General features: G+C 38.7%; 3 protein-coding genes, 1 long non-coding RNA gene and 2 pseudogenes across 10 annotated transcripts; 4 read left to right on the top strand and 2 right to left on the bottom strand.

Moving 5' to 3' along the window:
* Nucleotides 1-71,596: 71,596 nt before the first annotated feature.
* KLHL2 (kelch like family member 2) lies at nt 71,597-186,489 on the top strand. 4 transcript variants are annotated; one of them, XR_008502071.2, is made up of 16 exons: nt 71,673-71,936; nt 83,971-84,096; nt 92,877-92,983; nt 102,752-102,873; nt 126,618-126,780; nt 157,725-157,834; nt 160,998-161,114; nt 162,894-163,043; nt 169,011-169,128; nt 173,954-174,151; nt 174,866-174,967; nt 176,623-176,751; nt 177,409-177,549; nt 181,189-181,332; nt 184,661-184,724; nt 185,368-185,448. XR_008502071.2 is itself a non-coding variant. In XM_054485007.2 (15 exons), exons 1-15 carry the CDS (start codon nt 71,914-71,916, stop codon nt 185,394-185,396), a joined length of 1,779 nt encoding a protein of 592 aa, XP_054340982.1. In that variant the 5' UTR covers nt 71,597-71,913; the 3' UTR covers nt 185,397-186,489. The 4 variants fall into 4 exon arrangements, 3 of the variants coding, with proteins under 3 accessions (XP_054340982.1, XP_054340983.1, XP_054340984.1); XM_054485007.2 differs by lacking the exon at nt 184,661-184,724 and having other exon boundaries at nt 71,597-71,936; nt 185,368-186,489; XM_054485008.2 differs by lacking the exons at nt 71,673-71,936; nt 92,877-92,983; nt 184,661-184,724 and having other exon boundaries at nt 185,368-186,489.
* On the top strand, nt 116,156-116,305 carry LOC129036029 (U4 spliceosomal RNA; annotated as a pseudogene).
* On the bottom strand, nt 132,641-143,736 carry GK3 (glycerol kinase 3). Its single transcript, XM_054485010.2, has one exon. It carries the CDS (start codon nt 142,994-142,996, stop codon nt 141,335-141,337), a length of 1,662 nt encoding a protein of 553 aa, XP_054340985.1. The 5' UTR covers nt 142,997-143,736; the 3' UTR covers nt 132,641-141,334.
* Nucleotides 156,454-156,675, bottom strand: LOC129036013 (U2 spliceosomal RNA; annotated as a pseudogene).
* A 4,444-nt stretch (nt 186,490-190,933) lies between the features above and the next one.
* Nucleotides 190,934-206,366, top strand: MSMO1 (methylsterol monooxygenase 1). 4 transcript variants are annotated; one of them, XM_054485639.2, is made up of 6 exons: nt 190,934-191,089; nt 196,686-196,971; nt 201,134-201,282; nt 201,978-202,104; nt 203,525-203,679; nt 205,042-206,366. In XM_054485639.2, exons 2-6 carry the CDS (start codon nt 196,717-196,719, stop codon nt 205,235-205,237), a joined length of 882 nt encoding a protein of 293 aa, XP_054341614.1. In that variant the 5' UTR covers nt 190,934-191,089; nt 196,686-196,716; the 3' UTR covers nt 205,238-206,366. The 4 variants fall into 4 exon arrangements, with proteins under 4 accessions (XP_054341614.1, XP_054341615.1, XP_054341613.1 ...); XM_054485638.2 differs by having other exon boundaries at nt 191,071-191,272; XM_054485637.2 differs by having other exon boundaries at nt 191,078-191,458.
* A 1,516-nt stretch (nt 206,367-207,882) lies between these two features.
* Nucleotides 207,883-225,931, top strand: LOC134739481 (uncharacterized). Its single transcript, XR_010126167.1, has 4 exons — nt 207,883-208,094; nt 212,544-212,723; nt 216,118-216,265; nt 225,306-225,931. It is a non-coding gene; the product is annotated as an uncharacterized LOC134739481 (long non-coding RNA).
* Nucleotides 225,932-242,432: the final 16,501 nt, after the last annotated feature.

Below are 242,432 nucleotides of genomic sequence, written 5' to 3' on the forward strand. Positions count from 1 at the left end.
AACTTTGCCCTATCCTAATCTGGCCTGACTCCTGAACCATGCATGGTGTCAGACTCCAAGCTGAAGTGTAGCTGAAGATAAAGAACAGAATTAAGATTTGAGCTGCCATCCACCGTAGGTGAGTTAAAGTTTGCTGCTTGATTCTAAACAAATTAACTGTCTGCTAAAACAAAACTATCAACATTCTTGAGACAAATATAATAGAATCTAGAATCTGTATAACATGCACAATGTCCAGAATACAACCCAAAGTTTCTTTTTGTGTGTGTGTATGAGATGGAATCTCACTCTGTCTTCCAGGCTGGAGTGCAGTGGTGTGATCTTGTCTCGCTGCAACCTCCACCTCTCAGGCTCAAGTGATCCTCCCACCTCAGCTTCTTGAGTAGCTGGGACTACAGGTGTGCACCACCACACCTGGCTAAGTTTTGTATTTTTAAGTAGAGATGGGGTTTTGCCATGTTGGCCAGGATAGTCTCAAACTCCTGACCTCAGGTGATCCACCCGTCTTGGCCTCCCAATGTGCTAGGATTACAGGCGTGAGCCACCATGCCCAGCCAAAATTTCTTGACATATAAAGAATAAGGAAAATGTGGCCCATCCTCGAGGGAAAGAAAATCAGTGGAGGTCAACTATAAGATGACTCAGATGTTAGAATTTAAAGCAGCTATTGTAACTATGCTCAGTGAGATAAAGGAAAATATTCTCATAACAGATCTGGATAGGATTTGTAGAAGGAGAAGGAAATAGGGGAGAAAGAAGGGCAACTGACATACACAGACAAGTTCTTCATTTCCCTCTGTCAGGTCCACAGCAAGCATTTGAATGTCCTTTCATAGTGGCAAGGGTAAGTACGATGGGAAGGGCAGTGTGTATTTTCTTGAAAAAGCTTCTATTGATAGAAAAGTTACTGTTTCAAGGCAGAGAAAAATGAATAAAATTTGAGTGGATATTTTGTGTTGGGTGTAGGAAAAATGGAAAAGAAGCAGCATGATATGGAATCTAAAGAACTAGCCTAAAACCTGGTTTAAAGCTGTCAATTGATTACACAATCTTAGGCATATTCCTTAACTTTTTTGAGCCTCAGATTTTCTCCTTGCAAAAGGGGAACGTTAATAACACATGCTCCAAGAGATTGCAGAGACCAATTAAATAAATATAATGTATGTGTAAGTATATTTTGTAAAGTATGTCTTGGAAATGTTAGTTAAACATAACACTCTAAATTTGGTGCAAGATATAATAAGATAAGGGTTTTTATTTTGAAGAACATTTGGAAATAAAAACATAAAAATAAAGTAAGAGTGTTTTCAGCAATGTTTTCTGTTGTACTATTTTAGTGAAATTTTTCTTTCTTTCCAGCTACAAGTCCAATTAAAGAAATTTAGTTATTGAGAGATATAGTTAACTTTAAGTACAGTTTACAAATATAACTTATGGCTTTTTTGCATATAAATAAAGTCTGACTTTAGGCCAGGCACCAGTGGCTCATGTCTGTAATCCCAACACTTTGGGAGGTCGAAGTGGGCAGATCATTGAAGGTCAGGAGTTTGAGACCAGCCTGGCCAATATGGTGAAACCCTGTCTCTGCTAAAAACACAAAAATTAGCTGGTTGTGGTGGCCGGCACCTGTTGTCCCAGCTACTCAGGAGACTGAGGCAGGAGAATCCCTTGAACCCAGGGGGCAGAGGTTGCAGTAAGCCAAGATCACATGACTGCATTCTAGCCTGGGCAGCAGAGTGAGACTTTGCCTCAAAAAAAAAAAGTCTGACTTTAAAACACTAAAAAAAAATTTTGTGTGTGCCCCACCCCATCTAAAATGTTTTTTATATACTATATTTTTCTCACGTATAATGGTATGGTGCTATGATTTCATATCTTTATGTCTTTCCTTATAAAGTTCCACCTGTGAAATATTAGCTGTCTCTCTCTCTCTCACCCATATTAAAAAACGAATGACATTCATTGAGTATTAGGAAGTAAATTTAAGACAAATCTTGGCTGGACGCAGTGACCCATGCCTGTAATCCCAGCACTTTGGGAGGCCGAGGCGGGTGGATCACCTGAGGTTAGGTTAGCAGTTTGAGACCAGCCTGACCGACATGGTGAAACCCCATCTCTACTAAATACAAAAAATTAGCTGGTCATGGTGGCGTGTGCCTGTAATCCCAGCTACTTGGGAAGCTGAGGGTTCAAGAATCACTTGAACCAAGGAGGTGGAGATTGCAGTGAGAAGAGATTGTGCCATTGCACTCCAGCCTGGGTGACAGAGTGAGACTCTATCTCAAAAAAAAAGCAAAAAAAAAAAAAAAAGACAAATCTTATCAGCTATGTTTAACTAAAACATATTTAATCTAAGAAATTCTTTTTGCAAAGTAGTAAAAGATCAAGACACTCTGCCAGGCGTGGTGACTCACACTTGAAATCCTAGCACTTTGAGAGGCCAAGGCGGGTGAATCACTTGAGGCCTGGAGTTCAAGACCAGCCTGACCAACATGGTGAAACCCCATCTCTACTAAAAATACTCCCAAAAATTTAGCCTGGTGTGGTGGTGTGTACATGTAATCCCAGCTACTCTGGATGCTGAGATAGGAGAATTGCTTGAACCCGGGAGGTGGAGGTTTCAGTGAGCCAAGATCACATGACTGCACTCTAGCCTGAGCGGCAGAGCAAGACTCTGTCTCAAAAAAAAAAAGACACTCATTGACATTTCTGTAAGTATATCTACTTCTTTAACATTGAGATGATCACAGAACTGATCTTACAGGTACTATATGTAGCTGCCCATGTTGTTTGGCCCAAGTAGTACTTAGATGCCTTTTTTTTCTTTCTTTTTCCTATTTTTAGTGATGGGATCTCACCATGTTACCCAGGCTGGTCTTGACCTCCTGGCCTCAAGCAATCCTCCTGCCTCTGCCTCCCAAAGTGCTGAGATTACAGGCATCAGCCTCTGTCCCTAACCGAGATGCCATTTTTATTCATCCCAAAGTGGAGTGACATGAATATCTGAAATTTCACTGTCAGAAAATGGCATAGCACTTTGTTCCTTATTGAAATTAAACTATTTCTAAGAAGGGAGTGTTTAAAATTTCCATCACAATTTGTAGTTTTATGTGAGTTCACTAAATCTTTGCTTAAGAGCATGGAGAAGATACAAAAATGAAGGTTCTTCTTCTCCAAATTACAGGTTCTCAGAATGTGTGGACAAAGGCAACCAAAATAAAATAGGTAGAAAAAGGCAACTAAAATAAAATCAAATAAAGAATATATATATTTAATATCATGTATTTAAATGCCTACAGGATATTGCTGCTAGAATGTCTAACAGGCAACTCAAATTTAAAATATCAAAAACAGAACTCTTGATTTTTTTTTATCCTTCTCCTCCATTGACTACTCTTTATCATCGGCTAGAAAACCTACCTGTCAACCAGTTTCTAAGGCCAAGAAACTTGGAGGTCACTCATGTTAAAATCAACAGCAAATCCTATTGACTCTAGTTGTAAAATGTATTAAAAATCTATTTCCCAGCCCAGGCGCGATGGCTCACGCCTGTAATCCCAGCACTTTGGGAGGCCGAGGCAGGAGGATCACTTGAGGTCAGGAGTTCAAGATCAGCCTGGCCAACATGGTGAAACCCTGTCTCTATCAAATATACAAAAATTAGGAAGGTATGGTGGCACACGCCTGTGATCCGAGCTGCTCGGGATGCTGAGGCAGGAGAATCACTTGAACCTGGAGACAGAGGTTGCAGTGAGCCGAGATCAAACCACTGCACTCCAGCCTGGGCGACAGATCGACATTCCATCTCAAAAAAAAAGAAAAAGAAATCTGTTTCCCATTACCTCTTCTAATCTAGACCATTATTACATCTCACCTGAACTATTTCAATAGCTTTCTAATTAGTTTTTCTATTTCAATCCTTATCTTAATCCCATTCTGGTTTTTAAAAATTATTTATTTATTTTTGAGATGGAGTCTCACTCTGTTGCCCAGGCTGGAGTACAATGGTGCGAACGCAGCTCACTGCAATCTCTGCCTCCTGGGTTCAAGCGATTCTCGTGCCTCAGCCTCCTGAGGCGCTGGGATTACAGGCGTGTGCCACCACGCCCAGCTAATTTTTGTATTTTTAGTAGAGACAAAATTTTGCTGTGTTGCTCAGGCTGGTCTCAAGTGATCCGCCCACCTCGGCCTCCCAAAGTGCTGGGATTACAGATGTGAGCCAACCCCCCCGGGCCCCAGTCTATTTTATACACATCAGCCAGAGTGATCTGTGAACGTCGAAAACGAAGTCAGGACACTCCTCTGTTCAAAGTGCTCAAATGGCTTGCCATCTCGCTCTGAATACAATCAGAAATCCTTATCATGGCTTTTAGGTAAAGAGTAGAACATCAGAATTTACATTAGTCTGAGAGATTCTAGATCTACACCCACAGAATTCACAGAGAATTATGATGGTCCTTGGGCCTTTGGACAAGGCATTTACAGTAACATACCTTAGCACTGACAAAATGAGACAAAACCCAGAACCTTCATTTTAACACTGAAAGGAGAATCTCTAGGGAAAGGTGAGTAACTAAGCCCACTTGCTTTTATCAATTTTACTTTAAATTTGGGGGTCCCCTTGCAGTTTTTTTTTACTGTTGCCACTAACAGGCTAGGACCTTACTTTCCTCATTTTGTAAATGGAGGTATTAATTATACCTACGTCATAGGATTATAAAACTTTGAATGAGTTAATAAATGTAAAGCACTTAGAACCAGTTCTGGTACACAGTAAATACTCAGTACATTTCAGCTAATATTATTAGCACTGTATCTTAGTACCTAACCATAACCATCTCATTCAGTAACATAACTGGTCTTAACTCAAATAGTAGCTAATTCCACTTACCTATCATCGCTCATAGGCAGTCATTTACATGGGCAAAGATAAAGGCTAGGACAAATTTATCCCAAAACATTTTCTTGTTTTTTTTTGTTTGTTTGTTTTTGGTTTTCGTTTAGAGACCGTCTCGCTCTGTCGCCCAGGCTGGAGTGCAGTGGTGTGATCTCAGCTCACTGCAACCTCTGCCTCCCAGGTTCAAGCGATTCTCCTGCCTCAGCCTCTGTAGTAGGAGTGCCTGGGACTACAGGCACACACCACCATGCCCGGTTATTTTTTGTATTTCTTAGAGATGGAGTTTCACTATGTTGCCCAGGCTGGTCTTGAATTCCTGACCTCAGGTGATCCACCTGCCTCAGCCTCCCAAAGTGCTGGGATTACAAGCGTGAGCCACTGCACCTGGCCAGTAAATACAATTTCTAAATAATTCATTTTCATGGTGTTTTCTGAAAAGATTCTTTATCTGGAATAGGGGCCGACTTAATGAGAACTTCAGTACTTGGCTGCCTGAGAAGTGTAACTCAGACTTACCCATCACACTGCACTTAGGAAACTCCATCCTGTCATTCTGTAATGTGGCAAGAATTCAAAAAGTTCTTCATGTGCCACTTGGAGAACAAAGAGAAATGTAAGCTGTGTGTTCAGCAGTTAATAAAGAAGAATAGTGTGTTGTCAGAGAGAGAAAAGGTCCATTTTATTTTAGGGACCATTAATCATTCAGCTTTGTTCTAATATTTGTCTTTGATATCAATTTTTAGAGAAAGTGCAGGATTCTAGAAAGAGGGTAACAGCCTCGATCCACTTTGAGGGCAGTTACAAAGGAGGTAATGTGACGTGAGTACTTTCCTACTCTCTGAGGACTTCCATCTTTCTTTGACACTCAGCTGCTCTCCTCTCCTTTCTTCTCCCTACTCTACAATCTGACCCCTTACCATTCTATCATAGACTCCAAGCACTGATTCTGCCCTCCAGTTGTCTAGGACTTAGCATGACATATCCCATTCCTTGACCATTGCCCACCTTCTCGCCACTATTTCTTCACCCATCAACCACCTACATCGAGGAGAACTTTTCCGTCACATTTTCTCTCCTCAAAGCCCTAACAGGTGACTGCTGCTCACCAGACTAGTTAGCCAAAGGAGTGAATGGCCAATACTGTTTTGTTTTGTTTTGAGATGGAGTTTTACTCTTGTTGCCCAGGCTGGAGTGCAATGGTGCGATCTCAGCTCATTGCAACCTCTGCCTCCCAAGTTCAAGTGATTCTCCTGCCTCAGCCTCCCAAGTAGCTGGGATTACAGGCACACGCCACCACGTCCAGCTAATTTTGTGTTTTTAGTAGAGACAAGGTTTCTCCATATTGGTCAAGCTGGTCTCGAACTCCTGACCTCAGGTGATCTGCCCACCTCGGCCTCCCAAAGTGCTGGGATTACAGGTGTGAGCCACCACACCTGACCACCAATACTGTTTTTTTAGATAAGCCTGCAAAAATGTATTTGCTTATTAACAGGGTTTCTGGGAGTGGCAATGCCTTAATTAAAGGACCAATTTCTCCAATAATAGAATTAGGGATATTTTGGCATCCCAGATGGAAAACGATTTTCTTTCTTTTCTGCCTTATATGATCATCAAATTTAATTTTATTACATCGATATTATTACAAACAACTTGAACATGCATTACTCACTCCGGCCAGGTTTTTTGTTTTTATTTGTTTTTTAAAAATTAATTTTTATTGATTTTGAATTCACATACCCTAAAATACCCTACATTTTTAACCAAATCTTGAATTTGTTCGAAATTCAGTGGTTTTTTAGTATATTTACAAAGTTGTGCAACTATCACCACTAATTCCAAAATCTTTTCATCATGCCAAATAGGGAGCTATTTTTAGAAAAAAATATTTCAAATATTTATGTCTTAAAACCTACCCTGTAAGATTGTGCCTAGTTATGAAAAATAGGTCAAAATGTCCTTTAGAAGTTTTAGAACTCCTTTGAGTAAGAGGAGTATCCAAGGTAATCACAAAACAACATCTTCCTGCAATTAAATTGATTATATTTACTAATTGAATTGATCAGGTTTATCATTAAAGTGATTATATATACAAGTAATAGTAAATGGTTTTCAAGTATTTTGGTCTGTCTGCTAAAGAAAAGAGAACAGATGGGATAAGGGCGGTAAGGGAGAAAATATGTCCTTTCTTCAACAGTTTGAAATAGTTATTTATTTTCAGGTAGCATGATAGAAAAAGGGATTTGAGTGTTTTATTTCAAATTCTCTTGGCTGTAAGCAGTAGAAATGAACCCTGGCCTGCACTGTGCTAAGGAGAGAGAGAGAGAGGGAGGGACGGAGAGAGAGAGAGAGAGAGAGATGCAGAGGTGCATGCCCCTAACAGACTGGAACGAGAGCCTACAGCATTGTCAGGCAAGAACTGTTCTTGTAAGCAAGGAAATGGTTCTGAACCATTTCTCTCCACTTGCTGACCAATATTCTCTGTTTCCCAAGGCACATGGCAGAAAAGTTGACTGCCAAAACTTCCTAAATTTTTGCTAGCTTACAGTTTCAGCCACCTAGTGACAACACTTTCCATTTCCCAAGGATGGGGATTGATCCATTTGGAGACAGTTGTTTATAGTAGGACCAATCCATTGCTGATTCTTTTTAGATAGACTTTTTAGATAGGGTAAGAGTGGGAAAGAGTTCCCAGAGAAAGAGAGATTTGGGTAATCAAATAGATTTTCACTACAGTCACCTTTGATCTTTGTGGTCTTATTCGTGTAAATAATATTGTTACTGTTTGAAATTCCTACAGTTCCCTGCTCTAACCACCACTAGCCAGGAAAAAAGAAAAGAAAAGAAATGTACTGGCTACCTTGTTTAGAAATTAACTCACATCTACACTTCTTATATCCAATATTTTCTTTCAAACTTGAAGAAAGCAGTGGAGCTTCATCATATGTGGTAGAAAAATATATAATATATAGTCTATTCAAACTAGCCTTTGGATGAACTGTGATGAAAACTAACTAGGAAATAGCAATCAGGAGAAGATAACAAAAGCTCTGTTACTGACAGTCTCAGATATCCACTAGAGTTTTCCATCCCATCATTTAAATAATGAAGAGCCATTAGGAGTTGAAGCCAAATGCCTCCATTACCCAGCCATAAGCTTAAAAGAAAACAGAACAAAGCCATCTCTTGCAGAAAGCATTATTACTGGGGTTCTAGTAATGATACTTAAAAATAGGCTCCTGTGTTTGTCATATTTTACCTTAAGAAGTGTTAAAATTTCTTCCATGAAAAACAAATGGCCAATAAAAAATTCAAAAGTGTCTGCCCAGTGCTGTGGCTCATGCCTATAATCCCAGCACTTTGGGAGGCTGAGGCGGGCAGATCACTTGAGGTCAGGAGTTCGAGACCAGCCTGGACAACATGGCGAAACCCCATCTCTACTAAAAATACAAAAGAAATTAGCTGCACCTGGTGGCACATGCCTGTAATCTCAGCTACTTGGGAGTCTGAGGCATGAAAATCTCTTGAACCTGCAGAGGTTGCAGTCAGCCGAGATCACACCCCTGCGCTCCAGCCTGGGTGACAGAGTGAGACTCTGTCTCAGATAAATAAATAAATAAATACAACTTCATATTAATAATATTGGCTATTTATTAAGTACTAACTGAATGTGAGGCACTTGCTTTTACAGGCATTATTTCATATAATTTTTAGAATAACACTATGAGGTTGCTATTTATAGGAGAGAAAACCAGAGCTCCAAAAAGTTAAGTAACTTCTCCAACATCACACAGCTAGAGAGTGACAGGACCATATTTCAAATCCAGATCTGTTTTAACTTCAAAACCAACATGCTCCTATACGTGGGCTGATCTGCTTCTAGCATTTGACCACTTCTCGCTCTTTCTTTGTGTAGACCCTTGTATATGATCCCTTTTCCCTGAAGCCCCACCCACACATTGGTAAATAATTTGATCTGAGTTGCCAATTTTGTATTTAATTAGTAATTACTGGTCCCCTTTTAAGGCCTAGTTTATCTCTGCTCCTGTTGGTCATTTCTTAGATTGCCATCCACCTTTCCTCCACCATACCTAAGCAGCTAGCTGACCACTTGTCACTCCTTCTGGGTTCTTTCTGTCAGCCTTATGGGGACTGTCTTGCTCATGTCCTCTTCCTTATGCTTTCTTACTTTCCTTTGACTATTTCTTTTCTTTTTTTTTTTGAGATGGAATTTCGCTCTTGTGCCCCAGGCTGGAGTGCAATAGCGCAATCTCAGCTCACTGCAACCTCCGCCTCCCGGGTTCAAGTGATTCTCCTGCCCCAGCCTCCCAAGTAGCTGGGATTACAGGTGCCCGCCACCATGCCTGACTAATTTTTGTGTTTTTAGTAGAAATGGGGTTTCACCATGTTGACCAGGCTGGTCTCAAACTCCTGACCTCAAGTGATCCACCTGCCTCAGCCTCCCAGAGTGCTGGGATTACAGGTGTGAGCCACTGCACCTGATCTATTTCTTTTCTTTTCTTATTTTTTTAGACATAGGGTCTTGCTGTGCTCACCAGGCTTGTCTCAAACTCTTGGGCTTAAAGCAATCCTCCTGCTTCAGTCTCCGAGTAGCTGGGATTCCAGTTGTGCACCACCATAGCAGGCCGTTTCTTTTCTTTTCTTTTCTTTTTTGAGATGGAGTCTGGCTCTGTCGCCCAGTCTGGAGTGCAGTGGCGCGATCTCGGCTTACTGCAAGCTCCGCCTCCGGGGTTCACGCCATTCTCCTGCCTCAGCCTCCCGAGTAGCTGGGACTACAGGTGCCCGCCACCATGCCTGGCTAATTTTTTTGTATTTTTTAGTAGAGACAGGGTTTCACCGTGGTCTCGATCTCCTGACCTCATGATCCGTCCTCCTCGGCCCCCCAAAGTGCTGGGATTATAGGCGTGAGTCACCCCCCCCCCGTCCACTTTTCTGTTTCTTAAAATTTCTATTTTATTTTATTTTTTGCACCTAACATGGTGCTTTGTACATAGCAAATAGTCATTAGGTGTTTCTTCAATTAAATTTAGTCTTCTTTCTGTAACAGTTGTCAATCTATAATTTTACTGCCTTGCAGGGTTACTCTTCTCTATGGCCATCCCAATAGCCTTATCAACCACCTTTCCTTTTTTATTAACTTTTATTTTAAGTTCATGGGCGCATGTGCAGGTTTGTTACATAAGTAAACTTGTGTCATGGGGGTTTGCTATACAAATTACTCCATCACTCAGGTATTAAGCCTAGTACCCATTAGTTATTTTTCCAGATTCTCTCCCTCCTCCCACCCTACACCTTCTGATAGGCCACAGTGAATGTTATTCCCCTCTATGTATCCATGTGTTCTCATCATTTAGCTCCCACTTATAAGTGATAGCATGCAGTATTTGGTTTTCTGTTCCTGTATTAGTTTGCTAAGGATAATGGCCTCCAGCTCCATCCTTGTCCCTGCAAAGGACATGATCTCATTCTTTTTTATGGCTGCATAGTATTCCATGGTGTATATGTACCATATTTTCTTTATGCAGTCTATCATTGATGAGCATTTAGGTTGATCCCATGTCTTTGCTATTGTGAATACTGCTGCAATGAACATACACATGCATGTGTCTTTATAATAGGATGATTTATATTCCTGTGGTATATACTTGGTAATGGGATTGCTGGGTTGAATGGTGTTTCTGTCTTTAGGTCTTTGAGGAATTGCCACACTGTCTTCCACAAAGGTTGAACTAATTTACGCTCCCATCAACAGTGTGAAAGCATTCCTTTTTCTTCACAACCTCGCCAGCATCTGCTATTTTTTGACTTTTTAATAATAGCCATTCTGACTAGCGTGAGATGGTATCTCATTGTGGTTTTAATTTGCATTTCTCTAATGATCAGTAATGTTGAGCATTTTTTCATATGTTTGTTGGCCACATGTATGTCTTCTTTTGAAAAGTGTCTGTTCATGTCCTTTGCCCACTTTTTAATGGGGTTGTTTTATTCTTGTAAAATTGTTTAAGTTCCTTATAGACGCTGGATATTAGACCTTTGTCAGATGCATAGTTTGCAAAAATTTTCTCCCATTTTGTAGGTTGTCTGTTTACTCTATTGATAGTTTCTGTTACTGTACAGCAACTCTTCAGTTTAATTTGATCCCATTTGTCAGTTTTTACTTTTATTGCAATTGCTTTTGGTGTCTTCATCATGAAATCTTTGCTCGTGCCTATGCCCTGAATAGTACTACCTAGGTTGTCTTCCAGAGTTTTAATAGTTTCAGGTTTAACATTTAATTCTTTAATCCATCTTGAGTTAACTTTTGCATATGGTGTAAGGAAGGAGTCCAGTTTCAATCTTCTACATATGGCTAGCCAGTTATCCCAGCATCATTTATTGAATAGGGAATCCTTTCCCCATTGCTTGTTTTTGGCAAGTTTGTTGAAGATCAGATAGTTGTAGGTGTGCAGTCTTATTTCTGGGTTCTGTATTCTGTTCCATTGGTGTATGGGTCTGTTTTTGTACCAGTACCATGCTGTTTTGATTATTGTAGCCCTATAGTAGTAGTTTGAAGTTGGGTAGCATGATGACTTCACCTTTGATCTTTTTGCTGAGGATTGTCTTGGCTATTCAGGTGCTTTTTTGGTTCCATATGAATTTAAATTTTTTTTTCTATATCTGTGAAGAATCTTAATGGTAGTTTAATAGGAATAGCTTTGAACCCAAAAATTGCTTTGGGCTGTATGGCCATTTTAATGATATTGATTTTTTCTATCCATGAAGATGGGGTGTTTTTTCATTTGTTTTGTGTCATCTCCGACTTCTTGGAGCAGCATCAACCACCTTTTCTTCCCAGCAACTTGGCATTTATCTTTACATCTTCACTAACATTACCCTTTCTCATCACCAGTGATTTCCTGAGTATTAAATAATTTAAGTCATTTTTTGATGTGTTCTCATCTTTTTTGATCTTTTAGCTACCTTTAATAACATTTTTATCTTTTCACTTTACCTTAGCCTGAGCTCTAACATGCTATTATTTTTTCTTTTCCTTCTACCTTTCTCTTCCTCTCTCTTTCTTCTTCACTAAAATTTCTTCTGTTCTTTAATAGTGAGCTGTCTCTTAAATGTGGTCTTTGGCTTTGGACCCTTTCATAATCACCTTCAGAATGAGTTATTCCAACACCCTGCCTTCCTCCAGTAACCTCTTCATAGTCATAATGAATTATATATATATATATATATTTTTGAGACACGGTCTCACTCTGTCGCTCAGGCTGAGTGCAGTGCTGCAGTCATGGCTCACTGCAGCCACAATCTCCTGGGCTCAAGTGAGCCTCCTACCTCAGTCTCCCGAGTAGCTGGGAACACAGGCATGCACCACCACACCCGGCTAATTTTTTATTTTTATAGTGACAGGGTCTTGCCATGTTGCCCAGGCTGGTCTTAAACTCCTGGCCTCAAGTGTTGCTCCCGCCTCCGCCTCCCAAAGTGCTAGGAGTACAGGTGTGATGTACTGCACTTGGCTCATAATAAGTAGAGCTTATTTTGTTTTTGTTTTTGAGATGGAGTCTTGCTCTTTCACCCAGGGTGGAGTGCAGTGGCACGATCTCCACTCACTGCAACCTCTGCTTCCTGGGTTCAAGCAATTCTCCTACCTCAGCCTCCTGAGTAGCTGGGATCACAGGCGTGTACCGCCACACCTGGCTAATTTTTGTATTTTTAGTAGAGACAGGGTTTTGCCGTATTGGCCAGGCTGGTCTCGAACTCCTGACCTCAGGGTGATCCACCCACCTCAGCCTCTTAAAGTGTTGGGATTACAGGCATGAGCCACCGCGCCCGGCATAATAAGTAGTTTTAAGTGTAGGATTGCCTCCACTGAATAAGAAGGTAGCAAAAGCAAAGAGGATATTTGTTTGATTACAACCTCTGCTGTGATACCAGAGTTTACCATGGTTCGTGAAACTGTGTTTGTAGACTTGCAGAACTTATTGGGTAGATTAACGATCCCTATTTCACCCTCCTGCTTTGGCTGATGCTGTTTGCTGAAACCTTTGCTATCTGATTGATCCCTCCTGTCTGGCCAGAGGTTCACTTCTGGCTACATCTGGGTGGACCTGTCCAGACCTCTTTTCTTACACAAAATCAACTTTTGTTTTCTCATCTCTTTTAACCCTCTATTCTCTAATGATCACCTAAATAAATGACTATTTGTAAATGTCTAGCACTAATTTCTCAGTTTTCTCCAGATTTGTGCCACCAATTTCTTATGGGAGGCTCAATTATCGACACCTGAAGCTTTACTTATCAGTCATTGGCTGGGTCATCTCTAATCACCCTCTCAACATCTCTACCAGTTACTAGCATCACTGTCAGTCTGGTGTACTTGATATAAAGCCTTCCTGTATGTTTTTTGACTCATTCTTGTTTTATTTTTGCTTTTTGTTTTTTTTTTGGAGACTTGAGTCTCACTCTGTTGCCCAGGCTGGAGTGCAGTGACACGATCTCAGCTCACTGCAACCTCAGCCTCCTGGGTTCAAGTGATTCTCCTGCCTCAGCTTCCCAAGTAGCTGGGATTACAGCCGCCTGCCACCACGCCTGGCTAATTTTTTGTATTTTTAGTAGAGTCGGGGATTTCACCATGGTGGACAGGCTGGTCTCAAACTCCTGACATCAGGTGATCCACCTGCCTCGGCCTTCCAAAGTGCTGGGATCACAGGCGTGAGCCACCGCGCCTGGCCTCTTTTGACTCGTTCTTCATTCACAGTTTGAATGGTTCTTCTTTCCTGGGCCTTGAGAATCTTCCTGCGCTTGATGTCTCCAATCTCATCATTTTTTGATGTATGGCCCCAGACTCCTTGTTTCTAATACACCATTTTTTCTCATTTCCTTTTACGCTGAATTCTTCAAATAATTTCTCTTAAACACAGTTTTCATCATGACATTTCCCTTTGCAGAGCTCCTTAGTGGCATTTTGTATGCCTAATCATAACAGATAAAAAACCTTCCAACTACGTTAAGACTGCTCATTCACTTCCTTTTTTACATGCTTCCCCGAGCTTATTTTCTATCCCAGGTCTTCTGCTCCATGCAAAACTTCCTACTTGCCTTCTCTTGCACCAACACACAAAGATTATCCAAGGAAAAATCAAATACATTAACTCTCTCTGCCTGGGCAATTATTTTGATGAGGAACATATGAGTCAGCAGACATAGATTTACATCCCAGCTATGCCATTCACTTGTGTGACCTTGTTGAAGCAACTTCTTTGAGCTTGGATTCTTCACTTATAAAATAAGATCAGTGGTACCAGGACCAGGTTTGTTGTTGTGAGAACAGCCTGAGATAATGTGTGAGAAAGTGTTTTATAAACCATTGGGCAATAGGCAAAATTAAGGATGGTCAGTGAAATGGACAGCTGAATATTCAGAAAGCTGCTGGGTGCAATATTTTGTCTGGAGCAGCAGTTACCAAAATTTTTTTTAATTTACTTTTTTTTTTTTGAGATGGAGTCTCACTCTGTTGCCCAGGCTGGAGTGCAGTGGCATGATCTCAGCTCACTGCAGCCTCCGCCTCCCAGGTTCAAGCGATTCTCCTGCCTCAGCCTCCTGAGTAAGTAGCTGGGATTAGAGATGCCCACCACCACGCCCCACTAATTTTTGTATTTTTAGTAGAGACAGGGTTTCACCATGTTGGCCAGGCTGGTCTCGATCTCCTGACCTCGTGATCCGCCCTCTCAGCCTCCCAAAGTGCTGGGATTACAGGCATGAGCCACCATGCTCAGCCTACAGCTTTTTTTTAATAAGAAAAAAGACAAGACTCTTGAATAAAAAACATCAGACTTGCAGATGTCATTCTGCTTGGTCCCTGCCTTTTTCTTAAGAATCTGTTCTCTGCTCAGCGTCTTGGTTCATCATGACAAGGAATCTTGGCTGCCTAAAAGCTGGCAAGCAAAACTCTTGTCTCTGAAGATATTTAAATCTTTCTTGGCTCTTGATCATTTCCTCTTGGGTGCTGAAATGAAACGATGCCTTCCAGCCTCTCTGAAATAGAGCTGGAAGACTCGTGATACTCTGATTTTGATAAAATAATCTTCATAAATCACAGATGTAATGTGCTGTGGTCACAGTTAATGGCTCCTCAAGGTCTCTCTCAAGTCCTACTTTGGTTTTAAATTCCCGTTTTTTAGATTGTTTTTCTATATCTCTCTTCCTTTTCTCTCTTAGTTTTAATTAACTGAGGATATTGACCTGATATTTTTTCTATGTTATTTTCCCAATGCTTGCATTTTTTCTTATTAGTTCTGACAGACCATCTGTCAAAATTTTGCTGGTTTCACAGCAGTTCCATGCTATTTTTTTCTTTCTGTCTTTTTAAAATTACACGAATGATACACAAATAAATTCTCATTGCAAATGGTTCAAACAATAGAAAAATTTATAGAGTAACATTGGGGTTTCTGTTCACCCTACTCCCATTCCTAATTCCCTTACCAGCGGTAACCACCACTGTTACAGTTTGATTCATAACCTTCACTTTGTTTTCTATAAATCTGTATTATGAACATATACATCTTCTATGGATCTATGATGTATGCTTTTTTTAAAAAAAATTAATGTATCTTATAGAACTTTTTATGTGAAAATACATGTGTCTATCTGAATCTTTTAATGGCTGCATAGTTCTACATACCAATATGCCATCATTGCTTTATCACTTGCCTATTATTGGATGTTCTTCAATGCAGAAAACTGCTCCAGCAAATACCCTTTTGCCTATGTACATTTAAGCATAGGTCTGTAGAACAAATTCCTAGAGGCAAAAGTGCTAGGTTAGATGCATCCATTAGAGTATAAACTTGGTGATGGCAGGGATTTTAAAAACACATATGTTTTGGGCCAGTTGTGGTGGCTCACGCCTGTAATCCCAGCACTTTGGGAGGCCAAGGTGGGAAGATCACTTGAAGTCAGGAGTTCGAGACTAGCCTGGTCAACATGGTGAAACCCCATCTCTACTAAAAATACAAAAATTAGCCAGGCATGGGGGTGGGTGCCAGTAATCTGTGCTACTCTGGAGGCTGAGGCAAGAGAATCGCTTGAACCTGGGAGGCAGAGGTTGCAGTGAGCCAAGATCCCACCACTGCACTCCAGCCTGGGCAACAGAACAAGACTCCACCTCAAAAAAAAGAAAACCAAAACCAAACCAAAACAAATATATATATATATTACATACATATGTATATTATATGTATATATATGTCTGTGTGTGTGTGTGTGCATGTATATATATATATATGTTTTGTTCACCAAATATCCAACTTCTAAATTAGGAGCTGGCCCATGGAAAATACTAAAAAAAATTTGTTGAATTGTATGAAATAGTATTGGCATTTTAATGTAGTAATGTCCATTATATAAAGAGATTAAGGTAGAAAAACATATGTTTTTAAATGACGAAAAACATTTGATAAAATGTAACACACATTCTTGATTTTAAAGCAAGAACTAAAACAAAAAATTTAATATCCTGGGAGTAGAAGAAAGCTTCTTAGTTTGATAGAGAGAATAGACCAGAAAACCATGGCCAGTGCCATACTTAATAGTAAAATAGTATAAGTATTCTAGCTAAAGTCAGGGACCGAAATGAACCTGCATAATCAGTAGTAAGTACTATTCAACATTTTACCGGATATTCTAGCCAATTCAATAAGGCAAGCAGAGTAAGTGAGGTAAAATTATTGGAAAAAGACAGACAACCCTGTCACTCTTTGCAATTAATATGATTATCTCTCTGGACAACCCAAGGCAAATCATAGTTCATGAGGAAACAGAAACTATCAAACTTCAACTTCCTCAGTTTCCTGACACAAAGCTACACACCTGCCTATATGGACCTTCCATTTTTTTTCTTCCATTTGGTTACAATGGAGTAAACCTCTATCCTTCCATCATCAAAAAGATGTTTGACATGTATGGTACACTAAAACTCAAGATGAGCATCTTTCTCTTTCTCTTTCTTTCTCTCTTTCTCTCTCTTTCTTTCTTTCTTCCTCCCTTTCTTTCTTTCTTTCTTTTTTCTTTCTTCTTTCTTTCTTTCTTTTTTCTTTCTTTCCTTTTGAGACAGGGTCTTACTCTGTCACCCAGGCTGAAGTGCAGTGGCGTGATTTCGGCTGACTGCATCCTCGAGCTTCTGGGCTCAAGCAATCCTATCTCAGCCTCATGAGTAGCTGAGACTAGGGTATTTGACACAAAGCCTGGCTAATTTTTTTGTATTTTTAGTAGAGATGGGGTTTCCCAAGCTGGTCTTGAGCTCCTGGCCTCAAGTAATCCACCCACCTCCGCCTCCCAAAGTACTGGGATTATAGGGGTGAGCCACTGTGCGTATTTCTTTAGCTGGGATATTTCCCTACCTATGCTTCCAATTGAAATGGAAATAATTTTTTCTTCTTTTTTTCTTTTTCTTTAAAATAATTTTAATATAATCAAATTCTTGGGGATGGGGCTAGGGTCTTTATTGACAAATCTGTGTTTTATCTCTCTGGTAACTGGGCACTTATCATAGACTGCTGTATTGGTGTATAGCCATGGGGTGTTTTAATCCATCAAGAATCTGGATAAGTTCCACTAAAACTTTCTGTAGCTATAATTTGCTGAGTTAAAAAAATGTTGGACTATAAGTCCCTGTAGATGGGCCAAGGTGTCTGGGAATTGCATGCAATGCTATTAGGTGAATAACTAGCAGTAATTTGAATATAGAAGTATGATATAATTCAATTGAGCTTTCATCTCTTATGAAGTAATTCTATGGAGTACAGCAGAGTCAACAAAAATAAAACAATTATTCCAAATAAACTTTCTAGGAATAGAATTATCTAACTATTCCATTTAATAAAGTTTTCTAATGATTTTGGCTATAATTTAGTTTTATTTTCAGATTAGTTTGCCTGGTTTGGATAATTGGGTTTGTGCATCAAAGAGATAATAGTTCGGTATCCAAGGGCTTCTAAAATTGGAATTCAGCCCTGAGACAGCCTTAAAATAAATGAATATGCAAACAAACGAGCATATTATTTGGCACAAGCATAAAAAAAGAGGAAAAATCAACTCAAAAGAAGGCTAGAGAAGCATTGTTAAAAAAACAAATGAACAAACTTGGAGGACCAATGATTTGCTCATTGGATGTTATTATCTTCTTTAAGTGTCCATTGATTGATTCTACTTATCAGGCTGGGTTGGATTTGTGGTTGTGTTCGTGAGGGAGGATGAGTTTGCTTATCTTTTCAAGATAGATGGAGTTTCTGGTAATGCTGATAAGGGGACAGGAAGATCCCCCTGGACTGGCATATGTTGGAGGCAATTTCAGAATACCTGGGTTGAGGATTTTTAAAAAATTAGAATTCTAGGAATTTTTAGAAGAATTCTAAGAAGTTTTAAGGTATAACACAATAATTAAGAAACATGGTTCAGTATGACAGTTTATAATATAGCATGTTAAATTAGTGTAAAATAGAAATTAGAAAAATAACTTCTTTTAATAGAGCAAGACAAAAGGGAGTTAAGAAGAGATAAATTGAAACCATTAATGTGAAATCATTGTTCTTTTTAGGACGTTATTGCTGTTCTGCAGTAATGAGTAGTATCTTCTCTGATGTCATTCTGCCTCCTTCCAACAGTTGTGTAAAACAATCTCATGTACTCCAGCGCTCAATTTGATTTTTTTCTTTTTTTCCCAGTATTGTTCTCAGTTAAAATAAACAAGGGCTTTTCAAAAGATCTGATCCTGTGTCTTGGGGTAGGAAAAATTAAAATGAGCCTGGAACCTTTGTTTTGTTTTCCAGAAAGCAAAAATACTTTCAGAGGCACCTGAGTATTTACTGATTGATTTATTATTGTTTTTTGCCCTGCCCCATTTGGGAAGCACTTGGGTATTTAAGAAGTAAAGAGGCCACCCTGAAGAGAGGACTCTTAATGACAACTTGGGGAGAAAGGAGAGCGAAAATCACCTGTTGACCATTGAGCAGGCCCCGGAGACAAAAACTCCTTATTGAGAAATTTAGAAGTGAGCAAAGACCACCTGGTGACCACCAAACAGGCCACCTGGACCAGGCATGGTGGCTCACACCTGTAATCCCAGCACTTTGGGAGGCTGAGGCACCAGGAGTTCAAGATCAGCCTGGTTGACATGGTGAAACCCCGTCTCTACTAAAAATGCAAAAATTAGCTGTGTCTGATGGCACATGCCTTAGTCCCAGCTCCTCTGGAGGCTAAGGCATGAGAATCGCTTGAACCCAGGAGGCAGAGGCTGCAGTGAGCTGAAATCGCACCACTGCACTCCAGCCTGGGCGACAGAGGGAGACTCCATCTCAAAAACAAACAAACAAACAAACAAACAAACAAACAAACAACCCAGGGCATCTGGAGGCAAAACTCCTTATGTGGGGAAATTGGAAGTAATCAGACTTACCTATTATTATTATTATTATTATTATTTCTGAGACAGAGTTTCACTCTTGTCGCCCAGGCTGGAGTGCAATGGAGCGATCTTGGCTCACTGCAACCTCTACCTCCTGGGTTTAAGGATTCTCCTGCCTCAGCCTCACGAGTAGCTAGGATTACAGGCACCTGCCACCATGCCCAGCTAATTTTTGTATTTTTAGTAGAGACAGGGTTTCACCATGTTGGCCAGGCTGGTCTTAAACTCCTGACCTCAGGTGATCCACTCACCTCAGCTTCCCAAAGTGCTGGGACTACAGGCATAAGCCACCACACCTGGCCTCGGATTTCCCTATTATCTAAAGCAGGCATCTGGTTCCAAATTTCTTTCCTCTCAAAAATGTATAAGTAACTAGAATTTCTATACATCTCCAAATTCCATGCTGAAACTCATTGTGCAACCCTTGCTGACATTAAGGCACTAAAATGTCTACAAATGTAATCATTTATCATGACCTGTGTGGCTAATGTGGTTCAAATTACCCTTGAGCTCCGGCCTTAAGGTCCATAAATGCTCCTAAGGAAAAATCCACTGCGGGGTGCTCACTCCTCTTGCTGAGGCACCCCAGCTGCAGAAGACTGAACTCTTCTGTTCTTTCTAATAAACTTTCTTTTTTCAAACCTATACTGTTGTTGGTAATTTTTTTTTTTTTTTTACCAACCTGCAAGTTGACCACTTCCCAGTCCAGAAAAGTCTCCCTCAGCAACTAAACCACAAATACAACCTAGGCAGCCAACAGAGTACATGGAATCAATAGACACTTAATTAAAGATAATAAAATAAAATACTTAAGAGTATAGGCGACCAAGGAGGGGAAAGATCTCTACAAGGAAAACTACAAAATACTGTTGAAAATCATAGACAGCACAAATGAAAACACATCATATACTCATGGATGGATAGAATCAATATTGTGAAAATGACCATACCACCAAAAGCAATCTACAAATTAATACAATTCCCATCAAAATACCATCATTGTTCTTCACAGAACTGGAAAAAACAATCCTAAAATTCAGATGGAACAATAAAAGACCCCTCATAGCCAAAGCAAGACTAAGCAAAAAGAACAAATCTGAAGGCATCACATTACCTGACTTCAAACTATACAAGGCTAAAGTTACCAAAACAGTACATGGGTACTGATATGAAAACAGGCATGTAAACAAATGGAACAGAATAGTGAACCCAGAAATAGAGCCAAATAGTTACAGCCAACTGTTCTTTGACAAGGCAAACAAAAACATAAAAATGGAGAAGGACACGCAATTCAACAAATGGCGCTGGGATAATTGGCAAGCCACGTGAAGAAGAATGAAGCTGGATCCTCATCTCTCGCCTTATACGAAAATCACCTCAAGATGGATCAAAGACTTAAATCTAAGACCTGAAACCATAAAAATTATGAAAGATAGCATCAGGAAAACTCTTCTTGACATTGGCTTAGCCAAAGAGTTAATGATTAAGTATCCAAAAGCAAATGCAATGAAAGCAAAGATAAGTAGATGAGACCTAAGTAAACGAAAAAGCTTCTGCACAGCAAAAGAAATAATCAGCAGAGTAAACAGACAACCCACAGAGTGGGAGAGGATACTCAACAAACTATGCATCTGACAAAGGACTAATATCCAGAATTTACAAGGAACTCAAACAAATCAGGAAGAAAAAAACTGAATAATCCCATCAAAAAATGGGCAAAGTACATGAATAGGCAATTCTCAAAAGAAGATACGCAAATGGCTAACATGAAAAAATAACCTCATTAATTATCAGGGAAATGCAAATCAAAACCACAGTGAGATACCACCTTACTCCTGCAAGAATGGCCATAATTAAAAAATTTAAAAATAGCAGATGTTGGCATGAATGTAGTGAAAAGGAAACACTGTTACACTGCTTGTGGGAATGCAAACTAGTACAACCACTATGGAAAACAGTGTGGAGATTCCTCAAAGAAATGAAAGTAGAACTGCCAGCAATCCCACCACTGGGTATCTACGCAGAGGAAAAGAAGTCATTACATGAAAAAGACACTTGCACATGCATGTTTATAGCAGCACAATTTGCAGTTGCAAAAATATGGAGCCAACCTAAATGCCCATCAACCAACAAGTGGATAAAGAAAATGTGGGGCCAGGGGTGGTGGCTCACGCCTGTAATCCCAGCACTTTGGGAGGCCGAGGCAGGTGGATTACGAGGTCAGGAGTTTGAGACCAGCCTGGCCAAGATGGTGAAACCCCATCTCTGCTAAAAATACAAAAATTAGCCAGGTCTGGTGGGGGGCACCTGTAATCCCAGCTACTTGGGAGGCTGAGGCAGGAGAATCAATTGAACCCAGGAGGCAGAGGTTGCAGTGAGCCGAGATGGCGCCACTGCACTCTAGCCTGGGTGTCGGAGCAAGACTCCATCTCAAAACAAACAAAACAAAACAAAACAAAAAATGAAAATGTGGTATACATATATATGTACCATGGACTACTACTCAGCCATTAAAAAGAACAAAATAATGGCATTTGCAACAACTTGGATGGAGTTAGAGACTGTTATTCTAAGTGAAGTAGCTTAGGAATGGAAAGCCAAGCATCATATGTTCTCACCTATAAGCAGGAGCTAAGCTATGAGAATGCAAAGGCATAGAGTGATATAATGGACTTTGAAGACTTGGAGTGAAGGGTGGGAGCAGGTGAGGGATAAAAGACTACACACTGGGTCCAGCATACACTGTTTGGGTGATGGGTTCAACAAAATCTCAGAAATCACCACTAAAGAACCTTTCCATGCAACGAAACACCACCTGTTCCCTGAAAACTATTAAAATTAAAATCATAATAAAATAAGGATAATAATATCAGATAAGTAGATTATTGGTTCTGAAAGTTTTATTAAAAAAAAAAAACAACACTTCTCTGGTCTTCTTCTCTTAAGCTGATTTTCCTTTCTACTTTTTCCTATATTCTCTTTGCATATTCGTCTACTTTAAGGTAGGTTTGATGCTGAATTCCAATTCCCAAGTCCAAGTTTGTACAAGAACCTTGACTATCTGTTGACAGGTACAAAGGTCAGGATAACTCAAACCATGCTAAAAGGTCATTGTAATTCATTCCTATTTCCAAAATTGCCCACAAAGTGTTGAGAATTGAGTTACCCAAGTTATATGAGTTTTTTAACCTCTAAGTTAAAACTGCAAATGTACCTTTTTTTCCAGGGGATAAAGATACACATGAAAAGTGAGAATATACTGTAGAAAGCGGGATGATACTAACTGGATGAACTAAACAGAAAACTGTAGCTAAGATGCTATTAAACAGAAAAATGTACTGGAGAGTGGGAAAGTAAATTAACTAAAAGATAAGGAAAAAAAGTTTAATGTAATATAAATCCCAAGTAGATCCTTTTTTATAAGAAGATAAAATTTAACAATGATGTGAAATAAATGAATTTAGGAACTGATGATAGAAAAGAGTTAAATAATAAGGGGAAAACTGACATTAAAATATATGAATACAAGTAATATTTAGAAATAAATGTACTTAGAGGAAAAACAGTGAAAAAAACAAGAATAATGCCAGCATCACTGCAGAGAAGGAACTCTAGCCCAGGAGTAGCTGCATGCATTTGCCAAACCAGTCTGGAATCCCTCTCTTGGAGTTCTGGGTAAGCTGGTCTGGACAGCCTGTTGTGCCAATCACAGAGGGGACCTAATGTGGAGAGGTGTAAGAGAAGCCAACAATGCTTTAGAACAATCAGAGCTTAAAAACTGCAGAAAGAGAGATAATGTTTTATCAAGGATTTGGGGAAAATGACCTCATTCTAGTTTTCCCACCGTGGCTGCGTCTTTGTGAACATGATAATATCAGAAAGACAAAAATGTTCATTTCATAAGTTTGCTGAATTATATTGTCATTTCCATTCAATTGTTGTTTTGTTTTGCTTTTTTTTTTTTTTTTTTTTGGTAGCGATGGGGTCTTGTCATGTTTCTCAGGCTGTTTTTGAACTCCTGGCCTCAAGCAGTCCACCTGCCTCGGCCTCCCAAAGTGCTGGAATGACAGGCATGAGCCACGACGCCCGGCCCCATCTCCATGCTAGTCAGTGGTCATACGAAAATAGTGGTCTTGCTGCTCAAATATTACAATGATTCTCCAAATGTTAAGACTCAGTTCAATGTGTTCAATCTTTTCCATGTAGTTCTAACTACTGTTTTGTTTTTTTTTGTTTGTTTGTTTGTTTTTTAGATGGAGTCTCACTCTGTTGCCAGGCTGGAGTGCAGTGGCATGATCTCGGCTCACTGCAACCTCCACCTCCCGGGTTCAAGTGATTCTCTTGCCTCAGCCTTCCGAGTAGCTGGGACTACAGGCGCCCACCACCACGCCCAGCTAATTTTTGTATTTTTAGTAGAGATGGGGTTTCACCATGTTGGCCAGGATGGTCTCAATCTCTTGACCTCGTGATCCGCCCACCTCGGCATCCGCCCACCTCGGCCTCACAAAGTGCCGGGATTACAGGTGTGAGCCACCGCGCCTGGCCTCTGACCACTGTTTTTATATCTATAACTGGTATCATACACACATTATTACATGAATATTAACTACCTAGCTAAGAGAAAGTGTTGAGCAATTGCTTATCTGGTGAATAAAATGCATATTTGAAACCAATTGGTGTAAATTAGTAACCATATTGTACTTTAGAAAATATATTTTTTCCTCCAAGTTATTTTTGGTGGCTTGATTTACCTGAACAATGCCCTAATCCCTCCATTCTGCCTGACTAGATGATCTGAGACAGATTATTGAAAGAACAGGTGTGGATGAGGTGCTCAGGTTAAGGGTGAACTTTGCTGCAATTGGTAAGATCTGTTCTCATTTGAAGGAACACAAGCCAAACATAATTGTTTTGATTCACTGGTCTCTGGCTAGATTTCTTGCATAAAAAATAATAACAGAAGGCAATTAAACACATGAACAGACTGAGTAAAACTGTAGTGCATTCACCCTAAAAGAGAGCACACCTAAAATGCCATTCTCATGATTGTGAGATCTCATCACATGTTAAAAAGTTCTTGCAGATGTGTGTCTCACAGAGAAGATGGTTTAATTTCATAAATAAACCTAAATCATACATGTATATATAAATTCAACACATTCATGACATTGAAACACCTTTTCATTCTTCTCCTAACTAGAATTTTTTTTCTTTTTTTTTTTTCCATTTTGCATTTTATTTCACCACTGAGGTATTTTTTTTTTTAGAATTTTTTTCCTTTGGTATTATTCTGGTTGTTGTTCACTGAGTAAACTCCACAGAGATTTTTCCATTTTTAACTATTACATAAATAATTCACCTGGCTTTAAAAGCCAGGAAAATAAGGGTTATAATCAGAGTCATATGATCATCTAGATTTTAACAATAAAGTACTTGAACTCTAGTTTGCTGTATAAAGTTAAGAAGCTCAAGATCTTCAAGGGTCAGAGAGAGACCGAGTCTAAGTATGGTTGGACAGCTGGACAGAGGCAGATAAAACCATGCTTTCTCTATCCATCCTACCTCTGTGTACTTCTGCCTTGTTAGTTCTAGGAATAGTCATTTCTTTTTTCTTTCTCTCTCTCTTTTTTTGTGTGTGTGTGTGTGATGGAGTCTCACTCTTCGCCCAGGCTGGAGGGCAATGGCACGACTCACTGCAGTCTCCACCTCCTGGGTTCAAGAGATTTTCTCACCTCAGCCTCCCAAGTAGCTGGGATTATAGGTGCGTGCCACCACTCCCAGTTAATTTTTGTATTTTTAGTAAAGATGGAGCCTCATCATGTTGGTCAAGCTGGTCTCCAACTACTGGGCTCAAGCGATCCACCCGCCTCGACCTCCCAGTGGCCTGTGATTACAGGTGTGAACCACCGTACCTGGCCATGCACGTTCATTTCTAGATCCACCTAGATTTTCTTTAAACTTATTTTTCTTAAACTGTAAGCTTGGTGACTATTTTTCTTTTTTAATTTTTCTGTATGTCTCTAAAATGGAACTAAAGGCAAATGGAATGAAAGGAACATATTTTCCATCTTCCGACTCTTATAATGAGCGTTGGCAAATAACTATGTGGTATACATTTCAATTTAAAATGTTGTAAACAGTCAAGTTTATTATTTTAGTTTTTGATACAAACTAAAATACACTTACATTTGCCCACTACTGGGCTTCTTTTTATAAAACTGTTTTATTGGTATATATTGTCAACACATCAGTAAAGATCTTAAAACATATATTTTACTTGGATCATTTGCAGAGTAACCATGTGCTTCAATATGACTATCAAGATTGAAATAAAATTGGCCTCAAAAAAAGGAGAGTATAATCTATATGTTTATATCTCTCTTTCCACATATTTTCTATTTCCAGACATGTAAAGAAATTAAGAGGTAATGACAGTAAAAGGGTAATGATGTCGTCTACATTTGGCAATGTGATTTTTTTTTCCTTTTAAAATAGAGTTTTGAAAGAGTGTATTGTTTTAGAAAGGAACTAAGATCACCTGGAATTTGAAGAGCTGCTATGAATACATTATCTAGAAATAATTCATTTGCCAAGTTGATGTGATTTCTCTTTTTCTCCTGAGCTTGTTTCATCCCAATTCTTTACTTTCCCTTTTTTGGTAACAGTAGATCTTCTTGTTTAGGCACTAAAACACTCATTTTGTTATTTAGAACTGTCAGAGACTTGGCTTATCGGCATAATAATTCAAAAATTTTAATTAAAATTTGTTGATGGGGTAATGGGGAACATTGCCCAGATATATGATAAGGACAAAAATCTTTTCTCTTCTTTTCTTTGTTTTGAGACAGGGTCTCACTCTGTCACCCAGGCTGTAGTGCAGTGGTGCAAGGATCTCACTCTGTCGCCTAGGCTGGAGTGCAGTGGTATGACATGGCTCACTGCAGTCTTGACCTCCTGGGCTCCAGTGATCCTTCCACCTCATCAGCCTCCCGAGTAGCTTGGACTACAGGTGAGCACTACCATATTCAGCTAATTTGTTTTTGTATTTTTTGTAGAGACAGTTTTCACCATGTTGTTCAGGCTAGTCTCCAACTCCTGGACTCAGGTGATCTGCCTGCCTTGGTCTCCCAAAGTGCTGAGATTATAGGCATGAGCCACCATGCCGGGCTGGGACAGAAATATTTTTAATGGGTAAATCATGGGTTTTTTTTTGTTTTGTTTTTTTGTTTTTAATTATATAAATACTTGACATCTCTAATTCCTGGATTCTAAGCAAGTAAAAGTATATTGAGACACTGGGCACAATGGCTCACGCCTATAATCCCAGCATTTTAGAAGGCTGAGGTGGAGGTATCACTTGAGGCCAGGAGTTCGAGACCAGCCTGACCAACATAGTGAAACCCTCTTCTCTACTAAAAACACAAAAATTAGTAGGGCGTTGTGGCATGAGCCTGTAATCCCCAGCGACTCAGGAGGCTGAGGCAAGAGAATAGCTTGAACCCAGGAGGCGGAGGTTGCAGTGAGTGGAGATCATGCCACTGCACTCCAGCCTGGGCGACAGAGTGGGTGAGACTCTGTCTTAAGAAAAAAAAAAGTATATTGAGAATGCTTAAATTTAAGCATTTCTAGTTAGTGACAATTAGCATATTTATAGTAATCATCACTCCATTTACAAAGATCTGAGTTTTACCAACCATTTGCTTGACCTTGCAAACCCATCAGTCTTAGTCAGCATCCAAGGCAGATTCAGAAGCAAGGGAAAATATAATTTGGCCACCCTAAGATTCTTAAAAAGTAGTAGATTCTCTATTTCTACAATCAATATCTAAACTATGTTTTGGTTTTCTTTTTTCTTTCTTTCTTTTTTTTTTTTTTTTTGAGAAAGAGTCTCATTCTGAGACGCAGGCTTGAGTACAGTGGCGCCATCTTGGCTCACTGCAACCCCACCTCCCAGGCTCGAGCAATTCTCCTCCCTCAGTCTCCCAAGTAGCTGGGATTATAGGCATGTGCCACCATGCCTGGCTAATTTTTTTTAGTAGAGATGGGGTTTCACCTATGTTGGCCAGGCTGGTCTCAAACTCATCACCTCAAAGGATCACGCCCGCCTCAGCCTCCCAAAGAGCTGGGATTACAAGAGTGGGCCACCACACCCAGCCTATGTTTTGGTTGTCTTAATGCCCTTTTGACCACTAAATCCACATCTTTTTTACTGCAACACTTTTAGAGCTATTTGTTAGAGGTGTTTAGAGCTTCTCTGAGGACTTAAAATGAGATAAACTACTTCTGATTCCTTTTAATATCATGACTTCCTTCTTTTACTCCCCGAGATTACAACCAATGTCACCTTTCATATTTACTAAACATTTATGATGTGCCAAAAACTACATAAAAGACAAAATTTCTTCTCTCGAAATATTAGGTTGGTGCACAAGTAATTGTGGTTTTTGCCATTAAAAGAACCAATGCACCAACCTAATAGTAACTTAAAGTGTCACCTTACTTTGATCTTATTGTGGGTATTTGGGAGCCATTTTTCTCTATCACATGTGCACACATATATGTATTAGCAGTAACTACAGGAGCTGCTATCCGTCAGAGAATGGGACATTTTGTTCACGTATTAGACAAGCTGATTGTGAAAGGAAAGGTAAGCAAAGGCTGTTCCTCCCAGTGTCTGCAGTGTGACTTGAAACTGGTCAAACATTGGCAAAAAATGGAAAAAGGAGGTGTGGTAGGACCATGGAAGAAGGAGGAAAAGGACAAACAACTGATGCCCAAGAGTGAGAAAGAAAAAAGCGAGATAATAATACAGTTTTTTTAAGTAAAAAAAAAAAAAAAAAAATTAGCTAAATGTGGTGGCATGAGCTTGCAATCCCAGCTACTCAGAAGGCTGAGGCAAGAGGATCCCTTGAGTTATGCTTGCGCCACTGCACTTTAACCTGGGTGACAGAGCAAGACCCCGTATCTTAATTAAAAAAAAAAAGAAAGAAAGAAAAGAAAAATGAAAGAAAAACACAGCTCTTAATAGCTGGGAGCTGACCTGGTACTAGCAACTGGGCCTTAGGGCTGACGGCACTTGCAGCTAAGCCACGGATTCCTCCTGCTGAACATAAACAATCTCCTAGAGCACCTATATTAGGTGAGATCACTCTGTGTCCATGATGAAGTGAAACAAAAACAAGACCACTTTGTAACTGTGTTTGAGTTCAACAGAAAAAACCAAGGCTACTGTGAAACCATAAAAACGCCAACTCACCCAGTAAGAGTAACTGCCAGTTTTCTACCAATTGAATTTAGCCCCTCTTAATTTCTCCTGACTTCTAGATAAAAATTATCATGATACCCAGTCATGGAATTGCTCATTTCCAGACAGCACCCAATCCATAGCTAGTGCCCACTTTCTTGAGTCCTTCCCCATAATACCTAACAAGCTGAATTCCTTGGGAAAGTTTTTTCTAACTCTTAATGCAATGCTGTCAAAGTTCCCCCCATGGTGTGTGGTCTCCCTGGTTGCAATGAGCCAAGCCAATGAACTCAGATTTGTTTGACTGTAGTTGTGTTACTGGAGGTCTTTGGCTGCAGCTCATCAATGAGAGGCAGGCCCAGATTTCTATATATTTCTGTATATGTCAGAATTTCTATGTATTGTTTTTTCTAAATGCATCAGAATCACTGGAACCTGCTTTTAGAAATGATTTCTGGGCTCCAAAATCTCCTTAAGCTGATAAGCAACTTCAGCAAAGTCTCAGGATACAAAATCAATGTGCAAAAATCACAAGCATTCCTACACACCAATAACAGACAAATAGCCAAATCATGAGTGAACTCCCATTCACAATTGCTACAAAGAGAATAAAATACCTAGGAATACAACTTATAAGAGATGTGAAGGACCTCTTCAAGGAGAACTACAAATCATTGCTCAAGGAAATAAAAGAGGACACAAACAAATGGAAGAACATCCCATGCTCATGGACAGGAAGAATCACTATCGTGAAAATGGCCATACTGCCCAAAGTAATTTATAGAGTCAATGCTGTCTCTGTCAAGCTACTACTGACTTTCTTCACAGAATTGGAAAAAACTACTTTAAATTTCATATGGAACCAAAAAAGAGCCCACATAGCCAAGACAATCCTAAGCCAAAAGAACAAAGCTGGAGGCATCATGCTACCTGACTACAAACTATACTACAAGGCTACACTAACCACAACAGCATGATACTGGTACCAAAACAGAGATATAGACCAATGGAACAGAACAGAGGCCTCAGAAATAACAGCACATGTCTACAACCATCTGATCTTTGACAAACCTGACAAAAACAAGCAATGGGGAAAGGATTCCCTATTTAATAAATTGTGCTGGGAAAACTGTCTAGCCATATGCAGAAAGCTGAAACTGGATCCCTTCCTCACACCTTACACAAAAATTAACTCAAGATGGATTAATGACTTAAATGTAAGATCTAAAACCATAAAAACCCTAGAAGAAAACCTAGACAATACCATTCAGGACACAGGCATGGGCAAATACTTCATGAATAAAACACCAAAAGCAATGGCAACACAAGCCAAAATAGACAAATGGGATCTAATTAAACTAAAGAGCTTCTGCACAGCAAAAGAAACTATCATCAGAGTGAACAGGCAACCTACAGAATGGGAGAAAATTTTTGCAATCTATCCATCTGACAAAGGGCTAATATCCAGAATCTACAAAGAACTCAAACAAATTTACAAGAAAAAAACAACCCCATCAAAAAGTGGGCAAAGGATGTGAACAGACACTTCTCAAAAGAAGACATTTATGCAGCCAACAAACGTGAAAAAAATGCTCATCATCACTGTTCATTAGAGAAATGCAAATCAAAACTACAATGACATACCATCTCATGCAATCATTAAAAAGTCAGGAAACAACAGATGCTGGAGAGGAAGTGGAGAAATAGGAATGCTTTTACACCATTGGCGGGAGTGTGAATTAGTTCAACCATTGTGGAAGATAGTGTGGCGACTCCTCAAGGATCAAGAACTAGAAATACTATTTGATCCAGCAATCCCATTACTGGGTATATACCCAAGGGATTATAAATCATTCTACTATAAAGACACATGCACATGTATGTTTATTGCAGCACTGTTCACAATAAATGCCCATCAATGATAGACTGGATAAACACAATGTGGTACACATACACTATGGAATACTATGCACCCATAAAAAAAGGATGAGTTCATGTCCTTTGCAGGGACATGGATGAAACTGGAAACCATCATTCTCAGCAAAGTAACACAAGAAAAAGAGAAAACCAAACACCAAACATGTTCTCACTCATAAGTGGGAGTTGAACGATGAGAACACATGGACCCACAGAGGGGAATATCACACACTGGGGCCTGTAGCAGGGTTGGAGGGCTGGGGGAGGGATAGCATTAGGAGAAATACCTAATGTAAATGACAAGTGGATGGGTGCAGCAAACCAACATGGCACATGTATACCTATGTAACAAAGCTGCACGTTGTGCACATGTACCCCAGAACTTAAAGTATAATAATAAAAAAAAGAAAAAAAAAAGAAATGGTTTCTGGGCTCAACCCTAGATCATCTGAACCTTTGCGGAGGCACAGAACCTGCATTTGAACAAGGTTCCCAGGTAATTCTTATATGCATGAATGAGTGTGAACATTGATACGTTTTCCAAACAGGCTGAAGAAGTGTACATCCAAGCAAAGCCAGAATGATACTATGCCCCTTACTCATATGTGTACCCATCTTATTGGGGGATCACTTCCAAACCTTGCCAAACCTAAAAATACAATATAGTAAATACAGTTGATCCTCCTCATTATGCACAGATTCTATATTTGTGCATTCCCCTACTTGCTAAAGTTTACTTGTAATCCCTCTAAATCAACACTTTTGGCACTTTCATGGTCATTTGCTGACATATGCAGAGCATGGAAAAATTTGTCGCCTAACGCAAACATATCCAGCTGAGGTCACACAAGGCAACTCTGCCTCATTTCAGAGCTCATGCTGATGGCCAGAGGACGAGGCAGTGCAGGGTAGTGTGAAAGCTGCAGCTCTGTGGCGAAATGGAACCAGTTTGAAACCCAACTCGCATCTGTTAGCTTATTCGTGAAGCAGCCTCAGGCAACTCACTTAACACTTTTGAACTACATTCTCATTCTCTCTCTCTCTTTCTTCCCCATCCCCCATGATTTTCTTTTACTTTGTTCCAATATACATAACATAAAATTTACCATTGTAACTATCTTTAAGTGCACAGTTCAGTGGCATAAGTACATTCACAAAATCCTGCAACTATGACCAATTTCAGAACTTTTTCATCATTCCAGACAGAAGCTCTGTATCATTAAACAGTAACTCCCTATCCCCTCCTCCCTGTAGCCCCTGGTAACCTCTATTCTACTTTCGGTGAGTTTGCCTAGTCTAGAAAACTTATACAAATGGAATTAGAAAATAGTTGTCTATTGTCTGGCTTATTTCGCTTATCACAATGTTTCAAGTTTCATCCATGTTGTAGCATGTATCAGAATTTTATTCCTTTTTCCGGATGAATAAGATTCCACTGTATGCATTACCACATTTTATGGATCCATCTGTTGATGAACATTTGAATTGTTTCCACCTGTAGTGAATAGTGTCGACATGAGTATTGGTGTACACGTTCTCTGAATTTTTTTTTTTCAGTTCTTTTAGGTATATACCTAGGAGTGAAATTGCTGGGTCATATGGTAATTTTGTGTTTTAAGTTTTTTGAGGAGCTGCAGAACTGTTTTCCACAGCAGCCACGTCATTAAAACATTTCCACCAGAAATGCACATGTTCCATTTTCTCCATGTACTTGCAAACACTTGCTATTTTCCATTTAAAAAATAATAACCACTATCCTATTGAGTGCAAAGTGGTTGTTTTCTCTTTTGTAAAATAAAGAAAATAGGATCTATCAGAATGCCTTGCTTTCAGGTTTTAAGATTATACATGATGTGAGATACACACACACACACACACACACACACACACACACACACACACACACACACACACACCCCTCCAATCCCTAGAAGCAATGGCTCAGTATGTATTTCCCCTAGGAGCAGTGGCTCAATATTTGCTAATTCAATGTTCACTAGCTACTTTATAGAACATAACTACCATGAATAATGAAAATCAACTGTAACTAAAATAAATGAAGATGCCTAAGAAGCTACGAAAGACAGAACATGAACTCAGACTTAAGTGAGATTTCTCCTGTTTGAAGGATTTATGCTGCCTGAGCAACAATTTCCTATTAAGTAAAATGAGAATATTTATACCAACATATGTTAATGTAGCACATGGTCTGGAACATAGTGCACACTGGAAATATGAGTTCTTATTAACGCCCCAAGAGTAGATCCACAGATACAGGCCCAATTACTACTGCTCTTCAGAGTAAATAAGCAAAGTGAATTGGAAAAAACAATGTTGAACTACGTTTTGATTATTTACATACTAACCAATACAAAATTGTACAATGTAAAATAGCAAATATCCAGGCTGTTGCTACCCAAGATGGTTTTATTTGTATTAGATGAAAACAAACAAACAACAAAAATTTTTTTTTTGAGACAGGGTCTCACTCTGTTGCCCAGACTGGAGTGCAGTTTAGTGATCTTGGCTCACTGCAACCTCCACCTCCTGGGCTTAAGTGATTCTTCCACCTCAGCCTCCTGAGTAGTTGGAACTGCAGGCATATGTCACCACGCCCGGCTAATTCTTTTGTATTTTTAGTGGAGATGGGGTTTCAGCATGTTGCCCAGGCTGGTCTTGAACTCATGGACTCAAGAGATCCACCCACCTTGGCCTCCCAAAGTGCTGGGACTACAGATGTGACTCACTGTGTCCCACCTAGAATTTTTTAAGAAATAAACTTTGTAGGTGATGTTGAAATGCCCCTGTCTTCCTCTCTCCAGTTCTATTTTTTTCCCTGTTTCCAGACATAACTACTATAATGAATATAGTGTATTTCCAGTTAATTACTATATATTTGTAATGCACATACAGAATTATAACATGACCATTAAGGACACTGGCCCTGAAGCTGAGATGTGAGTCTTTGCTCTACCACTTTTCAGCTGCGTTACCTTAGGAAAGTTCTTGAACCTCTCTGTGTCTCAGTTTTTGTATCTATAAATGGAGATGCATTAGATTGAGTCCTCCAAAAAGCATATTCTAAAATGACATTAGACACCCAAAGGATTTACTGGGGGAACACTTGTGAGAGAAAAAGAGGATGAGATTTATTGTCTATTGCTACATAAAAAATTACCCCCTGGAATTTAGTGGCTTAACACAATATACATTTATTATCTCAGAGGTTTTGTATGTCAGGAAACTGGGAGTGACCTAGCTGAGTGCCTCTGCTTCAAGATCCCTCAGAAGGCTGCAATCAAGATGTCAGCCAGAGCTCTTGTCTCTTCTGAAGCATATAGTGTGGAGGAGTCACCTCTCATTTCCCTTACATGGTTGTTGTCTGGATTCAGTACCTCACGGGCTATTGGACTGAGAGCCTTAGTTCCTTACTAGCTATTGTCCAAAGTCCTTCCTCATTTTTTTGCCCTTTTTTACAAAGAGCAGCTTGTAGCATGGCAGCTGGCTTCCCTCACAATTTTTTTTTTTTTTTTGAGGCAGAGTCTTACTGCATTGCCCAGGCTGGAGTGCAGTGGCGTGGTCTCAGCTTACTTCAACTTCTGCCTCCCAGGTTCAAGCAATTCTCCTGTTTCAGCCCCCTGAGTAGCTGGGATCATAGGTGCATGCCACCACACCTGGATAATTTTTGTATTTTTAGTGCAGACAGGGTTTCATCATTTTGGCCAGGCTGGTCTTAAACTCCTGACCTCAACTGATTCACTTGCCTTGGCCTCCCAAAGTGCTGGGATTTCAGGCATGAGCCACCGTGCCCGGCCCAACTTACCTCACAGTTAAGGAGAAAGCTAAGCACTAGTGAGTGCATTTAAGATGAAAGCCACAGTGTTTTTGAAATTGACTCTCAGAAGTGGCATTCTACCTCTTTACTGTATTCTATATATTAGAAGCAAGTCTCTAGGTCCAGCTAACACTCAATGAAAGGGTTACACAAGGATATGGTTACCAGGAGGTAGAGGTTGTTTCAGATGCTGCCTGCCACAGAGCTAGGGACTTTGGAAGACCTGACAGCCAGTGACGTATGTCTGATCCCTGTGAAGGGGAGAGGAAAGGAAGAAGAGTTGAATTGGCACAGATGTAGATGAAGCATAGTTTTAATAATATTTAGCTAGGCTACTAGACCAAAGTCACCTATCAGAGGAGTCTCCATATCACCAGAAGAGTCTTGCCTTTAGAGCCCTGCAATATTCATTCAGTCACTGGCCGAAAGCAGCATGTGGGAAGTATGGTCTCAGAGTGAAGGATGTGGTGGATTTAGCGTACAATAGCTCGGTGATCAGTTAATTACATGCTCAGCAGCAGATCTGAGTGGCACATTTTCATGGCTGCAACAGGGAATAAAAGTAGTACCTCCCTCAGAGGGCTAGGGAATTAGACAACCAGACTATTTGGAAGGGCACATAGAACAGTGAGGGCACATAGACTATAAGCCCTATACACGCTCTACTTATTTATTATTATTACCTCGAAAATATAGTATCGCTTTATTTTTTTTAGTTTACATTTTTAGTATTTCACTGTATGTAATGTCCTGCCGCTTCCTTTTATAATTCAGCGTTATGTTTATGAGGTCTCAGATTGTGTGTTACATATTATTCTTTTGCAAATATTTTCTCCCAGTCTGTGACTTGTCTTCTCGTCCTCTTGACATTGTCTTTTGTAGATTAGAAATTTTTCACTTTACTGGTGTGATCCTAGAGACAAAGCACAGTCAAAGCAATGGTTACCAAGAGGCAGAAGTGGTCCAGTCAAAGCAGTGGGTGGGTCAACAGCAAAAATCATGGCAATAGTTTTTTTTTAGATGTTCAAGCCATTTTGCTTGTTGACCTTCTGAAGGGCCAAAGAATGATAGCATCTGCTTATTATGAGGCGGTTTTGAGAAAGTTAGCCAAAGGTTTAGCATAAAAATATCTGGGAAAGCTTTCTAATGTGTTTAAGGTATGTCCTTTTGTTTGTATGAGTTCATGTGTCTTGGATGCATATATGTTTTATTTACATAGTGTTATGTGTGATTTGTGTCATTTTGTTTCTTGCTCTTTTCAGTCAGCACAGGTTGTTGGTATAATCCATATTGTTATGCATATATCTGGCTTTTTACTTCTAAATGTGATACTTCAAGTTAGGCATCTACCTTAGTTTGCTCGTCTATTTCCCCAGTGTTGGATATCCAGATGGCGTCCAACCACCTCCATCATCATGAGTACTGCAATGAATGGAGTGACGCTTGCCCATTCATGGACCTGTGTGAGGATGTCTTTGGGATATACACCCAAGAGGGAGACTGCCAGGCCATAGATTATACTTGTGCTTAATTTGACTAAGCATTGCCAGACTCCTCTTCAGGATGTGCATGAACCTACCTCACATCCATAGTGCATAGTCCTATAATCTCTTCAAAATATTATCCAGCTTTCTCATTTTTGCCAGTCTAATGGGTGCACAGTGATACCTCATAGTTGTTTTAGTTTGCATTTCTTTAGTTTTTAATGAGTTTAAACAGCTTTTTATATGTTTGTTAACCTCTTGGGTTTCTCTGTTGTAAATTCCCTATTCTTATTCTTTGCCCATTTTTCGACTGGGATTAATTCTTCCTCCTGTTCATTTGCAGGAGTTCCTTGAAGATTCTAAGTTAATTATTCTAGGTTAAACCCTGTTGAATTCAGCATTGCAGTTATCTTCTCCCGTCTGCTATGTGTCTGTTAATGCTGCCCATTGTGTCCTTTTTTAAAGTAAAAATCTTTTCTTTTTTTGTAATCAAATTTATCAATATTTTGCCTTATAATTCTTGCTTTTAAAATTTGAATATTTTTTTCCTATTTTTAGATTACAAAGATAGGTTTTTCTTCTACTATCTTTATAGTTTTTACCTTTTTCCATTTAGGTCTTTAGTCCATCTGGAGTCCATATTTGTATGCAATGCTAGGCATCCAGTTTTATATTTCTCCATTTGGCAAAGCAGTTTTCCAACACTATTTAGAAAGTCTCTCTCCTTTAATTTTTAAAAAACCCCTATAGCTTTCTAGTATATTTTGTTCTCTGGTGGAGAAAATGCTCCCTTTTAGTCTTTATTTTTAAAAAGCAGATTACTGGAAAAATTACAAAAAAATTAAAACATTATTTTTTATTTATTTATTTATTTATTTATTTATTTATTTATTTATTTTGAGATGGAGTCTCGCTGTGTCACCAAGGCTGGAGTGCAGTGGTGTAATCTTCGCCCACTGCATCCTACACCTCCCAAGTTCAAGAGATTCCCCTCCCTCAGCTTCCTTGGTAGCTGGGATTACAGGCATCTGCCACCATACCTGGCTAATTTTTGTATTTTTGGTAGAGACAGGCTTTTGCCATGTTGGCCTGGCTGGTCTCAAACTCCTGACCTCAGGTGATCTGCCTGCTTCAGGCTCCCAAAGTACTGGGATTACAGGCGTGAGCCACTGCGCCTGGCCTAAAACAGTATATTTTAAAATGTAATACACACATACGTAAAACAAAAATATAGTTTCACAAATTATTATAAGGAAAACAACTGTGTAACCAAACTAGGTCAAAAGAAATCATCACTAGTTCTCCAGTATTCTTTCCCAAATATAAACTTCTACCTCCCTTCAAAGAGCCATTCTTACAGTTTTAATAGTGATACTTTCTTTGCTTTCCTTTACAGTTTTATTATCCACATATCAATTCCTAAGTAATAGAACTGCTATTTTTAACAGTATATAAATGCATAAATGTATTCAACATTATATTTTTAAAGTGATCCATTTTGTTTTAGTAGCTGTAATTTTTAATTTTTCATTGCAGTATGGTATTCCATTGTTCCTTGGACCTTTATGCTTTCATGTAAATGGCAGCATAAATTTATTAAATTTCTCAAAAAAAATCCAGCCAGAATTTTAACTGCAGTTGCCCTAAATATATAGATTTATTTAGGGAAAATATCCATGCATGTATAAAAGCATTGTCCCAGCGAAGCACGTAGAATTTATCTTCATTTAATTCACCATCTTCTATGTTTATAATTAGAGTCTAAAAGTGTTCTTTATAGAGGTCTTGTGTTCTTTGTTAAATTAATTCCTAGATGCCTTATAGATCTGTTGTAGTTGTGAATGGTATCTTAATTTTTCCAATATTTGTAATTGTTTTTTGATATGGATAAATAATTTTGATTTTAAAAAATTAATTATGTGTACAGTAACCATACTGAATCTATTTTATTAGTTCTAATAATTTATTGATTTTGTTTTTTGTAAGTAATTGTATTACCTAAAAGAATGACAGTTTTGTCTCATTTTACTTCTTTTTGTTTCCATTTGCTTTATCCAGGGCTTCCAGGACTGTTAAACAGCAAAACAGCAACAAGAGTAGGCATTCTTTTCTAGTTCTTTTTTTTTTTTTTAAGAGACAGGGTCTCATTGTGTTGCCCAGGCTGCTCTGCTAGAGTGCAGTGGCACAATCACTGCTCACTGAGAAGCTTCAACCTCGCGAGCTCAAACAATCTGCCCACCTCAGCCTTCCTAGTAACTGGGACTACAAGCATGTGCCACTATGCCCAGCTCATTTTTTTTTTTTTTTAGAGATGGGGTCTCACTATGTTGCCCAGGCTGGTATTGAAATCTTGGGCTCCAGTGATCCTCCCGCCTTAGCCTTTCAAAGTTCTGGGATTACTGGTGTAAGCCATCATATGTGGCCTCTTTTCTAATTCTTGAACCCAAACGCAATGCATCTACCAAATACTGCTATAGATTGGCATATAACCCTAAGGAAATTCTTGTCTATCCCTGCTTTGCTGTTTAAATCATGAACTGCTGTTGAACATTATCAAATACTTTTTCTACATTAATGTAGGTAAGTATATAATTATTCTCCTTCAGTCTACTAATGTGGTAAATTATACTACATTTTGTTTCTGATGTTGAACTTTCCCTGCATTCCTAAGATAACTTCAGCCTGATCATTAATTTTTTTTTTTCATTTCTGCAGCATCTTTTTTTTCCCAATAGTGTTTGGGGAAAAGGTCGTATTTGGTTACATGGATAAGTTCTTTAGTGGAGATTTCTGCGATTTTCGTCCCATCGCCTGAGCAGTGTACGCTGTACCAACTGATCATTAATTTTTAAATACACTGTTGGATTTAGATAGCTAACATTTTAGTTAGGTTTATAAGCAAAATAGGCCTATAATTTTTAAATCGTTGAATCTTCCTTATCTCATTTTGAAAGGACTAATTTAGTCTCACAAAATCAGCCATTCATCTTTCTCTCTTTGTGCCAGCCAACTGCCTGTTTGCTTTCAGCTCCATTTCTGTCCTTCTGTGTGCCCTGCCAGTACCTGGTTCACAGTAGAGACTTCATAAATATTTGTTATGGGCTGGGTGCAGTGGTTCATGCCTGTAATCCCAGCAGTTTGGGAGGCCAAGGTGGGAGGATCACCTGAGGTCTGGAGTTCGAGCCCAGCCTGGCCAACATGGCAAAACCCTGTGTCTACTAAAAATACAAAAATTAGCTGGATGTGATGGTGTGCCTGTAATCTTAGCTACTCGGAAGGCTGAGGCAGTACAATTGCTTGAACCCAAAAGGCGGAGGTTGCAGTCAGCCGATATCATGCCATTGCACTCCAGCCAGGGTGACAAGAGCGAAACTCCATCTCAAAAATAAATAAATAAATTAATTAAAATTTGTTATGGTGGGGAATGCCATCAAATCAAAAGCGGGTCAAGCTCGAGTTGGTTTGGGCAGATGGCCAGCATTTCACTGACCTCATTCTTCTCGCCCTTGTTGCCTGTTCATCCATCATCTGTCATCTTGCCTCCAGACCACCAGCAAGAAAGGAAACTAATAGTTTCTGTGTATTGCCTTTTTGTTTTCTTGACTGTATCTTTTAAACATCAGAAATTTTTAATTATGATGAACTCTAGTTTATTAATTTGTTTCTGTTTTGGTTTGCACCTTCTATGTATTCTAAGAAATCTTTGCCTAACCTAAGATCATAATTTTTTTTTCTACATTTTCTTCCAGAAGTTTTAGCTTTTACATTAATTCAAGTTAATATTTGTTTATGGTGTATATGGGTTTTTTTCATATAGAGATTCAATTATGCCAATGCTGTTTGTTAAAAAGACCATGTTTTCTCAACTAAATGGCCTTGGCATTTTTGTTGATAATCAATTGACCATATACATGTGGATGTATTTCTTTACTTTTTATTCTGTTCTATTCATCTATATCTATATGTCTCTCCCCATTTTAATATCACATTCTCTTAATTACTGTAATATTATAGTAAGTCTTGAAAGCAGGTAGGGTAAACCCTCTCACTTTCTCCTTCAAGCCTAAGCTTTTGTAAGTAAAAGTTGATTATTAGGTAATTTAGGAAATAAGCACCCTTCTCTATATATGAGCCTCAAACCATCTCTGTTCTTTTTCCTATTACTGAGCTTCACTGAGTTCAATGAAGTTAGAAACGGATGAGGGGAGGGATGGTGAAGCTCCCATCCTTGTTAGTTGGCAGACCCAACCCAAAGCACAACCCCAATCTTCCCAGCCAGTACCCTCCGTGTGTCCATGTGACCCATTTCTGATTAATAAGACGTGATACTTCAGCTGTCACATCTGTCACACAAATATTTCCCTTATGAGAAAATCTTGGCAAGAAAGGGATGATAAGTCAGTATAAATTCATCCTTACTATAGGAAAGAATCTTAAAATTTACGTCTATTAATAGTAAATAAATAGTGACATCTTCATCCTTGAGGACATATTTTATAAAGTTTTCCCCCTCTGTGATTCTTGTTCTTATAAGAAATGCTACCTTTTGTGTGATTGATTACCAGGAATTCTATGGTAATGAATTATAGAGTTCAAGGGTATTGGATAGGGATATGTCTAGCCCTACATAAGTATCATTTTACTACTACTCCCAGTAATATAGCCTGAAAGTAGTGATAATATAGTTCTGGATTGTTTTTTTTAAAAAAACAAGCATTCTTCATGTGGTGATTGTTTCTCAAAGCAGTCCTGTAAGGCAGATACTGAGCTATCACAACAGTTAGATCATAAAACCCCTTAGAATGACATTTCAAAAATTAAATCCAAGTTTCTCAAAGACGTATGGCTGCATACACAGTGATTGCAGGTGAGGGCAAACACAGAGGTAGGCTTTTTCCTGTGTGAGAATTAAAATCAGTGCTACTGTGCCCTACAGTATTATAATTTCCAAATTAGTCAGTGTTCATTAACACACCCTACTGAATTGGGAATTCAGTGTTAAACACAGACTTGATTATGTTTTTCTAAAAGATCCCTAGACCAGACTCTGACTGATTGCCTGAAACAACATGATCTTTTAGACAACAACAACAAAAAGATAACGGGTTTTGACTGGTGACTTGCATGAGTTGGTGTGGTTTTTTAAGGATTGCAGTGAGGAATAACTGTCTCAGGATGGTTTTGTAGTCTGACAACAGGAACCGCAGCCTTCTTAAGAAGGGTGTGAAGCCTGGACAACACTTTTATGGGTGAGAACACCTTTCCCTGACAAACAGGTCACTGTTCTCCTACACGCCTTCTTTTGCCTTTTGCATATCCTTCCTACCTATCCACCTCCCAACCCACTACCTACCTATCCACCTCCCAACCCACTGCAAGCAGTTTTGTCATTACCTTTGTAGTCAGAAAGACACAGAGAATCCATTGGACTTGTGCAAATGTATTTTAAGTTTATGTCTTCCAAAATGTAAAGCCCTTTGTTAGCAAAATTGTACAGATCAAGAATATTATTAGTCTGTCATTTTCTGGTGCTAACCCACGGTTGTTGGCTGGAAACCCCCATACATTTCTCAGTTTGCATAACACAGGAGGTTTAGAGTGTTCTTTGCTCCTTTTGAAGCAAAACTTCTGTTTTTAACAGGGGATTTCAAAATTCTTAGGCTAGCCTTTGGAAAGAGGGAGGAAAAGGAGTAACTACTTCCCATCTGTGATGGTTGATTTTGGGTGTCAACTTGACAGGAATATGGGATACTCAGCTGGTAAAGCATTATTCATTCTCAGTGCTTCAGTAGGCACTGAGCTTGTTTTCCTTCTGCTGAGAGGCAAACCCAAGTAGGTTTGCTTTTGATTAGAATGATTAGGCTGCCCCAGGGGTGACTGTGAGGGTGTTTTCAGAAGAGACTGGCCTGTGAGTCAGTGGACTGAATGAGGGAATATCCACCCTCAATGTGACCAGGCAGCATCCAATCAGCTGGTGGTCCAGATGAACAAAAAGGTGGAGGAATGGGCTGGATGTTGTGAGAGGCTGAGGCAGGAGGATTACTTGAGCCCAGGAGTTGGAGGCTACCCTGAGCAACATAGTAAGACCCCAGTCTCTTTCTAAAAGAGGGGTTGGGGGAGGAAGGATGAATTCTTGCTCCCTCTCTTCCAGAGTTGGGATGCCCTTCTTTTCCTGTCTTTGGATGTTCAAACTCGAAGTTCTCTGGGACTCCAACTAACAGCCTCTCAGGCCTTCAGCGTCAGACTGAGAGTTACATCAGCTCTCTTGGTCCTAAGGCCTTCCAACTTACACTGAGCCATGATACCAGCTTCTCTGGTTTCCCAGCTTGCAGACAGCCTGTTGTGAGACTTCTCAGCCTCTAGAAGTGAGCCAATTCCCTAATAAATCCCTTCTCATATACCTCTCTGTATGTGTCTGCTATCAGTTCTGTCTCTCTGCAGAATCCTGACTAAAACACCATCTGTGACTCCTTTCCCCTCATATAATTTTTTTTAATAAGAGTTTTATTGAGATATAATTTACATATAATGAAATTCAGTCTTTTAAAGTGGGTGATTCAGTGATATTTAGTATATTCAGAGTTGTGCAACCATCACCACTATCTAATTTGAGAACATTTTTATCAACCTAAAAAGTAATCTTGGCTGGGTGTGGTGGTTCACGCCTGCAATCCCAGCACTTTGGGAGGCCGAGGCGCGCAGATTACCTGAGGTTAGGAGTTTGAGACCAGCCTTGCCAACATGGTGAAACCCCGTCTTTACCAAAAATACAAAAATTAGCTGGGCGTGGTAGTGGGTGCCTGTAATCCCAGCTACTGGGAGGCTGAGGCAGGAGAATCACTTGAACCTGGGAGGTGGAGGTTGCAGTGAGCCGAGATCGTGCCACTGCACTCCAGCCTGGGTGACAAGAGAGAAACTCTGACACACACACACACACACACACACACATACACAAAGATATCTTATACCCATCTGCAGTCATTCCCTATTTCCCACTCCCCTCAGTCCCTGGCAACCACTAGTCTGCTTTTTGACTGTGGATTTGCCTGTTCTGATGTTTTATATAAATGGAATGTGTAGCCTTTTGTGACTGGCTTCTTTCATTAACATATGTTTTCAAGATTTTTATCCATGTTGTACCATGTGTCAGTACTTCATTCCTTTTTATTGCTGAATAATATTCCATTGTCTGGATATACCACATTTTGTTTATGTAGTCATCAAGTGACAGGCATTTAGGTTGTTACCAATTTTTGGCTATTATGAATAATGCTATGAACATTTGTGAACATAGTTTTACATGGACATGTTTTCAATTCTCTTGGATATTCACCTGTGACTTCAAAGTTTTATTGTAATTAAACTATTGTTTAACAAAGTCATGTAGACTGTTTCACTAAGGGTGAATTCATATGTGATAGTTGTTCCATTCTATAATACATAAAATATTTTAAGTTAATTGACTATGAACTTACTCTTCGAAGTTGGACTAAAAAATTGTGGGACTGAAGAATTAAATGTTATGATACATTGTTTACAACTGAATTATAAATATAAAAATAATACTGAGTATCTTGAGCAGAAACCAGAAGCACATTAAAAGACTGATACTCCATGGCCAAGTAGGATTTATTCTAGGAATGTAAATATGGCTTATAGCTTTAAAAAACTATGAATATAATTCACCATATTAATAAGTCAAAAGAGAGAAACCATATGATCATCATAATAGATGCTAAACATGGATTTAATAAAATTTAGCATTCATTTTTTTTAAATTGGTACTCACTAGTTATAGCAAGCATTCATTTACTTTCTTTTTTCTTTTTTTGAGACAGAGTTTCGCTCCTGTTACCAAGGCTGGAGTGCAATGGCGTGATCTTGGGTCACTGTAACCTCCACCTCCTGGGTTTAAGCAATTCTCCTGCCTCAGCTGGGATTCCAGGCATGCGCCACCACACCCAGCTAATTTTATATTTTTAGTAGAGACGGGGCTCACCATGTTGGCCAGGCTGGTCTCGAACTCCTCACCTTAGGTGATCAACCCACCTCAGCCTCCCAAAGTGCTGGGATTACAGGCGTTAGCCACCGAGCCTGGCCAGTTCAATGGTTTTTTTAAAACTCGTTAACGTCAGGAATCAAATAGAGGTGCTGCTAATATATGAAGTGAAGGAATCAACTAAGACCTGGAGTGGAAGCCACAAAAGGATTATTTTTCAGGTGATTTTTGAACTATATATACAAAATTAATAGTCTGATTATACATAATAAAATTACCTAGGTTAGAAAACATATTGTCAGAAAACACACTAATTTATAATAGGAACTAAAATGTAACTTACATCAGAAAACCTTGACGAGAAGGGTTATGTAAAGAAAATGATCAGGGCTGGGCTGGTGAGTCACTCCTATAATCCCAGAACTTTGCGAGGTCAAGGCAGGTTGATCACTTGAGGTTAGGAGTTCAAGACCAGGCTGGTCAACACGATGAAACCTCGTCTCCACCAAAAATACAAAAATTAGCCGGGTATGGTGGCACACGCCTGTAGTCCCAACTACTCAGGAGGCTGAGGCATGAGAATCTCTTGAACCCAGGAGGCGGAGGTTACAGTGAGCCAAGACTGCGCCATTGCACTCCAGCCTGGGTGAGGGAGTGAAATTCCGTCTCAAAAAAAAAAATAGAGAAAATGATCAAATTTTACTGAGTTCTGTCTGATTCCAAATACAATTAATCACTATTGTGGATATATTTATACATATTCACTTATATGATGAAGGTAACATTTCAAAAAACATGGTAAAAAATTGATTACTCCATAAGGGTTTTGGATAACAGGTCAGTTATCTGGGAAAAATAAAACAGATCAAGATTTCAACTCCTAAGTAGAATTGTGGTTATCGGGGCCGGGGGTGGGGTAGAGTGGGGAGCCCTTGGTCCAGGGATACAAAATTTCAGTTAGACTGGAGAAATAAATTCAAGAGATCTATTGTACAATATGTAACTATAGTTAATAACAATGTATTGTATACTGGAAAATTGCTAAGAAAGTAGATTTTAAGTGTTCTCACCACACACAAAATAATGATAAGTATGTGAGGTAATGCTAATTAGCTAGATTAAGCCATTTCACAAAATATACATATTTTACAACATCAGATTGTACACCATAAGTATATATATATTTAGTTGTCAATTAAAAAAAAGATTTCAACTCCTTACATACAAATGTCTTCTAGATGGATCATGGATGCAAGTGTGACTGATGAAATGTCAGAAGTGCTAAAAGAAAAATAATGGATATTTTTCCTTTAGGGGATGGCAGGCCTTTTAAAACAATATTACAAAAATTCAGGAACCAAAAAGAATAAAATTGATAACTTTGACATTTTAAAGTTCTGTGTTGCAAACGATCAAACAAAAAACAAACTCACAACTCACACTATAAAGAAGGAAGAGAGAGAGGACAAATTGAGAAATGTTTTTGCAGCATGATCTATAACAAAGGGCTGAAAATAAAAATGTATCTTACATACAAGGAAGAACAAACAAAAGAAAAATGAAAAAAGACAATGGACAGAAAATTTATAAAAAGAAGATATCCAAATGACCAATACATATATTAAATGCTCTAGTTTATTAGGAACCAAAGACCAGTCAAACAATATTAAAACCATCATTGAAATATTTTTTGTCCAATTGTTAAATATTTTAAAAGATAGTAACATTCAGAGTTGGAGATGATTTCAGGAAATGGATACTTTCATATCCTATTGGTGTAAATGTAAATTAATATAATACTTCTAGAGTACAGTTTGGCAATATGCATAAAAATAACCCAAACTGCCACATATAGGAATTAATACAAAAGGAATAACTGAAAACATGAGAACAGCTGGAACCATAAGGATACTCACTGTGGCTTTGTTCATAATAGAAATTCAGAATCAGCCCAGATAATTAAGTAAATTATGGTACATGCATTCAGTAGAACACACTGCAGCCTGTAAAAGAGAAAAGTAGCTCTGTACTGATAGGTATGGAAAGATGTCTGGGACAAATGGTGGACTGAAAGGAAGCATGTTTCAGAACAGCAAGTGCAGTATGATTTCATTTATGTGAAATTGTGTTTGTCTATAAATGTGTGTATTTGCATAGAGAAATGTCTAAAGGATATTCACCACACTGATATCAAGCTTTCTCTATGCTGATGAATTTTAGGTATATGTTTACTTTCTTTTCTGCACTTTTCTGTTATGTGAGATTTTGTTTACATTGAGCACGCATTATATTTAAAAACAGTAAGTTGGTTTTAATATATTGCCCTACACACGTGGCTCCTTTCAACATGGCAGTGCATGTGTTAGCACTCTTGTACAGACATGAGAGCAATGACCATGTCAACGGTATTTCTCCCCTAAAAGCACACTTAGTCCTAAAGGAAAATGTAAAAACAGCTTGGTGGCTAGAGGAAATACTGGAAGGTACATAGTACACTGGAAAAAAAGGTGGTTCATATAGAGTCAGATAACTCCATTTCCCAAAATGTGGCCTCGAAGAGTTCAAGTAGCATTCACGTATCCCTTTTTAGAAATTATTTATTTATTTATTTAGGATAGAGATGGTGTTTTGCCATGCTGGTCAGGGTAGTCTCGAACTCCTGGCCTCAAGCAATCCTCCTGTCTCGACCTCACAAAGTTCTGGGATTATAGGCATGAGCCACCATGCCTGGCTTCATGTATCCCTTTGAAACATTCTACCACCAAAATATCACATTTATATTCAAAAGTGACATTCAGTGTTCAGAAACTTAAATTTTTTGAATTTGCAGACATTCTTGTGGCGAAATATTAAAAAGTGATATATCACAAGACCAGAAAAGGCATTATTGTAAAGCATCATTGACTCCCATGAAAGAAACATATTTGCAGCCAGAAGCCAAAAAACAGTATTATGGCAAGGCCAAATACATTGTACATCATTGCCAGAAACATATTTCCGGCAAAGAAACAAGAATTGGTAATTGAACTATCAAATATATGTCAAGAGGTTATTATGTTCCAGAGAGAATTGAATACATTTAGAAGTAGATTTCATCTGATTTTCCCTGACCTGAAGCATATCTGAATGCCAACATCTATTAGGCAAGATCTCCGTAATATTGAATGCAATAAAAGTCCTTTATATTTCTTATAAATTTTTACATATGCTTACTTAGGAGGGTTTTTTTTGTATAACGATGTCAACAGCCATCCTCTAAAGAAAATTTTGTCTTTACTAAGTTTCCTTGAAACCATATAGAGTCAATAAATTTGTTATTGTATTAAAACATGATTGAGAAATTTTAGACCTTGTCATCTTGAATTATATTTCTACCTGCAGCACTGTAACACTGTTTAGCTTGAACAAACTTCTTTATTTCTAGATTCTGTCAGCCAAAGTAAAAAAAATTTTTAAAAAAGAGAACATTACTATACTCCACAGGGAGCAGTAGCGTTATAATGAGATAATATTGATAATTTATTTTGATCAAAAAGAAAAAAATACTATGAATAAACTTATTGTATATTGATAACTAAAAGGAAAAACATAGTTCCACAATGAAAAACGTGTAAATTTAAATATTTTCAATATTCATGTTCATAGATGAATCCTAGCTCAGTGCCTTGCCAAGGAAGATTAAAAAAAAATTCAGTTTTAGAAAGCTCGAAGTTCCCAAAGTCAGAGAAATGTGAACAGATTCAAGCTTACTCCATTGTTCCAATTTGTTCAGCTTTATCCATTAGGCCATCACTAACTTCCAGATTTTATTTTTTTCCCCAGTAATGTGCATAGGCCAATTTAGTATGAAAGCTACAATGCAGAACTACATATTTTGAATAAGAGATTGAAAACAGAATATTTGTTTCAACTAGTCAAACAGCTCTCTAAATTTTCTTTAGCATGGATGGAAGCACAAGGATTACCATGGGCTGCTAGTTTTTATTAGAGTCTAAAGTCATTATTGTAAAGTTCTAGTATCAACTTAGAACCCAAACATTTTCCCCAGGGACCAGCTACATCCCTATTTATAGCCCAAACTCTTGGTTTAATGCAATTTAGAATATCTACAACAACAACAACTTCTCTTTAGGATTTCTTTCTCAATTTTGACAGTTCTCTGGTCAAGCTCCAAAGCACTGTACAGTTGGACTGGTGATTCTCAAAGAGGGCCATGTTGGAAATTGGAGAGTCGAACCCCTCCACTCCTCAGGATGGATGAGAGGAAAATAATTCAATATTATATTTTTATGTTTTTGAAGGAAACGCTTTGATTTTTGTAATAAAACTATAGAAAGCAAAACTTCAGGGAAAAACTACGTGTATATGTTGAAAATGATTGAGAAGCACTAGCAAATACTGATAACTACTGTAAAGGAAGGAGAATGTAAAAGAACTGGTCATTTAGATGGAAGCTGAGGAAAATTTTCGGCTGGGCACGATGGCTCACGCCTGTAATCCCAGCATTTTGGGAGGCAGAGGCAGGTGGATCACGAGATTAGGAGTCTAAGACTAGCCTGACCAACATGGTAAAACCCCACCTCTACCAAAAATACAAAAAATTAGCTGGGCGTGGTGGCATGCGCCTATAGTCCCAGCTACTCAGGAGGCTGAGGCAGGAGAATCGCTTGAACCCGGGAGGCGGAGGTTGCAGTGAGCTGAGATCACGCCACTGCACCACAGCCTGGCGACAGAGCGAGGCTCTGTCTCAAAAGAAAAAAAAAAAGAAAATCTTCTTGGTGAAAGAGGTGACAGAGGGACGAATAGGATCATACAGTACCCAGAGTGTTCTGTTCCAGCTTCCTCCTCCATTCCACACTTGTCTAGTTCATTAGCAAGCTGTGAATTTGGATGGCTTAATCTGTGACTTGATTAGCTTGATTAAAGGCCGAGTTAAGTTGAAATATTTGGCACTGAATTTCAGAACTGAAACAGATAAACATTACCCTTGCCAAGTGGCAATTCCAAAAGTTCACGGGTTTTGTTGTTTGGGGCTGGAGGTGACCAGGAAAGTAAAGAGGGGGAGATTTGATAGTAAGGAAGGCGGTAGAGGGAGCACTTGGAGAGAGACAGAAAATTAAGAAAAATGTACTTGATCTTTAAGTTTAAAAAGAACCACAAGATCACAACTAATAAATCATCATAAAATTGGATCTATGGTAACAAGTAGAAAATGCTGTTCACTACAATGCACAGGGATTTAACATTTTAGGATAACAAGTCTATTGCTGCCAGAAACTGGAATTACAAAATAACAATCAAAAGCATATATAATTTGGAAGCAAATAACATAGGAAATACAAACATTTTCACATTTATACCCATCTGTTTCATAATAACTATGCTGAACTCTTCAAGAAGAAATACATTCCTGAGAGAACAAATGGGGCATTCCACCTGTATTCCACGGAGGAAGACTTATTTCAAGACATAAGCAGAGCCACTTGTAGAAGGATACTGCTCCTATCTTTTTGTGTTTTTCATGACCCTTCTTTTCAGGCAATGTGTTGCAGTTTGGTCCCATAATATGCAACTAGGTTTGTCTGGGCTGACTTATCTGGGTTAAAATATTCAAAGTAATTCTCCATTTGCTATCCTTCCCAAAACACTTTGTTAAAAGTTATCAGTAGGTAGGTAAAATAGCTTAACACAGTGAAAATTCTAATTCAGAATAATTATCTGAAAGGCTTAAGTTAATTAAAATCTGATGTATAAAATTCTTTTTGATATCTACGAATGTATTTTTAAGTTCTCTGAGAATATGAGCTGATTCTCAGAAATTTTCAAGGAGAGTTCCTTTTGGACCTGTTTTAACAAACAGGTAAAAATCATTTTTAATTAGTTCATCATTCATATGCAAATAAATGCTGCTACAGAATTTCAAGAGTGCCTGAAAGGACTTCCTAAGGAAAGCTAATAGTTCCCTCACGATTTTTTTCTATTTATAGTTTATTTATCAAACACTTTCTTAGAAAAAGTACAAAGATCGTGATCTTACCTATGCTAGAATTATCTCAGCTTCTTAAATACTGTTTATTTAATGAGATTTTACTGGAATCCTCATCGTTAGTTTTATCACACAGGAATGGTAATTGTGTCATGTGTATAAACCTTGTGGAAAACATTCCAGACCTCAGTTCCTTATGGTTTGATTTTAGCTATTTCTAGGGCATTTATTTTAACATTAAACAGGATTCTGAAAATTTTGTGGATTTAGTGTTGATTTGTCTAATGCATATTTGTCAGCATCTTTTCCCTCATAAGCAACATGTTGGGAGATGGTGTAGACAAAGGTAAGGATCCAAATCATCGGTTGAAAGTGACAGCGAGAATAAACCACAGCATACTAAGGTTGGAGAGTGAAGCAGGCCACCCAACAAAGTCCAGGCTGGGTCAGTGTATTAGTTCGTTTTCACACTGCTGAAAAAGACATACCTGAGACTGGGCAATTTACAAAAGAAAGATGTTTAATGGACTTACGGTTCCATGTGGCTAGGGAGGCCTCCCACAATCATGGCAGAAGGTGAAAGGCAGTCTCACGTGGTGGTTGACAAGAGAAGAGAGCTTATGCAGGGAAACTCCCCTTTTTACAACCATCGATCTTGTGAGACTTATTCATTATCATGAGAACAGCATGGGAAAGACCTGCCCCCATGACTCAATTACCTCTCCCTAGGTCCCTCCCACAACACATGGGAATTCAGGATGAGATTTAGGTGAAGACACAGCCAAACCATATCATTCTGCCCCTGGTTCTTCCCAAATCTCACATCTTAACATTTCAAAGCCAATCATGCCTTCCCAATAGTCCCCAAAGTCATAACTTATTTCAGCATTAACTCAAAAGTCCACAGCCCAAAGTCTCATCTGAGACAAGGCAAGTCCCTTCCACCTATGAGCCTGTAAAATCAAAAGCAAGTTAGTTAATTCCTAGATACAATGGGAATGCAGGCATTGGGTAAATACAGCTATTCCAAATGGGAGCAATTGGCCAAAACAAAGAGGTTACAGGCCCCACACAAGTCCAAAATCCAGTGGGGAAGTCAAATCTTAAAGCTCCAAAATGATTTCCTTGACTGCATGTCTCATATCCAGGTCAAACTGATGCAAGAGGTAGGCTCCCATGGCCTTGGGCAGCTCTGCCCATATGGATTTGCAGGGTATATCCCTCCTCCTGGCTGCTTTCACAGGTTGTCATTGAGTGTCTGTGGCTTTTCCAGGTGCATGGTGCAAGCTGTCAGCGGATCTACTAATCTGAAATCTGGAGGATGGTGGCCCTCTTCTCACAGCTCCACTAGGCAGTCGCCCAGTAGAGACCCTGTGTGGGGGATTTGACCCCACATTTCTCTTCTGCACTGTCCTAGCAGAGGATCTCCATAACGGCCCTGCCCCTGTGGCAAACTTCTGCCTGGGCATCCAGGAGTTTCCATACAGCCTCTGAAATCTAGGCAGAGGTCCCAAACCTCAATTCTTGACTTCTGTGCCCTGGCAGGCTCAACACCACATGCAAGCCGCCAAGGCTTGACGCTTGCACCCTCTGAACCCTCGACCTGAGCCCTATATTGGCCCCTTTCAGCTATGGCTGGAGTGGCTGGGATGCAGAGCACCAAGTCCCTAGGCTGCACACAGCACGGGGACCCTGAGCCTGGCCACAAGACCACTTTTTCCTTCTAAACCTCCAGACCTGTTATGGGAAGTGCTGCCGTGAAGACCTCTGATATGCCCTAGAGACATTTTCCCCATTGCCTGGGTGATTAACATTTGGCTCCTTGTTACTTATGTAAATTTATGCAGTCAGCTTGAATTTCTCCTCAGAAAATGGGTTTTTCTTTTCTATTGCATTGTCAAGCTGCAAATTTTCTGAACTTTTATGCTCTGCTTCCCTTATAAAACTGAATGCCTTTAACAGCACCCAAGTCACGTCTTGAATGGTTTGCTGCTTAGAAATTTCTTCTGCCAGAAACCTTAAATCATCTCTCTCAAGTTCAAAGTTCTACAAATCTCTGGGGCAGGGGAAAATGCCTCCAGTCTCTTTGCTAAGATATAACAAGAGTCACCTTTGCTCCAGTTCCCAACAAGTTCCTCATCTCCATCTGAGACCTCCTAAGCCTGGACCTTATCGTTCATATTACTATCAGCATTTTTGTCAAAGCCATTCAACAACTCTCTAGGAAGTTCCAAACTTTCCCACATTTTTTCTGTCTTCTTCTGAGCCCTCCAAACTGTTCCAACCTCTGCCTGTTACCCACTTCCAAAGTTGTTTCCACATTTTCAGGTATCTTTTCAGCAGGACTCCACTCTACCGGTACCAATTTACTGTATTTGTTCATTTTCACACTGCTGATAAAGACATACCCTAGACTGGGCAATTTACAACAGAAAGATGTTTAATGAACTTACAGTTCCACATGGCTGAGAAGGCCTCATAATCATGGTAGAAGGTGAAAGGCATACATCTCACATGGCAGCAGACAAGAGAAGAGAGCTCATGTAGGGAAACTCCTCTTTTTACAACCATCAGCTCTTGCGAGACTTACCCACTATCACAAGAACAGCATGGGAAAGACCTGCCCCCATGATTCAATTATCTCCCACCAGGTCCCTCCCACAACACATGGGACTTCAAAATGAGATTTGGGTGGGGACACAGCCAAACCATACCAGTTGGATACCCTAGAAACCTGTGAATGTGAGAAGTACTGTCAAAGCTACTAAACCATGGGGGCAGGAGTTAAATGCAGCATAATCATGGCAATGGCTGATAAAGATATAAGTGGTGACCATTTTATTATTAACTTAAAGAAAATAAATGGGAAGAAATTAAGACAAAAGGAAGTGTTATAAAGGCAAGATAGGTGGAAAAGATCTTGGTCAAGATCCAGGCAAATGTCAGCCAAAGTTCAACTGGAGTCTGTATTGCATGCTAGGACATAGATGAGTTCAACTGAAGTCTATACTGCATGCTAGAACAGAGATGAGTTGCGGCGGGGGGGTAGGGGGTGTGGACAGGAGAGCTTCAAATTTTCATTTTATAGAGGAAAATTGAATCTTAGGGAGATGGAGTTACAAGCTTACTGCATGGCAGAAGTAAGTCATTATTTTTCTTTATCTGTCATCTCTGCAATGGAAATCCTACCCATCCTTCAAAGATCAATTCAAAAGCCACCCTCTGTTACTCACTTCCCTGTTTTTCCTAACTCCTGATCTCTTTCACCTCTGAATTTCTGCAGATTTTAGTAGTGTTCGTGTAACAATTTCTACTTATATTTTGGTCATTTGTATGTAATGTCTTAACTTTCATAGTCTTCAGACTGTATACACCATGTACATGACAACCATAAACTTTGGTTGACATGAATAAATGAATGGACCAGGCACGGTAGCTCACGTCTGTAATCACAACACTTTGGGAGGCCAAAGCGGGAGGATCTTTTGAGCCCAGGAGTTTGAGACTAGCCTGGGCAATGTAGTGAGACCTTGTCTCTACAAATAATAAAAAATTAGCCAGGTGTGGTGGCATGTGCCTGTAGTCCTAGCTACTCAAGAGACAGAGGCAGGAGGGTCATTGAATCCAGGAGAGACTGCAGTGAGCTATGATGGCACCACTGCATTCCAGCCTGGGTGACAGAGTGAGATATTGTCCCCCCAAAAAATAAATAAATTTCAAGACCATTTAATGGACAGATTCCTTAGCCCTGTCTGAATTTAAAAGCAAAACAGTTTTATTTTGTTTTTCATGGCTTACTATCCTGTTCCTGTTGCAGACTGCTTGAACTCAAAGAAAGAGGCTCGCTGATGATTATGTAGGCAGGGAGGGCCTTCAACATAGCGTGTCCTCTTGCTGGAGAGAAAAGAACAGGGAGAAAAAATGAAATGTACCCTGACCTCATCGTTTTTTTCTCTTTTTCAATAAATGACCTTCATGAATTCTACTTGTTTTATTTCTCCCTGTTCCTATGAAACCAGAAGGTAACTTTTTTAGGGTTCCTCCTCAGAGCATTCTATTACCTCCATGTTATGATTCCAGTAAATAAATAAATTCTAGGGACCTTTGGTAGACCAAAGGCCAGTCGATGTCAGCTTTTCTCTGCTTTCTACTTGGAGTGACAGTCAGGTAGTACAAATGCAGCCCGAACTGGGCTAGTGTGGTGTGGGGCCACAGGACCAAATTAGTCAGATGTATGGTAGCTAACTGATCATTTCAAAGTAAGAAAGGATGGATTTAAAACTTTTGCTGTTATTATGATGATGGTAAAGGAGAAGTCATTATGAAATTACATTAAAAAAAGTAAAAAAGATGTTTTATACCTAAAGGAGGAATTAACAGCTCAGAAATAAAGATTTTTTTTTCCTCTCAGTGAGTACTTATGAATTTAGAAACCCCAGGAGTGAGTCACTGAAAATGTCCCAACAGATAACATATTGTTAATCTTTTTCTTCTCCTAGAAAATCCGATGTGAGAGACTAAAAATCTAAAATAAAGTCCACTGCCTATCAAATATCTGGAGAAACTAATGGTAGAACAGTGATGAGATCAAAACAAAATAAAACCATCAGCTGATCTAATTCCAAGAACTAGAGAGGGTGTGTTTTGGTTTCTGCGAAGTTCTGGAAAGCAAAGCAGCTGGTCAAATTCTTAACTCCTTCAGGGCAGAGCTGTGTTTTATTTTCCCTATGAATTCCCTTTAGCACTCAGCAGCATAGAGTAGGTGCTTGGTACATGTTTGCTGCATTAAAAGCATTGAGCCATACTTGGTATAGCAAAGGCAACCATGTGCCTATGTTAGTTATCTCTCATATCAAGCCTTTCTGAGTCTCTGCCAATCTTCTGTGTTCTTCGTACTTCACAAATTGGTGACAGAAAAGCAGATGCCCTTAGTCTTTTGTACTATCTGTTCTAAGCCTGGGTTTCACAGTTACTTCTTGCCTTTTGTGTGTGTGTGCTAGTGAAAAAGTGATGACTTTTCTGGTAAATGATGTATGTCTCCACTGCCTCTAAAGATGCTACATCAAAAGACCTCCAGGACTCCTATTTTTCATGCCTAGCAACTATTATTGATTGGAATTCGGTCTCAGAGTTTAATAATTTCATTCCCAAATCTCTGGGGTGCAGAGAGCTAGGCTCAGGGGTGGGGGAGAGGTCCACGTTTGACTGAAATACTTGTTCCTCTTGTTCCTGCTCATAGACCCGTTTCACATTGATGAGCCAGACAGCTCTGCCTAGAGAGCCTATTGCTTTTTTTTTTTTAAATAAGTTTCTTAATCTTAAAAACATACATTTTATTGTTAAAAAGTGATTGCAGACAACCGTATAGAGTAAAAAGGAGGAGTGTTCCAATCTTTTGCCATCCTGTCATTGATCCCCTTCACCAGAGGTCATTGCTGATAAAATCCTGACCTTCAGAGATTCAGACAGATTACATCACTGCCAATGTTTGAAAAAAGAAAAATCTTACATTCAAAATAATTCTGTCTGCATGCCTTCCAATAGTTCATTTTACAGTTTTGATGAAACACTGGTCAGGTACTGTAAAGGATCTGAAAGTTATTACTCCCAGTACATCCTGTGTGTGGTACAGACTGTCAAACGTACACCTTGTATTATTCTTCATACATCCTGGATTCCTGGGGAGAGGGTGTATGATGTGGGCGTGTTTCGTGTGCTTGACATCTATAAATATACTCAGAGGCTGCTCAAAGCTGCTCACTGTTATTTCAGCACATTCACTATTCCCGGTTTTTACATACACCCGCACCCTCACAAAAAAGGAGTAAAACTGAATTTATTTCTGCTATCATGATCATGATTCCAGATAAATTGCTACAAAACTAGTCATCATTTTCTAGGTGTACCTTAACCCAAAGATACAAAATTAACTTCTAGTTTTTCAGCAACAATGTGTAGAACACTCTGTTTCTACTCATTTTCTTGACCTCCTTCAGGGCTGACTTGAGATGCTGACTTCTATTTATGCCTCCACCTGCCTTCTGCAGTTTGACTCAGGGATCATCTTCTTTTAGCTCATGACTCTGACTCCATTTTTTCCGCTAAAGTTTTTCCTTTTTCTTTCTCCAGGAATCCCAGCCCACAAGTCTTCCATCCACTGCTGCCTGTACCCTGCCCTTGCAGTCTGCACTTATCTGGAGTATGGGACCTTGACAGTGTTCAGGGCCCGTCACGATCAGCCCCTATTCACCCAGCCAGTCTCACCTCCCATGGCTCTTTCTCATATGTAACTTTGTGGTTAGGAGCATAGATTCAGGAGTCAGTGTCTGGGTCCAAATCTTGGCTTTGTTTCTTATAAGTTATGGGTTACTTAACACCATATGGACTTCATTTTCCTCATCTGGAAAATGGGGATCTTAGTCCAGTTACCTGCATCACAGGGTTTTTATAAAGATGGTGGGTGGACTGTTGCAATAATCGTAAACCCAGCGAATCATGCCTGAAACAATGCTCTTGCGAAGTCTCCTTTGATATTGATTTTGGGTTTGGCCATGTGGCCTGCTTTGGCTGATGGCATAAGCAGATATTTGATATGTGCTTGCATGTTGAGTTTTGTACTCATTTGCTTGCTGGTTTTTGGAACTCGACCACCACCTGAAAAAGCCTAGGGTAGCCTGCTGGATTCTGAGATGCTTGTATCAATTCTGAGAGATACTCCATCCCCCAAGTCAACTGAGACATGTGGGTTGGGGGACATCTGGGACTAGCCAGCCCCAGCTAACTTGCCAAGTGAGTGCAAATACATGAGTAATTCCAGCTATTATATGGAGCAAAAAGATGGACTGTGCTAGCCCAAATTGCCAACTCACAGAATCTTGACCTAATAAATGGTGATGGAGTCACTAAGTTTTGGGGTGATTTGTTATGTAGCCATAGTTAACTGATAGAGAGACAAGTGAGTTTTTACTTGCTACATGCAAAGTATTTAGACAAGTGTCTGACATTTGGCATGTCAGTATTGTTTATTATTTATCATTAGCTTGAGTCATAGGGGTCACCTTGGAAACTCCTGACTAGGCTAAGCCTTCTTATGCTTCCGTGCCTCTGCATGTGATTACAGTTTTCAAAAGTGCATTCACTGACTGCCTACCTCCTATGTGTCCCTCAAGAAGCGGGATATTTAAAATATTTGACAATTAGTATGGCATGGGCACCATTAATCAGAATCAGGGGTGTACCACCTAAATATCAGGTCTGCCTTCAAGACTCTGATGAAGCATCATCATCATCAGTCACCTGAGTTATTGTAATACCTCATCAGATTTCTCTGCTTCTCTTCTTACATCTCTCCATCCTCACCCCATAGTTTGCTCTAAACATGGTTGTCATTTTTCAATGGAAATGATCCTTTAAAAATATAAGTCAGATCATATCACCACGCAGAGAATCAAAGCTGCAATGGTTCTTTGGTTCACTCAGAGTAAGATCTAAGATCCTTGCAATGGTTCACAAGTCCTGCAAGTTCTGAGTCTTCCACTCCTGCTCCTTACCTCTCTGATTTTTCTCTCCTTCCTTCACTGTGCTCCAGCCACACTGGTCTTCTTGTTCTTTCTCAAAAATCCTACCTTAGAGACTTTGTTCTAGCTGTTATTTCTGCTCGAAATGCTTGTCCTAAAAGAACAGACTTGCCTAACTACTTCACCTTTTCCAAGTCTTTGCTCAAATACTTCTCAATGAAACCTAAACTGACTATTAATCTGCAACCTGCTCCCTAATGTTACCCTACACTCTCACTCTCCCTTTTACTCTATCACCTTCTGTAATAGTCAGGAATCCCCCAGAGAAGCAGAACCAGAAGGATATATATATATATATGAATATATGAATATATATGAATATATATATGAATATATGAATATATATGAATATATATATGAATATATGAATATATATGAATATATATATGAATATATATATGAATGTATATGAATATATATATGAATGTATATGAATATATATACACAGAAGGATGTGTGTGTGTGTGTGTGTGTGTGTGTGTGTGTGTGTATATATCCTTGCAAAGAACTGGCTTATGCAACTGTGGGGGCTGGCTAGGCAAACCAAGATCTGTAGGGCAGGCTGTCAGAAAAAACAGACTGAATTCCCAAGCACAAGCTAAGGCTTCAGTCCATAGGCAGAATTATTTGTTTTTTAGGGAAACTGCAGTTCTACTTGTAAGGTCTTTCACCTGACTGGATCAGGCCCATCCGGATTTCTAGGATGATGGTCACAGCAACACCTACACTGGTGTTTGACTGAATAACTAAGGACTATAGCCTGGCCAATTGGCACATAAAATTGGCCATCACATCTTCTAATATACTATATAATTTTCTAATTTCTTATGTCTATCATCTGTCTCCTTCACTAAAATAAAATTTCCATGAGCATTGGGGATGTTTTTGTTTGCTGATATATTTCATAGTAAATATTCAATAGATGTTTGTTGAATTAAATAGAAACATTACATCCCCAGGAAGTCTTTTGACTACCCGCTATCCCCAAAACAGACACCTACCTACCCTAAGTTAGGTGCCAGTCCTCTTCTTTCTACCTCCTAGTTAGCTAAATCCATTCACTTTAATTAGACTGATTTAACCTCATTCCAAGAGATTAAGTAAAGCACCAGGAATAACTAAGCATCTTATGGTGTTATTTATTTAACTTATTTATCTCTTTGTTCCCATTAGCCTCCTATTTTGCATCTATTCCTTTATCTTTCTTCTACTTCGAATCATTAGGAAAAATAAAAAGGAGGATGCATTACGATGAAATTTATAAAAAGAAGCCTTACACTAAAGGCAGTGTTGACTTGTTTGATATCTCCACCTATAGAAATAGTCTTTCAATTTAGCAGCATGCCTCCATTTATTTTACCAGCATTTATTAAGCACCAAATATGTCAGACATTGTATAAAGAACTGAGACCACAGAAATAAAAATCAATGTCACTGCCTTCACATTGCTTTTAATCTTTAGTAATTGTTAATTATCATATATTATCAATCATACAATTATTAATGATGCCTATCAATTATTTATTATTTATTACTCATTAATTAAGCCTTTATTAATTATTAGTTAATTATTGGTATACACAGTGTTTGATATTTAAATCGGCTGTCAACATTGAAAAATTAGGCCAGGTGAGGTGGCTCATGCCTATAATCCCAGCACTTTGGGAGGCCAAGACAGGTGGATGACCTAAGCTCAGGAGTTCAATACCAGCCTGGCCAACATGGTGAAACCCCGTTTCTACTAAAAATACAAAAATTAGCCGGGCATGGTTGTGGGTGCCTGTAATCCCAGCTACTTGGGAGGCTGAGGCAGGAGAATCGCTTGAACCTGGGAGACAGGGCTGCAGTGAGCTGAAATCGCACCATTGCACTCCAGCCTGGGTGACAGGAGGGAAACTTCATGTAAAAAAAAAAATGGAAATATTAGAATATTTTACATAGAAATCAGAATTTCTGGCTTCCCTTGAAATATCAAAAGATGTAACAAAATGGCCTGCATTTTTACATAGCATAAGCAGCTCAGATTTGAGGCATGAGCTCTCCATTTCTAATTCACCATATTCACTACTTCTCTGTATTGCTTCTCAATATTAAGATGAGATATCAGCTGCTATTCATCACCTTACACCTAGCCTGATTAGTTTTTTAGCTACCTTCCTGGCCTCCTGCATGGATTTGGTTTGTGGCTCTCTAGTCTAGTTCATTGTATTTGATAATACACTACTAAAACACTTTTTAACTCTGCAAAATAATTCTGCTTCTATGATATAATTTGATGTTCACAATAAATCTAAGATGTAGGTAGGCCAAGTATTATTGGCTCCATTTTTTACACAACATAATGAAAAATTGAAGTGGTTAATTTACAGATTTGGAGTGTAGTGGTGGTTCTAGAATTTACATGTCCTCCTTAGCTACCTTAAGTCTAAAGAGTATTGCAGAGGGATTTCACCCCCTTCCTCACTTTCCTCAGTACAAGATTTTAGACTGAAGTAGGTCAATGATTGGGAGGGGCAGAAAAATGAACACAAAGTTAAATTTGGAATTTTAACTATTACTTAAGACTGAGTTGTGGCATTTTAGGACTAAGTGGCTGGGGGACTTTTTATTAACTGAGAGTCATGGGCCTGTTCAATGTTTCATCTAAGGATAGAAAAAGATCACACCAATGAATACATGTGTAAAGGGACAATGGAAGCAAAAATTGAATTTTTCTATGCAATCAAAATGTGTCATATTTATTCAGCTTACCAGTTACACACAGAGATGCAGGCACACCACACACACACAGACACTTCTTTTCTTTTACATAAATAGGTTCATACTGTATACAGTATTTTTTATTGTTGTCGTTGTTGAGACAGGGTCTCACTCTGCCATCCAGGCTGGAGTGCAGTGGCGTGATCATGGCTCATTGCAGCCTGGATCTCCTTGGACTCAGGTGATCCTCCCACATCAGCCTCCTGAGTAGCTGGGACTACAGGTGCATGCTACCATGCCTGGCTAATATTTGTATTTTTTTTTATAGAGACAGGGTTTCATCATGTTGCCCAGGCTGGTAGTATTTTCTAACTTACTTTTTCCTTTCAACAATATGTCATCTTTTTATGACATTAAGTTTTCTTATACTGTGTCAATTTTAATGGTCCCATAGTAGTCTACTATATGGTGGTTTTATAATAATATTCATCCAGTAACCTGTGGGCCAATTTGGTTTTCCAGTGTATTATTATATAAATAAGTTGCACTAAATATTCTTGTAGCTGACTCATGTGCATGTATGAATATTTCTTTTCCTTTTTTTTTTTTTTTTGAAACTGAGTCTCACTCTGTTGCCCAGGTTAGCATTCAGTGGGGCCATCTCAGCTCACTGCAACCTCTGCCTCCCAGTTTAAAGTGATTCTCCTGCCTCCGCCTCCCAAGCAGCTGGGATTACAGGTGTGTGCCACCACACTTGGCTGATTTTTGTATTTTTAGTAGAGACTGGGTTTCACCATGTTGGCCAGCTGGTCTTGAACTCCTGGCCTCAAGTGATCTGCCTGCCTCGGCCTCCCAAAGTGCTGGGATTACAGGCTTCAGCCACCACACCTGGCCATATGATTATGTCTTTAGGATAAATTCCTAGAAGTGGAATTGCTATATCACAGGATACATCTATTTTTAAAATTCTGATGCACATGTAATGACTCCTTAATCAATGTCCTTCCTTCCCAAATCTCCCAACTCCTAATTAGGTCTAACTACTTCAGCCAGATAAATCTCACTAAATATCATACTTGAATATTGTATTCCCTTGTTAAAAAGTCTCAGTGGTTTCTAGCTTATTAGATAAATTTAAAAGCTTTGGGGGTGTGGGGGGAGGCCCAGGGAAAATATCTCATCTTAACTTCTTTAATCTCACTTACCGTTCTTCAATTCCTGTTGGGGCTGACCTATAATTTCTGCCAGGTCCAACATTTCTATTTTTTTTCCCCTACATGAGGAAGCTGCTCCCTTTTCTTCTCTGCTAATCTAAATCCTATATGTCCCCTGAAGTCCAGACCAAATTATACCTCTTCCAGAAAGTGTTACTGGAATAATCCCACCCCCAAATTATCATTGCACCCATAAATCATATTCCTCTATAATTTTAGTATGTATATCCTAAAATTTCCTCGGGGTGGGCAAGCTGTTTCTGGGCAGGTTATATTTTGAATCTGCCTCCACAGCAAACACAGTGCTAAGTTCTGAATCTTGAAAAGGACTGTAAAATTGTACAATGAGTTACTAGAGAAAGTTCTTGAATATTCCCTGAATGCCTTTAAAATCGGTTATACTCCCATTTGAAATTAGGTAAATGGACTAACTGAGTTTTCAAAGAGGCTTCAGCCATATTTTTCTAAGAGTATAACTATAATTAGTTATTGATGAATTATGAATCATTTTCAGCTGGCCCTGTGAAAGATACCTCCACTTACTCACAAAAATTATTTGGTATGGAATAAGGTATGAGAGAAAAATCTCTCAAAGATAATTTAATCACCACAATTACCAAAGTAGTTGGTGGTGGTCATGGGATGGACTTTGAAAACCACATAAGTGAGGTTCCATTGTATAAACATATTTTTATTCATAGCTTATGATACAAAACTGAACCAATGAATTTTCAAATTATCCTAGATACTGAACATTAAGAAAAACTTTGATTCATTTAAAAATACATAAATTATTTTCATTTCACCCCCCACCCCCAAAGTATGGTGCTTCACTGTTCCAAAAATACTACACATTCAAATAAACTGTAATTATGAACACATATAGCTTCCCACAGTTAGAACTTTAGAAATGAATTGTGTTAAATAAAATGCATGTTGCTGCAATATTTAAATATGCTTTAAAGTAAATCATTATTATAAGTAGGTATGTAATTACTATGGCTTTAGGAAGGTTTAACTGGGAACTAAAATACAAAAGAATAAAATTTCTGCAGCTTTTGACCAAAATACAATGAATAGATATCCACCATAAATCTGCTTTCTAATCCCTCATTCCAGGTCTTCCTAGATGAGGTAATTGGAATGAAAAATCATAAAGAGAAAAAGTAAAATTTGGAACAAAAGATATGAAAAATAGAAATAGAGAATCTAGAAATATTAAGAACTTCAGGCAATGTAAAATACAACTTTTTAAAAAACGAATCTTTACTGGAGGAATAGTGGCTTTGAATCTATCTCTCTAAGGATTAGAGCAAAAATAAGATTTCCAAAAGAGTGGGTGTGTTTTGGTCAGAATGGAGGAGGAAGTTGTCTGTGGTACTAAGATGCAATGTAGTACCCACCTCGCACTAGGTACTCTTTAACCTAATGCATTAGTCAACCTTCTAGTATTCAAGTTTTTCCCTGAAATTCGTATCATTTTTACTTGTAGATGTACTGGCAACTGGCAGCTGAGCTCTCCCTGCCTGGGTCTCCCACAGCTACAGCAAATTGGCAGTAAGCCTTCCTTAGCAGCTGCTAATGGGCTGAAGGTACCTACAGCATGATTCCACTTACATGAAACAAATACAAACCCACCTATTTCCATGTGTACCACATATGTATGCAACTACACAGAAAAATGTTTGAAAAGATACACTTAAAACTGTTAACATGTGCTACTTCTGGTGAGGAGATTAAGGGAAAGGTCAACGAGAACTTTCATTTTATGGTTTGAATTTTTACTGTAAGAATGTAGTCATTTTCTTTCCAGTAAAGCCTTGTGAAAAAAAAAGAATGTAATCATGTATTATTTGCTTTGAATTATTTTAAAAATTAGCAACCAAGAAAGCAGCCCTGGGACGCCAGCCAATGCTCAGAGCAACGTGAAGAACAATGTAGTTGACCACAGAAAGCTGCATTACCAGTTTCTTCAGGGGCCAATAACTTTATGAGAGTGAATCTATCTTTGTACCAGGTGTCCTTGATCTGGCTAATCTACAACTTTCCGCTGGACATTTTACTGGGATATCTTGAGGTTACTGCAAACTCTGTAGGCCTAAAACCACACACGTCATCATCTATCCCATGTGACTTTCTTATTTTTACCAACTCTATCATCATATTTTCAGGCTACTTCGTCTTCCTTGCCCCCCATATCAAATTAGTCACTGAGTCATGTTTATTCCACCATTGCCATTTGGCTGCTTCTTTTCATTTGTGTCACACTACACTACTTCATGCTTTTATCATGGATAAACTTTTTTTTTTTTTTTTTAGATGGAGTCTCATTCTGTTGCTCAGGCTGGAGTGCAGTGGCACCATATCAGCTCACTGCAACCTCTGCCTTCCAGGCTCAAGTGATTCTCATGCTTCAGCCTCCTGAGTAGCTGGGATTACACGTGTGTGCCACCACACCAGGCTAATTTTTGTATTTTTTAGTAGAGACACGGTTTTGCCATGTTGGCCAGGCTGGTTTTGAACTCCTGGCCTTAAGTGATCCACCCACCTCAGCCTCCCAAATTGCTGGGATTATAGGCCTAAGCCACCGCACTTGGCCCACAGATAAACTCTTGTGATAGTTTCCCAAAGAATCTTCTGTTTTCAGTCTCTCCCAGCTGTCATTAATTTTGTAAAGCAATGCCAGATTAAAACTCTTACAAGTAGAGTTTGTTTATTCTACAACCTGGACACACACACACATGCACGTGCATGCACACACAACACACACACACAGACTTACCCCTCTAATAATTGTCTACTTATTCCACATAAAGCCTGAAAGGATTTATGGAATCTGATGTTAACATTAACAGCTTGGCTTTATTTCTTAACATTCTATTCTTGGATTATTTGCCTAAAATCCTCCTTTACTATCCACTGAACATATTCTCTTTTCCCACTATGTACTTTTCTTTTTTTTTTTTTTTTTTGAGACAGAGTCTGGCCCTGTCTCTCAGGCTGGAGTGCAGTGGTGCCATCTCGGCTCATGCAAGCTCCGCCTCCCAGGTTCATGCCATTCTCCTGCCTCAGCCTCCCCAGTAGCTGGGACTACAGGTGCCCGCCACCACGCCCAGCTAATTTTTTGTATTTTTAGTAGAAACGAGGTTTCACCGTGTTAGTCAGGATGGTCTCGATCTCCTGGCCTCGTGATCCACCCACCTCGGCCTCCCAAAGTACTGGGATTACAGGCGTGAGCCACTGCGCCCGGCCACTTTTCTCTTTCTTAAGTGCTCAAGTCAGAGTTTATCTTACTTGTGAAGACTCTGTTGTCTGGTATTTTTGTTTAATTAGTTTTATTTATTTATTTTTAAATTGTTTTTTTTTTTTGAGATACTGTCTTACTCTGTCGCTCAGGCTAGAGTGCAGTGGCACCATCTTGGCTCACTACAACCTCCAATTCCCAGGTTCAAGTGATTCTTCTGCCTCAGCCTCCCAAGTAGCTGGGATTACAGGAGCCTACCACTATGCCCGGCTAAGTTTTTTGTATTTTTAGTAGATATGGAGTTTCACCATGTTGGCCAGGCTAGTCTTGAACTCCTGACTTCAGGTGATCCATCTGCCTCAGCTTCCCAAAGTGCTGGGATTACAGGCGTGAGCCACTGTGCCTGGCCTAGCTTTATTTATTTTTTAGAGACAGGGTCTGGCTCTGTCACCCAGGCTAGAGTGCAGTGGCACAATTATAGCTCACAACAGTTTTGAACTCCTGGGCTCAAGCAATCCTCCCAGCTCAGCCTCCCAAAGTGCTGGGATAATTAGTTTTATTTAAAATTTGGATTTATTTTTATGACTGAAATTGATTACAGTTATCTTAAGGGGAGAATCCTTGTCCTAAGTTTCATATTATTCCTAACTGCTCCCCCAGACGGACTCACCTATCACAGTGTAATCATCAAAGAAGGCATTCAATAAATTTGTTGGCTGATTGACTCACTGAAATCAAAGAAAATTTATCTGTACCTTCTTTATTTCTGGGGACCATTGTTTATATGCTTCCAAAAGTAAAAAAGAATACATTTGATACATTGATGTAGCCATATATCTATTAAAATGCACATTGCTTGAATTTTGAGTTGCAATATATGTTCCTGGAGGTAAACATTTTGGTTGGGGCCAGTTCGTTCATTCAACAGTATTTCTTGAATGTATAATATGTGTTAGGTATTTTGCTAGGCCCTGGGACTGAACAGACTAAAATTCACGCCTTCATAGAGCTTACATTCCAAAGAAGAGAACAGACAATACATGAAATAAGTAAGACACAGAGTTGGTCAAATTGTGATAAGTGCTTCGGGAAAAAACAAATCCGAAAATAAGTTTAGGGAGTGTTGAGGGTGCAGGGGGAGTGCTAGTTGCAATTTAAAATAGGGTGGTCAGTATTTTCCGTATGTGACATAGAAAAAAAGTTGATACGTATATCTAACTATAATACAATCAAGATTGGCTTGAATCAGTTTGCCTCAGAAAATATGACTTGGAATATTTTTCTCATGATTTAATTTTAGTTGGCTTTTAACAAAGACTTCAAAATGGCAGCTCAGGTTCATTTTTAGTTCAGTGAAGAATAGTTCTCATACATATGCAGCCTGGATTTAATTCTATTTCTTGGGTTGGATTATTACCAAGATCTTAACAAGGAAAATGAAGAAATATGGATGCCTCAGGAATTGACTAACCACTTATATCCTGCATTAAACATGCTTCTCTGCATCCAGAAGCTGACTAGTACCAGATTAAGAACTAGAAAGGATTTCTTGGCAAAGGACCCTTTCTTGCAAAAATAATTCCAAGACTTGGGCTGAGCTCAAATTTTAGGATTTATGTGGAAATTCAATACTTATCTTTTTGTATTAGCATGTGAACAATTTGAACAAGTAATACAAATTCCCTGAGGTATGGTCTCAAAAGGTCTAGAGTTTAAGAAGAATATTTTTTATCTCCTATACTCTGCGTTGTCCCTTATTGAAGTAAAGCATTCATTTCACAGTGTTATTCAGTAATACCTTTATTAATCAAAGACACATTTAAACATCACAACTTGTAAATAATTTTGTAATTAAAATAATATAGATGACATGGGAATGCATTCTAGGAAGAGAATAGGGGTAGGGTATAAAGATATTATTTAGCTCAAATAATACTAGTATGAGGTTACCCCATGTCTAAAAGCCATTTGTTTTAAAGTGTAGTTCACTAATCATTCTGTTGGCTGATGTCTGATCATTTCTAAGTTTTGATTAGGGATGGAGAGAGGACACTGGAGACCTGTAGATGGTGTCAAAGGTTAGAGATGTATTGCCGCATGAAGAAAGAGAAGAAAATGGGAAAAATGAGAATGCCAAAGCAAACTTATTTCACAATTTTGCTTAGGGCCTGTGCTATTAACAGTCAGCTGTAATGGACAAGCAGAAGCTGTGGGGAGAAGTTTTTGTGTATGTGCGGATGCATAATTTCAGATGAATGACAACAACCTAATAATGCTTCCCATAATTTATCAAGAATTTTTACTTGCTTTTTCTTCCCCCCAGCACTGCTGACTGTGTAGAAAGATGTTCAGTCCTAGATAATTCTATAATGAGGGATTACATCACCAGACTACATAAATAGATACCATAAAGCTATATACAAGTAAAAATAGATTAAGTAAATTTCCTTTTCTTAAAGCACAGAGAAACTGCTTACCTGATATACATTAGTGTGAAACCTATTTTTGGATACTTCCTGTACCAATTCCAACAGATTTTCAATTAAACTTTGCAGCAAACAATTTGCATTCATTTCTCCACGAAGCTCAGATACAGGGTAATGGGGAGGTATGCTGTGTTGGAAGTAAAGTTGCTATCTTACAGACTACAAAAACAAGGAGGCAAGCATTTGAAGAGTAAATTGGATTCATGGAAACAATGGACTCCATCAGTTAAGGATTCTCTATTGATCTAGAGCACAAGACGCACATCACCCCATTTGATACCATAAAGCTTGTAATACATATCTTAATGTATTGACAAATCCATTTGCTAAACCGCAAAGTATCAAAAGAACATTTTGAAATGCTTCTTAATATATTATGCTGCTAAGTTTCTCCTAAGTCAAAATATTAAAAGCAAAACCCCTAATTTAAAATTAGTAAAGCAACTTAAACTAAGTCTTTAGGATAGAAAATGCGACTTTTTAGAAGGCCTTTATCTTCTTTAGTACCTAATTTTGAATGAGTGAATCTTTTCATACTTGCCATCCTTGCACTGGAAGGAATTACAAATATAGCATCTAATGGTTTCGTATTCTTCGGTGAAGTTAAGTCTTTTCTTTATAGGAGCAATTCTTAGCTCCCGGATACTTGCCATGAGATAGATGTGTTTGCGCCTGCCATGTCATGTCATTAGTTCTATTGCAACATCTGATTTCAGCTCAATCTAAGGGATTTTTGCCACTAGCCACTGTCACGGACTTGTTCATCCGAGTGGTTTCATTTTCTTTACAAGTGATACATTCCATTTACTTACATTAGCTTTAGATTATGGTTGCTAATATGGTTAAGGAATTGTTCTATCTCAACAGCATAGGAGGCAGATGGACTTTGGAAGGTCTCATTCCTCTGCCAAGGGTGTGAAGGGCTCAGCTAAAGAATGATGAAAACGTGGGTGGAGGTAATAACCTAAGCAAGGGGAGGTCAACACCATTGCATGTTCAGTCAGACCTTATGTCAAGGGAAATGAAAAAGAGAAGAGCTTGGTGGTCTTAGGTAGCTGCCCCTAATCCTTAGTGTCCTTCACTTGAGAAGATGGTGAAACTGAGAGTCAAAGGAAGAAGTGTTAAAAAGTTTCTTCCCCACTGCAATGTTGGATTTGGGCTCAGCCTGTCAAGCATTTTTGTTTACTTTCTCTTGTGAGCGGAGAGACAGGTTAAGGGTGGAGGCTGTATCTGGCTGAGGACCAGTTTTGGTGTGACATTTAACTCCAAGTAAGGCTGAATTGTATGTGGGTAATGTACTCTTTCCCAGTCTACTTGTGAAGCCTACAAATGGGGGTGGTTGTGAAAAAAGAAAGGTTTGGGTTGACATTTAGCATGCTAGATGAGTCGAACCCCTTAAGCAAAGAATTATGATAGACAAAACTAACCCAGAGGAGGATGTGAGAGGGGCTATGGTTTGAAGTTATGTGCCTAGTTGTCAGATGGACACATCTTAATTTTTTAGTATTTATTTGTACACATAACACTATTTTGGGTGGGAAGATACAAAAGCAATAGAAAAAGTCCACCTCCCACCCCCCACCTCAAAAGAGTTCCTGAAATGGCTGATGAGTCAGCCCTACTCACTGAGTTTGCATGCAGAAGGAAGTCAGGCCAAAGGTTTGGTAAAACCTAAGTCAGTATCTCCTGGCTCTAAGACTTAACCCAGTTCCTAGCAGAGTCAGGTATAACTGATGGCCACAGAAGTGTACAGAAATAATAGCAGCAACTAACATTTATTAAGTGCTTCCGTTATACATTTATGTGCTATATACTTTACATCAATTATTTCATTTAATTCTTAAAACAACCTTGTAAAGTAGGAAGTTTTATTATGGCTCTGAACAGAACCATCATACAGAGAAGTCAGCTCATGCTAAAGTGTACTAAGGGTTTTTTGTTTGTTTGTTTGTTTGTTTTCTGGAACCCTTCACTAGGCTGCCAAGACACCTGCCTTGGATCTCCTTCTATTTCCCTGGTTGTTCCTTTACCATCTCCTTTGCTGAGTCCTCCTCCTCTTCTTTTTTAATGTTGGAGTGCCCCAGGGCTTACTTCTTGGTCTACTTCTTTTCTCTAGCTACATAATCTAGTTGATCTCAATACCATCTGTATACTAACAACTTCCAGAGACATATATCTAATTGTCTACACCTATCTTCACATGGATGTTTAACAGACATCTCAAATTTACCATAACTAAATCAGAGTTTACAAATACAATCTCCACCCCGCCCTCCGATATTTGTTCTTTCTCAATATCCCCAATCCCAGTAATGGGGAACTCCATTCTCCCCAGAGCTCAGAACAAAACCCGTAGGATCATCTTTCTTTCATATGCTAATCTGCCAGCAGTACCTGCGTACTTTACCTTCTAAACAGATTCAAAACCTGGTCACTTTTCTCAATCACTCAGACTCTAATCCAAGCCATCCTTACTTTTCATCCCAGCTAGGCTAATCTCCTTGCTTGCTCTCTTGCCTCGCTATGCATGTTGCCCATACAGCAATCAGTCATCTTTTTTTTAAAAAAACTTTGTATTATGAACTTTTATTTATTTATGAATTTTGAGACGGAGTCTCGCTCTGTTGCACGGGCTGGAGTGCAGTGGCCCGATCTCGGCTCACTGCAACCTCCGCCTCCTGGGTTCAAGTGATTCTCCTGCCTCAGCCTCCCAAGTAGCTGGGATTACAGGCACCCACCACCACACCCGGCTATTTTTAGAAGAGACGGGATTTCGCCATGTTGGACAGGCTGGTCTTGAACTCCTGACCTCAGATGATCTGCCCGCCTCGGCCTCCCAAAAAGTGCTGGGATTACAGGCGTGAGCCACCGCGCCCGGCCCATTATTATCTTTTAAAACATACACATAAACACACATAAATGATGACCACCCTATGCACTCATCACTTAGCCTCAAAAATTAACATTTTGCAAATCTTCATCTATTCACTTCTCTGTCCTTTTTTTTTTTTTTTTTTTTTTTTGAGACGGAGTTTGTTTCGCTCTTGTTGCCCGGGCTGGAGTGCGATGGCACGATCTCGGCTCATCGCAACCTCTGCCTCCCGAGTTCAAGCGATTCTCCTGCCTCAGCCTCCCGAGTAGCTGGAATTACAGGCATGCACCACCATGCCCAGCTAATTTTTTTATTTTTAGTAGAGAGGGGGTCTCTCCATGTTGGTCAGGCGGATCTCGAACTCCCGACCTCAGGTGATCGGCCCGCCTCGGCCTCCCAAAGTGCTGGGATTACAGGCGTGAGCCACGGCGCCCGGCCTCTGTCCTTCTTTTTGTGGGATATTTTCAAACACATCCCAGAAAAGTCATCCTTTTAATGATCAGATCAAGCTACTCACCACTTTCTAATTGCTTCTAATCTCAGTAAAAGCCAAGTCCTTTATCACGGCCTGCAAGACCTGGGTGATCTGTGATTACTCCCCGCCACACCCATTCCTGCCGCCGTCCTCCTGACCTCACTGCTTTATTAGAGGGTCTCCCACCCTCGCGGCCCCAGCAAGCATCATCTGGAAAGCTTGTTAAAGCACACGCTGCTGGGTCCCACCCCCAGAGTTTCTGGTTCAGTAGGTCTAAAGTGGGACTGGAAAATTCGCATCTCTAACAAGTTCGCAGGTGCTACTGCTTCCAGCGGGCATACTTGGAGAACCACCAGCTGCATTGTTCTCCTTCCCGTTCCTCAACAAGGCAGGCAAGATCTTGCTTAGCAGTCTCCACGCTGCTCTTCCCTCTGCCCTGGGCATTCTTTGCATTACTCAAAGCTCCTGTTATTCCATCTCTCTTTAACTCATGCCTTTTGAGAGGCCTTCTCTGACCACTCTTTCTAAAATCTCTTTCCCTCTCCTCATCCTCATTTATGTTTCTTCATGGTAAGCATCACTTACTGTTTCCGTCACCCCGTCTAGATGGACAGCTCCACAAGCAGAGAGACTTGGTTTTGCTGTCACATCCCCAGCACTAAAACCTTGCCTAGCAGGTGTTCACTTCACTTGTCCAAGGAATGGATAGCATACTGAGGAGGGAGAGCCAGCTTCTTGCTTGGGACACTGGACAGGCAAATCATTTCTTCTTGCCTCAGTTCCACCATTTGTAAGGACACTGGTTGGTTATGCCTACTCTTCCCATCTTCCTGGGTACAGGCACAAATGAAAAGAATAACGCGCACACGCCCGCGAAGCAGAGCAGCAAGTGGATACCGAGCATTATTACGCCGTGCGTTCGGCCGCCCTTTTCCTGCACGGAGAACCCCCTCCGCTCCCATTTTCCAGCGCCCCCATCCCGGCGATCCACAGACCCGCTGTGGGCGGTCGCCGCCCGCGTCCCGGCCTGCGGGCCAGCGTCTGGGCACGCCCGCCCCGCTCCCGGCTGGCGCCTGCCCGCCTCCAGAAGCAGAAGCAGCAGCAGCAGCAGCGGCAGCGACAGCGGCAGCGGCAGCAGCAGGAGGAAGGGGAGGCGCCGAGGGAGGGGTCCTCGGCCGCAGCGGGAGGCCGCATCGCAGTCCCGTCACAGCGTCGACGCCGGCCGGGGCCGAACCCGGAAGTGGCCGAGCCCGCGCGCGCGCCGGTCCCGTCGCCGCCGCCCCGCACTCGGGCGAGCGCGGGAGCCGCGCAATAGACGGAGCGCGCCCGGCCAAGCGGGCCATGGCCGCGGGGGCCGCCGCCGCAGGTGGTGGCGCGCGGTGAGGCGAGCGCGGCGCCCCCTCCGGGGCGGATGGAACGCGGCTCGGCGGGCGGGCAGTGCCGGCGTCCGCGGCTGGAATGGTGCTGGCGGTGTTGGTCGGTGCCTGCGTTCTGAAGCCCGAGAGGAGCCACAATGGAGACGCCGCCGCCTCCCGCGTGAGTGAGCGGGCGGGCGGGCTGCGCCGCTGCGGATAAGCGCGCCGCTGCGGCGCGTGTCGCCGGCCGCGGGCGCAGCTCTGGGGACAGCCGCCGGGGCCGGCGGGAGGTGGGAGATGCGGGGCGTGACGAGGCGCGGTGCCCGCAGTCCTGAGCGGACGCGGACGGAAACTCAGCCTGGCCAGGCGGTGACTTAAAACGCTGCCCAGGATTCTGGGGAAGGGTCTTCCCCATCTCAGGCGGATAGAAGATTCGGGGTGGGGCTGTGTATGGGTGACCCTGCAGGTCCTGTGTGTACCTTCCTGAAATGCATAGGCACCTGGTGCCCAGTTTGCCTACCCCTTTATAAGAGATCAGGCTAGGATGCACTGAGTCCGTTGAAAAAAGGAAACTGGAAAGTACCAGTCACCCGCTGTCTAAATGAATTGATCTTAGGTTGCTTGATTCCCCGAATTTCTAACAAAATTAATATCTGAGGAGCTTTTGCATCACTCTAAATGAGCGGCGGCCGTTCAGGGCATGTGACCTCTTTTACCTGGCACTGCAGAACGTTTTATCCAGAAATCAGAGTATCTTCTGTTTCCTTCGTACCTCGGGCAAATTAGTAGCGTATCGACCTGCCAGGCACAGGTGTCTTTTTTCTTTGGTACCCAAGTACATTCAAGATCACTGGCAACAGAATTACTTTCTAGAAATAATAGCTGAAACATTATGTAGAAAACATTATTGCATTATTCAGAACAAGGGTTTTTTTTTTTTAATTTTAGTTTCTAGTTTTAAAAACATCTTGGTAAAAGTGAACTGTGAATACCTAGGAGTTTCGAAAATTTCAATTTTGGTTCCCTCGTCTCTTAGGAAGGAACAAGGGTCCTTTGAATCTGACTTTTCAAATCGCAGACAAACCTCATCTTGAAGAATGGTTTACCTTTTCGTGAGAGCTTATTCATGGAGGCTTGTCGTTCTCCGGTCAGATTTGGCAAGCTTCACTTCATGCCGATTGTACCGCACCAGTCTCTTGTGGTTATTTGGCAGAATTCCAGCCAAAATAAGGATACTTGGCTTGGGTTGAATAATTTTTTTGATGTTCAGCCCTTTTAGGAGAGCTAATGGGATTCTGGAACGACAGTTTCTAAAAGTGCGTTTCAGAATTTTTAGCTTGAGTGGAACAGGTCGTGGAAATCTAGGGGGTAGATGATAAGACTCTTGAATTGGCCTTCCTGGGCTGACAGAAGCAGGGGCTTAGTCACTTCTCGATAGCTGGTTTTGAGGGCTCTGAGATTTGGTGATGTTCTTCAGCAGGCTGGAGGAAGGCACCTGAACCCCTAGGAAATATGATGGTGGATGGTTCACATCAGCAGCATGAGCACACGGGGGTCTGCCCAGGCTCAGAAGCACTTAAGGCAGGATATGCTAGCTGTATTTAGACAACATATGGTATGTAATATGTAACATGTAGGTATGTTATCTGTAGTAAACCTGCCTTCTGTGTAAGTTCCTGCAGTTCCTTTTTACTTTTGGAACAGAGGGAACTAAAGGAAAGAACAAGGGAATACTTAGAATGCAGGTGAAAAGAAGGGTGTGGGAAAGCAGGCTCTGGAGGGAGGGAATAGAGACACAGATGATTTAAATTGAAATAATGAAAAATGAAATTGATGTATGCATTCAGACATTGATAAACTGACTTTAGGGTAGATCAGCTAATCATAATTTTGATGACCACCATTTTTTGGCATTGAGATTCCATCAATAGTGCTGGAACAATGAGAGGCTGAGATATAATGGAAAACCTGGAATGCCAGCATGGATGAAAGATTTGTTAAAACTCCTTTCAATCATGGGTGGCTAAAGTTGGTGAGACTTTTTCATTGTTTCTGTCTATTTAATTATAAATACAAATAGGTTTTTATTTTCATTTGGTTCTATCCAGGATTAAACCTAATTCAAGAACTCGTTATGGTGTTATTTGCCATTCTGTGAATCAGAAATAGTTTTTTTCCTTGCCACCCCTTGGCCTGTTTGCCTCCACTCCCATTAACATCCCTCCACCATGGATCCCGTGTGCCGGATTTGAGACGTGCAGGCAGTGTCTTTAGGAAGGAACTTTACCGGGCCTCACTGCCAGAGCTGGGCTAGAACAGAGGCCAGTGGAAACTATTAGGAAGACTCAGCTTTTCATAAAGTTAGATTTTTAGCCTGAGCTTTAAGGCAAAGAAAGATGACCTGGACTTAAAGTGCCTTAGATGGTGTGGTTGGAAGCACGGCCCCAGGTTCTCTTTGTGTTAAGTGTCTGTTTATTAATTCATTCAATGTGCAAATATTTGAATGCCTGTCTCTGCCTGGCACTGTGCGTGGTGCTTTTGCTTGTGTTTCTCTTTTAACATCCAGATTTACATTGTTCTCAGATCCCACCTTGTTCTCCATTGGCCTGTTGGCACATTGTCTTGGAGGGATGTCAGGCATCTGTACCCACCATTCCTGTTTCCTTCAGGATGGACTCCTTGAAATTAGCTTTTGATCTCTTGTGCTTTTTCTATTCCTTGCCTCCAACTTTCATCCTTTTTAATTCTCATATAATTAAAAATTGTCGTTGAACTGTATATTTGTGCTTATTGTTTTTTGCATACTTGAGTATATGTGGCATTTAGATTCTGTTGCATTCTGGGGTCTGGGTGATATTGAGACTGTGTTACATTTGCTTCTGATCAAACTTGAAAGATGTGTAACTAAAAAATTAGATGTAGATTAGTAAAGGAATTTCAGGTAGTAAATTGAGAGATGCAGTTTAGATGTAGATTAGTAAAGGAATTTCAGATGGTAAACTGAGATATGCAAAAGGAAATGTAAATTGACCAGCCCTGACCTCAGGAATGTATTTTACAGTCTGGCTTTTATAGTTATTTGTATAAAGGATTTTCATAATAAGTTGAAGGAAGACTGTGAGGTATAGGCCTGAGTGCATCCATCTGATCTTCTCTTACTGATCAGTTTTCTTGGCACTTGTTTTTTTACTGGCTCCATTTTCACAAGTCGGCTTACTCTCTATGAGCCTTGATTTTTTTTGCTTTTCCTTCACAAAACTAAGCAAACATCCCTAAGATAGAACCATATCTTTTTTCAGTTGATGGTTCCACATTACTAGAGACTTGTCATCAGAGGTGTTCATGCATAGGCAGAAAAACAACTTGTTGACCGTGTTCTAAGGCATTTAGGCAGCAGAAGATTGGTTGGATTAGAGCAGAGGTTCTCACATTTTTGAATTTAACTGACCTGTAAAATTAAAAAAAGAAAAAAACAATTGAAGTCTAATAATTGCTAAGTTTTTTGTTTTGCTAAGTAAAAGAATTATTTATGAAACAACAGTGATCAACTATCACCATCTTTTTATGAAAGAAAAAAACATTTTAATATCCTTTCTCAAATATAAGGAAGAATATAATCTGACTAAAGGATTGTCTTTAAATTTAAAAAATTTAGCCTTATGAAAACTTATTACATTGTCCTCATTTTGACATAGATCAGTAAAAAGTTCATTGAAGCCTGACATTTGCAGTCCACTGGACCAGATGACCTGTAATGTTGTTTCTAAGATTGAATTGCTATGAATTTGGAAACTTGCTACAGGATACCCAGTATTCATTTGTTCGTCTGTTATAGTGCATTGGAGTGTATTCTTATTTTTGTTTAATTAAATGTACAGTGGGCATCTCTCATATCACAGGTGAATCTCTCCACTGATAGACAAAGACATTTAAAATATTTAGGAGTAATAATGGCCCACAAACAAGGTAATGGTGAAAGAAGACATGTGGATCAATGTGTGTTGAAGGAAGTGTTACATATAGGGACAACTTTGAGGTGCATTTGGGAACTTGAGAAGTGAATTCTGGAAATAGGTAGCATTTATGTAGTAGTTTAAAAAATTTCTGATGCTGGGAAATCACTCCACCTACTCCCCACAAAATGCCCCAAACCTTTTGTTTCTGATGTACATGGTAGGCATTCAGTAAATATTAGTAAATGTGCTTTTCTAAAGGTGACCGTAAGTTTACTCATCTATGGCTGTTACGGATTTACACTAGTAGTGCTTATGAAGACCATTGAACTTCTTTCTTAAGATCAGGCAGAAGGTTTTTTTTAAGGTGATCCAGAGAAGGAAATTCACATTAAGTTGCATTTCTGTAGTGTTCTACCAAATCCAAATGCATTTACTCTTTATGATGAGGTAGTTTGAGTTTTTAATTTATATTTATTGAGTGCCTACTATGGCCAGATTTTGGGGATATCTCAGAAAACAAAGTTCCTTTTCCTATGATTGAAACTAATAGCAAACAAATATGTAATATTGTTAGTAGTATTACAGTAAACAAAAATGAAGCAGGATAAAAGGGTAGAGAATAATAAGAATAATAGTTCAGATAGGGTCAGGGTGTCTTTGACGAGGTGATATTTTAGCACAATCCAGAGGGGGAATAGCATTCCAGGTAGAGAGAATAGCAAGCGCAAAGGCATTCTTGAATTCTTCCCCTGATGAGATAATTGCTGCAGTGAGTGGGTCAGTAACTTTTTGTGTGTTATACACTGTACTTTCTTACATTTCGGACTATTGGCATTTGCTAAAATATTCCTTTGACCAGTTCCATTCTCTGATTTTACCTTGAAAAACAAGCCCCTGCTTTTTATGATAGCTCTTTTTCTTGTTTTCCTTCTCTGGTTTTTAGGTTGCTAAATGTGATTTGCATACTTTATCACTTAATCTCACTTAATCTTGTCAACAACCTTATAGTGGTAGGTGTCTTATTTATCAGCTGAAGAAGTAGAGTTTAAGTTACTTTCTCAAGCTTATCAAGTATTAGAAAAACTGGGATTCTAATCTCTCTGTTGTATCACTTTTTTCTGTCTTGCATGACTTCTCTTCTATCACTGTTTGTGGGCAGTATTTCCTCACGGAAGTAGGCCTTGGCCAGTTCTTTTCAATCAACTGTTAATCTCTGAGTTCTAGCTCCATCTATATCTTAAGTCTGGGCTCTAGGTCTGTGCTTTGGTGTGGAATTTTGAACTTCTCACATCTCTACTCTTAGCTCATGCCTCTAAACCCAATATATTCAAAACTGATGTTTGTTCACAAACAGACTTCATTTTATAACATTTCCACTTATTCAATGGGATAACCATTCTTTTGGTCCCTGACAACCAATACATTGGAATAGTCTTTGATTTCTCTCTCTTTCTTCATCCTCCACATCTTATCAGTCCCCAGGAACTGTGGTCTTGGTTTCAAGTGTCCATTCTGGTTGCTACTATTCTGATGAATGGATTTCATCACTTGATACCTGAACTTTTTCACTGGTCTTCTATTGAGCTCTATGTATTCTGTCCTCATCCTTCAGTCCCCACGGTTTTAACCGTCCAACATCTTAGAGTCATGTGAAGTGACTTATCAAAACCAGAGACTCAGGCAGTCACAGCCCTTCGTCATTTTATCTTATCCTATATATCCAAGATCATCATGTGCTTTTAAAACTCTCCCTTGTCCACAAGCCAGGATTCTCCAGCCTTTTCCTATGCTTCTCTTCTTCTCTCCCCTTTTATAACAACTTGAAGTTCCTCCAAGGCCCCATTGGAGCCCCATCTCCTTCACCAAGTCTTTCCTCTTTACTCCAGCTCATTCCAGCTCATCGTTGCTTTCCTATAGTGTTTGTCACTGCACCTATGTACTGACTTGTGCCATTCCTTAGTGGTTTCCCATGTACTTCCTGTTTAGATGGTAAATGGAGGAAGATCTCAGTTCAGCCTTCCTAATGTTTCTTACCCTTCTTAGTACATGGCATGCAGTAGGCATCTAGGCAGCACTTAAATACTTAATTTATTGGCTTTGGTCATTTTGAATATTGCTATTAACTTTGAATTGAATGTTGCAATTAAAAATGAAGGCCAATAAGATCCATAAAAATATATCTGCATATTCAGTTTAGATCCTGAACTCAACACTTCTTCTAAACTTTGTTTACATTCATATAGTGCCTAGTGCCTATACAGCTCCCTGAGATAAGTAGGTGAGGTATTACTATCTTTGACTTTCATATTACATTTCACATCAGACATATTTGTGAAGTAAATTTTATAAGTAGTCTGAAGCCCAGAGAGGCTAAGTGACTAATCCAGGCTCTCTTGGTTAGTATTTGGCATAGACAGAACTACAATTTTGGGCTTCTTTCTGATTCTGGTCCTCATCTAGTACCTTTTCATTTGAGTGCTGGAAAATGTATCCCAGTCAACTGAATTGCGGAGTCATATTGCCGCCCCCTTACCAACCAAGTGATGGCAATACTAGGAAGAGGGGCAAAAGAAAAGTCAGAAATATAAGTGATAAAATAAATGGAAATGTTTGAAATGGATCATCGACCTCCTTTTCCATATTTTAGCACCTCAAAAATATCCCACTCTGACAATGCTTTGTTAGTTATTTATAAAATATTCCTTAGGAGATTGATCTTGCATAAGACATGCTTTTACCGTGGTCCTTTTCCTGGTAATAGTCACTGTCAGGGACAAAAAGTGCCTGATTTGTGTTCTGTTTGTCATGTAGGTGGGAGGGAAAGAGGGAGAGAAAGCTGAGTTGAACTGAAGCAGAGCTTTTTACAGCTCTATTGTTCTACTATCAGAGAGCAATTATACTCCAACTTCCATCCACCTCAGACATCCCAACCTCCTCCTCCTGCCAGTGCTTCCCCACACACTTAACATACAGCCGCACAACCGAATTCTCCAGGGAGAATAGGGTGCTCTTTAATACCTCCCTCTGCCCTTTAGTGAGTTCAGGGCTCTGCTTTTTAACTGCTAATATATTTTAGTAAAGTTTGGCAATTCAAGCTTTTCTAGATGTTTCCTTTTCAGCTCTGGAAAATTGGAAAAATAATTTTTAACTATATATATTTAAAATATTCAGTGGCATTATGATATTGTCTGAAAGGCATTCTGTGTCTTGATGCAAGATCAGAAGTTTTTTTTTTCCCTTGGAGAAGTAAGTAATAAAAAGAAAAAAGAGATCAAAGTTTTTATCTCACAAGATACCTCATATTCAGTTCTACATACTGAAGACCTAATCCAAGTTCTTACATGTCTATAGGGCAAATGTTAACATTTTTAAAAAGCTATATTTATTTGGTAATATGAACATACGTTTGTAGATTAGTTAGTCTGCTGTTTCCGTACCTAATAAAAGTTTAAATTCCAGACATGTGAAGAAAATTTGCAGTGTGTCTCTTTGCCTTAGCTAACTGCAAAAATTGAAATCACAACCCTACCATAGACCCAAACGTGTTTCCAATTGAGAAAGTCTTCTACCTTCACAGCCTCTAAGTAATATAGTGGTTATTTATTTGAAGGATGTGAGAGTATTTTGTTGAGAAACTGTAGAATGACATAACAAATTTTAGTTAAAATGTTAGTTATGGTTGACTCTGTACTTCTGATATCCTGGATTTGTGTATGAGAGCAATGCTAGTAAGATGCCTGCTTCTGAATGCAAGTTTAGCTGGGAAGATAGCAGAGAAATAGAATAAATATTATAAAGTAATGGAGAAACCTCAAAACAGTACAGCATGGATGTTGACTTTGAAAACAACAGCTGCTGATGTGAACTGGGGATAAATTTGTGAGTAATGGTGGTTGACTCATTGCAAGCAGGGGAGTCTTGCAGCTTTTGAGGTGAACAGGCAAAGGGGAGAACAGTGATGGTGACCACCCAAGGGCCAAGTATTTATGTCCTAAATGTCAAAATGTCTTTGATCTCCTGTTAAACTTTGCAGCTGTATCATTCACATGAATAGTTGCATTTTTTTTTTTTCTAAAAATGCAACATATTTTCTAAAGCATTTGTTTTTAATCTGGGATGATTCTGAGGTGGGAGGTAAGTTGGTGGCAGGACATATTACATGACTTTTGTTATTATTACTATTTTTAAAAATCACGCATTGCTGGCTTTACCCTATACTGGAGATGCCATCATGTATGTATAGCTAATTCTAAAAAGGGCTTGTGTGACTCTTCATGTGAGAAGGGGTGGTTATTTGTGGCTTGAAAAAATTGCTTGGGTAATTCTGATCTTTCTCTCACTCTGCTGAAAACCATTGTTTCAAAGCCAATAATAAATATCTAAAGAAGTTTTACTTCATTTCTGTGGTGTTCTTAGAATTGTTACAGTAGATTTAAACCTTTGCCTGGTTTGGAAATCTTGACTATTTGAGGGAGACAGCCCTGTTAGAGTCTTTATTTTCTTCCTGTCTGAGAATTCAGTTATCATCAATAGTGTATCTTAGGCAGAGTCAGAAAGTCACCTCATCTGAGAAGCCACCTGTGTCCACAGCTGGGAATTTGCAGAAGTCAGTCACTGAAGGAAGGCTTTAGGATATCTATGATAAAACATAGCAGTACACTGGGATCCAAACCCTGGGAAACTTCAACTATTTTAGAGTATGTGTTGATAACAATAGGCTATTGGATAATTGCCAGACTACTTGAGGAGTCTAAGAGTTGGATAAAGACTTAAAGGTGAAAGGAACTTGGAAAAATATCTTCTTCAGGTATTTTAAGGAAGACAGTTCTTAGAATGAGAAGCTTTTCTGGAAAAGGCTAGCACTTTGCTTCAGAAGAGAAGCAGGGCAAAGGTGTAATTCTTCATTTAATGTGGTACAACCTAAAGGGTAAACCTTTACCTCTCACTTAACTAGTTATTCCTAGTATATATATATATGTCACATCTATAGTTTTAGACATTATGCATCATTTTCCGTTCTGCTTCTGAATGAGAAGCCATCTAACACAAAGCCACACAGGGAATGGAAATTTGTGGAAAGGGCATTCGTTTTGAAAATGGACGTTTGCAGAAGGGGTGATGTATTTGTAAGTGACTCTCAGTACAGAGAACACTTAACAAAATTCAGTGTTTTTTCTTACTTATTCCTTTAAGCCTTTGAATAAAGTCTTCTTTGCAGAGTTTCTGTAGTACATCAGAAAAAGGAGGAGCTGAAAATAGGTTTAAGAGAGCACCAATATGGGCATTGATTGTTGTATGGCAGCTGTCTAAAAGTGAATTCTCCAATGCAGGGAATTTTAATTCCTAAGTTCTTAAGCAAATATAAACACTCCTGACTCTTAAATCATGACATTCTTTCTGGGGCAGAGTTGCTTTTGCTTCCACTTTCAAGCATTGAAAATTCTTTTATGATAGTTTTGCTAATCCTCAATATAACATTCTTCCTTTGTTGCATCTTCTAAATTATTAAACTAGAAGCAAATATAGAATAAGTATTACCTTGCTATCGTATATGGACATGCAGTGTTACATGGTTAGAAAGTTTGCATGGGTTGCATATATCTACGCAGTTTCCCTTTTCCCTGGTTTCTTACTGTTTCCTTTACAGGTAGAATGAGAACATCTGTCTTATACTATAAAGTGTTTTTCCAGTTCTCTCCCTCCAGACGTGAATGTTCTGCCATCTTTTTGGCTTCTAGACTTATCAGTGCTTTTCCTTTCTTAGACTGGGTGTAACTAATTCCCTACACACACACCTTCAAGAGGGCATAGGGAGTAGAGTGGCATCTCCTTATTCTCCCACTCCAGCTGTGGGCTTTCCTTGTGGAGGTAAAGCCTTGCGTTAATTCATTTGTTAGGCCCCTTAAAAACTCTCAAGCGGTGAGGAAGTAGAACTGATGTGCACTTGTAGTAGGCAAGCCCTCAGAGTCAGGTGCTTCAACTAGTGCTGATTCTGGGGTTTGGGGTTTGCTTAATTTTAGAGGTTATATTCATGTTGAGTACCTGTTTCATGGCTTCATGTACCAACCATGTAACCAGTGATTCCCACATTTCTGCCTCCAGCTAAACTTTTCTCTCCAACTCTAGACTCCAATATTTATCTGGTGATTTGATGCCTTCACTTGGATGTCTGATGTTTTAAAACCAATATGTATAAAAACAGCTCTTGATCTCTGCCTATCTCAAACAGTTTCTACCTACAGCCTTCTTTATCTCAATGAACAGAAACTCAGTCCTTTCTCTTGTTCAGGCCAAAAGACTTGGAGTCATTCTGACTTTCTTTGACATGTCATATGGTTGTTTCAACAGATCTTGTTGGCTGTATCTTCAAAATGTCCAGAACCCAGACAGTTTTCATCACCTCCACTGCGACTATCCTCCCTAAGCCACTCTCATCTCTTAGTGAATTATTGTAATATCCTGCTAAATAGATGCCCTCTTTTCATCTTTCACCCATGTAGACTGTTCTCAACCAGCAGCCAAAGTGATCTTTGGAAAATGTAAGTCGGATTATGTCACTCTTTTGCAGTGTCTCCTCATTTCACTCAAAGTGAAAGGCCTTAGGATATCCTAAAAGGCCCTTTGTGATCTGCATTCCCCTCTCCTGCTCAGCCCCAGCCTTTTGCCAAAGCTGCATGGGTCACAGTTCCTGGAACATACTAGGTACATATTGGCCTTTGCTGTAGTTACTGCTTCCATCCGGACGTTCCCACACCCCCTAGTCTTTTGTTCAAATCTCAGTTCTCAACTAGGCCTTCCCTGAGCACCCTATTTACTGCAGATTACACCCCTCCACCATCCCCACATTTCTCACTCTCTTCACCCTGCCCTGCTTTTTCTATTTCCATAACACCATTTCCTAACATGCCAGTTGCTTCCCTGACTTGTGTTGTCTTCCCCTTTCCCCCCACCAGACTCCAAGCTCTATGAGGCTAGGGATCTTTGTTTTATTCACTGATATATTCCAAGTGTCTTAAGAGTAGTGATTGGTACATGGTTGGTACTAAAAAAAAAATTGCTGAATGAATTAATGAACGATAATGTTTAAAAATGAATCGTCTTTTTAGAAATGGGTCAGGAAAGGAAGAGAAGTGCAGCAATTAATAATGATGTTTGCTTGTTCTTTGATGTATATACAAGTATGATATTTTTAGACTTCATTTTTTAAGCCTGGTTAAAAATTGGTGCCCTGATTTTTTATGTAATAGCTTTATTGAGGTATAATTTACATACCATAAATCCACCCATTATAATTGTGCAATCTAATGATTTTTATTAAATTTATAAAGTTTTATAACCATTGCTTCAAAAAGTTGTCTTGTGTTCGTTAATTTGCAGTTAATTCTTGCCCCCCTCCTCATGGGACCCTGATTTTTTTGGTTAATTTTATGGTCCTAAGTCTTGAAAGAATAATTCATGTAGCAATGCTTGTATAGCCTTGTGTGCTTAAAAAATGTAAATTTAAATGTTCACTGTTCAGTGTAGGAAATGGTATTGAAATATTAGTGAAAAGAACAAGATGGAGAATCAGACTGGCCATACTCTTACCCAGCCCTACCATTTACCACGTTACTCAAACTATTCTCCTCATCTGTTAAATGGGGATAATAATAGTAATTTGCTCAGAGAGTTGTTGTGAGGATTAACCAAATAATGAAAGTAAACTACTCAGCACAGGGCTGCCATATGGTAAATACTCAATAACTATTAACTAACATGATTAATCTCGATTAATCTTTTGTTAGTATAGGTCAAAATATATGGGGTTAATATATCCTGGCACGTAGAGAGCAAAATTTAAATCAGATTCTATGTTTCTGAAGTTTGTGTAAAATATGATCCTGCTCTGTCTTGGTTTGTTAATAACGTATGACTATAGAAGTTTGTAAAAGCAAGTTAATTTCCAATGGAGAAGATCATTTCTCAACAGTTTTATTTGGAGATATCTGCTAAGCCACTTCTACTGAATATTCTGTGTTGATCTTTGACGGAACTTTGACACCAGGGAGGTAATTACTCACTTTTTAATTGAAACCATAGTGTCCATCAGAAACTGTTCTCAATCGTCTTAACCTTATATTGGGATATTCTGTCCATGAGACTTCCTCTAAATAAGTAGGGGAAGGAGACATTCATTGTCTCTCTTGTAGCTTGATAAGCTGAACTAAATGATCTTTAATAAGATCTTTTTCTGTTTTTGTTCTTTTCTTTTATGTACAGATGCACAAAACAGGGTCATCAGAAGCCTCTCGATTCAAAAGATGATAATACCGAAAAACACTGCCCAGTGACAGTGAATCCTTGGCATATGAAGAAAGCTTTCAAAGTCATGAACGAATTAAGAAGGTATCATTATACTAATATACATGCAACCATTGGTTTCGTCCCTTTATTTTTCAGTTGTTTGTAGTGAATATATAATCAACCTTCCATTGTTGCTTTGTCTGGTACACAGAACATTAAAAGCTTTTTCTGCAAGTTTTTTAAAGGAAGAGAGCAAGTAATTTATCAGAAGTGTGGATGGTGTGGGGCTCCTCTATTAGTGTGGTAGCCACTTAGCCACATACAGCTAGTCTGATGAGATAGTTTGGAGGTGAAAAATACACAGGGGATTTCTAAATGCAAAAAAAAAGAAATGTAAATATTTTATTAATACTTTTAAATGTATTGATTCCATGTAGAAATGATAATATACTAGATATTTTGAGTTAAAAAGAATATAGTAGGCCAGGTGCGGTGACTTATGCCTATAATCCCAGCACTTTGAGAGGCCAGGGCAGGAGGATCACTTGAAGCCAGGAGTTTGAGACCAGCCTGGTCAACACAGTGAGCCTCTGTCCCTATTTTCTTTCTGTTAAAATAAAAAATAGGAGAATATATTGTTGAAATTAATTTCTCTTGTTTCATTTTACCTTTTTAATGTGATTACTATAAAATTGTGACTTGCATTATGTTTATATTGGACAGTGCTGGTCTAGGGCTTCTAACTTACTGTGGCAAAGAATATGGAAGGAAACTTTTAGAGACAAATGTAACCATTTTTTTGTGGGAGTGGTGGTAGTTTTGGGGGGCAGTGACCTACCTGTTGCTGAGGTAATTCTCAAGTGTACTAAGGATCACTGCAACTGTTTAGTAGTATTAAAAGTTGATTGAAAAATGAGTAGCTTTTTTTTTAATTAAAAGGGTAATGTATGTATTAAGAGTCTTGGTTTTATTTTCTTAGCACTTTATGAAAGATCTGCTTTTTCCCACCATTCCCTTTGTGAAAGTACTCTACATATATCTATCTGAAATGCTGAAAGCCTGGCTAAAAAGGGATTAAACCTTCCCTTAATCTTTCTGTGCTTCCTAAAAGCTCTCCCTTTTAGGCCCATCATTTGTTTGTTTCTTCTTTAATTAAAGTAGGGATTCAATAAATATTTATCTGCTAGGTACTGTAGGTACAGTGGTGAGCAAGAACAAATATGGTTGCCACCCTTGTGGGCCCATAGCTGACTGCAGGAAGCAGGCATTCATCAAAGAATCACAAAAATAATTTACTGTAATGACAGTAAGTGCTGCAAAGGAGGGCTGCTGGTGCTAGAAAGGTGGATAACAGTGGTCAGGAAAGGCTTTCTTGAGAAGACAGGAATAATTATGCTGATATCTAGAAGGAAAAGAAGATAAGGGGATAAAGTCAGGATGGGAGTGAGGAGAGAGAGAACAGTGTTCCAGGCGTGGGGAATGCTGTACCACATCTTAGGGTGGGAAGGAGCTGGCCTCATCGGAGGAACTGACAGTGTTGCTGCAGTGCACATGGCGGTGGATCACACAGGAGAGGCAGCTGAGTAGGTAGGAGGGGCCATTGGACTGAGGTCCTGAAATTTTGGTCTTAATCAAGAGTTGCCTTGAGAGGAAGCCAGTGGAGAGTGTTAAGCAGGAATGTGACCTGATCAGATTTATATTTTGAACACACTGGCTGCTGGGTGGAGAACGGATTGGAGAGAGATAAGAGAAAGTTAAACTGAATATTGGATCATTTGATTTGCTTTCTAGTACCGCTTTGACAACATTTTCAAAATGTGGATTTTCACTTATTCTTTGGGAGAATATATAGCTGGGATAATCCAGCAAGTCTGAGGGTGCTGTTTCAGGTTTTTAATCCTGTTTTGACAGTAGTTATTAGAATGTAAAATGCATTGGTTACTAAGTGGAACTGCAAGAAAAGTAAGAAAAATAGTCTGGTTGTTTTAAGACTGGGATCTTTAATGGCTCTTTTTTCTCTTTGACAAGTCTAAAAAGACTGACTTTTAATAGGACTATTCAAATGTTCTTTTTCCCCACTCCTGTGGGTGGGGCACGGGTAGCCTTGGCTTTCTGCTGGTGTTAATGTGAGTGGGTCTCTGTTGACCTGGGCATGACTCACCAAACTGCAGGGAAGGTAACACCAAGTGCTCCTTCCCTTGGGGTGAACGACCTGAGTTTTGGGACAGACTCTGGCCTCGAGCCATTTGTTTTACTTGTTTCAGCCTGAGTATAAAATGAGAGGAATGGGCAGGGTGGTGTCTAAGGTTCAGTACTGCTCTGACCTTCTCAGCCTAGAGATGTTTTTCCTGCTTACCTGCAAGCCCTGTGGTGTCCTTGTCTGGCCCTAGGATTATTTATAAGCTCCAGTCTTTATTCATCTGTTTGCCCCTTTTTGGATGTGAACTCTGCGACTGTGAGATAGTACCTTCTTGTTCTTTGTGTGGCACCCTTTCAGCAGCTAGTATGTCACTGGGCTGGTAGTTGATGCTGATTTTCAGAACAAAGAATGACCTTTGAATAGCCAGAGTGTTGGCTGCCAGGTCTATAACCTGAGTTGTTTTAATGAAAGCGCCAACCAACAGTATTTTTAAAAATGGACTGTCATTGGGGTTCATCAGACCTTTTTAAAAATGTCATTCCCTTCCACTCTTAAATCTTATAGCCATTTTTAGTAATTCTTTAAAAAAAAAATCTCTGAAGAGGCCTATTCCTTGTACAGCTGAAAAATCATTAATTATTTCCTGTCCTTGCGTCAACTTCCTCTTGCCCAGAAAGGGTAGCTGAGAGTGGTTTCCTGACTTCTGGGAAGGGAGAACTTCCTTGTTCTCACCACTCTGCCCTTGGGCTCTAACCTCAAAGTGGTAGAGCAACAGCTGTACTCCGAACAATGTTAATGTGAACCTTTGGCTGATGGAAGCAAAATTTTAGGAGTAAAAGTCACTTTCAATTATGGCTGATGTAAGGTGTGGTTGTGGGAATGGTGGTAGGAAGACAGGAGTTCTGTAAGGTTTAAGTTACAGAATTAAAATTGTTTGATAGAAAAAGTACATGACATTTTATTGTTTTCTTAAACTAATTGTTTTTAGACAGGAGGCCCAGAGACCTAGCTTTATATCCCAGCCTGGTAAGAGCTCGAATATCTTGAAATTATTTGGTTTAAAAACCCTGCAGTCATATGTAAACAATGTATTCAACAAGTGTTGGTGAGCACCTAATCAGCTAATACGACTGAAAGGCTGTGTGGGATCCAAAAACAGTATCAGACTTAGCCCACGCCCTTTGAGTGTCTAGAGAGCTGCTGGACACATAGAGAGAGGAGCATGAGGCAGTGAAAAAGTGTGCAAATCATGGGTGCCCAAAAGGATTCTCATGGGAGAAATTCACACAGCCCACAGAGGTGGGCTTCAGCTGGGCCTTGATGGGAGTACAGCAGGATTCACCTAGGGGATGGAGTGGGAAGGTCTTTGCTGGTATGATTAATTGCACAAGCCAGGGAGGGAATAAACATCATCTGTTGGATAAAGTGAATCAAGGGTTCATCCTGGGGAGTCTGTGAAGAAAGGGTTAGGAAGCAAGAGAAGGGCAGAATTGTGGCAGGCTTAAATAGTATGATGAATTCGGGCTTAATCCTCTGGGCAGTGGGATTCAGTGAAGGCTTTTGAGAAACGGAGCATCATGCTAAGATTAATGATGTTGGAGTTGTGAAAGGATGGCTTTTAGGTCAGCAGTGCATCTCTGGTGGGAAATTCAGATCTTAACTCTAAATTTCCCAAGTGTGGATGGGGGAAAATTTTTCAAAACATCAACATTTTCAAAATCAACCCAATAGATCTTCACAGAATGCTTATAATGTGCAACACACTGTATTAGGTCTAAGAGGGGTCAGAGAAGCAGACTGTATCCCAGGTAAGTTTTTTCTTTTTCTTTTTTTTGAGACAATCTCACTCTGCCACCCAGGCTGGAATGCAGTGGCGTGATCTCAGCTCACTGCAACCTCCGACTGCTGGGTTCAAGCGATTGTCCCACCTCAGCCTCCTGAGTAGCTGGGATTACAGGTGCGTGCCATCACACCCAGCTAATTTTTTATATTTTTAGCAGAGACAGGATTTTGCCATGTTGGCCAGGCTGGCCCAGATAAGTTTTATTGACAAAATTAGATTGCTAGCTTTTGGAGAAGACCAAAGAGCAACTGTTGAAAGGTGGCATTTTGTCTTTAAAATAAATTTAAAAAAAAATCCTACTGTTTTTTAGGCCGTAGGATAAGACTGTACTTGAGCTTTAACAATTTCAATGAGTATTAGTGGTGGGGGCACAACCTATTAGCTTTATTTACAAGGAATATAAGTTTGATCCTTAATATTTAGGAGTTGAAAGTGTTCAGTAAGGATGAATCATATGAAGCAATTCAAATGTTCACCTTTATATCCTGTACAACCCATAAATATTGAGTTGTTCATTCATAACAGCAGTTCTTAACATTCCAGAAGATATTTATGCAAAATAGCCCGACGTGCCCTCTTAAAGGAATGGTTATTGTGTTTTTCCTCCAGGATTTTAGGCATCATGGGACCTATATCACTACTAGGATTAGATTATCTGTTGTGCATCCATAAAAACATTTGATTTGTGGCTGTTGAATTTTGGGTAAATTGTTATTGTGGTTATTGTATGAATTCATACTTCATTACTTAGATGGCAAGTGAATTAAACAGTGAACTTAAGTGAGTCTCCCTTTTTCTTCATGTATACCTAAGATATTTTGATACAGGTATATAATGTATAATAATCACAGTAGAGTAAATGGGATATCCATGACCTCAAGCATTTATCCTTGGTGTTATAAACAATCCAGTTATACCCTTTTAGTTATTTTTAAATGTATCATTAAATTATTATTGACTACAGTCACCCTATTGTGAGACATATTTTACTTTTAGGAAGATAGACACCGTGCATTTTAAAAGCAGTGACAGGTTTTTCTCAGTCTTAGGAATTCATTCATTTTATATCAGAAGACCCAAGGACCCAAGGATGCCTTAGTATGTTCAGGCATGTTTCATACCTTTTCAAAGCAGTTTCTTTTTTTCCTGAGAAGGACCAATTTTCATGATATAATTTTATTTAGGAGATGGAGTGCCTTTCTTTATTCTGTGCTGTTTGAGTTTTACATTAAGCCTATCTAACTCCTGTTCTTTTCCCTTTAGATTTGTGCTTAGAAGGCACTTCATTCTGAAGCTTTTCCATAAGGTTGGGCCTAGCTTCTCCTGTGTGTTTCCAAATATCTCACACTTGCCCCATCTTAAAGTCATGGGTTCATTTTATAATCACTTATTTCCTTGTCTGTCTCCCTCACATGACTAAACTTCATACTGTCATGGCTGTTAATCTTGTTTATTTTGGTAAGCTCACACAGTCCTTGAGGAATGAATGAATAAATGCAAATTTTGCTAAATAACAACTTATTTATACCATTATTTTGGAGGCCTTCTTTTCCTACAGTTTATTCCCTCATTGTATTTCAAGTAATAGGAACATAAACTTAGAAATTCACCGTGGAAGACTTTGCATATGGGCTGCTAAAAGAAGTTTTTATTATTTTTAGTGCCAGACTTTTCATTCATAGCTCTCTCACTCAAAAGTCATTCAGCTTCTTGTAAGCATGCAAATTTGGAAAGAGGTAAGGGCCAGACTCAATGTACACACACTGATGTACACTCATTGTATACTCAGTGACACAAACTAGTAAGAGTTTGTTAGCTCTCTCATCTCTGAATACTGTTTTAAAATATGTTATTACTGAAGACAGATAAAAAATTGAATACTAAAACTAAACATGTCCTTAATTTGTAAAGTGGCTCTGAGACCTAACCCAGGATGTGGCTGCATAATATTTTAGCAGTGTTTTAACCTTATTAGTTAACTAACATCAACTAATAAGTCAGTAAGGCCAAGTTAATTATGTAAGTGACAGCCAGCAGGTATTATGTTTGAAGGTTTGGATCAATGAATAATTGTAATTGAAGCCAAATGTCATTAGTTACGTGGTTTTTGAGGTGTTCAAGTGTAATTCCACTTGTGTTCCATCTTGAAACTAAAGCACTAGGAGGGATTACTGACAAAAGGAAAGTAGGCGTAAAGTTGCACTTGACTCATGTTTGAGTTGTGTTCAAATCCCCAGGTCACAAAAGAGAAACCTGGGTTGCTTTGTTCTAGAGAGACCATGCATGCTCTGCTGACCCTGCTTACCTCCCTCCAGAGTTTCTTCACTCCCACCCTTCTTTCTCACCACTCTTCTCGGCCCACAGTTCCACATTCTGCTTTGCTGCTTCAGGTCTCCATGCGATAGTACATCATGTTCTCTTTGGGATTCTTTTGCTCCTTCTCGATCCAGCTAACTCTCACTTGTTTTTAGAACTCAGCTTAAGGCCAATAGCTGCAGGAAGCCCTTTCTGATCCCCAGTCTGATTTAAATGCAGCACCACCCCCCTCCACAACCTTTCCATAACATCTTTATTACGGTGCTTTCCACTTTATCCAATAATTTTTGCATTGCCAGTTTTTTCTGCTGGTCTTCTTAAGGGCAGAGATGGTCTTGCAGTACTTTGTTGATGGTCTTGCAGTACTTTGTTGAATGAATGAACAAACTTTGATTTTTAAAAATATTCTATAGAGGTAGTGCTTAAAACCCACTAAATTTGGAGCTTTTATTAGCTATGTATAGAACTTAAAAATACTTTCTACTATATAGTATGTCAAAAAATAAATTGTTGTTATTTATAATTTATTTATTATTTCCCTTTCTTGTTTTATTCAAACTTTAACAGATCTTAAAACCATATAGCTTTAGGTTTTGTGTAGTGGTCAAGAGGCTCTGGAGTCAGCCTGTGGATTTGAATCCTGGCACTGCCTCTAGTTGGAGGACTTTAACCTTGGTTTCCCCAGCTATAAATTTGGGGATAAAAATAATACCTTATAACATTGTGGTGGGCACTAAATGAAATAATACATGCAGGTAGAACTCTTGCATAGTACCTTCCTGAAAACACCGCTGACACCACTGACTTTTCCACCCTAGTTATATGTGAACCCATAGAATTTTCATAGAATTGCAGAATGGTTTTATATTCTCAGAGCAGGTGGTAAACTTTGTCAGTTCTGTAAAATGATCTGGAGGAATTATAAATTAGTGATACTGTGCCACCTTTTGTGACTCCAATATGGGACCTGCTTTATGTCTCATACAGCATCATGAGCCATTAAACTGGTAACACATGAGCCATGCTGTATAATCTAAGTGGCATAGCAGTCTCATCAGCAATGAGGCCCTGGGATGCAGCCATCACTGATGCTGGGGTACTCTTTTTTTCTTCCATTTCTCCTAAACTGGAAGGAGAATAGTTACCAGTAGGCTCTCCAAAAAGTTTTGGCATGAACTTTATGGGAACAAGTTTGCAAGCAGTATGGACAGGTGGAAAACTTCAAGGACTTGGTCAAGCTTATGGAAAATGTTGCTTGTAAGCTACTAGAAAATTACAGAAGTAGGCAGGCCACCTTTTTAGGAAATAGAACAGTAGAGGAGGGTGCCAAGTGTGACCTGCATGTACTATGCACATAGACATAAATTCAGTGCTTGGGTATGTGAGGTGTGGAAGGGACATTTGCTTTCACCACATCTGTTTCAGTCATTCATGGTATGACTGCTAGCAAGGCAGGTTTTAGGCTTTGGAGCCTTCTTGCTAGTTCTAGAATAAGCATCAGCAACGTTTTCTGTTAAAAATATTCTGTGACATTATTAATTACCTGGAGAGTATGATCTGGCACCACGTATTGCATGTCAAAAATGCTCACCACATGTTTTTGAGTGAATTACAATGGATGTTTTAAAATTACAGATATAATAATTATGGTTGCTGAATAATGGTTTTGAGGTAACAAAACGCTTTTTTTTTTGAAACAGAGTCTCACTCTGTCACCCAGGCTGGAATGCAGTGGTGCGATCTTGGCTGAATGCAACCTCTGCCTCCCAGGTTGAAGTGATTCTTGTGTCTCAGCCTCCTCAGTAGCTGGGATCAGAGGTGTGGTCTTCCATGCCTGGCTAATAGTTGTATTTTTAATAGAGTCTGGGTTTCGCCATGTTGGCCAGGCTGGTCTCAAACTTCTGGCTTCAAGTGATCCATCCACCTACCTTGGCCTCCCAAAGTGTTGGGATTATAGACATGAGCCACTGCACCTGGCCAAAGTGTTTTTTAACTTTAGATGTAATATTTTCTGGCCTTGAAGGATGAGATATTTTGCATTGGTAAAATGTTGTGATTAGGTTAAGCTTCAAATGCGCAAAGCCTTTTAAGCAGCAAGTGTAATGAATATAATTTTACCATTGCTTGATGAACTAGGGTCTTTTAAGATTTTTTTTTTTTTGGGAGGGGGTGGGTATTTTACCCAATTTAGTTTTCGGCATGTGTTTTTTCTTCATCTTCATGTCAGACTACACCTGCCACTTCTGCCGCTACTTCTTATTCAGACAGCCTCTTCTTTTGCAGTCCATTGATGGTTTGCTGCCAGTAATTGCCTTTAGGTTGAGAAATCGATAATCAAGTTTGGGAAGATTTCTGTGTTTTTCAAAGGCAGGATTCTTAGTAAGGGTCCAAGGCATGTTGGGCCTTTATCCCAGCTGTTTTCTATGTACTTCATGTTTAGGGATCATGTCCCAAAGGATGGCTGTCTTTTACGTTAGTCTCCACTTGATGAAAGTGGGCTTTACTGTAATATTTTTGCATAGGATGTTCAATACATTCATTGTTGATATCATTTAAATTTTTTCTCTCTGCTTTTTTACACAGTCAAAATTTGCTGTGCGATGTCACAATTGTGGCAGAAGACATGGAAATTTCTGCTCATAGAGTGGTGCTGGCCGCCTGTAGTCCTTATTTTCATGCCATGTTTACAGGTATGAAATATTTTAGTTATGGGCATTTTAAAAAATGTATTCAGAACTGTGCTTTTCTTACCACATTTTCTTTTGTTATTACCATTTTACTTTTATGAAATGAAGAATTATAATGGAAGAAAATGTTCTTGCTTTGTTCCAAATTCCTCCTCATCTTTGTTTTTCATTGTTGGGGGTCAGTAAGCCTATACATAGGTACACTCACAATTTTATGCTCAACTTTCTCCCTTTAAGTTATACTTATGTATATTAGTTCCTGCCATTTATAATAGCTTTTTGTCACTTTATTATTTTGACAAAAGGAAACCACTTTACATTTTTTAAAATGATTTTTACATTTGTTTCATCTAGTGTTACATTGAACAAAAAGATGTTTATTTAATATCCTTCATTTGGAAATATAAGAAAATAAAGCGATTTATCTATAAGCTTACGTTTTACTTTGGCAACTGTGAAAATATATAGAATGATTTTAGTGCTTCTGGAAAAGAAGTAATTTATGTCTGTCACACTTGAATCCCTTACTCTCATTCTTTTTTAAAATATACTGTACAAAGAAATGAAGTTTTTATCTGTTACATCAATGAGTTTATAATCTTAGGGTATTGGTATGTCAAATAGAAAATACAAATAGAAATGTAGTTATACCAAAAAGCAAAAATACAAAGCTCTTCTTACTTTAGAAACTATTAAGTATTTCTGGTGCTTCTGTTTTACTAGATACTTCAAGGCATACAAAAACAATGTGAACATGCTTCCTGCCCCAAAAGCTTCCTGTGTAGCTAGGCAGATGGATGTGCACCCTTTAATAGGTAAAAGTGTATGGAAGATCTGAGCGCTCACAGCAGTGGTCAGATGTTGAGGGCTGTGATGGGCAGCACTGAGAGAAGGATTTCCCCAGACCTGGTGGATTGAGGGGTTTACACAGATGAAGATGAGTGTAGAAGGTCAGATGGAGAAGACGGACTGAGTGAGAACTTTTCTGGGTGTCTTGGGAGTAGTGAGGAGACCAGAGCCCCGCTCAGTTTTCAGCCTTTTATGATCTTGCTGTTCCAGAACAGAGTTAAATAATCAGAAATGAAGAAAGATGGCAGGTGGGCTCTGAGCCAAGTTTGGGAGGGTTGCCTTTCAGCTGAGAGCTGAGGTTGATCTGAAAAGTCAATACCCGTGAAGTGAGACTAGTCAGATTTTTATGTCTTGGGGTTCACTCTAGTCTCTTGATTTACATCTTATTTATTACTGCTGGACACTTTTCTAGAGAGAGAGAGTCTCTCAGGCTTGTAAGAGAAGGATTCGATCTGGAATGTGTTGGGCTACTTTACGAATTCCCTTGTAAAGTGCTGTCCCCTTAGTGGCCTTCCTTCAGATGACACTGCTGTTGCCACTTACTTGTTGGAACTACTAGGTCTTTGGAAAACTTAATCTGTGCTTCAGTTTTTTCCCCATCTGGAAAATGGGAATAATAATATTACCCACATCCTAGAGTTTTTGTAAAGATTAAATGAGATCATGTGTGTGAATTTCTTAGCACTTGACACATAGAAAATGATCAATTAATTTTGACAGTAATTATTACGGTCATCATCACCATTCTTTTTTACTCTAACTTCCTAAATTTCTTTATATTCTGTACAAGATTGGAAAGCTTTAAGCTAGGCTCTTTTTTTTTTTGATAAATGTTTTATTGTCTACAGAGTGACAAAAATAGAGTGATTAACTTATACCTGTAAGATCAAAGTTAGTTTCCTTTCCCCTCAAAAGGCTTTGGAGACTTAGTGTCTCCAAACTCCCTGAGCCTTAGACATCCAGTGAAATGGATGCTAGGTAGAGATAGGAGAGCTTATTATGTCTTTAGCTGTCTTTTCTGTTTGCTTTATAATCTAAACTGCATTTTGGTTTCCCTCTTCTGTTTTTGTCTAATGGTTCTCTGTGCTTCGTGATTTAGCTGACGTGGTTTATGAATATGTGAGCTTTGCCTAATGAAGGGAATGAGGCATTGAAGACATTCTGATTTTCTAAGTATTTATAGTGTATTACAACTAACTAGTAGGTAGGTGCTTTTGCAGTTCAACTGGTTTCTGTCTGAGAATATACCTTTTATGCTTAGTCAAATTTTAGATTGCTATACACTAAAGTACTTGAAAATAGGAATACTGTGTTAATTTCTGGCACATATACAAAATGTGAATTGAGTACCTAACGTTTTTTTTTTTACTAGTTTATTGAGGCATATTTTATATATCATAAAATTTACCCATTTCAGGGCTGGATGCAATGGCTCACACCTGTAATCCCAGCACTTTAGGAGGCTGAGGCAGGTGGATTGCTTGAGGAGTTCAAGACCAGCCTGGGCAACATGGTGAAAACCCATCTCTATCAAAATATAAAAAATTAGCTTAGTGCGGTGGCACTAGCCTATATAGTCCCAGCTACTCAGGAGGCTGAGGTGGAAGGATCACTTGAGCCTGAGAGGCAGAGGTTGCAGCGAACCAAGATGGTGCCATTGCATGCTAGCCTGGGTGACAGAGTGAGGAAAAAAAAAAATTACCTATATTAAGTGCACAACTCACTGATTTTTAGCAATTTTACTGAGTTGTACTGCCATCACCATAAATCAATTTTAGAACATTTTTGTTCTCACATAATGTTTTTGAGGTTCATCCGTGTTGTAAATGTTTCAAAGGAAGGTTTGCTGTTCTTATTGCTAAATAGCATTCTGTGTGGATAGACCGCTTTTGACTTTCCATTTACCAGTTGATGGATGTTTTTGTGTTGTTTCAATTTTTGGCTGTTATGAATAATACTGCTATGAACATTCATGCGCAGTTCGTTTTGTGGACATATATTTTTATTTCTCTTGGGAGTAGATATCTAGGAGTGTAATTGCCGGGTCACATGGTAAATTTATACTTAAAAAATTCTGCTAAGCTGTTTTTCCAAAGTTACTGTACCATTTTACATTCCTACTAGCAATGTTTGAAACTTCCTGTTTCTCCACATCCTTGCCAACACTTGCTACCGCTTTTTAAAAAATTATGGCCCTTCTAGTGGGTGTTGAAGTAGCATAGTATTGTAGTTTTAATTTGCATTTTTCTAATGACCAATGATGTCAAGCATCTTTCTATGTGCTTATTATTTAGGCTAAACTTTTATGGTTTTTCAGCAGTAGATGTTATTTGACTTTCTAGCAATCTTGTACTGTTTTTTTTTCTTCTACTTTTGAATCTACTGTTTAGCCAACAATTTGGCAGAAATTAGATAAAAAAGATAAAGGCCACTTTGGGAAGCTGAGGCGGGTGGATCACAAGGTCAGGAGATTGAGACCATCGGGGCTAACACGGTGAAACCCCGTCTCTACTAAAAATACAAAAAAAAATTAGTCTGGCGTGGTGGCGGGCACCTGTAGTCCCAGCTACTTGGGAGGCTGAGGCAGGAGAATGGTGTGAACCCATGAGGTGGAACTTGCAGTGAGCCGAGATAGCACCACTGCACTCCAGCCTGGGCGACAGAGCAAGACTCTGTCTCAAAAAAAAAAAAAAAAAGATAAAGGCAGGGCGCAGTGGCTCATGCCTGTAATCGCAGCACTTTGGGAGGCCAAGGTGGCAGAATTGCTTGAGCCCGTAAGTTCTAAACCAGCCTGGTAGAAATAGGGAGATCTCATCTCTGAAAAGATTTTAAAAAAAATTTACTGAGCATGGTCACACGTGCCTGTATAGTCAGTCCCAGCTACTGGGGAGGCTGAGGCAGGAGGATCGCTTGAGCCTAGGAAGCAGAGGTTGCACTGAGCTGAGATCATGCCACTGCCCTCCACCTGGGCAACAGAGTGAGAATGTGACCCTGTCTCAAAAAAGGAAAAAAAAAAGAAGACACAGGGATTGGGTCTAGGTAATTTAGTGTATGTAGACTCATTTAAGAATTTGCCAGAGTATGAGTAATTTGTTTCTTTGTTTTTCATGGTCCAAAGCCCTGTTAAGCTTTTTTTTTTTTTTTTTTTTTTGTTTGGTAAAAATTATGGTGAGGTTAACAAGTAGATCATTGGATGCTTTCATTCCACCAAACATCATGTATATTTACATTCCCTTGCTCAGGGACAGGGAGTTTCCCTACTCTTCTTTCTTTTTCCTGTGACTAACCTATTAGGAAATGGGGAATATGCAGATGTTCTTTGTTGGGTCTTACTTTTAATCTCATAAACTGTAGGTGGAGTTTTCATTTAAATTATATCACCTAAGAAATAATTCTGTTACTCGTCATAGTTCCAAGTATTTGAGTAGAGAAGGGAAGTGAAAAGTAATTCTGTGATGTAGTCACAGGGTTCTACTTTGTGAAGTATGGGCCTATTTAGAGCAAGGCCAAGTTGTTTAACTATTACTTAAGGAAGAACATACCAAATTGGGTTCTTGTGTTTTTAGATTACTTCTTGGTTACAAATGTGGCATTTAGAAAGCTGTTTGCTTAACACATACTTTGAGATTTATTTGTGCCATAGGCTAACATTTCTGAAATCTGGTGGGAAGTACTGAATACTAAATTTTTATTTTTAGCCTTTTTTTTTTGGTGTGCTTTTTGATTTCTTTTGTCATATTGAACATGATTCAGTAAAATAAATTAGAATAGGAAAAGACAGATTCTTGTTTGAGTGACTAAGAAGTAAGATTTTAAAAAGCTATATACATGGTTATGTTTGTCTAAGATTCATGCTTTCATTCATCAAGGAATATTTATTGAGCATTTTCTGTGCTAGGCATTGTCCTAGGCTTTGGGGACTAGAGTGATGAATAAAACAGATAAGTTCCTGTTCTCATGATTCTAGTTAGGAAGAAGAAGAAAGGTTAGACAGTAAGTAAACATACAAAAGGTAATTTCTGGTATTGATGATGGCTCTGAAAAAAATTAAATAGAATGTTGCACAAAGAAGTTAAGTTGGAATGCTTTAGGCTGCCTGTAACAGCAAACTCCACTCAAACTGGTTTAAATACTAAGAAAGCAGGCTGGGCACCAGACGTGATTGGATCTACAGCTTGAAAATTTCATCAAGAATCTTCTTCTGTCTCTCTGCCCTTCTATCCTCGATAAAAATATCCTAAGGTTTCTTCCCCTCCTAAATGAAAGATGCCTACAAGAGTGGACCCAACATCTCAAGGAAGGAGGACTCTCTCTTTTAGGAGCTAAGAAACCTTTCTCAGAAGTTACCCAAACCAGACCAAAACTGGCAGGGCAATGCAGTTACCATGTGGGCTTTAGATTTGCTGTAGAACTGGAAAGTTACATACTCTGACCATCATAGAGAGTGGCTGGTGGGCCACACAGGTCAGCTTGCCAAACTGAAAATGCCTGTCTGTCAGTAACTGCTTTGTAACCCAAGAACAAAAAGGTGGTAGTGATTAGAGTAGATGACAAGTGGAACTTGCAAAGTAATGGAATAAAATTTATTTATTAAACATAGCTATAAATTTGTTATTTATTTCTTACAGTTTCAGCATAGTCAGAGTTTCTGCGTTACACTTTTATTTTTTTTTCAGATATTTTCTGTGCTAAATAACTGAAATTAGAATCATGGAATTTTTAAAATGAATTTTAGCATTTGTCTTTTTAAACCTATTCACTTTTCATTTATTCATTGGATAAATTCATTTTGCAATGGATAAGTGAAGTTACCAGTTTATGTTGGGCTTCAGGAGTCCTGATTAAAGATCCTTGAGATGGTTTTTTTTTTTTTTTGAGATGAAGTCTCGCTCTGTCACCAGGCTGGAGTACAGTGACATGATCTCAGCTCACTGCAGCCTCCGTCTTCTGGTTTCAAGCGATTCTTCTGCCTCAGCCCCCTGAGTAGCTGGGACTATAGGCATGCGAGATGGAAATGTTTTTTAGCCATATGTGTGTTTTTACACATTCATGATTTGGAGGGCTTCCTTTTTTTTCTCAATAAAAGTAGATAGGAGACTGGGTGCGGTGGCTTATGCCTATAATCCCAGTACTTTGGGAGGCCAAGGCGGAAGAATCATTTGAGGCCATGAGTTCAAGGCTGCAGTGAGCTGTGATTACACAATTGCACTTCATCCTGGGCAACAGAATGAGACTCTGTCTCAAAAAAAAAGGTAGAGATGATGTGGTATTTGCTAGTGAAAGTGATTGGCTCACTCTGTAATGTATAGTGATGTTCAATAAATGTTTGTTGACTGAAATCCTACATAGCTAGAATATCCATGTTTAAGACTAATTTTAAAGTGCCATTAGTTATGTTAAGTAAAAATGCTATATTTTATGTATTTATTCAGTTAATTTATTTACTTATTTATTTATTTGGTGAAATAAGAGTCTTGCTCTGTCACCCAGGCTGGAGTGCAGTGGTGCAGTCTTAGCTCACTGTAACCTCCACCTCCTGGGGTCATGCAATTCTCCTGCCTCAGCCTCATGTAGCTGGGATTACAGGCATGTACCAGCATGCCTGGCTAATTTTTGTATTTTTAGTAGAGATAGGGTTTCGCCATGTTGGGCAGGCTGGTGTTGGACTCCTGACCTCACATGATCCGCCTGCCTTGGCCTCCCAAAGCGCTGGGATTACAGGCGTGAGCCCCTGCGCCCAGCCAAAATGCTACATTTTAAATTGGCACTTGCTTTACTTTTTATTCATCTAGTCATTTACTTATCTAACCAGTATTTATTGGGTATCTACTAGATGTCAGACATGTTACACAGAGATAAGAAAGGCTTCATCCCTGTTCTCAGTGAGCTTAAGAATTCAGAGGAGGAGAACTAGGTAAAGAGTTGATGATGACAGAGTGGATTTGCATGAGGCACCCAACCGTACCTAATCCAGTCTTGGGCCACCAACAGATAAGGCTACCTAGAGAGGTTCCAGTGGAGATTAGCCTGAGAAATGAGTGGGTGGGGAGACAGAGAGGACAGTGTTCAACAAGAGCATCAGGGGTAAGACATTGCTTGGTGTCTGTAGAAAACAACAAACAGCTTCTCAGTAATGTATTTCAAGTTTAGAAAAGCGGGAGGAGAGAGAGAAGGCTAGATAATGAATCAGGAGCTGGACATGTGTGCTTGGACTGGGAGAAACCAAAGGATTTTTGAACTCTGTTCTCAGGTTTGTGGAGTCAGTACTGGAGGCAGGAAAATAATTAGGAGGTGGCTGCATTGGTGTTAGCAAGAGATTATAGGATCCCCAATGGTGAGAAGGTGAGAAGATTTATTTGAGATCTATCCAAGGTTAATCCTGCAAGTTTTAGTGAACTGTGGGACTGGTGGGTAAGGAAGAGGAGAGAATCAAGGATGACTCTCACTCAGGTTTTTAGTATAGGTGTTTGTATGGATAGCATAATGTAGCTTCAGAGTTCTGATATAACCTCAGAGTTATGTGATCAAAACATAAACAAGAAACCATAATCTCTATAGAGACAATGGGAGGTTACAAATGGTAAGGATAAACTATGTACAGTATCATTGGATAGCCTAGTTTTTTTTCTGTTTTAAATAGGACAGAGTCTTGCTTTGTTGCCCAGGCTAGTCTTGAACTCCTGGGCTCAAGTGATTCTCCTGCTTCAGTCTCCCTAGTAGCTGGGATTACAGGAGTGAGCCACAACACCTGACTCTCATTAATAGTTTTTAAAATGCTTATCAATCATAAATCTCACAAAGCCATACTGTTTAAAGATTTCCTCTGAAAACACAGCAAAGGGCAAAACTAAGGTAATATGTAACAACTGGAATTAGATATAAATAACTTTTACAATACTCTTTAGTATGGGCTTTGATTCATAGTAATTAGAATTTTTAAACTATTAATACAGTCATGGGCACATTTTTTGTTTTTCTTACTGTTTTTGTAAATTAATATAAAAATATTAAAATGTTTTCAAAACAGTATATAATTGAAATAGAATTTATTGGAAGCAGATACAGTTTTCTGGGGAGAAAAATAATCTTAAAAATGACAAATATTTGAACTAGCAAAATGCATCTTATAGCAATACCTTAAAAACTATAATATTAAAAACTGTTTGGCAGAGAACTAATTATTTTTCAGTCATACATGTAAATTAAAGTCCCACTTGGTTTTGCCTAAGGTAAGTTATGTTTAACTGAGTACTGGCTGTTTGGCTTTGTGCTCATGTGGCCCCAGGCCCTGAAGGGCTTTGCGTATTATTGGGGCCCTGTAGATGAATCAGTTATGGCCTTTGTCTCAAGTCCAAGTGGGAATCACCAGAATGTCTTAACTTTTGGCACAAAAGAGGCTTCAGTTTATACAGACTATCAGTTTATACCCCAACTATTCACAGGGAAAAACATTTGCTGTAGCACCAGACATACAACTCAGTCCCCTTTCATCCTGCTATGTAGGTATAGGTACATCTTTCTCATTAACTCTCCTACCTCCCTTGTCATACAAAGAGATGTTTTTCTTCCTGGGAAGTAGCAGCGTAGTTTTTTGGGATATTTTAGCTGTGAGGTGAACAGCTTCTTTCTGAGATCTTGTCAGAGATAATCTCCAGGGAAGCACGCAGTTAAATGTATACCACTATTGTTATTTCTCTTCTCCCAGGGTTTTGTTTACAAAGGAATTTTGTGTAATTATGATTTCCCATAGACTTTTCTGATAGTTTATGGTCGCTGACAGTGCATTGTATCAGAAAAAGAAGTGAGCTTTCAAGAAATCTTGAGGCTATGTTATGGTTTACTTAGAGATGCTGGGTTAAAGTGAAAGTGATGAATAGTGGCACGTTCTCATGCTTCTTTTATCTTTGAAACTTAGTGAATTCTAGAGCCAAACCTTTTTGCCCATGGCCCTCAGCATTATTCTTGGACTGTCCTTTTAGTTTTTAATTGAATCCCTCCCCACCCCCATTCAATTGCTTGTGTCTCCATGTGTCATAGTTCACTTATGTTGGCACACCTAGGTGCTTAAACTTGCCTCCTACTCTCCCGAAGTCTCCTTGGCTTAGGGACCATCCCTTCTCTTTCCTCCTTCCCTATTTCTTTTCCACAAGTGGGTATTAGGAAGAAAGTCTTGTACTGTTTTTTTTAGCAGGCAGTTTTGTAGAAGGATACCTGGTTTTAGTAATAAAGCTGGTATGGAAATGACTTCAGCGTGAAGTTGCTGCAGATGACAAACAGTAACTGAATCTGAGCTAGAAGATCTCTGTAACAAGCTTTGTTATTGACTAACCCTTTGTTATTATTGTGATCGCTGTTATGCCTTGCATTCTCTAAGCATCTTAAGTAATTTGTTTTCTCGTTGTCTCTGGCATGAGCGTTGTGACCTCTCACTGAGGGTGGAGCCTCTGTGTCTGCTGCAGGCTATGCATGCCCCTGCAGGCATTTGTGTGTTTGTTGAAGGAGTAATGCTAGCCAGGTGGGTCCTTTTCAGCAGTCGTTCATGGCTATTAGCCAAAGGCAGTAACATCGTTACTCTTCTAGTCATGACTAGAAATCCATAAAGACAACAAATGCCCAAAAGCAGGGACAGCCTCAGCTACTGATCCTATAGCCACAAGAATAGTTCATGCAGCTGGACGTATGGCACATTCATTGTTGTGATATGATTTTCAGGTGCAAAGTGGGTAACAAAAGTACGTTTTATGATTTGCTCAGGTAAGCTTTTGGAAGAGGAAGGGGAGTGTTTTTGGCCTGCAAAAAGTGGCTGATTATGCTGCCTATTAAATACAGTGAGTGGCAAGAAGATGTATCAATCTACATTGGCATTGGAACTTCCACAGCAGTGTCTTGCTGTAACATCACTCTTATTCCTTTGTGTTTTAGGTGAGATGAGTGAGAGCCGAGCAAAGAGAGTTAGAATAAAAGAGGTAGATGGCTGGACCCTGAGGATGCTAATTGATTACGTTTACACTGCAGAAATTCAGGTTACAGAAGAAAATGTACAGGTAAGAGTAAACACTTCACACCATCTAGCTTTTTATGCATACAGTTTTTTTTTTAATAAAAAAAGCATACCCACACAGTATACATTTTGTACCAAAATAATAGGATTCATTGTGAAAATTGTATCTCTAAAAAATATTTGGAATGATTATACCTTTTTAGTAATGTTTGTGAGTTTAGTATCTTTTATATTCTTTAAGATCTGAGATACAAATCCTTTAGTTCTCTGAATGATGCTTGTTCTTTCATGAAAACACTGTCATATTCATTTATAACTGTTGATTGATGCTGCCCACAATTTTTCTTTATTCCTTGGAAGGATATAGTCTACAAAGAATGTTTTTGACTGCCAATATTCTTTATTTCTGTCTTTTTTTTGACACCCGATCTTGTTCTGTCTCTCAGGCTGGAGTACGGTGGTGTGATCATGGATCACGCAGCCTTGACCTCCTAGGCTCAAGCAGTCCTCCCGCTGCAGCCTCCCAAGTAGCTGGGACTACAGGCGTGTGCCACTGTGCCCAGCCAATTTTCTTATTTTTTTTTAGAGAGGTCTCACTGTTCCCCAGGCTGATCTCAAACTCTTGGGCTCAAGTGATCCACCCTCTTCAGCCTCCCAAAGTGCTGGGATTATAGGTGTGAACCACCGTATACCCAGCCTATTCTTTGTTTTACTATTTGAGCATCCTATTTAATTCTGGAGTTTAGCTAAAAGTTGATATTGCATCTTATTTTCTATAAAGAACAAATGTTTTATGTGTGTTACGTAAATGTTTAAATAATACAGATGGATGTGGAGTAAAAGGTGAAAATCCCTCTTTAGAAAACTGCCCTTCTCTTCGAACCTACCCCAGTCCACATACATTGATTCACTTCTTCTTCCCTAGAGGGTAGCTTCTGTTATCTACTGTGAATCCCTTCAGACCGTTTTCCATGCGTTTATTTACACACACATACACACAATTTTTTTACATAAGAAATACTATACTTGTTCTGAAACTTGCTTTTTGAATTGAACAGTGTCTTAGGGGTCTTTACACATTAGTGTATATGGGTCTAACTCATGTTAATCAGCTATATATATATGTATGATTTTTCACCTTTATAAAAACAGTGCAATGAGTGGACATTTTTATATTTGCGTCCCCAAATTTTATAAGCTGGATTCCTCAAAATGGAATTGGTGAATCAAAGAGTACATGCGTATATTAATTTTTTGATAGCAATGCCAAATTGCCATCTGAAAATGTGTGTTTATTTATATTCCTTCTAACAGGGACACTGTGTTTTGAGGACAACAAAAATAACTAGGACTAAATTCTTAAGAAATAATCTTTAAATTCTACTTGCACAAATAGGAAGTTGTTGGCTCAATCCTTATCCCTGCTAACTAGCTGAAATATGCTACAAAATGAATTCGGAGACTGAAATCTTTGCACTTGTTAAGACATGCTATTGATTGTTCCATGTGAAATATTGGCAGTAGTAAGGCCTCCTGGTGATCTTTCCCAGATGGCCTCATTAGCTTTTGCTTAGAAGTTCCAGTTATGAGGTAAGGCATTTGAAAAACCTTGGTCACTATTGGGGTTGTTTCTAAATGTTTGCATCAGATGCTAGATGAACTTTTTTTTTTTTTTAACATGGAAGAAAGTGTTTGGTATATGTCATGAGATCACTGTACTCATATGTCATCTCATTCTGGTCTTTTAGGTACATTTAGACTATTTGCTAGATTCTGGGGCATTGTTTTCAACAAGAGTTTATCTTGGTTTCTTTTTGTTTATTCTTTTTATTCATTTTAGTGCATGGGCCTCATTATGCCCTTATATTTGACCTTCAACAAATGAATTACTGATTTCTTTGATTCACATAATGGGCCACATGGGAGAAAATTGAGAAAAATCATTTAGGCCTTAGAGACTAAACTGTGTGAATTCAGCCCTAAATGTTGTTTGTAGTAGTTCTTGTGGTGGGGACATGGGCCTATTAGGAATTAGGAGAACGCCTCTCATGTTTCTTTTAATAACTATCATGTTCCAGTCATGAAATATTAGTCATCACAGCCTTTCAGAAAACTCTTGCCATCCTAATTTGCCTCTTGTGTATATATTGCTTAGCTTTTAGAATATGCAGGAATACATTCTAAGAGTTACATTTGGCAGGCGTATTATTATTAAATGCTTAACATTTGTATAGTTTTGTTTTTAAGAGGGAGAGGGATATCTCTTCAGCATAGGGCTATCCTGGTTTGTAAAGCTTTATTTTCAATTGAAAAATACTTGTTTTGGAAAAGGCAGTTGAGAAATAAATTAGATTAAAAGTAGCTACTTTTTCCATAACATGTGTTTTTCAATGAAAAAAGTAAGACTGTACCATATAAAGATACACCAGACTCCTATTTCCTGTATATTTTTTGTCAATCTATATTTTGTTAAATCTTTCTTGTAAAGTGCTGTCCACCTTAGAGAAGAAGGTGTCTGGTGTTATTAATGTTAAGCTGAAGTTTTAAGTGGCCCTAACTGGAAGCCGGTGCTCTGAATTTATATGCCCTGAAGGTGCTGACAGTGGGAACAGAAGTTTCTGTAATTCGAGTGTTTCTTGGTGGTGGTATATTTTTCTCACTGGACCTAGACTCAAATCTTTTACCAGATGACCTCCCTTTTGTAAGTTTCTGTTTTAGTAATAAAGTACAATATTGGGCTAGAAAGTATCTTTGGGATTGCATGTTTTGATGTAGAATCATTGTGCCATAGAATGCTGAGGTCCAGCCATCTGTTGGCAGTCAGTTGGTGACAGAACAGGGCTATAACCCTGGTTTCCCAGATTACTAGTGTAGAGTCTCTTCCATGATACCATATGGTCTCCTTATTACACTAATTTTAAACAATATAATAGCTATTTGAAGTGAAGGTTGTTAACTTGGAGTCAGAATAAGGGAATGAGTAATTTAAAAAATTAACTCCAAAGAAGGGACTATTGTTATTATAGTCCCTTCTGATTTATACAAGCAATAGGGCTTTAATTCTTGGCCATTCCAGGTTTCCTAGCTTTTTGTGTGTTTGTTGCTGCTGTTGTTTTTTTGTTTGTTTAGGTTTTTAAACTTTGGCTTTAAGTTTGGATATTTGGTTTTATTTATGGCAAAATTGGAGGATAATTTGAGCTAAATGAATTTACAGTTTTTTTTAAAGGGAGATAAAAGGAGAACCAATATTTTACCTATGACTACATTTGCAATTCAACTTTTTTGTTGTTGGTGCTGTTGAGTGAATTAAAATTTAACTTGTGTCTAGAGTTTCAAAGCAAACTTTATGAACTGCATAAATCTGGAAAATAGAGAAAATACAGCCAAAGGCTATTAAAAAGTATGCTCTTTGACATTTGGTGGTTATGGACACCTTTGAGAATATGATGAAAAACTGTCAACCCTTTTCTAAGGAAAGGGCACATTAGCTTATCTACACAAAGTTTTGCATACATTTTCAATACACTTTCAGAGAATACGTGTACCTTGCTGCTTGCCCCACCTTCCACTGTTAAGAATACTTGGCTTTATTTTTGAATTTTTAAATTTTTTTATTTCATTGAGACAGAGTCTTGCTCTGTTGCCCAGGCTGTGGTCAGTGGTGTGATCTTGGCTCGTTGCAACCTCTGCTTCCCAGGTTCAAGCAATTCTCCCACCTCAGCCTTCCAAGTAGCTGGGACTACAGACATGCACCATCACGCCTGGCTAATTTTTGTATTTTTAGTAGAGATGGGGTTTCACCATGTTGGCCAGGATGGTCTTGAACTCCTGACCTCAAGCAGTCAGCCAACCTTGGCCACCTCAAATGCTGGGATTATAGGCATGAGCTACCACTCCCGGCCGAGAATACTTGGCTTTAGATATAAAAAATATAAATATGTAAGTGTGTGTGAGTCTGTGTGTGTATGTGCGTGTATGAAGGATTTTCACATGGGTATATCTCTAGTTATATGCTAAGCATTTTATATGTAGCTCATTTGATGTTTTTGCCTCCATATAAGATAGGTGTTACCCCTATGTGATTGAAGAAATAGGCTTAAGAAGGTTAAATAATTTGCTCAACGTCACACAGCAACTATTAAATCATCATTAACTAGTATTGCTTACAAAGAGAGTTTATAAATTCAAAAATGTAAATGTCTTTATAACTGAAAATTTTTTTTCATGATCCAAAAATTATTCAAGATATATGCTATGTCATTAGATGTGTTAATTAACACTTTTGGAAAATCCTAAAGGATCTTGAACTTCTTAAAGCATTTACTTCATTGCTAAATTTGTAGTTTTGTTACATGAGTTTGACTTCTCCGCCTTTGGATATTTGTTTTGGCTTCCTAAAAGTAGGTAAGAGTTTTTCACTTGATGTAAGTGTTAAAAACAAAGGTAATGCTGTTAATAAACAGTGCCCATGAAAGTAAATGTTCTCATTCCTAAATTAATATTATGAGTACTCATCTACAGATTCTTTCTGTATTAGAACTGTTATCATCTAGAAGAATTTGAGAAACATCTGACAGTTTTGAATGGATGGGTTTTAAAAAGTTCATGAAATATATGTTGGATGAATTGGAATTATGTGAGACAGACACTTTCTATCTCTTTAGAAATGAAACAAAATTTAAATGAGAGTTTTTCAAGGGACATCTAAAATCAATTATCGGTAATAGACTAAATATTTAACACAGTCTCAGTATAGTAGAAAATTCAATATAGTTTGTCCATTTTATTGGTGGTATAGGGCAGGTTGTTGTTGTTTTGCTTCAAACCAGAACTGCTAGGAGTATGCTGTATAGATAGTGTTTTACTCTGCATGTTCCCAAAAGGAGGACATCACATGGAGGGGCTTACGTGGTACCAGGCCTGTTGACATAGTTGAAAAAGCTTTAAGTTGGCTTAATCAATAAAAAGCCAGCCAAAGTGGGGAAATCACCAAAACAGAATACATGTGTACCCTAAATATTTTAACCTCAAACATGTAGGTTTACAATTGTATTCCAATCTTTGTTTGTAAAACTGAGTATGGTAAGCTGTTTCAAGAGCCACATGTCCTTTTTTGCACAAACCACACCATAATCATGCACCAACTATAATTTCCAGGCTTTTTTTTTTTTTAAGTGCAGCAAGAACTGAGACACTTGAAATCTCAATGCAAAATCTTCTTTGAATTATACGGTTTCTCTTTCATTCCTCCCATGTCTAATTGGATTGAAAACATTTATTTTTTTTCCAGTAACACGTTGATCAAGCCACTCCAAAGCAGCCAACTTAGTTTTCATAGAAAGAGCTCTTTTTACATTCACATTTCATTGAATTCATTTACTTAAATTGTGTAATTTCAATAAGTGCAAGTGTCATAAACAGATGTGGGAGCAAATCCAACATGTATGAGTTGGTAAAATGCATCCCAGCTGGAGGAGCAGACGTGTGCAAGCACAGTAGAGTGTGGTTACTGAGGGCATGGAAGAGAGTTGGTTCATCAGGTGAGTAGGTAAAGTGGATTTTGGTGAAGAGTGCTTTTGCTTTGTGTATTTCTATATTGTGTGGGTAAACATTGAAATGAAATTCCCATTAGGTGGAGATTTGTTTTAAAAATCTGTCTTAAAAATATTTAAGACACCCTATCAGTTAAACAGTCATTGATGGAATATCTGATAAGTACTCGGTCCTGGTGCTACAAAACAAAAAAACAAAAAAACAAACAAAAAAAACAGGGAACAAAGCGTAATGAATAGAGTATGTACTTAGACTGGGTTTGGATCTTGGCTTTGCTGTTTAAATGCCATGTGACCTTGCCTAAATTGCTTAACCTCTGATTGGCATTGGAGCTTGAGCCAGAGATGAATAGGGCCAGGTGTAGGAGCACTGACCTGATGGAGCAAGCACTCAACAAGCATTTTTTTCTGTTTGTGTTTGTGTATTTTTTTGACATTTTCAAAAAATAATTTTAAAACTGAGGGTAGGCTGGGCACAGTGGCTCATGCCTGTAAGGGATGCCAAGGGAGGCGGATCACCTGAGCTCAGGAGTTCAAGGCCAGCCTGCCCAACATGGTGAAACCTCATCTCTACTAAAATTACAAAAGTTAGCCAGGTGTGGTGGTGCACACTTGTGGTCCCAGCTACTCGTGAGGCTGAGGCAGGAGAATCGCTTGAACCCGGGAGGTGGAGGTTGCAGTAAACCAAGATCGCACCACTGCATTCCAGCTTGGGCAGCAGAGTGAGATTCCATCTCAAAATAACAACAACAAAAAAAACTGAGGGTAGCATGCAGTCCAAACTGAAATGTTTAGAGGTAAGTTACAGATTCAGGTCTGAATGAGGTGCTGCAGAGAGCCTGGCAGCAGGACTTTCATGGTGTTGGTAGTGGTGGTAGCATATACTCTTGGGCTGATGGCGGTGCCTTTATCCAGGAAAAGCTGCCCTGGGTGAACACTCAAGCCTATAGCTCTTATGTTTCTGGCTTGTCTGGAAAGAGATTTGGTAAGGGCTGGGCAATTGTAATGACCACAACCAAGTAAGTTTGAGATTGTGGAGGGTCTGCGTTCCCGTAGGAAACTGGGCAGCAAACCCAGGATCTGGGGCTTGTTATGTGGGGCATTAGGAGTCACGCTGTGGCTTGGCAAGCATGAGGGTACTTGGGGGAGCACATCACGTTTAGGGCAGCAAGATTAACACCAGACTATAAACACTGATATGGTGCCCAATAAGCTTTGTGGTGTTGGTCAGGATTAGTTTAGGACCAAATTGAACTGCACTTGAAGATCTAAGATTTTTAAGACCTGTAGCTGGATCAGGCCAGATCAGGTATGGATGAAGAACCACTTTACTGCTTTTTATACATGGCTTGCCCTTTCCCTTCCCTATATCTAAACTGTTGAGCTTACCTCTTTTTTTCACTGCCAGTATTGATCCTGATGAATTCCATCTTTCAATCAATAGTTTACTAAATATTTATGGGGTATCTATTCTATGCCAGACACTGTTCCAACCATTGGTGTTACAATGTCAAGCAGGATAGATAATGTCCCTGTCTTGAAAGGCTTTACATTGTAGAGGAGGGGTAGGGACGAAACAAATAATATACTCGTAGATAGAGAAACAGGTGAATTTTACATTATTCTCTGGGGAGGAGTCATTTGAACAGAGACTTGAATGAAGAGAAGGGAGTGATGTAAAAGTAAAGGCAGAGAACATTCCAAGCAGAAAGAGCAAAGGACCTGAGATGTGAATAAGTTTGGCATGTTTTATGGGCCAGAAAGAAAAGGATGATTATTATTTGAGCATAGTAAATGATGAGAGAGTGGAGAAAAATGAGATTAGATTAGAAAGGTAAATAGGGCCAGACAAAGTGGGTTTGTAGACTATGATAAGGAGGTTTGATTTTGTTCCAGTTGTAGTTTGGGCAGGGAATTCATGCTTTAGACAGTTGGTTCCCCTTTCCCATCTGCCAGGTGGAGGATGGACTGTGGGGGCAGTAGAAGAAGCTGGAGGCCCTTTAGATACCTGTTGGGGTAGGCTAAGTGAGAGACTAGTGGCTTGGGCCTGGGTTGTTGGCGTGAGATGGTGAACAATAGATTTGGGAGATATTTGGAGGTAGGGCCAATGGAATTTGCTAATGGATTTGCATGATGGGATGGAGGAAGGAGAATGATCAAGAATGGCTCCTGCGTTTTTGGTCTGAGCAACTGGGTGGATTATAGTGCTGTTGTCTGAGATGGTGAAGACATGGGATGGGGACATATTTTCAGGGTGGTGGGAATTAATGGTTCTATTTGGTTATGTTAACTTTTACCAGTTGGACTTACAAGTGGAGATGCTGAATAGGTTGGTTCTGTGATGGGAAGGGGTCAAGTTAGGGAGGTAGATTTGGTGTATTGGTGGCATATTGAAGTGGATGAGGTCACTTTAAGAGGTAGTGTAGACAGAAAGCAAGCAAGCCTAAGACATAATCTGGGGCATTCCAGATTTTAGATGAGCAAATGAGGGAGATGGAGTACTGGTGATGTAGGAGGAAAAGCAGGTGTATGTGGTGTCACAGAATGCTAGTTCTAGAGAAGAAAGTGCTTCAAGGAGATAGTGTTTGGCTGTGTCAGATGTTCTTGATAGGTCAAGAAAGTGAATTGAGCCATATCAGTGTAGGTGTCGTTATGTTCGTTTGCCTGAGACAGTCCTATTTTATGCCTGTTAATCTGGTGTCTTGTCTGATTAGGGTTTATTTTACTCAGAAATGTTCCAGTGTGGATGATAAATTATATGGTCACACTGGTCATTAGTGACCTTGGGAAAAGCTATTTAGAGGTGATGGTGAGAATGAAAACTGGTTTGGAGTGGACTAAGAATAAGTGGACTCAGAGAGTACCAAAAGTTCTTTCAGTGCCTTTTGCTATGAAGGGGGAGAGAATGTGCCGGCTGAAGGGGATGATGAGTTTAAGGGTGTTTTTTTTTTTTTTTGATGGGTAATATTTTAAAGCATTTTTAATGTTAATTAGAATAACCTAGTAGAAAAGCGAAAGTTGATGTGATAAAGGGGAGAAAGAAACAAAGGGTATAATTGCAAAAGTGAGAGAGGTTGGCATCTAAAACAAAAAGAAGGGGTTTACTTTAGATGCTAGCAGGAAAACTCCTCTGTTAACCAGAGAGAAGGCAGACTGTGTTGTCAGATACAAGTTAGTGGCTTCGATGGTGGAAAGGTAGGTATTTTATCAGCTTGCATATAATTATAAAGGCTGTGGCAAGTAATCAGCCAAAAGGAAGATGAGGAAGAGGGACGCTGGAGATTTGAACTAAAGATGATAAATCATTGTCTTGCAAAGGATGAAGATGAATTTACTAGTGAAGTGTAGTCGAATTGTCAGGCCATATTGGGAGCTCATTTGAGATTTGCAGTCATAAATATCAGGTAGAATGGTTGTGTGATTTTCTTCAGCCATGTTAAACCACTTATACTTAGTATAGAGATGATGAATGTGTTAGTTAGCTATTGCCACAAAAATGCCACAGAACAAACTATGCCAAAGCTCAGTGGCTTAATAAAAAAATCATTTATTCTTATGGATTTGCAGATTGGCTGAGGATCAACTAATCTAGGCTGAGGTTGGCTAGGTGATTGGCTCTACACCATGTTTAAAAATTATTCTGGAAGAAGAAAGTCTAGAGCAAGACTACATGAGTGGGTAGTTGAGAAAGAGTGGAAGAGGAAGTGGTAGTTGAAACTCAGGAAACCGAGATGTTCTATTTGGATGTTTATGTCATCAAAAATTGTCAGAAGTTGTGGTGGAGAGAATGGTGATTTAGGTTTTAAAAAGTTCTTTCTCTCTTGTGTGTTTGAGTTAGCATGACGACAACACTCTGGGGTGATTGTAGTACCATACTAAATCTTTGATTTAGAACCACCTGTTCCATCTTAGTATATTAGACGAAGTTGGCCAAGTAAAAAAAGTCATCTGTAAATGAGTAGGAGTGACTGAGTTGTCGTTAGATAGTCCCAATGAGGAAGGTGAGCAGACATGTGTTTCCAAGGAGCGGGGGTTTTTGGAGAAAGGAGAAAGGAAGTAGCAATGGGGAGCTGCATCTCCAGGCCTTAAAGCAGCATTTTTGTTTTTCAGATGTGGATGGTGATCAACTAGTGGGTCAAGAAATAAACTTAGTAGGCCATTATTAGCATTTAAGAGAAAAATTAGAGACAAGAGTAGGAAATGCTATTCAAGCTTAAAGTCTATTTCAGAAGAAAATAGCAGATCCTAGCAAGTCTGCATGTTTTGTGAAATTTGGGTTCTAGGTTGTGAGGTAAAAAGTCTTACTATGTAGTGTGGTCAAAAGAATTGGAAAATTCAGCTATAAGTTACTTGGAGTGTGAAAGAGAAAAGTTTCATAAATAGTAGAGATGTGACTGAATATATGTTATTGATTATGCATAAATACAGTCATTTTTATGTTATTTGTGTATATATTTTATTTTTCTAGACTGTATTCTTTAGCATGCATTTCTAGCATGGAAATACCCAATAGATGACTAATAGATGTTGACTGCTTAGATATCAGGAAGACATAGGTACTCAGTGGTAATCCAGAAAGTATACTTTGTTTTCTATGCTGGCTCATGGTGCAATTCCTGGAACAGGGCACAGAGATTCAGATGGACCTGCTTGAGATGGTGAGCAGTGAAGGTGATGTCACAGTGGGGGTTAGACATCACTTGCCCAGTCTATTTCTTGGCTTTGCAGGTCTAGAAACTATTTTGTTAGCTCCTTCAGAGTTGATCAGACTTTTGGGAAATAGCTCAGAGTAGCCAAAATCAGAACACTAATACATGAACCAAAATGATCTTAAACTAATTTTCAGTGGGTAACAGGTGTTTCTAGGGACTGTGTTTACAGTATCTGGTGTGCATCATTCTCAGGATCTAGATACCTAAGTGATAGAATTAGTAATCAGAACCTCATTTGGTGAGCAGGGAATCACAAAGAAAGGAAATTTACTTCAAGGGGATAATGGAAAGTCCTACCAAACTGGCATCCCACTGCAAAATATACCGTTCTAGTGATTTGAGTATTGATTACATACTGTGAAATCCAATATCTCCTTACCTTTCATGGTACTGGGAAAACTCTGACAAATAATTGCTCTTTGGATAACCCATTTCTGAATTTTTTTGTAATCTCGTAGTTATCTTTTTCTGTCCCCAAGCACTTGAGGATGTGCCAAACTCCACCAGACACAGTGGTTCATTGACACAGAGATTCTCAACTAGAGGGCAGGGTGCCGTGGTATTTTTAATTCTTATTTATCTTCTTGTGGAGATTTAATAATGTGGACCATTTTAAACCTCATGTTAAAAATAGTTTCTTCTGGCCGAGTACGGTGGCTCACGCCTGTAATCCCAGCACTTTGGGAGGCCGAGGCGGGTGGATCACGAGGTCAGGAGATTGAGACCATCCTGGCTAACACGGTGAAACCCCGTCTCTACTAAAAATACAAAAAATTAGCTGGGCGTGGTGGCGGGCGCCTGTAGTCCCAGCTACTAGGGAGGCTGAGGCAGGAGAACAGCGTGAACTCAGGAGGCGGAGCTTGCAGTAAGCCGAGATCACCCCACTGCACTCCAGCCTGGGCAACAGAGCGAGACTCCATCTCAAAAAAAAAAAAAAAAGTTTGTTCTGACAGAGACTATCACTATATATTTGATTATGTTTTGAGCTTTGTTACAGTCATATTCCAGATCTGCTCCTCCAACACTGCCCTCCACCCGTTTTGAGTGGATGACCATGCTTCATTCGTAGCCACACATCTAGAATTTGCCAAGTAGCAAGGAGTTCTGTAGAAAGTTCATCTTCAAGGTGAACAGACACATCTACTGAGCAGTTTTTTAAAATGTTGTTAATAACTCCTCAAGGTAAAAATCATTTGAATTACACGTATAATGCTGCATATTTACATTAATGTGGAACAACTCAGAAAATAATAAGGAGCCCTTAGGTTGGCTTTCTGCTAGTAAACTTTATGGCCCAGTGGATTTTGGCTAATTATAGTATTAAAATTCAGAGCTCAAATCTTGAATTTATTACTGACTTCAAGAAGGGCCTTGAGTAAGATATTAACCTTTCTGTTTCTCAGCTATTAAATGAGGCCAACAGTGCTTTGCCACTGCATTGAAATGGTGTAAAAATATACCAGTTAAAGCTTGCAAAAATATCTAAATGCTCTATAAATGTTGAGCAGAAATAAGAGATGGGCAGGAATAAAAAGACTTAAGACCAAGAAAAAGAATAACTCATTAAAATTATTTGGGATCACTGGGTAGAAAATAGCTCATATGACTTTTCCTTCCCTCTTTATATTCTGAATCAGGTCATATAAAAAATGTCCCTAATTTGCTATAGAGTTCTCTCCCTCTTGTGCATTTGAGTTGGCATGGAGACCACACTTGGGGGATTGTAGTACCATGCTAAATCTTTGATTTAGAATCACCTGTTCCATTGGTTTGACATGTAGTGGTTAGAGAAAAAGTTATGTATCTCCCAGCAGTGTCTGTGGAAGGTTTATTGCTTTTCCATTTCTGTTTTCTTTCTCTTATGAGATAGAAGTCCTTTGTGAGTAAAAGGGTTTGGCAGATGATGTGCTTGGAAAACACAGGTTAAAACTTAAAAAAAAAAAATAGATAAATTCCTGAATCAAACCTTCAGGATTAGTGGTTGTTTATGATATAACCATGGGTACTTATATCATTGTAATGAATTTATCTGACATTCTAGCACCCAGAAATCAGTTACCTTGATATTTTATCACTTTACCTGGTTAGTACTAATTTATTATTATCCAGAGGCATAAAAATTTAAATTATTTACCATTTGAGTTTTGATGTTAATTGTATTTTATTATATTTTAAGTCTGAATTTGATAATCCTCATAGTTTTAATCAAAATATTAGACCAACTAGAACATCCATTCTCCATTCTAGTTAAATTATTTTTATTCAATATAAGAATATAGAATTAAAAAAGTCTTATTTAAAATTTAATATGGAATGGCCATTGAGGTCAACTAGTTTGAGAAAACCTAGAAACCTTAGTATAAGAGCATCTTATAAAACTAGATGGATACGAAACCCAAAGTGGTTTTTAAAAAATTTATTGTTCAGAACAAGGCTAGGTACTCTAGATGCGTTAGTAATTGAGTTACTTGTGGCTTTGTATTATTAAAATATATGCTTCTTGAAGATGTCTCCATGGCTGAATCATTTTGAGATTCACGTTTTAAGTAGTTTCATGTGGTACATAAAAGTCATTTATCTTGATGAACAAAAAAATGACTCCATCCTGATTATGATTTAGCATCTTATAACAGCGTCTTTGTAATTTGAACTCGAACAAGACAAATAGAAACAAATCAAAGTCCTTATTAGAAATAAATCCAGTTCAAAGTGGATTTTTTTTCTTGTTTGTGATGTTGTTTAGGTATGGAGCCTGTGTGTGGGATACCACATTTTTATCAGGCTAGTTGCCAGCGTTCAGGATACGCCTCTCCAATCCAGTCCAGGTGGTCACAGTCTAGAGTTGTTAAATTATATGTAGTTCTGGCATGTTTGGTTTGACACCAGCCAAAGGTTTTATAAACCCTAGCATTATTGATACATAGTCTTAAAAATATTATTACCTCTTGGACCTTAATGTCTTAATTTCGTTAGGTTAGTAAAATTAATGTGCTTCTGATAATCTGGTTTAAGTGTATTATGCCTTTTCTTAGGCTATATAATTTATGAAAACTTTATTTCTAGCTTTGTACAGTGGCAGTATCATAGCCAATGAGGCATGATTATTGCTAATTGAAAACTTTATTTCTTGCGAAAATACAATATAGCTATATCACTGACACGGATGCCCAAGCTACTGTTTTAAAATAAGTTTATCAAATGCTAGTGTAGCAATTTGGTCACGTAAATGCATTTTTGTGGGGTTTCCTCTTATTTTGGATTCTATCAGGTAGGATCATTATTTTTTATTTGAAAATTTATTTCATGGCTTATAAATGCTGTCTGTTGACCTCTGGTTAATCTATTAGTATGGATTTAAAATACAGTTGTCCCTCAGTATCCGTGGGAGGTTGGTTCCATGACTTCCCTTGGGTACCAAAATCTAAGCATGCTCTAGTCCCTGACTTAAAGTGGCATAGTATTAATATTTGCATATAACGCGTGCACATCCTCCTGTATACTTTTTTATTTTTTATTTTTTTGAGACAGAGTCTCACTCTGTTGCCCAGGCTGGAATGCAGTGGTGCAATCTCGGCTCACTGCAACCTCTCCCTCCTCCTGGGTTCAGGCGATTCTCTTGCCCCAGCCTCCTGAGTAGTTGGGATTACAGGCACCCACCACCATGCCTGACTACTTTTTGTATTTTTTGTAGAGACAGGTTTCACCATGTTGGCCAGGCTGGTCTCGAACTCCTGACCTCAGGTGATCCACCCGCCTCGGCCTCCCAAAGTGCTGGGATTACAGATGTGAGGCACTATGCTTGGCCCCTCCTGTATACTTTAAATCATCTCTAGTTTGTGTACAATACCTAATACAATGTAAATGCTGTGTAAATCATCATTAATATGGTATGGTTCAGGGCATAATGACAGGAAAAAAAGTTTGTACATAATCAGTACAGATGCACTATTTTTCCTGAATATTTTTGATCTGAGGTTGGTTGAATCCCCTGGAGGGTTGACTGTACTTGATTGTTTTTCCCCTAGTGGGATATAATTTACATACCGTAGATCTTAACTGTACAGTTTGCTAAGTTATAACAAATGTACACATCTATTAGTCCACACCCAAATCAAGGTATTGAGCATTTATAACCTCAGGTCTCTTCCCAATAAATCTCCCACTCCCTTTCCAGGCAACCACTGATGTGATTTCTATTATAATAGGTTAGTTTTCCCTGTTCTTGAACTTCATATAAATAGAATCATACAGAATGTATTTCTTTTAAGGCTGACTTCTTCCTCATAACATATTTGTGAGAGTCATCTATGCTGTTGTGTATTTCAGTAGTCGTCCCTGTTTATTGATGAGTATTGCATTGTAAGGGTTTATTACAGTTTAGCATGTTAATGGATATGTGTCTCCTCTGACTAGAGACAGGATGGGATCCAGATCCAGTGCTGCCAGCTGTAGGAGTGAAGGATGCAAGGGCAGGAGCCAAGCTGTCATTAAAAAAACCAGTAGAAGACTTTCTTTACTCTGTCCACTATGTGTTAAAAATACTTGGTGTGGAAGTGTTCAGTAGTTCATTCTGTTTGTGTCAACATTGTTTTATTTTTTAAGTTTCCTGAGATCAGAGGAGCTTGTTGTCCATTGAGTTGTTCTAATATGATGATGGGTTAAAGCTGTGTGCCAAGTCCATTTAATTTTATAATAGGATTGTTTGTTATAGCAAATACTTTAGAAATGTTAGTTATTTTTAAAGCCATTATTAATCTTTATTATTATTGATTATAACATTTCATCATGTGGATTTATCATATTTTACTTAATTGTTGCCATATTGTTAGATCTTTAGTTGGTTCTGGTTTTTTTCTGCTAAGTAATGCTAAAGTAAAAGTCTTTTACGTATCTTATTCCATTTTTTGGACTTTTTTCTCGAGGTAGAGTTTCAGAAACATAATTTTAGGGTCAAATGTTTTAAACGTTTATATTTTTTGATATCTATTGATCAATGTTCCTTATTTGTTTTCTAAGAGAGTTGATTAGTTTACAGTGACAGCAAAAATATGCTAAGGGCCTAGGCTTACTGTACTTTAGTTTGAATATATATTGTCTGGAAACATTTTGTTGTTTGAATTGGAAGGTGCTAGAAAGAAAAGTAAAAACATTTTGTATTGTAGTTATAAAATGCACTCTCATGGTTCTATATTTGTTTGATAACTAATGAGGCATCAAATACATTTCTCATTTTTGTATGCTATGTTTCTTTTGCAAATTTTCCCTAATTACATCTTTTATGTTGAGAATATTTGATCAAAAAAGGAAGCCACCTATATTGTGAATGATCTGGGATAAAACATCATCTTATGCGGGGGAGAGTAAATCTTGCTGTTCATTTCTCATGAGGTAGAATGTTCAATGAAGAAAAAAAGCCCTGAGTCAGAGCTGTTGTGCTACATGGTCATTGCCATGCATTGTGTTAAATCGTTGACTGACATTTAATTTTTCAATAACCCTGAAAGGTAGGTGGTGTCTTCATTATCCATTTGAGCCACTCTCAAATAAGTTGGACTTCTAAGAGAAATCTTGGGTTAAAAGTAGTAGAAGTAGCAACTGGAAAAAGGATAGTGTAGGAGAGATGGCTTTCAGTCTGCCTGAGGCTGCTTTGCCCCCAAATTTCTTCTCTCTATACTACCTTTGCTTTTCTACTTCATTAATTATAACATTGGAAATTCCACCAATTGCAGTTGTATTCTGCTTAAGAGTCAACCTCTCTTAAAATGTTAAAAACCCCTAGAAGGGATTTATTCTGGAAGATCTTGTGTTATTAGCCATTAATATGAGCGAATCAGACAGTTTTTTTGTGGGAGGGAGGCTGTTGTTTTTGTTTTTTTAAACTCTGTGGGACATACCTATTCCTAGGGGTGGAGTGTTGGGAGGAGGCAGGCGAGGTTGCATGTGGGGTACAGGAAAGAAGGCGGAAGAAAGTTTCCTTCCTCTTTCTGGAATGTAGGGGGCTGGCCCGGTGCAGAGTTTTGACATAGGAAATGTTTGTCCTTGGCATCCTGCCATCTCCTTATTCATACTTCTACATCTCAAAACCCTACGCCTTGGCCGCAAAACCCAGCCCTCTGCTATGTGCATCCAACCATGACTCTCCACCCAGATCTGCCTTTCTTGTCACTAAGCGTTTCATCTTCTAAACACATCACCCTTGCCTGCCTTCTCCCTACACTCCTCCCCAAGCTCTACCTTGCAGGATAGCTGTGGCTAGCCGAGTCAAAAACAACAGCAACAACAAAAGCTGTCTTTTCATGCTTGCATATTTTCTTAGATATTTAGAAGTTATATATATATGGAGCAATCGGACCCTTTGGTAGTCTCTTCCTAATAAACAAACTGCTAATGGCTCAGGATTTAAAAGACATACTACATAAATTGTTTCCCCCTATGGAATAAATGCCCAAGCTGAAAATAAACTACAGATCCTAATAGCCAAGCAGAAGGAGTATACTTGTCTAAGCGAAACATCTTCTATGTAATTTGGCTTGTCAAACAATGTGAAGTAGGATGAAAGCATCTTACTTTAAAATGTGCAGCTGGTGTGAGAGTGTCACACGGATACTGATTGTTTGGCTCGGGTGTCTTCCATTTCTCATGCTCTACAGTGTCTTCACTGATCAGTGGTGGCTTCTCCCTTCTGTTTCTTTGTTCATTGCAGAAAGCATCTCCACAGTAAAAAATGTGCAGCCTTTTATTTTTCTCCATTGGTTGGAAATCAACATATACAAATAAAAAAGCTTTTTTTCCCCCTATTTTTCAAAATGACAACATTTTAAGTTAGATTTATTTAATCAGGGGCTATGTCCTTCTACTTCATGTTTCTCCAAACACTTAAAACTGTTGCTGTTCACCGAACAGGAAGAGTAACGTGTAGAGCCTGGTTACTGTTCTACAAAACACTGGCTTGATGATCAAAGGCCTTTCAGACTCCAAAGGCCTGTCAACACGCCAAAGTGAGGCAATCTCTAGTGAGTGGTGGGTAATATTTCCTGGAGAAGCCACAGTCCATCTATAGCTCCCCTTAACCCTTGTTATAGTTGCTAGCATTGTAGAGATTCAGAAAGACATTCCTTTACTTGCTTCTCCCTGACTTTCTTTTAAATAATATTTGACCATTTAAATGGTACATAGAAAATGCACCATTTAACAAATACATAAAATTTAACAAATACATAAAAATAAACAGGAAATGTTCATATCACACCTAACCAGAGTAAACTGTATTAACAATTGTGGTATAGCCCTCTAGTACTGTTTGTTGTTATGTACACATGTGTTTACTCAAAAAAGGGGTCATACTGTAGATTCTTTTAGAAACTAGCTTTTTATACTAAATGTATTAGAAACATTTTTCCAAGTCATTAAATATTTGTCTACTATATCTCTTTTAAGAGCTGCAAAATATTCAATTTCATTGATATTATAGAATTGACTTCATTTTTCTCTTGTTATTGGACATTTAAGTTCTCAATTTTTTATAATTTAAACAGCACTATAATTAATAGTTCTATAGCTAAGTATATTCACATTCACAGTTTGTTCCATTGTGTAATATAACAGCTTGGGGTCCTTCTGCAAGCAAGGCTTATGTGCAGTTCATTTATTTGGGAAGTGATCCCAAGGAGCCACAGTGAGTGAATGGAGGACTTGAGCTGGAAAGGAGGGAAAACCGGTTCATAGGTGCAGTACAGATCTGGCCATAGCTACATGTGACAGGACCTTTGAAAGCCTTATAAAATATGTCTCAGAACTGTCTTCTAGGAGAATACCAGGGGGAAATATTTCTCTTCCTTTGATCCATTCTCCACTAGTCAAGGGTGGTCCCACAGCATTATTTCCTGCATGCTTCCAGACTGTGTGGTATGAGCCCAGTGCATCACTGAGGGCCTAGATAGGAAGCCAGAGAGAGGTATGGCCGGGGGCTGGGGTGAGGCCCTGTTACGTTACATCTTCAGGAAGATGGTCAAAGCCTGCTTGGGCCTGGTTGCTGCAGTGGTGGCTTGGGCAAGAACTAAGGCTGAGAGGATTTGTAGTAGGATACAAGAAGTGTCTGCTACATATTCATTCCTAGAAACAGAGTTTGTAATTTTGTCTCAAAGGACATGCACAATTGTATCTCAAAATACAAATACACGTGGGAGTCATAAAGTTATGTTCAGGTTGATTCATTTATGACGTACACATTCTGAGACCTGAGGATGTGGCAGGGGTAACAGACGTGATCCTACTACCACAGAGCTTACATTCCTTTGCAGGAAGACAGTAAACATGGGAACAAATACATAACATCAGTGCTGACAGCAGTAGGTGCTGTGAAGCAAATGAAATGAAGCAGTGCTGTTAGTAGTGACTTGAAAGGGACTGAGCCCATGGTGAGAACACCAGGGTTCTCATGATTTTAGATGGCACGCAGATAAACTGAGAGTGAAGAGACTCGGGTTGGAGTTGATGGAATAGAACTAAAGGAGAAGGATGTAGGAAGGAGGGGCGAGGGCCTCTTTACATTCACTGTCTGCTTTACATTTTTCCTAGAGGCAGATGTACCCAAGAGAGATATTTTGGCTTTTGGAGTGTGGCCTTCCCTCAGTATATACACTATATGGAATTTAATCACTCTTAGATTCTTAGAAAATATTATTAACATTCAAAATATATATCAAATTATAATTGCTTCATCTTTGATGTTTTGGAATATACTTCAGGATCATAGAGTGCCTTGGAGTTATTTTTAATCAATCTCAGGGTTAACACTAGTGCAACTCTGCACTAGATGGAAATTTCCATTAGACGGTGGCTGGGGGTTATTGTATCAATGTAATTCTACTTCATATGAGAAGCAGCACTGTTCAACTGCTCCTTTGCTTTAGAGAGCTCAGAAAATAAGTTTCAAAGACATAAATTTATTCATTGGACCTTTTAGTTACAATGCCCAAGATATTTTTGTGACCTAAATAGCAAATTAAGAAATCACCTCTTTAGATTGCTAGGTGTTTCTCACATTTGTTACCAATAGTACAATTTATCCACTTCAGTAGAAAATAAGCCATGGGATTATGATAGCTCCAGATTAAAGCACATTCTTCTTTTTCAGTGATATGTAAAACCACAGGATCAGAATTATATTACATATTGAAAGATTAGAGTATTAAATCTGATCTCCTAAATCAGGGTTTTCCAAATTCTGATGACTTGTAATCATTTGTGGGCCAGCTTCAAGATTTTGCTATATTCTACAAGTGCTGATGCTATTAAATTTTTAATGTTTTTCTCTACAGTGAGTCAATTTTTGCTTAAATAAGTTTACTTGAGAAGGAATGTTTATATTATTGTATTATTGAAATAAATGGAAAATAACTTTAAAAAATATATTTCTAACTATGACCCTATATTCTTTTTTTTTTTTTCTTTGAGATGGAGTCTCACTGTGTCACCCAGGCTGGAGTACAGTGGTGCGATCTCGGCTCACTGCACCCTCTGCCTCCCGGGTTCAAGCGATTCTCCTTCCTCAGCCTTTCAAGTAGCTGGGATTACAGGTGTGCACCACCATGCCCAGCTAATTTTTGTATTTTTAGTAGAAACGAGGTTTCGCTATGTTGGCCAGGCTGGTCTTGAACTCCTACTCCTGACCTCAAATGATCTGCCCACCTTAGCCTCCCAAAGTGGTGGGATTACAGGTGTGAGCCACCAAGCCTGCCCTGAAATTATATTCTAAACTATTAATGCAAGAAGTTTATCTGTATGTCATTTAAAATCATTATGCACATTTTGGTTAGTACTGCTCTCATAGCAGGCTTGGCCTGTCCCATACCGGGTGTGTGACCTTTAGCAAGTTACCCAACTTCTCCTACCTTCTGTATTCACTTGTGTATGATGGAGATAATGAGATATTATTGTCTGACAAGTGCTTAGCACAGTGCCTGATGTAGTAATTACTCAGTAAATGGAAGCAACTGCAATAATGCATTGTTGAAGTGGTTGTTGTCTTTATTATTCTTCATGAAAAGGACAGTGTTGGAGATTTAGAAATTATACAAATACTTCCATTCTGCACCTAAATTTGGGGTTGAAGGTATTAGAACAGTAGACCAAAGAGTTGACCAATTTGATTATATCCCTAGCTTTCCATGACTCGCTGTATGACTTGGTCAAGCCTTTTAACCCCTCAAGGGTGTGGTTTCTTCATCACACAAATTAGAAGGTTTGATTTGATTTGATCTCAAGACATTCAACTTGCAGGGTGACAGCTGTTTGAGTGGTTTTGATCATGGGATGTGGTTCATCTGAAGTCAGAGCATTTTAAATTTTAAGTGGCTGTTTGACACACAAAATAAGCTAGGAGTTGATGTGGCCCCAGCTGTTTTCCTGTTTTCATTATGAGTGACTGATGGTCACCAGGCGTCATGTTAGCAAGCTGGGTCAATTAGTAATTGCTTTTGAAGCTGTATATAATTAATTACGTAATTATGAGCTATTGAAGTTTAGTTCTAGTAAAACTACATCATAAAACCAAGGCAATTTCAAAAGATTTACTGACAAAAGAAAAATATGAACAAACTTTTTGTACATTTGACTTACATTTATTTTATGTTTAGTATATATTTGTCAAGCATGTAACCACTTTTCACTGTCATCAATAAACATTATATGTGAATATAATCTAGCCGCATGGACCACTGTTGAAGTAACTTTTATATTTCTACCTAGATGACTTGTTATGCCCCTTCCAGATAGGAGAATCTACAATTTTATGAATTTCGGTCTCCTAATATGGTAGATCTGAACTTGGTAATGATTAAGTTGAAATCAATAAAGCAAAATGAAATTTAAAAAGCCTGCTACACACACATATATGTGTGTGTGTGGGGGGGGTGTATACGTTAGCATAATATACCAACGACTAATTTTTTTTTCACTCAGGAATATATTTTAGAAATTATCTCATTTATTAGTTTCCTCTTTCGTTTGAATGACTGCAATTGAATGGATGATTCCAATTATTTGATCAGTCTCCTTATGATGGACATTAAAGGCTATTTTCTAACTTCTATTAGCCACAATAATGCTGTAATGAATATCTTGTGCATGTGAGATTTTATGCATATGTTAGCATATCTATAGGTTAAATTGCTGGGTCAGAGGACATGTGCATTTGTAATTTTGAATTTGAAATAAACAAATTGTTCTTCATGGAGGTTGGACCAATATGTGCTCCCACCAACAATGTGTAAGTGAGCCTGTTTTCTGCCCAACCACTTTTCCTCATCATTCTGTGTGACCAAACAATTTAAGTATTATACTGTTTTCTCTAGGAAAATGCTAATTAGAGGGGTGATCATACTATTTGTGCAGATTTCACAGAGATTGAATATTACACTGAAGACCACTTTCTAAACTATATGTAGAAATTTAATTTGCTGAATTAAATGGCTGTACTGTTAAGCATCTTGGAACGCACTTTATGTTGCTTCAGAGCGCAATTACACTGGCATGGAAAAACCTGCAATTTGAAAATTATCAACAAATTAAAGCCTTCTGTGGATATTCATTCTCATAACGTAATGAAACCTACTATACATATCATGCAAAAAGTTTGGCTGTAACGTTATTTATACTTTATTTTCTATTTTTAATTTTATTTTTTGAGACAGAGTCTCTCTCTGTCACCCAGGCTGGAGTGCAGTGGTGTGATCTCGGCTCATTGCAACCTCTGCCTCCAGGGTTCAAGTGATTCTCCTTCCTCAGCCTCCTGAGTAGCTGAGACTACAGGTGTGTGCCACCACACCCAACTATTTTTTGTATTTTTAGTAGATTGGGCTTTCACCATGTTGGCCAGGTGGTCTCAAACTCCTGACCTCAAGTGATCCACCTGCCTTGGCCTCCTGAAGTGCTGGGATTACAGGTGTGAGCCACCACACCTGACCTATTTTTCTTAAACTCAGAAGGAAAAGGCCTTATGTCTAGATACTGTTTCTATTTTTTCTTGAGCCTTTAGGTTCAGGAGTTAAAGCTTCTGTGCTTCCTTTAAGAGGGTAAGAAGTTTGTTACAGAGAGATGTGAATGATGTCTTTTTTTTCTATGTTTAGGACTTACTCCATAGATTTAGGAAAGTCATAACATATAGTCATAAACCACTATTATTTTTCTGTCTTTGGGCTGCAGTGTGGCATATATGAAAGTCAATTTCTGAAGGAACTTAGGTCTTTTTTTAATGCTAATGTAGTCTTTTCTAAAATTTACCATTGTTCGAATAGTTGAAGGTTTTTTTGTGGGGTTTCTTTGGCTTTTATAAAGGATCACCAGAATTCAATAACCTTTTTTTGAAGTTTTTCTCCTTAATTTGACTTTCAAATATGGTCCTTTATATAGCACTGTAATAATTCACTTACAAGGAAAAATGTTTTTCTATTATTGACTTATTTGAAAAGCACTTGTAGTGTTGGATATAGTATTTATAGTGAAGATAGTGTTTCAGTCCCACAGAATAACATATAATTAATATAAAATTGCTTGGAGTTACTCAAATAAAAATGCAAATTAAAAAGTTATTAGATAATCACCTATTACATTTTCCTTGTTAGCACATATATTACATTCTAGAGAAACTGCTTATAGGTAGAGACTGTTGTTGAACTTTAAATTGTTCTACCCCGTAAGGAAAGCAGTTGTTATGATACTCATACAGTGGAAAAACAGGCCTTCAGCAAAATGAGGCTTTGTTGTGATACAGATTACTCTGGGGCCACTCCTTCCCCACAAATCACTGAAGCGCATGACTGCTTGAACTAAGAGAACAAAACCATTTTCAATGAATCATAGCACCCCCTAGCATCCTAATAATTTACGGGTTTTTGTTGTTGTTGTTGTTTTGTTTTGTTTTTGAGATGGGGTCTCACTCTGTCACCCAGGATGGAGTGCTGTGGGGTGATCACAGATTACTGCAGCCTCGACCTCTCAGGCTCAAGTGATCCTCCCACCTCAGCCTCCTGAGTAGCTGGCACTACAGTTGCGTGCCACCACACCAGGCTAATTTTTATATTTTTTGTAGAGATGAGGTCTTGCTATGTTGCCCAGCCTGGTCTCAAACTTCTGAACTCAAGCGACCCTCCTGTCTTGGCCTCCCAAAGTGCTGGGATTACAGGTGTGAGTCACCATGCCCAGCTAAGAATTTGTGTTTTTAGAAGTCAAAGGAACATTTTGTTTATGCTTATAAAACAAACCATTAATCTTATAAGATCTGATATCTCATATTCTTCTGACCAAGGAGAAGAGGCCTTTGAAAGATTACATGGAAATTATGGGGAATGTGAAGAGTCATCATTGTTATTGAAAATAATTTTTATATTTGTTTTCTAGGGAATATGGGGGTATGGACGCAGATAATAAACTATGGCTGAACATCTTGTGTCCTGTGTAGAAGTGGTCAAAGAGACAGTGTTTTTCCACCCAAGTGCCTAAGAATATTGATGTATGTGTTGCAGGTACTTCTCCCAGCAGCTGGTCTCTTACAGTTACAGGATGTGAAGAAGACTTGTTGTGAATTTTTGGAATCCCAGCTTCACCCTGTCAACTGCTTAGGAATCCGGGCTTTTGCTGATATGCATGCATGTACCGACCTTCTGAACAAGGCCAACACCTATGCAGGCAAGTGGAGTAGACCTCAGCTGAATTTGGGAGGAAACTACTTGGTTTTTGATATGATTGCACAGTGGTCTCTGGAAAGTCATGTCATATTTCTGGATCTGGGCTTTATAAAAATACATTTAAAATCTTATAATGGTCACACTGCATAACTGAAGCATACTCATAAAATTCTGAACTTAAAAAGCAAGCAACTATACATTGGGATTGGGCCTGAATAATAGAATAGCTAGGAATAGCTAGGTTTTTTGTTTTTTTTTTTTGAGACGGAGTCTTGCCCTGTCACCCAGGCTGTGGTGTGGTGGTGCAATCTTGGCTCATTGCAACCTCCGCCTCCAGGGTTCAAGAAGAATAGCTGTATGTATTTTTCTTTCAAATTGTTAAATGAATAGGCATATGAGAAAGTGTATGCATGTGAAGTTATTTTAGCTCTTATTTTTTACATTCTTTTTTTTTTTTTTTGCATCCATGAAAACAATTTTGTGGCTTAAAAAAATCTTCAAAGCAGTGAAATATAGATACGTTTGGTGGAGTAGAAAAGTAGACCACCAATAGAAGCAGCCCACTCCTTGCATGCTGGTTCCATGGCCTACTGCTACTGCTGGCATCTCCCTGTGGCAGAGGGAGGGCCTGTTGCTGGTTTCAAGGAGCCCTTGCTTTAGCTGCTGTTCAGGCCCTTCAGGCCCCTCATCTCTGCAGTTGGGGAGGGGAGATTGTTATAGCTTTGAATGCGCACACATAGTTCACAAATGTAATCTATATTTTATTTGAGTTTATAAACAATTAAAAATATATATTAAAAGTGATTATTAGGAAATTTCTTTTTTTAGTTTCTTTATGCTTTCATTTAATGATTAACATCCTTTTTTTTATTCTAATAGCTTTAGGAGTACAAGTGGTTTTTGGTTACATGGATGACTTGTGTAGTCACGGGATTTTAATGTACCCGTCACCTGAGTAGTAGACATTGTACTGTAATCGGTAGTTTTTCATCCATCACCATCCTCTCAACCTCCCCACTTCTGAGTCTCCCATGTTCATTATACCACTCTGTCTGCCTTTGCATACTGATAGCTTAGCTCCCACTTATAAGTGTGAACATGTAGTATTTGGTTTTCCATTCCTGAGTTACTTAACTTAGAATAATGGCCTCTGGTTTCATCCAAGTTGCTGCAAAAGACATTATTTCTTTCTTTTTTTATGGCAGAGTAGTATTCCATCATATACACACACACACATACGTACATATATACACGTGTATATATGTACACACGTGTATATACATATATGTCTACATACGTATATGTATGTGTATATGTGTGTGTGTGTGTGTGTGTGTGTGTGTGTATATATATATATATAAAAATAACATTTCCTTTATCCACTCATTGGCTGATGGGCACTTAGGTTGATTCCATATCTTTGCAATTGTGAATTGTACTGTGATAAACATACACATCTGGGTGTCTTTTTGATTTAATGATTTCTTTTCCTTTAGGTAGATACTCGGTAGTGAAATTGCTGGATTGGATTTTAATTTCTTTGAGGAATCTCCAGACTGTTTTCCATAGAGGTTATACGAATTTACATTCCCACCAGCAGCATATAAGCATTCCCGTTTCACCACATCCACACCAACATCTATTGTTTTTTCACTTTTAATAATAGCTATTCTGGTTAGGGCAAGGTGGTATCTCGCTGAGGTTTTAATTTGCATTTTCCTGATGATTAGTGATGTTCAGCATTTCTTTCATGTTTGTTGACCATTTGTATATCTTCTTTTTAAGAAATATCTGTTCATGTCATTTGCCCACTGTTTAATGGGATTATTTGATTTTTTCTTGCTGACTTTTGTTTGAGTTCCTTTTAGATTCTGGATGTTAGTCCTTTGTCAGAGACATAGTTTGCAAATATTTCCTCCCATTCTATAGGTTGTGTGTTTACACTGGTGATTATTTCTTTGGTCTTGTGGAAGTTTTTTTTGTTTAATTAGGTCTCATTTATTTATTTTTGTGTTTGTCACATTTGCATTTGGGATCTTTGTCATAAATTTTTTGTTTTGGCCAATGCCCAGAAGTTTTTCCTAAGTTTTCTTCTAGAATTTTGATGGTTTCAGGTCTTAGATTTAAGTCTTTAATCCATCTTGGGTTAATTTTTATATATGGTGAGAGATAGGGATCTCTCACCATATATAAAATGTGTACATGTACACAACGTGATGGTTTCCAGCTTCATCCATGTCCCTGCAAAGGAAATGAACTCATCCTTTTTTAATGGTTGCATAGTATTCCGTGGTGTTTATGTGCCACATTTTCTTAATCCAGTCTATCATTGATGGACATTGGGAGGTTCCAAGTCTTTGCTATTGTGAATAGTGCCACAATAAACGTGTGCATGTGTCTTTATAGTAGCATGATATATAATGCTTTGGGTATATACCCAGTAATGGGATTGCTGGGTCAAATGGTATTTGTAGTTTTAGATCCTTGAGAAATCGCCACACTGTCTTCCACAATGGTTGAACTAATTTATACTCCCACCAGCAGTGTAAAAGCATTCCTATTTCTCCACATCCTCTCCAGCACCTGTTTTCTGACTTTTTAATGATTGCCATTCTAACTGGCCTGAGATGGTATCTCATTGTGGTTTTGATTTGCATTTCTCTGATGACCAGTGATGATGAGCATTTTTTATATGTCTTTTGGCTGCATAAATGTCTTCTTTTGAGAAGTGTCTGTTTATATCCTTTGTCCACTTTTTGATGGGGTTGTTTGTTTTTTTCTTGTAAATTTGTTTAAGTTCTTTGTAGATTCTGGATATTAGCCCTTTGTTAGATGGGTAGATTGCAAAAATTTTCTACCATTCTGTAAGTTGCCTCTTCACTATGATGATAGTTTCTTTTGCTGTGCAGAAGCTCTTTAGTTTAATTAGATCCCATTTGTCAATTTTGGCTTTTGTTGCCATTGCTTTTGGTGTTTTAGTCATGATGTCTTTGCCCATGCCTATGTCCTGAATGGTATTGCCTAGGTTTTCTTCTGGGGTTTTTATGGTTTTAGGTCTAACATTTAAGTCTTTAACTCATCTTGAGTTAATTTTTTATATGGTGTAAGGAAGGGATCCAGTTTCAGCTTTCTGCATATGGCTAGCCAGTTTTCCCAGCACCATTGATTAAATAGGGAATCCTTTCCCCATTGCTTGTTTTTGTCAAGTTTGTCAAAGATAAGATGGTTGTAGAGGTGTGGTGTTATTTCTGAGGCCTCTGTTCTGTTCCATTGGTCTATATCTCTGTTTTGGTACCAGTACCATGCTGTTTTGGTTACTGTACCCTTGTAGTATAGTTTGTAGTCAGGTAGCGTGATGCCTCCAGCTTTGTTCTTTTTGCTTAGGATTGTCTTGGCTATGTGGGCTCTTTTTTGTTTCCATATGAAATTTAAAGTAGTTTTTTCCAATTCTGTGAAGAAAGTCGGTGGTAGCCTGATGGGGATAGCATTGACTCTATAAATTACCTTGGGCAGTATGGCCATTTTCACAATATTGAGTCTTCCTATCCATGAGCATGGAATGTTCTTCCATTTGTTTGTGTCCTCTTTTATTTTTTTGAGCAGTGGTTTGTAGTTCTCCTTGAAGAGGTCCTTCATATCCCTTGTAAGTTGTATTCCTAGGTATTTTATTCTCTGTGTAGTAATTGTGAATGGGAGATTACTCATGATTTGGCTCTCTGTTTGTCTGTTATTGATGTATAGGAATGCTTGTGATTTTTGTACATTGATTTTGTATCCTGAGACTTTCGTGAAGTTGCTTATCAGCTTAAGGAGATTTTGGGCTGAGACAATGGGGTTTCTCAATATACAATCATGTTATCTGCAAACAGAGATAATTTGACTTCCTCTCTTCCTAATTGAATACCCTTTATTTCTTTCTCTTGCCTGATTGCCCTAGCCAGAACTTCCAACACTATGTTGAATAGGAGTGGTGAGAGAGGGCATCCTTGTCCTGTGCTGGTTTTCAAAGGGAATGCTTCCAGTTTTTGCCCATTCAGTATGATATTGGCTGTGGGTTTGTCATAAATAGCTCTTAGTATTTTGAGATACGTTCCATCAATACCTAGTTTATTGAGAGTTTTAAGCATGAAGGGCTATTGAATTTTGTCGAAGGCCTTTTCTGCATCTATTGGGATAATCATGTGGTTTTTGTCATTGGTTCTGTTTATGTCATGGATTACGTTTATATATTTGCCTGCATTGAACCAGCCTTGCATCCCAGGAATGGAGCTGACTTGATCGTGGTGGATAAGCTTTTTGATGTGCTGCTGGATTTGGTTTGTCAGTATTTTATTGAGGATTTTTGCATCGATGTTCATCAGGGATATTGGCCTAAAATTCTCTTTTTTTGTTGTGTCTCTGCCAGTCTTTGATATCAGTATGATGCTGGCCTCATAAATGAGTTAGGGAGGATTCCCTCTTTTTATATTGATTGGAATAGTTTCAGAAGGAATGGTACCAGTTCCTCTTTGTACCTCTGTTAGAATTTGGCTGTGAATCCATCTGGTCCTGGACTTTTTTTGGTTGGTAGGCTATTAATGATTGCCTCAATTTCAGAACCTGTTATTGGTCTATTCAGATTCAGCTTCTTCCTGGTTTAGTCTTGGGAGGGTGTATGTGTCCAGGAATTTATCCATTTCTTCTAGATTTTCCAGTTTATTTGCATAGAGGAATTTATAGTATTCTTTCATGGTAGTTTATATTGCTGTGGGATTGGTGGTGATATCCCCTTTATCATTTTTTTATTGCGTCTATTTGATTCTTCTCTCTTTTCTTCTTTATTAGTCTTGCTAGCGGTCTATCAATTTTGTTGATCTTTTCAAAAAACCAGCTCCTGGATTCATTGATTTTTTGAAGGGTTATTTGTGTCTCTATCTCCTTCAGTTCTGCTCTGATCTTAGTTATGTCTTGCCTTCAGCTAGCTTTTTAATGTGTTTGCTCTTGCTTCTCTAGTTCTTTTAATTTCGATGTTAGGGTGTCAATTTTAGATCTTTTCTGCTTTCTCTTGTGAGCATTTAGTGCTGTAAATTTCCCGCTACACACTGCTTTAAATGTGTCCCAGAGATTCTGGTACGTTCTGTCTTCGTTCTCAACGACTTCAAAGAACATCTTTATTTCTGCCTTCATTTCGTTGTGTACCCAGTAGTCATTCAGGAGCAGGTTGTTCAGTTTCCATGTAGCTGTGCGGTTTTGAGTGAATTTCTTAATCCTGAGTTCTAATTTGATTGCACTGTGGTCTGAGAGACAGTTTGTTGTGATTTCTGTTCTACATTTGCTGAGGAGTGCTTTACTTCCAATTATGTGGTCAATTTTAGAATAAGTGCGATGTGGTGCTGAGAAGAATGTATATTCTGTTGATTTGGGGTGGAGAGTTCTGTAGATGTCTGTTAGGTCCGCTTGGTGCAGAGCTGAGTTCAAGTCCTGGATATCCTTCTTATTAACCTTCTGTCTCGTTGATCTGTCTAATATTGACAGTGGTGTGTTAAAGTCTCCCATTATTATTGTGTGGGAGTCTAAGTCTCTTTGTAGGTCTCTAAGGACTTGCTTTATGAATCTGGGTGCTCCTGTATTGGGTGCATATATATTTAGGATAGTTAGCTATTCTTGTTGAATTGATCCCTTTACCATTATGTAATGGCCTTCTTTGTCTCTTTTGATCTTTGTTGGTTTAAAGTCAGTTTTATCAGAGACTAGGATTGCAACCCCTGCTTTTTTTTTGTTTTCCATTTGCTTGGTAGATCTTCCTCCATCCCTTTATTTTGAGCCTGTATGTGTCTTTGCATGTGAGATGGGTCTCGTGAATACAGCACCCTGATGAGTCTTGACTCTTTTTCCAATTTACTAGCCTGTGTCTTTTAACTGGGGCATTTAGCCCATTTACATTTAAGGTTAATATTGTTATGTTTGAATTTGATCCTGTCATTATGATGTTAGCTGGTTATTTTGCCTGTTAATTGATGCAGTTTCTTCATAGCATCGATGGTCTTTACAATTTGGCATATTTTTGCAGTGGCTGGTACCGGTTATTCCTTTCCGTGTTTAGTGCTTCCTTCAGGAGCTCTTGTAAGGCAGGCCTGGTGGTGACAAAATCTCTCGGCATTTGTTTGTCTGTAAAGGATTTTATTTCTCCTTTACTTATGAAGCTTAGTTTGGCTGGATATGAAATTCTGGGTTGAAAATCCTTTTCTTTAAGAATGTCGAATATTGGCCCCACTCTCTTCTGGCTTGTAGGGTTTCTGCCGAGAGATCTGCTGTTAGTCTGATGGGCTTCCCTTTGTGGGTAACCTGACCTTTCTCTCTGGCTGCCCTTAACATTTTTTCCTTCATTTCAACCTTGGTGAATCTGACAATTATGTGTCTTGGGGTTGCTCTTCTTGAGGATTATCTTTGTCTTTGTGGTGTTCTCTGTATTTCCTGAATTTGAATGTTGGCCTGCCTTGCTAGGTTAGGGAAGTTCTCCTGGATAATATCCTGAAGAGTGTTTTCTAACTTGGCTCCATTCTCCCCATAACTCTCCGGTACACCAATCAAACGGATATTTGGTCTTTTCACATAATCCCATATTTCTTGGAGGCTTTGTTCATTTCTTTTCACTCTTTTTTTCTCTAATCTTGCCTTCTCACTTTATTTCATTAATTTGATCTTCAGTCAGTGATATCCTTTCTTCCAGTTGATTGAATCGGCTATTGATGTTTGTGCATGCGTCACAAAGTTCTCTTGCTGTGGTTTTCAGCTCCATCAGGTCATTTAAGGTCTTCTCTACACTGTTTATTCTAGTTAGCCATTCATCTAACCTTTTTTCAAGGTTTTTAGCTTTCTTGTGATGGGTTAGAACATGCTCCTTTAGCTCAGAGGAGTTTGTTATTACCAGCCTTCTGAAGCCTACTTCTGTCAATTTGGCAAACTCATTCTCCATCCAGTTTTGTTCCCTTGCTGGCGAGGAGCTGCGATCCTTTGAAGGAGAAGAGATGCTCTGGTTTTTGGAATTTTCAGCTTTTCTGCTCTGGTTTCTCCCCATCTTTGTGGTTTTAACTACCATTTGTCTTTGATGTTGGGGACCTGCAGATGGGGTTTTGGTGTGGATGTCCTTTTTGTTGATGCTGATGCCATTCCTTTCTGTTTGTTAGTTTTCCTTCTAACAGGCCCCTCAGCTGCAGGTCTGTTGGAGTTTGCTGGAGGTCCACTTCAGACCCTGTTTGCCTGGGTATCACCAGCAGAGGCTGCAGAACAGCAGATATTGCTGCCTGATCCTTCCTCTGGAAGCTTCATCCCAGAGGGGCACCCCCCTGTTTTGAGAAGCCCCCTTGTCTGTCATCCCCTACTGGGAGATGTCTCCCAGTCAGGCTACACAGGGGTCAGGGACCCACTTGAGGAGGCAGTCTGTCCGTTCTCGGAGCTCGAATGCCATGCTGAGAGAACCACTGCTCTCTTCAGAGATGTCAAACAGGGACGTTTAAGGCTGCAGAAGCTGTCTGCTGCCTTTTGTTCTCCCCAGTTTATGTTTTTGTATGCTTTGTCGAAGATCAGTTGTTTGTAAATGTTTACTTTATTTCTGGGTTCTCTATTCTGTACCACTGGTCTACATATCTACTTATATGCCAGTGCCGTGCTGTTCTGGTTATGATACCCTTATATTGTATAATTTGAAGTCAGGTAATGTCATGCCTCTAGATTTGTTCTTTTTGCTTAGGATTACATTGGCTATTTGGGCCTTTTTAAAAAAATTCCATATGCATTTTAGGATTTTTTTTCCTAATTCTGTGAAGAGTGATGGTATTTTGATAGGAATTGCACTGACTGTAGATTGCTTTGGACAGTATGGTCATTTTCATGGTATTGATTCTTCTAATCTATGAACATGGGATGTATTTCCATTTGTTTGTGTCATCTATGATTTCTTTAAGCAGTGTTTTATAGTTCTCCTTGTAGAGTTCTTCACCTCCTTGGTTAAATATATTCCTAAGTATTTTATTTTATTTTATTTTGTAGCTATTATAAAAGGGATTGAGTTCTTAATTTGATTCTCAGCTTGGTCATTGTTGGTGTGTAGCAGTGCTACTGATTTATGTACATTGATTTTGTAACCTGAGGCTTTACGGAATTCATTTATCAAAGCTAGGCGCCTATTGGAGGAGTCTTTAGGGCTTTCTAGGTATACAGTCATATCATCAGCAAACAGAGATAGTTTGACTTTCCCTTTTCCAATTTGGATGCCCTTTGTTTCTTTCTTTTGCCTGATTACTCTGTCTAGGACTTATGGAAGTTGCTAAGTTGTTTTTAAACCATATTTCTGGAAGATAAATCTGGTAGTAGTTACAATTCACCAAATGCCTGCAAGACTCTGCTTTGCATCTATGAGACTCAATAGGAATAGTTCCTATGGAAGCTTCTATGTTCACTGCTCCTTTAATAGGCTATAGAACTGTAACTTCCCCAGCTTTCAAATGCAAGAGCCTTTTGTCTAAACTGCTTCAGTGTGCTTACTCTGATGAGTAAGGAAGCTTTTGGTACACAGATCTGGGTAAGGGAGAATGTATGTGCATATATATATGTGTCTCTGCCTGCACAGAGCATTGGAGAGTAGTAGTCCTAGAATCCCTATTTCATTTACCAAATAAATAATGGTTCAAAGTGGTTAGTTGAAAAAACAAAAACCACAGTGCTTCACTAAATCACAGTAGGTCCAATAAATTTAGACTTTATTGATTTCTATTGGGTGGCCTGATGGCCTAACTGCCCTTTAGAAAATTATTTCAGTGAAAAAATGTGATCTGAGTTCTAGGAAGCCGATTTACAGATGAGCTTTTAGAACACAACCCTTCTGTAAGTTGGGGAATACCTGTAGTGTGTGACACTATTCATGCAGCACTTTTGAATAGAATGAAGCATTTTATGAAAAACCAAAGACAAATATGAATTTATTGGTGTATTCCAGTGCAACCAATTCTGTTCAACTAAGTAGAAAATATTACTTCTAAATTCAGATTCCATTAACTGCTAGACTTAATGCACCTGTTATAAGTGACTTCTATTAGGAAAACCAAGAAAGCTTTCGTATTTTTAGATATTTTTTGCTGCATGAAACAATCACTGTTTAACCTTTTATCTTTCCTGGGCTGCCAGTTTTCTCTATAGTGCTTGATAAATGTTACTGACTGCTAATGGGGAGAGGAGGGTCAGTGCCTGGGGAGAGAATGAATAAAGTAGGATTAATGCACAGGATATCCAAACAGTTCATATGATGTACTAGAACTCTTAGTTTTGCTTATATCAGAAGCAACTTATTTACTGTTTTTAGGAGATCATTAGATTTTTAAAAATCTTTCTCTCATTTAAAATCTTAAATTTATTCTAGTATACTACAAAATATAAAAAATTTTCCACCAGAATTAGAACACTTCTGTTTCTTAGTTTGTAGAGTCCTCCTTTGTAATTATGCCAAGAATTTTTCATGAAAAATTATTTGCTTTCAGTAAAATTATAAAGAAGAATTGATTCTTCATTTTTAATGCACTATATTTTGCATCCGAATCTATCTTTAAAGGATGTACTGCTTTTATACCATGCTTCTGAATCTTGTATTTGCTTGAGTTTCTTAGGTTTTAGGTAACATTTTAAAACATCTTTCATTATGAAAAATTGCAAGCATGTACAAGAATAGAATAGTACTCGTCATCCAACTTCAACAGTTGTCGACTCAGGGACAATTTTGTTTTAATTATAACCTTCATTACTCCCTTTCCCTTTTTGTTATATGCAAACATTTTACTGAAGTCTAATGTACATATAGAAAAGTACACAAATCATGTCTACAGCTTGAGGAATTTTATACATCCCCTTGTATTATTTTGAAGCAGTTGTCATGCTTTACCTATGTATTCCATCCTTATATTTTAAACAAATGCCATTATAAAGACCATGCTTGTATAATGAAGCTATTTCCATATCTTTGGTGTATTGATAACTAGTTGCAACAGACTTTCCAAAATAATCCAGAATAATACTATAAAACAGTTTGATATGGTTTGGCTATGTCCCCACCCAGATCTCATCTTGAATTCGCATGTGTGGTGGGAAGGACCCAGTGGGAAGTAGTTGAATCATGGGGGCAGGTCTTTCCTTTGCTGTTCTTGTGATAGTGAGTAAGTCTCACAAGATCTGATGGTTTTAAAAATGGGAGTTTCCCTGCACGAGCTCTCTCTCTTTGCCTGCTGCCATCCATGTAAGACATGACTTGCTCCTCCTTGCCTTCCACCATCATTGTAAGGCCTCCCCAGCCACGTGGAACTATAAGTCCATTAAACCTCTTTCTTTTGTAAATTGCGTAGTCTTGCATATGTCTTTCTCAGCAGCATGAAAACAGACTAATACACAATTGTTCCTCATAGTGAAACTATCTGATTGTTGTTGACATTTTAAGCAAATAGGAGGTGGGGAGATAAGGAGTCCATGCAGTAAGATGTCTATAGCTCCTTTTCTACCATAAACAAATAATTGTTGTTTAGGTGATTTGTCTTTAAAGCACTCTGTTTGTCCAGAAAATTTACCCAAACCTTCAAATTTCTTTCAAGTCAAATCACATAGCTTGTGAAGAACTCCAAGAGGGTGACGGGACACAGTGGCAGTAAAGTTAATATTTTTCTTTTTCTTTTTCTTTTCCCTATCATAGGCAGTAGGACTTGTGACAGCTTTTCTAGGTAGGAAAGAAAAGAAGGAAGGGAAGAAATAAATAGCAATAGATGACTCAATACATACATACATATATACATGTAAAGCAGAAGGGAGGAGAAAGAAGCTGAGGGAAAAAAGGATGGATAAGGAGAGAAAGCCTGCAGGACCTTGGGGTATTGTCTGGTCCATGGTGTGACTGCACATAAGAAGAGCACTCTCGGGCTGGGCGCGGTGGCTCACGCCTGTAATCCCAGCACTTTGGGAGGCCGAGGCAGGCAGATCACGAGGTCAGGAGATCAAGACCATCCTGGCTAACATGGTGAAACCCCGTCTCTACTAAAAATACAAAAAATTAGCCGGGCGTGGTTGCAGGCGCCTGTAGTCCCAGCTATTCAGGAGGCTGAGGCAGGAGAATGGCCTGAATCCAGGAGGCAGAGCTTGCAGTGAGCAGAGATCACGCCACTGCACTACAGCCTGGGTGACAGAGCGAGACTCCGTCTCAAAAAAAAAAAAAAAAAAAAAAAAGGAGCACTCTCTATCTTTTGAAAACTCACTGGAGATTCTGGACATAAGAACTGCTTCATTTCTTTCTCTTGCCCATTGGAAATAAGCTTTCTAGAATTCATTATAATTAAATTAAATTGTATAGGTATAATGAAAAAATTAACAGTGTTCCATGGAGATCTCTTCCATGAACTCATGCTTATTTTTAATAACATCAGTATCTTTAGGGAAAGTAAAAATGTGAGCAACCAAATGGGTAGGTTAGAGAGTGAGAGCAGGGGAGGATGTGGAATCCATGCTGCTCACCCTGAGACGCTCTCATAGCTTCAGCAGCGTGGCGCTGGCAGTGACAGCCCGTCGCACTGACCACCCTGCTTCTCCAAGGTGTGGAGTGACAGCTCAGTGTGACCAGACAACCCAGGTTAAATGGCCTGCGTGCTGAGGCATGGTGTTCTGGACTATGGTCAACCTTTGTTATACTCCTGAAAGATTTATTTTATTTTAGCTTAAAAAGCTGTATGAAATTATTTTTTGTGTCATGTCTAAAAATGAAATTTTTCTCAGTTAACCCCAAGTGTACTAACTTATTCAGAGAGTGCTGATTTGTGGACTCTTCTCATGTTTGTTGGGTGGTATCTATATTTTAACCATTTCTCAAATCATTAGCACCTTTATTTTTAGCATTTTTGGCAGGCCAAAAATATAGAGGAGATAAAAATTGAACTCATCGGTTTAGATGCATTTTAATAGTTCTAGCAAAAGACTCTTTGGAAATTGGATTTTAATTATAACTTGAAATATGAATTTTATTCAGTATTTCTTGTTGATAGCCAAGCACATTTAAGGGGAAAAAATTGTTTCAGATTTTTAGTCATTCCTATACCTCAGCACTTTCCATACTGAAAATTTGAGAAACTACTTAATACTAGTTCTAACTGATCTTTAGGGAAGTTTGTGGTATCCTTTTCTTTTTCTTTTTTAAAATAGAGACGGGCTCTTGCTATGTTGCCCAGGCTGTGCTCGAACTCCTGGCCTTAAGCATTCCTCGTGCCTTGGCTTCCCAGAGTTGGGATTATAGGCATGAGCTACCACACCCAGCCTGACTATCATTTTCAAGCTAGAGCTGTAGCTGAAATTCTGGGCTTGGTAAGCACTCAGCATTCCTCAGTAACAGGACTACCTGTGGAGAATTCCTTCAGAGCTGGGCATGGTGGCCCACACCTGCAATCCCAGCACTTTGGGAGGCTGAGATGGGCAGATTGCTTGAGGCCCGGAGTTCGAGACCAGCCTGGCCAACATGGTGAAACCTGGTCTCTACTAAAAACACACACACACACACAAAAGGACCAGGCATGGTGGCATGCATGTGCCTGTAGTCCCAGCTATTAGGGAGGCTGAGGCAGGAGAATCACTTTAACTCAGGAGGTGGAGGTTGCAATGAGCTGAGATCGCACCACTGCACTCTAGCCTGGGTGACAGAGAGACTCTATCTCAACAACAACAACAACAAAAAAGAAGTCCTCCAGTTATGGATGTGCTTTCATTTTATTTTCCATTCTTTGGCTGTTAACGCTGTTATTAGTTTATATATCCCAGGCCCCGGTGGTAGTAACTACTTTACCCAGGCCTGTTCAGGCACCCCTCACTGTCCAGCTTCTGTCCTTTCCACTAGGCCTATAAAATGATCAAACTTTTTTATGTGTGCAAGTATTTTCATGTGTGTCCCCTCTGTCTTTGTTGTAAATGAAACTTTGTGTTTCCCCCAAACCTGTATGTCGTGAGCAGACTTCTGGAAGGGATCACTCCCCACAGCTCACTGGGAACCTAGGTAGAAGGGTACCACTTCCAGACCATTGCTCTCACTGCCATCAGCCTCACTTTTTTTTTTTCACTGTTTACTACAAAACAAAGTAATTTTAAGATATTTTTAAAAATTGATGTTAAGAAGCTAGATTAGTTAACTTCTTATAATATGTGACATTAAATATTTTGAGAAATTCTTGGTTTCGTTGGAAGGCATTTGTAATGATAAACCTTTTTTCAGTTATAATAAGATACTAAGCAGAGATAATTTTGTCATCCCAGATAGCAATTTCTTATTAACAATTGATAACATTTGAACTGAAAGAGACTCTTGGCTTTATTTCTATATTTTTTTCTACTTAGGTATTTAACTTTTTTGACATCCTCTTATCCCCTCAATAGGATCCAAAATATGTCTAAAATTAATTCAAAAGAAAATAACTATTTGAATTATTGCTTGTGTTTGAAAACAATATTTACTGTAGTATTCCACAGTTTCTTCTTTTTTTAGGCTAAGACAATTAAATAAAAATGTAAGGGATAAGAAATATAGTTGAAGTCACAATAAAGTATGTTTTCTTTTATGGACATAAAACATAAATTTTAAATGTTGGCTCTTTAAGAAAAAAATTCTCCTGGTAAATATTATGCATAACCATTGCCCAATAATGTACACAGCTGTTTTCCAACATATTTATATACATAGTGGTTCACTTAAGACCAGCCCTGTTAGAACCTTCTGAATATAATGTGCTCTTAATTTATAAATGGGCTACCCTCAGTGTATAAAATATATAGGCATATATGTTATACATACAAAGTAAAAAATATAAAAAGGAAAGATGAAAGAAAAAAGAAAGTATCCTTTTCTATAAGATCCAGACAGAAAGTCATTATAATTAGTGGGACCATGGAAAATATTGTAAGGATTTCAGTTTTGGCAAATACTTTTCAGAAAAATATCCAAGATATGAGAACACTAAATGTCTATTTTAATAATTTAGTAGATGTTTCTATTCAAACATTCAGTGAAGGTGTTTCCATCTTCCACTATGTAGAAAAGAAGACTTTTGGGGTGTCTGTTAAAAGCAAAGAGCTGCTCATTTTTAACAGGTTAGTAATAACCTTTTAATCAAGTATATGTCATGCAGAGACTCAAATCCTGTTCCAGTAGTGTTTGAGTATGTTTGATGGAAGAGTCCAATGGTAAGGATCTGAATTCTTCCTACATCTTAGAGGGAATGGAGCGGGATGTTATGGCAATGGAGGGGGTCAGCCCCAAAGATAGCTGGCCCAACCTTAACTGTGGATGTTAAAAAAAAAAAACACACACACACACACCAAATATTTCTATATCATTCTTTTTGCTGCATTTTCTTTATTTTAAGCCACAGGTCTACTTGGAGGGTCATGCAGCAAGTGGCTTATAAATAAAATCAAAGTCTATGAATAGTGTCATCGCATTAAGAGACAATTGCTGGGTTGTTCTTGCATTATGTAAAAAGCTCGCATCTTGGGAATCCATGAGTTGGTAGGTTTTATGGAATACCTGAGATGTACCTTGCTCCGATTAACATTGCCATGCTACTCACTATAAAAAAGCCCAAGGGCAGACTACAGAAGACACTAGGGTCACCACTTTCTGGAGATCGAGTTGTAACCCAACCCATTGACTTCATCACAGCTTTCTTCCATGTAGAATAACGGATTTCACTTTCCTCAGCATTAATCTGAGGTTCAAACCGCTCCATCGTGACGGCAGACAAATCCTCAGGTTCAAGACTCCATACATCGACTCCTTCTGCAGCCCCTGCCACCATGGCAGCACCCAGTGCAGTGGTTTCAGGCATCAAGGGCTTCACTACTGGAATATACAGAATGTCTGCTTGTAGCTGCATAAGAATTTTGTTGCTGGTCATTCCTCCATCTACCTGCAAATGACTGAGTGGAATTCCACAGTCTCGATTCATGGCATCCAAAATCTCTCGAGTTTGGAAACAAACAGCTTCTAATGCAGCAAAAGCAATATGGCATTTATTGGTGAACTGAGTGAGTCCACAGATTATCCCTCTTGCGCTGGGCTCCCAATAAGGTGCATATAACCCCGAAAATGCTGGGACGAAGTAGCAGCCATAAGAAGTACCTACTTCTTTAGCAAGTTTTTCAGTTTCTTCTGAGGTCTTTATAATTCCAAGATTGTCTCTTAGCCAGCGAATAACAGCACCAGCTATAGCTACAGAACCTTCTAAAGCATAATATACCGGTTTGTCTCTGCCAAGTTTGTAAGCCACTGTGGTGAGAAGGCCATGATCAGAAAATACACACTTATGGCCTGTATTACATAGTAAGAAACATCCTGTTCCATACGTATTTTTGGCTTGTCCAATCTGGAAGCACATTTGTCCCACCAGTGCAGCAGACTGGTCCCCTAAACACCCAGATATTGGCACACCTTCCAAGGCCCCAGCTTTCATTAGGCCATAGATCTCAGAAGAACTCCGAACATGTGGAAGAATTTCCATTGGAATTCCAAAAAATTCACAGAGTTGTTTATCCCATTCCAAAGAATGAATGTTGAAAAGCATAGTCCTACTTGCATTTGTTACATCTGTACAGTGGACACCTCCATTGACGCCTCCTGTCAAACTCCAAATAAGCCATGAATCAATAGTCCCAAAAAGAGCTCGTTTTTCTTCAACGGCCTTTTGAACTTTTCTCACATTGTCAAGGAGCCAGCGAAGTTTCACTGCACTGAAGTAAGTGCTAAGTGGAAGGCCTGTCTTGGACTTGACAAAGTTATTATTTCCTGGAATTCTTTTACTAAGACTCTCAACGGTAGACTGTGTTCTTAGATCAAGCCACACCACAGCATTGTAGAGAGGCTCTCCAGTTATCTTGTCCCAGACTACAGTGGTTTCCCTCTGGTTGCTGACACCAATAGCTTTTATGTTGGAAATACCAACATTGAGCTGTCCAAGTTTCTCACATGTTTTCTCTATACACTCATAGACAGAATGTAGAATTTCCTTAGGGTCCTGTTCCACCCATCCTTCTCTTGGGAACTCTTGTTTTATTTCCACTTGATGATGACTAAGTAGTTCAGCTGTTCTTGAATTGAAAACCAAAAAGCGCGTGGAACTGGTGCCCTGGTCCACCGCCCCCACCAGTGGCCCCAAAACTGCCGTCTTTGAGGCTGCCATGAAACCAGCTTCAGGTCTGCCCGCGTTTGCCGCCGGTTTCCTGGGTGACGGCGGCGGGAGGGGGAGGGGCGGGTGACGAGTCCACAGAGCGAGGCCGCGCACGTCCGCTGAACCAGCCTCACTTCTTTACCGGCTGGCTGGCAGGCTACTGCATTCTCTCTGCAGCTCATTTTCTCTCTTGGCCTCTAGGCATACATCTGTCTTTAACACTGAGATTATCTTTCCCTGTGTATTTTGTTTCTCCTGCCATCAACGCCTTCAGAATCTATACTGTTGGCTCACGTGAGACTCCTTCATATCTCCTTGTGACTATCATCTTCCCCCCACAAACCCATTCATCACCTTAGACTGCAGTTCCAGGGTCTGTTGGACCTTTCTGGTATTTAGAACTCTGGGGTCCCCACCTTGGTTCGGACTAGATGTGTGCCTTCTCATTCTCTTGTATTTCTTCATAAATCTGTGCTCTTTGGCCCTTGTTCTTCCAGCCAACTCTTGGCCGTTTAGCCTAGACCCAGTAGTCAGTTATTTCAAAGCTATCCTCTTTATGTGCCTGTCATTGCCCACACTGTTGTGAGTGATAGGTAACAGGCTCAATACAATTTAACCCTTGCTTATAATCTAACTTTATAGTCCAGTAACAATAAACTCACACCCTAATTAAGTATATTTGGAATATGCGTTATTCTCTGTAAAACCAGTTTTTATAACAGTTTCTTCTACAGAAAATTTACTTCAATCATTTGCCCACCTTTCTATAATTTAGGCTAGGAATCACTGCTTGGAATAAACATCGGTTAGAACAAGCTCGTGATTTGAATGCCGCCCTCTTGAAAGAAATTTGTGTTGAGTGAGTGGTTTTAATAATAGTATTACTAGCCTTAGCCATGGGATATGCATGCCAAAGAATAGATGCTGATTATTCAAGGGTCTATTGCAATGTTAATTTACTGATACAGAAGATTCTTCCTTTGGAGAACTGTGAAAGCACTTGATACACAGCACTTTTTAGCTGAAGTCATGCCAACTCAAATGACGCTTCTTAAAAGAGTTAATTATTTGTATATTCATGCATTCATTATGGTCCTCTTTGTTCCTTAGTAAACTACATGCAGTCTCTGCTGTGCCTTGTTGACAGGAATTTTTTCTAGCTTACATGAGTTAACTGTTTTCAGGTTTCATTAAAACTTCCTTATGTTAATAGAACTGCTGGAGACATATATAGTTTTTTTCTCCTAAAGATTAATAGTGTTGGAAGTCAAAGAATCACAGAGTATTAATGTTATAGGAAATCTTAGCAGTTATCTAGTCTAACACTTTCATTTTATTAATTAGGAAAATGAAGACCAGAGATGTTTCTATTTTCCCAAAAACACTTTGTCTGTTAGGAATGAGCTGCTTGTGGATCTAAGAGACTATTGTTATTCATACTTTTGCCCTCACTTCTTGAATGGGACTCTGCATTGAGTATAGAGGAATTATGGAGACCCATCATGGCATTTTAATTTTGTTCAAAAAGGTGCTTGGTGTTTAGAAATCAAATACAAAGGGTACTTTGTACCTTATTACAGGATACAAAACAACAACACTTGAGACTTATATTGTTGATTTTATTACACTTATTTGGGATGAGGGTCCTAACCTGATGCTCTCTTTCTTTTTTTTTTTTTTTTTTTCCATTTTTTATTGAGATGGAGTCTCGCTCTGTCACCCAGGCTGGAGTGCAGTGGTGTGATCTTGGCTCACTGCGAGCGCTGCCTCCCGGGTTCACGCCATTCTCCTGTCTCAGCCTCCTGAGTAGCTGGGACTACAGGTGCCTGCCACCACACCTGGCTAATTTTTTGTATTTTTAGTAGAGATAGGGGTTCACTGTGTTAGCCAGGATGGTCTCGATCTCCTGACCTCGTGATCCACCCGCCTCAGCCTCCCAAAGTGCTAGGATTACAGGCGTGAGCCACCGTGCCCAGCCCTGATGCTCTCTCTTGACCTGGTATGGCAAATTCTAGGGACTGTCTTTCATTTCATGATTAGCTTATTTTATTTCCTGGAGGGAAACAGAAAAGTTCAATTGCTTTAGAGAGTAATGAGCATATATGTTCATTATGGAAGGAATGGAATGTATATTCCATATACATATATGGAAGGATGCATATGTATATTATATATTATGTGTGTGTAGTTTATGTGTTTAACGTATATAGCATATTGATGGCATAGTCTTTACTACCTGGAATTGTGCCCTACTGCAGTTATGGTATTTGTTTAGAGAGAAGAAACTGATGATTAAATGTCAGTATAACTATGTTGGGCTTTATTCAGTGGCCAGTGGTGAACTACTGAAGGTAAATTACTAATGTCACAAGCTATGATCCATAAACAAAATGACCAGTCAGTATGTGGGTGAAAGGTTTGAAAGCAATAATTGAGCTTGGTAGTAGGGTTAGAACTAGGGTAATGAACATAGGAGGTGAATGAAGCAAGATCATAGATGTGGGAACTAACTCTGAGTATAAGTAGAGGAAACAGATTAAACTCTGAGATGACCTGCCTTTTAGCATTACATTTTAGGTAAATTCTTTGTAGGTACATTTTAGTGTGTACATATTTGCAGCAAGTGTGCAGTAGCTGTTGATTTTTACTGTACCTTACTGAGATACAGTAGGATGAAAAAGAATTCATTCACTGAAACGGAAGAATTTTTCACTTTGGCTGTGTTGTGTTAGGCTTATATTAACCAAACTAATGCAAAGATGTTAGGCTTATGGTTAATGGTATATTCAATGGGAACCAATTATGTAATCGTGTCGAGAAAGGCGTAAGGTGATTATCCTGTTCTGTTCTGTCCAGATCAGACCATAGCTATGAAATTGAGTTTGTTTTTCGGTTCAGTGTTTTGAGAGAGACTGATGCACTAGAGCCCTGAATTTATAGTCAGGGTGATGATGAAGACTCCAAATCATGTTGTGCAAGCAGTGGTTGAAGGACATAGGACTGTACAGACCATTGAAGGATAATCTGGGAAAATATAATGTTCTCTGTAAGATTTTGAGGAATTTCATAAGAGACAGATTAATTAATCTTGTTCTGTTTATTGTGGTGGCAGAATTATCAGTGTTACAAAATAAGAGTCAAAAAGATTTTAGAGCAATGTACAGAAGAACTTCTAATAGTAAGTGTTTGTATTAGTCCGTTTCCATGCTGTTGATAAAGACATATCCGAGACTGGGCAATTTACAAAAGAAAGAGGTTTATTGGACTTAACAGTTCCACATGGCTGGGGAGACCTCACAATCATGGTGAAAGGCAAGGAGGAGCAAGTCATATCTTATGTGGATGGCAGCAGGCAAAGAGAGCTTGTACAAGGAAGCTCCCATTTTTAAAACCATCAGATCTCATGATACCCATTCACTATCATGAGAACAGCATGGGAAAGACCCATCCCCATAATTCAGTCGTCTTCCACTGGGTCGCTCCCACAACACATGGGAATTGTGGGAGCTGCAAGATGAGATTTGGTGGAGACACAGAACCAAACTATATCATTCCACCTCTGGCCCCTCCCAAATCTCAGTGGAGACACAGAACCAAACTATATCATTCCACCTCTGGCCCCTCCCAAATCTCATATCCTCGCATTTCAAAACCAATTATGCCTTCCCAACAGTCCCCCAAAGTCTTAACTCATTTCAGCATTAACTCAGAGGTCCACAGTCCAAAGTCTCATCCCAGACAAGTCAAGTCCCTTTCACCTATGAGCCTGTAAAATCAAAGGCAAGTTAGTTACTTCTTAGATACAATGGGGATACAAGCATTGGGTAAATACAGCCATTCCAAATGGGAGAAATTGGCCAAAACAAAGGGGCTACAGGCCCCATGCAAGTCTGAAATCCAGTAGGGCAGTCAAATCTTAAAGCTCCAGAATGATCTCCTTTGACTCCATGTCTTACATCCAGGTGACACTGATGCAAGATGTAGGTTCTCACAGTCTTGGGAAGCTCCTACCTCCTGGCTGCCTTCAGGGGCTGGTGTTGAGTGTCTGTGGCTTTTCCAGGCACATGGTGCAGGCTATAAGTGAATCTACCATTCTGGGTTCTGGAGGATGGTGGCCCTCTTCTCACAGCTCCACTAGGCAGTACCCCAGTAGGGATTCTGTGTGGGGGCTCTGACCCCACATTTCCCTTCTGCACTGCCCTAGCAGAGGTTCCCCATGAGGACCCCGCCCCTGCAGCAAACTTCTGCCTGGGCATACAGGCATTTTCATACATCTGAAATCAAGGTGGAGATTACCAAACTTCAATTCTTGACTTCTGTGTACTCACAGGCTCAACAGCACGTGGAAGCTGCCAAGGCTTGAGGCTTGCACCCTTGGAGGCCATGGCCTGAGCTCTATGTTGGCCCCTTTCAGCCACTACTGGAGTGGCTGGGACGCAGGGCACCAAGTCCTTAGGCTGCACACAGCACAGGGACCCTGGGCCCAGTCTATGAAACCACTTTTTCCTCCTAGGCCTCTGGGCCTGTGATGGAAGGGGCTGCTGCAAAGGTCTCTGACATGCCCTGGAGACATTTTCCCAATTGTCTTGGTGATTAACAGTCAGCTCCTTGTAACTTATGCAAATTTCTGCAGCTGTCTTGAATTTTGCCTGAGAAAATGGGATTTTCTTTTCTGTTGTATTGTCAGGCTGCAAATTTTCCTAACTTTTGTGCTCTGTTTCCCTTTTGAAACTGAATGCCTTTAACAGCACCCAAGTCACCTCTTGAATGCTTTGCTCCTTAGAAATTTCTTCCACTAGATACCCTAAATCATCTCTCTCAAGTTCAAAGTTCCACAGTTCTCTAGGGCAGGGACAAAATGCCGCCAGTCTCTTCGCTAAAACATAACAAGAGTCACCTTTGCTCCATTTCCCAACAAGTTTCTCATCTCCATATGACACCACCTCAGCGTGGATTTCACTGTCCATATCATTATCAGCATTTTTGTCAAAGCCATTCAACAAATCTCTAGGGACTTCTAAACTTTCTCACATTTTTCTGTCATCTTCTGAGCTCTCCAAACTGTTCCAACCTCTGCCTGTTACCCAGTTCCAAAGTCGCTTCCACATTTCCGGGTGTCTTTTCTGTAGCACTCCACTTTACTGGTACCAATTTACTGTACTAGTTCATTTTCACACTGCTGATAAAGACATATCTGAGACTGGGCAATTTACAGAAGAAAGAGGTTTATTGGACTTAACAGTTCCACCTGGCTGGGGAGGCCTCACAATCATGGTGGAATGTAAGGAGAAGCAAGTCACATCTTACATGGATGGCAGCAGGCAAACAGAGCTTGTGCAAGGGAACTCCCATTTTTAAAACCATCAGCTCTCGTGAGACCCATTCACTATCATGAGAACAGCACAAGAAAGACCTGCCCCCATAATTCAATCATCTCCCACCAGGTCCCTCCCACAACACATGGGAATTATGGGAGTTACAAGATGAGATTTGGATGGGGACACAGAGCCAAATCTTATCAGTGTTCAAGGATGATATGACTGTCTTGCCATCTGTTGATGTGTGTAAACTACAGCCAGATAACCATTTATTGTGAAAATTTTTGAGGTTACGCATACGTATTATAGAAGCTGTGTCAGGTGACCTTTCAGATCCCTTATACCATTATATCTTATGATTTTTATGGCATTACTGAGAAAGAATTAACAGGGTTTATGAAACAATTCACATTAGGGGTTAAAAAAGAGTGGGATGAAGAGGGAAAGGGTAGTTACTTAGGGAATTTCATATTTGCTTGATGAAAATGTTAGATCTTTTTCATAACAGTGTGAATATACTACTTTTTTTGAGATGGAGTTTCGTTCTTGTTCCCTAGGCTAGAGTGCAGTGGTGCAATCTCGGCTCACTGCAACCTCCGCCTCTTGGGTTCAAGCAATTCTCCTGCCTCAGCCTCCCAAGTAGCTGGAATTACAGATTCCTGCCACCATTCCTGGCTAATTTTTGTATTTTTAGTAGACAGGGTTTCATCACGTTGGCCAGGCTGGTATCGAACTCTTGACCTCAGGTGTTCCACCTGCCTCGGCCTCCCAAAGTGCTGGGATTACAGGCATAAGCCGCTGTGCCTGGCCCAGTGTGAATATACTTAACACTGTTAAACTTTACACTTAAAAATGGTTACGGTGGTAAATTTTATGTTTTTATCACATAATAAAAGAGAGGGAGGGAGGCAAAAATGACTGTGACTAAGACTTCATTCATCCTTGGATCAGAGTGAAGCCATCAGGACACAAAGGGAACACGGGAGGTCCAGCAGGTGTCTGGAGGAGGTCACTGAAACGGTTTGAAACGTAGGTATGTCCTCATCTTGTTTGCTTGAGGGAGAGCCAGCAGTGAAGTGCAGTATCAATTTAAAGGTTCTCAGATTGGGCAAGTTGTTTAACAGTAGCCAAAGACAGCTTGGCCAGAGGAAGAACTTGATTTATGTTGAGAGGAATATCAACAGACATGGAGAATCTTTATCAAAGTATCAGGCCAAAGAGTGAAGCATAGCATCAGTGGAAAAATGCACAATGATGAAAAGTCAGACCACAGAGCTCAAAACAGGCCAAGGTAAGTGGCCCAAGGTAGTAATTAATGTGAGGGTTTTAGAGGACTGCTTGTATGTGGTACTGGTTTCATGGTGTGTGGGTGGCTCTGTCTTGTTTAAAAGAGCCATGATGATTAGATCATATTCATAGGGAGACTAACAGACAGCTAGAAATTCAAACATTGGGGTTTGGGGGAGAGGTTGGATCTGGGAGCAACAATATTAGGGTAATAAAGATAACTGTGGACAGTAATATACATTAGATAGTTAAGACAGAACAAGTGGAGAATCAAAAGGAGGCTGAAGGCAGGCAGGACCATAGTAATACATAGTTTTAGGGAGGTAAAGGAGGCAGATTCAGTGGTCAGAAAGGTAGAAAAATATATAGAATCCTAACCAGTAGAGAAGGCCATTAAGCTTAAAATCAGCAGAGAGGTTGAGAAGGACTAATGCCAAGAAAAAGACTTCCAAAGAACTATTTCAAGGTAAAATTGAGCCAGAGGCTATGCCATAACATAAAGATGTGAGTGTGCATCAGCATGCAGAGGCTTCAGAATTGAGATCTGCTCTTGAGAAGTCTGGTGTGGAGGCCGACAAGGTAGGACAGCGGCCAAACATAGGGAAGTTAACCCAGTGATCTTTTTTAGCAGAGCAGGTGTTTGTCCACTGAAGTCAAGACAGTGACATGCATTGACTGTCTATAGCAACACTTCCTTTCTCACTGGGGAAGGAAAGTAGTTGGATCTGGTTGCTTGTTTTGTTTTTATTTTTGTTTTTTTAATTTGCATCACCAGTGTTTTCAAATGGTTATAAACTTTTAAAAATATTTGTGGTAAAGAACATATAACATGAAATTTACCACCTTAACCATTATAAGTGTTCCACTCAGTAGTGTTATGTGTAAGTATTTGCTTTATTGTGAAACAGATCTCTAGAACGTCTTCATTTTGCAAAACTGAAACTCTGTACCTTTTAAACAACTCGTCTTTTCCACTTTCCACTAGTCCCTGGCAAGTATTATTATACTTCCTGTTTCTATAAATTTGACTCCTTTAGATACCTCATATTAGTGGAATCATACAGTATTTTTTTATTTTTGTGACTGGCTCACTACACTTAGCATAATGTTCTCAAGCTTCATCCATGTTGCATTGTGACAGGATTTCCTTCCTTTTTAAGGAATTGTATTATATATAGTGTATGTATATACCAATTTCATTTATCCATTCATTAATCAGTGGATACCTGCTTCTGCCTCTTGCTATTGTGAGTCATGCTTCTGTGAACATGGGTGTACAAATATGTCTTCAAGACCCTGCTTTCCATTCTTTTGGATATATACACCAAAGTGGGATTGTTGGATCATACGGTAGTTCTACTTTTAATTTTTTGAGTAACCTCCATGCTTTTTTTTTTTATAATAGTTGCATTATTTTATAATCTTACCAACAGTGCACAAGGTTTCTAGTATCTTCACATCTTTGCCAACAATTGTTATTTTCTGGTTTGTTTGTTTGTTTTGTAGTAGCCACCCTAATGGGTATGGGGTAATAGCTCATTGTGGTTTTGAGTTGTATTTTCTCTGATGATTAGTGATGTTGAACATCTGTCATCTATTCATACGCTTATTGACAATTTGTATATCGTCTTTGGAGAAACGTTTATTCCAGTCCTTTGCTCATTTTTAAATTGGGTTATTTGATTTTTGTTGTTGTTGAGTTGTAGGAGATATTTTTATATTCTGGATATTAACTCTTTGTCAGATACATGACTTGCAAATATTTTCTTCTCTTCTACAGGTTGCCTTTTTACTTTATTGTGTCCTTTGATGCACTGAACTTTTAACTTTGATGTAGTCCCATTCGTCTTCGTTGCCCGAGCTTTTGGTGTCATTTCCAAGAAATCATTGACAAATGCAGTGTCACGAAACTTTCCCCACTGTGTTTACTTCTAGGAATTTTATAGTTTTGAGTCTTAATTTAGATCCTTAGTCCATTTTGAATTAATTTTTGTGTATGGAGTATATGATCCACCTTCATTCTTTGCCATGTGGATGTCTGGTTTTCCCAGCACAATTTGTTGAAGAGATTGTTCTTTTCCCATTGAGTGGTCTTGGCACTCTTGTCAAAGATCATTTTACCATATACATGAGGATTTAAAAATATTTGAAAGGTATACATTGAAAGAGTCATCCTTTTACCCTTGTTCCTCATTTCTCTCCCCCCTAAAGATAATCACTATTATTAGTTTCTCAGTTTTCTTGCATGGAGAGGATAAGTAATCCATTTACATGGTTCGTAGAACAAACAATCTAGCCACTGAAAAAATGCGTTCTCACATCTGTCCTGCTTCCTTTCTAAGCTGACAGTATTTCCTAAAGCTTTTTTCATATTATGAGCTTCCTTGTTCATTTTTACAGATGCAGAATATTCCATTGTATGGATATACTATATTTTAAACTAGTGTCTACTGATGAACTCTCTTTTGTAGTTGTTAAAAGCAGTGCTACAATGAATAACTCAGAGTGTGTCATTTCATGAGTGGTCAAGTATATTTGTAGGATGAGATTTCAAAATTGCTCTCTGTAAAGATTGTGCTGATTTATACTCCCACCAGCAGTATGAAATAGCATACTGTTTCATAATAGGGTTGTTGCTTTTTTTTTTTTTTTTAACTTTGATCTTTGTAGTTTTGTGGCTTGAGGCCAGGGAAGGAATGTTCATGTTATATCATTTTTATTAGTACTAGTGGTAATATAAGAGCATTTAATGTCCTGAACTAAGCACCAGAGAGACTAATAGTGATTTGCATCAAGAACATATAAAATAACAGGTGAGCTGCACTAGCCTTCTTGCCTTTCTTCCTATAGAATTTTCCATGCATGCCTTAAAGTGACTTTGCCAGTCATCTAGTGCTTCCTGACTGTGTGAAGTGTTGGGTCCTTAGGAAGTGTGTTACAAGCAACAATCTCATTAAATTGCCTATCAGTTAATACTGTAGAACAGTTGAAGAAATATACAGTTAATATAAGTAGAAGAAAGGCAGGCCCTAAAGTAAACTAATTTACTCCAGATGTTGCCAAATAGTGCCCTCTATATTTTAGTAATGCTCTATATATGTTAACCACATCCTTTCCAAAGAAAGCTCAGTATAAGAATGTAAACATTAGATATCAATACTTAAAAATTTTTCTAAGGAGGAGGGATTGTTCCAATAGAAAATAAAAGTATTTGAGAATTGGAAGTATTTAAAAACATGTATATGTACACAATGAAAGTTACTTTTAATTTGAACATTTCTTCTTCACTTTTCCCTTAGGCTAATTTTTTTTTTTTTTTTTTGATAAGTGGTGAAGGGGTGGTGTTTGTTTGAGTGACAGCTGTGTTATGGTTTTGTCAATAAAGTTGTAATAGTTAACTATTTTCCTTGCCCTCTTAACTTTCTTTGATACACTAGGAAAGAATACACAATGAATTTAGATCTCAGACTTGGTTTTGGATAGAGTTTACTAATGCCCTTCTACATTTATGTAATTGCTGACTTTTAAAAAATCACCACCAAGTTGGCTTTTTAGCAAGTCCATTTTTTTCTGATCAGTGAAGCAGAGACTAAGATAACGTAGTCACAGTATGGAAAAGTTCTCTCAGTTATGTTTGTTACCACTGGAGAGTTCTTTCCCCTCATGAAAAGCATAAGGAGACCAGCAATCTCTTGCTTCGATTCAGATTTAAAATATACAGAAGAAGCTTAACCCAAAATCACTGTAGACATACATTTGAAGGTGAAAATATTTATATAATGGATAGAAAGAGATTTATGTTAGCTTCTCTTTTGTTCAGTGGCTGCTGTGTTTTCTGTTTGAATTTCCAAGTTGGTATTCATAAATGTTTCTAAATTTATATGCTGTTTGCCAGCTTTTCATTAAAATGAATTTATTTCTCAATATTTTAGAGCTCTTTTTTTATTTGTTTTTTTTGAGACAGGGTCTCACTCTGTCACTCAGGCAGGAGTATAGTGGCACGATCATGGCTCACTGCAGCCTTGACCTCCTGGGCACAGGTGATCTTCCTACCTTAGTCTGCCAAGTAGTTGGGACTACAGACATGCACCACCATGCCCAGCTGATTTTTTGTAGAGATGGTGTTTTACTGTGTTGGCCAGGCTGGTCTTGAACCCCTGGACTCAAGTGACCCACCCTCCTCAGCCTCCCAAGATTCTGGGATTACAGGCGTGAGCCACTATGCCTAGCCTACTTTGGAACTTTTAATATAAAGAACCTTGTTTTTTGTTTGTTTAAATATGTTCAGTCTTTAAAAAACAAACTCAACTATTGAAAAAGTTTTCCCTTTTTTCTTAGTGTATAAAGAAAACTTTCTTAGTGTATAATTTTTTTTTTATATAAACTTCTGATAAAGTCAGGAATTAGCGGGATTATATTTTAGATATAGAAGGTACTTTTGCAATTAATCATGATCGCTTTTTAAAATCTGTAATCCAGCTGGGTGTGATGACTCATGCCTGTAATCCCAGCACTTTGGGAGGCTGAGCCTGGAGGTTCACCTGAGTCAGGAGTTCGAGACCAGCATAGCCAACATGGTGAAACCCCGTCTCTACTAAAAATACAAAAATTAGCTAGAAGAGGTGGCAGGCGCCTGTAATCCCAGCTACTCAGAAGGCTGAGTCAGGAGAATCGCTTGAACCCAGGGGGTGCAGTTTGTTTGACTGTGGAAGAAACTGCCAAACTGATTTCCTACCAGCAGTGAATGAAAGTTCCTGTCATTCCACATCCTTGTCATAATTGTTGTTGTCAGTGTTTTGGATTTTAGCTATTCTAATAGATATGTAAATGGTATCTCATTGGTGTTTTAGTATGCAGTTCTCTAATGACATGTAATATTGAGCATCTTTCCATGTGCTTATTTGCCATCTGTATATGTCTTCTTTGGTGAAGTGTCCATTTAGATCTTTTTGCCCATTGTTTAGTTGAGTTGTTTACTTTCTTATAGTTGACCTTTAAGTGCTCTTTTTATATTTTAGGTAACAGTCCTTTATCAGATATGTGTTTTGCAAAGATTTTCCCCCAGTCTGTGGCTTGTCTTTTAATTTCTTAAGAGCATCCTTTGCAGAGCAGAGCAGAAGTTGTTAATTTTAATGAAGTACAACTTAACCATTTTTTTTCATGGATAATACTTTTGATGTTGTATCTAAAAAGTCATTGCCATACCCAAGGTTAGTTAAATTTTCTCCTATGTTATCTTCTAGAAGCTAAGTTTTGTGTTTTACATTTAAGTTGCTGATCCATTTTGAGTTAATTTTTGTGAGAGGTGGAGTCTGTCTAGATTTACTGTTTTGCATATGGATGTTCAGTTGTTGCAACATCATTTGTTGAAAAGACTCTTCTTTCTCTATTGAATTGGCTTTGCTTCTTTGTCACAGATCAGTTCCCTGTGTTTTTGTGGGGTCTATTTCTGGCTCTCTATTCTGTTGCATCGATCTACAGTCATCTCTTGGTATCTACATCCATGGGGTATTGGTTCTAGGACCCCCAACAGGTACCAAAATCCGTGGGTTCTCCAGTCCCTTATATAAAATGGGGTAGTATTTGCATACAACCTACGCACATCCGCCTGTATACTTTATTTTTAATTAATTTTTTTTTAAAGAGTTGCCCAGGCTGGAGAGCAGCGGTGTGATCCTAGCTCACTGCAGCCTCAAACTCCTCTGCTTAGGCAATCCTCATGCCTCAGCCTCTCAACATGCTGGGATTACAGGGTGCTTGGCGTCCCATATACTTTAAGTAATCTCTAGATTATTTATAATACCTAGGAGTATAGTGTATGTGCTGTAGTTGTTTTTTATTATATATTTTTTCCAATATTTTTGATTTGAGGTTGGTTGAACCACAGATTGGTTGAATCTGCAGATGTAGAACTTGTGGATGTGGAGATCCAACTGTATTTGTCATTTTCATCTTCAATTTCATATTTATTTCAGTGTAATACCTTGCTTGGTCAAGTCTGAGTTTCAAACAATTGTGTGTCAAAAAATTTTTGAGTTTCAAAAAATTTTGTAAATACAAACATTTTAGAGCTGCTTATTATTTGTATAGTTATCTTGGGGTGAACTTTTTTTATTTTTTTTGAGACAGAATCTTACTCTGTTACCCAGGCTTGGGTACAGTGGCATGATCTCGGCTTACTGCAACCTCCTCCTTCCAGGTTCAAGCAATCCTCCCTCCTCAGCCTCTCAAGTAGCTGGGAGTACAGGTGTGTGCCACCATGCCTGGCTACTTTTTGTATTTTTCATAGAGACGGGGTTTCGCCATGTTGTCCAGGCTGGTCTCGGACTCCTGACCTCAGGTGATCCGCCCACCTTGGCCTCCCAGAGTGCTGAGATTACAGGTGTGAGCCACCATGCCCTGCCAACCTTTTGTAAATTGAATAGTTTTTCATGAGATTTATGAAAATGCAGATTTTATTTTTCAAATGTCATTGAAGGGGAAGCCAACTGTTCCTTTTTATGGTATGTTGAAATACATATTTGAAATGAATCTTTTACTTCATCTTATAAAACAGTTTTATAAACCCTATTTATAAGGGTTTTATAAGGTGAAATAAATATGGTTCATTGTGACGACCTAGAAATTAACCTAGATTTTCTAGCAAAATTTTGCTTTAGAATTTAGAATATTAACAAGAGCTAAATGATTGAATCCTTACTCTCTACAGACACAGTTCTAGGTACTTTATAAACCACTAGCTTATTTAATCCTCACAGCAATCTTATTATTATTTTTATTATCCTCATTTTACAGATGAGGAAACCAAGGCTTAGGGAAATTACATAACTGCCCAAGGTTGTACAAGCTAGCACGTGGCAGAGCTGGGATTCAACCCTGGCATGTCTGACTCTGCAGCCCAAACCACCACATTCCCTTGTGAGGTGGATTTGCAAGAAAGGTTCTTTTATAAAAGATTCGTTCTTTGTAAGTTTTTCAATCATTGCACTGATAGTCTTTTCCCCCCTTGGATGGAGGACGTATCGGATATTAAACTGATAAGAACAGATACTACACTTGATCTCAGCCAAAAGGCCAAGAAGCGATCTTTTTTTCCCTTGGGAAGAGTGGCCATATTTGTGAAATCAAGGGAAAAAAATTTTTTAAGTATTTAAGAATTACTAATTTTACAAGTTTCTGGAAATGGGTTGAGGCATAAAATCCTGGAATTTGATCCCAAAATAAACTATTTAGAATTCAGAGCTATCTATATCATAAACCAATTCTATCTGTCTCTTTTTTTTTTTTTTTTTTTTTTGTGACAGAGTCTCGCCCTGTCACCCAGGCTGGAGTGCAGTGGTGCGATCTCAGCTCACTGCAAGCTTTGCCTCCCAGGTTCATGCCATTCTCCTGCCTCAGCCTCCTGAGTAACTGGGACTACAGATGTTCACCACCATGCCTGGCTAATTTTTTTTTTTTTTTTTTGTATTTTTAGTAGAGATGGGGTTTCACTGTGTTAGCCAGGATGGTCTCAATCTCCTGACCTCGTGATCCACCCGCCTCTGCCTCCCAAAGTGCAGGGAATACAGGCGTGAGCCACCGCGCCCGGCCCAATTCTCTCTTTTTAAAAAAATGTTGGTCATATATTCAGATTGACTAGCATTTGAGATTTCTTTAGTTTCCAAATGAAGCAGGGCTTTTTTCCTTACTCCATAAGGAACAACCCCCTCTAATGTTTCACATGATACGACATGTAGGATATGATAATATGACATCATGTTCTTTATCTGATTTATATAATCAAAAGGTTTTACAAATTTAAGTGCTGATGGTGTCATACCATATAAGGAATAGATTTTTTTAAGCCTAAAATACCACCATGTAAAACAAGAGTGATTCAACTAAGTGCATGTATATTAAGGCAGCTTCCCTACTTGTACTGCTACTGTGCTGTTGTATAAACAAATCACTGAAGGTACATCCCCAGGTGTCTCTGAGTTTGTTTGGGTTTGTCTTGTTAGTTCTTGCCTGGAGGTGTGCAATTGGTTTTCTCATTCTTAAATTAGATTAAATTAAGAAAAACCTTTTTTAAGCAGTTTGAAACTATGATAATGGAATGTTGATGTTAGTGGATTTTCTTTTTAATTCCCAAACAGAGCAACATTTTGCAGATGTCGTACTTAGTGAAGAATTTCTCAATCTTGGCATCGAACAAGTGTGCAGCTTAATCTCAAGCGACAAACTTACCATTTCTTCAGAAGAGAAGGTAAGGATATTTTTCTTTTCCCAGTGTGCAGTGATGTTTCCCTTTTTTTTTTTTTTTTTAAATTTCACTTTTCTTTGTAGCTTTGTGATCCTGTATGTGTAGTGACAGCCAGTGATGTTTCAACTGGAAATTAAGAAACTCAGCTAGTTACTTCAGGAAAGGATTCCAGGAGAAAAAAAAGAAACTCAGGACTTGTTGATTGTCTATGTAAATTACTCCCGGTCTTCACTTTGTGGGAGGTTCCCTAAATTTTTAGCCACTACAGTTTTGTACTTGACCTCCACAGCAAGAGCTTGCACACATTAAACTATCTGAAACAAATGCTTTTTTGGAAACTAGTTTCTTCCTATTTAACTCGATGCCTGTAGGAATTATGATGTGAACATAATATTTGTCACTAAATTAGTTTCCTTGTCTTCTGAGTTGAAAGAGGTTACCTAGGATGGCGAAGTTTTGGTAGTTCTAGGCTGAACATTCTTGATTGTCACCTTCCTTTAGATTGGTTTCCTGTGACATAATACCTCACCCCTGCCAGTCCGTTCAGCCTCCCTGCCTCCCTGCCTCCCTCCCTCACTCCCTCCCTCTCTGTGCAGCTACTGCTTCTGGTTGTAGTCTTTTGTCTCTCCACATTTTGGATTACCTTTGTCATCCACCTGCGCTTTTCATATAGTTGGAGAGAGAAGCTCCTTTTAGTGGGCTGTTTTTCCTTGGGTGGGTTTTGTAGCACATGGGAATCAGAGCACAAAAGCTGTGCTTAGAGGAAATGAAACTTGAGTTTCTCCTTTGTGTGCTTTGCATTTCAAGTTGTGTAAATTCTGATTCTCTTTCTCAAGGATATTCATTTCGCCTGGGGGTAAAAGACACATTTACTCTAATATTTACAGTATTAAAAAATGTGAAAGCATTTGTGACATATATAATCTTAACATCCTAGAAATACAGAGGAAGATGACATTACTTTCACACTTAATAGATAATGTACTGAGTGCCTACCATGTACCAGACACTGCCATGGGCTCCTAGAGAAGAGAAGATTAGCAAAATAGAATTTGTTATTCATAGACTAGTGGGACAACCAGTAGAGTAAATGATTACAGAATGCGGTAAAGGGTGCCTTAGGAGCATTTAACTTCTCAGGAATGGGATAGGGATGAGGATGGTAGTTCAACTTGGTTCAGACGTATATTTCAAGTCTTTTAAAAACGAGTCTGAGTTTGCCAGAGAAATAGGGATGGGTGGGAATGCAGAGGGCATTCCAGGTAGAAGAAGCAGAATATACAAATGTAAAGAGGTATGAAAGAGTAATTGTATTCAATGTGTTCAATATGATGGGAGTTTAGAATATGAGACATGGTGGAAGATAAAATTGGAAGATGATATAATAAAATATCTTCTCAGCTATGTTAAAGAAAATTAACTGTATTGTAGTGGCCTTAAAAGGCCTTAAAAGGGTTTTAAGCCAGAGGAGAAAACCATGCCAAAACCTGCATTATAGAAATATCATGAGGGCTATTCTGGTTTTCTGCTGCTACTCAAGTCATCGTCAAATGTAAAAGCATAAACAATAACCATTTTATGCTAACAATTCTATGGTCAGAATTCATGCAGAACAATAGGGACAGCTTGTCTCTGCTCCACAGTGTCTGAGACCTCAGCTAAGGTGACCCAGATGCCTGGAGACACCTGGCATGGTTCTACTGGAGCCATAGATCTGGAGCTTCAGTTCTTCTGCACATGGCATCTTATGGGTCTGTAATGTCCAAGGTGGCTCCTCCACTCACTTTTGTCTGGCTCCGGGGCTCCCGGTTGATTGGTCTCTCTCTAGGTCTCCCTCCTCTCCCCTCCATTCTTCTCTATAACTTGCATGGGTTTCTCATGGTGTGGTGGTTTCAAGTAGCCAGACTTCTTACATGACATTTGGCTTCCTTCAAATGAACATTTCAAGAGAGCAGAGTAGAAGTAGTGAGGCTGCTTAAGACCTACCTTCAGAAATCACACAGTGTCACTTCCTCCACACTCTACTGGTTAACAGGGCCAGCTTAGATTCAGTGTGGAAGGTTACTATATAAGGGTATGGATCTGGGAGATCTGGTTTATTAGGAGGCTATCTTTGGAGACTAGCTATCATGGTGGTGGTGGGCAGTATGGACCAAACATGAGGTGAGGTGGGCAGTATGGACCAAAAATGATGAGAGGATGTTGAAGTCATACCAGTGAGCAGCAGGTTCCGATATGGGATGATAGAAGCAGCGGGGAGAGAAGACAGAACTGGGAAATATTAGATAGAATTGCCAGAAGGCCGACTATCTTGTTCACTTAATCTCTGGCACCTGGCACGTAGAGACACTCGATAAATACTTGTTGACAGAATGAATTAAAGAGGGGTGTTAATTGTAATGTGCATTATTTTTAGTTTCTTGCTTTTTTTTTTTCAAACTTTGCAAAATGTTTTACTACCTCCATTCTGTTCATTCTTGTTATTTATTTGCAGAAATCAATAAAAGGTTGCCAAAATGTAAGCTGATCCACAAAGTATGAGAGAATTAGTTTCTTGCTTCATTCCTGGATCCAAATAACCTATTTTTGGTCTCAGTTATCCAATTGCATATTGTCAAACATTTCCTGCAAACCTTTAAAGATTGTTAAGTGATATATTCATCAGTTGAGATGAAAATTATGTAGACAAACAGTGTCTTCATATTAGCTTATTAGCTTTCTAACAATTATGTGTTGTAAAAAATAATGCCCTTATTTTTTAATTTGTAAAAAAAAATTTCCAAATACTACATTTTAATATATTCTGCTTTTACAGAGCTGAGTCGATCTGTTGTACAAACCTTCAATTTATGTGTATGGTCTAACATTTGTTTGTAAACCTGAAGAAAAAGCCAAACATGAATTGTTTATAAGAATACATGATTTTCATTCCAGAATATCACTTTGCTTTATTATTTTGGGTAAATAAAAAAAAAAAAACAGAAAAGAAATGGGGTGAATGGCTTTGTAAGTACATTGCAAGTCAGGATTTTGAAAACATTTGAGCTGTGAATTAAACTTGGATGTCTTAGCAAGGGTTATATATAAAATGTAGTCTCATATTTTATCCAGATGCCTTGATACACAACTCATTTCTTATTTTTTCTTCTCCTATATTTTCTGCAAGGTATTTGAAGCAGTAATAGCGTGGGTGAACCACGACAAGGATGTGAGGCAAGAGTTTATGGCCCGACTGATGGAACATGTACGGTTACCTTTGCTTCCTCGGGAATATTTAGTTCAGGTAAATGCATATGCAAAACATATGAATCCACACAGCACTGTGTCACTGGCCTGACAGCATGTAGATCCCTATCAAGCAGTGATAAGAGCTGTAGAATGCAGATCCGTGGAGTACAGGACAGAAGACAGTAAAGGACCCTGCAGGCTGGAATGTAGTGGCATCATCTCGGCTCTCTGCAACCTCCACCTCCCGGGCTCAAGTGATTGTTGTACCTCTGCCTACTGAATAGCTGGGACTACAGGTGCGTGCTACAACCCCAGCTACTTTTTGTATTTTCAGTAGAGTTGGGGTTTTGCCCTGTTGGCCAGGCTGGTCTCGAACTCCTGACCTCAAGTAATCTACCTGCCTCGGCCTCCCAAACTACTGGGATTACAGGCCTCGTGAGCCACCGCACCCAGCCACCATTCCCCGTTCTTAGAAATTTGCTTTTGCCCCTATTTTTGATTTGGGTAAGCAAGTACTAGAGCTTATCAAGGTAGTATTTGTGGTCATTTAAATACATGTAAATAAATGTCCCTGTGGCAGTCACTGCTTTGCATCTTCTTTACTGTTTTTTTCTTTTGATAGTCTCTTCTGATTCCCCTGCAGACCTGGAATTTTGAGGTCTGACCCAAATACCGTTTAATTTTACTTCGTAATTTAATAGTGGCATGCATTTGATTTGTCTTTATTTCTAAGCTGAGGGAAAACATTATTTGAAATAAATGAGAAATGATTCTTTAGTGGTCTCCAAATAATTTTAAATTTACTCTTTTTTTATTAGAATCCCGCTAGGAACATTTCAGCATTATTTTAGTAATTGAAACCATTGAAAGAATCATTTATTAAGAAATTAGATTTGAACATTTTAGGATTTCTTGAAATCTCATCACTTTTTGTGATCTGTGTAATCATGGGCCTTCTCGTATTAAGAAAATGGTCCAAAAGGCTGGGTGCGGTCAGTGGCTCACGTCTATAATCCCAGCACTTTGGGAGATGGAGGCAGGCAGATCGCATGAGGCCAGGAGTTCGAGACCAGCCTGGCTAACGTGGTGAATCCCCGTCTCTATTAAAAATACAAAAAATTAGCCAGACATGGTGGCAGGTGCCTGTAGTCCCAGCTACTCAAGAAGGGAGGGAGGAGAATTGCTCAAACCTGGCAGGTGGAGTTTGCCAGGACTGCGCCACTGAACTCCAGCCTGGGCGACAGAGTGAGACTCTGTCCCCTTCCTCCCGACCCCCCACCCCCAGAAAAAAGAAAATGAACCCAGAGGCCTGTCCTGCGTTTGAGGTCAGGTTAGGCAGTACAAGATTTATTTCTGTTATGGGTATGTTGCTTTAAGGTATTTCTAATCTCTTTTTGGGATATTTTACTTGCCCACTTGTGTTTGAAAAAGGTATCATTAACTTATTAGTATTGTCTTCACCTGAAGGATGTATTATCTAAACTTTGTTTCTTGTTTTGCTTACTTTTTGGCTTAAAGGTTAAAGATACACAGGTGGATATAATATCCAAAGAGTTCATCATATTCCATAGCTAACATTGAAGTTTATCATTTTTTACTGTAGTTCTTCTTTTTATTACCTATATATGTCTTTCTCTGCAGGCCAGATACTTGAGCATTTTTTGGTTTTATTTATTTTTCTCTTAGATGTATTTATAAACTTTCCTCATTTACTTTTAGACTAAACTAAAGGATATAGTTACTGCTTTTTTCCTCTCCTTTACTTCTTTTTCTTTGGCAATTTAATTATGAAATAGCCCTACCCTCAGTGGGTGTGTCTGATTTCTTGTTACAGAGGGTTGAAGAGGAAGCATTGGTCAAGAATAGCAGTGCTTGCAAAGATTACCTCATTGAAGCAATGAAGTATCATTTGCTGCCAACAGAGCAGCGTATATTAATGAAGAGTGTCCGGACTCGGCTGAGAACACCCATGAACCTTCCCAAAGTAGGATCTGTTGCTCGTGCTTGTTATTACCTCATGCGAAAGGCTTATAAGTGAAGCTGTTAGTACTTTGCTTATTTGAATTTCCATGATTTATTGTTTGTTTTAGTTTTCCTTCAAGAGAAAATGTGCCTAAGAATGAATTGTAGTATGTAATTCAGCCTCTATTGATTTTATATGTTAAGGGTGGGGATTGTTTGGTCCATTTAATTTTTATAAACTGTATGATGTCACTCTTCTGGAACAGAAGACAACTGGTTTTTGTCCCCTCTGAGTTTTATTAGCTCTAATTATAGTAGAAAGCTCTAATTATAGTCCAAAAAAATCAGACCAGGTAGAAAGATTTCTCTGTAGGCCGGGGGTGCTGTGATTCATGCCTGTAATCCCAGCACTTTGGGAGACTGAGGCAGGCAGATCACCTGAGGTCAGGAGTTTGAGACCAGCCTGGCCATCATCGTGAAACCGTGTCTCTACTAAAAATACAAAAACTAGCCACGTGTGGTGGCAGGTACCTGTAATCTCTGCTACTCAGGAGGCTGAGGCAGAGAATCACCTGAACGCAGAAGGCGGAGGTTGCAGTGAGTTGAGCTCGTGCCACTGCACTCCAGTCTGGGCAACAGTGCGACGACAGGCTCTGTCTCAAAAAAAGAAAAAAAAGAAAGATTTATTTTGTAAGCTAGGTGTTTGTTTAATAACTGAAAACCCAGTAGTTTCACAGAATTACACATTAGAACTACGGATGATAAAATAGCTTGTTCAGTTCATCTCATTGCTGTTCCCTGTTGTATACCATTTGATGGTTCCCTGCACATCATATGTAGCCATTTCAGCATACATTCCCTTGTCTTCCCATGTCTCTCGTGTTCATATTTTCCTATGTGAATGTTGATATTCTACCTTGGTCTTTTTAGCTGTGGCCATTCATATTTTACCAATTCAATTTTTCTTATGAAATAACCCCTCATTTCTGTCTCTGTTGGCAATTCCTTCTGCTCTGTTTACATCTTTATAGTACGACCAATACTTTAAGCACCATTTTGTGTGTGGTCTAATCTGAATGACTCATAATATAAAGACTTTATTTGTGTATTTATTTTTAACTCTTGTGTATGTTTTGGGCAATGCTGGATTAAGAAATAAGAATCTGTTCTCTCTTGTTTTCTTATATCGTCTTTAGTTATTACTCTGTCCTTTCCATTGAATTATGTTTTTTAAATTCTTTCACTTTAATACTTTTATTTAATATTTTTCTAAGTTTTACTTTGGAGTCTACATTTTTAATTGCTGCAAATCTATATTGGTATTGTTTTTCTGTTTTGCCTATTACTAACAACAGTTCTCAAATTAAAACTAACTGCAGATTTGCCAGGGTGCTGTTGACTTATTTTTCTAGATCGTTAGCAAATATTTTAATTTAGAATTGATCTCAAAACTCTCTTGGTGGCACCTTGTTAGAAGTACCCAGCCACTGACACAGTCTATTTGTGGGAAGTTTCATTCTGTATGGTTATTATCTAAGCCAAAATAAGTAATTTGGCATATAACATCTGATGAGGTTGAGGATCAAATGGATTCAAATTTGGCATGACTTTTTAAACATCCTTCTGCATGTTATTTTATTGGCCCCTAGAAGTTCAAATGCTTTTCTCAAAATCTTCTAAATTTTTACTCAGAATTATTATCACTTAACAAAGTGTATTTACAAGGTATTCACTTCCTATCCTGGTTTGAAAATTTGGTATTTGCTTTTTTTAAATTTTCTGATCTATCCTCAGTTCTCTGAGATTTTTCAGAAATAATTGTAAGTGGCTCAGTAAGTACATTAGCTAGTTCCCTTAACACCTCAGTATTCATGCTGGGTCTGCTGATTTTATATGTGTTTACATTTTTCAAATACCTTTACACCTGCTTTTATAAGTACCCATCTTTTAAGTCTTCATTAATTCATATTTGTCCATCTTATTTGGTGTCAGTTTTTGTTCTTACAAAATAATCCATTTATAAAAATTGTTCAGTCTTGGCAGTAAATTTAAGGTTGCCATTTATTTTATTTTATTATTTTATGTAAGTCTTTCCAACTTCCTTCTAAATAATATGCTATATCTTTAATACTTTTTAAATACTTCATATTTGTAAAAAAGAATTTCTTCTTGTATATTCCTCCTTCTGGCATCTTCAAACTTTCCTATATTTAGCTATGCTGCAGAGACCTTTAGAGTGAAAATGAATTCATTTTTGATTTCTGGAATAAACATGTCATTTTTGAAACCTTCTAGAGTTCTCGGTAAAAGCCTATCAAGTACTTACTTTCTCTTTTGTGGTGTTGTGTTTACATTGTTTCTGGACTTCTCTGGTTGTGGTTTTGGAGTAGGACTCCTATAGCTGTGTTATGCTTTTAGATTTCTCAGTTCTCTAGCTGTTATTTTGTGTTGGGTATGTGGGTCCCTGGAGGTTCTCTTTCATTCTGTTCTATCAGGGTGGCGGGAGGGGCAGCAGCCTTGCTGGATAGCAGTCAGCAGCCCTGTTGCTTTGACTTTGCATGTTTACTTGTATGATCCCTTCTCAGTGTGTTTGTTTATCCACACATATTTTTGAAAAGGTGCTGGTGATGAACAATTTTCCAACACCACCGTTTGTCATTTTAGAGTTGTTATATTCAGATTAAGTCTAAGGAGTTGGGTAAGAATGGAGCAAAGATTAATTTCTTATGCTTATTATTTCATAGTAATGATGCCTTTTATCATCATAATAATGAGTCAAATTGAACAAAATGTGGTAGTCGTGCTGAAGAAATTACAAGGTTTTGGTAATATTTTACCATGAGAGTGAATTAGTACTTTTTATATTAGGCTCTGATTTTTAATTTGCATGAATGATTCTTTTCATATCTCAGACATTTAGTTTTGGCTTCTCAATAAACAGACTGTATAAGGCATCCTTGGATTTGTACATCATAATAAAAATTGTGTGTGTTTTGCTTCTTTTGTATTTTGTTAGCTTTTCTCTTTGGAATCTGTATTTTTATAAGTGCTGTCATATTTCTGGGTATATATTATATTTTAAAAATATTTTTACCCAGTTATTTATTGAAATTTTCAGTTAGAAACTTGATTTTTCAGGAGTTAATTTTCAACTAATGTTTATTTAATAGGTAAAGAAAATAAAAAGAACAAAGTTTAATTGACCTACATTTCAGGATGATTACTGAATTTGCTTAACCTCCTACCCCTTGCCCTCTTCAAATATGTTACGTTTAACTTTTCCTTACAAAAGGTCTTCTTTTCTTGTTCCTTCATAGCATAATTAGTGTGGTGTTTCTCAAATATCTGTGTCTTTTACAGATAACTGGGATGTCAGCATTATGAGCAACTCTTTTGGTAGCCACACAATGGTTTATGACACAGTCTCTTGGTTTTATATAAATATTCCTGCCTTCTTGTCCCCGCATCCCCCCATTGCACATTCTCCTTGTCTCCTTTATCCCTGATTCCTGGAGACCCAAATCCTTACCCCATTTTCCCTCTCTTGGGTGAGTAAAGGACAAATATTACTACTGTTCTCTGTATGTAATAGCACAGTTTTCCTTTTCATCTTCATTTTAATGTGTAAAAGTGAACTATTGCGTGGAAATAGAAATCTTATATTCAAACTTTGAGGATTATGAAATCTATAACTCAGTGTTATTTCTCAAAAAATTTAAAAAATGTTCCCTTCTGAAATTTTAGAAAAATTGGTCTTCATCAGATATATCATCTAAGACTCTTTCAACTATTGTCTTTTGGGCAGTTTTGAAGTTTTGAACAGAACCCTAAATACAAGGTTTATCTTAACATGCATCCCAATTCTGTAATTTTTACAACCTTGCTTCCCCCCTGTTTTTGGGTGGTCAGAGGTGAGGGTATTGTATATTTTCTTTATTAATTATGTTTATTTTATTTATTTATTTTTTGAGATAGAGTCTCGCTCTTTCACCCAGGCTGGAGTGCATTAGTGCAGTCTCAGCTCACTGCAACCTCTGCCTCCCAGGTTCAAGCGATTCTCATGCCTCAGCCTCCCGAGTAGCTGGGACTACAGGCACGCACTATCATGCCTGGCTAATTTTTGTATTTTTGGTAGAGACGGGGTTTCACCATCTGGGCCAGGCTGGTCTCGAACTCCTGATCTCAAGCGATCCACCCGCACTGGCCTCCCAAAGTGCTAGGATTACAGGAGTGAGCCACCGTGCCTGGCCAACCAAAATGTTGTCTGTTTGTTTGTGAGACAGAGTCTCACTCTGTTGCCCAGGCTGAATTGTTGTAATGGTGCAATCTCGGCTCACTGCAACTTCCACCTCCTGGGTTCAAGTGATTCCCATGCCTCAGCTTCCCCAGTAGCTGGGATTACAGGTGTGCACCACCATGCCCAGCCAATTTTTAATTTTTGTTATTTTTTGTGGAGAAAGGGGCCTTGCTGTTAACCAGGCTGGTCTTGAACTCCTGAGCTCATGATCTGTCCGCTTCAGCCTCCCAGAGTGCTGGAATTACAGACGTGAGCCACCACACCCGGCCAAGAAGAATAATAGGCCTGAAAAAAATTACATAGTTGGTTTATGTTCAGTCTTCTTTTAAGACTTTTAAAATTCATTCTGCTCTCCAGTTACCAAAAACTAAAATGGGCTTCTTTTTGGAAACTTGGGATTTGCTCTCTGATTCAGGAACCATTTTTTGCTATGTACCCATCTTTCTTTAATTCTAAGTACAGGTAGGTCATTGTCTAGTCAAGGTTGGAAATCTTCTCTTTTTGTGTATATGAGTTACTCCATATTCTATTTGTTTTTATTTTTTGTTTCTTTCTAACATCTGTTTTTCCAATCATTATCTCATCTTTTCCTGAAGGTCCTTGCCATTCTTTACAGTTTTTGATTTGGGACATCATTAATGTTTACATTATTCTGATTTGACGGCTGTATTTTCACTGTTGCCGGAGCGTGTCTGTGTATACTCAGTAAAAGACAGACACATTGATTTCTAAATTCTATCCATTTAGCAAGACCATAGATCAGGTTCCAGGAAGCTTTCACTAAATTATGGCAGCTTTTCATTTTCTGATCAGCAGTAGCAATTACATCTATACTAATCACATAATTTTTCGATCATATGTAATTGTGTATTGTTCTTGAGTTATTTCCTAAATCTTGTCTCCTTAGTGAGATCTATCACGTCTTGAAGCATAGAGACCATGTCTTGTATTTCTTATGTATAACACCTAACATAGTTCTGGACACATATAGACGGTAGGCATTTAGTAAATAGTTGTTGGATTGAGTTGAGGGAACTTATAGACCTCATTTATTCTCAAAAGTAGACTATTATGTATTTGTTCATTATGGTATCTAGCATCTCTATTACCTGTCCTGTTAGGTTGTTTTATTTGTGGGGCATCAGGAAAGGTCTCTACTGGAGATTCGGGAATCTGTACTCTTGAGCTCCAATTCAATTACTCCTCCTTTTTCAATATTTTTTTTCCTTCTTCCATCTTTCTTTTAATACTTACTGTCCTTTTCACTTCACTTACCCAGTAACATATGTTTCATTTCTATCTTCTCTCCTGGATTGTGGATTTCTAATGCCTGGTCATTGCAAAACCAGGATCTAGTTTATAGCAAGCCCTATGACATACTGCAGCCTTGCCAGTAATAACTGCCTGCTGTTTTTTGGTTTAAATAACTGCTTTTGCTTGAAGGATCAGAAACTTAGTTTCTGAAGTCCTTATTTTTGACTAAATGTGCTGGATGATAAAATTGTAGTTTTAACATGTGCCCCCTTTGTTGATGTTTATGAAATGTTGGTTAGATGGTTAGATGTTTGTATTCGCCAGCTCACCCTGTCATCTTCTTTCTAACACTTCCCACACCAGTGTCTTTGTAGGACATTTTAAATCCTGAATATGTAATAGTCATTTGTTTAAGTGCTTACATTTCTGCCCTTGTAGTTGATGGTGGTGGTTGGGGGCCAAGCACCAAAGGCTATCCGGAGTGTGGAATGCTATGACTTTAAAGAAGAAAGGTGGCACCAAGTAGCAGAGTTGCCTTCCAGGAGGTGCAGGGCAGGTAAGCATGATGCATCATGGTCAATTCTCTACTCCTGGGTCATTGGGAGCTTCTTTTTCAGGTCTTATTTTATTAATTAGAAAAATCCCTATCAAAAAACTTTGAGTAAAATAGCTATGTAGTTAAACAGTAATTCAGGGGCCTCATATGCCTCTCAAGACATTGATGGGATAGCTACCCTGTCTCCACCTTTACATATCTTTCTGATTGTTTAGTGTAAGGTGGAAGAGATAGTAATTTGCCGGATATTTCCTAGTTACATTTGCCTGAAGTGCTGAGAGGGGAATTCTTTAGGTTGGGACCCTTAGTTCTAGGAGATTCCCTCAGCTATAAGGTACCGTTAAGTCCCTCAGTTATAAGGCATAATTGCCTTCTTCAAGGCATCTGTTTTACAAACATTTGTTGAAGTAGACTTTCATTTAGCCAAAGCTGTGATCAAAGGAAGGAGTTATTATACAAACTCAGGATTTTTCCTGGGACTTAAACTTGGATCCATAATTTCTGTCTCCCATAGCGAAATGAGTTCTGTATGTAATGGAACATTTCTATGATGGTAGCACTTTAACAGTACATCTTGGAGATTGTTATATATCAGCATATCTGGAGTTACCTCATTCAATAAGAGCTGTCTAGTGTTTCATTTTGGTCTGGACATAGTTTTTACTAGTTTTTAATAGAGCATTAAAATGTTTTTAATCTTAATGTTATAAACAATGCTACAACAAATCTCTTATACATACATCATTATGTACATATGCTAATATATTTTGGCAGGATAAAACTCTAAAACTAGACTTACTGATTCAAAGGATGTCCTAAAAGGATATGCCAGTTATTACTACCACTAACAGTAAAATATGAAGGTGCCAGTTTCCCTAAACTCCTGACAGTACTTTGTAATTAAATGTTTTGAGCTTTGCCAATCTGGTGGGTGAAAAATGCCTTAATTTATACTTAAGTAATTATGAGGAAAGTTAAATATCTTTCTCTCTGAATTGTCAGTTCATGATTTTTGCCATTTTAACAGTTTTATTGATGTCACAGATACAGTTATGTTAAGGAAAGTAGCCTTCTTGTCTGTGATATGTAGTGTGAATATTTATTTGTATTAATCTTTTATCTTTTGACTTTGTGCTATTTTTGCCATGTAAAAACTTTATCTTTTAGTGTAGTCCTGTATACCAAAGTTTTGTGTCTCTGGACTTAAAAATTTGTTTCTTGCATAGAAAGCCATATGCCAAAATTATCTATATGTGTGTGTGAGTGTGTGTATATACACACAAACATATTTTTTAAAAACTTTATGTTGGGCCGGGCGCAGCGGGTCATGCCTGTAATCCCAGTGCTTTGGGAGGCCAAGGTGGGCGGATCACAAGGTCAGAAGCTCGAGACCAGCCTGGCCAACATGGTGAAACCCCTTCTCTACTAAAAATACAAAAAATAGCTGGGTATGGTGGCAGGCATCTGTAATACCAGCTACTCAGGAGGCTGAAGCAGGAGAATCGCTTGAACCTGGGAGGTGGAGGTTGCAGTGAGCCAAGACCTCGCCACTGCACTCCAGCCTAGGCAACAGAGTGAGACTCCATCTCAAAAAAAAAAAAAAAAAAAACAAAAAAACTTTATGTTGAAATAATTTTACTTACAGAAGAGTTGCAAAGATAGAACAAATAATTCTGGTATATTCTTTCCCCAATATTAATATCTTACTGTGATACAGTTATCAAAACTAGAAATTAGCATTGACATATTAATATTAACTGAAATACAGACTTCATTCATATTTACCATTTTTCCATTGATTTCCCTTACGTTGTTCCAGGATCCTGCTTTGCATTTAGTTGTCGTTATCTTCTTATCTGAGATAGTCCCAGAGTCTTTTCTTGTCTTTTATGCCCTTGATTCTTTGAAGAGGACTGGTCAGACATTTTGAAGAATGTCTCTCAAGTTGGGTTTGTCTGATATTTTTCCATGGTTAAATTGACTTAGTATGATTATTTTTTGTGAGGGTAACCTTGTTCTCTTGGTTAAGGTAGTATCTGCCAGGTTTCTACCCTATGACAAAATTATATTTTAAAAACATTTGTTGTTCTAGTACCTTTACAATTTTATTTATAAATATATGTATCTAAGATATCTGGGCTGTATTTTAGTCTAAGATGTAAGGTATAGATTTTGGTTTTTAATGGCTAGTCAGTTGTCCAAATACCCCTTATTGACTTGTGTGTCTCCATTCATTTGATGAAATGCTGCCTTTATCTTGTATTAAATTTCCACATTTACTTGGTTTTATTCTAAATTTTCTGTTCTCTTCCATTGATTTGTCTTGCCTATTCATGCATCAAGACAAAGCCAATTTTAGTTACTGAGCTTTATAATATGTTTTACTATGTTATGAAACTAGTGATAGGACTCCTGTCTTTTATATCCTTCAGTAGATTTTTAACATTTTCTTCCAATGGTCCTCTGTGTTTCTTGGCAAGTTTATTTTTAGGTATTTTATCTTTATCGTTACTATTGGAAATGGAGTCTTGTATGCCATTTACTAACTGGTTTCTTAATTCATATCTGATTCCTAATACATTTCCCTTTTCATTGGGGCCATAAGTCATTTGACTCATTTTATTGCAAAATGTATTATTTACTTATTGGATAACTGAATAAATTTTATCTTCATCATATCCTCTTCTCTCTCCCTCCTTCAGATTAGAGCCAATGTCCTTAACTGTGTAAATTTGGCCAAATTTTAATAAACTGTGTAATTAAACTTCTGGGCACTTCAGTTTCCTGATAACTTTGGGAGGTTATCATACTTCTCTTAGTTCAGTCCCTTCTCCAGACCCAGAGCCTTTGGTGGGGGGCACTTCATAGATTGATTCATTTATTTTCTTCTCTGTGACCTAAAATTCTCTAAAACTTGGTAAGCATGCTACATTACTTCTAAGAGATGGCATATTTGTAGTGTTATTTTGTGGGTAGAGAAAGGAAAATGAAAATTGCAATGGGCAAAATTCCCACAATGAACATTCCCTGGAGTTAGTTATGATTTTGGGATACAGGATTGTTTCATGCTGAAACATGCTGCCTGCTATGTTGCTGCTCACGAGTCTCCAGGCCCTCTTAGGAGGTCTGTTAAATTTTGTGCTAGCAGGGGGCCAAAACAGGCAACTTCATCTGAACTGGAAAGGTCTTGTTGCCATATGGAGGACTGCATTTCTGTGTATTTTTACAGGGGTGGGGGAATAAAGCACCAGAGGGTAGGACAATAAGGGGTAGAGGTACATCTCTTGCCTGATAACATCTGCAAAACATTGAGCTTGTCAAACATATCTGGTGATTCCAATTCTCCCTACAGGGATTCAGAGAACTGTGAGCCACATTGCCTGCCCTCAGGCTGGCACAGGGACATAAACGTTATAGAACTAAGAACAATAAAAATTTGAACAATTTAATTATATTATAGATGGTACATTTATTAAACCTCAAGTACATGATATAGATGTTATTTGCTATAGGGTTCAGGAGCTTGACGTAATCCCTTTTAGGCTAAAGTGGACAGGGAAGGCATCATAGATAATGTGGAACTTCAACTGAGGATTCAGAGTTAAAGAGAACAGAGTGGATGGTGATAGGAGCCTGTCCGATTAGGACAGCAGCATGAAAAAAGTTGAGAAAAGTGAGAAGATGGTTGAAACCTGAGTCTAGCAGTCCAGTTTCTCCATTCACTCATTCCGTAATATCTCTTTAGCCCAAGGATCAGCAGACTTTCTCTTGAAGGACCAGAGAGTAAGTATTTTAGGCTTTGTGGTTATATGGTCTCTGTCACAGCTTCTTATCTACTGCTGTAGTGCAAAACCAGCCATATGTAAGTGAATGGGTGTGGCAGTGTTCCAATAAAACTATATTTATGGATGGTGAAATTTGAATTTCATATAGCTTTTTACATGTCATGAAATATTATTCCTCTTTTGGTTGTTTTTCAGCCATTTAAAAATATAAAAAACATGCTTAGCTTATGGGTTCTACAGAAATAGTTCGGTGCACCAAATTTAGCCTGTAGCTGTAAATTTGCTGACCCCTGATTTAGCCCACTAACATGATAAACTAGGAATACGTTATGCAAATAAATTATAAGCGTATAGAGTTACATTCTGAGAATATCCACTAGAAGATCCAAAATTGAAAGCTATGGGAGGTGAGTACAGGGTCAAGTAGTTGGAAAATAATGGCTCATTATTTAAGCTTGTAAATTGATATTTAAAAAAACCAAGAGTCAACATGGTACTTTAGCCCGTGCCATTGCATTTTTTAATAACCTTAGAAAGAAGGCCAGGTGCAGTGGCTCACGCTTGTAATCCCAGCACTTTGGGAGGCCAAGGTGGGCGGATCACGAGGTCCGGAGATCAAGACCACAGTGAAACCCTGTCTCTACTAAAAATACAAAAAATTAGTCGGGTGTGGTGGCGGGCACCTATAGTCCCAGCTACTCGGGTGGCTGAGGCAGGAGAATGGTGTGAACACGGGAAGCTGAGCTTGCAGTGAGCTGAGATGGCGCCACTGCACTCCAGCCTGGGCAATAGAGCGAGACTCCGTCTCAAAATAAATAAATAAATAAATAAATAATAATAATAATAACCTTAGAAAGAAAGACAATGTAGTGATTGGATGTTCTTGCAAATGAATAGCATTCTCAAGGATTTATTTAATCAGGCTCCTCCTAAGAGTAGCATGTTTTGACAACAGCTATAGACTTATCAGAAAGCAATCTTTGGATATTGGTGGTAGTTGAGTTGCATGTTGCTCATTAAATGCTGTACTCCTTTTGCAGGCATGGTCTACATGGCTGGACTTGTTTTTGCTGTTGGTGGCTTTAATGGCTCATTAAGAGTTCGCACTGTAGATTCCTACGACCCTGTGAAGGACCAGTGGACCAGCGTTGCTAACATGAGAGACCGGAGAAGCACTTTGGGAGCTGCTGTGTTAAATGGATTGTTATACGCTGTGGGAGGCTTTGATGGGAGTACAGGTCATTTCCTTTTCATCTCTTCTACATTGCTGCTAAAATTAACATAGTAATGTTTATGAAATAAATTGTGGCAACATTAGGGCACATGTGAGGTTTTTTGTGTTTTTTTTTTTTTTTTGGGAGATGGAGTCTTGCTCTGTCACCCAGGCTGGAGTGCAGTGGTGCAGTCTCGGCTCACTGCAAGCTCCGCCTCCCAGGTTCATGCCATTCTCCTGCCTCAGCCTCCCGAGCAGCTGGGACTACAGGCGTCCACCACCACGCCCGGCTAATTTTTTTTTTTGTATTTTTTAGTAGAGACGGGGTTTCACCGTGTTAGCCAGGATGGTCTCAATCTCCTGACCTCGTGATCCGCCCTCCTCGGCCTCCCAAAGTGCTGGGATTACAACATGTGAGGTTTTAACTGGTATTTAAAGATAAGTTTAAAATTTTATCAAGAATTTCCTTAAATGATATGAGTGCTGAGTATATAAATTTTCTTTCTTATGCATCAGTATCAGTCATCAAGTTTTAAAAGCTTATAAATGTCAGTAGCTTAGGTAGGAGCCTTCTGGAAAACAAGCCGTCCCTGTTTTTCATGTAATTGATGTGTTTACATTCCACCATTTTCTTCTCTTAATTTTAGCCCAGTGTAACATACCTGAAGTATTTTTCCATATATATGAACTATTGACTTTTTTTAGAGAAGGAAATGAAGACTATTGTGCTTTATTATAGGTTTGTCATCTGTGGAAGCATACAACATAAAGTCTAATGAGTGGTTTCATGTAGCTCCCATGAATACAAGGAGGAGCAGTGTTGGTGTGGGTGTTGTTGGAGGTAGGTGTTGACAGTTCTTTCGGGTACATATGGCTTTTTGATCCTTGAGAGTGGTTCTTCCAGTAATCTCAACTTTAGTTTTCTGAATGGGCAAGCTAATTATCATTTTAAAAAGAAAAGTTGAATTACTGTAAAATTTCAGTTATCCTCTTTTTAAAATTAGCTTCTCTATATAAATCAACCTATATAAGGCCTTTTCTCTCCCTCTCTATCCCCCTCCCTTTATCCCTCCTCTTTTCTGTGTGTGTGTTTGTGTGTGTGTTTGGCTTATATAACTGTGTGTGTTTGACTTACATAACATGCGTGTGTTTGACTTATGTAACAGCAGTCCCCAACCTTTTTGGCACTAGGGACTGGTTTTGTGGAAGACAATTTTTCCATGGACAGGGGTGGGTTGGGGGGATGGTTTTGGGATGAAACTGTTCCCACCTCAGATCATCAGGCATTAGAGTGTCATAAGGAGTGCACAGCCTAGGTCCCTCAAATGTGCATTTCAAGATAGGGTTCACACTTCTGTGAGAATCTAATGCCGCTGCTGATCTGACAGGAAGTAGAGCTCAGCTGTAATACTTGCTCACCTGCTGCTCACCTCCTGTTGTGCAGCCTGGTTCCTAACAGGTTCCAGACAGGTACCGGTCCATGGCCTGCAGTTTGGGGACTGCTGCTATATAAGACTGTCAACTGATTTTAACAGTTGTTTGGGGGAACAATTCAGGTGACATAAATGTGTAATTTTATATCTGGAGAAGGGCTGTTAAGGGATGGATTGCCACAGTTATTTATTTATATCCTACTTTGTCTCCCAACAGAAGTTAAGGAAGGCTCTAAGTATTATTTTTTGTTTTTTGTTTTTTTTAATTGACTTGGGCAAATTTGCAGGTTTCCACCCCCTCATCGTAGGTGTAATCTCTGCACTTAGAAAAAAACAGCTTTATTGTGATATAATCCATGTACCATACAAATCACCCATTTCATGTATACAGTTCATTGTGTATCCATCACTGCAATTCATTTTAAAACATTTTTATTATCCTCTAAAAGCAGTCCTGCTTCCCTTAGCTCTTACTCGTATCTTACCCAACCTTCAGCAACTGCTAGTCTACTTTCTATCACTTAGAGATTTGCCTCTTCTGAACATTTTAGTCATACAGTATGTGATCTTTGGTGACTCACTTCTTTCGCTTAGGGTGATGTTTTCAAGATTTGTTTATTTATACTGAGGCATTTATTAGTACTTCATGCCTTTTTAATGCCAAGTAATATTGCATCGCATTCTGATACTAATTTTTGATTTAATCTTTTTTCCGATTTCCTAAGATAACTTTGGTATTTAATTCTGTCTTACAGGTGTTGTTCACTTATCAAATAGTGTTACCTAAAGATATAATGAGTGTGCTATTTTATCAGTCAGATTATTGATGAAAGTATAAAATTAACATCATCAGCTACACCCTGCAGATCTTCATAATATGATTTGATTACTCCATCTGTCACCATTAGGCAAGACCCTAATATAGTTCATAAAAATCAGCAGCACTTTAAGGGGAAAGTCTGCTGCCATGAAGGAAAATATATTAATATTTTCTGGTTTGAAAAAATGGTGTTTTTTGTTTGTTGTTTAATCAATTTGGCTTTCTTTGTGATTTTATGTGTAGGTTTGCTCTATGCTGTAGGAGGTTATGATGGAGCATCACGTCAGTGTCTTAGCACAGTAGAATGCTATAATGCTACAACAAATGAGTGGACCTATATAGCAGAAATGAGCACCAGGCGGAGTGGAGCAGGTACATGTGAACCTGTTTTAGCAATTGAAGCACAAAAATGATGGAAAATAGCTAAAGTAAAATGATTCAGTGGCATCACTTTACATTATCTGAAAATATATGATGTGCTGATTTTACTGGCACTGCTAAATAAATGTCTTGTGAATTGTGCAGGTAATGGGAGTAATTACAAAGTAATTTTACTTTAAAATTTAATGTCTAAGTGCCATAGACGTTTCTGTTTCATTTATATATTCACGTTGTTAGCACTCCTTTTAGTTTTTTGTTTTTAGTGCTTATTGGGGAACTTGCTTAATAATCAAGTCTTTTCATGTATATTTCTTAAAATTTTGTGCTTTAATACGGGGTTATTTTATTATGGATATTGCTTTCAAAAGGATTACATTAAAGGACTTTTTCCCTCCCTGTGTTTCACCTACATATTATTAATATTTTTATTGTTTGACATGCCTCTTTTTTCAGAATAATAGTTTGTTGAGATGCTTATTTAGTCATCAATTCTATTGATTTCCATTTCTTAAATTGTAGGCTATAGTATCAGCTTGCTTTTATTATGATAACTTCAAAAGTTTTAGTTACAAGTCAATTAAATAAACCTAATATGATATAAATCTCTTGTTCTTTTTGCCCCTCTATTTGGCTGGTTGTGTTTTATAGGTGTTGGTGTGTTAAACAATTTATTGTATGCTGTAGGAGGTCATGATGGCCCTTTAGTACGAAAAAGTGTTGAAGTATATGATCCCACCACTAATGCCTGGAGACAGGTTGCAGATATGAACATGTGCAGAAGAAATGCAGGTATCTGTCAGTTTAAGGTTATAAAACTTATATTGAATTTTATTTTAAGTTTCACTGGTATCACTGTGTATTTCCATTGTTCTTTTACTGATCTGGGTTCCCTGATAGACTTTGAACTCTTTAAAGACAGAAACTTATGTAATAATCCTATAAAGTGAATGCCTGCCATAGTCTCTGGAACATAACAGGTTGTTGTTGACACTTCAGTAAACTCATCATTTCTACTAGCTGCTACTTTTTGGTGATAAATGTGGAGACTAATTAAATTAGGAATAGACCCTTTAAATGATACTTGAATTCATTCATTCTTAAAACAGATATATTTTAGTGCCTACTATGTATCATATACTGGAGATCCTAGTTCTCAGGAAATTTAGTCTAGTTGAGTAAATATTTATACTAGGTTAAAAAGCTAGTTGATTATCTAAATCTAGAGGGGAAGTCTGCAAAGGTAACCCTAGCTTAATACAGTTCAGGATTTCCAGAAAAATGGAAAAACTAAAGCAACAACAACAACAAATAATTTTAAGAAAGGAGAGAACTTCAAGATTAGGGAACTAATCACTTAAAAAGAAGAATCAAGGAAGGGAAATACAAATGGAGAATAGACTCAAGATAGCTACATAGCCTTTCAGGAAATGCTAGGATTCTTCAAAATGCCATTATCTTCATGTCATTTCTCACAGTGTAAAATAAGTTCCTGGTGAGTCTCAAACTTACTGTACACCATTGGACACCCCCCCTCCATCAGCGCTCATCTTAGTTTCTCTTTAAAGAAGTGTGATTACTAAGAGAGACTAAGTATGTGGAACTGCAGTTACTGTTAGCAGCAGACCAGAATTTATAATTAATTCTGTTTGGCCTTGCACGTCATCTAGTCAGTTGTATATGGTAATCAGTTCGTTCGATGGTAAGACCCTCAAATCTGGGTCCTTAGTAGAATAAGTGACTCCAGTATACATTAAGTTAGAAAAGCCATGGTGATTTGTGCATGTGTCTTCCTAGATTAGGAAGTTTAGTTGCAATTTGAGCTTTTTATGAATATTTTCTTAAAGGTTAGACTAATCTTATTTTTTCTCTATATGTGTTTATTGTTTTCATATCAAAATTCACTCATTTAGGTAGAAGAATAAAGAGATAATTTGTATATATAGAGCTATCATTATCCTGTTCTTCAAAAAATTGTGTGGGAAAGGGTAGGATTTAGGAGAAAGACGTAAGTCTCTGTTGAAAAGTTGTTTCATATTTTGATTTAGACAACATTACTTGAGTTTATTTGATAATCAGGAAGAGAGAAATCTGAAAGCTTACTTTTCAGCTTGTTTTTCCTTCTCAATCAATTATGTTTATTTTCTATGCAAATAACAAAATTTGAATTATTTACTTCTATAATTTACAAGACACAATATAATCCAACTGAGCATATATTTTAAAATTATTTAAGTTCATAAGAGTATTTTAAAATCTCACCCTCATTCCATATTCCTGATAATCTGAAACAAACTTCTGATAAGATCTATTCAGCTCTTCCTTTTTAATAACCTAGGCTAAGGACCTCATCCAAGCACCTAAATTATTGGAAAGAAAGAACTAAACTGGCAAAGAGTGGAGGACATGTATTCATTGTTAAATGGGGAGAGGTGAAAGCATCCATATAAATTTGAAATAGCAAGCAGCTTACAAGCCAGATTTCAAAAGTTTTCATAAGTATGGTAAATTATGACACCAAGAGTGGAGTAAAAATGAAATAAATTTGAATTAAATGATTATATATAGACCTTTAATACCTAGCACATCTGTACTAGGTTCTCAATATGAATTTGATTCTGTTGAAGTAAACTGAATAAACTGGAACCATCAAACACTGCAGGAAAGTGCATCCTTTTGGCAAAGTGATTTGGCTCCGATCGCCTAAAAGGAATCTGGTGTTGTGAGTTAGTGGGTTAGTAAAATTGATGTCTTCTGAATGTATAGCTAATATATTCAAATGGATGTATGGACCAACTTCCCTTTCTGCAGTGGGATGCTCTTTAATCTGTGAGCCCCTCATAGATATAATTGGGAAAACTCTTTAGGACAATATAGTCTTCTTGTTCATGCCTTCCATCATAGCAGGGCCATTTTTGAGATCATTTTTCTCTCACAGTCCTATGTTGTCCATCAATAGGCTGAAATAGAGTGTTGCATACACATGTAACTACTGTGCGGAGCTTGTGTGGCAGCAGCATTTGGTTCTTGCTTTTAAGTATTTGAACAACTTTAAAATGGTATGAGTTTTTTTCCTACAAAGTTTTGTAGATTTGGGCAGCATTCTTCGGGACTTTTTGATGCCTTCTAGTATAAGTTCATAGTAGCACTGAACTTTTTATAAGATATTAAATGTACTTTTAAAAAATTACATTGAAATAGCTTTTTAAAAGCATTTACCATTTGACTCAGCAGTTTTCCTTCTAATAATTTATATTAAGAAAAATTGCTCAAGTATTCAAAACACTATTCAGGAGATCTTTGTTCATTGCAACATCATTGGTAACAGCAAAAAAATCAAAATTACTTAAATATCCATCAGTAAAAAAATGATTAAATAAACTATCATACATAAAAATTACATTTATATTTATTAACTTGAGGAAATGTCCACGGTAGGTTGGTTGGCCAGGGTGGGTAAGTTATTTAATAAAGTAGCATGTGTAGTGTGAGCTACTTTGGGGTTAAAAAAGAAAGTATCTGAGTATATATGCATAGGGAAAAGTTAGCCAGAGTAGAGATCAAAATTTTAATGGTCATTATTCTAAGAGACATAAGGTTGGAGGTCATCTTTTTTTCTTTATACTTTTCTAGATGTTTTGAATTTTTGCAAAGAAAAGAGTTATTTTAATAGATAAATAATATTGTTTTCTTTAAAGGGAGATAAAATAGCTAACCATTCAGTGTGATAATTAAAATTAAGAATATTTTTACCTTCTACTAACATATATTTTCTTCCTTAAGACTCCCTAAGTAGCTGACTTTGACTTTTTATTTAAAAAAATAAAATAAAATGAGGGTCCAAATAGTTTCTAACCTATAATGTTGTGAAAATTAAGTGGAATAATGCATATATAAAGTAACTACTACATAAATGACACTCAGTAGGAGCTTAGAAGTGGTATTATAGTCTCCCAAAATAGAAAGAATTCTTTTTTTTTTTTGGAGACAGAGTTTCACTCTGTTGCCCAGGCTGGAGAGCAGTGGTGTGGTCTTGGCTCACTGCAGCCTCTGCCTCCCTGGGTTCAAGTGATTCTCCGGCTTCAGCCTCTTGGAGTAGCTGGGACCACAGGCACACTCCACCATGCCTGGCTGATTTTTGTATTTTTAGTAGAGATGGGGTTTCGCCATGTTACCCAGGCTCATCTAGAACTCCTGAATTCAAGTGATCTGCCCACCTCGGCCTTCCAAAGTGCCGGGATTACAGGTGTGAGCCATGGTGCCTGGCTATCCTAATATAAAAAGAATTCTTTACATGCTCACTATTTTCTCTTCTTGCCTCCTTTCAAAGAACTTAGTGTCTCTGGATTACCTCACTAAACATGTACAGTGATACTCATATTCATCCAAATTTTTTAAATAATTGTTTTCTCTCTGTGTAATTTTTTAAAGGAGTTTGTGCAGTTAATGGTCTGTTATATGTTGTTGGAGGGGACGATGGTTCCTGTAACTTGGCATCAGTAGAATATTATAACCCAACAACCGATAAATGGACAGTTGTGTCATCGTGTATGAGCACAGGGAGAAGTTATGCAGGTAACAATTGTCTCTAAAGTCAATTTCCGTACAAAAAGATGACCTGATTATGAATTTTATATTAACAAAGTTTTTCTGTTATAAGAATAAAGTGTTTTCTCAAGGTATAGTTTATATCTTATTCTTAAGATGATTAACATTGGCTGTGTATATTCTGAAATAAAGCACCAGTATACTTTTGTCATTCTACAGTCATTTGTATTCAAAATCCCAAATCTTTGATATACAAAATCATATAATAAAATTTAATGTAGCTGAAATCTGTATGCAGAGAAGAATTCGTATGTGGCAAGGCTTTAATTCCTGAGATGTCCAAGAAATAGGATAGGATTCCTACATCTCCCCATGGTGCGGCTTCATGAGATAGTATTATAGTGAGGCTGTGGAATAATTTTTATTTCTTAAGCATAGTACTGGTTGAGTTATAAAATGTGATTTTGTGGTCCATTCTCTTAGTAAGATAAATAATAATTTTAATAAATATTATGGTGAGTCTTTGTGTTATTTATTTCAATTATATTTATCTTGCTTTTAATAGTATAATATTTCTGTAACAAAATTGATCCAATAGTGGAGGAAGAAAATGTTTAAACTCATTAACCATCACTGTTGCTTATGTATCATTCAAAACAGTACTTAGAAGAACTATGTACAGTAGAATTCCAGTATAACATGGCTGAATATTAGATGAATTTTTAAAACAACTTCATTGAGTTATAAACTGACAGAATACATAGCGTACAGTTGACCCTTGGACAACACAGGTTTGAACTGTGTATGTCCACTTATATGCGGATTTTTTTCAATAATTATGTTCGAAAAATTTTTTTGGAGATTTGTAACAGTTTGAAAAAACTCAGATGAACTGCATAACCTAGAAATATTGAAAAAATTAAGTTTAAGATTATGAACACATAAAATATATGTAGATATTAGTCTGTTTTATCATTTACTACAAAATATCCACAAATCTATTACAAAAAGTTAAAATTTATCAAAACATATGCACACAAACTCTTACGGGAACAAACACCCACAAACCATAGATGGTGTCATTCACAGTCCAGAGAAATGTGAACAAACCACAAAGATACAATATTAAATCATAACTGCATGAAATTAGCTGTAGTATGTTACTGTACTACTATAATAATTTTATAGCCGTCTCCTGTTGCTGTATTGGTGAGCTCAGCTGTTGTGAGTATCCACTTAAAAAGCTGTGGGGCGCTAATCACCTTTGAAAGAGCAATTTGTCTCTTCAGCGATGCGTATCTCAGTAAAAAGTTCTCTCTCATGGTTCTGCCTTATTTTTCATCATGTTTACTGCAATATCATAAACCTTGAATAACACCACGGGACCCATACAAAGTGCCACTGGTGATGGTGCTAGGAAGTGCTTCAATGAAGCAGAGAAGAGTCACGACGTTACATGAAAAAGCTGAATTGCTTGAGATATACCATGGATTGAGGTCTGCTGCTGCACTTGCCCACCATTTCAAAATAAATGAATCCAGGGTAGGGATCATTGTAAAAAGGAAAAAGGAAATTCATGAAGCTGTCTGCAGCCATCCCAGCAGTTTTGAAAACTTCACGCTTTTTGTGAAATCCCTTTTTATCTTGTGTTGAACATGCAGCTTTTATGTGGGTACAGGATTTTTGTTTTTGAGACACAATCTCACTCTTGTTGCCCAGGCTGGAGTGCAACAGCGTGATCTCAGATCACTGCAACCTCCGCCTCCCAGATTCAAATAATTCTCATGCCTCAGCTTCCTGAGTAGCTGGGATTACAGGGGTGTGCCACCACACCCGGCTAATTTTTAAATTTTTATTATTTTTGACTTTTTGGTTTTGGTTTTTGGTGGGTGCAGGATTGCTGTAAGAAAGGCATACCTGTCAACTCTAATATGATTTGAGAAAAAGCAAAGTCATTATATGACAACCTGAAGCAAAAGGAAGGTGAAGGATCTAAAGCTGGAGAATTTCCTCAGCCTACTCAAGCAAAGGATGACTTGATAATTTTGGAAAGGGGCTTGGCTCAAAAAATGTCAAGATAACAGGAGAACAGCTTCTGTCAACCAAGGGGCCAGCAGATGAGCTCCCAGATGCCATTAAGAAAGTTGTTGAGGAGAATGGATATCTGCCTGAACAAGTTTTTAATGCAGACAAATGTGCCACCAAGGACATTTATTAGGAAGATAAGCAAGCACCAGATTTAAGGCAGAAAGGGATAGGCTAACTCTACTATTTTGTGCAAATGCAGTTGGGTTTATGATTTGGACTGCTCTTATCTAAAAAGTTGCTAACCCCCAATCCTTGAAGGGAAAATATAAATACCAGCTGCCAGTCTTTTGATTGTATAACAAGAAGGCCTAAACAAGAACTCTTTTCCTGGACTGGTTCCATCTATGCTTCAGGTTCAGGAAGTACCTTGCCAGTAAGGGACTGCCGTTTATTTTGATATTGGACAGTGCCCTTGGCCACCCAGAACCCCATGAGTTCAACACCAAAGGCATAGAAGTGGTCTACTTGCCCCTAAAACACAATGTGTCTAATTCAGCCTCTAGATCAGTGACCATAGGAACCTTAAAGGTTCATTATACATGGCACTCTATGGAAAAAATTGCCAGTGCTATGGAAGAGAATCTCAACAGAGAAAACACGAAAGTCTGGATGGATTACACCATTGAATATATCATTGTTATAGAAAAAGCTATGAAAGTCATCAAACCCAAAACAATAAATTCCTGCTGGAAAAAAACTGTGTTCAGATGTTGTGTATGACTTCACAGGAGTTCTGACAGAGTCAGTCAAAGAAATCATGAAAGAGATCATGGATGTGGCTATAAAGGTTGATGATGAAGGGTTTCAAGGGATGGATCTTGGAGAAATTCAAGAGCTAATAGATACCAAACCAGAGAAATTAACAGAACATGACTCGACGGAGATGAGTGCTTCTTAACCACTGCCAGACAATGAAGAAGACGTAGAAGCAATGTCAGAAAACAAATTGACATTAGACAGTCTGGCAAAAGGGTTTGGTTATTCAAGACTGTTTATGACTTATTTTATGAAATGGGCCCTTCTATGATATGTGCACTGTAACTGAAGAAAGTGGTGGAAAGAGGATTGGTATTATGTGGAAACATTTTTAGAGAAATGAGAAAAACAAAAAAGTCAGACAGGAATTACAGTGTATTTCCTTAAAGTTGCACCAAGTGTGTCTGCCTCTCCTGTTTCCCCTGCCTTCCCTTCCACCTCCTCCACCTCTTCTGCCTCTGCAACCCCTGAAACAACAAGACCAACCTCTCCTCTTTCTCCTCCTCCTCAGCCTGCTCAATGTGAAGAGACAAGGATGAAGACCTTGATGATGATCCACTTCCCCTTAATGAATAGTAAATATAGTTCCTCTTCCTTATGACTTTTTAAATAACATTTCCTTTTCTGTAGCTTACTTTAAGAATACAATATATAACACATAACATGTTATGACATATATAACATATATTACATGTAAAATATGTGTTAATTATCAGTAAGGCGTTTGGTCAACTGTAAGCTATTAGTAGTTAAATTGTGCGGGAGTAAAAAATTATACATGGGTTTTTGACTGCGTGGAGGTCAGCACCCCTGACCCACATGTCGTTCAAGGGTCAACTGTATATTTAAAGTATATAATTTTATTACTTTTGACATAGTATATACCCATGAAACCATCACCACAATCAAGATAATGAACATGTCCATCACGCTCAAAAGTTTCTGTGTTCCCTTTTGAGTATATTTTCCAAATTGTAACTACAAAGAGGAAAAGACTAGTTCTGGATTAAATAGTCTTATATTTAACTAGTCCATAACTAAACAGAGTTTTCACTGTCATTTAGATTAAATGATAATACTACTAAAGTTTAAGAGATTCTGAAACATGATTTGTGTGGTTCCTCCTGCCTTCGTATTATAGTGAAGAATTGAGTGTTTTCTCAGAGATACAGAATGCTGCCTGTGACTTCTTTTTTATCTCTTCATTTCTTTGCTCAGGGGTCACAGTTATTGATAAACCATTATGAGCCTGAAGGACATTTTCAGCATATTTATACATGAGAAACAGCCTTCAACAAGTATTTGTGAAGTGACTGAGAATCTAGCACTTCTCCACTTGTAGCTGCACTTTAAGTCTCAGCAGAAGATACGATCGTCTGCCTTTATAGGCCTCGGATACTGAAGATTATTTTTGGTAGAAGCACCGTGTAGGCTTTTTCTGCAATGAGCAGCAGCTGACTGAATTTTCATAAGAAACTTGGACTGCAGGACTTAATCTGTAGTCTTTAGACAACAGTTGCTTTCATAAAGACTAGTTCTTATCAACCTTGAATGACTACAGATTATTTTGTGAAGGAGGATGAAGTAATATGTGTTCTTGTAAAATTAAATTTTATCTTTATTTCTTCTAAAAATCTGTATACCAGGAACTGAAAATCTTTGAACAGATATTAAAATCTACGTAAGTATACAAACTAGTTGAGGAATAAACTGTTTGCTTTTATAAAATAACTTTGATTACATGAATATAATAAATTATGTGCATATAAATGTGTGTCTATATGCTTTCCTTTAAATATGTTTGAAAAGATGTTTGAAACTTGATTATACTATTTATAATTGGCACAGTACTTTGAATTATGCCAGTACTACATTGTAAAACAGAGTTGTATTTTTTGATATTTAACAATGCTTAACACTTTAAATGCCACTTCTGAGGAATGGACCTGGTGTGACACACTTGAATATGTGTGATGCCAAACTTTTTAAAATACAATATAAATTATGCTTATTTATTATTTTCTTTAGTTTAATCTTGGTCATGTTTTGGTGTGTATTTTTAATTTTTTTCTTAAATTAACACTTTGGCATGAACATTACTGCAGGTTTTTGATGAATATAATGAATGTATGGAATTCAACTGAATTTGCATGGTCTTCGGAATTTTTTCTGTGTGTATAAATTTAGCTGCTATTAACAGAAGAGAGAACTTTCTGTGAGTAGCCATGTGTGTTGATCAGATACAGTTTTTCTGAGATCTTCAATTAATCTCACTTTAAAAATGACCAAAACATGTCTTTCTTGAATTATCTTTGAATAAAAGTTTGTATATTATTTGTTTCACAGTGTTCCTGATTTTTATCTATTTAGTTTTGTGTTAAAGTTTCCTGTTAGTTTTTTTGCTCTTTTATAAAGTTTGCATTTTGTCACTTCACAAATCTGCATTTTTAATTTATTGCCAAAGTGAGCCGACCTACAAGACAAAACTTCATTTAACATTCGGTTAAATGAATAACCGAAGTCAGTAAAAATGGTTCTCTTTCCAAGGAAAAGTAACCTCAACTATCAAGGAGAGGTCTGTCAAGGATTGGTAAAATTTAAACTTTTTATATTTTTGTGTCCCTGATATGGGTAGGGTATGAGATAAGGATAAAACAAGTAGCATTAGACCAAAAAGAAGGTCAAAGAAAAAAAATACCTACTCCAAAGTAACTGAGAAATAAACTGTGGTTTTGATACCAAATAAAAAGAATTGAGGAAATAGGAATAGTGGAGTCAGGTAGGCAGCTGAGGTGCTGGACACAGCAGAGAAAGGGAAGAAGGTGAAGGAGGAGGTGATGGGATATTGTGACCATTCCTCAGGAATTAAAAAAGTTGGCATGAGCTGTTGCTAGACCAGTTGATAATCAAGAGGAAAGATTGCTATGATAACATTTCGATTCAAATTTAAACATGGAACCACATTTAATACTTAGTTCAACTTTCCATTATAAATGAATTTAATCAGAAAAAGCCTGTGCTCAGTTGATGAAAACATGAATTTCTGCCTTACAGCACATCATTGTCAACAAACATGTTGAAGGTCTAATGAATTTGGAGTAGTCGGCTGTTTCTGACAGAGGCACCAAGAAAAATGTATGAAGTCTCTGTCTTTCCTGATCACTTCCAAACACTAATGTTCTATATGAATCTGTCAATTAAAGATTTATCTGAAAAATCTTAAAGCTTTTCTTAAAATATAATCTCAGCCTATTAAAGTAACAGACTTAACTACATAGCATGTCAAATACCTCTACTTTCTTAATCTTTGAAGCTTTAATAGCTATACTATAATTGCCAAGGTTTGTCAGTAGCTGGATTCATATCTGTGATTTCAGAGACTTTAGACATACCTCCTTCCCCTATGCCAACCTTTGTCTTTCCAGTTTGAAATTTTTTTAAAGGCATATGGAAGTGTTTTCAGCCTGTTCCATTATTGTATGAAAAATAATAAGGCAGAGAGGTGTCTTAGAAATCCTGCCAAGGAAGCAGCCCCAGGTGTGAGCAGAGCTCAAGGCTGGATCCACATACCTGCGTTGTGAAGCAACTCGTCTGCCTGCTTTGTTTGGATCTATGCCTTGGCTGAAAGCAGTGATGACTGTGGTTAAGGCGGATGGTGTATTTACTGTCAGAAGACTATCAGTTCTCTCCCTGTTTCTTATGGAGTCTGGTGTATGATTCCTGGTATTTATTATCTCTTTATCGTTCCTTATAGCATAAGAACCCAGGTATTTGTAATCCTAACTGCTGATGCGTTATGAGACTTTATGAGATATAAAAGGGTCACATGATATTACATAGCAGTGTGCTGACACCATCTTGTTTTAGTTTTGTCTTAAGCAAATTGCCTCCTACTGACTTCCATGGCTGCCAGTATCTCATTTTGGAGAGGAGGCTACATTGGAGAATGGAACTATACTTTGAGTCAAGATTCTGGGGTTCTAATCCTGGCTTTAAGGGAAAAAGCCATGTGGGCATAGAAACAAAAGGGTTCTGGGTTTGCAGCTCCCTCTATCAATTGCTAGCTATGACTTTCAACACATTACTTAACCTCCAACCCTTATTTTGTTTTTAAAATGGCAATAGTAGTGTCTGTGTCACAAGGTTGTTGCGTTTGAAGGAAATGATGCATGTTAATATGCTTGAAATCCAGAGGGCCCTCAATAAATTACAGCTATTGTTCCCTGAGCCCCCTGTTAATCTCCATTGTAGGGAAATAAGTGAGTTGAGCTGCTGCATCAGCATTTTTTTCCAGCTCTAAGCCTTTAAGGTTTAAAATAATCTGACCCCTCCAAACACCTACACCTGCTCTGATTTAGAAAATGTAATACTGTAGTAGAATTCCAAATCAGAAATAATTGCTGACATTTACTGATATCTTGTATGCCAGAGACTGTGCAAAGGGCTTTATACACGTTATCTCATGTAATCATCATAAATAACTCTTCGAGGTGTAGGTATTATTATTTTACAGAAGTGCCAGGTAAGACAGAGAAGTAACTTATCCACTGCTAACAGAATGCCAAGCCTAGTAAGTGTGGCCCGATAGCGTGTGCTATTGATGCTTACCTGATAGAGGATGGCAGATTTGGGCAGAGACAAAAGTTGGGTGGCAGTGCAGTCATCACACAACCAATAGGATGGGGAGCTCTGGAGCTGGGATGGCCAAGCAAAGTAGCCCTACATTGGTTTAAGGGATTTTATACCCGTTTCAACCAGTTACTTGACTAGCTGTTGCCCAGAAAGGGGGTATACCCGTGGGGAGAGGTGCTTCTCTTTGGCAGTACTCAGCAGCTGGAGGAATGCCTGCTTAGGTCTTGAAGAGGGGAATCTAGGTGGTGTGCCACAGCATCCACTACAGGACCAACAGATTCATATGCCCACTGCACAGTATACACTGAGACAGCAGTGTTTGCAGCAGAGAAAGAGTTTAGTGATGGCAGGGTGCCGAGAGGAGATGGGAGGAGACTCTCAAATTCATCTCTCCGAGGAGTTCTGTGCTGGGGCTTTTAAGGGGATCCTGGAGGGCAAGGGGCTGGAAAATTAGGGTCCTCGATTGGCTGGGGTAAGGGGGATGAAATCATCAGGATGTGGGAACTGCATTCTTTGGTGAGTCAGCTCCTTGTAGTCCTTCAGACCAGCTGAGTCAGTAGTTTCATCAGTATGAAGGACCTGAAAGGTTATCTCAAAGCACAAACTTAACGTTTCATAATGTTCAAGTTGTTGTCTATAGAGCAGTTACGGGAAACTATAACCTTGTAAGAGTCTACATGATTCTGAAGCAATAGGCAAACAATTATGAGGAAGGGGTCAGAGAGCAAGCTGACCTAATTATTAATCCTCAGTGTGCTGCAAGCTTGGTTTAATTTCGTTCCCCCCACCCCTTTTTCCCAGATTAATTTCATAAAGTATATAGGGGCGGTTTCAGACACCACTGTAAAGGCATCCTAAAGACAGGGCTGACTCTGATAACCAAGGGACAGATCCCATTTCTTTTCATTTGACGTGACCTCTGTCATGATACTTTACAAAGAATGTGTGTGCCAAACATGAGGGATAGACGAATGAGTACAGGTCACACTGAATCTAAAAAAGACACTTTTCAAGAAGGAACTTCCTCAAGGAGATGGTACCTGAATTGATGGGGCGGCATGGAGATGGCTGATTATTCCAGGCAGAAGGGCCAGTTTGAGCAAAAGCATGGAGGAGTGAAACAATAGTATTCCGTTTTCAGAAGCTGTATATATTTGACACAATATACACATAATCAAAACATCATGTGTGGCTGTAAACACAATTTTTGTCAATTATACCTTAATAAAGGAGGAGGAAAAAGGGCCTTCACTAGCCCAAATGATGCCCCTGTGCGGTTTTTTTCTTTAAAGGCACCTTTTCCGTTAAGTGAAAGTTTTAGTATATTATCACATCTGTACACAGTTTTATTATTATACCCCAGTACCCAATATTTTAATGTTGAGAGATGGTGTAAACTGAGCTTAGAGCTGCAAAGACCTGCGTCAATCCCCCCACCCCCGCCCCCGCCCCCGGGCACTCATCGTCCAGCACAGCAATTGCAACAACACCTGGGCGTCCTCGGCCCATGTAGCGAGGTCAAGGTCCTGGGAGCCGAAATCTCCCTTGATGTTCAATCTTTTAAAATCTTTCCCAGCCTCTATTTCTCATCTGCAAAATGACGATAAATCGCATTTGAAATTCTCCGTTTTCAAAATGCAGGGATTTATTAAAGGATACGTAGGCTGGGGAAACAAGGGAGACGAAAAGATCTAAATCTAAAAGGTAGACCAGAAAAAGGAAGGCAAGGGTGTCTAGAAACACAAAACAGTCAACATAGATTTTAAGACTCATCTATGCTCTTCTCTTCCCGGGTTTGGGAGTTGCGGTTGCTACACAGGTCACATTTGAAATAAAAGTCCTGGGACGGCGGCTGGCGCGACACTCTCCCCCGCACAGCGCAGGCTCTCACCGGGAATCTGCCGGGACCGCAGTTGCCAAGGCGACTCCGCGCGGCAGGGCGAGGCGGCCATCCGTCTGTGCCCGCCCCCTCACGCCGTGACGCGCTCTCACGCTTCCCCGCCTCCGGGCGCTCCGCGGTGCCGACCATTGGCTGGCCCTGCAGGTCTCACTATCCTCACTCCATCCACGGAGCCAATGGCTGGGACCGCCAGGGGCTCGTTCGCGCGAGTCACACGATGTCGGCAACTGCACAGACCAATCACCGCGCCGAGAAGGCGGGGCGGGAGCCCTCGCAGGCCAATAACGACAGGACGGACCGCCTGGCCCACCCAGCTCCACCCCCCAGCCAGGCGAGGCAGGTTCCGAGGTTGCAACACCTGGCGGGTCCTGGGTGTAGCTGGCCGGCAGTCATCTCGCGGTCGTTCAGGTGAGGGAGTCGGAGGAGTGGCTCGTGAGCGAGGAAGGGGGAGCAGGCGGGCTCCCACCCGGTGCTCCGTGAGATCGAGGGGAGCGGGTTCGGGGTGCGGATGCGCGCGCTGGGCGGGACCGCTGGCAGTGGTACCGGAGAGGGGGCGGAAGGAGACTGGAGTGAAGGTGGGCCTAGGGTAAGGTACGTGCTAAAAAGGAGGAAAACGGATGAAAACAGAGTGAAATTCTTAAGTGATGGAACTAGGCTAGGGCATGTTTCTTGCCCTTTAAAGAGTGTTGTCTTCGGGAGACGGGACGTAGAAGACAGTTGCAGCACAGGGTGATAGACTGGCGAAAGTTATACAAAAGCAGGAAACACTAGAAGGAGGTAAGATGTAATGTGCTTTGGGAGTAGTGGAGTTGGGAAGGGCGTACGAGAGGAGGTTACTGAAGGATGACTAGGAGTTGGATGGGAGGACATCACCTGTAAGGGAACGATATTTCCGTGGGCAGAGAGGAATGAAGCAGTAGCAACCATGAATGATCAGATACTGGAAAAATGTGAAGTGTAGGATGGCGAGAATGTAAGAAATGAAGAGTGAAGAAGTCTGGAAGGGCATCGTGTGCATCAGTCACAGCGGGGCTTGATCTTTATGCTTAGGGCAAGCACTCCCTTGAACTTTGAGTGTTTTAAGGAGGTTATCTCTGATGTTTAGATTTATATAGATCCTGGCATTGCATCTTAGAAATACGGTGTAAGAAGGGCAAGCTTGGAGGCAGGGCAAGTCCAGAAAATGAAGGACCTGGTGAAATCCGTGTTAAAGTGCCAAAGGACAGAGACTGGCTGACAGCTAAACTTCAAGGTTTCTGAGAATCCACAAAGAACTAAATTAATCTGGTCAGCCTGCTCCAGAGCAGGCTTCCAGTCATTTAGGTTGCCCAAGAATGAGTAAAGGAAAAGGAAATGCAGTTTTCCAAGACCTTGTTTCCCCTCTCCTCTTTAATTCCTTGTTCAGTTAGCAACAGTATATCCATTCCTTCGCTCCTTTGTGAAAAGTAAATTCCTGAATGTTAACTAAACCAAGTGTTTCTAAATTGGGTGAGAGTTTGAAGACTTAATCAAGGCAGCAGAGATGGGAGAGATTTAAAACGTTATGTCTGAGAATTAGGCATTAAAGGAGGCCTAGTGTTTGGGCGGGGGTTGTGAGGAGCACATACTGAACCTTTGGACCTGTTGAGTGAGTTCATGTGCCTCTGAACTCTCTGATTGGATATGACCAGTAAACTCGGATAATTAGTTCCTGGAGTTTAGGGGAGAGGGCTAGAGATAGAGAGGATGGATATCAGCATATTTTTAAAACGGAAAATAGTTAAGATCACCCAAGACAATCTGGAATCGTTAGAAGGGAGTAAGGAAGGCATTATTGGGAAAATTTCCAGCTTCAATTCTCATATTCTTTCTAATCTCTTGGTTGAGTCTTTGGAGTTGCTCTTCTCTCTATGCAAAACCCCTCCCTTGACCCTCTCTCCCTCACTCTATTTTTTAATTTGTCACCTCCCTCTCCTGTTCTAGTTCTCAGTTTAGATAGCACCTTTCTCTAGAAGTTCATAGCACTGTGTATTCTCCCCTTTATTGTTCTCATCACATAATTTTTGATGGTTTGGACACTAGTTGTTATTCCTCACTAAATTTTGTGTTTTATGAACTCAGGGGTAAGGGCACCAGCTAGCACAATGAATGCACAATACTTGTCAGAGTGAATGCATTTGAGTTCCAAGAACCAAGGAAAGGCAGTATTTCAAGAAGAGAAGTATCAAATCTTCCAGATTAGTCAAATAAAATAAACTCCAAAAAAAAAAAAAGAGGTTTATTGGATTTGGCAGCTGGAGATCCATAGCGATTTTTTTTTTTTTTTTTTGAGACGGAGTCTCACTCTGTCGCCCAGGCTGGAGTGCAGTGTCGCGATCTCGGCTCGCTGCAACCTCAGCCTCCCCAGTAGCTGGGATTACAGGCATGCGCCACCACACCTGGCTAATTTTTTTGTATTTTTTTGGTAGAGATGTTTCACCATATTGGCCAGACTGGTCTCGAACTCCTGACCTTGTGATCCGCCCACCTCAGCCTCCCAAAGTGCTGGGATTACCAGCGTGAGCCACCACACCCAGGCTCCTTAGTGATTTTAGTAAGAGTAAGTTCAGTGCAGTGATGACAATAGAATGCAGATTGCAGTTGCTAGAATATAAACAGGAAATAAAAAGATAAAGGCAACTCATGTGGAATACCTTTTCATAGGGCTTAGGTAAACTATAGGAATTATTCTCCTTGTACTCTAATACTTATTACGGGTTTTATTTATAGTTATAGTGTAATATAATGGATGAGTGCATGGGCTTCCTCACTTAGCATTTGTTAAGTTAAGCATTAACTTAACATTAAGCATTTGTTAATGCCCAAAGCATTAGACTTCGGGCAAGTTGCTTAATCTTTCTAAACCTCAGTTATTTTATCTATAAAATGGCGATAAAATAATACCTACCTCACGAAGGTGTGGTAAGGATTAAAGTTAAAATGTAGAGAGCATGTAGCATGCTTTGAACACAGTTCTTGGCACAGAAAGTGCCCAATAATTGTTAGTTTCTTGTAGCTATTACATGCCAGGTCCTGTGCTAAGTGCTTTATATGCATTATCTCTTGGACTCATTGGAAGACCTACTGTTTTAATTTTTGCTGCTGATAAAACTGCATCACAGAGAGGTTACCTAATTGGCCTAAGGTCACAGGACAGGACTAGTAAGTGGTCTTGGTTCATTATTGTCAAATTTACTAATCACCTTGAGAAAAATTAAGATTGGATGGTTGCCTTATTTTACAACTTAGAAGATGATTGAAGACATTTTGGTGTAGGTGGGGAGCCAGATTGCAAGTAGCTCAGTGAGTTGTGTGGGTGAGTTAAGCAATCTTTTTTTTTGAGACAGAGTTTTGCTGTTGGTGCCCAGGCTGGAGTGCAGTCACAGCTTACTGAAACCTCCACCTCCTCAGTTCCAGTGATTCACCTGAACTCCTGACCTTAGGTGATCTGCCCACATCAGACTCCCCAAGGTGCTGGGATTACAGGCGTGGGCCCCCATGCCTAGCTGAGTTAAGCAGTCTTTATGTAGAGCTCTCCTTTGAGAAAGAAGTTGGTTGGGTCAAAGAAAGATAAATGGGACAGTGGCTTGGAAGAGGTAATGGAGACTAGGAAGGTGTTTATCAACGAAGGAAGATGTAGGCTGGGCGCAGTGGCTCACACCTATAATCCCCACACTTTGGGAGGCTAAGATGGGAGGATCACTTGAGTCTAGGAGTTTAAGACCAGTCTGGGCAACATAGGGTGACCCCTGTCTCCACAAAAAATAAAAATAAAATTAGCCAGGCGTGGTGGCGTGTGCCTGTGGTCCCAGCTCCGAGGGGCTGAAGTGGGAGGATTGCTTGAGCCTAGGAGATCGAGGCTGCAGTGAGCCATAATTGCGCCACTGCACTCCAGCTTGGGTGACAGTGAGACCCTGTCTCAAAAAAAAAAGACATGAATGTGTTTTTAGACCTGAGGGAATATATGGATTCTATGAAGGGAGAAGGACGAAAGATGAGAAAGGATAAGTGATGGTCAGGTTCTTGAGGTACGATAAGAACACAGGAAGACTGGTCAGTCTTAGAGGAAAGAATGAATGAGCAAAGAAATTTTAAGGCTTGTAGTGACACAGGATGGAACACTATAGTCACTGTGGTGTAAGTCATTTGAGATGAATAGGACAGAAGAAGGACGGCATGAAGTGAATTCAGATGCCTGAAGGAGTTGGCTGGTTCTCAATATTCCTTCTGTAGAATGGGATAAAAGGTCAATTTGAGAAGTGTTGGGGAAGGGGACTTTTAAAGCACTGTTTAGAACGCTTCTGAGGCTTTAAAATACTCATTTTTAAAATGGTCCAAAAAAATTCATAAATTAGAAGCAGCAGTGGTGAACATTTTTAGGAAAGTGACTCTTGAGAAGTTTATTTTTTGGTTAGTGACCTATTGAGCTTATTTATTAGGTAAGTAGAACATGTTCATTTAAAAAGTTTAAATTGTGCAAAAGACATAAGTCAGATTTTTTTTTCTGTCTTCCATAACACTCTCCCCTACCCCACCACACTCTGTCTTCCATAATACTCTCCCCTACCCTGCCACACTGTATTCCATAAAACTATCTCCTAGTTGCCACTCTGTCTTCTGTAACACCGTCCCTTACCCCGCCACACTGTCTCCTACCCCTCCACGCACTGTCTTCCATAACACTCTCCCCTACCCCGCCACGCTGTCTTCATTAACACTGTCTCCTACCCTGCCACATACCTCTGTTTTCCTAGAAGTCACCACTGTAAATTTTTCCCTTTGTATCCATATGTACATTTTCTGTTTCTGTGTGTCTCTGTATGTACATATGCATAAAAGTGCATGGATAAAATACATATCCTTTTCAAAAAATCTTAAGTGGGGCTCTTGCTATACATATTATTCTGTAACTTGTTATTTGGATTGACACTGTGTCTTAGACATCTTTCTATGTAGAGCGTATAGATCTTCCCTGTTCTTTTAAATGGCTGTATAATTGTCTATGGAAGGACTTAATTTATTTAACCCATACCTTGTTGATGGCTTATTTGTGTTTTGCTTTTATTTTTTCCTCTTTGTTTTTGCTACTACAAGCAATGCTTCCTTCCATCTTAGTGTATCTGTCTTTGTACTCTTAAATGAGAAAGCTGCTGGATCAAAGGATGTATTCATTTTGAATTATGATAGGTGTTGCTAATTTTTCCTCCAATGATACACTGATGTATCCCCCCCTGCCCACAGTGTGTGGTTATGCCTCTTTTCTCATCCTCTTACCAATACTGGGCACTAATAAACTTTTAAAGATTTGCTACTCAGGCTAAAAGTGTCTCTTTGTTTTAGGGTGCATTTCCTCATTTAATGAAGTGAAGATTCTTCCTTGTTTAGTGACCATTTGCCTTTATTTTTCTGTGAACTGCTTGTGAATGGCATTTGTCGTTTTTCTATTGTCTTTTTAGTCTTTTTTCTAAAGCACACTTTATAGTCCTTTGTTGTAAAATGTTGGAAATATTTTTCCCAGTTTCTCATTTAATCTTTGACTTTGTCTTTCTATTCCCCAGTAGGAAGTACTTAATTTTTATGTACTCACATTTGGCAGGCTTTTTCTTTATAGGTTCTTTTGACTTTAAGTGATACTTTTAAACCCAGCTATTGCTCATTTAAATTAGAAGCTTTTCCGTGAGAACCACATTGACGATTTCTTTAAATATAGCTTGAAAAAAATTTTCCCCTATTGTTCTTTTAGCTATTGTTCTTGAAAATAATGTGTTTTTTAAAGGAATATCTACAAATGGAAATGGTGATGATATCCGGCAAATTTTTTAAAATGGTGTAAAACCATTTGTACTCCTTTAGTAATTTTTTGGTAAAAAATTTATACTCCTTTAGTAATTATCATTTTTAAAATGATCAGAGGATGCATTTTTTAACTGTTTTATTTTTTGAAAGCTCATTGTTTAACTTATTATATATGTATTCATTTCTACAGAATTATAAGGCTGTCTGCAGAGATTTGAAAAATGGCAACAAATGAAAGTGTCAGCATCTTTAGTTCAGCATCCTTGGCTGTGGAATATGTAGATTCACTTTTACCTGAGAATCCTCTGCAAGAACCATTTAAAAATGCTTGGAACTATATGTTGAATAATTATACAAAGTTCCAGATTGCAACATGGGGATCCCTTATAGTTCATGAAGCCCTTTATTTCTTGTTCTGTTTACCTGGATTTTTATTTCAATTTATACCTTATATGAAAAAATACAAAATTCAAAAGGTGAGTATAAGGAACTAGAAATAGAATATTATCATCAATGTTGCTGAATATTTTAAAAGTAAATAGGGCTTTGTTTTGCGAGGCTAAAGCAGTGATATCCAATAGAGATATGAAGCCACGTATGTAATTTTAAATTTTCTAGTAGAATACATAGAAAAGGTAAAAAGAAATAAGGAAATTAATTTCATAATGTGTATTCTTTAACTCAATAAATGTAAACTATCACTGGGTGCAGGGTCCATACCTGTAATTCCAGCACTTTGGGAGGCCAGGGCAGGAGGATTGCTTGAGGCCAGGAGTTCAAGACCATCTTGGGAAACACAGCAAGACCCTGTCTCTACAAAAAAATACAAAAATACCCAGGCATGGTGATGTAAGTCCTAGCTACTTATGAGGCGGAAGCAGAAGGATTGCACCACTATACTCTAGCATAGGCAACAGAGTGAGACCTTGTCTCAAAAAAAATAAGAAATAAATGTAAATTATTATTTCAACCAGTAATCAAATTCTAAAAAATACTTAATGAGATATTTGATAAGTTTTTGCAATCCCGTGTGTATTTTACATTAATTTTAGTCTATCTCAATTTAGACTAGCCATGTTTAAAGTGTTTGGTAGCCACATGTTACTAGTTGCTCCTGAATTGAACAGCACAGTCCTAGGTCATTATTGATAATATTTCAAGAATTGTTTGTTAAATTGGGCTTTAAGTAGATGTGATGGTTATGTAACTTAAGTTTATAAATTTTAATGTTTAAGCTAGCTGGAAAGGAAAGGTATGGTGATTTGTGCATATTTTGCAGTTCACCCCAACTCTATGTTCCAGCAAATCTAAGGGACTGTTAATACGCTACGACCTTGATCAGGGCTATTCAAGTTTTTTTCCCCTAAATATATGGTAGGTAGTTCTGCAGCATTCATGTCATCCCAAATAAGGAGGTGATGCTCCTTGTTTCTGGATATTTGCTTCATTGCATTAAATGTTGAGAGGTCGCTACGTACATGACAAGGTGAAATCTAATATGTAGCCTATGAGCTTGATGTGAGGATTTGGAGTAGCTTATTAGAAAGATGAATTGTCAGCATTTGGTAAGCTGATGATAGTTTCTAGTGTTTGCTGTTTACTTTTCATAAAAAGTCATTCCAAACTAAAACTCAAGGGCACACAGTCTTGGTAGAAAGTAGACCATTGAGAGTATTCATCTATGGAAAGTAATTTACATTCACTCAGTACAATTGGCTCTCCATATCCATGGGTTATTGTATCCATGGATCCAACCAACTGCAGATCAGAAATATTCAGGGGAAAAAAATTGTGTCTATACTGAACATGTACAGTCTTTTTTTCCTTGTCATTATTCAAAATAACAACTATTTATAGAGCATTTGCATTTTATTAAGTATTATTAAGTGCTGTAGAGATGATTTAAAGTATACGAGAGGATTTGTGTAGGTTATGTCAAATACTATGTCATTTTATATCAGGCACTTGAGTATCTTCAGATCTTGGTATTTGCAGAAAGTCCCAGAACCAATCCCCAAAAGATACCAAAGGACAACTGTATATATTTTGGATGGCAGTCTGTACACATTCTCTGTTATCATTCTGTTAGTTTCACAGCCTCTCCCAGAGTCTCACTTTAAGCAGGTATTAGTATTAGTCCTCTCTGGAGATAATGCAGGGGTCAGATGACTGTGGACTCCAGGCCAAAGGAGAAAAGAGCAAAGGGTAAAGGCGAAGGAAATAAAAAATAATGTAACCCAAAGGAGAGTACTCTGTGACCCTCAATTAAGGTCACAGAAGTTCCAAAGTGCTTTTTAGAAAAGCACCTGCTTTGAAAGGCAGAATTAAGTTTGGATGTCTTAAGTTCTAATGCACCTTTAGGGTGATTGTGGCTGCTGTGTGTCACCCAGTGATTTATTTATAGGGCTCATTCATTGTAATTCATTGTATGGCTGGCCAGGCAAAAGCATCCTTTTTCTCCTTCACTGCACTTTGCAACTGACTCATTGGTTAGAAGTAGTAACCTTTCCAGAGAGACGAAGAGCTTTTTCAGGCAAGGGTATATGAGCAGCTTTAAAATATAGTGTGGCAAAGGAAAGAATACGCTGTAGTCTAGTTGGTCAGAACTAGCTGTTTATGAACAGATTGAAAGGCTGGGTAATTTGACTTCAAGTCTGTACTCAGCAAGTCTTTACGTTTCATAACCATTAAAGTCCGTGCTTTGAGCATTTTTGATAAAAAATGTGATTTTAAATCAGGACTGGTTTTCACAAGTTAAGGGAGTTTTAAAAGAAACCAAAATATCAGTACAAATTAATCACAGGTTTATGCATTTTGAAGGCAGATACCCTGGTTAACATTGAGGGTATCAATTGTTTAAGATAAAATATTTGAGAATTATATTTAACATATGCAATAAATGTTTTTATTCCTAAAATTGTCAAAAAGAATAGAAGAAGTTGGTGGTGGTGATGAAATAGTACTAAAGACTTTCTGCTTTCAAACAGAACAGACAACTGGAGAGCTAATGCACATCCTTGCTAGTTAGGGGAAATTTCACAGGAATGAAAAAGTAAAGCAGACTTTGCAGGATCTATTTCTTTAAAAAAAAAAAATCATACATCTTAGTAATTCTCCAAAAATTTTCCTCAAAGATAAATGTACTAAAAATATTATTTCTGAAGTTTGTGGCCCTTGTAAAGGTATTCCTTTATATTAAGTACAGTTATGCATAAAGAAAGTAAAATATGGTAAACTTTCATATTGCACTAGGTGTGAATTTGTATTGCTAACTGTCTTTGTAACTAATTTATGTATACTCTAAATGGTATAACATGTGATTTTATTATAGTTGATTAACTTTCTGATTTCTGTAACTGCATCGATATCACAGTCTACCTGGGAAATTAAGTCTATTAACCGTAGTTGCTGTAGGAGACAGTACTATTGCCAACTGAGGCCTGAATCCTTCATTTATTTCGTCCCCAATTACAGAGTGGAGGTTTAGAGGAGTGGGGCTAGATAATACTCAGATTAGAAATACAAAGGCAGTTGTCAGATCCTTCCATTTTATTGTTGAAGAAACTGAGTTGTAAACATCACAAGAGCTAGTTAACTGGTGAGTAGCAGCCCTGGTATTAGAGCACAAATCTCTGGATTGATTCTTAGTTCAGTGCTTTTCCTATTTTTGTCAGGAAGATACCCCTTAAAGAATTTCAAGAAAAGAACTGGATCTGGAGACCTAGATTTTAGTTAGTCCAACTTCTGCTAATAACTGCGTGTGTGACTCTGCCCAAGCTGGTTGACCTCTTTGGGCTTCTGCTGATGCGCAGTAGTTCCTGTACGTTGGATTTCATGGTTCAATTAAAAGAGTTTTGTTGGCAGGTTTCTGAATTTTTCAGCAGTGACATTTAAAACGAAGCAATAAGTGATATTTATTGTCACCATCGTTTTGTAAAACTCAAAGCACCTTAAGTGCAGTCCTATAAATTGAATACATTTAGTTAGTTTTTGTTTTGTTTTGTTTTGCTTTGTTTTTTATAATGGCTTGCTAAGCAAATGGGTATCCTGATGAGGTCTTATGAACATCTCATTTTGATCTAACTTTTCTCATTTTGACTTGAATCTGTGAACTCCATAATCAGGACACATCTCTGTACTTCTCAACTCAGAGAGTTTATAATTCTGTCATTGGATATGAACAAAAGTGTACTTATTTATTGAAATGAATACCACTGAGTGCCTGGAAGCATCGACTTACTGTGTAAAAGGCTTCCAATGCTTCTTGTACAACTTCTTCAATTGTGGACACCCAACTGTAATCTTAGCATATTATATTTCTTCTCTGAAACTTCTGGTAAAAGAAGTGAAGTGAATGATCTGTGGCAGCAAAGACTGGAGAGTTATTCATTCCATAGTATTTCTTAGTTTGTTTGAGATCATTATGGCTGGGCGCATCTGTTAACAGTTTCTTCACCTGAAGTAGTGATAGTAGTTGTAAAGAATTTAGAAGGCAAAGATTCCTGAGTCTTAGTTATTAGTTAGTTAGTTAACATAACTGACATAGAATTAAGGTCCAACATAAACAGAGAAAAAATTAGGTCAAGTTAAACTCTGATAGCAGAGACTAATATTAGATACTGTGATTCTTCTTTGTAGGATAAGCCAGAGACGTGGGAAAACCAATGGAAATGTTTCAAAGTTCTTCTCTTTAATCACTTCTGTATCCAGCTGCCTTTGATTTGTGGAACCTATTATTTTACAGAGTATTTCAATATTCCTTATGATTGGGAAAGAATGCCAAGATGGTATGTAGATAAAAATTTGGCTTTTACACCCAATTGTGGCTTATTCAGTTAAGTTATACTTAATGTTTACCCGTTTTCTTAATTTTAGTTAATGTTTGTTCTAAACTTTGGAAGTAAATAAATAGTAGAAAAGTAAACCACAGTAAAATCTTAAAATGTTTCCATTTTTACATCTTTTCAATATTTTGTTGGAAGATGAGCTTCTAGTATCAGAAGTTTCCATAACGTCTTTTGTATGTTTATATACATATATAAGTGCTTATGTTGACAAAAATATATTACATTTTACGTTTAAAATGAATGAAATATATGAGAATCATTTATGAGGTTTATAGAAATTGTGTTTATATAAACAAAAATATGTATGTGTGTGTGTGTATATATATATATACACACACATATATATATTCATGTGTCACTTAACAGGGATATCTCTTGAGAAACGTGTCATTAGGCAAGTTGTGCAAACGTAATGAAATGAAATTGGTCTAGTGGGCACTCTCTTTAACCTTATATCAAGTTATGTAGCTGTATCTGGTGGTTTTGAGAATTTATTTATGAATATATCCAATTAGGTCAACCTGGTAAGTGAGTGGGTAGTTTTATGTAATGTCTCAAGCAGTGATCCCAACTAAAAGTCTGGATAGTTTAAGTAAAAATTATTTCTTACACATTACAACATTTTTATCTTAAAGGTATTTTCTTTTGGCAAGATGCTTTGGTTGTGCAGTCATTGAAGATACTTGGCACTATTTTCTGCATAGACTCTTACACCACAAAAGAATATACAAGTATATTCATAAAGTTCATCATGAGTTTCAGGTATGTGAGAGTTATATTTAATTCTTTCTGTTAGAAGCAAAATGTCTATTTTAATTGCCTGAGCATTTTTCTAAAATTGTTGGTGACGTTTTTATTTTCTTTTCCTTTGGCATGATTATTAAGAACAATACACACACATACAAACAAGCCATTTCTACACATTGTCTTCATTACTTAAATTTCATGGTAAATTGAGATCTGAAAGAAAAATATTATGTGAAAGTTTGGACTTCCATCCTTGTGGACAGTGCTACACTGGCACAGCTAGATCCTCACATTGCTAACTCCCACAAAAACAGTAACTTTTATTAGCACTGCTTTTTTTTTTTTTGAGACGGAGTTTTGCTCTTGTTGCCCAGGCTGGACTGCAATGGCATGATCTCGGCTCACTGCAACCTTCACCTCCTGGGCTCAAGCAATTCTCCTGCCTCAGCCTCTCAGGTAGCTGCGATTACAGGCATGCGTCACCACGCGTGGCTAATTTTGTATTTTTAGTAGAGACAGGATTTCACTATGTTGGTCAGGCTGGTCTCGAACTCCTGACGTCAGGTGATCCACCTGCCTTGGACTCCCAAAGTGCTGGGATTACAGGCGTGAGCCACTATGCCCAGCCTATTAGAATTGCTTTGATGTAGCTTTGTCAAACTGGTTATGTGAGTATGTTTTGCATTGACCGTGATTACATGGTGTGCCAAATCAAGCCTGTAAATACATAAATCAAAATTAGAGTTCAAGTCAATTATTTAATGCCTTTATCTAAACCATCAAAGACAGAAAGATTTTATATCCCTAGACTTTTGATGTTGAGTAAGGACAAAAGAGTATTTTTATTGAGAATTGCTAGTATTATTTATAAGTGTATGACTAGATAAATCATCACTACATATAGAATCAATATAACTTTGTAAAACTTTATGCATAAATAGAATATATGTATTAGTGAAGTTCTCCAGTGAAGCAGAATCATTGAAATATATATATGCAGAGAGAGATTTATTTTAAGGAATCGGCTCATGCAAGTGTGGGGCTATCAAGTCTGAAATCTGTAAAGCAGGCTACAGACTAGAAATCCAGGTAAGAATTGTTGCAGCCTTGGGTCCAAATTCCATGGAGCAGCAAGTTGGAAACTCAGGCAGGGTTTCGGTGTTGCAGTCTTGAGAATCCTTCTTCAGGAAACCTCAGCCTTTATCCTGAAGGCCTTCAAATGATTGGATGAAGCCCACCCTTATTATGAAGGGTAATCACCTTTACTTAGAGTCTACTGATTTAAATGTTAACAACATCTAAAAAATACCTTCACAACAACATCTAGACTGGTATTTAATCAAACAGTTGGATATCATAGCCTAGCCAAGTTGACACCTAAAATTGACCATCACAATAGCTAAGAAATTAAGAATTTCTTACCTGTTTGTTTTAGGCTCCATTTGGAATGGAAGCTGAATATGCACATCCTTTGGAGACTCTAATTCTTGGAACTGGATTTTTCATTGGAATCGTGCTTTTGTGTGATCATGTAATTCTTCTTTGGGCATGGGTGACCATTCGTTTATTAGAAACTATTGATGTCCATAGGTGAGTATTAATTTCTGTTCAGGTATAAAGTATAATGAAATATATTTATTTTCATGGCCGTAAGATTATCATATTTCTAAGTAGACTAATAGGAGAAGTTAATCTTCTTAATGTTATATTAAGAAAACATAATTGTTGGATAAAAGTTTAAATAATAGATGTTTTTACATTCTAGCCTATGCTGTTATAATTTTTATAGTGATAATGTGTTATTAGGGCAAATATATATTTAGGACCAGCAATTTCTTAATCCTTCTGTAATAAACCTAAACCTAACTCATATTTGAAAAAAAATCAAAGCATTCAGCCTTCATTGAATAAGACTTTGTAATCTTTACTGTTCAGCACTGATAAAAGCACTGCAAGATGAAACTACTGCTTGTAACACGTACATATTTCAAATGCATCCTTTCTGTTGATTGGAAGACATTTTGTGGTAAATTATTTATATTGAATGCCTTCTTAAATGCTTATCCTAATTGTTCATTATTTTTTAATTATATGTTCATTGCATTTTGACTTGGGACGTACTTCTCTACTCATGAATGCAGAATATAAAATTCTAAGAATTATTTCTAAAGTAGCAAAATTAATGCTTCTAGTCCTAGGCAGAGAATATTCTGTAAAAAAATTGTAATTGACATTTCTTTCTTTTTTTTCTATCCATTGTTTCTTTCTACCTTCCTTCCTCTAAGCCCCTCAAAGGAAGAGAGGGTTAGAGTGATTCAAATAAGTATAACTGGATGTCTGATTGTAGATATGTAGTTAGAAATAAAGGAGCATACTTTAAATGGGACTCTTTTTTGAAGCCATTTGTCTTCTCCCAACTATAGAAAAGTACACTGATATTTTGATTAATTGTAGTACATTTGATTCCAACTTGTCATTGCCTAAAAAAGTAAATGAAGTTGCTATACAGGGAATCATGGGCCTGCCCTTTTTAATACTTGATACTAATTTTATGTGACTTTTCCTAAAAAACATATTTAGTATTTTGGGCTTTATTTACAACTGTTACAGATGATGGTGAGAAAGCTTCCTCTAAAACATAAAAGAAAATTAATTCTTAAAACACTGTGTCTAAAGATTCATTACTATAATCCCTCTCTTCCATCATTCATATATTTTATCATAAAATAAATGATTTTCATAGATTTTTTTAAGGATTTTTTTTCTTAGAGTGGTTTCTAGAATATACATCATTTTCTGTGTTTGCTGTTTGTGAACATCTTAGAAATAAAGTGGTCTAGGCAAAGTGGAATGTTATCTAAATTGGTTAATGTGAACACATGATTATTAATAAAAACAACAATTATTTGACATGTATTTATTCCTTAATAATCTTTATCATTTTTGTTTCAGTGGTTATGATATTCCTCTCAACCCTTTAAATCTGATCCCTTTCTATGCTGGTTCTCGGCATCATGATTTCCACCACATGAACTTCATTGGAAACTATGCTTCAACATTTACATGGTGGGATCGAATTTTTGGAACAGACTCTCAATATAATGCCTATAATGAAAAGAGGAAGAAGTTTGAGAAAAAGACTGAATAAATATCTCACGTAAACCTTCCTGAAAGATAAATGTTTTCCTGAATTCAGAAACTAGTAGCTAACATTGCTTCTGGAGAGCAGAAATAAGCATGTCTTCTGGCTACTAAGTGATAAAAAGAACATTAACAACCTTTAATTACCTTCCTAGTGGGAACTTTTTCTACTTTACCTACAAGTTCTATATATGTAGAAATGAATAAATATATATTTAAGTACAGTTTTCATGAGGAATTTTTAAAAGACCATGTTCCTAAGCTTCCAGGAAGGTTTTGGATACTAGAAGTATTAATCTATGGCTTTTCTCCCAGTAAAACCATAGGCCTGAACTTGACATTGGTCTTTAAATCTTTTAGATATATACTGGTCATTTCAGAAAATTCTTCATAGTGGTATTGGCCTTATATTTAGCTTTTTTCTTTTTTTTTTTTTTTTGAGACGAAGCCACACTCTGTCTCCTAGGCTGGAGTGTAGTGGCACAGTCTCAGCTCACTGCAACCTCTGCCTCCCAGTTCAAGCAATTCTCCTGCCTCAGCCTCCCAAGTAGCTGGGATTACAGGCACCCACCACCACGCCCAGCTAATTTTTGTGTTTTTGTAGAGATGGGGTTTCACGATGTTGGCCAGGCTGGTTTCAAACTTCTGACTTCAAGTGATCTGCCCACCTTGGCCTCCCAAAGTGCTGGGATTACAGGTATAAGCCACTGCACCCGGCCTTTTTAACTTTAAACATGTTTTAGAATTTGCCTAAAGATAAAAATGTCATGGATTGAACCTCATCAATTGATAGCAGTGAGTGACTGAAGCTTCCAAATCAAGAAAAGCCAGCACCAAGAACTTCCATTCTAATCTAGAGCTGACCAGTTTGAGCTGATTCTGTCTTTGAAGAGTCCTTCTTGATTGCAGTGCAGTACTGGCATTTCTGAATGGATGTAAGTGGAGTATTTTAGTCTAAAGGCTTTTCAAATTACTTGAATTTTTTTAAAAATTGAGGAGCTTTATTTCTATTTACCCTTTCATTTTTGTATATCAAATTTCCATTGTCATTAAAAACTGTATCTTGAAACTTTGTGAACTGACTTGCTGTATTTGCACTTTGAGCTCTTGAAATAAATGTGATTTTTGTGTGATTATCTGGTTTCCAGTTTTAAACATTAACTGTCACGTTTTATTCTTAAAATGGAAAGTACAGAAATTATTAAATTATTAAGTTGTACAATAAAAGGATTGGTTTCTATTTTTTTTTTTTTAAGTGCTTCCTTTGCCAAAATGTTTCCTGGCTGTTTGAACATGAATTTTTCAGGCTTAACTATTGTGGGAAATCGTCTTGACCTAGTAAAGCAATACATGTTGAAGCAGCTCTTTGCCCTGCTTAGATAATGTATGTTTTCTGTACAGTTGAAGAATAGAGCTAAACTTTTCAGGGCTGATATAATCTCAAGTATCTAGGTTGTAACTGATCAAGGGTTGGGAATTCTTAGTATATGGTGGTAATTATTTTTATTTTTTTAAGCTGTGGAGTCATTATCTGGTAACTTCCTTTTTTTTTTTTTTTTTTTTTTTTTTTTTTTTTTTTTCCTTTTTTTGAAACCTTATGCAGTAAAGATGTCCAGGTAAGGGATTCAGATACTTAAAACTGAGAATGTTTTGTTTGTAGGTCATGCTTTATACCTTGTATGTGGTTCATATGCCTACCTTTGTGTGTGTGTGTGTGTGTGTAAATTTGTTATAACCCTCAAGCAACAAATTTGGGGCTGGCTGCAATTAAAATTGTGCTGTGTGCTACAAATAGAGCTACCATACGATCCCGAAATCCCACCACTGGGCATTTATCCAAAGGAGATGAAATCGGTATATGGACGAGACATTTGCACCCTCAAGTTTATTGTAGCACTTCACAATAGCCAAGATACCGAATCAACGTAGTTGTGGATAAAGAAATGGATAAAGAAAATCTGGCATATATACACAATGGAATACTTTTCAGCCACAAAAAAGGAACCTTGTCATTTGTGACAACATGGAAGGAACTGGAGGACATTGTGTTAAGTGAGGTAAGCCAGGAACAAAGTTAAATACTGCGTGTTCTCACTCGTGGAAGCTAAAAAGAGTTGATCTCAGGGGTAAAAGGTAGACTAGACCAGAGGACACTTGAGGCTGGGAAGGGGAGGGAGCACAGAGGGATAGAAACAGATTTGTTAAAGAATATAAAATTAACAGTTGGAAGGCAGAGATAGTAATGTTCTATACCACTGTAGGATGACTATAGCTAGAAGGAAGATATTGACTGTTCCCAACACAAATGATAAATGTCTGAGAGAATGGATATGCTAATCACTATACATTATATGTATTGAAATGTCACTGTGTACTCCACAAATATGTATAACTGTCAATTTAAAGAGTGTGCTGTTACTCTGGGAGGCCGAGGCGGGTGGATTACCCGAGGTCAGGAGTTCGAGACCAGCCTGACCAAAATGGTGAAACCCTGTCTCTACTAAAGATACAAAAAATTAGCCGGGCGTTGTGGCAGGCGTCTGTAATCCCGGCTACTTGGGAGGCTGAGGCAGGAGAATCACTTGAACCTGGGAGGCAGACATTGCAATGAACCGAGGTCATACCATTGCACTCCAGCCTGGGCAACAAGAGTGGGAAACCCCATCAAAAAAAAAAAAAAAAAAAAAAAAAGTGTGCTGTTTAGTTATACCTATAAGAATTCTTTTATCTTCTACCTTTTACTCCCTAGTACTCATGGAATGCCCAGCATCTGAATTAGCAATAAAAGGTGACTCCCTGTCATCACTTGGGGAGAGAGTGACACCTGCTGCTGGAAGCTCTGCTAAACGTTTTAAAACAACTTGGTAAATTCCAACTCATGCTTCATACTACACATTTATTGAGCAGTTTGTGTCCTGAATCGTGCTATGTTTAGTGTGCTGTGATTTTAATGCATGTTCTCATTTGATTTCTGAGGTAGATGCTATTGTCCCTATTTGATAGATGAGATAATTGTCTGAGAGGTTCAGGTCACAGGCTTGGTCTTTTTGACTTTTGAAGCTGTGCTTGTGGCTACTATGTTCACTATGCTGGAGAGCTGCATCTTCTATAAAACTCGTAGGGAATACTTTTAAAAGTGATATTTGAAGAGAAATAAGGTTCTAAACTAGTAGTCATCCAGGAACTGGTAAGACATATACAAGTATGTTGGTATGGAGTAGACAGACTTTAACTTAGCAGCCAAACCTTTCTTTTTGAAATTACTTAAATTAAGCTTTTAACTATACTGGCATTTGATAATTAGACAAAAATAAAATAAATATGAAGACTAGAATACAAAACAGGGTACATAACTCTGACTCTAGCAAATAATTGACAAGATTTTTTTTTTTTTTTTAAGAGTCTTGCTCTGTCTTCCACAGGAGTGCAATGGTGCCATCTTGGCTTACTGCAGCCTCCACCTCCTGGGTTCAAGCAATCCTCCCATCTCAGTCTCCTGAGTAGCTAGGACCACAGGTGTGTGCAGCTACATGCAGCTAGTTTATTTTTTGTAGAGACAGGGCCACACTATGTTGCCCAGGCTGATCTTGAACTGGCTCAAGCGATCCTCTCACTTCACCCTCCCAATAGTGCTAGGATTAGCCACCGTGCCCAGCTGACGAGAGAGACTCTGTTTCTTGGATTATCTATTTGGATTTTACTAATTGTTTAAAAGTTTAGTTAATATTATAATTTAAAAATTAGTAGTAGAGTATGCTTAGAATTATAATTAACTAGTATTTTATTCTTTGCTACATATTTGGCCAACGACATTTAGACCTTTGGACAAGATTTGTTCTGTGGAGACTCACCCCAACTTCGAATTCTCATGCTCTTATATAAAACCTAGTAGGTTTTTTTGTTTTGTTTTGTTTTAGATGGAGTCTTGCTCTGTCGCCCAGGCTGGAGTGCAGTGGCACGATCTTGGCTCACTGCAACCTCGCAACCTCCACCTCCCAGGTTCAAGCGATTCTCCTGCCTCAGCCTCCTGAGTACCTGGGATTACAGGTGCCCGCCACCACGCCCAGCTAATTTTTTGTATTTTTTAGTAGAGACGGGGTTTCACCATGTTGGCCAGGCTGGTCTTGAACTCCTGACCTTGTGGTCCGCCCGCCTCAGCCTCCCAAAGTGCTGGGATTACAGGCGTGAGCCACTGCGCTTGGCCTAGTAGGGCTTTTTAATTCCACATTTGAGTTCTGTATTTCCATAGAGAGAGATAGTATCTAAGCTCTTCCTGAAGAGTGAGCACCTTGTTTCTGAAGGTTTAGCTCCTAATCCATTCTTGCAGAAGAATAGAATTTTTCAGCCAATGTTAGAAAGAGTAGCATGCTATTAGTCTAATGAATGCTGTCTCTGCAAGTGACTGCCAAATGTTGACATTCTTACATGACATCATCAGAGGGCCATGGTAAAATGTCTTTAGTACATATGCTTAGAGGTCTGTTACATTCTGAAAGTCTAAAGAAAAAGGACATGAATGGCTAGAATCTAAGATAGGAAATGTTACTTTCAAACTATTAGGAAGATAAGTAATTCAACTCAGGGACACAGGCTGCTTATTGTGTACTCACAAAAGGAAAGGGACCATGACGGAATGAGAACATGGGATAACTAACCTACAAGCTGCGTATAGGATGCTGAAACCAGCACTGCTGGGATAGTAACAGGAGAGAATGCCATGTATGCCCTGCCAGCCGGTCTTGCTCCCTTGCATTATGAAACTCCTTGGCTCCTGGTGATTGGCTCACTCCCTGGAAAGCCTTTCCCCCTCCTCTCTCTGGAGAGCTATTTCCTCATCTATGAAATGAGGATAATAATACTTCATGGGGGGTTTGTGAGGATTCAATAAGATGCACCATGTGAAGTATGTGATGCATGTAATGAATGTTAGCTATTTTTTTTTTTAATTCCCTCCCTTTATTTAAAGATCCGGTTCAAGACTCACCGCACCACTCCATCAGCCCCACTCTTCTTTCTGAGGTCTTATTTCTGCTTCAGATTAGAGAAATCTCTCCCACTCTCCCTCACTCAAGAGTTCTGTAACACTCATCTCTATCACCTCTCAGCATACGCCACCTTGTGTTTTCTGCTCCAGATAGAGATTGGAAGATATTTTTGAAGAAACTGAACCCAACCCACAGAAAAATACTTACAAAGTTTGAAAAGATTGACTTGCTGCCTAATTATTTAAAATGGTTTTACAATCACATTTGCAAATTGTATTGCTACCTCTTTTTTAGCCAAAGATTTCTCTTTTGCACTGTGTGCTTTCGTTCTTCTGCACATTTGCTCATGCCTAACCCTCAGCCAGTGAATGTTGTTAACATAGTCAAAGGCACGCGGGTAGTTCATGGCAAAGCTGACTGCAGAGCTGAGATCTTCCGACTCTGTGTATTTTCTCCTTGTTGTGTATACCTGGCACCTTGCCTTGAACATGGTAGGAGTTCAATAAATACTGTCAATTAAAACAAAGAGAGGACATTGTAATAGCATCATAATATAGGAGCGGCAATTAAGCTGCCATTTTAGTAGTCAGTTCAGAAGGTTTTTAGTAATTAACAGCAAATGATGGGGAAGGAGAAGACAAGGAAAGAAGAGGGTTCTTGAAATACAAGCCAGAGCCAGAACCAGGTGGGGGGCTGCCGGGTTCAGTTGAAGTCTGGCTACATTCTAATGCTTTGGTATCTTAAACTTTGATTTCACTGGTCATGTTCTTGTGGGATATGCAGCTTGATATGCTCTTTGAGGGAACAAATTATGTATTAGAGCACATTCATGTCCATTTGAGTTTGTGTCCAGCTAATAAAGAAAATTTAGAACTATTTAGTCTGTTGGTAGATTTCAATCAGACCTCTTGTATTCCATGAAGGTTCTCTGAGCTTTTTTTTGCTATAAAATAATTCATCTGATAATAATAAAATATCATGATGGTATAGAGGTAGGAGAATACGGTATTGGTCACTGCCCAGGAGTAGGTAATATACCGTTAGCATATTAGAATGGGAGGCTGAGCTACCTAATTTTTGCATGTCTATGTCACAGGAAAATGATCTTCAAGTTGGAAAAGGAAACAAACTAGCCCTGTTCAAAGGGAAGCAAATCCCAAAGAGGAGGAAATATTTAGCAAAGTACTTCATACATTTTAATAAACTTTTTTTTTTTGAGACGTACTCTCGCTCTGTCACCCAGGCTGGAGTGCAGTGGCGCGATCTCGGCTCACTGCAACCTCCGCCTCCTGAGCTCAAGCAATTCTTCTGCCTCAGCCTCCCAAGTAGCTGGGACAACAGGTGCGTGCCACCACGCCTGGCTAATTTTTTGTGTTTTTAGTAGAGATAGGGTTTCATCGTGTTAGCCAGGATGGTCTCGATCTCCTGACCTCGTGATCCACCTGCCTCGGCCTCCCAAAGTCCTGGGATTACAGGTGTGAGCCACCGTGCCTGGCCTTAAATACACTTTTAAGTCTCCAAAGTCAGATAACTTGCATTCCAGGTGACAGAAAGAATTTGCAAATGTGATTGTAAAACCATAGATGATCAGGCAGCAAGTCAATCTTTTCCAACTTTGTTAAGTATTTTTCTGTGGGTTTGGTTCAGTTTCTTCAAAAAAATCTTCCAATCACTGTCTGGGGCAGAAACTACTCATATGTCTTCATGCTGGGAATCACATATGTGGGAGGAGACAGGATCTGACAGTTGAGTGGGTTCCCTTTCACAGAATCCCTCTTCTGCCACCTGCCTACCTCACCCAAGGCCTCCTCAGCATCAGGAGAGTCTTGAGCCTCTTCTGTTCCATTTCTCCAAAGAATAAATCTGCCCCTTGGGAAGTGTGGCTCCACAGAGTTGGAAAAGGGACCTGGGGCCTAAAGGCTTTGTAATAGAGTTTTGAAGTGAAATTGAAATGCTGGCTTTTAGTATTACACAATACCATGGTATTTAATTTTTAATGGAGCTACATCATACAAACACACCAGAAAAGCACACAGCTTGATGAATGGTTACATTCATGTGATCACTACACAATCAAGAGCATGACTACTTCCTTTGTCAATTGTCCACTTTGGACCAGAAATGTAGTTAGAGTCTTACCTGGTTCAGCAACTGAATCCAAATTCTCTTGACCAAGGAGAGTTTCTAGTGTTGTGACTTGAGGCTTTGCCTGTAGCCTTGTCCTGTTAAACATGTTTATCATTGACTTAGATAAGGCCACTGATGCCAAGCTTATCAAATTTAATACTGAGGCAGAGGAAAAACAGCAACTGACACTTTGTTCTACAGGACAGAATCAAGATCCTGCAAAATGTTTGCCTTGATTTAAAAATTCAGCTGCACAAATGGAGGAGAGGAAACATAACCAGGATTAACAGCAATATATACCTAAGAGCCGTAAGGATTTTAGTGGACTACAAGTGCTCACTTCCCCACAACTTAAGACAGCCGTAAGCTAAATTATTAAAGGTAAGCCTAAATTACAGAGAAGACAATGATCTTCTTTTATTCTGCTTTGATTGGTCACGGGTGGAAAAGCATATTATGTTTTCCATATATGACTAACATCCACAGGAGACAAGAGAGTAATCAGGATTTTTGTTGTTGTTGTTGTTTTGTGTTTGTTTTTGTTTCTGAGACAGAGTCTCACTGTATTGCTCAGCCTGGGGTGCAGCGGTGTGATCTCGGCTCACTGCAACCTCCACCTCCTGGGTTCCAGCGATTTTCATGCCTCAGTCCCTCAAGTAGCTGGGACTACAGGCGCGCACCATCACACCCAGCTAATTTTCGTATTTTTAGTAGAGACAGGGTTTTGCTATGTTGTCCAGACAAGTCTTGAACTCCTGGCCTCAAGTGATCCACCCACTTTAGCCTTCCAATGTGCTGGGATTACAGTCATGAGCCACTGTGTCCAGCAAGGAATTGCTTAAGGTCTAGCAGTAATTACACAAGATAATTTAAGGAAACAGAGGGATAGTCTAGAGCAGCTCCGTCAAGTACAGTAGTCATGAGCTGATGTGGCCATTGACATCTCTGAGTACAGATTCCAGAACATTTCCATCATTACAGAAAGTTCCATTAGACAGAACTGGTCAGAGAAAAGAAGACTAATTAGAAACATCAAAGGTGTGTTCAAATGTCTGAAATGATATTATGTAAAAGAGGGTGAGTCATTCATTATTGCCCCAGAAAGCATAAGTGTATCAGGGAATAAAGTTCTAGGTGTTTGCCATTTAAAAATTCAAACTTTGGAAGAACTTTCTTAAAATTAGAGCTAGTTATCTTCCCCTTCATTGATGGTTTAGGCAGCAGCTATAGGATTCTTAGTATATAATGAAAGAGATCCTTAAAATGAGGATGAATTTCTAAAAATACATTTTATTTTATTATTTTATTTATTTTGAAGCAGAGTCTCGATATGTCGCCCAGAGTACAGTGGCACAATCTTGGCTCACTGCAACCTCTGCCTTCCAGGTTCAAGAGATTCTCCCACCTCAGGCTCGTGAGTAGCTAGGACTACAGGCGTGCACCACCACTCCCGGGGCTAATTATTGTATTTTTTAAGTGGAGAAATGGTTTCACCATATTGGCCAGGCTGGTCTCAAACTCCTGACCTCAAGTGATCTACTTGCCTCAGCCTCCCAAAGTGCTGGGATTACAGGCACGAGCCACTGCACTGGGCCTAAAAATGAATTTTAATTGACACATAATAATCATATGTATTTATGGGGTACAGTATGATATTTCATAATATAGTTGTTTACAATGTGTACGATCAAATCAGGGGAGTTAGCATATTCATCACCTCAAACACTTATCATGAAATGAGGATGAATTTGAACTGGATTATATCTCTTTTTTGAGACAGTGTTTCACTCTATCCTCCAGGATGGAGTGTAGTGGCATGATCATGGCAGCTGCAGCCTCAAACTCTTGGGCTCAAACAATCCTCCTGCCTCAGTCTCCTGAGTAGCTAGGACTACTGGCATGTGCCACCATGCTCAGATGCTCAGCTAATTAAAAAATTTTTTTTTTTTTTTTTTTTTTTTTTTACAGTTGTGGTATTGCTATGTTGTTTAAGCTGGTCTCAAACTCCTGGCCTTAAGCTATCCTTCCACCCTAGCCTTCCAAAGTGTTGAAATTACAGGGATGAGCCACCACAGCTGAGCTGAACTGGATTATTTCTAGTGATACTTCCAGCTACCATGGTTCCAATGTAGATATTTTAGTTTATTGTTGCAAACATTTTTAAATAAAGCTTACAAGGTTTTTTTTGTTGTTGGTGGTGGTGGTAGGTTTTGTTTTGTTTTGTTTTTTGAGATGGAATCTCGCTCTGTTGCCCAGGCTGGAGTACAGTGGCACGATCTCAGCTCACTGCAACCTCTGCCTCCTGGGTTCAAGCAATCCTCCTGCCTCAGCCTCTTGAGTAGCTGGGGCTACAGGCATGCACCACCATAACTGGCTAGTTTTTGTATTTTTTTTTTTTGTATTTTTTTTTGTATTTTTAGTAGAGATGAGGTTTCATCATGTTGGTCAGGCTGGTCTCAAGCTCCTGACCTCAGATGATCTGCCTGGCTCAGCCTCCCAAAGTGTTGGGATTACAGGAGTAAGCCACCATGCCCAGCCGGAAGCTTTGTTCATTTTTAAAAATTTTTTTTCTTTGACAGATTGGGTTAATTCAAAAACCTTGTCTTCGATCTCTGAAGTTCTCTCTTCTGCTTGTTTGATTCTATTGCTGAGACTTTCTGGTACATTTTGCATTTCTCTAAATGTGTTCTTGATTTCCAGAAGTTGTGACTGTTTTCTATTTGTGCTATCTATTTCATTAGAGAATTTTCCTTTCATATCCTTTATCACGTTTTTGATTTCATTAAGTTGGACTTCACCTTTCTCTCGTGCCTCCTTGATTAGCTTAATAATCAACCTTCTGAATTCCTTTTCTGGCAATTCAGACATTTAATCTTGGATTGGATCCATTGCTGGTGAGCTGGTATGATCTTTTGGGGGTGTGGAAGAACCTTGTTTTGTCACATTACCAGAATTGTTTTTCTAGTTCCTTATTTGGGTAAACTATGTCAGAGTGAGGATCTGAGATTCAAAGGCTGCTGTTCAGATTCTTTTGTCCCACAGTGTGCTCCCTTGATGTGGCATTCTCCCCCTCCCCTTTGGAATGGAGTTTCCTGAGAGCTGAATTGTGGTGACTGTTTTTGACCTCCACCCAGTGGAGCTACCAGGCTCTGGGCTGGTACTGGGGAGCATCTGCAGAGTCCTGTGATGTGATTGGTCTTCAGGTCTTTCAGCCGTGGATACCAGCACCTGCTCTGGTTGAGGTAGCAGGGGAGTGATGTGGACTCTGTGAAGGTCCTTGGTTGTGTTTTTGTTTAGTGTGCTGGTTTTGTGTTGGTTGGCCTCCAGCCAGGAGGTGGCGCTTTCAAGAACTCATCAGCTGCGGTCCTATAGGGAGAATACGAACTTGCCCTAGGGACACCTGTTTAAGTATTCAGGTTTCTCAGGTGGTGGACAGGGCCATAGAGCTCCCAAGAAATAATGACCTTTGTCTTTGGCTACCAGGGTGGGTAGAGAAAGACCACTAATTGGGGGTAGGGATAGGTGTGTCTGAGCTCATCCACTCTGGGCAGGTCTTGCTGTGGCTGCTGTGGGGGATGGGGATGTGGTTCCCAGTCCAATGGAATTATATTCCCAGGGGGATTATGGCTGCCTCTGCTGAGTCATACAGGACTCAGCAGGGAAGTGGGGGACAGCTGGCAGTCACAGGCATCACCCCACTCCCACTCAGCCCACAGTCCTAAAGGCTGGTCTCACTCCCACTGTGTTCCCCCAACAGCACCAAATCTATTTTCAGGCAGCTGATGACCAGGGCTGAGAACTTGCTCCAGACCACGAGCCTCTCTGTTGATAAAGCAAGAAGACTCACAGTTTCTCGGCATCTCAGGGAGCCTGCAGCAGTGATCCAGTTCTTTCAAAGGGTCTGTGGATTCTCAGCTTTCCAGGTATGTTCCTGCGGTATTTCTCAGAGCAGAAGTTCATGATGTGAGTCTCCACAGGCTGCTCTGTCCATCCAAGTGGGAGCTGCAAGCTAGTCCTGCTTCCTATTCACCATCTTAATACATTCTTATTACTCAATAAAATACTTTTGATATACATTTAACAGAGAAAGTGAAAGTCTTACACAATGAAAACTACAAATATTGTTGAAAGAAATTAAAGCAGATCTAAATAAATGCAAAGACATTTTTATGGATGAGAAAACTTAATATTGTGAAGATGACAATACTTCCCAAATTTATCTGCAAATTCAATGCAATCTCTATCAAAATCCAAGCTGCCTTTTTGTAGAACATTACAAGCCAATCTTAAAATATGTATGGAAATTCAGTAGACTCAAAATAGTCAAAACAATCTTGAAAAAGAAGAACAATTTAGAAGACTCATATTTCCCAATTTCAAAACTTACGACAAAGTTACAGTAAGCAAGACAGCGTGGTTTTGGCATAACGGTAGACATATAAAAAATGGCATAGGTTTGAACTTCAGATGTAAACCCTGATATTGATGGCAATAGATTTTAATAGTGTTACCAAGATAATTTAATGAGTAAAGAACAGTATTTTCAACAAATAGTGCAGGAACAACTGGACATCTACATGCAAAAGGATGACATTATAGATCTACCTCACTACATACACAAAAAAGTAACTCAGATGATGGCACTAAATGTAAAAGCAAAAATGATAACACTCTTAGAAGGAAGTGAAGGAGTTGCCTTGGATTAGCAATGATCCCTTATTTATGACCCCAAAAATACAAGCAACAAAATAAAATGGTGGATACAATGGACTATGTGAAGAATTTTGTGCTGCAAATGATACCGTCAAGAAAGTGAAGACAATACATAGAATGGGAGAAAATATTTGCACATCCTATATCTGATAAAGAATTTGTGTCCATAATATATAAAGAACTCGAACTCAATAATAACAACAAGAGATAACCCAATTCTCAGCAAACTAACACAGGAACAGAAAACCAAACACCACATACTCTCACTCGTAAGTGGGAGCTGAACAATGAGAAAACATGGACACAGAGAGGGGAACATCACACACTGGGGCCTGCTGGGGGGTTGGGGAGCAAGGGGAGGGAGAGCATTAGGACAAAGACTTAATGCATGCGGTGCTTAAAACCTAGATGACGGGTTGATAGGTGCAGCAAACCACCATGGCGCATGTATACTTATGTAACAAACCTGCACATTCTACACATGTATCTCAGAGCTTAAAGTAAAACTTAAAAAAAAAAAAAGATTTGAATAGACATTTCTCCAAAGAAAATATACAAACAGCCAGCCGGGCGCAGTGGCCCACGCCTATAATCCCAGAATTTTGGGAGGCTGAGGCAGGTGGATCACAAGGTCAGGAGATTGAGACTAGCCTGGCCAATATGGTGAAACCCCATCTCTACTAAAAATACAAAAAGTTAGCTGGGTGTGGTGGCAGGCACCTGTAGTCCCAGCTACTCAGGAGGCTGAGGCAGGAGAATTGCTTGAACCCAGGAGGCGGAGATTGCAGTGAGCCGAGATTGTGCCACTGCACTCCAGCCTGGGCAACAGAGCGAGACTCCATCTCAAAAAAAAAAAAAAAAAAAGTATACAAAGAGCCAACAGCCAATATGTACATTAAAAGGTGCTCAATATCATTATTCTTTAGGGAAATACAAGCCCAAACCACAATGAGATGTTACTTCACACCCATGATGATGGCTGTAATATAAAAGATAAGCAATAGCAAGTGTTGGAAAGAATGTGGAGAAGTTGGAACCTTTCTATGTTGCTGGCGGGAGTGTTAGATGGTGCAGCTGCTTTGAAATGAGTTTGGCGGTTCATCAAAATATTAGACATAGAGTTACCATAGGACCCAGCAATTCCACTCCTAGGTATATACCCAAGAGAAATGAAAATGTATGTGAACACAAAAATTGTACATGAATGTTCATAGTAGCATTATTCATAATAGCAACAAGAGGAAACACCCCAAATGTCTATCAACTAATCCAGTGGTCCCCAATCTTTTTGGCTCCTGGGACTGGTTTCATGGCAGACAATTTTTTCACAGACGGGGGTGGGGGTTGGTGGTTTTGGGATGAAACTGTTCCACCTCAGATCATCAGACATTAGATTTTCATAGGGAGCACGCAAACTAGATCCCTTGCATGTGCAGTTCACAGTAGGGTGTGCGCTCCTGTGAGACTCTAATGCCACCACTGATCTGACAGGAGGTGTAGCGCAGGTGGTAATGCGCATTCGCCCACCACTCACCTCCTGCTATGTGACCTGGTTCCTAACAGGCCACGGATGGGCACTGGTCCACAGCCCAGGGACTGGGAACCCTTGAACTAATGAATGAATTAAAAAATATGGAATACTCGTACAATGGCATGTCATTCAGCCATAAAATGAATACAGTACTGATTCATGCTGTAGCACAAATGACCCTTGAACATACTATGAGAAAGAAGCCAGTCACAAAAGACCATATATTATATATATGATACCATTTATATAAATTATTCAAAAGAGACAAATTTATAGGGACAGAAAGTGGATTTGTGGTTGCTTAGGGCTGGGGGTTGGGGCTTAGGAGGGAGGAATAGGGACTGACTGCTTATCCACTAGCAGGTTTCTTTTAGGGGAGATAAACATGTTCTAAAATTAGATTGCGGTGATGGTGGCACGGCCTTATGAATATACTAAAAGACATTGAATTTTATGCTTTAAAAGGGCAAATTGTATGGTACATGAATTATTACTCAATAAAGCTGTTTAAAAAACAAAAAGGCAAACAGTTAGCAGTGTATTAGTTTGTTAGGGCTGCCATAACAATAAGCAACAATCTGGATGGCTTAAACAACAGAAATGTATCGTCTCACAGTTCTGGAAGCCAAAAGTGAGATCAAGGTGTCAGCAGGGTTAGCTCCCTCTCAAGTCTCTGAGGGAAAACCGTTTCCATGCCTCCCTCCTAGCTTCTATATTTCTTTTTCCTTTCCTTTTTTTTTTTTTTTTGAGAAAGAGTTTTGCTCTTGTTGCCCAGGCTGGAGTGCAATGGCATGATCTCGGCTCTCTGCAATCTCTGCCTCCCAGGTTCAAGTGATTCTCCTGCCTCAGCCTCCCAAGTAGCTGGGATTACAGGCGCCTGCCACCATGCCCAGCTAATTTTTATAGTTTTAGGAGAGATGGGGTTACATCATGATGGCCAGGCTGGTCTCAAACTCCTGACTTCAGGTGATCCACCCACCTCGGCCTCCCAAAGGGTTGGGATTACAGGCGTGAGCCACTGCGCCCCGCCCCTCCTAGCTTCTAATAGTTTGCCGGCATGCCTTTTGCATTTCTTGGCTTGTAGATGCATTACCCTGGTCTCTGCCTTCATGTTCACACCGTGTTCTCTCTATGTCTATCTTTCTTTGTGTCCTGATTTCCCATTTTCATAAAAACAGCAGTCATATTGGCCCGCCCGTATTACCTCATCTTAACTTGATCATTTGCAAAGGTCCCTTTTCCAAATAAGATCACATTCACAGGGAGTGGGGGTTGGAGTTAGGACTTCAACATTGTTTTGGGAGACATAATTCAACCTATAACAAACAATATGGACATGATTTCCTTAATTCTAAGATCAGAGATGCTAGAATAATGCTTACTTACAAATAGCTCATCCCATTCTCTAAGACTAATACAGAAGGAAGATTTTTTTTCTATCTCTTCTTAGCTTGAACACTTATCTGGAAGGCCATGCGATTTTCTGAGACAGGCAAAGACATTGCATAATAATTCCGTGTCCTCAATAACCTTAAAAGTCACTTAGTTTAGTTATCTACTCAGAGTTTGAATCTCCTTCCTGTGACAGACAGGCTTTTTTTTTTTTTTTTTTTTTTTTTTTAAGGGGGCTGTGAGCTGAGACCACTGGAGAGCAAATTCACCATTTGGCAATAGTTCACTCGCCAGCTGGTGGCAGTATTTTGCTTGAAGCTGTGAGGCCCAAAGACTGGGCACAGGAACTACTTAGACCTCAGTGTGGAGTCAAACTCTGCCATTTACTGTGTGACTTACTTCTGTGCCCTTAGACAAGTCACTCAAGTGAATCTCTGTTTCTTTGTACATAAAATGGGAATAATGATGCTCATCTTGCAAATTTTTAAGAATTAAACACAGCCATAAAGAAAAACACACCAAACAGCAGAGTGCCCAACTCATATCAGAAACAACAGCAAAAAAAAAACCAACAAATTTTTAAAAAAGCAAATGATGCTTAATTTTCTGAATTACTTAATTAGTATTTTAAAAATAGACTGCCAGCCAGTTGGGCCCAAGAATATGGAAAATCTGAGAACCAGTGCAGATCTTTTTCACTGGAAACTATTATTTTCCCATGTACACACTGATTATTACAGGTTTGCCAATTTTTTTCCTGTAAAATGTGATGGGTGGATATATGCAATATATAAAAATAATTTGATATAACTACCAAATACATGTTTAAACTTAAAATATCCATTAGTTCACAGTATACAACTTTTAATGGTTGTGTTAAGAACAAAAACTTTTACATTTTTTCAATTTGGGAATTTTACATTAAAATGATTTTTATCAGTTATTTTATCAGTTTTTCTGATTTTCATTCAAATGAATAATCTCTTATCATGTAACATCTGTTATAACACCTCAAAAATGAGAGTGATTTTCCTGCTGTGAGGAGTGCTGTGCTGGATGGAAAGCATAAATAACCCTGGAACTAAGTGGTTCAGCTGACTTTTCCCCTCAGACAATTTAGGTTACCCAAATGAATGATCTTTTCATGGTTTTGTTTTTTCATTCTATTCCAGTTTATTTTTACCTTTCTTTTTTTTTTGTTTTTTTTTGTTTTTTTGAGAGGGAGTCTCACTCTGTCACCCAGGCTGGAATGCAGTGGTGTGGTCTTGGCTGACTGCAACCTCTGCCTCTTGGGTTCAAGTGATTCTTCTGCCTCAGCCTCCTGAGTAGCTGGGATTACAGACATGTGCCACCATACCCAGATAATTTCTGTTTAGTAGAGACAGGGTTTCACCACATTGGCCAGGCTGGTCTCGAATTCCTGACATCAAGTGATCTGCCTGCCTCTGCCTCCCAAAGCTCTGGGATTACAGGCTTGAGCCACCATCTCCGGCTTATTTTTACCATTTAATCAAGGGTTTTCTCTAGCTATCCCTGGGTTACTGCACAAAACTCACACGTTAGAAAGTGTTCCTCAGACAAGACTATGAAGACTAAGAATTATTCTTGAATGTGCTAGTTCAGGGCAGTGGGGATGAGCAACAGGATGGCAACAGTATTCTGAGAACTGGCTATTGAGAAAATTCCTCTTTAATAAGGCAGCATGCCTGCTTTACAGCTTTCATTCTTTACTGAAGAGTCCCAGACTAAGAAATCGGCAGTGATTAACATCTAATCCTGGCCAAGGGGTGTTAGGGGAAAGTGGTTGTCCTTCAGAAACAAGGAGCCAATTAGAAATAAGTCATGAAGCATTTTCTTGGCCTTACTGAAATAGTGAATCTCCTTCCCTCCCTCCCTGCCTCTCTCCCTCTTCCCTTCCCTTTTTTGAAAGAGAGTCTTGCTCTGTCACCCAGGCTGGAGTGCAGTGGCGTGGTCTTGGCTTACTGCAACCTCGGCCTCTTGGTTTCAAGTGATTCTTCTGCCTCAGCCTCCCGAGTAGCTGGGATTACAGGCATTCCCTTCCCTTCCCTTCCCTTCCCTTCCCCTTCCCCTTCCCATTCCCCTTCCCCTTCCCCTTCCCCTTCCCCTTCCCCTTCCCCTTCCCCTTCCCCTTCCCCTTCCCCTTCCCCTCCCTTCCCTTCCCTTCCCTTCCCTTCCCATTTAAGCCATTTAAATTTAGTTCAGTTGCAATAAACCAAGTCTAATTCATCTACTCAGGACTTCGAAGTCAGTACTGTTGCATTCCAGGTTTCTTTGGTTACAACCCGTATCTCCATATAAACTGGCAGGAGTAGGTAGTGGTGATGGGTTCTTCATCAAGCTCAGCAACATTGCTCTCATACCTGCATAAATCCACAACCATCAACTGTTTCCCGCAATTATGGAAGGGGTTGCAGCTTAATAAGTGTAGATTTTGAGCAAGTTATTTTTGAATTGTTGAGGTTCAACTTAAATAGCAGCATATCAGATGTCAACTGAGGAGCATAGCTTGATCTCTAAGAATTTATGTATTCATTCATTCAATCAATAATATTTACTTAGTTTTCCATTATGTATCAAATGCTGTTAGGTGCTAGGGTACACTAGGGGCCATGAGAGACAAGATTCCTGTCCTCACACAATTTATAGTACAGGGGAGATTATGGACAATGAAATAAGTAATTATTAAAAACCTCTGAAAGGTGAGAGAGGCCTAAGGAACTCTGAGATCACATAGCAACAGTATCTTTTTTGCTTGATAGAGGCTGTTAGACAAAGCTCCCAGAGGAAATAATGTGTACCGTGAGACCAGAAGGACAACTAAAAGCTAACCAGAAATGAAGGGGGACAGAGGGGAAGAGTGATTCAAGTAAAGGCAACAAAATATCCTAAGATCTGCTGGCAAGACAGAGAATAGAATAAACCAGATACTGAAAGAAGATTGTATGATTGGAGAGGACGCAGAGATGGTGGGACAAGTTGGAGAAATGAGCAAAGCTAGGTCATTATGTGCTTTGGAGTTTGTTTCTGAAGCTTTTTAGACGAGAGGCTGCCCTGCTGCAAAGGCTGTGCACAAGAAGCAAGAGAAGTGGAAGGATGACCATAGAGCTTTGTGGCTTGTTTCCATCAGCAAACCTGTGTGACTAACCCTCACCTGCCCTCTATTTCCTCTCCTGCATAATCCTATCAGTTCAAGGGACCATTTGTGCCATTTATTTATTTATTTACTTATTTATTGAGACAGGGTCTCTCTCTGTCGCCCAGGCTGGAGTGCAGTGGTGCAATCTCGGGTCACTGCAACCTCCACCTCCTGGGTTCAAGCGATTCTTGTGCCTCAGTCTCCCGAGTAGCTAGAGGTGCACACCACCACGCCTGGCTAATTTTTCCATTTTTTGGTATAGATGGGGTTTCACCATGTTGGCCAGCCTGGTCTCGAACTCCTGGCCTCAAGTGATCCGCCCACCTCGGCCTCCCAAAGTGTTGGGATTACAGGCGTGAGCCACTGTGCCTCGCCTCTGCCATTTATTTTGATGGTGCTTTTGGCACAGCACTTGTTGGCTGTCTGGCCAACCATGGGTTAGTGGTAGATATCTAGGAGTGGATTTATTAAATCACTAATGAAATAGCATAGGTATTGGGAGTCAGCCTGAACAAGCTAAGCTGATAAGAAGCTAGTTCCCAGGAAGAGCTAAAACCAAGGTCAAGTAGGGATGGTGGTGGGGTTGTTAGGGTTTCTGCAAGTATTAAATAAAATATAAGAAAACTCAAGGAGCCAAAATATTGGTTTGCCGAGGCAAGGAACCAGAAAGAACAAGTTAAAAAAATTGAAGCTTGGAAGAATCCTTACTATACAATTTAAAGCAATGTGGCAGCTGAACCTAATTTTTTTACCCAACCACACAGTATTAATGACTCATTGTGTTTGGTAACACTTCCTGCCGTAAGTGGGTTCTCAAGGAGCTGGGGTGTGGTGTGTTCTGAATCTGTCAATTCATTAATTATTTAACCAATCTAGTTATTGAACATTCATTATACAATTAGTCCTCACTTAATGTCGTCAGTAGGTTCTTGGAAACTGTAACTTTAAACAAAATGACATATAAAGAAACTAATTTTACCATAAGCTAATTGATATAAATAAGAGTTAAGTTCCTACGGCATACTTCTGGTCATAAAACCACCACAAGCTTCTAAATAAAGACCCCAAACAATTCTAATATTAAACATGGAAAAAATTGTGAGCTATATGTACATTTAGGAAAGATTAATTTTAAGAAGTAAGATTATTTACTTGCTTATTTCACTTCAGGGTCGTAGGTAGCTGGAGGTTGTCCCAGCAGCTCAGGACATAAGGTGGGAACCCACCGGCCAGGATGCCATTCCATGGCAGGGCACACTCATACACACACCCACACTGACTCAGACCGGGACAATATAGACACATCAATCAAATCAACATGCACATCTCTAGGATGTGGGAGGAAACCGGACTATCAAGAGAAAACCCACGTAGACACAGGGAGAACGTACACTCTCCACAGATGTTGGCTGGCTCCAGCTGGAAATCATTTTTCTTTCTCATCAATGTTGGAACAAAATGACATAATTCAAGGACCTGCTGTGTATTGTTTTCAGAGTGTTCAAAATACTCCAAAAGTCACTTCTTAAAAGCATATGTTTTTCCCAGCCCTCACTTCTGCTAAATCCCAATTGAAATAAACTCTCCTCTGCATGATGATTCGTTCTAGACAGGGAATGTGCTTATCACTGGATGAGGCAATCTTGTTTCTGTAGCCTGGAGAGGGAGGTCTGAATACTTCCCTGGTAGGAACTACAACTTAATCAATTTCGTATTCCTTTCTGACCACATCTCACTCAGTAAAAGCTGAGTCTGTGGCATTTACTAGGTCCTAAATAAAAGTTTGTTGAATGAATGAATGGAAAGCCCTCCAGTACACCATGGAAATAATGCTGTGTTTTCCTGCCACCCTGTCTTCACTATTTCCTATTTATATGAACTTGCACAGGTTATTTAATGTTTCTAAACTCTATTTTTCTTATTTGTAGCATGTGGTAAGTAGGTGGAAGATTAAAGCCAATGACTAGCACAGAGTCTGGTTTAAAGATGTTAGCTATTAGTAAGGTTACGAGGAATTACATTCTTTTAGAGGTAGATTGGTTCTTTCCTTGAAATGTTTAAAGTTTAAATTAGAACCTTTGGCATATAGTTCTTGAGGGTTTAAATAAAAATGTTAGGACATATAAATTATTCATTCTTTCGACAAATATTTATTGAATCTCTTTTATAGACTAGGCTCTGGTGATAGGTCACCTTCCATCGGGAAAAGAAAGCAGCGCAAGTAAAGAAACAACATCATTTTGTGATGATGCGATGACGGAAATAAACAGGAAGATATGATAAATAGTACATGGAGTGCCTACTTCACAAGAAAGCCTGAGAGAGTCCAGTTGTATTCAAGGAGAGGCAGAAGTAGCCAGGAGGCAGATCCGGTAGGACCGTGAAAGGCATGGTAAGAAGTTGGGAACGCGTTCCAATTATGTTGGAAAGCTGCTGGAAACTTTTAAGCAGGGAAGTGATACAATCTGATTTACATTTTGAAAATGGGTTGCTGTTTGAGTAACAAATTCTAAGTGGGCAGATGCAGAGGCAGGGAGACCAGTTAGGAAGTGATTGAAATGGTCCATGTGAGAGAAGTCAGTTGGTGGCTTAGTTTAGGGTAGTGGCTGAGGCAATGGTGAGGAGAGGGTGGATTCCGTGTATAACGTGAATATAGAATTGATAGAGATTGCTGATGTGGGGTGTGGGAAAGGGAAAGATCAAGATTGCAAATGAATTTCATTTAACAAATATGGAGGCTATTTCTGAGATAAGAAAGACTGGGAGGAAAACAGGGTGGGTTTTTTTTTTTTTTTTTTAGCAGGGGGAGGAGAGAGGGTCAGAAGTTTGGAAATCATATCATCCAAGAAGATATGATTATAGATTATAATAAAAGATTAGTGTATTGCTGTGCACATCTGTGTCATTTTCAGAGCTACCACTGTGGATTCCTGAGCAACTTAATGCATACTGTAAATAAAGAGGCTGACCCACATCTTGTGGCTAACAAACAAATCAATCATCCTTGGTGACATTTGTCTGAAAAGAGGGTACTATGTGATTTTCATTTTGGCAACTTCACTCCCAAAGGGTATTTAAGAGAAAATGCATGTTTAGCATTTTCTGAACATTATATTAGTGGAGGGACTCACATAACATTTTGTAAGTAGATCATTGTAAGTAACGTCTTTTTAATTCAGTTTTTTGGTATCTTGTTTTTAAATAGCAGAGTATACCATTAAAGTTAAATCTGATGAACACCACCACCACATTTTAGAGTTGTTAAAGGCATATCACACTTTATATGTCTTTGGTAAGGATACAAGAATACTAATTTCTAGCCGGGCACAGTGGCTCGTATCTGTAATCCCAGCACTTTGGGAGGCCAAGGCAGGCAGATTGCTTGAGCCCAGGAGTTACAGAGAAGCCTGGGAAATATGGCAAAACCATAACTCTACAAAAAACACAAAAATCAGCCGGGGTGGTGGCAGGTACCTGTAGCCCTAGCTACTAGGGAGGCTGAGGTGGGAGGATCACTTGAGCCTGGGAGGTCAAGGCTGCAGTGAGCTGTGATGGTGCCACTGCACTCCAGCCTGGGCAACAGAGTGAGATCTGTCTCCAGAAAAAAAAAAAAAAGGAAAGAAAAGAAAAATAATTTCTTTTTAGATAGACAGGAGGAGAACATAGAAATTTAATTCGTTCTTGGCTCCTTTAGGTTTATAGTATGTTGTTCTAAAATAGAATTGGCTCAGCTCCAAAAACTTAAATAGAAGGTAATTCTAAAGTATATTTTTGAACCAATAATAATATATATTTTGACCCAGCATTTGCTTGCTTTGAAATGTATTCTTTACAAATTTAAGTGGCTTATCAGTCAATGTAGATAATAAAATGAGGTCATTGTGAGGATCAAGTCAGAAAATGCAGATGAAACACTTTGTAAACACTAAAGTACTTTGTAATTTTTTTATTATTATTATACTATTGTGTATCTTTAGTAAGATGCAGAGGTGTCTCAGTTTGATTTAGGACTAATCATAAGAAAAGTAAATTTCCCACACTTACCACATTGAAATAGGTGAAGTGCATAAAGTTCCTAAGACCCCTGAATAGGTAGATATTAGTGATTTCATTTTTCAACTGCTTCACTTTTGCTTTCCGTACCCATTTTACTTTTTTACTTCTTCTTCCTTTTCTTCTCCCATTGCCTCTCCCTCTCCCTGTCCCTCTCCTTCACTCCCTGTGTCTCCCTCTTCCCTGCCCTCTCCTTTTCTCCCAGCCCTCCTTCTTCCCATATAGATTCTCAGCTAAACTCTATTATTCATTTGACCACAGGTTTCCCTCTGAAAGAGGTAATCTATTAAGTCACTCATAACAGAGCAAATCTAGCCTCAAGACATAGGCTGAGCCATCAAGAGAACTTGGCTGAGCAGCTACCCCTCCATACCTCTTGGGCCATCGTCTACCTAGTATGTTGGATTCTGCCCTCTCCTAGGTTATGGATTCAGGATGCGTGTTGCTGTAGTAAACCATGCAACCAAGTGGAGAGCAAACCATGCTGCCTTTTTCATTGACTTGGAACAAGACTCCAGATATGAGTTACTTTTCAACAAAAGGGGCAATACAAATATTGTAATTGGGGTGTAGGAGAATACTGATTTAACTTCAAGGACTTTGATGAATCTACACTAAAGTGCACAATAGGAACAATTATGTAAAACTAAGCCATTGTTATTGGTGAATATTCTTTGATCATACACTTAATGAATGTGCTGTTTCACTTACTTTTAAATGATTTTGTGGCAAATGATGTTGATGTGACTGACCACTCGCTCACCCACAGGCATCTGCTTTAAGCTGTCATTTCGTCAGTGAGGTGAATTTGTTGTATCCACAGAATTTTGAAATTAAGGGTGCAGTTCTGGGAATGAGTAAGAGGTTTGTTTTTCTCTCTGTGTACATAAATCATTGATTAACCTCAATGATCTCGTTAGCACCATGGTCAGTCCATCCAGAATCAAAGAAGCTACCAAAATGTTGGTCAAGGGAAGAGACAATATAATACATAGGCATAACTACTACATGTGTTTACTTACACTTATTATGTTGTAGCCTAGCAGGGGAGTGAACGGCTTTTATTAAATAAGATACCATTTCACCCTGACATCATGTATTTTATATAAAACAAAAAGGCTTCCTATTTTGGACTCTTCAGATTAAAAAAGGTATTAAGAAATGTTATGGATTGAAAAGTAACATAAGAGATAAGGCATGGTTATGGCTGATAATGAAATATTCCGGTACTTTTTTGTACACCTGGATGGTGTTTAATATTCCTGAGCAAGTTTATCTATATTATAAAGTTGTTGTGCATTGTGTTGGTCAGCTTCCAGCAGCTGAAGGGAAAACCAGTCATTCTTTGAGTCGTTTACTGATGGAAGTTGGCTACTTGATTTTCATTTCAGTAATTTGATTTCCAAAGGTAAGAACATAGTAGAAATTCTACTTTTCTCTTCTGAATATTACATTTTTAGTGTGGTAGACTTAAAATTATCTTATGAACAAAGTAATAATGTAGACAGAAATAGGAATTACACTGAATAATTACACAGATAGAATGAGAAAATTGGTAAATGACATATATTACATGCAAGCAACTTGGTAAATGTGGTTGATGAGTGAAAAGGAAACTGTAGTTATTGCATCACACTTAGGAAGGGATCCTGTGGGAGAGTGTGGGAGCGTTAAGAGCTTGCTGAGTAAGGAGACCATTCACAACAATGGGAGAAGTCTGAGTGCCGTAGCTAGAAGAAAGTTGGTAGTGAATTTTCTTATTCAGTCATTCATTTGCAAACATACTGAGCACCTATGACTGTGATTCTCACTGTGCTGGGCTTTGGGCGTAAACACTAGTAAGAAAGGCTGGTCTCTGTCTAAGTAGAAGACACAGGACTCTGAATCCTGAGAGCTATAAACATGGGAGGAGAGAGATAATAAGTGAAACTATGAGGGTGGATGAGGTCACCCTCTGCATGTGAAGAGGGAGCAAAACAATGGGCCAAGTGTGGAGGCCTGAGGAAATCCAGGAGGGTCATAAAGTTCCCGCTAGCAGGTTGTGCAGACACCAAAGCCAAGGGAAGAGAAGGTTTCAAGGAAGAAAGAAGCATTTAATACTGCATTTAGTATTAAATGCAGCAGAGTGCTCCAGTAAAATTAGAATTTAAAAGCATTCAATAGGTGGCCCTTTAGGAAATCACTTGGTAACATGGCATAGTGGATCAGAGCACTCAGGCTTGTGGGGTCAGACTGCCCAGGATCAAAACAGGCATCTGTTGCTTCCTACCTCTGTGACTATGGCAGTTATTTATGTCATCATAAAGAACCATCTGGGTACCAGTGAAATGGATTCTGAGATGGAGTTTACCATGCAGGAGGTTTACTAGGGAGTGCTCATGAGATCAACACCAGTGGAAAGGAAGGGAAGGAAGCAGGATTGGGCAGAGGGAGAAGTTGAGCTGTAAAGCAGTCTCAAGAAAGGCCTCAGTTGAACCCATTGGATGCTCTGAAGCTGGGTTGACCCTTGAGAGTTGCTCTGAGCGTGGGTGAGGACATTCGGCCTTTATACTGCTGCATGCAATGTACATATACTGTAAAATGAACAGTTGCTGGATGTGTGCTATCTGGGAAGGCGGTGTAGTGTGGTCTTGGACTCTCCTCAGCTAAGGCCATCCCCCAAAGAGGTGGACAGCTGAGGCCCTCTGATGAGAGCACATCCATTTGCTGAAGTAACAGCCCTTAATTCCTGAAGGAAGACCCGGACAATCACTTTCTAGTGTGCACATGTGGATTTAGTAAGATTCTATAGCTAGAGTGCTTAGCGTAATACCTCACACACAGTAAATAATCAGTGAATATGAAGTTTTATTAAATGACTGGAACCCACAGAGTAGATGTTGAATAAAGAGTGAATGAGACCTGAGAAAGCTGAGATGTTTGGCTCCTGAGGAAAGTGGACTCAAGTGAGGATTTCACTTTTTTATAAAGGATAGGAGAGATTCGTGTAATGAGAAAGTTCAAGGAGAGAAAGAGGACCTGAAAGTATAGGAGAGAGGAAGACTTCCTGGTGGAGAAGAAGATCATAGAAACAGAGTCTTGGGGATAGAGTTGGCCTGGGGGTGAAGAAAGCCAGCTTAGGAGGTAAGGATGGTGTAGACACAACTATGGGTTTGACTGAGGCCTTTCCTGAGACTGCATGGCAGCTGAACTTCTCCCTCTGCACAATCCTGCTTCCTTCCCTTCCTTTCCACTGGGCTTGACCTCATGGGCACTCCCTAGTAAACCTCCTGCATGGAAACCTCCATTTCAGAATCTGTTTCCCTGGAGCCCACCTGGTTCTTCATGAAGATGTAAATAACTGCTGTAGTCACAGAGGTAGCAAGCAACAGATGCAAGTTTTGAACGTGGGCAGCTTGATCTCCAAGCCTGAGTGCTCTGATACGTTACGTTGTGTTACCCAGTGATTTCCTTTGGAGGGGGCGTGGTGGTTGCAGAAATTTGAAATAATAGCTTGAGAGATAAAATAAGGTTATGAAAGAAGCAGGAGTAAATACAAAAAGTAAGATTGCCTAGGGTTCTCTAATCAAATTCTTTGATGAAGAAGATCATGGCTTTGTTTTGATCCACTGAAAGATGACATGACAGAATCCTAGATAGTGCAGTCAAGGTGAATAGTGGAGAATGTGATTTTGTCAGCAAGATTAGAAATGAGATTAACCAGTGATGGAGAGGAGTAATCTCAAGGGGAAGATGTTACCATGGTCCAGGCAAGAAATAACCAGAGGCTGCACCAAGATATTACCTGTGAAGATAAAGCAAAAGCAATAATTATTAAAGATGGGACTATAACAAGAGCAAGATTTGTCAGGTGTTCAATACAGTTGTCACTAGCCGCATGTTGCTACTGAGCACTTGAAATATGGCTAGTCTCTCTGTGATGTGCTGTGATGTAAATTACACAATGGATTTTCAAGACAGTATATCATTAACATATTTTATATTGATTACAAGTAGAAATGATAATAATTGGAATATGCTGAATGAACATTTATTATCAAAATTAATTTCATCTGTTCCTTTTTACTTTTTTTTTTTAACATGGCTACTATTTAATATAAAATTTAAAATTACATATGTGGTTCATATTGTATTTTTGTTGGGCAGTGCTGCTGGAAAGTTGCTGATACTGGGGTGGTGACTGGAATACAGAGAAATTGGCACAGGGTAGAGTTGTAGAAAAACAATGCCGGGTGCAGTGGCACATGCCTGTGGTCACAGCAGTAGCTGATGCAAGAGGATTGCATGAGACCAGCAGTTCAAGGCTAGCAATTTAAGGCCAGCCTGTGCAACATAGAGGGACCCCCTCGCTCAAACCAGTAAAAATAAAAAATAATTCTAAAAAGCAACAATAAGCCCTTTGGACCACGTGTGAATTGGTAGTTAAATATTGAGGTGGTCACACCTTGTAGATGGAGTACTGTTCTGCCGATTCAAGTGGCATGTTCAGAATGTCGTTTACATTACCTGTTTGGTCTGGTACATATCTACCTTCTTGAATGATGTAACTGGAACATATAGTGGGTTGATTAATGGAAAAAAAAATCAGTTAAAGAAGATAATTGTTTTAAAAAAATGAAGCATGCAAGAACAATTTTGATAATTTATTTTAACTTAAAACATAAGCAATACTGATTCATCTGTTGATTGTTGGATATAGGATCAAGGCCTTTTCTATGCATATGGGACCGTTGACTTGAAGTTTCTTTCATTTTTCTTGAAAATATCACATTCGTAATTTATTTTCTATCATTTCTAGTTTTAGTTTCTTAAAAGTGGAGTGATAAGTTTTTGAACAAATCTAAGGGCAGAATGTTTAGAGATTTTTGTTTTCCTTAGTCTACTACAGTTTTCTCATCCATAGCTGATTCCATTTTCAAACTTGAAGTGTTTCCAAAGCATTCAACCTTCTTCTACTCTCATATTTAGCAATTTACCTAATTTTTAATTAATTACACAAGCTCGAGTAAAAGTGGCATAAATATTTGGTGACATACCTGCCTGACTCTCCTTATGCGTAGAATCCAGTGGTGACAGAATCATGATCCCCGCTGGAGCCCTGGCCAGAAATGGTCAGGGGACCTAGACATCTATCAATATGCTTCAGAGTGTGGGTGAGGAGCTGCTTCAGTGTAGGCTGGCTAAGAGAATTTCTTTGGCTGCTTAACAGGGAGGGGCAGGCATTTGCGTTTGGAGTTCAGAAAGTAGAAGAAAGAATTCTGGAACAGCAAGGCCTGGACAGGACACTGCAGTGGCTGGTAAGAGGCCGTGTAATTGGAGAGTCTGCCCCAGCAAGGGGTGAAGGGGCACAGAAGGTTTCCATTTAGTGAGCACTTCTCCTGTGTTAGGTGCTGTGCCTACCCATTGACAGGCATTATTTTATGAATGAACATTTAATGGAATGCTCACAGTGTAGCCTCCTGTTCAGATGAAGTCATTGAGTAATCTTCCAAAACAAGTAGGCCTGGTGTTAAAAAACTCTGGTCAAAAATAAAAACAAAAATAAAAAATGCTGTTCGGTCAAACTTCTCTTGAACCATTGTTCCTGCAACCTTGTGTGCATGAGAATCACCAACGAAAGTGTGTATGTTTGGGGCAACCCAACCACTTACTCCAGTGCAGGTTTCCAAGTCCCCATTCCCTGCAAAATGGATCGAATTGATCTGGAATATGATCATGCTCTCCAGGTGATCCTAATGCAGACAGTTCATGAAAACTGAGTGATGACACAATACTCCCTTTACAGAGGAGGGCCTGCAAGAGAGGGAGGGACTGCCAATGAGTGAGTAATGAAGACTAGAGATGGATATGCAGTGGTCTGCTGAAGCCAGCTCATACCACTTGCGAGAGCCAAATGTGAAAATTAAAGGAATTTTGTGCATCACTTGTTGAACAGAGCCATTATTTAAAAAATAATATAAATGATATAAACTTGCAATTGAATTGATTATGTTAAAAACAAATGTAATAAACACACATACTTATCACTTCAGTGTTGCCATATTTATCTTCTATATTCTTTTTTCCTCCAAGGGTAGAGACTCAATAAAATTAATAATTTCATCGAGAACAATTTTAAGTGAAACTCTCCTTTATCTTTTTTTAAATTTTTTTTTTTTAGGGTGATATAGCCATGGAGAAAACCATAACTACAGACACAAGTTAATGCTCTGCTTCTATGTGTGCTACAGGACAAGCAGCTTTACAGTCAAAGAGGCTAGTGACAACCTAGTATTATCATTGAAATCATTTTAATCAATTAACTAATGTATAAGCACTTAACATGAGATCTACTGTTTTTCTTTTCTTTTTTTTTTTGAGATGGAGTCTCGCTCTGTCACCCAGGCTGGAGTGCAGTGGCACAATCTCAGCTCACTGCAACCTCCGCCTCCCGGGTTCAAGCGATTCTCCTGCCTCAGCCTCCTGAGTAGCTGGGACTACAGGTGCCCGCCACCATGCCCGGCTAATTTTTTTTTTTTTGTATATTTTAGTAGAGATGGGGTTTCACCACGTTGGTCAGGCTGGTCTTGATCTCCTGACCTCAAATGATCCACCCGCCTCGGCCGCCCAAAGTGTTGGGATTATAGGCGTGAGCCACTGCACACGGCTGGGACCTATTCTTTTAAAATTTTAAGTGCATAGTACAGTTTTGTTAACCATAAGCACAATGTTAGGCAATGTTGGACAGCAGATCTCTAGAGCTTACTCAGCTTGAGTAATTGAAACTTTATGTCATTGAATAGTAACTCCAGGTTTCCTCCTTGTCCCAGCCACTGGCAAACATCCTACTCTCTGTTCCTATGAGTTTGTCTATTTTAGATATCTCATAGAAGTGTAATCATGCAGTGTATGTTTTTCTATGATCCTCTAGGATCATTCACGTCATGTATTGCAAAATTTTCTTTTTTAAAGGCTGAATAATATGCTATTATATGCGTGTACCGCATTTGCTTTGTCCATTCATCTGTCCATGGACATATGAGGTTGTTTCCATATCTTGGTTATTGTGAATAATGCTGCAATGAATAGAAGACTGCATGCATCTCTTTAAGATTCTGCTTTCAATTCTTTTGGATATATACCCAGAAGTGAGATTATTGTATCATATGTTAATTCCATGTTTATGTTTTTTGAGGAACTACCATACTGTTTTCCTTAGCAGCTGCATCATCTCACGTTCCCACAACAGTGTACAAGGATTCCAATTCTCCACATCTTGGCCAACATTGTAATCTTTTTTTTACAGTAGCCATCATAACAGGTGTGAGATGATAACTCATCATGGTTTTGACTTGCATTTCTCTGATGATTAATGATGTTAAGCATTTTTTAATATACCCGATGGCTATTTGCATGTCATCTTGGAAGAAATGTCCATTCAATTCCTTTACCCATTTTAAATCAGATTATTTGTTTTTTCACTATTGATTTGTATGGGTTCCTTATATATTTTAGATATGAATATTTTATCAGACATATGATTTGCAAATATTTTCTTCCATTCTGCAGGTTGCCATTTCACTCTGTTGATTATATCTTTTGCTGTGCAGAAGCTTTTTAGTTTGATGTGGTCCTACTTCTCTAATTTTGCTTTTTTGCTCGTGCTTTTGTTGTCATATCCGAGAAATCATTGCCTGGACAAATAGCATGAAGATTTTCCCCTATGTTTCTTTCTAGGAATGTTATAGTTCACAACACAATTCATTCTGTGTTGACTTTTGTGTATAGTGTAAGACAAGGGTCCAATTTCATTCTTTTGCATGTAGATATCTAGTTTTCCCAGCACTATTTGTTGAAGAGACTGTCTTTTCTCCACAGTGTATTCTTGGCATACTTGTTGATTAGTTGACGGTATATACCTGGGTTTATTTCTGGGATCTCTATCTGTTGATGTTTGTGTGTGTTTTAATGACAGTACTATACTGCATTAATTACAGCAGCTTTATAATATATTTTAAAATTAGTAAGTATGAATATTCCAGCTTTTTTGTTCTTGCTCAGGATTACTTTGTTTATTTGAGGTATTTTGTGATTCCATATGAATTTTAGAATTTTTTTCTATTTCTACAAAAATGCCATTGAGATTTTGATAGAGATTACATTGAATTTGCACATTGTTTTTGGTAGTGTAGACATTTAAAAAATACTGTCTTGCAATCTATGAACACAGGATATCTCTACATTTGTTTGTGTCTTCTTTAGTTTCACTGTACAAGTTTTTCGTCATCTTGGTTGACTTTATTCCTAAGTATTTTATTCTTATTTTTATTCTGAAAATGGGACTGTTTTCCTAATTTCCTTTTTGGGTAGTCCATTGTTAGTAAATAGAAATGCAACTGATTTTTTTGTATGTTGATTTTTGTATTCTGCAACTTTACTAGGTTTGTTTATAATTCTAACACTTTTCTTGTGAATGTTTAGAATTTTCTACATATAAGATAATGTCACCTGCACACACAGACAATTTTATTTCTTCCTTTCCAATTTAGATGGCTTTTATTTCTCTCACTTACCTAATTGCTCTGGCTAAGACTTCCAGAACTATGTTGAATACAAGTGGTGAGAGTAGGTATCCTTGCTCTCTTCCTGATTTTTGAAGAAAACCTATCAGTTTTTCACCATTGAATATTATGTTAGCTGTGGGCTTTTCATATGTGGCCTTTACTAATGTTGAGGTAAATTCTTTCTAGATCTAGTTTGTTAGAAGTTTTTTTTATTATGAAATGGTGTTGAATGTTGTCAAAGCTTTTTATTGCCTTTATTGAGATGCTAATTTTTCCTATACATTCATCAGGAATATTGACCTGTAGTTTTCTTTTCTTGCAGTGTTTTTTGTCTGGCTTTGGTATCAAGGTATTGCCGGCCTTATAGGATAAATTTTGAAATATCTCTTCTATTAATTATCTTGAATAGTTTAAGAAAGATTGATGTTAATTCTTCTTTAAATGTTTGGTAGAATTCACTGGTGCAGCTCTTTACTTTTCGTTGTTGAAGGGTTTTAAATTATTGATCCTCATTTTGTCTGTTTCAATGTAGAGATATTTTACATTATTGAACCTTATTTTTATTTGTCTGTTTAGACATTTTGTCTCTTCTTGATTAAGTCTTGGTAGGTTGTATGTTTTTAAGAATTTATCCATTTCTTCTAGGTTATCCAATTTGTCGACATATTGTTGTTCATAGTAGTCTCATGATTCTCTATTTCTGTGGCATTTGTTTTAATATCTCTTCTTCCATTTATGATTTTATTTATTTGTTTATTTTTCTTAGTTATTTTAGCTAAAGATTTGTTGATTTTGTTTCTCTTAGAAAATCAGTTTTGCTGATTTTTTCTATATTCTATTTTATTTATATTTGCTCTAATCTTTATTACTTCTTTCCTTATGCTAGCTTTGAACTTAGTTTGTTATTCTTTCTCTAGTTTATTAAATGTAATGTTAGGTTGTTTATTTGAGCCCTTTTTCTCTTTTTTACCATACATGTTCATTACTATAAACTTCTCTCAGTACTGCTTCTGCTGCATCCCATAAATTTTTGTATATTGTGTATTCACTTGTGTTGAAATATTTTTTTTTTTTGAGACAGAGTTTTGCTCTTGTTGCCTAGGCTAGAGAGCAATGGTGTGATCTCAGTTCACCGCAACCTCTGCCTCCTGGGTTCAAGTGATTCTCCTGCCTCAGACTCCCAAATAATTGGGATTACAGGCATGTACCACCACGCCTGGCCAATTTTGTATTTTTAGTAGAGACGGGTTTTTACCATGTTGGTCGGGCTGGTCTTGAACTTCTTACCTCAAGTGGTCCACCCACCTTGGCCTTGCAAAGTGCTGGGATTATAGGCATAAGCCACTGTGCCCTGCCCTTGAAATATCTTCTAATTTATCCTTTGATTTTTTTCTTCGACCCAATGGTTATTTAAAAGTGTGATGTTTAATTTCCACATATTTGTGAATTTTCCAGTTTTCCTTTTGTTTTTGATTTCTAGTTTCATTTCATTGTGGTCAGAAAAGATATTTGGTATGATTTCAATCTTAAATTTGTTGAGACTTATTTTATAGCTTAACATGTGATCACGTGAATTTGACACTGTTCTGTGTGCACTTGAGAAGAATGTATTTTGCTGCTATTGAGTGGAATGTTATGTATGTCTTTTAGGTCCATTTGGTCTATAGTGTTGTTCAAGTCTGCTGTTTCCTTTTTGATTTTCTGTCTGAATGTTCTATCAATTATCGAAAGTAGGGTATGAAATCCCCTATTTTATTGTGTTGCTCTCTACTTTTCCTTCAAGCCTGTCAATGTTTGCTTTATATATTTTGGTGCTCTAATGTTGGGAACATATGTATTTTTTTTTATTATACTTTAAGTTTTAGGGTACGTGTGCACAACGTGCAGGTTAGTTACATATGTATACATGTGCCATGTTGGTGTGCTGCACCCAGTAACGTGTCATTTAACATTAGGTATATCTCCTAATGCTATCCCTCCCCCCTCCCCCCACCCCACAACAGGCCCCGGTGTGTGATGTTTCCCTTCCTGTGTCCATGTGTTCTCATTGTTCAATTCCCACCTATGAGTGAGAACATGCGGTGTTTGGTTTTTTGTCCTTGCGATAGTTTGCTGAGAATGATGGTTTCCAGCTTCATCCATGTCCCTACAAAGGACATGAACTCATCATTTTTTATTGCTGCATAGTATTCCATGGTGTATATGTGCCACATTTTTTAATTGTTACATCTTCTTGATGATTTGTCCCTTTCATCATTAAATAATGGGGACCTTCTATGACAGTTTCTGACTTAAATTCTATTTTATTTGATATGATTATAGTTATCCTTGATCTCTTTTGGTTATCATTTGCATGGAATATCTTTTTTCATCTCTTTACTTTTAGCCTATGTGTGTCTTTGATTCTAAAGAACACCTCCTGCTCACAACATATAGTTACTGTTTTTTAAATCCATTCAGCTATTCTATGTACTTTTATTGGAGCATTTAATCCGTTTACATTTACATTATCGATAGGTAAGGATTTACTATTGATATTTTGTCATTTTCTGTTTTGTAGTTCTTTTGTCTCTCTTTTCCTCTGTAGCTGTCTTCCTTTGTGTTTTGCTAATTTTTTTTGTGGTGACATGCTTTGATTCCGTTATTTTTTCTTTTGTATGTTATGTATTTATTTCTTTTTCTTTATCTATTGTATGTATTTTCTTTATGGTTTCCATGTTTCTTTCTCTCTCTCTTCTCCTTCTGGACACCCATAATCAATATATTTGTTCACTTGGTGGTGTCTGATAATTCCCTTAGACTCTCTTCACTCTTTTGATTTTCTTTTCTTTTTGCTTCTCTGGCTGGATAATCTCAAATGACCTGTCTTGGAGTTGACTAATTCTTCTGTTTGATCAAATCTGCTGGATAATCTCAAATGACCTGTCTTGGAGTTGACTAATTCTTCTGTTTGATCAAATCTGCTGTTAAACCCTTATGATGAATTTCTTATTTCAGTTATTGCATTCTTTCACTCCAGAATTTCCATTTGGTTCTTCTTTATCTTTTCTATTTCTTCATAATATTCTTGTTTATTTAATGTATTGTTTTCCTCATTTTGTTTAGTTGTCTATCTGGGTTCTCTTGTTTAGTTGTCTATCAAGCTAACTTGTTGAGCTACTTTAAGATGATCATTTTGAATTATTTGTCAGACAATTCATAGATCTCCATTTTTTTAGGGCCAGTTGTTGGATATTTATTTTGTTCTTTTGATTGTGTTTTATTTTCCTGATTCTTCATGTTACTTGTAGCTTTGCACTGATGTCTTTACATGTGACATCCATGTCTTAATGACATGTTCTCCAGTCTTAATGAACTGGCTTTGATAGGGAAATACAGCCCAGATAGAGTTTCTGGGTCTTGTTCCTAGGTCCTGACCCAGGTGTTCAGTCTTTTTCTTTTCTTTCCTTTTTTCTTTTCCTTTCTTTTCTTTTCAGCACTAGCAATCTCTTACTCCCTCTGGTTCCTATGTCAGTCTCATCTGTGCTCCATATGAGATGAGATAGAAACTAGCTCTTCAGGGAGCTCACTGAAAGGCTCAGGACATTAGAGTCATGATCCACTCCTCCTTCTTTCCTGAAGGAGAGGCCTTAGTTCTATGCCTTCTACAGGTCTCTCAGCGCTTTGCCAGCCACGGGAAGGTGCCGATTCTCCTAGCTTTCCCAGGCATCTGGACTATGCCATGTCTTTAAGCACTCTGTAAGAGGCACAACAGAAGCCAGCCCCTTGGGGGGTGTACTGAAAGACCAGAAATGTTGGATGCTCACCCTACTCTCTATCCCCTGCCCTCCCTACACCAGGAAAGGATTGTAATCTCTCTGGTGCTGAGTTGTACTAGCAGGTAAAGTGAAATAGCTTTTCTTATGTGTTTCAGTGTGGCTGATTGTGATTTTTTGTTTGTCTGGGATACTGAAATTTCTTAACTTAATCCTGAACTTCTTATAAAGCTAATTTGTTACTTGTATCACTGTTAAATCTGTGTTTCTGTTGGGGAATGAGGGCTGGAACTTCCCATTCTGCTGTCTTGCTTACATCACCCTATCCTTGATGTTCTTGAGGTTATTTATGCATATTGTGTCTGTATGGGGGAGAGGTATGTATTAGTGGTGGTTCTGGCTCAGAGTCTCTAATGCGGCTGTGGTAAACCTCAGATGTCAGAGATGGAGTCCTCCTGAGGCTCAGGTGGGGCTGAGATCTGCCCCTGCCCACCCACATGGTTGTTGACAGACCTCAGTTCTTAACTGAATGCTAGACTGAGGATGTCAGTTTCTCTCAGGCTGTTTGTCAGATGCCTCAGTTCCTTGCTATATGAGCCTCTCCACAATATGGCAGACAACTTCCCCAAGACAAGCGATGGAGTGATGGGGGAGGGGGGGAGGAAAGGAGGGAGAAAGAGAGGGAGAGGGTGAGGAGAGAGCACACACACAAGCATGAGAGAGCAATTAAGATAGGAGCTGCAGTCTTTTTAATAACCTAATTTTGGAAGATCATCTCGTTACTTTTGTTGTGTTATGTTCATGAGAAAACCACTAAGTCCTGCCTACACTCAGATGGAAGAAATTAAGTTTCATCACTTGCAAAGGAGGAGTATAAAGAATTGTCCCATCACAACAATATATGATGTCATGCTACTGCATATCTCTTCCTAACACTGTATTCAGTGATACAACATTGGTAGTTTGAAATCAGCCATGGTGGGAATATTTAAACCATGGAAATTAGCAAACATTCTAAATCAGACTTTTCCCCCCAGACAGCTGACATTTACCAGCACACAACAGGATGAATATAGAGGTATGTGTTCACAAAATTTTTATGAAGTAGATGAATTTTAGGAAGGGCTTTGAAAGAAGGAAATAAAATATTATTGATACAGAAAAAGATAGTTTCTTAATTTAAAGATAATAGAGGTGAAGCAAGAAGTGGAGGGAGACCTAGGGAGTTTAAATATGCTCTTATGGATGCCTATAATGACACGAAGAAAAAGCAGCTCTTTCTTTCTCTTTTTGTTTCTTGTGTGTGCATGTGTGCACACGATTTGAAATGGAGATTGCATACTAAATTTAACTATGTGTACACACACTAAAGACTTGGCATGCAAGATTTTTCTTTAATCCAGCAATCAGGATGGGTATATAATCGTTAACATAATTGCCTATGAAGCCACAAACAAGTAATCCATATGCCAGTAAAGTTGGTACAGCTGACCTATATCTAAAATAGCTCAGAAATTCAAAGACCAAATTTTAGTTCATTTGAACTGATGCCTTGGTGTATGTAGTATGACCAATAATATGTGAGGAGTGCTACCATTTATCAAATGAGCAGAAATTCACTTCAGAAAGAAAATTTCCAGAATCATAGCATTTTAGGTCTGAAAGAGACAGTAGGAAACCTACAGTACATTATTTCTCAAAATGTCTTTGTCAATCGAACATCAAAATCAGAAATGACTGGTCTTCTTTTTAAAACCTAGAAGCTTGTTAATACCTGAAACCCACCCCAGACCTGATGAATTCGTAGGGGCTTAAGAATCTGCACATTCTATAAACTCTCTACATGATTCTGTTGCAGGCAAACGTTAGAGAGTGAATAATCCAAACCTTTTATTTTATAGATTAGGGAAACAAACAACTAAGCTGCAAAAGAGACCCCCCTGCCCAACAAGTGAGACCACATAGTAGGCATGATTTTACACATTACAATTTTTTTTTCTCCAAAATAAAATTTTTTAAATCCAGCAATCAGGGTGGATATATAATCTTTTCTATAGTTGCCTATGAAGCCACAAACAAGTAATACGTATGCCAGTAAATTTGGTACAGCTGACCTACACCTAAAAATAGCCCAGAAATTCAAAGACCAAGTTTTCATTCCAAAATTTTTTATTTTGGAGAAAATAGAAAGCATATCCTTTGTTCAAAGAGACAGCTAAGGAACAACACAGGACTTCAATGAAAAATATGTTGTTTATGTGTGTAGTTACTAGTCAGTATGCCCCACCTAGCCACAAATTAGTGTGGTTACACTAAATTGCTAACATGAAAATCTTAACCTCCTACTTCTGAAGTTATTTGGTTTTAGCTACTCAATTTTTTTTTCTAGGCTTCCAAGGTTGCTGTTTTGCGCATGATTTTAGAAATATAATTATAAGTTTGATTTCAAACTTCTGGACCATGTAATCAAGCACAGACTGGTCATAGTGGAAAATATACAATTTTTAGCTCTGCCTACATTGACAAAAAAAAAAAAAATGGCTGGATCCACATCAATTCAACTTGAGTGCCATGTGTTTACAGTGACAGTTTCTCCCCGAAAACGCAAAAAAAAAAAAAAAAAAAAAGAAAAAGAAAAAAGATCCATGCTGCTGTAGTACATGTACATAGGGGTGTTTGCAGCCAGCCCCTCCAGCAGCACCTTACCAACCATGTCTGTACTTTTATTTATTGATCCAATAAGATGACTTAAATATCTAACTCCTTTTCCAGGTAAAAGTTATTATTATGTGTAATGCACTGTTAAACAGGTGAAGAATGAACAAGTTTAAAATAACAAAGAAGCTTAACGTGAAAAATTACCCTCATGGTGTCCACTTTTCCTGCTCGGTTACAATACCCAATGGATTATTTATTAATTTAGCTTTGTGCTGTCCCTGAATCCAA

Source organism: Pongo pygmaeus, chromosome 3 (genome assembly GCF_028885625.2).
Source record: "Pongo pygmaeus isolate AG05252 chromosome 3, NHGRI_mPonPyg2-v2.0_pri, whole genome shotgun sequence".
Classification (NCBI taxonomy): domain Eukaryota; kingdom Metazoa; phylum Chordata; class Mammalia; order Primates; family Hominidae; genus Pongo; species Pongo pygmaeus.

What these genes read in the sequence shown, in the direction of transcription:
- KLHL2 (XM_054485007.2), top strand. Translation starts at nt 71,914, where the DNA reads ATGGAGACGCCGCCGCCTCCCGC. An exon ending in CAAGGCCAACACCTATGCAG is followed by an intron (nt 126,781 to 157,724) that starts GCAAGTGGAGTA and finishes ATTCCCAAACAG; the next exon opens with AGCAACATTTTGCAGATGTC. An exon ending in TGGTGTGGGTGTTGTTGGAG is followed by an intron (nt 174,968 to 176,622) that starts GTAGGTGTTGAC and finishes TTTTATGTGTAG; the next exon opens with GTTTGCTCTATGCTGTAGGA.
- MSMO1 (XM_054485639.2), top strand. Translation starts at nt 196,717, where the DNA reads ATGGCAACAAATGAAAGTGTCAGCATCTTTAGTTCAGCATCCTTGGCT. An exon ending in AAGTTCATCATGAGTTTCAG is followed by an intron (nt 202,105 to 203,524) that starts GTATGTGAGAGT and finishes TGTTTGTTTTAG; the next exon opens with GCTCCATTTGGAATGGAAGC. An exon ending in GAAACTATTGATGTCCATAG is followed by an intron (nt 203,680 to 205,041) that starts GTGAGTATTAAT and finishes TTTTTGTTTCAG; the next exon opens with TGGTTATGATATTCCTCTCA.
- GK3 (XM_054485010.2), bottom strand. Translation starts at nt 142,996, where the DNA reads ATGGCAGCCTCAAAGACGGCAGTTTTGGGGCCACTGGTGGGGGCGGTG.